This window comes from Oncorhynchus gorbuscha, linkage group LG12 (assembly GCF_021184085.1).
Source record: "Oncorhynchus gorbuscha isolate QuinsamMale2020 ecotype Even-year linkage group LG12, OgorEven_v1.0, whole genome shotgun sequence".
Lineage (NCBI taxonomy): Eukaryota > Metazoa > Chordata > Actinopteri > Salmoniformes > Salmonidae > Oncorhynchus > Oncorhynchus gorbuscha.
In genome coordinates, this window is record NC_060184.1 from 38,995,553 (window position 1) to 39,283,910 (window position 288,358).

Consider the following 288,358-nt stretch of genomic DNA (forward strand, 5'->3'; position numbering starts at 1 on the left):
TTCACCCTCATCCAGCTCCCTAAACCTGGAGGTACTGGTGATTCTCCCTGGCAACCCAAACTAATGAGAACCACAGCCGTGGGTGAAGTGGTAGCAGCCAGAACTTTGCAGCAAGAAGGGCCTCATCTGGAGACCAAATCTTCCTCTGGACCTGCAGGTGGAAAGGCCCAGAAGAACCAGAAAGGAACCTCTTCTCCCTCACCTCTAGCCTTGATAGAAATTAAAACAGAGACTGTGCAATCTGAAAAGCTCTCCTACACTCCAGAGTTAAATACCAATACACCAGACTCCAGATTAGCGCTAGCCCAGAAGAGACAGTCTGACTCAGTCAAAGGGCCTTAAATCTGACCTTAGATCAGCCAAAGTAAACTACTCTTGTCCCACAGAGCCCAATGAACTAACCTGTGAGGTGTAGGGAGAGGGGTGATGTGGGGGAGGGGGAGCGACCACGGAGCCCAGAATCAGGTCAGAAAGACACAAAGTTAAGTCAGTTTACGACTCTGAGAATGCATGAGAATGGACATCCTGATTTTAATGTTGAGGACTCGGATCCGGGCGACTCGTCGGATGACTCTGATTCCGACAGTGATGAATATGCCGAGGTAAGAGAGCCTCATTTTTTTATGGTTTGATTGAAGTCATTTTTTTATTCTATTGTTTATTTTGAAAACTTGTTTGCTGCAGTTGCACTTGAATGAGTTCTGGTGTAGTGTTTTGTAAAGCCAGGGTGTGTTGTGTTCTCCCTCACCCCAGGAAGAAGCGGTTGACATTGAGACGGCAGAGGAGAGGAGACAGGGCATCACCATAACTCAGATGAGGGCCACTGTCAAACACACACACACAGTAAGACTAGAGTGTGTTTGTATAGGTGCGTGTGTGTTTGGCTATTTACATTTAGCAGTATGATTTGCGTGAGAATGTCTCCACAGACAAAACAGTCAGGATGGTGAAACGGCACCAAAGGAAACGGTAAGGCTTCTCCCAGCCGTTCATTATAACCGCAGAGCCATCTTGTTTTGTAGATTCATAGCTGTCATGAATGGCAAAAATAAAATGCTTTAGAGGTCTCGGAATACCCAATAGAATGCTCAATGGCGCTTAACCTTTGGCCCCTGTGCCATGCAGCGTCAGAGGGAAAAGAGCGAGAGGGAGGGGGGTCTGGCGAGGGAAGGGCTCGTAAGAACCGTACCCTGGCGAAGAGGTTGCGTCGCGGCGAGCACCAGAAACTCTTCACCAGACTCAAACAGGTGCTGTTTATGGAAGAACTGGACCCCAACGTCAAGGTCGCCAAGATTCACCTCCTTTCACAAGTAAGGGACAGTCTGTTATGTGGCTGTGTAACTGGTCATTTGTTTTGGTTCATTTTATCCTATCCTGTACTGTGGTAGACACATACTTTTGTCTTGGTTGAATTGTGACCTCTGATTTTCTAATTGGTTTGCAGGCTTGATAATTATCGCATACAAAAGATATTCTGTCTCTGTCTTTCCATCAGGCTCTGAAGGAGATTCGTACCCAGTCAGTGGACTCTGAGTCTCTGGAGGAGAAGAAAAAAGGATGCTGACTGAGATCTAGTCTGTCTATGTCAAGGAGATTACATTACATTTCTGGTATGTCTGACTGAAATGACTCACTCACTCGCTCACGTGATCTACTTGAATATTATGTTGTTTCGGACTCCTTATTTTCAAAGGTGGTTTTTAAAGCAAAAACACACACCAAAAACAGTGGTGTTTGTGAGAACTCGCAATGGTTAAGAAAAGCCCGAAAACAGAACTAAGACACTAGCGGCATTCCATCCTAAGAACCAAGAAATGTTGTTATAAACCCAGATCTCCTTCCATCGCAGGGAAGCCAAAGGAGCTGATCAAGGCCAAGCTGAAGGAGATCTGGGAGAAGAAGAGAGCTCTGGCTGCCCAGAGCAGAGCAAATGTGCCCTCTACCTCTATCCATATCTCCTCCACCTGCCAGCTCTCATCCACCGCCTTCACCCCTAGTCCCAACACCCTGACAGGTTATAACAACCTGTTTCCTATATGTCTGACAACAGCAGGAAGGGCATCCCTGAGCCAGAGCCGGAGATGCAAGTCGACGTGACTCGCTTTCTGACTGGAGTGGTGCCAGCAGGCAGACTGAGAGCCAGGAAGAAACAACCAGCCAGGTGGGCTTATTATGTTCACTTTACATTGATTTTAGTCTTGTAGCTAGACATAAAAAAACAACAATAATAATGACCTAGCATAAAGAGTAGTTTGCAGTGGTTTTATTGTCATGGCGCTTGTAACGCCAGGGTAGTGGGTTCGATTCCCGGGACCACCCATACGTAGAATGTATGCACACATGACTGTAAGTCGCTTTGGATAAAAGCGTCTGCTAAATGGCATATTATTATTATTATTATTACTAATCCAGTGATTGTCATGCGTTTTGGGTCTCCAGAATGTATGTATGTTTGTTTGTTTAATAGAGATGAATCTTCCTGCATCTTAATGTGCACTAATGTCATAGGCTAATTTATTTGAGTGGAAATCTCAAAACACATGAGCTAAATGGCTATCTCTTAATATAATACCCACTGCTGGTAGCTGTGTACTCATCTAACAGAAAGGTTGCAGTTCTAGCCTACCGCCCAGTTTTACATTTATATTTGAGTCATCTAGCAGACGCTCTTATCCAGAGCGACCTTAGTTAGTGGCTGCATACAGTTTCCATGAAGCCTATGCAATCCCAGTGGTCAATGCACATTTAACATGCTCCGTATCGCAAATCCATATCAGATATCTCGGTTACAAAAATAATTGCTGTTGAGCTGAAAATAATTGAGAGCTGAGAAATACGAATCATATCTACAGAAAGCTTATAACCTTCAGTCTTCAACTGTGATAACAGGAAAAGCTGTGTTTTACCCGTAATATGATTTTAAAATGTTATACCATCAAACACTTTATTGACCAAATACTTATTTTCCACCATAATTTGAAAATAAATTCATAACTCCTACAATGTGATTTTCTGGATTTTTTGTCTCTCATTTTGTCTGTCATAGTTGAAGTGTACCTATGATGAAAATTACAGGCCTCTCATATTTTTAAGTGGGAGAACTTGCACAATTGGTGGCTGACTAAAATATTCATTCATGTGTTTCTCTCTGTGTGTGTCCCAGTTGTCTCAGGCTAGCTCTCTGGGTCAGGCAGGGGCAGCTAGGGGCTCTGTGAAACCAGTGGCTGCTGTTCTACGCACCGAAAGCGGCAAGATCATACTACCTGCTTCCACACCAGGTGAGCGCATACAGGAACAGGATACCCACATTTGGTCTCTCACTCTTGTCTAGAAGGTTATGTAAGTTCTATATCTAAAAAATGAAGTACAAACCACACTGAATTGGAAGAGCGTGATAACTGTGTTTTTAAAGTCCATTGGCAGACTATATGGGTAAAACTCTGATTAGAATAGGTTGTTGTAAGTCTGTCATTCTAACTGTGGTGTATTTCCTTTATCCACAGCAGGCAGAGCGGTCTGCACAGTGACGGTTACGAAGAGACCATCAACAGCCACCTCCCTCTCCAACACCACCTCAGCAGCCAAGGAGGCTGTGGAGAAGGAGAGCGCTGAGGAAAAGGAGTGTACACACTGGATTATCCGCCCCTCTCGCTGACCCCTAGCCCACAATGCTCTGCGTCTGCCACTGACCCTGAGAAGAAGGACCAGGGTAGAGTGTCTGGGGAGGCTGAACAGTCCTCAGACAGCCCAGCAGAGAGGCCAGAGATAGGTAAGGAGAAACCACAGGCCACTGTCTGTAATGGATCCATGGGAGAAGAGACTTCCACAGAGAAGGACGACATATCAACTCCTACAGAGAAGTCCCTTATCAATAAAAACTTGATCAATAGGCTTTCTGCTATGAAGTATCCCCTTGTGGACAGCGCCTCCCTAAACTGCCATCTGGAGGCCATTGGAGAAACCGCTGGCGGTGGGTGAGCGTGATCCAGGAGGCTGGGGCCTGTCTGACCAAGGGAGAGGCAGCCGTACTGGTGAAGGCTCTCTCTGAACACGAGGGCATAGTAGTGGGTCGGAAGGGAAAGGATGGTAATGGTCACACCAAAGCGCAAGGATAACCTGGTCCAACACAATGGAAAGAAGAGCTCTGTGACACTGAAGGACAAGGGTAGCTGTCACACAGAAAAAAAGTGTAGCACAACGTCTCAGAAAGAAACTAACAACTTGGTCCCACAAAAAGAGGATAGCTCGGGCCCACCAAAGGAAAATGATTGCTTGATCACTCAAAGCAAAAGACGGCTTGGTGACATCAATGGAAAATGACTGCTTGGTGACAAAGGAAAATGATAGCTTGATCACTCAAAGCAAAAGACTGCTTGGTGACATCAAAGGAAAATGATAGCTTGATCACTCAAAGCAAAAGACTGCTTGGTTACATCAAAGGAAAATGATAGCTTGATCACTCAAAGCAAAAGACTGCTTGGTGACATCAAAGGAAAATGATAGCTTGATCACTCAAAGCAAAAGACTGCTTAGTGACATCAAAGGAAAATGATAGCTTGATCACTCAAAGCAAAAGACTGCTTGGTGACATCAAAGGAAAATGATAGCTTGATCACATATTTACATTTACATTACATTTAAGTCATTTAGCAGACGCTCTTATCCAGAGCGACTTACAAATTGGTGCATTCACCTTATGACATCCAGTGGGACAGTCACTTAACAATAGTGCATCTAAAACTTAGGGGGGGTGGGGTGAGAGGGATTACATATCCTATCCTAGGTATTCCTTAAAGAGGTGGGGTTTCAGGTGTCTCCGGAAGGTGGTGATTGACTCCGCTGTCCTGGCGTCGTGAGGGAGTTTGTTCCACCATTGGGGGGCCAGGGCAGCGAACAGTTTTGATTGGGCTGAGCGGGAGCTGTACTTCCTCAGTGGTAGGGAGGCGAGCAGGCCAGAGGTGGATGAACGCAGTGCCCTTGTTTGGGTGTAGGGCCTGATCAGAGCCTGGAGGTACTGAGGTGCCGTTCCCCTCACAGCTCCGTAGGCAAGCACCATGGTCTTGTAGCGGATGCGAGCTTCAACTGGAAGCCAGTGGAGAGAGCGGAGGAGCGGGGTGACGTGAGAGAACTTGGGAAGGTTGAACACCAGACGGGCTGCGGCGTTCTGGATGAGTTGAAGGGGTTTAATGGCACAGGCAGGGAGCCCAGCCAACAGCGAGTTGCAGTAATCCAGACGGGAGATGACAAGTGCCTGGATGAGGACCTGCGCCGCTTCCTGTGTGAGGCAGGGTCGTACTCTGCGGATGTTGTAGAGCATGAACCTACAGGAACGGGCCACCGCCTTGATGTTGGTTGAGAGAACGACAGGGTGTTGTCCAGGATCACGCCAAGGTTCTTGGCGCTCTGGGAGGAGGACACAATGGAGTTGTCAACCGTGATGGCGAGATCATGGAACGGGCAGTCCTTCCCGGGAGGAAGAGCAGCTCCGTCTTGCCGAGGTTCAGCTTGAGGTGGTGATCCGTCATCCACACTGATATGTCTGCCAGACATGCAGAGATGCGATTCGCCACCTGGTCATCAGAAGGGGGAAAGGAGAAGATTAATTGTGTGTCGTCTGCATAGCAATGATAAGAGAGACCATGTGAGGTTATGACAGAGCCAAGTGACTTGGTGTATAGCGAGAATAGGAGAGGGCCAAGAACAGAGCCCTGGGGGACACCAGTGGTGAGAGCGCGTGGTGAGGAGACAGATTCTCGCCACGCCACCTGGTAGGAGCGACCTGTCAGGTAGGACGCAATCCAAGCGTGGGCCGCGCCGGAGATGCCCAACTCGGAGAGGGTGGAGAGGAGGATCTGATGGTTCACAGTATCGAAGGCAGCCGATAGATCTAGAAGGATGAGAGCAGAGGAGAGAGAGTTAGCTTTAGCAGTGCGGAGCGCCTCCGTGATACAGAGGAGAGCAGTCTCAGTTGAATGACTAGTCTTGAAACCTGACTGATTTGGATCAAGAAGGTCATTCAGAGAGAGATAGCGGGAGAGCTGGCCAAGGACGGCACGTTCAAGAGTTTTGGAGAGAAAAGAAAGAAGGGATACTGGTCTGTAATTGTTGACATCGGAGGGATCGAGTGTAGGTTTTTTCAGAAGGGGTGCAACTCTCGCTCTCTTGAAGACGGAAGGGACGTAGCCAGCGGTCAGGGATGAGTTGATGAGCGAGGTGAGGTAAGGGAGAAGGTCTCCGGAAATGGTCTGGAGAAGAGAGGAGGGGATAGGGTCAAACGGGCAGGTTGTTGGGCGGCCGGCCGTCACAAGACGCGAGATTTCATCTGGAGAGAGAGGGGAGAAAGAGGTCAGAGCACAGGGTAGGGCAGTGTGAGCAGAACCAGCGGTGTCGTTTGACTTAGCAAACGAGGATCGGATGTCGTCGACCTTCTTTTCAAAATGGTTGACGAAGTCATCTGCAGAGAGGGAGGAGGGGGAGGGGGCGGAGGATTCAGGAGGGAGGAGATGGTGGCAAAGAGCTTCCTAGGGTTAGAGGCAGATGCTTGGAATTTAGCGTGGTAGAAAGTGGCTTTAGCAGCAGAGACAGAGGAGGAAAATGTAGAGAGGAGGGAGTGAAAGGATGCCAGGTCCGCAGGGAGGCGAGTTTTCCTCCATTTCCGCTCGGCTGCCCGGAGCCCTGTTCTGTGAGCTCGCAATGAGTCATCGAGCCACGGAGCGGGAGGGGAGGACCGAGCCGGCCTGGAGGATAGGGGACATAGAGAGTCAAGGGATGCAGAGAGGGAGGAGAGGAGGGTTGAGGAGGCAGAATCAGGAGATAGGTGGGAGAAGGTTTGAGCGGAGGGAAGAGATGATAGGATGGAAGAGGAGAGAGTAGCGGGGGAGAGAGAGCGAAGGTTGGGACGGCGCGATACCATCCGAGTAGGGGCAGTGTGGGAGGTGTTGGATGAGAGCGAGAGGGAAAAGGATACAAGGCAGTGGTCGGAGACTTGGAGGGGAGTTGCAATGAGGTTAGTGGAAGAACAGCATCTAGTAAAGATGAGGTCGAGCGTATTGCCTGCCTTGTGAGTAGGGGGAAGGTGAGAGGGTGAGGTCAAAGAGGAGAGGAGTGGAAAGAAGGAGGTAGAGAGGAAAGAGTCAAAGGTAGACGTGGGGAGGTTAAAGTCGCCCAGAACTGTGAGAGGTGAGCCGTCCTCAGGAAAGGAGCTTATCAAGGCATCAAGCTCATTGATGAACTCTCCGAGGGAACCTGGAGGGCGATAAATGATAAGGATGTTAAGCTTGAAAGGGCTGGTAACTGTGACAGCATGGAATTCAAAGGAGGCGATAGACAGATGGGTAAGGGGAGAAAGAGAGAATGACCACTTGGGAGAGATGAGGATCCCGGTGCCACCACCCCGCTGACCAGACGCTCTCGGGGTGTGCGAGAACACGTGGGCGGACGAAGAGAGAGCAGTAGGAGTAGCAGTGTTGTCTGTGGTGATCCATGTTTCCGTCAGTGCCAAGAAGTCGAGGGACTGGAGGGAGGCATAGGCTGAGATGAACTCTGCCTTGTTGACCGCAGATTGGCAGTTCCAGAGGCTACCGGAGACCTGGAACTCCACGTGGGTCGTGCGCGCTGGGACCACCAGGGTAGGATGGCCGCGGCCACGCGGTGAGGAGCGTTTGTATGGTCTGTGCAGAGAGGAGAGAACAGGGATAAACAGACACATAGTTGACAGGCTACAGAAGAGGCTACGCTAATGCAAAGGAGATTGGAATGACAAGTGGACTACACGTCTCGAATGTTCAGAAGGTTAAGCTACGTAGCAAGAATCATATTGACTAAAATGATTAAAATGATACAGTACTGCTGAAGTAGGCCAGCTGGCAGTGGGTGCGTTGTTGACACTACACTAATCAAGTCGTTCCGTTGAGTGTAATAGTTTCTGCAGTGTTGCTATTCGGGGGCTAGCAGGCTAGCTAGCAGTGTTGTTTACGTTACGTTGCGTTAAAAGAACGACAATAGATCACTCAAAGCAAAAGACTGCTTGGTGACATCAAAGGAAAATGATAGCTTGATCACTCAAAGCAAAAGACGGCTTGGTGACATCAATGGAAAATGACTGCTTGGTGACAAAGGAAAATGATAGCTTGATCACTCAAAGCAAAAGACGGCTTGGTGACATCAATGGAAAATGACTGCTTGGTGACAAAGGAAAATGATAGCTTGATCACTCAAAGCAAAAGACGGCTTGGTGACATCAATGGAAAATGACTGCTTGGTGACAAAGGAAAATGATAGCTTGATCACTCAAAGCAAAAGACTGCTTGGTGACATCAAAGGAAAATGATAGCTTGATCACTCAAAGCAAAAGACGGCTTGGTGACATCAATGGAAAATGACTGCTTGGTGACAAAGGAAAATGATAGCTTGATCACTCAAAGCAAAAGACGGCTTGGTGACATCAATGGAAAATGACTGCTTGGTGACAAAGGAAAATGATAGCTTGATCACTCAAAGCAAAAGACTGCTTGGTGACATCAAAGGAAAATGATAGCTTGATCACTCAAAGCAAAAGACTGCTTGGTGACATCAAAGGAAAATGATAGCTTGATCACTCAAAGCAAAAGACTGCTTGGTGACATCAAAGGAAAATGATAGCTTGATCACTCAAAGCAAAAGACTGCTTGGTGACATCAAAGGAAAATGATAGCTTGATCACTCAAAGCAAAAGACGGCTTGGTGACATCAAAGGAAAATGATTGCTTGCTGACACAGAAGGGAGGGGGGGGCTTGGCAGATGGCTTGGAGGCTCCAACTGTGAAGAGAACACGACGACTGCCACGCTTGGACATTTCATCCCCACCAACTGAACATATCACTACTACCCCTGTGGCAACGACTGGGGGGTAGCTGGCCAACGTTACACAAGCCACGGGTAGTACCCGTACCCCAGTGTCTTGACCTGGGGGTATTCTTGTGACTAACACTGGGGATGGTGGCCCTGCCACTTGGGGTAGTCCTCCTAAAGTACCGAAACCTGGAGATAGCCCTACCTGGCCCCTGGAACTCGGGCTGGGTTAAGCCCTGCGGTGAAGACTGATGGCAGCGCAGCCAAAACACCACGAGTAGATAGCCCGGCCAGGACAACCCAAGCTGGGGTTAATAGCTCTGCAGCAATGACTAAAGGAAGCCCGGGTAAAACACCACAGGCTATGGGTCGGCCTGGAACACAGCCTGTGACCCGCTCTGTCGGTGGGAAGAGAACAATGAGGTCTGACAAGGCCTAGTGGAGCTGAGACTAAGGCTGCATTTCCACACTGCCTCCATTGGTGCATCTCGATACATTGTGGCTCAGTTGGTAGAGCATGGCGCTTGCAACGCCACGGTTGTGGGTTAGATTCCCGCGGGGGACCAGTATGAAAATGTATGCGCTCACTATTGTAAATCGCTCTGGATAAAAGTGTCTGCTAAATGACTGAAATGTAAAAATGTACAGTAGTTGTCTACCTCGTTTCCTCTCCCTTTATTCCAATGATGATGTATTTCAGCCCAGTTCCAACCAGAGGAACAAGGGAATCATACTCAACAAGTAACGTCAACAGATGTGTCATTAACTGTCATTAATGGCAGCACTCCGGTCCAGAAATCCCATTGAGACCGCCACATGTGCCTGTTCACAAATACAAAGGACCCCGGACAGTTGTTTGTGTGAGTTAACCCTGTCTCAGCTTTAGTACTCATTTGCCTGCCTGCCTGCCTGCGAATAGACAACAAAGCAGACAATAATTTACACTTACAGGACAGTCAGTTTTCAGAACATCTCTAGTCATTGAGCGAAATGTTAAATGAATTAACTGCATGCATGTATTGAAGGTTTGGCTGCTGTTTGAGTAGTTGTACATGGGACATTAGCCCCATGTTGGGGTGAATGTGGGATGTCCTACTTTTTTGGTGAAGTCAATATTGTTATTAGTCAAATGTATTTATATAGCCCTTCGTACATCAGCTGATATATCAAAGTGCTGTACAGAAACCCAGCCTAAAACCCCAAAACAGCAAGAAATGCAGGTGTAGAAGCACGGTGGCTAGGAAAAAGTCCCTAGAAAGGCCAAAGCCTAGGAAGAAACCTAGAGAGGAACCAGGCTATGTGGGGTGGCCAGTCCTCTTATGGCTGTGCCGGGTTGAGATTATAACAGAACATGGCCAAGATGTTCAAATGTTCATAAGTGACCAGCATGGTCCAATAATAAGGCAGGACAGTTGAAACTGGAGCAGCAGCACGGCCAGGTGGACTGGGGACAGCAAGGAGTCATCATGTCAGGTAGTCCTGAGGCATGGTCCTAGGGCTCAGGTCCTCCGAGAGAGAGAGGGAGAGAAAGAGCGAATTAGAGAGAGCAGACTTAAATTCACACAGGACACCGAATAGGGCAGGAGAAGTACTCCAGATATAACAAACTGACCCTAGCCCCCGACACATAAACTACTGCAGCATAAATACTGGAGGCTGAGACAGGAGGGGTCAGGAGACACTGTAGCCCCATCTGAGGACACCCCCGGACAGGGCCAAACAGGAAGGATATAACCCCACCCACTTTGCCAAAGCACAGCCCCCACGCCACTAGAGGGATATCTTCAACCACCAACTTACCATCCTGAGACAAGGCTGAGTATAACCCACAAAGATCTCCGCCACGGCACAACCCAAGGGGGGGCGCCAACTCAGACAGGAAGATCACATCAGTGACTCAACCCACTCAAGTGACGCACCCCTCCTAGGGACGGTATGAAAGAGCCCCAGTAAGCCAGTGACTCAGCCCCTGTAATAGGGTTAGAGGCAGAGAATCCCAGTGGAAAGAGGGGAACCGACCAGGCAGAGACAGCAAGGGCGGTTCGTTGCCCCAGAGCCTTTCCGTTCACCGTTCTTTCCGTTCACCTTAGTGTTGTAGAAAGTTGATTACTTGTGTTATTTAATAATCAAACCCCTGTCATTTTTGAAGATAAGTTCTAGGTAAGGTCTGTACAAATATAATGGACATGCATGACCACAAAACAGGTCAATTACTTTTGTGACGACCCTCCCACTCTGTCTGCCGTATTCTGTCTTTGTTCTTGTTTCCTTATTAGGATGCCGGTGGGCGGAGTTGAGAGGGTCGTCAGCTACATGGGAAACACCTGGGCCAGGTGTCTCCCAGGATAAATAGACCTCTTCCACATTCATGGAAGAGACTCTCTCCATGCAGACACCTTTTGTAGATTGTGTTGTGGTTCTTGGTGGCCTTTTGTTTGTTTGCTTTGGCACCTTTCATCACCCTGCATTATCACATTCATGCATGCAAAACACTCACTTACACTACTGATTACTGATTACACACACCATTGGATATTTTCCTTAGTTGCTTTAGTTAATAAATATATATTTTGCTACTCCTTATCTCCACGTTGTCTCCCTTTGTTACGGGCTTTGAGCCGGTTCGTGACAAGTGGGTGCTCGTCCGGGATCTTTGAACTATTGGTTTGGGAGACCGTGGAGGTACGTGTTTGGTTTGAATATGGTGTTTGAGTGTGATCGGCCCAGTATTGGTTGCCTTTGTTGTTTGGTTTGTGTGCTATGTTGGAGAGAGTATAATGGTTAGTTTCCAGGCCCTGCCTAGCCTGAACTCTTGTTCTACTTTCTGTTGGGACGTCAGTCTGAAGTGAGTGATCTGCTGTGTACCTCGGTGGGAGATTTGTGTAGGGTAGTGGAACTTGCTACCCAGAGCTATAGCCTTTTTCCCCTGATAGGCTTAGCGACGTGTTTCAATTTTGGACATGTTGGGCATGGTTAAATGTTTGTTATTTTTGTGTGGTGTCTGTGGACTGAGCAGTTGCCTCGGGGGCATGTCCGTGGCTTGGTGGAATTTGCCAGCATGCTGGGGAGTTCTATTTCCTTGCCAGCGGGCTACAGTGCGTAAATACCCACCGCAAATCTGCACGAAGACTAGGGTTGAGTTATTGTAGGTTTTGGGGAAGCTCCGTATCTCATCTCTCTTCTGTGGTGCTCAGGGTGATTGTCATTTCTCTGGTTGTGGTCTGATGTGCTCAGCAGAGGGGTTGAGCAAGATTATTTACTTATGACTATGGTGTCTCATGTATACAAGTTCATTCGCTTTCCATCAGAGGACCTGTTAGAATTATGTACTTAAGAACAGCTGTTGAAGATCGCTGAACACTACAAGCTTAAATGATTGAAATTAGTGAAATTCTGTTTCGTTGGAAGTGACTATGAATCGTTGGAAGTGACTATGAATCGTTGGAAGTGACTATGAATCGTTGGAAGTGACTATGAATCGTTGGAAGTGACTATGAATCGTTGGGAGTTGTAAAAATTAAGAAGGACCCTGATGTTCTTTTCGTTGGAGTTTGTAGCTGTTGGTCTTTTGTGCCATGTTCCTGAATGTTTACGTGACTGACCATTGTTTCGGGTTGTCATGTTCTATCTTTCCTGTCTGTTCCCTCCTGGTCTTGTGTTCTTCTTTCCTCTTAAATATTGCTTCCTATGCGCAAAGGTTGCTGAGGTCTGGGGAGGAGGAGGTTGGATGGGGCAGGTGGAGGTGTGAACACATAACCCCTCACCAATTTGGGACGCAGAGGCCTGTGTCAATTTGGGACGCAGAGGCCTGTGTCAATTTGGGACGCAGGGGGCCTGTGTCAATTTGGGACGCGGGAGGCCTGTGTCAATTTGGGACGCGGGAGGCCTGTGTCAATTTGGGACGCGGGAGGCCTGTGTCAATTTGGGACGCGGGAGGCCTGTGTCAATTTGGGACGCGGGAGGCCTGTGTCAATTTGGGACGCGGGAGGCCTGTGTCAATTTGGAACGCGGGAGGCCTGTGTCAATTTGGGACGCGGGAGGCCTGTGTCAATTTGCGATGCGGGAGGCCTGTGTCAATTTGGGACGCGGGAGGCCTGTGTCAATTTGGGACGCGGGAGGCTGGTATGTTGTTCCGGGGTCCTTGTTGGTCCCCGGTTTTATGGGGGGGAATGTGACGACTCTCCCACTCTGTCTGCCGTATTCTGTCTTTGTTCTTGTTTCCTTATTAGGATGCCGGTGGGCGGAGTTGAGAGGGTCGTCAGCTACATGGGAAACACCTGGGCCAGGTGTCTCCCAGGATAAATAGACCTCTTCCACATTCATGGAAGAGACTCTCTCCATGCAGACACCTTTTGTAGATTGTGTTGTGGTTCTTGGTGGCCTTTTGTTTGTTTGCTTTGGCACCTTTCATCACCCTGCATTATCACATTCATGCATGCAAAACACTCACTTACACTACTGATTACTGATTACACACACCATTGGATATTTTCCTTAGTTGCTTTAGTTAATAAATATATATTTTGCTACTCCTTATCTCCACGTTGTCTCCCTTTGTTACGGGCTTTGAGCCGGTTCGTGACACTTTCTGGTCCATTTTGAAGTTACCAATAGGCCCTAATCTTTGCAGCTGAAAATCATTGATTTCAGATAAAACAATGTGTTTGTTCATGTCAAAAACACTGTAAATGTTATTTCTATGTGACTGTAAAGACTATGCATTATAGCTGTGATTTGTGTCCATTCCTTTTAAATACACTCTTAATTTCATTACCAGGCTTTTTGGAGTTCCCATAAAAGTACTAATTAAGTCTTCAGCAAATAGAATTTCTACTGTGCTTTGGCAAAGTGGGTGGGGTTATAATATCCTTCCTGTTTGGCCCTATCCGGGGGTATCATCGGATGGGGCCACAGTGTCTCCTGACCTAGCCTCCAGTATTTATGCTGCAGTAGTTTGTCAGGGGGGATAGGGTCAGTTTGTTATATCTGGAGTACTTCTCCTGTCTTATCCGGTGTCCTGTGTGAATTTAAGTATGCTCTCTCTAATTCTCTCTTTCTCTCTCTCAGAGGACCTGAGCCCTAGGACCATGCCTCAGGACTACCTGGCATGAGGACTCCTTGCTGTCCCCAGTCCACCTGGCCATGCTGCTGCTCCAGTTTCAACTGTTCTGCCTGCGGCTATGGAATCCTGACCTGTTCACCGGACGTGCTACCTGTCCCAGACATGCTGTTTTCAACTCTCTAGAGACAGCATGAGTGGTAGAGATACTCTTAATGATTGGCTATGACAACTTCAGCTACCTTTTCTGACAGTTGATGCTGCTGCTGAGAACGCATTCCTTTACCTCTCCTTGGAATTCACAGATTTGCGGTGCACCATCCTTAGTAGGCCAGAAGGCTATGCCGGAAAACCTAAACGCTATCAAAATAACAAAACGGCGGCGTTGCAAATGTTCTTCTGTGCAAGGGTGTTTATTTACAAAGTGATTCCAGAAGAAAAACAACAGTACTGCCATCAAACATATACCTTATGGGACAACTAAAAACAATGCTGTCCCATTCACAGCTCAATCCAAAATGGCCTCCCCATGAACTGAAAGGGAGGCTCCTTTTTGTAGGGCTAGCCCCTCCCCTCAGAACAATTAACACTAATCAATTATGCAATTACCTATACAAACCTTAATTTTCCATTAACTTAACATACTAAAGGATATACAGTTCAACATGTTTATGAAACAATATCACAACATAACATTTACCAAATGACATCACTACTGACAGTGTCTTTCAATATGCACACTTACATTAATGAGCCATTTGGGACAGGCACTACAAAGTCAGCCCATTCCCTTAGCTCGGGTCCTTATCCAGCATACCCGGAAGCTACAGAGATAGAGGAACAGAACAAACAAACAAACAAACAAACAAACAAACAAAGCGTTCATCCATAACATAGATACGTATAATACATATTGCTTATATTAACTATGAACATTGACATAAGTGTGAAATGTATGTACTAAGACAGAGAAGTTAACTTGTGTGTCGACCCACATTGTTACCTTATATGATAATGGAGGGAGGAGTGATGAACGTGTGCGTGCGTTAAAGAAACAAATGCTGCCCGCGGCCAGTGACGGACTTCTACTTTACAAAAGCCAACTGACATTTACTCCTGAGGTGCCGACTTGCTGCACCCTCGACAACTACTGTGAATATATATTATTATTTGACCATGCTGGTCATTTATGAACATTTGAACATCTTGGCCATGTTCTGTTAGAATCTACACCCGGCACAGCCAGAAGAGGACTGGCCACCCCACATAGCCTGGTTTCTCTCTAGGTTTCTTCCTAGGGTTTGGCCTTTCTAGGGAGATTTTCCTAGCCACTGTGCTTCTACACCTGCATTGCTTGCTGTTTGGGGTTTTAGGCAGGGTTTCTGTACAGCACTTTGCAATATCAGCTGATGTATGTAGGGCTATATAAATCAATTTGATTCGATACTATTTATTTTATTATTTCTACAGTCACAACCATGTTAAATATTTTAATTTGCTTTATGAATTGCTTCCCTGTCTGTTTTACAATGGTAGTCCTCGTTCAATGATTCTCATGTCTGATTTTTGAGGAACTTATGCATAACATGTCAACATTTTTGTTATCTAACTTGTAGTCAAAAGACATTTGTTTCAATCTTGTGTGTCAAAAACAATCACTATTAAAGCCCTGTGTGTGTGTGTGTGTGTGTGTGTGTGTGTGTGTGTGTGTGTGTGTGTGTGTGTGTGTGTGTGTGTGTGTGTGTGTGTGTGTGTGTGTGTGTGTGTGTGTGTGTGTGTGTGTGTGTGTGTGTGTGTGTGTGTATACAAATACTCTTTGTAAATGTTTGTCTGACTTGAGGGTTGAATAATGCTTCTCAATGCATTTTTGTTTTGTAAAGAAAAGACTGCTAAGTCGGTCACTGGGATGTGCTGGCAAGATACTGTGGCCTTAAATGAATTAAACCGTATACATTTGTTGTATACATTGCAGTTGTTGTAAAATGCCGAAACGCGACGAGGTGGTGGAATAATATTGAATGTGGAATAATAAAATTGAACACAAGAAATAAACCATTTCTAAATATCATTTGACATTGATTATTGCAGCGTTCTAATGGTCTACTTATGACACAGCTTGAATGTATGTTTTATCTGGGTTTTACACACGTCTCTATTACATTGGCGGATATGGGGTAATGATTGCATTTATAGGGCTAGTAGAGCGCAGATGTAGGCTAACTATCTGAGCTACTAATATCATGTATTAGATAAACATGAAAAAAAAACATTGTGTCTGTGCTAATTTAACGAAGGAACGTGCCATGAGAAGTAGGGATGAATGACTGACACACAGAGACTGATCTAGGATCTACATATTCTGCTGCCATACCCACAGCCCATCGGTAGGCGGGGGAATAAAACTGACCATAGATCTACATCTACATGGATCTCATACTGCACTAGAGCAGGGGTTTGCTTTAGGCACAAGCACTGTTTTATCACTCTGGGGCCCCCAGGGTGAATGCTTTGAGCACAAGCACTGTTGCTTTGGGCACAAGCCCCAATACTTTAGGCACAAGCACTGTTCATGACGCAAACTGTTCACACCCCTCTTGTTGGTGTAGAGAATTTTGCAGGTTTAAGGCTTATTTCCTGCAACTCTACACAGTCATGGGTTGCCAAGAACATTTTGCAGTTTTAAAGCTAATTTTCTAATGTGTATTCATGCAATATGTGAGTGACCAAAAAATGACTATGTGCTAAAAAAAACGAAATAAAGAAACTAACCGTTATGGGCTAGTTGATCTGGACATTTCTGACAAGTTATAAATAGCTCTATGGAATTAATACCAGGACAAGAGGAACTGATGTTATACTAACCAATTTCGAAATTGAACATTGTGCATTCTACTATTACAACTTTCAAGAGTAAGATTAAAGCCAGACTGAGTTCCTTAAAAAATGTCAATCAAAACGTTTTTTCGCTGACCCCTTGCGCCCTAGGGTTCGCGCCCCACAGCTTGTGAACCAATGCACTAGAGAAGATAACTAGTTTAGTCGCTAAACATGAGCTAAGCCGACTACAGTACACCCGTCACCGGAGTTTAACGCTACTCTAACCTACTCAAGAGATTAAAGTTTACACAAGCCTGTGCCCCTAAAGTTTACGCGGCTGCAAAACAATATTAGTTGGGGATGCAAGCGCGTTTGTATCCTAAAGAAGGATTTCACGGTTCGAATATCGCATAACTTTTAACATAATACATTTATCGGGATATTTTAGCATCAATATGGCAGTAGACGGGAAGGGGTCAACAATAAAAAGTCGGATAAAGAACATGCTGCGGAAGAATCGGAAGGAAAACCTTGCCGACAAGGTGAGTGACTGCCGTTTTGCTTTTCATAGATTTATGCCCGACTGATAGGTTAACGAGAGCAATTTATAGTGTTATTGCGTGCAAATTATATTTCTATTTGTGTCGTTTAAGGAAAATAAAACATGTTGCTTTGTGGGTATATCACTCTCAAGAAATGCCTTAGATTAAAATGTAAAACTTCATATTCAAATAAAATAGTCATAGGTCTGTAAACACCTGAGAACCCGGTGAAAATAAAATAAAGATACTTTTCAAATGCATGAGGTTGAGTCAGTGGATCCATCTAATCGGGTTATTGTTGAGAAAATCAAGTACAGAACAGCGTGCAAACGAATCAATCAGCTTCCTCACGTTGTATTGATGATAGACACAATTCAGTGTCAGAAAATACCAGGGAGGTATTGAAGTGTTTGTTTAGCCCTCTGTCCAGACCAACAGTTCAGCTTCTTTCAGTTTGAGGTCGATATTACCCAACTAGCACATTTGGTTCCTTGGAAGTTGTGGGAACATTGACATTGCTTGTGGAAACGAAGCCACACAGTTCCAAACACTTCAATGCCCCCCTGGCATTTTCTGACACGGAAGTGAACATTTCGCCTTTTCTGAAAACATTTTTAGTTTGCAGGGAGGTTCTGAACGTTTTCCTCTGGTTCCTTGATGGTTTACCTGGAAGGTTGTACAACTGATTGTTTCAAATAAGACTTCAATAACACTGCTAGCTTATTTAAAAAAAATACTCCAAGCACAGATAGACATTTATTTCCTTAGGCATCTATCATGCAAGCATTTTTTTATTTTTTGTGACTAGCATCAATGAGATTTGAAGCTATAATTTGATGTTCTCTGTCCATGGAATTAGTCCACTGCGCCACCAAGATGGAGCTAGCATGCCATGTTTTAAAAAAACTCAAACAAAGCTGTTTATCTATTAAAACAGACCACAGCGCTCATTAAGATCAGGTCTGGCCAATTAGTGGGTGTGACCAACACTGGAACACACTTAACAAGCTACAGGATGTACATAGTAATGGAACACTGGTCACTTTAAATAATGTTTACGTACTGTTTTACTCATTTCATACATTATGTATATACTGTATTATAGGCAAGGCCAAACCTATTTAACTACATATACTATTATTTAGATATACTACACTGAACAAAAATATAAACGCAACATGTAAAGTCAAGAAACCGATTTAAACAGGAGGATCATTACACAGGTGCACCTTGTGCTGGGGACAATAAAAGGCCACTCTAAAATGTGCAGTTTTGTCAACCAATGCAATGCCACAGATGTCTCATATTTTGAGGGGGCGTGTAATTGGCATGCTGACTGCTGGAATGTCCACCAGAGCTGTTGCCAGAGAATTTCATGTTTATTTCTCTACCAATGTTGTTTTTAAATCATTTTTCAGTATGGCCAATAGGCCTCACAACCGCAGACCAGGTGTATGGTGTCGTGTGGACGAGTGGTTTGCTGCTGGTAACGTTGTGAACAGAGTGCCCCATGGTGGGGTTATGGTATGGGCAGGCATAAGCTACGGAAAAGGAACATAATTGCCTTTTATCAATGGCAATTTGAATGCACAGAGATGCCGTGATGAGATCCTGTACACAATTCCTGGAAGTTGAAAATGTCCCAGTTCTTCCATGGCCTGCATACTCACTAGACATGTCAAACATTGAGCATGTTTGTGATGCTCTGGATCAACGTGCACGACAGCGTGTTCCAGTTCTCTACAATATCCAGCAACTTCGCACAGCCATTGTAGAGGAGTGGGACAACATTGCACAGGCCACAATCAACAGCCTGATCAACTCTATGCGAAGGAGATGTGTCGCGCTGCATGAGGCAAGTGGTGGTCACACCAGATACGGACTGGTTTTCTGATCCACGCCCCTACCAACAGATGTGTATCTGTGAAATCCATAGATTAGGGCCTAATTAATTCATTTCAATTGACTGATTTCCTTATATGAACTTTAATTCAGTAAAATCTTTAAAATTGTCATGTTGCGTTTTATATTTTTGTTCAGTATATTCCATATTCTATCCATATACTGCCCATATTGCCTATACATCCCATCACATTAACCCTATATATACAAAGATATGTGGACACACCTTGAAAATAGTGGATTCAGCTATTTCAGCCACTCCCCTTGCTGACAGGTGTATAAAATCGAGCACACAGCCAGCCATGCTAACTCCATAGATGAACATTGGCAGTAGAATGACCTTACTGAAGAGCTCAGTGACTTTCAACAGGGCACCATCATAGAATGCCACCTTTGCAACAAGTCAGTTTGTAAAATTTCTGCTCTGCTAGAGCTGACCTGGTCAACTGTAAGTGCTGTTATTGTGAAGTGGAAATGTCTAGGAACAACAATGGCTCAGCTGCAAAGTGGTAGGCCACACAAACTCACAGAACGGGACCACTGAGTGCTGAATTTTAAAAAATGTATCCTTGGTTGCAAAACTCACTATCGAGTTCCAAACTGCCTCTGGAAGCAACGTCAGCACCAGAACTGTTCGGGGGGAGATTCATGAAATGGGTTTCCATAGTAGAGCAGCCACACACAGGTCTAAGATCACCTTGCACAATCCCGACCGTCAGCTGGAGTGGTGTAAAGCTCGCCGATATTGGACTCTGGAGCAGTGAATAAGCGTTCTCTGGAGTGACGAATCACACTTCTGGGTTCTGTGAATGCCAGGAGAACGCTACCTGCACCAATGCATAGTGCCAACTGTAAAGTTTGGTGGGAGAGGAATAATGGTCTGGTACTGTTTTTCATGGTTCGGGCTAGGCCCCTTTGTTCTATTGAGGGGAAATCTTAACGCTACAGCATACAATGACATTTTGAATGATTCTATGATTCCACATTTGTGGCAACAGTTTGGGAACTGCCCTTTCCTGTTTTTCGGGGGGACAATGCCCCTATGCGCAAAGCCGTCGCTTTCCATACAGAAATGGTTTGTCGATATCGGTGTGAAAGAACGTGACTGGCCTGCAGAAAGCCCGGACCTCAACCCCATCGAAAACCTTTGGGAGGAATTGGAACACCAACTGCAAGCCAGGCCTAATCACCTATCATCAGTGCCCGACCTCACTCATGCTCTTGTGACTGAGTGGAAGCAAGTCCCCGCAAGTCCAACTCCATATTACTGCCCATGGTACTGGGATGTTTGACGAGAAGGTGTCCACATACTCTTGGTCATGTAGTGTGTGTGTATATCAGTACCAGTCAAAAGTTTGGACACACCTACTCATTCAAGTTTTTTAAATGTATTTTTTACTATTTTCTACATTGTAGAATAATAGTGAACACGTCAAAACCATGAAATAACACATGGAATCTTGTAGTAACCAAAAAAGTGTTAAACAAATCAAAATATATTTTAGATTCTTCAAAGTAGCCACCCTTTGACTTGAGTACAGCTTTGCACACTCTTGGCATTCTCTCAACCAGCTCCATTAGGTAGTCACCTGAAATACATTTAAATTAACAGGTGTGCCTTGTGATAAGTTAATTTGTGGAATTTCTTTCCTTAATGCGTTTGAGCCAATCATTTGTGTTGTGACAAGTTAAGGGTGGTATACAGAAGATAGCCCTATTTGATAATTGACCAAGTCCATATTATTGCAAGAACAGCTCAAATAAGCAAAGAGAAATGACAGTCCATCATTACTTTAAGACAAGACGGTCAGTCAATCCCGACAATTTCATGAACTTTGAAAGTTTCAAGTGCATTTGCAATAACCATCAAGGGCTATGATGAAACTGGCTCTCATGAGGACCGCCACAGGAAAGAAAGACCCAGAGTTACCTCTGCTGCAGAGGATAAGTTTATTAGTTACCAGCCTCAGAAATTGCAGCCCAAATAAATGCTTCACAGAGTTCAAGTAACAGACACATCTCAACATCAACTGTTCAGAGGAAACTGTGTAACTCAGGCGTTCATGGTCAAATTGCTGCAAAGAAACCACTATTAAAGGGACACCAATAAGAAGATAATTCCTTGGACCAAGAAACACGAGCAATGGACATTAGACCGGTGGAATTCTGTGCTTTGGTCTGATGAGTCCAAATTTGAGATTTTTGCTTTCAACCACCTTGTCTTTTAGAGACGCAGAGATGGTGAACGGATGATCTCCGCATGTGTGGTTCCCACCAAGAAGCATGGAGGAGGAGGTGTGATGGTGTAGTGGTGCTTTGCTGGTGACACTGTCAGTGTTTTATTTAGAATTCAAGGCACACTTAACCAGCATGGCTACCACAGCATTATGCAGCGATACGCCATCCAACTTGGTTTGTGCTTAGTCCAACTATCATTTGTTTTTCAACTGGACAATGACCCAACACACCTCCAGGCTGTGTAAGGGCTATTTGACCAATAAGGAGTGATGGAGTGCTGCATCATATGACCTGGCCTCCAGTCACCCGACCTCCAGTCACCCGACCTCAACCCAATTGAGATGGTTTGGGATGAGTTGAGTTGGACCAGCCAACTTGCTCAGCATATATGGGAACTCCTTCAAGACTGTTTGAAAAGTATTCCAGGTGAAGCTGGTTGAGAGAATGCCAAGAGTGTACAAAGCTGTCATCATGGCAAAGGGTGGCTACTTTGAAGAATCTAAAATATATTTTGATTTTGTTTAACACTTTTTTGGTAACTTCATGATTCCATATGTGTTATTTCATAGTTTTGTTGTCCTCACTATTTTTCTGCAATGTAGAAAATAGTAAAAATCAAGAAAAAACCCTTGCATGAGTACATGTGTTCAAACTGTTGACTTATTCTATATATACAGTGTGCGTTCGGTGTTTTTGGTATGACGCTACAAGCTTGGCACACCTGTATTTGGGTGATTTCCACCCCCCCATTCTTCTCTGCAGATCTTCTCACGCTCTGTCAGGTTGGATGGGGAGCGTCGCTGTACAGCTATTTTCAGGTCTCTCCAGAAATGTTAGATCGGGTTCAAGTCCAGGCTCTGGCTGGGCCACTCAAGAACATTCAGAGACTTGTCCCGAAACCACTTCTGCATTGTCTTGGCTGTGTGCTTAGGGTCATTGTCTTGTTGGAAGGTGAAACTTTGCCCCAGTCTGAGGTCCTGAGCATTCTGGAGAGGGTTTTCATCAGGTATCTCTCTGTACTTTACTCTGTTCATCTTTCCCTCGATCCTGACTAGTCACCCAGTCCCTGCCACTGACAAATATCCCCACAGCATGATGCTGCCACCACTATCCCGATTGCACAGTTTGGCCTGGAGGCCAGCTCTAGGAAGAGTCTTGGTGGTTCTAAACTTCCTCCATTAAGGAATGAGGGAGGCCACTGTGTTCTTGGAGACTTTCAATGCTACATGTTTTGGTACCCTTCCCCAGATCTTTGCCTCGACACAATCCTGTCTCGGAGGTCTACGAACAATTCCTTCGACCTCATGGCTTAGTTTTTGCTCTGACATCTGAAAGTCTGAATACTTACATAAATACGGTATTTCTGTTTTTAATTTTGAATAAATTAGCAAAAAAAATCTATAACCTGTTTTCGCTTTGTCATTATGGGGTTTTGTGTGTAGATTGATGAGGAAACGAATGTAATGTAGAAGAGAACCAGGGGGAGACTTGTCGAGTACTGGTGACAGATGTAGCCAAATCAAATGTTATTGGTCACATACACATGGTTAGCAGATGTTATTGGTCACATACACATGGTTAGCAGATGTTATTGCGAGTGTAGTGAAATGCTTGTGCTTCTATTGCCGACAGTGCATCAATATCAACAAGTAATCTAATGTCGTGACGTTGACTATTCATTAATGTGAAGACTGTTATATTATCAAATCAATTATCTTTGTAATTATTCCATGATTTCAACTAATCTCGGAATAGTAATTTTTCAGATATTTTCAAATCTTATCGATTAGTCACTTATTATTACCTCACCAGTCATACTCTGGATGTCGCAAACCCTTGGATATCTGCACGAACCCTAGCATAAATGATGAATCAGTGATATACAAATTGGCTTAATTATTTATTTACTAACTCACTAAACAATCACACAGAATTACATAAACACACACAGGATAGGTAACACATTGGTTACTCACATGATACACTGAAAAGTCCCTAGTGGGGGAAACCAATAGGACTGCTTGGTAGACAAAGGAAAGGGGTGGAGACAGATAAGAAAGAGCGGAAGAACAGAATGGACCCTCTACACTACATACATACAGTTGTATTCGTTCATCGTAAATATGGATATTTAGCACCCTAACAACCGCTCATTTGGATTTTAGAAATGCAATGTGCATATTTAAGCTTGTATGTCATTGCTGTCTCTCCATTGAAAACCGTTGATCAGTCAGAGTCTCTGGTTGTTTAAGTCTGGTCGCCATGTCCCTTGTAGCTCTGTTGTAATGGATACGTCAGGCGTACTAATGGTCGTTGCATTGGGAAGTGTTCTTGAGATGGAGCTTTCAGAGTACCATTGTTCTTAGAGTTGATCTGTTAGAATAGATGCGTCTGCTGTTGTCGGTATCCTCGTCCTAGACTTACACACATTTCCAGCTGCAGACTGGTACAGTGGCGTCTAGGATTTGCTGCTTCTGTAGCAATCTATTGGTCTCGATTGTTGATTATTCGGGTCACAGCTAGAACCACTTCACAACCCGGCATGTTTTGGTCTAAATATACAGTGGGGGGAAAAAAGTATTTAGTCAGCCACCAATTGTGCATGTTCTCCCACTTAAAAAGATGAGAGAGGCCTCTAATTTTCATCATAGGTACACTTCAACTATGATAGACAAAATGAGAAAAAAAATCAGGAAAATCACATTGTATGATTTTTAATGAATTTATTTGCAAATTATGGTGGAAAATAAGTATTTGGGTCAACAACAAACAAGCAAGATTTCTGGCTCTCACAGACCTGTAACTTCTTCTTTAAGAGGCTCCTCTGTCCTCCACTCGTTACCTGTATTAATGGCACCTGTTTGAACTTGTTATCAGTATTAAAGACACCTGTCCACAACCTCAAACAGTCAAACTCCAAACTCCACTATGGCCATGACCAAAGAGCTGTCAAAGGACACCAGAAACAAAATTGTAGACCTGCACCAGGCTGGGAAGACTGAATCTGCAATAGGTAAGCAGCTTGGTTTGAAGAAATCAACTGTGGGAGCAATTATTAGGAAATGGAAGACATACAAGACCACTGATAATCTCCGTCGATCTGGGGCTCCATGCAAGATCTCACCCCGTGGGGTCAAAATGATCACAAGAACGGTGAGCAAAAATCCCAGAACCACACGGGGGGACCTAGTGAATGACCTGCAGAGAGCTGGGACCAAAGTAACAAAGCCTACCATCAGTAACACACTACGCTGCCAGGGACTCAAATCCTGGACTGCCAGACGTGTCCCCTTGCTTAAGCCAGTACATGTTCAGGCCCGTCTGAAGTTTTCTAGAGAGCATTTGGATGATCCAGATGAAGATTGGGAGAATGTCAGATGAAACCAATATATAACGTTTTGGTAAAAACTCAACTCGTCCTGTTTGGAGGACAAAGAATGCTGAGTTGCATCCAAAGAACACCATACCCACTGTGAAGCATGGGGGTGAAAACATAATGGTTTGGGGCTGTTTTTCTGTAAAGGGACCAGGATGACTGATCCGTGTAAAGGAAAGAATGAATGGGGCCATGTATCGTGAGATTTTGAGTGAAAACCTCCTTCCATCAGCAAGGGCATTGAAGATGAAACGTGGCTGGGTCTTTCAGCATGACAATGATCCCAAACACACCACCCGGGCAATGAAGGAGTGGCTTCGTAAGAAGCATTTCAAGGTCCTGGAGTGGCCTAGCCAGTCTCCAGATCTCAACCCCATAGAAAAGCTTTGGAGGGAGTTGAAAGTCCATGTTGCCCAGCAACAGCCCCAAAACATCACTGCTCTAGAGGAGATCTGCATGGAGGAATGGGCAAAAATACCAGAAACAGTGTGTGAAAACCTTGTGAAGACTTACAGAAAACGTTTGACCTCTCTGTCATTGAGAAACTTTTGTTATTGACCAAATACTTATTTTCCACCATAATTTGCAAATAAATTCATTAAAAATCCTACAATGTGATTTTCTGGATTTTGTTCTCTCATTTTGTCTGTCATAGGTGAAGTGTACATACGATGAAAATTACAGGCCTCTCTCATATTTTTAAGTGGGAGAACTTGCACAATTGGTGGCTGACTAAATACTTTTTTGCCCCATTGTAAATTTCATCAGAAGTTTGCTTTATACTGGAGTAGAGAAGGGGCGTTTCACTGACTGATCATAAGTTACTATGAAAAGCTATTCTCATTTACAAGGACTAAAATCACGTTGTTGTCTTTCCAAAAGTATTCTTATAATAATAATAAATAATAATAATAATATTTGATTTGATTTGAAAAGTATTCTTATACTTAACCATTTATTTTTATACAACAGTCGGATGCAAACCCCATAATTGAGAAGTGTTTACAAACAAATATACAATAATGTGGATCTCCTGTCTCTCATGAGGTCACCAAATGACACACATTCGACATGGTCATTCCTTGATTTCCCACCGACCATTCGAACTGTCTGGATTTACAGAGATACTGTTTCATTATTCAACCTTTTGATGTTAAAGTTTGGCCAAGTGTCTCTCTCTCTCTCTGTGTCCCAAAGGCACACATTCCAATCCCAATACTACAGACCCAGAAGCAGAGTATTTATGACCGTCATAAAACTGTGGATAGAGAGAGAGGGGCATGTCATGACATTAACAATTCCACAACTACCTAATACACACAAATCTAAGTAAAGGGATGGAATAAGAATATGTACATATAAATATATGGATGAGGAATGACAGAGCGGCATAGGCAAGATACAATAGATGGTCCGATGAAACAAAAATAGAACTGTTTGGCCATAATGACTATCGTTATGTTTGGAGGAAAATGGGGGATGCTTGCAAGCCGAAGAACACCATCCCAACCGTGAAGCACGGGGTGGCAGAATCATGTTGTGGGGGTGCTTTGCTGCAGGAGGGACTGGTGCACTTCACAAAATAGATGGCATCATGAGGAGGAACATTATGTGGACATATTGAAGCAACATCTCAAGGCATCAGTTAGGAAGTTGAAGTCGCAAATAGGTCTTCCAAATGGACAATGACCCCAAGCATACTTCCAAAGTTGTGGAAAAATGGTTTAAGGACAACAAAGTCAAGGTATTGGATTGGCCATCACAAAGCCCTGACCTAAATGCCATGGAAAATTTGTGGGCAGAACTGAAAAAGTGTGTGCAAGCAAGGAGGCCTACAAACCTGACTCCGTTACACCAGCTCTGTCAGGAGGAATGGGCCAAAATTCACCCAACTTATTGTGGGAAGCTTGTGGAAGGCTACCCGAAACGTTTGACCCAAGTTAACTGTAGAACAAGATGGAAGCCTGTAGGAAACATTATGTTGAAGTACTGAAATTCCCACAGAAGAACATAGTTTAGAAAACATTAAGAAACAATTTCAGAACATCCCCAATGTCAAACCAAGTTGGTGAACGTTTCTAGAACATTACCAAAATTGAAATTAAATATAAACATTTTTGAAGTTTGAACTTCTATGAAATGTTAAAGTAATGGAATAACAATATTTTTTTTTTGCCAAGAACCTTAAATATGCTGAGAATCTTCCAAAGCCAAGAAACTATACTGCACCATTCCCAGAAAATTGTTTGAAGGTTGTATGCAACATAACCATAGGATAACCAACCACGCTCTAAGAAACTTATGGTTCTCAGAACGTTATTTGCTAGCTGGGTGGTCCATCAGGGCTTATCTTCCAGGGTTCATAAACATACATGCAATACATAAGGGACCATCAACGAGGGGCTATGCGTGAACAACGTTGCATTATTTTCCAGAGAACGCATAGAGCCCAGAGTTGATTATCCCTTTTTTTAATCCTCTCAGATCTCCACTAATGCATAATGATTGCGGGCTAGGGAATATGGCTGGATTTTGGGATTGGCTTGTTAAAACTCTAGAATTGTCTGTCTCCCTCTGTAGGTGACTTTGGAGAGGGTCCTGGGAATCACAGCCTCTGGCAACAGTGGTCTGGCCTGTAACCCCCACTCTGGTCTTGTGGCCTATCCTGCTGGGTGAGTCTAGGGGGAGAGAAAGAGAGAGAGAGAGAGGTGTGAGTGCGTGCATGCAATACCTGGGTTCAAATACTATTTCAAATGTCTCAATTACTTTCGCGTGCATTCAGATGTATTGTATTTGAAAAGATGAGTAGTCATGCTTTTGAAAATACTCAAATACACTCCCATTAATTTAACTCAGGTATTTTTACTGAACAAAAATATAAATGCAACATGTAAAGTTTTGGTCCCATGTTTCATAAGCTGAAATAAAAGATCCCAAAAATGTTCCATATGCACAAAAAGCTTATTTATCTCAAATTCTGTGCACAAATTTGTTTACATCTCTGTTAGTGAGCATTTCTCCTTTGCCAAGATAATCCATCCATCTGACAGATGTAGCATATCAAGAAACTGATTAAACAGCATGATCATTACACAGGTGCACCTTGTGCTGGGGACAATGAAAGGACACTTTGAAATGTGCAGTTTTGTTACACAACACAATGCCACAGATCTCTCGAGTTTTGAGGAGGCATGTAATTGGCATGCCGACTGCAGGACTGTTCACCAGAGCTGTTGCCAGAGAATTTCATGTTCATTTCTCTACCATAAACCAAATCCAATGTAGTTTTCGAGAATTTGGCAGTACGTCCAACTGGCTATACAATGCAGACCACGTGAAACCACGCCAGCCCAGGACTGCCACATCTGGCTTCTTCACGTGCGGGATCATCTGAGACCAGACACCCAGACAGCTGATGAGCATGTGGAGTATTTCTGTCTGTCATAAATCCCTTTTGTGGGGAAAAACAAATTCTGACTGGATGGGCCTGGCTCCCCAGTGGGTGGGTCTATGCCCTCCCAGGCCCATCCATGGCTGCGCCCCTGCCCATTCATGTGAAATCCATAGATTAGGGCCTCATTTATTTATTTTGATTGACTGATTTCCTTATATGAATTGTAACTCAGTGAAATTATTGCATGTTGCGTTTTCTATTTTAGTTCAGTATAGTATTTAAAATAAGTATTTACATTTAAAAGTACAATTTGGTAGACTATTCCTCTTTTTTTCTATTTTTTAAAAGTATTTACTCAAAAACTCATACATTTGAGCCCAGGTCTGGTGCATGCGTGCGTGACTACATGTGAATAAAAGAGATTCGGAGAGAGATTGTCACACTACAATGAAACCTGAAAGCTTATTAAGCACTGTTTGTGGTATCCGTGTGTTTTTTTTCTTCTCTGATCTGACTGCACTCATCAAATAATGTTAAAGCCCCCATGCAGTTTTAAAAAATCATCAATGTATGTCTTAAATCATTGTGTGTGTGTTTTATTTCATGAAAATAACTCCAAATATGTATTTTTATCATTTATTTCCCTGGGCCTCCTTTTGCCATTGAAATGCTCAGTCTGATTGTGTGGGCGTGTCAATACAAATGTAAATATATTTACACACACAACCCTGATTGGAGGATATGATCATCTAGACTCTGTGCAAATAAAAGATGATTGGTCAGAATAATCAGATCAGATTGTGATGTCATGCTGTGGGCTAAAAACAGTCTGAAATTCCAGTAAAAAAAAAAAAGCTCTTGCACCTAAAGGGCATTATCATAATTTTCACAACTTCAGAGTGTTATTTCAACCTTTTTATAGTGTCAAAATATAATTACAAAATAATTCAAATCACTTTTTGGACTACACTGCCCCTTTTAAAGCTCATCAAGATTGCTCTGTAATACTCTACTCTCATCCCGGAACTCGTTCCCTACGTGGTGCTTTAACTTCACTAGGGTTTGGGGCACTATTTTCACTTCTGGATGAAAAGCGTGCCCAAAGTAAACTGCCTACTACTCAGGCCCAGAAGCTAGGATATGCATAAGCTAGGATATGCATATAATTGGTAGATTTGAATAGAAAACACTCTAAAGGTTCCACAACTGTTAAAGTAATGTATTTGAGTATAACAGAACTGAAAAAATCCACCCAGGAAGTGGGATTTCTTAAATGTTTGTAGTTTTCTATTGAATTCCATTACAGTATCCATTGACTTATGACTCAAATTGCACTTCCTATTACTTCCACTAGTTGTCAACAGTCTTTAGAAATTGTTTCAGGCTTGTATTGTGAAAAATGAGGGAGTAAGCACTCTGAATGAGTGGACACTGCAGTGTCTCAGAGCTCTTTCATGCGCGTGACCGAGAGTGCGCCTTTCTTGTTTACCTTTTTATATTGACGACGTTAATATTGGTTGAAATATTATTGATTATTTAGGCTAAAAACAACATCGTTTTAAATATTTCTATGAACTTTACGGACACTATTTGGATTTTTCATCTGCCTGTTGTGACTGCATTTGAGCCTGTGGATTATTGAACAAAACGTGCGAACAAAACAAACATTTATTGAGTAAATGGGAGTCTTGTGAGTGCAACCATTTGAAGATCATCAAAGGTAAGTGATTAATTTTATCTCTATTTCGGACTTGTGTAACTCATCTACTTGGCTGGTTACTGTTTGTAATGATTTGTCTGCTGGGCGCTGTTCTCAGATAATCACATGGTATGCTTTCACCGTAAAGTCTTTTTGAAATCTGGCAATCTGAGTTAATCTATAAACCGATGTATAACACTTTCTGTTTTTGAATTTGGCGCTCTGCAATTTCACTGGATGTTGGCCAGGTGGGACGCTAGCATCCCACGTACTCTAGTGAGGTTAACTGTGCTGTTGCTGTTCCATCTTGCAGACTATGTAAGGTCCTTGTTCAACATTAGCAGTGCTGAATACGTCCAAGCTAAGATGGGTTAGAGAACGAATGGCGTATTTAGTGGACGATCAGCATTTCTCAGAGTTGCTGCGGACTCTGTCTGCCTGTAAGCAGAAACCGTAAACGGAAGCACAAATGCAGTAAGTAGGCCATGCTTCCTAAAAGCCTCTGTCATAACCTTATTATTCAGGCCAATGTCTGGAACAACAAGAGAATTAGGTCCTTGGACTAACTCTGTGCCAAGGACTGTGTGTGTGTGCCATTGTTCATACCTTTGCCAATCCTCCTCAGCTCCTCTATTTTAAACTCCTGGCACACTTAATAGGCCAGGGACGTGGTTCACACATCGCTGTTTCACATAGCTGCCAGCGTGTCCTGTCTTAATTAGCGGCCAGTGTATCCTGTCATAATTTACACCCCCACATTCTCTGTGACCAGGAAGTGATGATAGCAGGAAGTGATAGGCACACATTATGACAGGGACTCAGGTATCTGATTTGAATGGCAGTCAGGTAGAAGCTCATAGAGGTTCACACGATTTATCAGGCAGGCTTAGAGATTCTGTTTAGGATCAGTGGAAGCTTTACAGTAGTAACACTGCTTTACATATTATATATTCAGGATTAAGGGAAGCGCTGTTGCAGAATACAGAACAAACAGCCCTTCAAAAGCCTGTTGGGTAACTAACACCCCTGTTGGGTTGCTACTGTTACATACAGTGCCTTCAGAAAGTGTTCATACCCCTTGACTTATTCCACATGTTGTTGTGTTTTTACGGCCTGAATTCAAAATGTATGAAATAGATGTGGGGGGAAAAAATCTATCTTCTCACAATACCCCATAATGGCAACGTGAAAACGTGTTTTTAGAAATGGTTGCAAATTTCTTGGAAAATTAAATGCAGAAATATGTTATTTACATAAGTATCCACAGTGAATGCCATATTCCTCACTGCCTTTTTAGAAATGCAAATTGCCCTTATGTCATGTAAATATTACTCTGCAGCCACATGTTACTCAGCTGCCGATAAAGTGCATAAAACGATGGTTAAAATTAAATGGGAGGATGTATTTCTCCTGCTCTGTAGCTGTGTGGTGGTTCTGCTGAACCCCAAGAAGAACAGACAGCACCACATCCTGAATACATCCAGGTGAGAAATGACTCACTCACACCACCAACCCCTAATCACCATCCTGCTCATTACCTAATCATCCTCTACCCATCCCTGAAACACGCACTGATACATGTATGACTGTTACCACACTCTTCTCTCCTTTTAACAGGAAAACTATCACAGCTCTGTCCTTCTCTTCAGATGGCAAATACTTGGTCACAGGAGAGGTGAGTTGTCTGTCTCTGTCTCTGTGTCGGTCTGTCATCATCAAAAGCTGGTTAGAGGGTTTGATAGAATATCTCCCTGTGTTGTAGTGCGGTTGTACCGTAGTTATGGTAATGTTCTCGATCCAGATTAGCTCATGTGGCTCTACGCTGCCGTGTTGATGTGATGCCTAATCCCAGCTAGCCAATCCGAGCCGAAGTAAATCCCTCTCTGTAAATAGGTGATCACTTCAGTTGCCATAGCAGCAGGGGTCAAAGTTCCAAGTACCATGCTCATAGGACTGCTGTTGGTTACACACACACACACACACACACACACACACACACACACACACACACACACACACACACACACACACACACACACACACACACACACACACACACACACACACACACACACACACACACACACACACACACACCTCTGGGTAGAAGTAACCCTTAGGTACAGAGCTAGGATCAGTTTTCCCTTCCCAATGCTAACCTTAACATATTCCCCCACCCTAATGGTTATCATTGGTTATTGAGGAAGGTATCTCAATGGAATCCTTCCTACATTTCCTTTTCTTTTGGGTCATGGTTAAAGACTGGAATATCACTGATAGACTTGATCATTTTATTGATTTGAGTCCCTTACTTTGGAAGCAATGATTCATCTGTTACAGAAGCAGAACAATCAGTAGGATAAAAACTAGGGGTAAAAATGTGGATATCTCTGAGAGGACGATCTGATCACATACACACGCACACTGTTTTTCATAGAGACTCTGTATCCTCAGTCATCCATGTCCTGAACTCTGACCTGGGCACAGTCACATTCACGTAACAACCTTTTTGACCTTTTTTGATAGTGTGTGTGAAATGGTTCAGACTGTGTGGATTGTGGCTGACACGGCATGTGTAATCTCGCAGTGACTTTATCTCTCTCTCCCCTTCTCTCGTTCTCGCACTCCCTCCCCCTCCCAGTCGGGTCACCTGCCTGCGGTGCGTGTGTGGGAGGTGTGTGAGTTTCGGCAGGTGGCGGAGCTGCAGGAACATAAGTATGGCGTATCCTGTGTGGCCTTCTCTCCCAACAGTAAATACATTGTCAGCGTGGGTTACCAGCACGACATGATGGTCCACGTCTGGGCATGGAAGGTACGCCAGCAGCCTCTGGCAATTAGGTATCCTACTTAAGTTGCCCAATGTCACCTTTTCTGTCAACAAATGCCCTGTGTGACCTTTCTATGAGCCAATATTGTCTGCCCTTCTGCTATAGCCACTGCCCCAGAGACAGCAACATCCATATTATCTACCCTTCTGCTATAGCCACTGCCCCAGAGACAGCAACATCCATATTATCTACCCTTCTGCTATAGCCATGGCCCCAGAGACAGCAACATCCATATTATCTACCCTTCTGCTATAGCCACTGCCCCAGAGACAGCAACATCCATATTATCTACCCTTCTGCTATAGCCACTGCCCCAGAGACAGCAACATCCATATTATCTACCCTTCTGCTATAGCCATGGCCCCAGAGACAGCAACATCCATATTATCTACCTTTCTGCTATAGCCACTGCCCCAGAGACGGCAACATCCATATTATCTACCCTTCTGCTATAGCCACTGCCCCAGAGACAGCAACATCCATATTATCTACCTTTCTGCTATAGCCATGGCCCCAGAGACAGCAACATCCATATTATCTACCCTTCTGCTATAGCCACTGCCCCAGAGACAGCAACATCCATATTATCTACCCTTCTGCTATAGCCATGGCCCCAGAGACAGCAACATCCATATTATCTACCCTTCTGCTATAGCCATGGCCCCAGAGACAGCAACATCCATATTATCTACCCTTCTGCTATAGCCACTGCCCCAGAGACAGCAACATCCATATTATCTACCCTTCTGCTATAGCCATGGCCCCAGAGACAGCAACATCCATATTATCTACCCTTCTGCTATAGCCATGGCCCCAGAGACAGCAACATCCATATTATCTACCCTTCTGCTATAGCCATGGCCCCAGAGACAGCAACATCCATATTATCTACCCTTCTGCTATAGCCATGGCCCCAGAGACAGCAACATCCATATTATCTACCCTTCTGCTATAGCCACTGCCCCAGAGACAGCAACATCCATATTATCTACCCTTCTGCTATAGCCACTGCCCCAGAGACGGCAACATCCATATTATCTACCCTTCTGCTATAGCCATGGCCCCAGAGACGGCAACATCCATATTATCTACCCTTCTGCTATAGCCACTGCCCCAGAGACAGCAACATCCATATTATCTACCCTTCTGCTATAGCCACTGCCCCAGAGACAGCAACATCCATATTATCTACCCTTCTGCTATAGCCACTGCCCCAGAGACGGCAACATCCATATTATCTCCTCTTCTGCTTGTGTAACTGCCCCAGGGGCTATACTTCTGTAGTTACTGCCCTCATACATTTTGTGTTTTTGTTGTGGTTGCAGAAGAACACAATAATTGCTGCTAACAAGGTGTCCAGTAAGGTGACAGCAGTGTCCTTCTCTGAGGATAGCTCCTACTTTGTGACAGCAGGGAACAGACACGTCAAGTTCTGGTACCTGGACCACTCCAAATCTATCGAGGTACTTTCATCTCTGTTCCTTGGGTTTCTGTGCAGGCTAATGCTACTGATTGTGAGCAGAATAACAGAATGGCTAACTCTTGTTACTCATTGCATTTCACACTACTAACTAACTGCATTTCTCTCTCTCATTTCTCTCCAGTCCCACTGCTGGGGCACTCTGGGCTCCTGATGCTAAGTCTCATACTAATAACACTAGTGTTTCTATTGTCTGTGCAGGCCAGTGCTCCAGTCCCTCTGCTGGGGCGCTCTGGGCTCCTGGGGGAGCTGAGGAACAACTTTTTTTGCGACGTGGCATGTGGGCGGGGCTCTAAGGCCGAAAGCACCTTCTGTATCACCACCTCCGGCCTGCTCTGTGAGTTCAACCCCAAAAGGATGCTGGACAAGTGGGTGGACTTACGGGTGAGTCACTGACAGATGGACTGGCCTATGGGTGAGTTACTGACAAATGGGTGGGCCTATGGGTTGATTGATCTCTTCCTGTCCCCGTAGACCAGTGTGGCCAGGGCTCTGTGTGTGTCAGAGGAGCTGATCTTCTGTGGCTGTGCTGATGGGATGGTGCGAGCCTTCAGCCCTGCTGACCTGGGGTTCATCTGTACCCTGCCAAGACCACACCACCTTGGCACTGACGTGTCCAGCATCACACAGGCCAGGTGTGACACACACACACACCTCTGGGTAGAAGTTACCCTTAGGTATAGATCTAGGATCAGCTTACCCGTCCCAATGCTAACCTTAACATTTAAGGTGGGGGAATACGAAACTAACCTTAGGTCAGTTTCGAGAGGCATCTTCACAAGCCTGTTTTGCAACCAATATTAGGAGCTGAAGCAGGTTTCTCCTGGTACACCATGCATTAACATAAGTCACACATTACTTTTTTCTCCCATCAGCCACCTGTTCTCCAACAAGATGTCTGTCCGCTACCCTGACTCTGTGGCGGTGACCTATGACCCGGTCAGTCATTGGTTGAGCTGTGTGTATAACGACCACAGCCTGTATGTGTGGGATGTCAGGGACCTCCACAGGGTAGGCAAGGTGCATTCTGCCCTCTACCATGCCGCCTGTGTCTGGGACCTACAGGTAAAACGTCAAGATATCAGAGTACTATTTGAGGGCTGTAGAGATGATTAAGTATCTCATTAGTTGAGGCTTTATGGAAGTACTTCAGTACGATGCAGAGTGAGTGTTCTTTTACAATACCATCGCGTCCTTCTCCATGTGTTCTTCCTCCCCTCTCTCTTCTCCAGATGGTCCCGGAGGTCCCAGAGTCTGGCCGGTCTTCGGGGGAGTTCCTCAGCTGTTCAGCAGACAACACTGTCCGACTGTGGAGTACAGAGAGGCAGGGACACACACATCCGCAGAATGTTCTCAGTAAGGTATGTGTCCAATACTTAACAGTGTACTCTAGTAGACACCGACCCACCTCTGCATGTAAAAAGCTGTGTTGTGTCGAGATAAACTGTTAACCCTCTTGCTGTATTGGCTCCTGGGAGTCATCTTTCTCCCTCACCCCCGCTGGTCTCCAGCCATCCTTCTCTGGCCATTCTTCCTTCTTTCATCCACCTCTCTTACCCCTCAGGACTTGTTGAAGGTGATCTATATGGATGAAAACACCGCCGCCCTGGTGGAAACGGAGGGAAGTGTGTCTGTTAGCACAGAGAAGACTGACGGACAGACGGCAGAGACCAGGACAGGCATTAGGACCATCTGTGTCAGCCCCGATGGGAAACACCTGGCGTCTGGAGACCGCAACGGGATGCTGAGGTACGGAACGGGAAGAGAATGGAATGGAGGCTGGTTATGTCTGTGCAGGCTGTGTGTTTGATGTGTGTGTGTTCTGCAGGGTTCATGACCTCAGCAGTATGACAGAGATTCAGAAGGTGGAGGCCCATGACTCAGAGATCCTGTGTCTGGAATACTCTAAACCAGAGACTGGTCTGAAGCTGTTAGCCACCGCTAGCCGCGACCGTCTGATCCACGTCCTGGATGCTGAGAGAGACTACGGCCTAGTCCAGACCCTGGACGAACACTCTTCATCCATCACCGCTGTCCGATTCGCTGGTGAGTGACCTGTAACCTCCCGGCATCAGAGAGAAAGACGTTACCATGACGTCGACATATGTAGAACAGAAACGGTCTATGTGGTAACGTTTGACAGTAGCAGATGCTGTATGTAAGATCTTTGTCATGGTCAAAGCTCTGGGGTTGTTCTCATGGCTAGGGTTACTTTGCCTCTCCCCCCTCAGCCAATGACAACAAGGTGAGGATGATCAGCTGTGGAGCAGACAAGAGCATCTACTTCCGTACGGCTCACAGGGTAAGGAACACGTTAGGGTATCAAGTTGCAATTACGGTCCAACATTTGCGTTGTTGTAAATGCAACGTTTTGTAACAAACTGGGTTTTCAGTATCTCAACATTTGCAAAAGAGACAGCAGTCATCATCATCCACTCTTAATCCTTCCCTTTTCAAATCTCCCTATTAGCATAATGGATAGGGGAATGGGACTACTGTTATGTTCTGGAACATTAGTCCATCGCAGGGACAGGGTTCCACTTCCAGACCCAAAAATGTCTTGTTAACTTCCTGCTAGCATCTTTCCCAGTGTAAATAGACATTATTTGAGTGGCAGTTTAGGAAACAAACACTGACATGCATCTCTCGCTCTCAATCTGATCTTCTCTGGCAGTGCTCTCTGTTCCATCTATTATCATGCTCTTTGTTTTTACCAAGTGGCTGCCTGTCGGTATTTAATTCAGAGAAATTGCACACGGCCCCCATCTTGTTTTTCAGAGTTTTAAAAACATCCGTTACCGTCTGTAAGTGAATGTAGCTCTGCTTGTACATGAACTGCAGACACTGAGCATAGAGAGTAGAATACCTTAAGATGATAGCATTATTGTTCAAGAGAAAGCTAAATAACGCCGACAGAGGTTGTTGTTGTTCTCTCCCCCCTCAGACAGACGGAGGTACAGAGGTTGTTGTTGTTGTTCTCTCCCCCCTCAGACAGACGGAGGTACAGAGGTTGTTGTTGTTGTTCTCTCCCCCCTCAGACAGACGGAGGTACAGAGGTTGTTGTTGTTGTTCTCTCCCCCCTCAGACAGACTGAGGTACAGAGGTTGTTGTTGTTGTTCTCTCCCCCCTCAGACAGACGGAGGTACAGAGGTTGTTGTTGTTGTTCTCTCCCCCCTCAGACAGACGGAGGTACAGAGGTTGTTGTTGTTCTCTCCCCCCTCAGACAGACGGAGGTACAGAGGTTGTTGTTCTCTCCTCTCCCTCAGACAGACGGAGGTACAGAGGTTGTTGTTCTCTCCTCTCCCTCAGACAGACGGAGGTACAGAGGTTGTTGTTCTCTCCTCTCCCTCAGACAGACGGAGGTACAGAGGTTGTTGTTCTCTCCTCTCCCTCAGACAGACGGAGGTACAGAGGTTGTTGTTCTCTCCTCTCCCTCAGACAGACGGAGGTACAGAGGTTGTTCTCTCCTCTCCCTCAGACAGACGGAGGTACAGAGGTTGTTGTTCTCTCCTCTCCCTCAGACAGACGGAGGTACAGAGGTTGTTGTTCTCTCCTCTCCCTCAGACAGACGGAGGTACAGAGGTTGTTGTTCTCTCCTCTCCCTCAGACAGACGGAGGTACAGAGGTTGTTGTTGTTGTTCTCTCCTCTCCCTCAGACAGACGGAGGTACAGAGGTTGTTGTTCTCTCCTCTCCCTCAGACAGACGGAGGTACAGAGGTTGTTGTTCTCTCCTCTCCCTCAGACAGACTGAGGTACAGAGGTTGTTGTTCTCTCCTCTCCCTCAGACAGACTGAGGTACAGAGGTTGTTGTTCTCTCCCCTCCCTCAGACAGACGGAGGTACAGAGGTTGTTGTTCTCCCCCCCCCCCCCAGACAGACGGAGGTACAGAGGTTGTTGTTCTCTCCTCTCCCTCAGACAGACGGAGGTACAGAGGTTGTTGTTCTCTCCTCTCCCTCAGACAGACGGAGGTACAGAGGTTGTTGTTCTCTCCCCCCTCAGACAGACGGAGGTACAGAGGTTGTTGTTCTCTCCTCTCCCTCAGACAGACTGAGGTACAGAGGTTGTTGTTCTCTCCCTCCCTCAGACAGACGGAGGTACAGAGGTTGTTGTTCTCCCCCCCAGACAGACGGAGGTACAGAGGTCGTTGTTCTCCCCACCCCCAGACAGACGGAGGTACAGAGGTTGTTGTTCTCTCCCCCCTCAGACAGACGGAGGTACAGAGGTTGTTGTTGTTCTCTCCCCCCATCAGACAGACTGAGGTACAGAGGTTGTTGTTGTTCTCTCCCCCCTCAGACAGACGGAGGTACAGAGTTCAGGCGCTCTCACCACGTGGTGAGAAAGACCACTCTGTATGACATGGATGTAGAGCCCAGCTGTAAGTACGCTGCCGTGGGCTGCCAGGACCGATGCATCAGGATCTTCAATATCAGCAATGGGAAGCAGAAGACATTCTACAAGGGTTCACAGACTGAGGATGGCAGCCTGCTTAAGGTTTAGTATCATTCAACTCTTAAACTCTTGTCAAAAACAGAGAAAATGTCAACTCTCTGTTGCTGCTCCTCAAAGAAGGTCTTGATGAAGCTTGTGATTAGTTACAGCGTTTCGACTGGAGATGTGCACTGATATGGCGTCAAATCTGTATCCATGTCATTTTGGTTTGACTAAATAGCATTGCAACTGTGTGGACTTCACTTAATAACACTGATTTGTGACATTCAGACAACGTGCTTGCCCATTGGGCCAGGTCACAGGTGTGAATGTTCTGGGGGCTAAACCTACCCACCCAGTTTTGGGGTACAATGGGAAGTCTGTGGATGGCCCATCAGCAGGCAGTTAACTATGCTAAATTGAGAGCCGGTGAGATGATTTTGTGCCTGCGGGAACAGTCCCGTATGCTCTTTTACATAGTAATTTACAGCAAGGATAAACCGATATCAAGATATGCCTGGCTCCGATTGATATCAAACGATATTGATATCATTTGAATTGTCGATATTGGTGCCATCACTAGTTTCACCCTTTTTGTTCTGTTATGTCCCATGCAGGTGCAGACTGATCCGTCTGGTCAGTACGTTGCCACCAGCTGCTCTGATAAGAACATCAGCATCTTTGACTTCCGCTCTGGAGTGTGTGTGGCCACCATGTTTGGACACTCTGGTAACATACCATGATATACTGTACACACACAAACACACACACAGAGTATCAAATCAACCTACCACCCAGCTGATTCATTCTTTTCCTGCTCTCAGAGATAGTGACTGGGATGAAGTTCACCAATGACTGTAAACATCTGATCTCTGTGTCTGGGGACAGGTATGACCTCTGCCCTGGTGTGTGTGAGTCTGCCTGTCTGCCTGTCTGCCTGCCTGCCTGCCTGATGGCCTGTCTGTCTGATGGCCTGTCTGCCTGTCTGCCTGTCTGTCTGATGGCATGTCTGCCTGTCTGTCTGATGGCATGTCTGCCTGTCTGTCTGATGGCCTGTCTGTCTGTCTGTCTGTCTGATGGCCTGCCTGTTTGTCTGCCTGTCTGCCTGTTTGTCTGATGGTCTGTCTGTCTGTCTGTCTGTCTGTCTGTCTGTCTGTCTGTCTGTCTGTCTGTCTGTCTGTCTGTCTGTCTGTCTGTCTGTCTGTCTGTCTGTCTGTCTGTCTGTCTGTCTGTCTGTCTGTCTGTCTGTCTGTCTGTCTGTCTGTCTGTCTGTCTGTCTGTCTGTCTGTCTGTCTGTCTGTCTGTCTGTCTGTCTGTCTGTCTGTCTGTCTGTCTGTCTGTCTGTCTGTCTGTCTGTCTGTCTGTCTGTCTGTCTGTCTGTCTGTCTGTCTGTCTGTCTGTCTGTCTGTCTGTCTGTCTGTCTGTCTGTCTGTCTGTCTGTCTGTCTGTCTGTCTGTCTGTCTGTCTGTCTGTCTGTCTGTCTGTCTGTCTGTCTGTCTGTCTGTCTGTCTGTCTGTCTGTCTGTCTGTCTGTCTGTCTGTCTGTCTGTCTGTCTGTCTGTCTGTCTGTCTGTCTGTCTGTCTGTCTGTCTGTCTGTCTGTCTGTCTGTCTGTCTGTCTGTCTGTCTGTCTGTCTGTCTGTCTGTCTGTCTGTCTGTCTGTCTGTCTGTCTGTCTGTCTGTCTGTCTGTCTGTCTGTCTGTCTGTCTGTCTGTCTGTCTGTCTGTCTGTCTGTCTGATGGCCTGTCTGTCTGTCTGATGGCCTGTCTGTCTGTCTGATGGCCTGTCTGTCTGTCTGATGGCCTGTCTGATGGCCTGCCTGTCTGTCTGATGGCCTGTCTGATGGCCTGCCTGTCTGTCTGATGGCCTGTCTGATGGCCTGCCTGTCTGTCTGATGGCCTGTCTGATGGCCTGCCTGTCTGTCTGATGGCCTGTCTGATGGCCTGCCTGTCTGTCTGATGGCCTGTCTGATGGCCTGCCTGTCTGTCTGTCTGATGGCCTGTCTGATGGCCTGTCTGTCTGTCTGTCTGATGGCCTGTCTGATGGCCTGTCTGTCTGTCTGATGGCCTGTCTGATGGCCTGTCTGTCTGTCTGATGGCCTGTCTGATGGCCTGTCTGTCTGTCTGTCTGTCTGTCTGTCTGTCTGTCTGTCTGTCTGTCTGTCTGTCTGTCTGTCTGTCTGTCTGTCTGTCTGTCTGTCTGTCTGTCTGATGGCCTGTCTGTCTGTCTGTCTGTCTGATGGCCTGTCTGTCTGTCTGTCTGTCTGATTGTCTGTCTGATGGCCTGTCTGTCTGTCTGTCTGTCTGATGGCCTGTCTGTCTGTCTGTCTGATGGCCTGTCTGATGGCCTGTCTGATGGCCTGTCTGTCTGTCTGATGGCCTGTCTGTCTGTCTGTCTGTCTGTCTGTCTGTCTGTCTGTCTGTCTGTCTGTCTGATGGCCTGTCTGTCTGATGGCCTGTCTGTCTGATGGCCTGTCTGTCTGTCTGTCTGTCTGATGGCCTGTCTCTGTCCGTCTATCTGTCTGTCTGATGGCCTGCCTGTCTGATGGCCTGTCTGCCTGCCTGCCTGATGGCCTGTCTGTCTGTCTGTCTGATGGCCTGTCTGTCTGTCTGTCTGATGTCCTGTCTCTGATTGCCTGCCTGTCTGATTGCCTGTCTGCCCGTCTGTCTGATTGCCTGTCTGATGGCCTGTCTGCCTGTCTGATGGTCTGCCTGTTTGTCTGTCTGATGGCCTGTCTGTCTGATGGCCTGTCTCTGATTGCCTGCCTGTCTGATGGCCTGTGTCTGATTGCCTGTCTGATGGCCTGTCTGTCTGATGGCCTGTCTGTCTGATGGCCTGTCTGTCTGATGGCCTGTCTGTCTGATGGCCTGTCTGTCTGTCTGTCTGATGGCCTGTCTGTCTGTCTGTCTGATGGCCTGTCTGTCTGTCTGATGGCCTGTCTGTCTGTCTGTCTGATGGCCTGTCTGTCTGTCTGATGGCCTGTCTGTCTGTCTGTCTGTCTGATGGCCTGTCTGTCTGTCTGTCTGTCTGTCTGATGGCCTGTCTGTCTGCCTGTCTGTCTGATGGCCTGTCTGTCTGCCTGTCTGTCTGATGGCCTGTCTGTCTGATGGCCTGTCTGTCTGATGGCCTGTCTGTCTGATGGCCTGTCTCTGTCTGATGGCCTGTCTGTCTGATGGCCTGTCTCTGTCTGTCTGTCTGTCTGATGGCCTGTCTGTCTGTCTGTCTGATGGCCTGTCTGTCTGTCTGATGGCCTGTCTGTCTGTCTGTCTGATGGCCTGTCTGTCTGATGGCCTGTCTGTCTGTCTGTCTGATGGCCTGTCTGTCTGATGGCCTGCCTGTCTGTCTGTCTGTCTGTCTGTCTGTCTGTCTGTCTGTCTGTCTGTCTGTCTGTCTGTCTGTCTGTCTGTCTGTCTGTCTGTCTGTCTGTCTGTCTGTCTGTCTGCCTGATGGCCTGTCTGCCTGATGGCCTGTCTGTCTGCATGCCTGATGGCCTGTCTGTCTGTCTGATGGCCTGTCTGTCTGTCTGTCTGTCTGATGGCCTGTCTGTCTGTCTGTCTGATGGCCTGTCTCTGATTGCCTGCCTGTCTGATTGCCTGCCTGCCCGTCTGTCTGATTGCCTGTCTGATGGCCTGTCTGCCTGTCTGATGGTCTGCCTGTTTGTCTGTCTGATGGCCTGTCTGTCTGATGGCCTGTCTGTCTGATGGCCTGTCTCTGATTGCCTGCCTGTCTGATTGCCTGTGTCTGATTGCCTGTCTGATGGCCTGTCTGTCTGATGGCCTGTCTGTCTGTCTGTCTGATGGCCTGTCTGTCTGTCTATCTGATGGCCTGTCTATCTGATGGCCTGTCTGTCTGATGGCCTGTCTGTCTGTCTGATGGCCTGTCTGTCTATTCCAGCTGTATCTTCGTGTGGCGTCTGGCTCCAGAGCTCACCATGAGTATGAGAGAACGCCTTTCCCAACTAAGACGAACCTCCCTCACACCCCCCTGCAACACATCCACACTCAGGTAAAGGATTGGATGGGTGTAAACAGTAGGGTAACAGTTTCCACAAGAAACCAAGGAGTATGTCCAGTCCTCTAGCACAGACATTTCAAAGTCTCCTAGGGATGGGTGGTATACCATATCTGACTATATACCGGTATTGATGCACGGACCGGTTTGGGTTTTACCTTCTAAGACGGTATTTCAATGTTTGGTTTGTTAAATGTGATACGCTACCACGCTACGTGTAGCGTCCGTTTTTATAGTTTAGTCCGCTACTTGAGTCGTCTCTCTCCCTCTCTTCATTCCGATTTCCTCACAGACTAAGCCCCGCTCCCTGTCACTCAAGGAGCCACCGCAGGTAATTAATCTCCACTCTCCTCTCGCCATGTTACATTTGTTTTTGTACTTGGCGCCACTCTTCCTCACCACACTGCTTCCCTCTACACTCAGCTCCTTTCCTTCTCCCTCGCTGTCCATTTCCACATCTCCACGCTCTTTCCGCTTCTTTAGCCGGTGTAGTAGCAAACTGTTCAAATTGTATCTTGAATTTGACGCCATGTCACCTCCGCAAGAATATGTCAGCTACGTGAAACTGCTAAGAGAAAACATGTAATGTTGCGCTGAGAGTCGGGAAGCAAGTACAGGGAGTGAGTGTTATGAGGTGCTGGTGCGGTTGACGATGGTGACAGGTGTGCGGGATAATCAGCAGCCAGATGACCTAGAGGCCGGAGAGGGACTATAAGTGATGGTACCCCCCCTCCCCGACACGTGGCTCCAGCTACAGGACGCCGACAAAGGGGACGGACCCGGGGATCAGGAGCAGACCGGTCACCCCTGCTGAGGAGCAGGAACCTGACAGACCGGCTGAGGCATGAGAGCCTGACGAACACGTGGAAGCAGGGGAGCCTGGCGATCTGGCTGAGGCAGGGGAGCCTGGCGATCTGGCTGAGGCAGGGGAGCCTGGCGATGTGGCTGAGGCAGGGGAGCCTGGCGATGTGGCTGAGGCAGGGGAGCCTGGCGATCCGGCTGAGGCAGGGGAGCCTGGCGATCCGGCTGAGGCAGGGGAGCCTGGCGATCCGGCTGAGGCAGGGGAGCCTGGCGATCCGGCTGAGGCAGGGGAGCCTGGCGATCCGGCTGAGGCAGGGGAGCCTGGCGATCCGGCTGAGGCAGGGGAGCCTGGCGATCCGGCTGAGGCAGGGGAGCCTGGCGATCCGGCTGAGGCAGGGGAGCCTGGCGATCCGGCTGAGGCAGGGGAGCCTGGCGATCCGGCTGAGGCAGGGGAGCCTGGCCTGTAGCGGCTCCCGGACCCGACGTCATTTACACTGGCACAAAAAAAATAAACCCTGATACTTCCCTTAGGTGAGGTGTTATTCTCTAATGACAGTGCCGGGAAGCAAGTACAGGGAGTGAGCGTTATGAGGTGCTGGTGCGCTTGACGATGGTGACAGGTGTGCAGGATAATCGGCAGCCTGATGACTTAGAGGCCGGAGAGGAAGTATACGTGACAGTTGTGAAAGATTAGAAAACACTGACCAACACTTTGGTTCCTATCCTGTCACAATAACTCCGCCCTGGCTTTTTTATTTGTTTTTTTATTTGTCATGTCAAATTAAACTGTACTCAAAGTGCCCACTATTATATTCTATCTATAGAATTAGAATAGTCATTCTATTCCCATGATTCCAACTGTACACCCAAGTGTTTTGATCTAAATCACAAGTCAAATCGTAATTGCAATATTTGGTCAAAAATAAGGCCTATATATTTTTTTCCATATCATGCAGCCATATGTGGAAATTATCTCAAATGAGTGCAAGAAATGCACAAATTGATGAAAATGCTAAAACAATTTTGGGGATAAAGTTTGACTGTTCGGTAATAAAACAATCAGAATGGAGAATGCACCATATACATTTCTTGAAATATCTTAGAACGTATGTGTTGCCACACTAGGGTCACGCACTACTCATGAAGCACATTTTTTTATTTTGTTATTCAAAAACATCAAATACCATCCCAAAATATCATGATATTATATTTTCGCCATATCGCCCAGTCCTACTGTCTTGTTGTTGTATGTGGTATAGGCGTGAGGTGTACAGTGCACCGGCTCTTGGTCTGATGTCATCAGAGAGTGACCGTGAGGTGGATGATCCAGAGGAGAGGGACGATCCCTTTGACCTGGAACAGATCACAGTAAACAGTAACACTTCCTCAGGGAGTAGCCATGATGACGACGCAGGTACAGAACAGAGTTGTCATATCTGGATGTAACATTTGGGAAACTTCTACCTATAGTGTCTCTACATGAAATACTGCATTCTTGTCTATTATAGGTGCCTCGGATGAAGGACAGGACTGGGAATCGAAGAAGGTTTGTTGAACTGTTGTAGTTACACACACTCACACACACGGCGGTTGCTCCATTCTGCCCTCTGCTGGTCATGCTACTCCCTTTCTTACACTCCCCTACATATTTATTTGGACAGTGACACTAATTTCCTTATTTTGGCTCTATACTCCAGCATTTGAGATTCATATTATGAGGCAACTGTACAGAATGTCATATTTTGTTTGAGCACACTTTCATACATATCTGTTTTATAGTTTAGAAATAAAAACACTATGTACCTACCCAGCTAGCACACAACGTTCTGAGAACCATATGTTTCTTAGAGCTTGGTGAGCGCGTGGTTGTGCTATGGTTATTTTTCATACAAACTTCCCACAACTTTCTGGGAATTGTGCAGGATAGTTGCTTAGCTTTGGAACATTCCCAGCACATTTAAGGAACTTGACAAAAAACTTAATTTTCTTGGTATGTCATTACTTTAACAGACTGTTTCCTAAACATTCAAACATAGTTGCATTTAATTTCAGTTTTAGTAATGGTCTAGGAACGTTCTCCAACTGGTTTGCTGAAGGTTTCCTCATGGTTTTATTTAACTTAATTGGGATAGGGGGCAATATTTTCACCTCCGGATGAAAAGCGTGCCCAAAGTAAACTGCCTGTTTCTTATACTCTGTGAGTATAATAGAACTGATATGGCAGGCGAAACCCCCCCCCAAAATTTCAGGTTACCACTGTTTTCAATGGCTAGTACTATAATTATAAGCCAAGTCCTCCCAAATTGCAGTTCCTAGGGCTTCCACTAGATGTCAGTCTTTAGAGTTTCAGACTGGTTTTTGGAATAATGACCCAGAAATTGTAGTTCTTCTAGGTGGCTCCCATTTTGGCTGTAGTGTTTCCAAGCGCGTGGAGGAAAGTGCGTTCTTTGTTATTTATCTCCGGTAATGAACATACTATTCTCCGTCTTAAATGTTATCATTTATTTGCGTATTAGGATACCTAAGGTTTGATTATAAATGTTGTTTGACTTGTTTGGAAAAGTTTTAGTAACGTTTGGGATTCATTTTGATGGAGGGAAACTGAGTGGATTATTGACAAGCGCATCAGCTAAACTGAGTTTTTATGGATATAAAGAAGGACATTATCGAACAAAGGGACCGTTTGTGATGTAACTGGGACCTTTTGGAGTGCCAACAGAAGAAGATCATCAAAGGTAAGGCATTTTTTATATCGCGATATCTGATTTTCGTGTCGCACCTGCCTGGTTGAAATATGTTTTCCATGTGTTGGTATGCGGGGCGTTGTCCTCAGATAATCGCATGGTTTGCTTTTGCCACAAAGCCTTTTTGAAATCTGACACGGCGGCTGGATTAACAACAAGTTAAGCTTTATTTTGATGTATTACATTTGTGATTTTATGAAAGTTAAATATTTATAGTAATTTAATTTGAATTTGGTGCTCTGCAATATCCCTGGATGTTGTCGAGTTGTCCCGCTAGCGGCACGCCTATCCCAATGAGGTTGAAGTAATGTTCTCAAATTGTTCCAGGAACATTAAGAAAACTTTCCATGAAAACCACAAGAAAACATTAACTTTTGGAGAACGTTCTAACAATGTTATTTAATTAATTGATAATGGCCGAGAAGCAAACCGTGACGATTTATCCTCAACCCACCTGCTTTGAGGGCATTATCACTTTTATACAACGGGTTACCAACATATTCAAGTAGTGATTGACGTTTGAATTAATAACGTTATTTTTATTAATATATTCATACCATTTCATCCTTCCACAAGATATAGCCAAGACACAAGTCTAGGGTTGCTACCAAAGCTGACTGGTTGTTCGTTCTATTGGTTTGTTGGCCAGAGATGCGACCAAGTTGTTCAGTCTTTCTGTTCTGGATCTATGGACGCGGCTCAGTCGTTCGTTCCATTGCTAGCTTGCCAACTACGGCTAATTTACAAAATCGCCAAACAGTGCAGATAGAATAACAACAGTAGTTTTATTTGCATTTGTTTATGCTGTTTTCTAGTGACAGTTATTTGGATACATCCATAACAATGAGCTAATGAGGCGCGATGTCGCCTGGCATAGAAAATGTGCTCACTCGTCAGGACATTGGTTCAGAGGAGCTAGCTAAGAACACAGCTAACACAATCACTTCAAACTGAATGTGGAAAGACTGCAAAGTACAGTAGCTGCACTTCGTTTAGTTTGACCTTTTTTACATATATATCCGTAAAAATTATGCAAGTTGATTCATGAGTTCGACTGGCTGAGAAACGCTGCCTGTCTCTCGTCCCGACTCGTTCGTTACTATGGGACAGCTCGAGATCGAATTTGAATATTGAAACAATGTTGCAAATGTTGGAGAGACGGACAGCAAGGTTTATACAAATCTCCGCTGTTGAAAACTAAATGTTGGTCGAGAAGAAATGTGCGATGGTGTCTAGATGCTTTTTATGCTGGAAATCAAGTTGATAACATGCCTGGCTGGGCTGATGAGACAGTGGATTGCGCAGTCAGATGGAACAGAGTAAATAGGCATTTTAATGTCCTAGATTTAGCCGGTGGTAACTTGTGGAATAGACACCGACTGGAATGTGGTTTTAACCAGCATTCAGGATTAGACCCACCCGTTGTGTAAAAACATATACATTCCTTTCTAATTCCGTTCTAATTGATCACATCTGATCTTAACGAGGGCTTGTTTCCTTTTAAATAGGGTCTGCTTGAATAGATAATCAGCTTTGTATGAGTTTAAAAAAAACATGGCATGCTAGCTCTATCCTGGTGGTGCTGTGGACTAATTCTATGGATAGAGAACAGAAGATTATAGGTTTGAATCTGACTGATGCCGTGTCACAACATTTTGTATGCATGAGTAAGGAATTTCCATGTGTTTCGAGTTTAATTTTTTTTTAAACCCAAAACAAGGTAGCAATGTTATTAAAATACTTATTGAAACATTCAGTGGAAGTTTTTAGGAAGTTATTCATAAACCTGCAAATAACCTATCATTTCTGTTCTCAGAGCTTTAATAAAACCTCCCAAACTTCTAAGGAACCATAGTAAAAACCATTTTTTTTAAATCACTTCTGACTCAATGTTTAAAAAAATGTTCAGTTTCACCGATCAGGAAACTGAATTCCCAGAACTAATGGAAAACCAAAAATGTACGTTCACACAAATTCCAAGGAACCAAATGTGTTAGCTGGGTAGTCCCCCCATTTGAAGATGTCATGAGTATTTGGAAAAAAATCACTTGTAGTGTATTACATTTAGTCAAAATTTTGAGTATTTGGTCCCATATTCCTAGCACACAATGACTACATCAAGCTTGTGACTGTACAAACTTGTTGGATGCATTTTCAGTTTGTTTTGGTTGTGTTTTGATTATGTTGTGCCCAGTAGAAATGAATGGTAAATAATGTATTGTGCCATTTTGGAGTTACTTATAAATAAGAAATACAAACTTCTACATTAATGTGAATGCTTCCATGGTTACGGATAATCCTCTAAGAATTGTGAATAATGATGAGTGAGAAAGTTGGAGATATATAAATATCATACACCCCCCCCCCAAAAAAAAAAATTGCTAACCTCGACCGTTATTGGTAATGGTGAGAGGTTAGCATGTTTTGGTGGCATGATTTTTGTGCATCTGTAATCTTTCTCAATCATCATTATTCACGATTCATTCATGATTATTTGTAATTATGTTCGCATCCACATGAATGTTGAAGTGTTCAATTCTTATTTACAATAGAAGTTATTTCAAAATGACAATACATTATTTACCATTCACTTTGGTTGGGGACAACATAATCAAAACACAACCAAAACAAACTGCAAATGCATCCGACAAGTTTGTAGAGTCACAAGCTTGAGTATGTGTGTAGATATGTGTGCTTGGATTATTGGATCAAATACTAAACTTTTGACTAAATACATTTTTTTTGTTCAAATACTTATGACAACTGCAAATGGTGGGGCAAGATACATAAAGTAAACGGTAAAACAGATATGTATGAAAATACCCTCAAAGAAATCTGACCTCGAATCCAAAATGCTGCAGTACTGAGCCAAATTCAACATTTTAGCTTCACTGACCAAATAAATATGTAGGGGAGTGTTCTGTCTTTCTTTCACCTCCCTCCACTCTCCTCTCCAGGCCCTAGACAGCCCTCTGGCCCCGGAGCCCTCCAGTCGGCCCCGGCGTCGCTGGTCCTGTCGTATGGGTTCTCTGGAACTCATGGTCAAGTCTATGCTGGACCTGAGACAGCTAGAGGCCTTCTCCATCACCGGCTCCTCTCACAAGAAAGGCCCGGCCTCCCGGCTCAAAGCGAGCGACGCAGGGAGCACCTCCAGCCTGCAAGGGGCCTCGGTAAGTAGAGAGGGAGGAGGGAGAGCTTTGGCGTCTATAGCAGGGATGGGCAACTGGCGGGCCGCAACTGGCGGGCCGCAACTGGCGGGTCCTCTGATGGACCCAGTCGGGGGTATAAGCGAGTTAGAATAATAGAATAAACAGGGTGCAATTCTGAAGTTTTTGTTTTTGCATCAGCAGTTTCTCAGTTGTTATGTTAGTCACTGATAGTCAGTCAATTAGCCCATGTCAGGAGAAGTTAGTTTCATGGCCAGCTATTTCTTATCATGGTCCGAGTTTGTTAGGCAGTCTCGCTCAGATTGTCATTTTACGTAGTTTAGCAGACGCTCTTATCCAGAGCATGGAAAGTACATTTTTCTTTGATAACGTAGCTATCAGTACGTTATCAGTAGAGTCAGAGCTAGAAGGAGGTGGGTTTGGGTGTGGTGGAGGATGGGGGGGGGGGGGGTCAAGTGCAAGTGCTGGTAAATGTTTATTTTTGTTTGAGGGGGGGCTGTTTGAAGAAGTAGGGTTTCAGATGTTTTTGGAAGATGGGCAGGGATTCTGCTGTCCTAGCTTCATTGGTAAGCTGGTTCCACCATTGGGGTGCTAGGATAGAGAAGAGTTTGGAGGTGGCCAAGAGTGGGAGGGCCAAGAGACCCAAGGTGGCAGAATGAGTGGGAGGGTTGGAGTGTAGGGTTTGAGCATAGCCAACAGCAAGTTGCAGTAGTCCAAACGGGAGAGGACAAGCGCCTGGATTTGGACCTGCGCCGCTTCCTGTGTGAGGTAGGGTCTTACTCTACTGATGTTATAGAGCATGAACCTGCAGGAGCGGGTCACTGCTTTGACGTTTGCAGAGAATGACAGGGTGTTGTCCAGGGTCACGCCAGGGCTCTTTGCACTCTGGGAGGGTAACACTGTGGAGTTGTCAACCATGATGGAGAGGTCTTTGAGCGGGCAGGCCTCCGCCAGGTGGAAGAGCAGTTCCGTCTTGTTGAGGTGGCGGGTCGCCATCCAAGTCGAGATATCTGCGAGGCATGCAGAGATGCTTGTCGCCACCTGGGTGTCATAAGGGGGAAGGAGAAAAGTAATTGAGTGTCATCCGCATAGCGATGATAGGAGAGACCATGTGAGGATATGACTTGGTGAATCGAGACAAGAGGAGATTGCCTAGAACCGTTCCCTGGGGGACACCAGTAGTGAGAGTACCTGGTGCAGACACAGATCCTCTCCACATCCACATGAGGAGTGGGAGAAGGTCTCCAGAGATGGTCTGGAGGAGGAGATGAGTTTGAGCCTGCAGGTTGTTGGACAGCCAGACCTCACTAGTCGACTGGATTGAGAGGGGAGAAAGAGGTCCAACCGTAGGGTAGTTCTGTGTGAGTGAGACCAGAGGACTCAATAAGCTGAGTCTTCCACAGAGAGGGAGGGGGAGGAGGGGGGGGTGGAATATTAAGGAGAGAGGAGAAGGTGGAAAAGAGTTTCCTAGGGTTAGAAGCAGACGCTTGACATTTAAAGTGGTAGAAAGTGGCTTTAGCAGCAGATCCAGAGGAAGAGAAGGTCGAGTGGAGGGAGTAAAAGCATGAGGGGTCCTCTGGAAGTTTAGTTTTCCTCCATTTTTGCTCAGATATTATATTAAAAACTGCAAACATTTCTCTCCACCCTATGTTAAAATGTGTAAAATTGCAGGAACTTAGCTGTAAAACAGCTCGTTTTCCTCTCCACCCCATGGCAAAATGAGTAGAATTTCAGGAAATTAGTTATAACATTTTAAAATCTTCTCTCCGGCCCATGACAATGTGTAGAATTGCTGACAAGAGTGGGGCCACAAAATGTTAGCAATGTGGGGGTTGGGGGGGTATGGACGTGGGTAGGCAGGCAGATATTTGGTGGCCCCCACCCCCATCAAAGTTGGCCATCCCTGACTGATGGCTAATAGATTCGTGAAAGATTATAGATAGGTACGTAGATGGACTTGAATTTGTTTTTCTTCAACCCTAATGCTCCTCTGTTCTGTGGTATAAGCAGGACTTGGAGGAGCGGGTTAAGAGACGTCACTATGCTGCCTGGCTGACCCCCAACTCTGATTCTGACCTGGGCGCCCAGGGGTCTGATGGACGTGTGCTGTACCCCGAGGGTAGCGATTACCCTGCCAGAAGACGGGGCAGGTACACTATGTTTAGACACACACACACACACACACACACACACACACACACACACACACACACACACACACACACACACACACACACACACACACACACACACACACACACACACACACACACACACACACACACACACCACTTCGACCTTCAATTTTTCCTTTCATGTTTCTCTTTATCTATCAATTTACTGTCTCTGTCTCTCTTTTAACTATCTCTTCTTTTTGTCTTCTCACTGTTCATTCCTTCTTTCTCCCCTATCCCCTATCCTCTTCCCTCTCAGTGATTACCTGGTGAAGGAGTCTCCCCGCAGCCTGAGTAGGGGGAACCGTGGGCCGGAGAGCCAGGACAGCCAGAGCCCAGACAGTGCCTGTTCTGTGGGCTATGGGAGTAGAGAGCTTACTCCTGACCCGGATCATGGAGGTAAGAACACGCATACATACATACATACACACACACACACACACACACACACACACACACACACACACACACACACACACACACACACACACACACACACACACACACACACACACACACACACACACACACACACACACACACACATCTTTTGACTTTTGAACTTTGACCTCTCCTCCCAGACTCTGAGGGCACAGCAGAGCCTCTAAGCTCAGACGAGGACAGTTCTGACCTGGAGGATGAGGATGAGGAGGAGGAAGAGGATGATGAGGAGGAGAGGAAGATGGAAGTGTCTAGTATGGATGAGGCGATGAGGAAAGTCTCTGACCCTCTAGAAGACGGTCACCATCAGGCCTTCCTCAGACACCACTTTGAAACACTGGCTGAGCCCAGCAATATGGGTAAGAGAGGACACATTCCAACTTTGCACATGGAGGTGACATTCTACCCATAAACTGTTGTACAGGTACACATTACAATTATTTGACTGTAATTATCCACCTCCACAGAAGAGCGCAGCACAGCTCCCAGCGTCAGTATGTCAGCGCGATTCCTGGCCAGAGGCTCCTACAACAGGTAATAGAGCTCGCTAGCTTGTAGTCATAAAAAACCTAAATGAGCTAGCATTTTCTACCTCTGGTTCGTTGGCCCTTCCTATGGGGTAAATGAATAGGGTTTTGGGATAAAAGGCGAAAATGAGATCTGCGGAGATGTTATGCGGTAATATCAGTCTGTCAACATGACCTTCATGAATTATGAAACCTTTGTGCTTGTTTTGATTCCATAAATGCTTCAAAATACTCAAAAAGGGATATTAACTGATTTAGATCATAGAACTAAACGTGTAAGATCTACGTCTGTGACCCTAAAGACTTTTACACACATACATATGGAAGCCCATTTACTTTCACATGTACGCAACACCAACAAAGCTTTTTTTTAATTGTCTAGTGTTGCTTTCACACTGTCTAGTACAGGACTGTACACTGTAACCAGGTAATGTCCTCTCTACAGGAGAACCCCTCTGTTTTCCAAGGCCCATGAGAGGGAGCAGGGGCCCTTGGTGTCCAAGGTGAGACCACTGATGGAGGGGGGCCAGGGGAAGGGCCACGAAGACAGGGAGAGGCCCATGACCCCTGCGAGAGGGCAGGAGGGGACAAAGTGAGTAGCTTTAGAGAGGGGGCGGGGGGACTAAGTCACTTGTGAGAAATATTTGCAAGTAAAAATATTATTTTATCATATATTTGTGGCAAATATGATTTGATTGATTGATGAAGCTTCCCTCCCTGTGTCAGACTGGAGGTATGTGCTCCAGAAAGGAGCACTGTGCTGCGTTCCCACCCCCAGAAGAAGAGGCCTCTTGGGGCTCATCTGTGGAGGATGTCAAGCCCCCTGGCCAGAGCTCCAGCCCTGCTGGACAGAGTAGCTGGACTACAGAAGACCCAGTCTGTACAGAACCTGGCCACAGAGGGTGAGTTGCTCAGTGTCACTGATGTTCAGTACATTATGATACTGTACATATTAATAATCTAACCTCCGAGGGGGGAGTACAGCACATACATTATAATACTGTACATATGAATAATCTAACCTCAGAGGGGGGAGTACAGCACATACATTATAATACTGTACATATTAATAATCTAACCTCAGGGGGGGAGTACAGCACATACATTATAATACTGTACATATTAATAATCTAACATCAGGGGGAGTACAGCACATACATTATAATACTGTACATATTAATAATCTAACATCAGGGGGAGTACAGCACATACATTATAATACTGTACATATTAATAATCTAACATCAGGGGGAGTACAGCACATACATTATAATACTGTACATATTAATAATCTAACATCAGGGGGAGTACAGCACATACATTATAATACTGTACATATTAATAATCTAACATCAGGGGGAGTACAGCACATACATTATAATACTGTACATATTAATAATCTAACATCAGGGGGAGTACAGCACATACATTATAATACTGTACATATTAATAATCTAACATCAGGGGGAGTACAGCACATACATTATAATACTGTACATATTAATAATCTAACATCAGGGGGAGTACAGCACATACATTATAATACTGTACATATTAATAATCTAACATCAGGGGGGAGTACAGCACATACATTATAATACTGTACATATTAATAATCTAACCTCAGGGGGGAGTACAGCACATACATTATAATACTGTACATATTAATAATCTAACCTCAGGGGGGGAGTACAGCACATACATTATAATACTGTACATATTAATAATCTAACCTCAGAGGGGGAGTACAGCACATACATTATAATACTGTACATATTAATAATCTAACCTCAGAGGGGGGAGTACAGCACATACATTATAATACTGTACATATTAATAATCTAACCTCCGAGGGGGGAGTACAGCACATACATTATAATACTGTACATATTAATAATCTAACCTCCGAGGGGGGAGTACAGCACATACATTATAATACTGTACATATTAATAATCTAACCTCAGAGGGGGGAGTACAGCACATACATTATAATACTGTACATATTAATAATCTAACCTCAGAGGGGGGAGTACAGCACATACATTATAATACTGTACATATTAATAATCTAACCTCCGAGGGGGGAGTACAGCACATACATTATAATACTGTACATATGAATAATCTAACATCAGGGGGGGAGTACAGCACATGCATTATAATACTGTACATATTAATAATCTAACATCAGGGGGGGGAGTACAGCACATACATTATAATACTGTACATATTAATAGTCTAACCTCAGGGGGGGAGTACAGTACAAGCCACATGATCTCAACACAAGAATGATGGCTTATCAGTAAACACCTGTCTAAGTATATACATGTGACATTTAAAAAATAGTTTACATTACATTGGTTGTCTAATTGACAATAAGCAGCATTCTGTTTTTCTTCTATCCTCTCTACTTTCTCATGATCCTGGACCTGCCCCCCCCCATAGTCCCCCGCTCCCTAAACCCCTCCAGTGGTAGAGGAGAGATGTGCCCTCGCCCCCAGCACCTCCCCCTCAATATACACCCTTCCAAAGCCCACTCCTGCCTCCCTTCTCCCTCCTCTACCTCCCCTCCCCCCTCTCTTGTCTCCTACCTGCCCTCAGAAATCCCCAAGCTCAGATCCCCCTGCGACTACATGAGTCCCACCACCAGCTCCATGGCCAAGACCAGCCACTCTGCATCCCTGGCAGAGGGCTTCCATCTGGGCTTACTGTCCTGCCATGCTTCCCTAACAACACAATGCCTGGAGGATGGTAGTGGAGGGAGTAGAAACACACCTTACAGCCCCAAGAACAGGAAGCCTTTTTGTGGGCTACTGGAGGCTGAACCACCCCGCCTCACTTCCTCCTCTCCTGGTTTCCCCTCTTCCCACTCTCTCTGTTCCCGCTCCTCTTCTCTCTCTTCCCCTTCTCCCTGTCCTCTCCCTGGCCCCTCCCTTTCTCCTCCATGTGCAACAGTCTCGCCCAATCCCAGCTTGTCCCTGAGCATCCAGCCCTCCCGCATTCCCCTGCCCAGCAAACAGCCACTCAGCCCTCGGTGCAGCCTCTGCCCGGAGACCAAACCGCAACCTGATTGGACTGTTTCCCCGACGAGAGACCTTGCCCTCGGGAAACAACACCAAAGTATGCCAGAATTGTTTTTTGTGAAGTTTTAAGGTTATTAGAGGACATCATCACAAAGCAAGTATGAAATTAGATTTTTTTTTTTTACATGTTGTATTGAGGATGTTATAGATACTGAAAAGTGTTGATTAAAGGAATGTTTAGTGAACTTAAAGGCATTGATACTAATCAACCTGGGGCTGTCTGTCCCTGCAGCCTTTGGTAAACGCCTCTCCCTGACTACGGCCCAGATGCAAGGGCTTCGGGGTAACGTCCAGCTGGTGTCCGTCTCACCTATCTCACTTCCTATAAAGCACTCGGAGAGGTAAACTGTAGTCTATCTACTTAGGATACACTCAAATAGCACCCTTATAAATTATTCATAGTGCAGTATGTTTGGCTAGAAAACAAAGTATTCAAACATTTGGTGACTATAAGGTGTCGTTTGAGGGCGGAGCCCCCTAAATACAACGACACATTCCAAACTCTCAGAGTTTCCCCGTGAAACCTTTCCTTTCCCTTCTCAGTGCTCCAGATTTGGAGGAGGCGGTGTGTAGAGCGCCCCTTCTAGTGTCGGTCCAGGCCAACACCTTGACTTTCGACCCCCAGCCAGGTCTGAATCGACGCAGACGCTCCTCTATCATCCTCACCGCCACTCTTCCTCTCCGTCACTCCATCTCTCTACCTCCGCTTCACCCTTCTCTTCATCATAAGTGTCTGTGTGCTTTCTGTCCTGTTTGTCCATCTGTTACTGTCCCTTCCTACTGTCAACACTGCTGCATGAACGGTGAGTCAGCTTAATGCCTTCAGCGTTCAGACCTTCCCTTTGCCTATTTGTATGTGCTGTTTGTCGCGAATTGACTAACTCACACCAATGCATCCATAACGTGTGTGTGTGTGTGTGTGTGTGTGTGTGTGTGTGTGTGTGTGTGTGTGTGTGTGTGTGTGTGTGTGTGTGTGTGTGTGTGTGTGTGTGTGTGTGTGTGTGTGTGTGTGTGTGTGTGTGTGTGTGTGTGTGTGTTACACTGTAGCATGTTTGTGTTTTCTACTCTCAGCTCCTCAATGATTATGAGACACCAGAATGTATGTTTTCTACCACAGATCCCCCTGTCACTGTGGAAATGTGTAGACGGGCTGTAGCAGAGCTGCACAACAGTGTGAGGAGAGCCACCCAGCTCTATACTACGGTCAGTCTGGTGTGAGTGTTTGGTTTTACTGTCCTTGTGGGGACCCGGAGTCCTCACAAGGAACATTCAAAAAGTGAATAGGAATCAATTGATTGGTCCCCACAAGGATAGTAAAATAAAGTGTGTGTGTGTGTGTGTGTGTGTGTGTGTGTGTGTGTGTGTGTGTGTGTGTGTGTGTGTGTGTGTGTGTGTGTGTGTGTGTGTGTGTGTGTGTGTGTGTGTGTGTGTGTGTGTGTGTGTGTGTGTGTGTGTGTGTGTGTGTGTGTGTGTGTGTGTCTGGATTCATGTCCTGGAAGAATGGTGCCGGAGGAGATGGCTGCCGTTTTACAGGCTCCTAACCAACTGTGCTGTTTTGCGTTTTTTTTTTTTTTTGTATCTTATTTTGTACAGAATGTTTCTGCCACCATTTTTTATGATTGAAAAGAGCTTCTTTATATCAGAACAGCGATAACTTAACTCGAACTGGACGAAGATGTTTTCATTAACGAGTTGGACGCGAAGGATTTACTCCGGATACCCGACCGGGCCAAAATCCCCGTCATTCACAGGAAGAGAAGAGAAGGGACGCAGGTCCAGGTGCCTTGTGAGAATCTGTCGGCGAGTGGGTTACCCACCTCTACCATCTGTCCTATTTGCCAATGTGCAACCATTGGATAATAAGTGGATGAGATCCGATCAGGACTATCCTGTAATATCTGTAATATCTTACATTTCACTGAGTCGTGGCTGAACGACAACATGGATAATATACAAGTGGCTGGGTTTTCCGTGCATTGGCAAGATCAGCTGCCTCCGGTGAGACAAGGGGTGGTGGTCTGTGTCTATTTGTAAATAACAGCTGGTGCGCACAATCAAATATTAAGGGTAGTCTCAAGGTTTTGCTCGCCTGAGGTAGAGTATCTCATGATAAGCTGTAAACTTAATTATTTTTTAGGCGTAAGTTCAATAAAATGTAATATGAATGTCAGAATTAATTAACAATAATAATTAACATACTGAACAATAACTAATTTGCCTGTTTGTTTGTTTATTTATTGTGTGTGTGTGTGTGTGTGTGTGTGTGTGTGTGTGTGTGTGTGTGTGTGTGTGTGTGTGTGTGTGTGTGTGTGTGTGTGTGTGTGTGTGTGTGTGTGTGTGTGTGTGTGTGTGTGTGTGTGTGTGTGTGGCTTATCAGTGGGAAAACTGGGGGTGTTTCTTCAGTTTGATACGTTTATTGAAGTCTGGGGTTATGGTTGACAGGGCAACTTGGAGGTCATGCTGGCTGTCCCGTTTTTTTCTGCTTTTAGTTTTCAGCACGGCCATAGCAGAGAAGCCACTTTCACACCGATAGGTAGTGCTGAACGGTAGCATGATTCTGATTGCATGACACTCTCCCATTACGCTGCACCCAAACTTTGGCAGTGTCATTTCCGGGAAGCACACGCTCAGTCTGTTTATAAAATGACAGCTCCACCATCTGATCATCTTTGTTGCTTGACAACGTGACGCTTCCCATCTCCGCTCGAAAGGGGTCCGGTACCCATTCGTTTTGTCTTCTGTTCTCCTCTGGGAACTAGTCGCAAAACTTTCCCTGCAGCTTATCAAGATGCTGTTTAACGGGTTTTTTCAGTGTGTGGCCGTGAGCTTTGTTGATCAGATTCTGAATCTCAGAATCAGCATTGGGGAAACATGTCAATCCTCCCTTTTTAGAAACATGATTTGCCCAAAAGGCACCCACTTTGTCCCTCTGTTCAAATCGATTGTGCCCCCGTCCCTTTCTTTGACACATTGTGCGAATTCAGATGATCAAACATATCTGTCAGGTAGGCAGCGGACCTCTGCACGATTAAGCACCTGCTCGTGCTCGCTCCCCATATCCCTGCAGAAGGCCTGGGAACGCCTGCTTTTCCTGAAGCTCTTTTTGATATAGTTGACACTCTTGATTGACATCCTGGAGAGTGGCGTGGTGCTCAGGCACCATGTCTTTCGCTGCCAATGCCTCCTGTGTGGGAAGCAGTGGTTCCACGTCTCACTCGGTGCTCTCTCCAGGATCGTTTTTACTACTACTTCCCTTCATGGTAGCTGCCCCATCAGTGGTCACACCGACGCACCCATCCCAGGCCAGTCCCACGAAAGCCCAGGTACATATCCATTGTGTTAAAGACAGACTCTACAGTGGTGGTAGAAGGCAAATCAGCACTAAAAATGAACTGCTCCTTGAAGTTATTATCCCAAACATGTCTGACAAAGACCATTAGGATTGTATGGTTAGCCACCACACCTGTGGATTCATAAAGCTGCAGTGTGTAATGGCCATTTGCACTGATGTGCTCTGATGTCTGGCGTTATGGCCTCAGACATGTCCTGGATTCTGCTCCTCGTGGTGTCATTGCACAGGGGTCTGGTTTTAAGTTTGTTGGCGGCTGTCTCTCCCAAGATTTAAGTGCACGTATCATTCCCAGCAGTGAGTATGAGATCCTCTGTGCTGGTGTGGGCTTTTGTTGCACTTAGCAATGCGCTGGGCCACAAGGTATGATGCGCAAAGTACCTTTTATTGTACCTTGCATACGATCTTCAATGAATCTTGTGAGGCCTCCATATATTGACTTTAAAAAAAAAGTTCGCTGTCTTATCTTTGTGCCTTGGATGCTTGGTGTCCAGATGCCTTTTCATTTTGGAGGGTTTCATGATCTCATTAGCGAACAGCTCGTTGCATAGGACGCACAGTGGTCTACACTCACCCTGCCTGCCTTCTATTTCTTATATAAAACCACATTTGAAGTCCGGGGCAGTATTTCCTCTTCTTGATAGGGACTGGGTTGTCTGCCTAGTTGTTGTCATCTACTGCAGCTTCCATTGTCGAGGGAGCTGCATGTTTAAAAAAAAAACGGCATGTTTTCATCACTGAGGACGTGCTGCACGTGTAAAGTCAGCAACAATAACCCATGCAGTGCACGTACGCCTGTGTGTAGCGCTAACGTTGTGTAAAGTCAATCACTGCTCTAGACAACCTTTACTCCACACACAGAGAGGCATACAAAGCGCTCACTCTCCCTCCATTCACCAAATCTGAACATAATTCTATGGCCTGATTCCTGCTTGTAGACTAAAACAGGAAGTGCCAGTGACTCGCTCAATACAAAAGGGGTCAGATGATGCAAATGCTAAGCTACAGGACTGTTTTGCCAGCACAGACTGGAAAATGTTCTGGGACTCACCGGCTTCATCAATAAGTGCATCGATGACGTTGTCCCCACAGTTGACCGTACGTACATTCCCCAACCAGAAGCCATGGATTACAGGCAACATCTGCACTGAGCTAAAGGGTAGAGCTGCCGCTTTCAAGGAGCGGACTCTAACCTGGACAAGAATATGAAATCCCGCTATGCCCTCAGAGGAACCATGAAACAGGCAAAGCATAAATACAGGACTAAGATCGAATCGTACTACACCGGCTCCAGTGCTCGTTGGATGTGGCAGGGCTTGTAAACTATAACAGACTACAAAGGGAAGCCCAGCCGCGAGCTGCGGAATGACACAAGCCTACCAGACAAGCTAAATTAATTATATGCATGCTTCGAGGCAAGTAACACTGAAGCATGCATGAGAGCACCAGCTGTTCCGGAGGACTGTGTGATCATGCTCGCCATAGCAGATGTAAGACCTTTAAACAGGTCAACATTCACAAGGCCACAGGGCCAGACGGATTACCAGCACGCGTACTCCGAGCATTCGCTGACCATCTGGCAAGTGTCTTCACTGACATTTTCAACCTGTCCCTGGCCGAGTCTGTAATACCTACATGTTTCAAGCAGACCACCATAGTCCCTGTGACCAAGAACACCAAGGTAACCTGCCTAAAAGACTACCGACCTTCACTTCTGTAGCCTAAAGTGCTTTGAAAGGCTGGTCATGGCTCACATCATCCCAGAAACCCTAGACCCACTCCAATTTTCATACCGCCCCAACAAATCCACACACGACGCCATCTCTATTGCACTGAACACTGCCCTTTCCCAACTGGACAAAAGGAACACATACATCAGAATGCTGTTCATTGATTACAGCTCAGCATTCAACACCATATGCCCTCAAAGCTCATCACTAAGCTAAGGACTCTGGCACTGAACACTGCCCTTTCCCAACTGGACAAAAGGAACACATACATCAGAATGCTGTTCATTGATTACAGCTCAGCATTCAACACCATATGCCCTCAAAGCTCATCACTAAGCTAAGGACTCTGGGACTAAACACATCCCTCTGCAACTGGATCCTGGACTTCCTGACGGGCCGCCCCCAGGTGGTAAGGTTAGGGAACAAGACATCTGCCATGCTGATCCTCAAAGCTGGGGCCCCTCAGGGGTGCGTGCTTAGTCCCCTCCTGTACTCCCTGTTCACCCATGACTGCGTGGCCACGCAGGATTCCAACACCCTCACTAAGTTTGCCATCAACACAACGGTGGTAGGCCTGATCATCAACAACGGTGAGAGCCTATATGGAGGAGGTCAATGACCTGGAAGTGTGGTGCCAGGACAACAACCTTTCCCTCAACATGATCAGAACAAAAGAGATGATTGTAGACAACAAGAAAAGGGGGACAGAGCATGCCCCCATTCTCCAAATCACCAATAAACTATCATGGTAATAAACGCACCAAGACAGTCATGAAGAGGGCACGACAAAGCCTATTTACCTATTTTCTCAGGAGACTGAAAAGATTTGGCATGGGTCCTCAGATCCTCAAAGTTCTACAGCTGTACCATCGAGAGCACCACTGCCTGGTATGGCAACTGCTCGGCCTCCGACCGCAAGGCGCTATAGAGGGTAGTGCGTACGGTCCAGTACATCACTGGGGCCAAGCTTTCTGCCATCCAGGACCTCTATACCAGGCGGTGTCAGAGGAAGGCCCTAAAAATTGCCAAAGATGCCAGTCACCCTAGTCATAGACTGTTCTCTCTGCTACCGCACGGCAAGCGGTACCGGAGCGCCAAGTCTAGGTTCAAAAGGCTTCTTAATAGCTTCTACCCCCAAGCAATAAGACTCCCGAACAGCTAATCAAATGGCTACCCAGACTTTTTGCATTGTCCCCACCCCCTCTTTGACACTGCTGCTTCTCTCTGTTTATTATCTATGCATAGTCACTTTACCTCTACCTACATGTACATATTACCTCGACTAACCTGTACCCACGCACATTGACTCGGTACCGGTGCCCCCTGCACATTGACTCGGTACCGGTGCCCCCTGCACATTGACTCGGTTGCCCCCTGCACATTGACTCGGTACCGGTGCCCCCTGCACATTGACTCGGTACCGGTGCCCCCTGCACATTGACTCGGTACCGGTGCCCCCTGCACATTGACTCGGTACCGGTGCCCCCTGCACATTGACTCGGTTGCCCCCTGCACATTGACTCGGTACCGGTGCCCCCTGCACATTGACTCGGTACCGGTGCCCCCTGCACATTGACTCGGTACCGGTGCCCCCTGCACATTTGACTCGGTACCGGTGCCCCCTGCACATTTGACTCGGTACCGGTGCCCCCTGCACATTTGACTCGGTACCGGTGCCCCCTGCACATTTGACTCGGTACCGGTGCCCCCTGCACATTTGACTCGGTACCGGTGCCCCCTGCACATTTGACTCGGTACCGGTGCCCCCTGCACATTTGACTCGGTACCGGTGCCCCCTGCACATTTGACTCGGTACCGGTGCCCCCTGCACATTTGACTCGGTACCGGTGCCCCCTGCACATTGACTCGGTACCGGTGCCCCCTGCACATTTGACTCGGTACCGGTGCCCCCTGCACATTTGACTCGGTACCGGTGCCCCCTGCACATTTGATCGGTACCGGTGCCCCCTGCACATTTGACTCGGTACCGGTGCCCCCTGCACATTTGACTCGGTACCGGTGCCCCCTGCACATTTGACTCGGTACCGGTGCCCCCTGCACATTTGACTCGGTACCGGTGCCCCCTGCACATTGACTCGGTACCGGTGCCCCCTGCACATTTGACTCGGTACCGGTGCCCCCTGCACATTTGACTCGGTACCGGTGCTCCCTGCCTCCACATTGTTGTTTTTTAAATTTTTTTTTACTTTTATTTAGTAAATATTTTTCTTAAAACTGCATTGGTTAAGGGCTTGTAAATCAGCATTTCACTGTAAAGTCTACACCTGTTGTATTCGGCGTGTGGGTGTGCGTCTGTGTGTGTTTATACCTTGTGTGTTTACAATAAAGTATGTCATGTTTCTCTCCAGGTGCTGAGCAGTGGGTTAGAGGTCAATGCAGAGCAGCAGGAGATGGAGACGGTTCTGGCTGAGGCTCTGGGAACAGTGAAGACTCAACTAGACTCCCTACCTCACCTTGTACATAGAAGTAAAGGGCTCAGGGGGGAGGTAGCAATGAGAGGGGAGGTAGGGGTCAAAGGTGAGGGGGACAGGACATTGGCTCTCCTGCAGCAGTATTCTGAGCTCTTACTAAAGTCAGTGGAGAAGAGACTGGACAACAAGATCTAAAAATGATACATACACAGCAGATGCAGACATGCATATGAATTAAATGCGTATTACACATATGAAAATACACACAGACAGGAATCGCTCGGTAATCAACAAATCATAAGAACAATGAGAACCTGACACTTCCTCATAGAGAAGTTAAGGACAAATGAGTTAAGAATGAATTACATTTAAGATTCTCATGTGTACTTTAAAAATGTCTTGTGTGTATTTCTTTTATATGACTCAGTACTACTGCAACGTTGAGGACGAACTTGTAAGCAATCATTTCACTGTACGTTTTACACCTGCACATAACAAATAAACTGTGATTGGATTTGTATTTGATTTTGAATGGCTGTAGGGATTAATGAAGGAAGGAAAAATGTATTTATTCTGGGACTGCACTGTGGGCAAATGTGATGTCCTGTCCACTGTAGAGGGGAGAAAATGACATGGGTTTTCCCAAAGAAAATGACATGGGTTTTCCCTAAGAAAATGGCATGGGGTTTCCCCTAAGAAAATGGCATGGGGTTTCCCCTAAGAAAATGGCATGGGTTTCCCCTAAGAAAATGGCATGGGTTTTCCCTAAGAAAATGGCATGGGTTTTCCCTAAGAAAATGGCATGGGTTTTCCCTAAGAAAATGGAGTGGCCATAAATCCTTTATGGCGGTTTTATCCTTTTAACTGTGAATTCCTATTTTATTTCTAGCTTGCACGGCAAGGGTAGACATGTTTACATTCACTGTATCTGTGCAATGCCACCGAATTCTCTCAATGATCATACTGTTTTGTCTTACTCCACATGTTTTTGAATCTATGCTTCATGTCTATTTCCCCTGGTTTTATCGTGAGTGTTGTGTGAATGTGATTTGTTTGTGTGCATCGAGTTGACTGTCAAACCTGTCTTGATATTGCAGTTGTATGAGAGGTCTGATACAATAAAAAATATTTTAAAGAACTTCATTCAATTGAATGGTTTTATTTCATACAATTTTACATTGACATTTTAGTCATTTAGCAGGCGCTCTTATCCAGAGCGACTTCTGGTAGTGCGTGCATACATTTTCATACTTTTTTACCATACTGTTCCCCCATGGGTATCGAACCCTCAACCCTGGCGTTGCAGGCGCCATACTCTACCAACTGATTTACAGTGGCAAAAGTTAACCCAGCTGGTTAGATTCTAAAAACGACCCCTGAAGGACGCTGAATCTTCTCATATAGAGATGTTCTGTAACTACTGAGATCTTTAGTCAGTTCAAAGTCATAAAATATGTATATTTATATAGACATTCAACAGAAAATAGTTATATGAAATATAAGAATTACAATGAAATGGCAGTGTTGAATTCTTAGGCCTTTAACATTACACACGTTTGCAGATGGAGTGTTTGTTAGTGGGAATTAATGTGGTTTTAAGTGTACAGCTCATTATCATCATAAAACGGGTGCAAAGACAAATGCAGATTGATGCCATGTTATGCATGTAGCCTATGCTGGGTGCTATATACTGTATATGGATGTCGTGGGTGTGGGTGTCATGGCATTGTGTCTACGTTGATGGAGGTGAGGATGACATCATAGAGGATGTTGACGCGATCGATCTGGCTGAGTTCTCTGACACGGTGTTTGAACTCAAACCGCTGAGCTCTGTTCACAGCCACCTTGAACTCCCCAGATGTAACCAGAATCTTCATCTGAAAGGAAAGGAAAGACTAACACTCTTAAAGACGCACTATGCAGAAATCACTCCGTCATTTCCTGGTTGCTAAAAATTTGAATAGTTTGCCTAATTTCAGTTTACGACAAAACAAGCAAGTATAGTGAAGAGAATCATTGTACCATCTGAACACAGGAGGCTGCTGAGAGGAGCACAGCTCATTATAATGGCTGTAATGGAACTGCTGCAATGGAATCAAACACGAGTTTGATGTGTTCAATACCATTCCATTCACTCTGTTCCATTCATTCCTATGAGCCGTTCTCCCCAATTAAGGTGCCACTGACCACCTCTGCATCTAAACCACTTTGAAATATCTTTTCAAAAAAGCAAAAGTATTGTTTTTTTCCCAGCTGTTTGAAGCTACTATACAGAACTAAAAGCATAGAAATAGTGCATAGATCTACCGCTTCTGAGACTTGCTTTCAATGAGAATGACAGATCTATAACACATTTGTATGTGAATTTGGTCGGGTTGCCCCAAAAGTGACGTTGCAGCTTTAAGCCAGATTGGCTTTGCAAAATAGCCTGGTTCGATAAAGATCCCTGAAAGGTACATCTTTCCGGACACTCAACAACACATAGACTGACAGACAATGCTTCAGAGGGAGGATATCCCACAGTGCTGATCTATAACCTACTTTAGTTAAAGTACTTTATCCCTGTACTAACCTTAACTAGTAGAGATCAATAAAAACAACTAACCATCGTTCTATGCTAATTAATGATAGCAAACACACATTTCTATGTTCCATTTATTAGTTAGAACAGTAGGGGCTGCAATTGCACTGCTGTAAAGAATATTCCCACTGACCTCGAAGGACTGTCCTGCCATGAAGGGGAAGCCTCCCTGTGTGTGCCTCTCCTCCTTCCCCCAGCGCTCTCCCACCTTGGTGTTCCTCACCACTGCCTGCTTGCCCCCCTCACTGAACCGAGAGTTGAGGTGGAAGGCGATGTCTTTACCTCGCAGGAAGTTGACTGTGAACCTGGAGGGGGATACGACCGAAAAAAAGAACGAATCAAAAAAGGATGTTTAATTGATCAGATTGATAATAGATAAGGCCAAGACATTAGACAGTGAAATCAAGCCACTGTCATCCGACGAAGGCAGCTGACATGTTCAGAACAATCAACTTTACAAAATGACACGTATGTTAACGTCCAATGCTTTCACTGGGTCTCTCCGGGATCTTAATACTCCTAGTAAACAACAAAGACCATAGTAGACTATGGTAGTTGATGAACTCACTGCTTAGCATTTGGTTTGACCCGGCCCATGATGGTGATCATCATCTTGTCGTAGATGCCTCTTTGTAGGTTCAGGTTGTAGGGCACGCTCTACAACACCAACACAACACACTGACATTTAGGATATGGCTCTGTCTTCACACCAACACAATTTATTGCAAATGTCCTCCTTCCATCCACATCCACTGTTGTGAAATTGTTAGATGACTTGTTAGATATTACTGCATGGTCAGAACTAGAAGCACAAGCTTTTCACTACACTCACATTAACATCTGCTAACCCTGTGTATGTGATCAATAACATTTGATTTGATATAGAAAATCCTTCCCTCCCCCCTTGTCTCTCACCAGTCCAGCTGGTGTCGGATTCCACTGTGGAGCAGGTGTGAAGCCATCTGTGTCCTGAACAGGGCCTAATGGCCATCCAGACCCTGGGTTAACGCTTGGGCTAAGGCCTGGGACTGGCCACCCTGGGACACTAGGCTGACTGGGGCCCTGGGCCTGGGCTTGAATCAGAGCTGGGCCTTGAGGTTGAAAATGCTGGGGTGTAGGCTGAGGCTGGAATTGGGGAGGCTGGGGATGGGGTCCAGGCCAGCATGGCTGGCAGGGATGGGCTGGGGATGGTTGTGGTTGGGGACCAGGCCAGTTTAGAGATGGAGCTGGGGATGGTTGGGATGGTTGCGGACCAGGCCAGTTCCAGTTTTGGGTTGGATCTGGGGCTGGTTGGGATGGCTGTTGCCCAGGCCAGCAGGGGGTGTTGGGCTGCCCAGGAAAACAGGGCATTGGCTGAGGTTGAGCCGGAGTTGGGGCTGGTTGGGATGGCTGTGGACCAGGCCAGCAGGGGGTGCTGGGCTGTCCAGGAAAGCAGGGCATGGCCTGGGGTTGGATGGGCTGTTGGCCAAGCTGTGTCGACCAGACAAGACCCCCTGGTTGCTTCTGACTGGGCCAGATACCGTTGCTTCCCTGGGGGGTATAACCAGAGGACGGACAGCCACACAGAGCATCAGAGAGCTGGGGGGTCAAGATTAATACACACACACACACCGATACACACATGCACACTGGCACCAACACTCATGCACACACTCCTATACATACAGACACAGACAGACTATTTCCACACAATATTTCAAGAATACTGAGACAGTTCCTTTCAGGGATAGTTCTCAGTCGTTAGTTGTCAGTGTAGAGGTTGGAGGAGGTGAGGTACTTACTTCCATAGTATCTGTAAGTAAAGAGAGAACAGCATCACTACAATTTTTTATCTTCATCAGAAACGGAAGCAGTGTTGTAGCCATGGTCCCCTAACAGCAGAAAAAAATCCCTCTAGCAAATCACCACGGTCAGATCATCAGGGCATTCAGTTCAAGTTCATCGTTTCCCCCAGTTTCATCCCTGATTATACCGGCTTATCCTAAGGGACATTAGAGAGGGACAGTCATGTCCACCTCTCCTTTAAAGTACCAACTGACAGCTCAGACAAAATAAGCAGGAGTCTGGAAACAGTCCTTGGTGAATTCAAATTGGCTTACAACATCTCTGTATTATTGTAGACCAAGACCCTACTCATAGACAGAGTATGAAGGTCGAAGGTCACCATAAAGACCATTGTAATACTTGGAGGAAATTGACACAATATGCCATCTATTGCATAATAAAGCCCTTTGTGAGGAATGTGTATGGAACTGTGAATCTGTTGTCTGTAATCATTCTGCCACAGTCACACAAGTGACTGTCCTCTCCTCCTGGCACAGCAGATTCCACAGATAGCTACTCACCAATTACATCATAACCTGATTACCTGCCCTCAGACTAGTCTTGCATTTGCTGTGCATTGTCTTTGTCTTATAGACTATAACATGACCGCAATTATGATATGGATGCGTAGTATAAGATCGGCTCCCATCCCAAAATAGGCCTCCAAACCGTAACTGCAGTCCTGCCCAAATAAGTTGATTACCTTTTCTCAGCAGCTACGTTAAGAAGCAACAATTCAGTCTAACATATTTGCTTTGTATATTTCTTTGTCATTCAGAACGGGACATTCAAGCCGTAACGTCTTAGAGTTCTTAGTTATATATATATATATTATTTTTCTACTTTTGAACATTCCATAGATCAGTACAAATATTTCTTTACAATAATTCAAACATGTTTTCAAACAGCTTGCTGAACATGTCTAATCTCTCTCATAGAAAATAATTGCCAAAATTGAGGTTTGTTTCACTCTATAATGCCAGGACCTTTCACACTGCAGAAGGTTGGTTGGCCAAAGGAGAACTTTTGGACTGCAGCATAGCACACTCTAAAGTCGGATAACATCAACCTTTAGCCCAGAACTAAATTGGCTCGGCCGCAGAGCAGAGCAAGCACCAACTTTTGGGGAGGGCTAACCAATATCAGAGATCAGCCAAAACTTAATTGGACTATTCCCTCACTAGCCTAGCGGTTAAGCACAATGGCCAGTAACTGAAAGGTTGCTGGTTCGAATCTCTGAGCCGTCAAGGTGGAAAAATCTACCGTTCTGCCCTTGAGCAATGCAGTTAACCCCCAACATTAACTGCTCCCTGGGCGCTGATGACATGGACGTTGATTAAGGCAGCCCCCCGCACCTCTCTGATTCAGAGGGGTTGGGTTAAATGCGGAAGACGCATTATGGTTGAATGCTTTCAGTTGTGCAACTGACTAGGCATCCCTTTCCCCCTTCTATGTATCATGAAATATGATTCTGCACAGCTGGAGCTAAGCTTGATTTCAAGTGAATTTAAAATTGCAACACAGTGTACAGTAAAACAATAAAAATACAATAAGTGCTCTAAACCAATGGGACTACACAATCTCAAACTCAGTCTCAAGACATAAATGAATACAACGTTACCTGTTATTCACTGCGCTTCTCAGATGTAACACTGTAGAACCAGGTTGTTGCTTGGTTGTTGAAGTGACAGCTAGACAGCTCTAGCAGGAATCCACACACACATATTTATGATCTCCTTTATACCTTCCCTTTTTCATTAGGCCACTCCCAACTCTTCTGGAAGAACCGCGCCCAGGGGAAAAGATTCCCTGTCACAACATCTCCCTTATCAAAGTATGTTCTTCAATCTTACTAAAAGCAGATAACTACACTCAGAAAAAAAAGAAATGTCCCTTTTTCAGGACCTTGTCTTTCAAAGATAATTTTGTAAAGGGTTTAAACACTGTTTCCCATGTTTGTTCAATGAACCATAAACAACTAATGAACCTACACCAGTGGAACGGTCGTTAAGACTCTAACAGCTTACAGACGGTAGGCAATTAAGGTCACAGTTATGAAAACTTAGGACACTAAAGAGGCCTTTCTACTGACTCTGAAAAACACCAAAAGAAAGATGCCATGGCTCCCTGCTCATCTGCGTGAACGTGCCTTAGGCATGCTGCAAGGAGGTATGAGGACTGCAGATGTAGCCAGGGCAATAAATTGCAATGTCCGTACTGTGAGACGCCTAAGATAGCACTACAGGGAGACAGGTCGGACAGGATAGGTACATCCGAACATCACACCTGCGGGACAGGTACAGGATGGCAACAACAACTGCCCGAGTTAAACGCACAATCCCTGGACTGAGGGCTTGTAGACCTGTTGTAAGGCAGGTCCTCACCAGACATCACCGGCAACAACATCGCCTATGGGCACAAACCCACTATCGCTGGACCAGACAGGACTGGCAAAAAGTGCTCTTCGCTGACGAGTCGCAGTTTTGTCTCACATGGGGTGATGGTCAGATTTGCGTTTATTGATGAAGGAATGAGCGTTACACCGGGGCCTGTACTCTGGAGCGGGATCGATTTGGAGGTGGAGGGTCCGTCATGGTCTGGGGCGGTGTGTCACAGCATCATCGGACTGAGCTTGTTGTCATTACAGGCAATCTCAACGCTGTGCGTTACAGGGAAGACATCCTCCTCCCTCATGTGGTACCCTTACCTCCAGCATGACCATGCCACCAGCCATACTGCTCATTCTGTGCGTGATTTCCTGCAAGACAGGAATGTCAGTGTTCTGCCATGGCCAGCAAAGAGCCCAGGTCTCAAAATGGGTAAAAATGGGTAAAAATATAAAAATCAGACGTTGAACATCCTTTTTTTTAAAACTAGGCAATTCAATTAAGAACAAATTTACAATGATGGCCTACACCAGCCAAGCCCTTCCCTAACCCGGACGACACTGGGCCAATTGTGCGTCGCCCTATGGGACTCCCGGTCACAACCTGTAGTGATACAGCCTGGGATCAAACCATGGTCTAATAGTCATGGCTCTAGCACTGACATGCAGTGCCTTCGACCGCTGCTCCACCCTTTGAGCACGGTGAAGTTGTGAATTACACTTTGGATGGTGTATCAATACACCCAGTCACTTCAAAAATACAGGCATCCTTAACTCAGTTGCCGGAGAGGAAGGAAACTGCTCAGTGATTTCACCTTTGAGGCCAATGGTGACTTTAAAACAGTTAGAAAGTTTAATGGCTGTGATAGGAGAAAACGGAGGATGGATCACCAACATTGTAGTTACTCCACAATACTAACCTAGGAAGCCTGTACAGAATAAAAATATTCCAAAACATGCATCCTGTTTGCAAAAAGGCACAAAAGTAAAACTGCAAAAAATGTTTGTCCTGAATACAAATAGTTTGGGACAAATCCATCATGACACATCACTGAGTAGCACTATTCATATTTTCAAGCATGGTGGTGTCTGCATCATGTTATGTCTATGCTTATCTTCGGCATGGACTTGAATGTTTTTACTATAAAAAGAAATGAGAAATCCTAAAGGAAAACCCAGTTCTGCTTTCCAACAGACCCTGGGAGACAAATTCACCTTTGGGCCAAATATACACTGGAGTTGCTTACCAAGATGACATTGGATGTTGCTGAGTGGCCTAGTAACAGCTTTGACTTAAATCGTCTTGAAAATATTTGGCAAGACTTGAAAATGGCTTTCTAGGAATGATCAACAACCAACTTGACAGAGCTTGAAGAATTTTTAAAAAGATGAATGTGCAAATATTGTATAATCCAGGTGTGCAACGCCTGGGTATTTTGTGTAGATCGTTGACAAAAGAAAAGACAAATACATCTATTTCATTCATACCACTTTGTAACTCAACAATATGTGGGAAAAGTCACGTGTGAATACTTTCTGACAGCACTGTATATATACACTCAATAACTGGCAGCCCCCCACCAATGAAAACAATATTCAGAAAGCTATAAAAATGCATTTATTAATGTCTACATACAAATAATACAACAATTATATGTAAACGTTTTCCTCAAAGTATACTTTAAAAAAAAGTTCTAATGTAACTGTCCACACTACAACAACAAAATAGGTTATATAATTATGCTCCTAAATTGTCATGGGTGTGGCTGGAATGCAGCAACCCTTTTTAGAGAGAGAGAGAGAGAGAGAGAGAGAGAGAGAGAGAGAGAGAGAGAGAGAGAGAGAGAGAGAGAGAGAGAGAGAGAGAGAGAGAGAGAGAGAGAGAGAGAGAGAGAGAGAGAGAGAGAGAGAGAGAGAGAGAGAGAGAGAGAGAGAGAGAGAGAGAGAGAACAACAACACTGATACAATATTGAAATGTTGCCATAGAAACCAGGTAATTTTGTCAGTAATGGCATTACAACAGACAGACACCTCCACTGTGTCAGAGCTGGGCTTGGTTCCCTATGCAGATAGGGTGAAAAGTCTGTGTCATTGCATTGAGTCTGTAACGCATCATAAGAGGGCCCAGTCTAACAACCTGAGAAGGGCTCAACGCAGCACTCCGGGACAAGGGAACAACGCAGCACTCCGGGACAAGGGAACAACGCAGCACTCCGGGACAAGGGCACAACGCAGCACTCCGGGACAAGGGCTCAACTTAGCACTCCGGGACAAGGGCACAACGCAGCACTCAGGGAGAAGGGCTCAACGCAGCACTCAGGGACAAGGGTTCAACGCAGCACTCTGGGACAAGGGCACAATGCAGCACTCAGGGAGAAGGGCTAAACGCAGCACTCAGGGAGAAGGGCTCAACGCAGCACTCAGGGAGAAGAGCACAACGCAGCACTCCGGGACAAGGGAACAACGCAGCACTCCGGGACAAGGGAACAACGCAGCACTCCGGGACAAGGGCACAACGCAGCACTCCGGGACAAGGGCTCAACTTAGCACTCCGGGACAAGGGCACAACGCAGCACTCAGGGAGAAGGGCTCAACGCAGCACTCAGGGACAAGGGTTCAACGCAGCACTCTGGGACAAGGGCACAATGCAGCACTCAGGGAGAAGGGCTAAACGCAGCACTCAGGGAGAAGGGCTCAACGCAGCACTCAGGGAGAAGAGCACAACGCAGCACTCAGGGAGAAGGGCTCAACGCAGCACTCAGGGAGAAGGGCTAAACGCAGCACTCAGGGAGAAGGGCACAATGCAGCACTCAGGGAGAAGAGCACAACGCAGCACTCAGGGAGAAGGGCTCAACGCAGCACTCAGGGAGAAGGGCTCAACGCAGCACTCAGGGAGAAGGGCACAACACAGCACTCAGGGAGAAGGGCACAACGCAGCACTCAGGGAGAAGGGCTCAACGCAGCACTCAGGGAGAAGGGCTCAACGCAGCACTCAGGGAGAAGAGCACAACGCAGCACTCAGGGAGAAGGGCTCAACGCAGCACTCAGGGAGAAGGGCTCAACGCAGCACTCAGGGAGAAGGGCACAATGCAGCACTCAGGGAGAAGAGCACAACGCAGCACTCAGGGAGAAGGGCTCAACGCAGCACTCAGGGAGAAGGGCTCAACGCAGCACTCAGGGAGAAGGGCTCAACGCAGCACTCAGGGAGAAGGGCACAACGCAGCACTCAGGGAGAAGGGCTCAATGCAGCACTCAGGGAGAAGAGCACAACGCAGCACTCAGGGAGAAGGGCTCAACGCAGCACTCAGGGAGAAGGGCTCAATGCAGCACTCAGGGAGAAGGGCTCAACGCAGCACTCAGGGAGAAGGGCTCAACGCAGCACTCAGGGAGAAGGGCTCAACGCAGCACTCAGGGAGAAGGGCTCAACGCAGCACTCAGGGAGAAGGGCTCAACGCAGCACTCCGGGACAAGGGCACAACGGCCACTGGCAGCAAAAGGCATGGATTCTTTTACGGTGAAATTCGAGGCATTATCAAGTGCTTGTCAAATTGTGAATGAGAGACTAATGAAGTGTGTTCAGCCTGCACAAAAAAAACTAAGCAGAGCTCATGCCTTTTAGGCGACTATTTTCAAATCGTCATTAGAGTCTCATCATGCAGCCTTACAATGTATTAAACATCAAAACATAGCACAACGTTTGTAGAACAACTAAAGTTACATTAATAACTCTAAATTAAGCATACAGGACCACCTATTTCATTCTTAACCGCTTTATCACAGAATAGAATGTGCGCATTCCCTCAAATTGTTTGGAGAAAATATTTATATTTTATTCAGCTTTGTTCAGTTGTATTCTTCATTCTATGAAATAATTTAAAATAATGCCACAGAATTCGACCCAAATATTTAGTGCCCGCCACAGCCCTACTCTGTAACGCTAATATTTCTTTATCTAATCCAGTCTTCTCCCTAATTCCTGTAGATCATTATGGTGGAGAGAGGAGATTCATGGTCAAACTAACTCACAGCTAAATTAACGGTGTCCGCGGTAACAACAGCAAAACAACAAATCCCTACTTCTGTTCGCTATCTGGGATGTATCCTTGATGGAAGCTGCTTGGGAGGTGTGAGCATGGCCAATAAGGTGCTAGGGAAGGTTAATGCCAGGACTAAGTTATTGGCTAGAAAGTCCAAGCTGCTTGATAAGGACTCCATGAAAGTGCTAGCTTACTGCCCTCATTCAATGCCATTTTGACTACGCTAGTACTTCCTGGTTTGGGGGTTTATCTAAGTTTATGAAAGGGATGCTCCAGATAGCCCAGAATAAGCTGATCATGGTAGTATTGAAGGTGAGTCCATGTACTCACATAGGCAGGAGCTTGTTTCAGGAACTAAACTGCCTGCCTGTTGAGGCTAGGGTGTCCCAGGTTAGACAGGTTTGGTTTACAGGAGTGTTTATGGTCCTGCCTGTTGAGGCTAGGGTGTCCCAGATTAGACTAGGTTTGGTTTACAGGAGTGTTTATGGTCCTGCCTGTTGAGGCTAGGGTGTCCCAGATTAGACTAGGTTTGGTTTACAGGAGTGTTTATGGTTCTGCCTGTTGAGGCTAGGGTGTCCCAGATTAGACTAGGTTTGGTTTACAGGAGTGTTTATGGTTCTGCCTGTTGAGGCTAGGGTGTCCCAGATTAGACTAGGTTTGGTTTACAGGAGTGTTTATGGTCCTGCACCCAGATATCTAACTGATTACTTTCCCCATGTTAGGGATGCACACAATCACAGCACAAGATCAGGTGTTGCTGATGTGTGCTTATACATGTTCAGGAGTAATGCTGGGATAGGTACTTTCTAGTATACTGGAAAACTCAGATTGGAATGAGTATGCCCAGAATGAGTCTGCCCATAAAAACGACTTCCTCTCTGGGCAGCTTTAAAAACCAAGTTAAAATATGTTTGATGTCTTCTGTGCCCATATGAAGAACCCCTATGATGTAACTGCAATGATGAGATAGGTGTTCCTCTTCTTTGTTTTTAAGTTTTATTATCAAGTGCCCAACCCCAACCCTAACTGGAAGTGCCAGTGTCGCACTTCCGCATCTACGGTGAAAGGTGGCGGCGCAAGAGCGATGTTTGTCAGACCATGAGACATCCCGAAAATAGATATTCTCATGAAAACGTCCGTAGCATCCAAACATGACCACTCTATGGAAAGGGGAGACACCCACGAACACAATGGTGGTCTCTATGACCCCCATAAGTGTCAGGAGACTTGTTTGAAGTCAGTTCCGTCAATGTGCCAACCTCTGTTTGATAGCGTCCGAGCCGTTTGGGCTACAAACTAATGGAACCCCAATGTGGAAAGGGGATATTCTCACGAACACGATGTTTTCTGTTTTGCTCTACATCCCCCACAAGTTTCACGGGACTCGTCTGAAGGTAACTGGTACTGTTTTTTTTAAACGAATGGAAGTACGAAGGTAGTTTTGCACTTACCCAAAAAAGGGGTTAAATATGTGTAAAAAAATATATACATATACATATATATTTCCATAGTTTAAAAAAAATATCTCCTAGATTTAGGAAAGACACTTCAAACCTTGTTTCTTATGATACATTTTTTGACGTGTATGAATATGTACCATTGGCCATATACCGTGTACCTTCAGGCCTTATTTCTTAAGTTTTTCTATGGAAAATAGTAAATGGTATGAGATGGTAATTATACATTTTATAGGATCAAATGCTAAAGCAGGAAGGTGTGAAAAATGGCATTTGATAGTGTTTGGAATTGCTAACATGCTCCATGCTGTACATTGTATTGCTGATTTAAAGTGTTTATAATACAGCATTAATTCAATCAAATCAAGTCCATCAAAGTACTCTGAACCAAGCAGGTAGTTATGGTATTATAATCCAAGCATAGATAGTAAGGCCTATTGTATACTGTCTGCAATACTATGCTTGGCTGACAAGCCCTCCTAAAGTATGATCGGGCCTCTCTGCAAAAGCAACATCCAGTAATATTGAAAATTATTTCAAATATGAAACAGAGAAGAGATGTGCAAAGTGAATGTCACTGAAGTACCGTACAGTATACAAAATAAGTGTCCTTTTTTTATGTATGGCCATATATTTAAAAAAAAATTGACAACATTGTTCCAGAAATTGAGAAAAACTATATATTGCCAGCTGTATTTTATCTGGAAAATATTCAGTGTACACAAGTCTCAGAACTCTGTGGCCTTTTTCAAAACAGTAAATGCATTTTGAAAATGTAGTTGCCTTCTCAAAACATCAAATAAATCAAAAGAACATAACTGCCTGCATAAAGAGTAATAAAAACTATACATGCATATCTCTAGAGTCAAGCTGACGAGAGGTATGCCTTGAAAAATATCCCACTTAATCCTTTCATTAACGTCTTTGCGGTCACTAAACAATCAAAATTGGAAATTAAACTATCAAAAGGTTTACAAATTATGGTAAATTACTCATATGTCACCAATCATTTTCATACACATCGAATCATATACTTGTTCACGATCAGAAATTAAATGCAGAATATGCACGTTGTGCAGGATTCTTCCCATGTATTCAATACGTAGGTCGGTCTGCTTTTACACGGTAGGTTTGTAGACTTTGCATTGGCAAGCAGAAAAAGAATCCCCAACAGACATCAGGGAGAGGGAATTCAGAAGAACACAACTGTTGTGAATGGACAGGCCTCAAACTACACCAAAGCAAAGCTCTGTAATGGATACTCACAATGTTGGAGATGATGAGTTTAAAAAAGCATTTTAAAATAGACGGTCCCCGTTGCTTAGCTCTTTCCTTATATTATGCATGATTTGGAACGGATAGAGCCGCTAACAATTTTGTGCGCTTATATTTGCTGATTGCTGGAAACAGTTTACTTTTCTCTTGATGAAAGCAACGTGTCGCAGTAAAGAACATTGCAGAAGTTTTTTGTTGTTGTCCTAAGATCACGTATATTTGCACATGGACAGAGTTAGTGGGCATTAACGCAGTACTGTGTGTGCACCACAGAATGAACACAGCTCATTATCATCATCATCATCATCATCATCATGATGAAACAGGTGCAAATAATTAATTGTATGTATTTAGCACATGCTGGGTGTTATATGCTGTATAGTGATGTCATGGGTGTGGATGTCATGGTATTGTGTCTATGTTGACGTAGGTGAGGATGACATCATGGAGGATGTTGATGCGATCGATCTGGTTGAGTTCTCTGACGCGGTGTTTGAACTCAAACAGCTGAGCTCCGTTCACAGCCACCTTGAACTCCTCAAACGTAACCAGAATCTTCATCTGAAACACAGGTGGAGAAAGGGAGCGGAGGAGTTAAATAAAGTGCAATTTAGCCGCAGACGTTATCGAAAGTGGAACTCAGTTGATTTGTTAGTCAGGAGAGTACAGACGACAGGAGCACTGCCTCAGTGGAAGTTCGCACTGACCTCAAAGGACTGTCCAGCCATGAAGGGGAAGCCTCCCTGTGTGTGCCTCTCCTCCTTCCCCCAGCTCTCTCCCACCATGGTGTTCCTCACCACTGCCTGCTTGCCCCCATCGTTGAACCGAGGGTTGAGGTGGAAGGCAATGTCATTACCTCGCACAAAGTTCACTGTGAACCTGGGGGGGGATACGATCAATTTAAACAGTTTTATTCATCAGACTGATAAAAGTATGGGCCAATACATTAGTGAGTGAAAACAAGCCACAGTCACCAGGTTGATAGGCCCACTCTTCCAGGACAGTCAACAGTACAGATTGACTTATTTCATCAGTTGTGTTCAAATAACGTACTGGTAATGTGTACATCTAAGGGACAATTCAGGGATCTTATTCATCCTAGTAAACAACAAAGACCATAGTAGACTATGGTAGTTGATGAACTCACTGCTTAGCATTTGGTTTGACCCGGCCCATGATGGTGATCATCATCTTGTCGTAGATGCCCCTTTGTAGGTTCAGGTTGTAGGGCACGCTCTACACACCAACACAACACACTGACATTTAGGATATGGCTCTGTCTTCACACCAACACAATGGCTTTGCCAATTCCCTCCCTCCCTCCATCCCTCTCTCTCTCCTTCCCTCCACTAAAGCTACACTACAGCTTCTCTAGATCCTATTTCTTGTCTCTCACCAGATGTCCAGCTGGCGTTGGAGTCCACTGTGGAGCAGGTGTAAAGCCACCTGGATTCTGACCAGGCCAACCAGACTGACCAGGGCTGAAAGGCCATCCAGACCCTGGGTTAACACCTGGGATAAGGCCTTGGGTAACCGGCCACCTTGAGGCACTAGGCTGGCTGGGGACTTGGGAAGAAGCCGGGGCTGAAGCTGTAGGTTGAAAAGGCTGGGGTGCAGGCTGAGGTTGGGGCTGCGGCTGGGGTTGGGGAGGCTGGGGCTGGAATTGGGGAGGCTGGGGTCCAGGCCAGCATGGCTGGCAGGGATGGGATGGGGCTGGTTGGGGCGGTTGTGGTTGGGGACCAGGCCAGTTTTGGGCTGAAGCTGGGGCTGGTTGGGATGGTTGTGGCCCAGGCCAGCAGGGGGTGTTGGGTTGCCCAGGCCAGCAAGATGGGGGCTGGGTGGGCTGTGCCGGCCAGGCAGGACCCCCTGTTTGGTTCTGGCTGGGCCAGATGCTGTTGCTTCCCTGGGGGGTAGAACCAGAGGACGAACAGCCACACAGAGCATCAGAGAGCTGGTGGGACAAGAAGGGTACACGGATACACAGTCAGAGACACACACACATGCAGACATGCAGACATGCACACATGCACACTAAAACCCTCATGCATGCACACACAGATAGAGAGGCCTATTCAGACATGACATTCAAGAATTCAAGAAATATCTCAGAATGCTTGAATAACAACCGTTAAATACTTCAAGAACACTGAGACAGTGAGAGCTGTGTTCTCAGTCGTTAGTTGTCAGTGTAGAGGTTGGAGGAGGTGAGGTACCTACTTCCATAGTATCTGTAAGTAAAGAGAGAACAGCGTCACTACCATTTTTCCTCGCCATCACAAACGGAAGCATCATTCAAATCAAATCAAAGTTTATTTGTCACTGCGCCGAATACAACAGGTGTAGACCATAACAGTGAAATGCTCTAACCAACAGTGCAAAAAAGGTATTAGGTGAACAATGGGTAAGTAAAGAAATAAAAACAACAGTAAAAAGACAGTGTAAAATAACAGTAGCGAGGCTTTATACAGGCACCGGTTAGTTGGGCTGATTGAGGTAGTATGTAGGTAAGGCTATAATTGAACATAATCACTAGGAACTCACCACTGTCGGATAACCAGTCATTAAGTTCCAATAAAGTATTGATATGACAAAACTCCCACTTGAGATCTGACACATTTCCCACATTTTCCATCCTGATCAATAATTGATATTAAATAGAGGGACAGCTCTTCTATATATATATATATATATATATATATATATATATATATATATATATATATATATATATATATATATATATATATATATATATATATATATGACCACTAGATGGCCCCAGTTACCAGTCCCTGAAGTACCAACTGACAACAAAAATGTGCAGGCGTTTTGGAAACACTCCTTAGTAAACTCAAATAGGCTTATAACCTTATTGCCTCCAGTACATTGAAGACCAAGTCCCTCACTACTCATACACTGAGTATGAAGTCAATTGTAACACTTGGAGCAAATCCTCATTTGGCACATGATGCACCATAAAGTCCTCAGTGACGAATGTATATGAAACAGTGGAAATGTTGTCTGTCATTTTCAATTGAATTATTTTTTATTTCACCTTTATTTCACCAGGTAAGTCAGTGAAGAACAAATTCTTATTTACAATGACGGCCTACCCCGGCCACACCTGGACGACGCTGGGCCAATTGTGCGCCGCCCTATGGGACTCCCAATCACGGCCAGATGTGATGCAGCCTGGATTCGAACCAGGCACTGCAGTGACGCCTCTTGTACTGAGATGCAGTGTCTTAGACTGTAATCATTCTGCACCAGTCTCACAAGCCTGCTGTTAGCCTACCCTCTTAGCACAGCAGATTCCACAGATAGCTACTCACCAATTACATCATAACCTGATTACCTGCCCTCAGACTAGTCTTGTATTTGCTGTGCGTTGTCTTTGTCTTATAGACTATAACATGACCGCAATTATGATACGGATGCGTAGTATAAGATAGGCCCCCATCCCATAATAGGCCTCCAAACCATAACTGCAGTCCTGCCCAAATAAATTGGTGACCTTTTTCTCAGCAGCTACGTTAAGACGCAACCATTCAGTCTTTGGCTCTGTATGTTTCTTCGACAAGTTTAAACACCAACTTCTTGGAGGGACAAGCCCATCCACAGAGGTCAGCCGTCACTTCTACTGTATGTCTCGTCAAATAGGATTTCACACAGCTTGAGCTTGAATGAGTCAATCAAATGGAATAAACGATCATTTCAAATTGCATCACACTTGATGCTAAATCAAATGAAATAAGGTGAGAGCTCCCTGGTCAGATGTCACCAATGGGACAATACAGATTTTCTGGATCTCAGCCTCAAAGGGACTAAAACCTGGGTAAATAAAATGTTTAAAAAAACAGGTCAAATCTTAGTTTACCTGTTATTCACTGGTCTCCTCAGATGTAACACTGTAGAACCAGGTTGTTGCTGTGTTGTTGAGGTGACAGCTAGACAGCTCGAGCAGGAATCCACACCCACATATTTATGATCTCCTTTATACCTTCCCTTTTTCATTTAGGCCACTCCTTCATTCCCAACTCTTCTTGGAGAAACACGCCCAGGGGGGGAAAGATTCCCGGTCACAACTTTCACCTTGTCAAAACACGGTGCACAAATATCAAGAGTAGATGTATGCATCTCTTTATTATGAAGTAGGCCGTCTTAACCCTGTGAAACCCCCAGGTTGTAAAAATGCAACAGGTCCTAAACTCATGTCCGACACCACACAGTACATTTCCATAGACTAAGATGTATCTCTTAGTAGCATTTGTTGTGTGTCCTGTCTTCTCTAAGATGTGGTGATTTATGTGTACAGTTGTCTCTTGACAAACAAACATTCCAGAGCAAGAAGCACTTTTGTAAGTGCTGCAAAAAAACAGATTAGCAAATATGCTTGACGTCTCATGAAAATTCATCAAGCGGAGGTAGGATACAAATCAAATCAAATGTATTTATAGAGCCCTTCGTACAGCAGCTGATATCTCAAAGTGCTGTACAGAAACCCAGCCTAAAACCCCAAACAGCAAGCGATGCAGGTGTAGAAGCAGCTATAAGACTGGTGACTAGTTTTGGAAATGTGCTAAATAAAGTGGTAGTGCAGTGGACTGATGCACTTTTGTCGAGCTCTCGGTTGATTAATACATTGAAGTGGACATAATTTAACTAATGATGGGGTGGCTGGAATGAAACAATCAACAGAGACACCAGAACACATTTAGAGAGAGAGAGGGGGCGAGTGCAAACAACACATGACACAAGGTTTTTTGGAATTTCCTCTTACATGAGTTTGAGCCAATCAGTTGTGTTGTGAAAAGGTGGCAGTATACAGAAGATGGCCTTATTTGGTAAAAGACCAAGTCCATATTATGGCAAGAACGGCTCAAATAAGCAAAGAGAAACGACAGTCCATCATTACTTTAAGACATGAAGGTCAGTCATGTCTCTTCAAGTGCAGTCGCAAAAACCATCAAGCGCTATGAATAAAGTGGCTCTCATGAGGACCGCCACAGGAAAGGAATCTCACAAACACACTGATGGGCTCTGACTCTGCTCTGGGTAACATGGCTGACTTCATTGCTCAGCAGCCAGTCATGAGACTATGTCTCACAGACACTAACCAACTCCCTGACATGGTCTCTGTGCCAGGGACAGTAATGGCATTACAACAGACAGATACCTCCACTGTGTTGCAAAACTGAGAGGAGCTTTAGAGTGAAGGCAGGCCTCTGGTTGGTTCCCTGTGCTGGTGGAAAGTATGTCTCACTGGGTTGAGTCTGTGGCTGCATCCAAATTCCCTTCATAGGGCACGACTTTTGAGCCATAGGGAATAGGGTGCCATTTGGGACAGTCCCTGTATCTCAACAGGAGAGGGGACAGTCTAACAGCTGGTAACGGTGGTGAACATAATCAACTCTGTTGATGTATCTCTCAAAGGAAAAGTGATGTCGTCCTTATGACAGTGTTACGAAGCCCGTATGACATATTGTTAGAGTAAAGTGTAGCCTAACCCTCCCAGAGAGCAGTAAAGCTGGAGGAAATTGATAACTGAAGCATAAACAATGTCAAAGGAATTTTATAATCTCCCAGATTAATATTCGGCCCTGTTGTCAACCCTAATCCCTCTCTCCATCCATGATCAGATTATGATCCCTGTAATCGGTCTGTAGGTATGTAAAAAAAATCAGCCAGTCAAAATAAACTGGTCGTGCTGTCTTGCCACTCGTATGTAGTCACACACAACAATGACCATAGGCCTTGTCAAGACATCACAAACAGATCTGGAATCAGGCTAATGGAAATCCCCTGAACCTAACCTCTGGCAACTAAAATGTGTTTTTCTAATTACATTCCTAATTCCTGTAGATAGTATGGTGACGAGGTGGAGAGTCATGGTCAAACAAACTCTGTGATAAACAGATCAACGGTATCCACGGTAACAACAGAACAAAACAAACATTCCCAACATGGCACACTCACTGTGTCAGTTCTCTTTGATTCGACTAGCTGTAATTTGAGTTGAGAAATGTAGGACATTTAAATGGGGTGTGAGTAGACAGACTGGGAATTGGACGAGCCATGGACTTGTGTCACGGTTTTCATATGGTGAAGGAGAGTCGGACCAAACTGCAGCGTGTATATTGCGATCCATGTTTAATCAAACAACGTAAACACGAATAAACACAAACACTACAAAACAATAAACGAAACGAAAACAGCCTATACTTGTGTCAACTAACACAGCACAAGGACATCAAGACACTCAGGACAATCACCCACAATACAACCAAAGAATATGGCTGCCTAAATATGGTTCCCAATCAGAGACAACGATAAACACCTGCCTCTGATTGAGAACCACTTCAGACAGCCATAGACTCTCCTAGAACACCCCACTAAGCTACAATCCCACTAAGCTACACACCACATACAAAAACCCATGTCACACCCTGGCCTGACCAAATACATGAAGAAAAACACAAAATACTTCGACCAGAGCGTGACAACTTGGTCTATCTCGCTGCATTGTTTTTATTTCTCTGGATACCTCAACTCCGATCTATGCTGTTTTACCTGTGCTTTGACCAGCAAACAGAAGTCATTCTGTTATAGCCACTCTATTGACACGGTTCTGCTAGCCACTGGAATCCTGACTGACTGCACAGTGAGCCTGTGGCAAACTGGGTCAATACATTCCAGCATGGAATGGATAACTCTCATCCGCTTTGGCGATCTTCATGAACTAAGCAATAGCAACGATTCTGCGTGGGAAAGAGCTTGTAGTACATCCACTGAACCACTTGATGACACTGGCACATTCGCAGCATATACTGCAGTTGCATTTTGGGTTTAAGTTGCCCTTAGGCACAGATCTAGGATCAGCTTACCCAGCTCACTCCTTGGTGTTACATTGCCCAGATTACTGTCTATTTCCATGTACATTGGACTGGTACGACTCACGACTCAGAGTCAGGATATCATTGGAACGCGTGGACAACCATTACACAGCTTGCCTTTCAATGATTGGATAATACAGTAGAACAAAGTTGAATACACTTCATGTCAACCTGCGTCTGGCAGGCTATGTTCCATCCTCTCAAGTGTAATCATCGGCCGTCAATGCTCACAATGATAACATATAGACACACACATCCAGCATGGCTGCGTGAACGCGAGAGAACACCCCGCAGGAGGACCTCAACTCGCCAGCTGTGACCCACCATGCCGTGCATTGGGTGGCTGAGGGTTGCAGGGCATTTGAGGGCCACAGGCATTGTGTGTATGTGTGTGTGCGTATGTATGTATGTGTGTGTTAAGTGGAGCATCTGATGATGCCATGATGACTCACTTTCCCATGAGCCCCTGGACTGGGACTCAAACTGTGAGCAGTGAAACTTGAAGAAAGACTTTGTACAAAATAGAACCATCTGGTTCCTCATAGTTACATTCTGGAGTCAGAGAAAGCTTCTGAGGCCATAAACAGAAGGGTTGTGATGTCATAATGAGAAGGGATATGATGTCATGATATCATAATGAGAAGGGATGTGATGTTATGATGAGAAGGGTTGCGATATCATAACGAGAAGAGTTGTGATGTCACGATGAGAAGGGTTACAGTGCATTCAAAAACTATTCAGACCCCTTCCCTTTTTAAACATTTTGATATGATACGGCCTTGTTCTAAAATGGTGTCACGTGTGCTCCCTCTCCGGGCTCTAGGTCACCAGGCTGCTTGATAGGGCACACACCTGTCAGCAGCGTTAGGTGCATAATGACATTCACCTGGACTCCATCACCTCCTTGTTGATGCCCTATATATGTCGCTCCCTTTGGTTCATCGTTACAAATGGATGAATTAAAATCATTTCTGGGCCTCCCGGGTGGCGCAGGTCTAAGCCTGGGTTCGATCCCTGGCTCTGCCGCAGCCGGCCGCGACCGGGAGGTCCATGTGGTGACGCACAATTGGCCTAGCGTCGTCCGGGTTAAGGAGGGTTTGGCCGGTAGGGATATCCTTGTCTCATCGCGCACTAGCAACTCCTTTGGCATGCCGGGTGCAGTGCACGTTGACCAGGTCAGGTCGCTAGGTGTACGGTGTTTCGTGCGGCTGGCTTCCGGGTTGGATGCGTGCTGTGTTAAGAAGCAGTGCGGCTTGGTTGGGTTGTGTTTCGGGAAGACTCATGGCTCTCGACCTTCATCTCTCCCGAGCCCGTATGGGAGTTGTAGCTATGAGACAAGACAGTAACTACTAATAATTTGATACCACAAAATTGGGGAGAAAAAGGGTGTATAATAATAATTTCTTCATTAATCTTCACAAAATACCACATAATGACAAGGGTATTTAGAAATGTTTGCTAATGTATTGAAAACAGAAAACATTTTTGCAGCGTTGAAGGTCCCCAAGAACACAGTGGCCTCCATCATTTTTAAATTGAAGAAGTTTGGAACCATCAACGCATCCTGGAGCTGGCCTCCAGGCCAAACTGTCACGTTGTTCGTAATAATGAATGTCGGACCAAGGCGCAGCGTACGTTGAGTTCCACATAATTTATTAAAGAAGTGAAACTTTAACAAAGACAAAACAATAAACAATAAACTAACAACGAACTGTGACTACAACACTAACTCAAAACATAAACAATATGGGTTGGGGGGGGCGGCTCTGGTGCGTGAGGAAGAACCCGCTCAGCTCTCGGATCCACCATCTTTGGTGGTGGCTCTGGTGTGGGACGAAGAATCTGCTCATCCCGTAGATCCAGCCATGGACCCAGGCTGAACATTGTGCCTGGACTGGATCTAGATGCCGAGGAAGGCTCCTGCCTTGGAGTGGGACTGGACGCCGTGTTTGGACTGGACATCGGCACAGGGGAAAGCTCCCTCCATGGAGCTGGACTGGACGCTGTGCCTGGACTGGACACCAACGCAGAAGAAGACTCTGGACTTGGAGCTAAACTGGACACCATGCTCAGACTGGGGATCGGCGCAGGGGAAGGCTCCGGCCATGGAACTGGAGGTTCCGGACCATTGACCGTCGCAGAAGGTTCCGGATCGTTGAACGTCTCAGGAGGTTCCGGACCGTTGACCGTCTCAGGAGGTTCCGGACCGTGGACCGTCTCAGGAGGTTCCGGACTCTGGACCGTCTCAGGAGGTTCCGGACTGTGAAACGTCGCCGGAAGCTCTGGACTGGGAACTGTCGCCGGAAGCTCTGGACTGGGAACTGTTGCCGGAAGCTCTGGACAGGCAACTGTCGCCAGAAGCTCTGGACTGGGGATCGTAACAGGAAGCCTGGTGCATGGGGACGGCACTGGAGGTACCGGGCTGGTGACAGGCACCTCAGGGCGAGAGCAGGCACAGGATGTACTGGACTGGGGAGGCGCACTGGAAGCCTGATGCGTGTGGTCGGTACAGGTGGAACCGGACTGATGGCACGCACTTCAGGGCAAGTGCGGTGAGAAGGAACAGGACATACTGGACTGGGGACACGCACTTCAGGGAAAGTGCTAGGAGCAGGCACAGGACGTACCTGACTGGGAACAAGCACTTCAAGGAGAGTGCGAGGAGCAGGCACAGGATGTACCAGACTGGGGACACGCACATGAGGGAGAGTGCGAGGAACAGGCACAGGACGTACCGGGCTGTGGAGACGTACTGGAGACCTGGTGCGTATAGCCGGCATCAATGGTACCTGAACTTTAACACACTTCGCACAGCAAGTGTGAGGAGCTGGCACAGGACGTACTGGGCTGTGAAGGTCCACTGGAGACCTGGTGCATATAGCCGGCATCAATTGTTGCGGAACTTTAACACACTTCTCAAGACGAGTACGGGGAGCTGACTCAGGTGGCACCAAACTGACAACACGTTCCTTAGGGCAATATCCGTGCATCCTCCACCAACTCAACAAGTCTCCCATTTCTCTCTCCTCCAAATTCTCCCTCTTCTCCCAGACTGGCTCTGGTTCACTCCTCGGCTCCACCGACTGCTCCATGAGACCCCACACTTTTTTCTTGGGGTTTCTGTGGCCTTCCTCCCCGACTTTGTCGCTGTCCCTCCTTCGTCGCTGTCCCTCCTTCGTCGCTGTCCCTCCTTCGTCGCTCTCCCAACTTCGTCGCTGTATCTCCTTCGTCGCTGTCCCTCCTTCACCGCTGTCCCTCCTTCGTCGCTGTCCCTCCTTCGTCGCTGTCTCTCATTCACTGTTTCCGCCTGCTTCCATGACAGGCTCTTGTCTCCTGCCATTATTTTGTCCCAAGTCCAGGTTGTTCTCTCCTTTGATCTCCCCCAAAGACCATCTCCTCCCGAGCACGCTGCTTGGTCCTTTGTTGATGGGATATTCTGTCACGTTGTTCGTAATAATGAATGTCGGACCAAGGCGCATATTAAAGAATTGAAACTTTAACAAAGACAAAACAATAAACAATAAACTAACAAACACTGAACCGTGACTACAACACTAACTCAAAACATAAACAATGTCCCATAACCCACAGGTGGAAAAAATGCTACTTAAGTATGATCCCCAATTAGAGACAACGATAACCAGCTGCCTCTAATTGGGAATCTTACAAATCACCAACATACAAAATAAACCTAGAACCCCACATAGAATATATAAACTAGAACAACCCCTCAGTCACGCCCTGACCTACTCTACCATAGAAAATAAAAGCTTTCTATGGTCAGGACGTGACACAAACTGAGAAATTGGTCGGGGAGAACCTTTTTCAGGGAGGTGACCAAGAAGCCGATGGCCACTCTGACAGAGCTCCAGAGTTCTTCTGTGGAGATGGCAGAACCTTCCAGAAAGACAACTATCTCTGCAGCATTCCACCAACCAGGCCTTTATGGTAGAGTGGCCAGACGGTAGCCACTCCTCAGTAAAAGGCAACTAAAGAATTCTCTGACCATGAGAAACAAGATTCTCTTGTCTGATGAAACCAATATTGAAATATTTGGCCTGAATGCCAAGTGTCACATCTGGAGGAAACCTGGCATCATCCCGTATGTGAAGCATGGTGGTCACAGCTACATGCTGTGGGGATGTTTTTCAGCGGCATGGATTGGGAGACTTGTCAGGATCAAGGGAAAAATGAACGGAACAAAGTACAGAGAGATCCTTGATGAAAACCTGCTTCAGAGAGCTCAGGACCTCAGACTGGGGCGAAGGTTTACCTTCCAACGACCCTAAGCACACAGCCAAGACAACACAGGAGTGGCTTTGGGACAAGTCTCTGAGTGGCCCAGCCAGAGACCAGACTTGAACCGGATCGAACATCTCTGGAGAGACCTGAAAATAGCTGTGCAGCGGACGCTCCCCATCCAACCTGACAGAGCTTGAGAGGATCTACAGAGGAAAATAGGAGAAACTCCCCAAATAAACAGGTGTGCCAAGCTTGTAGCGTCATACCCAAGAAGACTCGAGGCTGTATTCGCTGTCAAAGGTGCTTTGACTTACCAAAGCACAGATTGAATGGTAAGCTTCCTGCTTTTACTCCCTGCTTGTACTTCCTAGGGGTACACTCAAAATGACTGCCAGTCTATCCATTATGCCGTCATTGACATGAATTGGGAGGCCCGTTCCATAGTCTCAGTTGGTATTAGATAGAACGTCGCCGCCCCGTCCACCTGTGGGGAAAACAATCTGTGGTTACCTAGTTTATCCCTTTGGCTCACAGGAAAAACACAATATTTTTCAAACACAACATTCTTGTTGTCTGCTTGTTTTAATTCATTACTAAACTACATTTAAGAAAAAGACAACATGTATAAAGATTTACATTTCAACATTGCCTGCTAGCTAGCGTTCTCACTACTTAGAAAAATGTAATATTGTAGGTGTAACGGCGTTCTTCGTTTATCGAAAGAGAGTCAGACCAAAATGCAGCGTGGTAGTTACTCATGACTTTATTTGGAAAAAGCAACACATGAAATAACTATTACAAAATACAAAACAACAAACGGAACGTGAAACCTATTACAGCCTATCTGGTGAAACTACACAGAGACAGGAACAATCACCCACGAAATACACAGCGAAACTCAGGCTACCTAAATACGGTTCCCAATCAGAGACAACGAGAATCACCTGACTCTGATTGAGAACCGCCTCAGGCAGCCAAGCCTATACAACACCCTTAATCAGCCGCGATCCCAAATACTACAAACCCCAATACGAAAATACAATAACATAAACCCATGTCACACCCTGGCCTGACCAAATATATAACGAAAACACAAAATACAATGACCAAGGCGTGACAGAACCCCCCCCCCCTAAGGTGTGGACTCCCGGACGCACCTCAAAACAATAGGGAGGAATCGGGTGGGCGTCTGTCCATGGTGGCGGTTCCGGCTCGGGACGTGGACCCCACTCCATTAAAGTCATAGTTCCTCCCCTTCGCGTCCTGGGACAATCCACCCTCGCCGCCGACCATGGCCTAATAGTCCTCACCCAGAACCCCACTGAACTGAGGAGCAGCTCGTGACTGAGGGGCAGCTCGGGACTGAGGGACAGCTCGGGACTGAGGGGCAGCTCGGGACTGAGGGACAGCTCGGGACTGAGGGACAGCTCGGAACTGAGGGAAGCTCGGAACTGAGGCAGCTCGGGACTGAGGGGAAGCTCGGGACTGAGGGGCAGCTCAGGACTGAGGGGCAGCTCGGGACTGAGGGGCAGCTCGGGACTGAGGGGCAGCCCGGAACTGAGGGGCAGCTCGGGACTGAGGGGCAGCCCAGTACTGAGAGGAAGCCCAGTACTGAGAGGAAGCCCAGTACTGAGATGAAGCTCAGGTAGGTAGTAGGCTCCGGTAGATCCTGGCTGGCTGGCGGATCTGGAAGATTCAGGTTGCCTAGCAGATCTGGAAGATTCTGGTTGACTGGCAGATCTGGTAGAATCTGGTTGACTGGCAGATCTAGAAGATCATGGCTGACTGGCAGACCTAGCTGCTCTATGCAGACTGGCAGATCTGGAAGAGACTGGTTGACTGGCAGATCTGGAAGAATCTGGTTGACTGGCAGATCTAGAAGATCATGGCTGACTGGCGGATCTAGAAGATCATGGCTGACTGGTGGATCTAGCTGCTCTATGCAGGCTGACAGATCCTTGCAGACTGACAGCTCTTTGCAGACTGGCAGCTCTGGCTGCTTTATGCAGACTGACAGCTCTGGCTGCTTCATGCAGACTGACAGCTCTGACTGCTCTATGCAGGCTGACAGCACCCTGCAGACTGACAGCTCCTTGCAGACTGACAGCTCCTTGCAGACTGACAGCTCCTTGCAGACTGACAGCTCTGGCTGCTTCATGCAGACTGACAGCTCTGACTGCTCCATGCAGGCTGACAGCACCCTGCAGACTGGCAGCTCCTTGCAGACTGACAGCTCCTTGCAGACTGGCAGCTCCTTGCAGACTGACAGCTCTTTGCAGACTGACAGCTCTGGCTGCTTCATGCAGACTGACAGCTCTGACCGCTCTATGCAGGCTGACAGCACCCTGCAGACTGGCAGCTCCTTGCAGACTGACAGCTCCTTGCAGACTGGCAGCTTCATGCAGACTGACAGCTCCCTGCAGACTGGCAGCTCAGGCTGCTCCGAACAGGCAGGAGGCTCCGGCAGCGCTGTAGAGGAGGAAGGCTCTGATAGCGCTGAACAGGCGGGAGACTCCGACAGTGCAGGAGGGAAGGAAGGCTCTGATAGCGCTGAACAGACAGGAGACTCCAGTAGCGCAGGAGGGAAGGAAGGCTCTGGCTGTGCTGAACAGGTGAGAGACTCCGAAAGCGCAGGAGGGAAGGAAGGCTCTGGCTGTGCTGAACAGGCGAGGCGCACAGAAGGCCTGGTGCGTGGTGCTGGAACTGGTGCTACAGGATTGAGGACACGCACAGGAAGCCTGGTGCGGGGAGCTGCTACCAGAGGACTGGTGTGTGAAGGTGGCACAGGATGGACTGGACCGTGAAGGTGTACTGGAGAGCCTGAGAGCAGGACTGGCACAGGACGTGCAAGGCTAGGTAGGTACACAGGAGGCCTAATACGTGAGGCTGGCACATTTTTCACCAGCCGACTAACACACACCTCAGGACGAGTATGGAGCGCTGACCCAGGTGCCATCAAATCCCTGACACGCTCCGTCGGACGAATCTTGTACCTAAAGCACCAAGCTAGCAACTCCCTCATTACTCTCGACTCCACCTTCCCCATTAACTCCTTCACAGTCTCTGCTTCGCTCACCTCTAACACCGGCTCTGGTTCAGGTCTCCTCCTTGGCTCCTCACGATAAACAAGGAGAGTTGGCTCTGGATAGACCATACCGCGCAGGCGCACTGGAGCTCTTGAGCACCGAGCCTGCCCAACCTTACCTGGCTCGATGCCCACTCTAGCCCGGCCAATTCGAAGGGCTGGTATGTGCCGCACCGGGCTATGCACCCGCACTGGAAACACCGTGCCCTCCATAGCATAACACGGTGCCTGCCCGGTCTCTCTAGCCCCCCGGTAAGCACAGGGAGTTTGTGCAGGTCTCCTACCTGGCATAGCCATACTCTCTTTAAGCCCCCCCCAATAATTTTTTGGGGCTGCTTTTCGGGCTTCCTTGCCAACCGTGTTCCCTCGTATCGTCGGCTCCTATCTCCGGCTGCCTCTGCTCTCCTTAGTGCCTCCACCTGTTCCCATGGGAGGCGATCTCTTCCGGCCAGTATCTCCTCCCAAGTGTAACAACCTTTACCATCCAACACGTCTTCCCATGTCCATTCTCCGAATAATTCATCCTCCTTTTGCTGCTCCAGCTGTCGCTGCCTGTTTCCACGCCACTCGGTCCGTGTGTGGTGGGTGATTCTGTAACGGCGTTCTTAGTTTGTCGAAAGAGAGTCGGACCGAAATGCAGCGTGGTAGTTACTCATGACTTTATTTGGATAAAGCGACACATGAAATAACTATTACAAAATACAAAACAACAAACGGAACGTGAAACCTATTACAGCCTATCTTGTGAAACTACACAGAGACAGGAACAATCACCCACGAAATACACAGCGAAACTCAGGCTACCTAAATACGGTTCCCAATCAGAGACAACAAGAATCACCTGACTCTGATTGAGAACCGCCTCAGGCAGCCAAGCCTATACAACACCCCTAATCAGCCGCGATCCCAAATACTACAAACCCCAATACGAAAATACAATAACATAAACCCATGTCACACCCTGGCCTGACCAAATATATAATGAAAACACAAAATACAATGACCAAGGCATGACAGTAGGGCTTCCCTCATGACCTTTTTCATGACGGTGCTAGTAACCACGTGAGTGAGTGCTAGTTAGCTACCAACCAGAACATGAAGCTAGCCAAGACCAAAAACAAACAAACGGACTACACAGCAACAACTAGTTACAAACTGACTATACTAAGCAAGTTAAATGTCTTGCCTGTGATTAAATAATTCTCACACACCTGTAGCAAGACAGTACCAATAGACTTGGTCACCCTCTTCATGGTTCCTAAGCAACTTTGATGTTTACTCACCAGCATTTAGACCAGAAATACCACTTTCCTGAATGACTTGGACATCGGGTCCCCACATTTCCCAATCTCCCATGGCGAATAGCCTAAAGCCACAGGGCTCTTCTTGCAGACTCTATTTCCCTACTTGGGAGCATTGCGAACTTTAGGTTGGGATTTTTGACCTGGGTGCATACAGTATACATTAATTGAACAGCAAAGCAGCTTTTCACCGTATTTAGTTATTTCTTCAAATCAACGACAGAGTTGGCCCTGTGGGGGTCAATGGGAAAGAATGTTTGCTCTCCCCAATTTTTGGGCGTGGTCGGGGGGAATTCTTTCTTGTGACATGAATATGGACTCGGAGTATGCATTCTATTACTATCTTCTGATAACAAAATGAAAAGGTTTCTGATGTCACAATGATACGGTTTCTGATGTCATAATGAGAAGGGTCCTTATGTCATAATGATAATGGATCTCATGTCAATGAGAATAGTGTCATTATCAGAACAGTTCTGATGTCACAATGAGGATGATGACACAAAGCCAGGCATGATGGCCCATAGATGGTTGTAAGCTGTGACTGAGTGATATTGAGCTCAGGCAGCTGAAAGAGGAGAGGCTCTATTCCTGTCCTTCTCTGCCTCAGCACACATCACCAACCTCATCAGCCCTAACCCCTCAAAGCCTCTCAAGCCACCATCGCTCCCTATCTCACCCTCTATTTCCCCCCGGCTCTCTATCCTTCTCACCCTCCTCAAGCCCCTGGCCACCCTGCTGGGTGTACCTGGAGGTAAGATGACACAACAAGATCTCACGGTTTCACTTCAGTATTCAACGTTTGTCCAGGGTAGGGTAAACGTCTATGGATGACGTGAAAGTACACTGTAACAGAAAACTCATTTATATGGTAATTTTGGGTATTGTCAACAGTAAAATACTGTGAAACATGTTACTGCAGCATACTGTAACTATAATTCCACCCCACAGAATACAGTATCCGTACTGTATTTGTGGAGTACCAAAAACCTTTTGACCACTAGAGGGTGGATGGTATTTTTGGTAGAGGCTCATTAACATATTTTGAGGCATGCCTTGTAAGAGGCTATATTTGTTGCACCCGTGAGTGAGAATGCGGTACCTATTTATCTCCTATGTAGCAGTAGTGCTCCATCAATTTAACATATATAGGGGATAGATTTGAGTTGCAGCAAGTCTTGAACCTTAAATGGCTAGTTTGGAAGCCTTTGTAAGGCCTCTAGAAGTGCAAGTGATTTAAAATGCCAAATATTTATTGATATGCTGTAATGTGTAAACACATGACCTAACAGCCAACCTGCTTGCACCAATCCCTTGTAAATACTGTAAAACACAAACCTCACCCCTCAATGATTTTGATTCTTCCATCCATTCATTCATTCATTTATTCATCACGATTATGGTAGCATTAACTTTTTACAGTATAATACAATCAATTTTACGGTATTGTGCTGTGCTTCATTACACAGTACTTTGCTTTGATGCTGTATTTGTATTGCAGTAGTTGTACTACTATATGATATAGAGAAATGTACTTGCCATGAACTGCATATAAGCTAATGTCAAATTCACATCAACTCCTTGACAGTGTAGGCAAGGGTTAAGACTGGTAAAACAGAACAGACTTGACGGTTAAGTTTAGGCATTAATTATAACTTGTTAAGGTAGGGGTAAAGGTTTGGGATAAGGAGAAAAAGTCAACACGTGCCTAGCACTGGGTTCAAACCTGCAATCCTTGGATCTGAAGCACATGGTTTAAGCACTTTGCCTATCCCCATCCACAATGTCCTAGCAAGCATTGAGCCTAATTGAGCGTAATGTGTGCTCACATTGCCCCTTGTGGACGGTATTGAAGGTGTCTGATGCTCTATCTTATCATATCCCAATCCTATTCTTTCCTATCCTATCCCATAGTGTGGGGGTTGCATGTATGTGGTGTAGAAACGTTGTTGTGTTGCGTTCTCGATAGTGGTGACCCTGTTATGGCCAGCCAGAGGATGGAGAGCCACAGACCTACGTGATCATGGGATAGTGTTTAGCAGGGCAGAATAAAACAGCCTGCCCAAATATCAAGGCTCAGAACAGTGTCCTTGGTCCATCTTGCCACTGTATGGTGTGTGTGTGTGTGTGTGTGTGTGTGTGTGTGTGTGTGTGTGTGTGTGTGTGTGTGTGTGTGTGTGTGTGTGTGTGTGTGCATGCGTGCGTGCGTGTGAGTGTGTGTGTGTGTCTGCAAGTGTTTAGTGTACCTAAATGGCCATTAAAGAGGGATCCTGTGACCTGTGATGTCACTTGTGTAAAATCTCTGTTCCCTGTTCTCAGCCCATGACAGGGCTTTTAAAAAAAAGTAGCGTGGGGCTGTTACGCAGAAGAGAGCATCCGGGGTCTGCCAGCTCCAAAGGGTTGTATGTTTGTGTATGTGTGTGTCTATACTGTGTGTGTCAACTCCAAAGGGTTGTATGTTTGTGTATGTGTGTGTCTATACTGTGTGTGTCAGCTCCAAAGGGTTGTATGTTTGTGTATGTGTGTGTCTATACTGTGTGTGTCAACTCCAAAGGCTTGTATGTTTGTGTATGTGTGTGTCTATACTGTGTGTGTCAACTCCAAAGGGTTGTATGTTTGTGTATGTGTGTGTCTATACTGTGTGTGTCTATACTGTGTGTGTCAACTCCAAAGGGTTGTATGTTTGTGTATGTGTGTGTCTATACTGTGTGTGTCAACTCCAAAGGCTTGTATGTTTGTGTATGTGTGTGTCTATACTGTGTGTGTCAACTCCAAAGGGTTGTATGTTTGTGTATGTGTGTGTCTATACTGTGTGTGTCTATACTGTGTGTGTCAACTCCAAAGGCTTGTATGTTTGTGTATGTGTGTGTCTATACTGTGTGTGTCTATACTGTGTGTGTCTATACTGTGTGTGTCTATACTGTGTGTGTCAACTCCAAAGGCTTGTATGTTTGTGTATGTGTGTGTCTATACTGTGTGTGTCTATACTGTGTGTGTCTATACTGTGTGTGTCAACTCCAAAGGCTTGTATGTTTGTGTATGTGTGTGTCTATACTGTGTGTGTCAACTCCAAAGGGTTGTATGTTTGTGTATGTGTGTGTCTATACTGTGTGTGTCAACTCCAAAGGGTTGTATGTTTGTGTATGTGTGTGTCTATACTGTGTGTGTCAACTCCAAAGGGTTGTATGTTTGTGTATGTGTGTGTCTATACTGTGTGTGTCAACTCCAAAGCGGCTGCGGCGGCATTACGCCCCGATAAACCCTGGGCCTTGTTCTAATACTCTTAAACTGCATACGCCCTCCTCAATTTCATCCTGCCTTCATCCTTCCTAGACGTAATCCCTCGACCCTCGTCAGACATGACTAGATTAGTGGAAGAAAATCATTGCAGTGAAAGCTAATCTGAAAACCTAAATCAATCAGTCAATCAATAAATCATTCAAATTGTAGCTGCATATACTGTTACTGCCATGAATGTGGGTCAGTTTTGCTTTTATACTCCTAATGATTAGGGTTAGGATTTTAGGGGTGGGTAAACTGATCCTAAATCTGTGCCTACAACCCAGGCAGCTTCTGCCCAGAGCTCTCCCAGAGAGAGGTGGTTTAACTTGGAGAGAGAGGGGATAGAAGGACTGTCTGTTGTTGCCATAGGGACAGGAAGCAAGCCAGGCACACTGACCTGGGGATTTTAAGACCCATTTGATGGACTCTGTTTCTTTCACTGACATGGAAAGAGTTATTTGAAGCATGCTTGAAATGTTTATGTTGGATTTAGTTGATGTGCATTAGCCTCTGATCCACTTACTGACTCATAATTCATCATTTACATGGAAATGATCAAGAGCTCAATCAGAGGATTTGATGACATTTCTAATCTTTTTTCCCGACAAAGCCTACTTTTTCACGCATATAGAGATGTTAAATGAGACTGTATATAATTCCACGCTTTTTGCCAATTCATGACTAAATGAAATATATGAATCCAAACTTTATTACAAGAAGTAACGTTGGATTCACCTGTCCAGTTTAGATATGTAGTCTGTATTTCATATGTGCGGCTGGCCCCCTGGTGGCCAGGGACAACGAAACATGTGGTTTATTCAAAACCAAGCTCACAGATAAAGAAAATACACAAAATCATACATAGTGTTATATCATTTCTCAAAAAAAACATATTGACCTATATAATACTCTATTCGCTACCATTGAAATGTAATGTTCTTTCTCTCTTAAGCCTCTTTATTTACTTATATCCCTTTGAATGAAAGGACAACTACCAGGGATATAGTATATATCACACCTACACATTCATGAGTTTTTCTTTATTTTTACTAACCAACAAGTGCTCAGCATATGTGGGAACTCCTTCAAGACTGGGTGGCTACTTGGAAGAATCTCAAATATAAAATACTCTTTGTTGGTTACTACATGATTCCATATGTGTTATTTTATAGTTTTGATGTCTTCATTATTATTCTACAATGTAGAAAATAGTAAAAATAAAGAAAAACCCATGAATGTGTAGGTGTGTCCAAACCTTTGACTGGTACTATATATACTATATCCCTGGAAGGGCAATACAGGTTATTTCAACAGTAGAAGTTAGTTTCAAAGTTGTCCTTTCATTCAAAGGGACATAAGTAAATAAAGAGGCTTAAGAGAGAAATAACATTACATTTCAATGGTAGCTAATACAGCATAATGGCCTCAGGCATGTTGCAATCACAATCTGACACAGTTGATATAGTCAGTCACCTGTGCATTCTTACGTGTTCAACCTGAATGTCAACAGCCACCAGTCATGTGGTATGGGCCTCAGTGATTCCTGGTAGAAGTTACTGAAAGGCTCAGATCTTGGCATTACTTAATAAGATTGAAAAGAGGGTTCTTTGCAGTTCGCACACCATATGAAGTCCCAGGTGCATGGTGGGACAACCCCTCAATATTAAAAAAATAATCTCCAGCACACTGGTAAGCCTATACTGTATGCTATACAGTGTAGGCTTCGTGGGCCTGTCTAACGTGTTTGTTTCTTTGCTCAAAATGATATTTATCTGGCTAATAATGGGGGCCTTGAAATGGTCCAGGTTGACCGAAATGCCAGAGATGATTTCTGGTCCCAGTCCTCCCCTGCCAGTGTATTTGAGGTTATTTTACTAGCACTGTTTTACTTGCCATGTCCTCTGTTGTGGGGATTCCCTCTCCTCTCCCAGCCAATAGACATGGTTCCCTTTGCAGCCATTTGAGGGTGATGCTGAAGAGCCATACCAAGTGTGCTAGCCACTGCCGGACATAGGCCTGAGCTAGATACAGGAAGGATGACGTGGTTGAGTGGTGGACACTGTACGCGGACAGGGGCTCACATTCCCTGAGAGAGAGCTGTGGAGAGGATGGGGAGGGGTGGGGAGGAGAAGAGCGGAAGGAGGGAGAGTAGGAAAGGGAGGAAAGTGGGAGGATGATGCTGTATGGATGATGCCCCCCCCCCCACCCCCCACCCCCAGTCAAAGGCCTGAGGTGCCTCCAAAGTGGGTGGCCTGCACTTGTCTCCTCAGACACTGGGACAGCCCCTAACTGCATGCCAACACAGGCTGAGATCAATGTGGGGCCTGACACTGTCAACTAGCAGGGATGTCACACTTTACAGTAGCAGAGGTCTTGTTCAGTTTACTGAGTCCCACAGTTAGAATATGATCAATATATATTATATATAGCCCAATTATCAGTCCGGTTAAGCACTGCCTATCTGGACTACTAATCAATCCACCTCACTGATAGTATGATAACAAGTCGAGTTGTAAACAGACTATAATGTGTCCACTGTTGACGACATTCAAAGTCCCTGACGTCATACTATCTGGACATAAGAAGTATTTAATCCAGTCCTGATATTAAACCGGGGTTTATATCAGATCAATGTGCTGCATTGTTTTGTGCTCATCCTCAGATGTATAACAACTCGATGTAAAGCCAACTCCGTGAACATCACTGCCGTTGCCCCAGTGATGCGCGAGCGTGCACGTTGAGAGCGGCGCCACATCACAGCAAAACGCCATTAGTGTCGTCACTGTTCACACTCAAGCCTGTATACGTCATTGATGGTCATTTTATTTTCCGTGATGTTGCACATTTGGATTATTCCTCTCACTGGCTGTCGCTTATTCCCATTTTAGCATATTTCTCATAGACGTCTTTTGGAACTGCACGTGAATGCCATGAACAGCTGCAACGTGGCATAGTCATGTTACCGATTATAGCTCTCAATAAATAAACATACAAACACGTCGGCTTCATTAGCCCATAGGCCTATAATAATATGTGTCACTGTTGCTGCACGTTTCACCTACTTCACTGTCATTCAATCATCTCAGATGTTAAAGAGGGTGTTGCGTTGACTATACTGCGACCACGTCTTACTGTTACACTGAAAACGAAATAATAACCCAGGCTACATTATTTATTTTAAATTGAATTTGTACTACCCTCCCTAATATTTCCCGGCCGAATCCTCTTCCAACGTCCGACCGCGGGCCACTCTCGAAATACAGGTGCTCTAATTTCTGACGATCGCTCCAAGCCCCACTCCTCTCCACAACACCCCGGATGTAAGCCTGCACACAGCGGTTGCTCCATACCGTATCGTACGGCGCAGCTCAGTAGCACCACCGAGAGACATTAACATGGCGCTGACAGCCACATAACGGTACCCACCACAATAATCCTAATAACTAGACCAAATACAGCGGCGGGACATGTGAGCGGGTCAACCTCAAGACAGCAGGTAGGTGCAGTTCTAGTATTCGAGAAGCGCTCTGCGATGTGCCATTTTGTGAAATATGTCATGCAGAAAACCGCTCTCTTTATTAATAGCGAAATAAGGGTTAGCTCCGTCCCTCCCAGTTAGTAACCTAGGCTGATAGTTCTACAGTTAAACACCACGGGCACTGATAGCCGTTTGTTCATCTCTACAAGCCAGTCGGGAATAGTCTACATATGTCGTTGGGAACGAGCGTATGTTACTGTATCATGGCTACAGTCTGTGGGGTTGAATACGTGCTACAACCGCTGTCCTTGGTGTTGAAACGGGGTGCGCACCTCGCTGCGAAATGCTGTCCTCATTGTGTAGCCTAAATAGACGATGGTCAGTGGCTGCATTTGTGGTGAAGCATTCAATCAATGGAGTCTTAAAGAACGCGGATGTGTGTTTGTTGCCAGGGGGTCATATTCACAAGCAGTGTTTGACATGATCCTTTGTGCCATTAAGGATGTCATTTCACCCGACGGACGGTGTAGGCTATGTATGATGATTGTGGTGACGGAGATGAGAGTACAGCAGGCTACAGTAGGCGGTTTGGTTGAACAGATGGTGAGTTCAATGTTTCTCCAGGATTAGAAGGTGATTGGAGGGAGAATTAAAAGTGGTATGCTGCTGGGGTCTAGCTCTTAGCCTAATCCTGCTATAAAGAACTGGATAGAAGGCTAATTTACATAGGACCCGAATGTAGCCTATTCCTCTTGAGTGTCATTGGCACATAGTAATGTTGCAAATCAATGACAGGTAGGCCTAAATAATAATAATAATAATAATAATAATAATAATAATAATAATAATAATAATAATAATGTAATTACATTGTAATAGTCCTTTTTATATATTTGACCAGTTTTAGTGTGTAGATATGTATGTGTACATACAGCTATTTTGGTGTGACTGTTTTAAACTGATGTCATGTGCCTCATCTTCAGGAGAAGGCCTTGATTCAATAACACTACTACTACAGTGGCACCATTCTCTCTCTCTGTACCCATCCCTGTCCCTGTCCAATTGTCCTCAACACTCAGACAAGGATCCCTATGGCAACCCGGGGCAGAGGCATCTGAGCTCCTTGAGTGTGCGGCTCTCCTTTATTTTTCAAGTGTTCTACTCCGCTAGCCAGCACCTCGCCTGAACAGGTGTTCTACTCTGCTAGCCAGCACCTCGCCTAAACAGGTGTTCTACTCCGCTAGCCAGAACCTCGCCTAAACAGGTGTTCTACTCTGCTAGCCAGCACCTCGCCTAAACAGGTGTTCTACTCTGCTAGCCAGCACCTCGCCTGAACAGGTGTTCTACTCTGCTAGCCAGCACCTCGCCTAAACAGGTGTTCTACTCTGCTAGCCAGCACCTCGCCTGAACAGGTGTTCTACTCCGCTAGCCAGCACCTCTCCTAAACAGGTGTTCTACTCCGCTAGCCAGCACCTCTCCTAAACAGGTGTTCTACTCCGCTAGCCAGCACCCTGCCTAAACAGGTGTTCTACTCCGCTAGGCAGCACCTCGCCTAAACAGGTGTTCTACTCCGCTAGCCAGCACCTCGCCTAAACAGGTGTTCTACTCCGCTAGCCAGCACCTTGCCTAAACAGGTGTTCTACTCCGCTAGCCAGCACCTCGCCTAAACAGGTGTTCTACTCTGCTAGCCAGCACCTCGCCTAAACAGGTGTTCTACTCTGCTAGCCAGCACCTCGCCTGAACAGGTGTTCTACTCTGCTAGCCAGCACCTCGCCTAAACAGGTGTTCTACTCTGCTAGCCAGCACCTCGCCTGAACAGGTGTTCTACTCCGCTAGCCAGCACCTCGCCTGAACAGGTGTTCTACTCCGCTAGCCAGCACCTCGCCTGAACAGGTGTTCTACTCCGCTAGCCAGCACCTCGCCTGAACAGGTGTTCTACTCCGCTAGCCAGCACCTCGCCTGAACAGGTGTTCTACTCCGCTAGCCAGCACCTCGCCTGAACAGGTGTTCTACTCCGCTAGCCAGCACCTCGCCTGAACAGGTGTTCTACTCCGCTAGCCAGCACCTCGCCTGAACAGGTGTTCTACTCCGCTAGCCAGCACTTCGCCTGAACAGGTGTTCTACTCCGCTAGCCAGCACCTCGCCTGAACAGGTGTTCTACTCCGCTAGCCAGCACCTCGCCTGAACAGGTGTTCTACTCCGCTAGCCAGCACCTCGCCTGAACAGGTGTTCTACTCCCCTAGCCAGCACCTCGCCTGAACAGGTGTTCTACTCCGCTAGCCAGCACCTCGCCTGAACAGGTGTTCTACTCCGCTAGCCAGCACCTCGCCTGAACAGGTGTTCTACTCCGCTAGCCAGCACTTCGCCTGAACAGGTGTTCTACTCCGCTAGCCAGCACCTCGCCTGAACAGGTGTTCTACTCCGTTAGCCAGCACCTCGCCTGAACAGGTGTTCTACTCCGCTAGCCAGCACCTCGCCTGAACAGGTGTTCTACTCCGCTAGCCAGCACCTCGCCTGAACAGGTGTTCTACTCCGCTAGCCAGCACCTCTCCTAAACAGGTGTTCTACTCCGCTAGCCAGCACCTCTCCTGAACAGGTGTTCTACTCCACTAGTCAGCACCTCGCCTGAACAGGTGTGCGTTTCTTTCGCCTCCAGATTATCTGGAGCAGAGACCCCCAGGCTAGGCCACTCGCGCTATATATACAAAAATATGTTGACAACCCTTCAAGTTAGTGGTTTCGGCTATTTCTGCCACACCTATTGCTTACAGGTGTGTAAAATCGAGCACACAGCCATGCAATCCCCATAGACAAACATTGGCAGTAGAATGGCCTTACTGAGGGCCTCCCGAGTGGTGCAGCGGTCTAAAGCATTGCATCGCTACAGACCTGGGTTCGATTCCAGGCTGTCACAACCGGCTGTGACGGGGAGTTCCATAAGAAGGCGCAAAGTTGGCCCCGCGGCGTCCGGGTTAGGGAAGGGGAGGGGAGGGCGCTGAAGCGACTCTTTATGGTGGGCCGGGTGCCTGCAGGCTGACTTCGGTCATCAGTAGAACGGTGTTTCCTACGACATATTGGTGCAGCTGGCTTACAGGTTAAGCAGGCGGGTGTTAAGAAGCACGGTTTGGTGGGTCATGTTTCGGAGAAAGCATGACTCGACCTTCACCTCTCCCGAGCCCGTTGGGGAGCTGCAGCGATGAGACAAGAGGGAGTAAAACACAAAAATAAATAAAATAATTGCCTTACTGAAGCGCTCAGTGACTTTCAACGTGCCACTATCATAGGAGGCCACCTTTACAACAAGTCAGTTCATCACATTTCTGCCCTGCTAGAGCTGCTCGGTCAACAGTAAGCGCTGTTATTGTGAAGTGGAAATGTCTAGGAGCAACAACGGCTCAGCCGTGAAGTGGTAGGCCACATAAGCTCACAGAACAGAATTGTCGACTGCTGAAGCGCATAACGCGCAAAAATGGTCCTTCTTTGGTTGCAACTCTCACTACCGAGTTCCAAAGGGCCTCTGGAAGCAACGTCGGTACAAGAACTGTTCATTGGGAGCTTCATGAAACGGGTTTCCATGGCTGAGCAGCCGCTCACAAGCCTAAGATCACCATGCGCAATGCCAAGCGTCGGCTGGAGTGTCATTGGACTCTGGAGTAGTGGTAACATGTTCTCTGGAGTGATGAATCCCACTTCACCTTCTTGCAGTCCGTTGAACAAATCTTGGTTTGTTGGATTCCAGGAGAGCTAGGCCCCTTAGTTCCAGTAAAGGGAAATCTTAACGCTACAGCATACAATGATATTCTAGACGATTCTGTGCTTCCAACTTTGTGGCAACAGTTTGGGGAAGGCCCTTTCCTGTTTCAGCATGACAAAGCCCGCGTGCACAAAGCGAGGGCAGAAATGGTTTGTCGAGATCGGTGTGGAAGAACTTGACTGGACTGCACAGAGCCCTGACTTCAACCCCATCGAACACTTTTGGGATGAATTGCAACGCTGCGAGCCAGGCATAATTGTCCAACATCAGAGCCCACAGCAATGTTCCAATATCTAGTGGAAAGCCTTCCCAGAAGAGCAGAGGCTGTTATAGCAGCAATTCCATATTAATGCCCATGATTTTGAAATGGGATGTTCAATAACCACTTTTGGCCTGTAGTGTAAAATAACGTACACAAACACACGCACAGTCGCTGGTTATCCGGTCGCTAATGTATTCAGCAGCGAGCACAACAGCTTTGCATAATGATCAAAGCTAGAGGGTGCTCTGCATGCAGTAGCCCTAATAATAACCTTTGAAGTTATCAGAACACTCATTCCACTAATATTAGACTCTAATACTACAGTAGAGTAGGCATAGGCCGATAGTATAGACCTGTTTATGTGTGTCTTGCAGTGGTAGTATAGGGGCTTGGAAAATGAATACACATGAATTGCTACATTTGCCCTGTGGCTATACTAGGCTATCATGGTGTATGCATGCCTTAAGGATGTGTCTCTGAAATATTCATGGGCTTCACGTTGCTTCTTTCACAATGACTTTGTATGTCTGCAGCATCTTTATCACTGTTGATACAGTAGGAGGGGGGATTACAGTGTTGTTTCATATGTAGTAATCGTGGGAATATTTTTTTAATGGTTCATTTTGTGTGTGTATGTGTATGTGTATGTGTATGTGTGTGTGTGTGTGTGTGTGTGTGTGTGTGTGTGTGTGTGTGTGTGTGTGTGTGTGTGTGTGTGTGTGTGTGTGTGTGTGTGTGTGTGTGTGTGTGTGTGTGTGTGTGTGTGTGTGCGTGTGTGTGTGTGTGTGTACGCCTCTGTAAGACTGGAAGTTTGAACCCAGTGTGTCTGGGAGACAGAGATCGATTCTGATGATGGAGGGAAAGATTGGAGGTGCATGTAAATGAACTAGACCCAGATAGAGGGGAGGAGGCAGAAAGGAGAGGGAGAGAGAGGAAGAAGAGCGGAGACAAGGGTAACACCGAGGAGTAGAGAGGAGGAGGACAGAAGGATGAGAAGATGAGCAGAGAGGCCTGTCTGGTGAGAGAGGACAGAGTGAGTGCGACAGACATGTCTTCATAGGTCACAGATTTGCATATCTGTGTTTCACTGTGCTTGTGCTTTTTCAGCATGGCCCTCTGTGTGTGTGTGTATGTGTGTATGTGTGTATGTGTGTGTGTGTGTGTGTGTGTGTGTGTGTGTGTGTGTGTGTGTGTGTGTGTGTGTGTGTGTGTGTGTGTGTGTGTGTGTGTGTGTGTGTGTGTGTGTGTGTGTGTGTGTGTGTGTGTGTGTGTGTGTGTGTGTGTGTGTGCGTGCGTGTGTGTGTGTGTGCGTGTGTCATGACTCGGTGTGTGGGTGTGGGTGCATGGCATGATTCGGTGTGTGGGTGTGTAGCATGACGCGGTGTGTGTGCCATGACTCGGTGTGTGTGTGTGTTCTGCATGACTCAGGGGGCTGTAGCAATGCAAATGTCACGTGGGGTTGGACCATGTCTGTCCCTCTACCCAGCCAGCCAGCCAGCCGGAGGAGAGCTCCACTCAACAGTAACCTAGTTATTCCCTCTCCCTCTAGACATCAATTTACCCCCCCCGGGTATGATTATAATTGGGAGAGGGTAAACTGATCCTGTATCTGTGCAATCTACTTTGATTCAACACTACTGTATTTGAGGCAGAGACGACTACTGTCTTTGTAGCTCCAATGATTCAGTCGGTGGGGGTTGTATTGGGATCAGAGTGCACTGATGAGGGGAAGTGTGTGTGTTTATGTCTTTGAAAGTAAGATAAAAGCTGGAGAGAAAAAGAGCAAGTGTGTGTGTGTGTGTGTGTGTGTGTGTGTGTGTGTGTGTGTGTGTGTGTGTGTGTGTGTGTGTGTGTGTGTGTGTGTGTGTGTGTGTGTGTGTGTGTGTGTGTGTGTGTGTGTGTGCCAGTGGGCTGGGCGTTGGGGGCTTAGCATCAGAGGGCAGTGATGAGAGGGCTATTGGAGCCTGAATACCAAGGGAGGCCCTCAGGCTATGCTGCTGCCCTGAACTGGCATTACTGCTCTGCCACTCACTCCCTGTCCTAGGGAATTACTGTTTCAGAGTGTGTGTGTGTGTGTGTGTGTGTGTGTGTGTGTGTGTGTGTGTGTGTGTGTGTGTGTGTGTGTGTGTGTGTGTGTGTGTGTGTGTGTGTGTGTGTGTGTGTGTGTGTGTGTGTGTGTGTGTGTGTGTGTGTGTGTGTGTGTGTGTGTGCGTGCGTGCTTGTGAGAGAGAGAGAGAGAGAGAGAGAGAGAGAGAGAGAGAGAGAGAGAGAGAGAGAGAGAGAGAGAGAGAGAGAGAGAGAGAGAGAGAGAGAGAGAGAGAGAGAGAGAGAGAGAGAGAGAGAGAGAGAGTGTTTGTGTGTACATGTGTTTGTATGTGTGGTGTAGGCCTCACTCAAGTCTACTCAATCACTAAACCGTCTGGTAACGTGCGAGTGAGTAAGTGTGAGCGTAATTCCAGTGTAATCGCTATTAAAGTGATAGCCGTTTAGAACGGTCAGGTTTAAAAAGACAATTGGTCTGGATGTTGTGTCTGGCCTCTGCAGTACTCCATAGCAGTTACATAGGAAATCCAATGAAGCACAAAACTGATCGCTGCCTCGTGTTTTCATCAATCAAAACACCTTTTAAATCTAGAGTAAGAACACCTGTTGGGAAAGCCATTCAGGGTTTAAAAAACACCCAGGCCAGTATTCACAAAGCATAGGACTAGGGGTGCTGATCTAGGATCAGTTTAGCCTTTTAAATCATAATGAAAAAGAGGGGAGCTGAACCTAGATCAGCACTCAATACTTTGTAAATATGGGTCTTGGTCTGTGTTCCATTAGTCTGAATGGGGCTCTAAAGTTTAGGCCCAAATCTAAAGGTAAAACAGAGATGAAACTGAAATGATTATCTTTTTCCGGGAAACAGTAATGGTGTGTAATGCAGGTTGTTTTACTATGCAACATTCAAGACCATGTTAACCTATTATCTCGGGGAGCTAACACAAGTCTCAGGCAAGGTTACTTATCACACAAGCCAGCAGGCCTTTTGGGGGCCCTATGTGAGATTTGGTTGGGGGGCCCCCCATCTCATGGAAAAACATTATTGAAAGTGGAGAGAAAATGTTTAGTTGTAAAGTTAATTTCCTGTAAGTCTGCAAATCTTGCCCTGGGACATTTTGCAGTTTTAAGGGCCCAGTGCAGTCAAAAACGTGATTTTATTGTGTTTTATATATATTTCCATACTATGACTTTGGAAAAATACTATGAAATTGTGAACATTATGATAATGTCATTTTAGTGTAATAGCTGTTTGAAAAGGTCGCCTGAAATTTCAGCCTGTTTTGGTGGGCTGGCGTTTTGGCCTTCCATTGTGACATCACCATGCGGTAAATTTGTTAATAGACAAAGAGAGTTCCAAACCTCTCTGCCAATAACAGCCCATTATCAGTAGTCCCCTCTCCATTCAGACCACTCCCAGACAGTCCTAACAAAATTATTGCTTAAGAATTTCCTCTTTGCTAAGAATCTATTTTTGTTTATTTTTGACCATATTAATTGAAAAAAAATCACAGTACATTTTGCGATGGTGCGGAGAGAAAATGCTGCAATTTTACAAAACATTTCATGCAATTCTACTCTTTTTGCCATGGGGCAGAGAGAACATTTTTTTCTGTTTTAAAGCTAATTTCCTACAATTCTACACATTTTGTAATGACTTATGACATCTAAAAATAGTTAGCTGATAGGGCTAATTGAGTGACTATCAGTGACTGACATAAGAAGAAAGAACTGCTGATACACTAACAAACGTCGAAATTGCACCCAGTGTATTCTACCATTCTAACTCTCAATAGTAAGTTGAGGCCCCGACTGAGTCCCTCCCCCCCCCCCAAAAAAATAGGTAACACTTTACTTGACACCCAGAGTCTTAAACATGTCATAACCTGTCATGATCGGTCATAATATGGTCATAACACATATATTTACACCCGTTATGACATAAGAGTGTCAAAACCCACAAAACCTACCACACAAGGCAAAACATTCCATTATTACACCATAGCCTACTTGTCCACAGTATGTTTATGTTATATAGCATTTTCAGAAATTGACCATATTCAATTGTCATTGTAATTGCACACAAATTGATGTTAGACATGCACCTACCCCAGTGCTCTGTTGCTGATGACTGGGATGAATGCAGGAGCAGATTTCAGGAGCAGAACAAGACACCCTTTGTTGACTGATGACTGACATGTAGATGATAGGAAGCACATGGGTCATGACATGATTATGACCATATTATTCCAGGTTATTCCAGGTTATGACAATTTATGCCAGCTGTTATGACATGGACATATACACCAAACATCGGGACCCCCCCCCCCCCCCCCCCCCATTCGAACACCGGATGCGAGCCAGGCCTAATCACCTAACATCAGTACCCAACCTCATTGATGCTCTTGTGGCTGAATGGAAGCAAGTCCCGGCATCAATATTCCAACATTTAGTGGAAAGCTTTCCCAGAAGAGTGGAGCCTGTTATAGCAGCAAAGGGGGGACCGACTCCATATTAATGCCCATGATTTTGAGTTGAGATGTTTGATGAGCAGGTGTCCACATACTTTTGGTCATGTCGTGTGTGTATATATGTATAAACAGTACCAGTTAAACATTTAGACACACATACTCATTCAAGGTTTTTTCTTTATTTTTACTATTTAATACATTGTAGAATAATAGTGAAGACATCAAAACTATGAAATAACACATATGGAATCATGTAGTAACCAAAAAGATGTTAAACAAATCAAAATATATTTCAGATTTTAGATTCTTCAAAGTAGCCACCCTTTGCCTTGATGACAGCTTTGCACACTCTTGACATTCTCTCAACCAGCTTCATGAGGTAGTCACTTGGAATGCATTTCAATTAACAGGTGTGCCTTGTTAAAAGTCCATTTGTGGAATTCATTTCCTTCTTAATGCGTTTGAGCCAATCAGTTGTGTTGTGACAAGGTAGGGGTGGGATACAGAAGGTAGCCCTATTTGGTAAAAGGCCAAGTCCATGTTAAAGCAAGAACAGCTCAAATAAGCTAATAGAAACAGCAGTCCATCATTACTTTAAGACATGAAGGTCAGTCAATCCGGAACATTTCAAGAACTTTTAAAGTTTCTTCAAGTGTAGTCGCAAAACCCATCAAGCGCTATGATGAAACTGGCTCTAATGAGGACCGCCACAGGAAAGGAATACCCAGAGTTACATCTGCTGCAGAGGATAAGTTCATTAGAGTTTACCAGCCTCAGAAATCAGCCCATTAACTGCACCTCAGATTGCAGCCCAAATAAATATTTCACAGAGTTCAAGCAACAGACACATCTCAACATCAACTGTTCAGAGGGGGCAGCATGAATCAGCCCTTCGTGGTCTAATTGCTGCAAGGAAACCATTACTACGGACACCAATAATAAGAAGAGACTTGCTTGGGCCAAGAAACACGAGCAATAGGCAGTAGACCAGTGGAAATCTGTCCTTTGGTCTGATGAGTCCAAATTTGTGATTTTTGGTTCCAACCGCCGTGTCTTTGTGAGATGCAGAGTAGGTGAATGGATGATCTCTGCATGTGTGGTTCCCACTGTGAATCATGGAGGAGGAAGTGTGATGGGGTGGGTGTGTTTTGCTGGTGACATTGTCTGTGATTTATTTAGAATTCAAGGCACACCCAGTATGGCTACCACAGCTTTCTGTAGCGATACGGCATCCCATCAAGTTTGCGCTTAGTGGGACTATCATTTGTTTTTCAACAGGACAATGACCCAAAACAGACCTCCAGGCTGTGTATGGGCTGTCTGACCAAGAAGGAGAGTGATGGAGTGCTGCATCAGATGACCTGGCCTCCACTATCACCCAACCTCAACCCAATTGAGATGGTTTGGGATGAGTTGGACCGCAGAGAGAAAAAAAGCAGCCAACAAATGTGGGAACTCCTTCACGACTGTTGGAGAAGCATTCCAGGTGACTACCTCATGAAGCTGGTTGAGAGAATACCAAGAGTGTGTAAAGCTGTCATCAAGGCAAAGAATGGCTACTTTCAAGAATCTAAAATATATTTGGATTTGTTTAACACTTTTTTGGTTACTACATGATTCCATATGTGTTATTTCATATTATTGATGTCTTCACTATTATTCTACAATGTAGAAAATAGTAAAAATTTAAGATAAACCCTTGAATGAATAGATGTGTCGAAACTTTTAACTGGTACTGTATATACAGTATAATATGTATTTATATATAATACTTTTTGTCGGGAGCCCCCGAGTGTCCGGGTGCCCTAAGCGACCGATTGTGTCACTTATGCCTGGAACCACAAGCGTACAATAGATCCCTGAACCAACTTCGCTACACAGTCAAGGCACATCTTGACTACACTCTGGTCATAAAGGCCTTATTATACATATTATACATATCCCATTTAAGTCTGTACTTTAAATTAACTTCAAGCGTACTCCTCGCGTAGCAGTAGATTAGGGATCCTATAGGATCGTAGGCCGAGCCTTATGCACATCTAAATGCCAGGAGGTCTGCACAAGGCTATTGTAAGATATGCCTGGGCATTCTTACAGCGTAATTAGAGGTTTCTATTGTTCACCTCTGGGAGACTTCTCTACCTTTCCTCTCCATACCTAATCTACCCCAGGCAAGCAGATGGTACCATAGACGTCTTGACATGCTATATCTGCTGCCGCTAAACACCATCCTGGGTGAATAGCTGTGATATTTAGCGTTCCATGATGGCGACATTGCTTTGCCACACACAGAACACGTCTCTCTTATTCTCTCTCATTCTTTCTCTCGCTCTGCAACTCTCTCTCTCTTTCGCTCTCTCTCTCTCTTTCTCCATTGATTCTTAATGAATACATTAACACTGAGTGAATTATCACCTAGTCTAGTTTAATACAGTGCGATGTTGTTGTTTGATATGCACTGTGTTGTAGGCCCTACTTGCGGAATAGAAGTTCCTGATAAGGTTTTACAAGATGCACCAAGGTCGTGCATAACAAATGCAGGTTGTTGCGATGCACAGTACCGTTTTGCACCCTGTTTCCTGTCTAGGCCTACCTGTTTCACACATGGTATCCTGTCTGAACATAGCATAGTAAGCTCTAAAGACAAACAGGTGTTTTATATCATATTGCCTGTAACATCAGAACAATTCCAGTTCAAGTGTTATGACCCCCACATCGCTGTCTGTACAAGCTGAACCCCATGAGCATTTACAACAGCATAAAACAAAAATGTCCTGCGATCTTGGAGATTTAAAGTGACTCGTCAATTAGAGAACAGAAGTATGGCATGGGTGACCTCTTGTATGGCATCATTGAGTCAGCTTAACTCAAAGCTAATACATTTGAACAATCATTTTGTATTCCATTTCACATTGTACTAGTTCCAAGAAATATCCCCAAATAATGGTGTATATTGAAGAAATGGAATAAATAGCCCAATCGGCCAATTAAGTAGGGGAAATGAGTTGGACTGAAAAGCAGCATGCAATTCTCTGGAGAGATGGAGGTTGACATCAGTGCCCTAGAACATTCAGTCATCCCCTTCTCTTCTTCTTCCTCCTCCTCCTCTCCTCCTCCTCCTCCTCCTCCTCCATCCTCCTCCATCCTCCCCTCCTCTCTCCATACCATGACAGAGAACATTGTAGGAAAAGAAGTCTAAAACTCTCCGCTCAGTGTATAACGCAGCATGCACATCGTTGGCTTGTCTGGTCAATCAAGTCTTGCGTTGTATTTTACACTGATCTGAGATCCAATTTGAGGCCAGCGAAATTAAATATTTGTTGTGTCCTTACAGCTCAGTTGTGTTTCTCTCTCCCTGTTCTTGACATGAAGAGATACTTGAAGAGACTGAAGATCTTTACAACATGGTCCAAATGAGGATGCGGGCTTTGCAACAAACCTACTACGCACTACTAAGCAGTGGGCACAGTCGTTAATTCAACATCTATTCCACGTTGGCTCAACATCGTTTCATTGAAATGACGTGGAAACAATGTTGATTCAACCAGCATGTGCCCAGTGGTTACTGACCTTACATGACCCAGGCTGTGACAGTAGTATTCAAAGCCAACCATATCCCTTACCCTGACCTCACTGACAACCCCACAGCCCCTGTCACACTGCACTCATCCTCTTAGGAAACATCTGGTTGGTGCTAACGTTACAGAAACAGTAGGCTTCATGAAAAGCCACACATTTGTTCAAAATAGCATCCCAAACATTGGCAGCATCTCATAACTATAGGCGTACATGTCAGCGTCCCAAACATTGGCAGCATCTCAAAATGACAGGCTGGTTGGCTACGTGTCGGCCGACATATGCAAGAGTCTAGAATTCCACTTATAAATGAGTTAAAAATCGATCTGGTCAGCGTGACACAAAACAGATAGCCTTCAGTATGCTAAGCTAATTATACTGAATGGAATGGATGGCTTTCTGGTTTGATATAGTTAGTTATACAATGATACATACATTGATGCATGCATGCTACGATTAACATGTTTTTTTTTGTTATTTTCAACAGGGTCTTAATTCCGAGTCTGAATAGAATAGATAGTACTCTCTTCTGTAATCATTATGCAATCACCAGCAAAACAGGGATGCTGTTCAAATGTCAGCTGACGTGCGATTGTAAACAAAGACTGTTAACAAAGACCAGCACACAGAGATTAGAGAGGCTTTAGCAGACAGACCCTGATATCAGGAGACAGCATGACAATCCTAGAGATCCTTCCCACGTCAACCTTGACAAGCGTTTGCTGAGGATTTAGCAACTCGCATGCCCCGTCCACCTGAGGATCTGCCTTATTGAGACATTTATTTCCCGGGTTTGAAGGGTTCAAAATCAACTTTGAAACTTACATCTTGCTGAATCGATTGCTTTCATTTGACTCCAGCAACAAGTTCATACTTGTAACGCCGTTCGTCTGTTGAAAGAAGAGAGTCGGACCGAAATGCAGCGTGTTGGTTACTCATGACTTTAATGAAAGAATCACGGTACATGAAAATAACTGAAAGACGAAAACAACAAACGGAACGTGAAACTAATTACAGCCTATCTGGTGAATACTACACAAAGACAGGAACAATCACCCACGAAATACAAAGCGAAACTAAGGCTGCCTAAATACGGTTCCCAATCCAAGACAACGAGAATCACCTGACTGATTAGGAATCGCCTCAGGCAGCCAAACCTATACCACACCCCTAATCAGCCGCGATCCCAAATAATACAAACCCCAATACGAAAACAACATATAAACCCATGTCACACCCTGGCCTACCCAAACATATAACAAAAACACAAAATACAATGACCAAGGCGTGACAATACTCTTGCTTGGGCCTGACGTTTTTCCCCGGAACTGATTGAAATGACCTGTCAAACACTCCTCGGTAATAGATGAAATGGGCTCAATGGAATACAAGCTAGCTAGTAGCTTTGTCTGGGATTTAAACGCATCATCTCAACCCTTACAGTACCAGGAAAAAGTATGGACACACCTACTCATTACAGGTGTTTTCTTTATTTAGCTTGCCCCGGTCTACAAACTGCTAGCTGCCGGCTCCGGCCTGCTAACTGCTAGCTTACCTGCTACATTACTGTCCTGGTTAGTGATTGCTGTCTTATTTCACTGTAGAGCCTCTAGCCCTGCTCAATATGCCTTAACCAACCATGTTGTTCCACCTCCTACACATGCGATGACATCACCTGGTCACATCTCCAGAGACTATATCTCTCTCTTCATTACTCAATGCCTAGGTTTACCTCCAATGTACTCACATCCTACCTTACCGTTGTCTGTACACTATGCCTTGAATCTATGCTATCGTGCCCAGAAACCTGCTCCTTTTACTCTCTGTTCTGAACGTGCTAGACGGCCAGTTCGTATAGCATTTAGCCGTACCCTTATCCTACTTCTCCTCTGTTCCTCTGGTGATGTGGAGGTTAATCCAGGTCCTGCAGTGGCTAGCTCCACTCCCACTCCCCATGTGCTCTCATTTGTTGACTTCTGTAACCGTAAAAGCCTTGGTTTCATGCATGTTAACATTAGAAGCCTACTCCCTAAGTTTGTTTTGCTCACGGCTTTAGCACACTCTGCCAACCCAGATGTCTTAGCCGTGTCTGAATCCTGGCTTAGGAAAACCACCAAAAACCCTGAAATCTCCATTGCTAACTATAATGTTTTCAGCCAAGATAGAATGCCAATGGGGGCGGTGTTGCAATCTACTGCAAAGATAGCCTGCAGAGTTCTGTCCTACTATCCAGGTCTGTACCCAAACAATTTGAGCTTCTACTTCTAAAAATTCACCTTTCCAGAAACAAGTCTCTCACTGTTGCCGCTTACCAAAGACCTCCCTCTGCCTCCGGCTGTGCCCTCGATGCCATATGTGAATTGATTGCCCCCCATCTATCTTCTGAGCTCGTGCTACTAGGTGACCTAAACTGGGTCATGTTTAACACCCCGGCCATCCTACAAACTAAGCTTGATGCCCTCAATCTCACACAAATGATCAATGAACCTACCAGGTACAACCCCAAATCAGTAAACATGGGCACCCTCATAGATGTCATCCTAACTAATTCGCCCTCCAAATACCTCTCTGCTGTTTTCAATCAAGATCTCGGCGATCACTGCCTCATTGCCTGCATCCGTAATGGGTCTGCGACCAAACGACCACCCCTCATCACTGTCAAACGCTCCCTGAAACACTTCTGCGAGCAGGCCTTTCTAATCGACCTGGCCGGGGTATCCTGGAATGGCATTGACCTCATCCCGTCAGTAGGTGATGCCTGGCTATTCTTTAAAAGTGCCTTCCTCACCATCTTAAATAAGCATGCCCCTCTCAAAAAATGTAGAACTAGGAATAGATATAGTCCTTGGTTCACTCCAGACCTGTCTGCCCTTGACCAGCACAAAAACATCCTGTGGCGTTCTGCATTAGCATCGAATAGCCCCCGTGACATGCAACTTTTCAGGGAAGTTAGGAACAAATATACACAGGCAGTTAGAAAAGCTAAGGCAAGCTTTTTCAAACAGAAATTTGCATCCTGTAGTACTAACTCAAAAAAAGTTCTGGGACACTGTAAAGTCCATGGAGAATAAGAGCACCTCCTCCCAGCTTCCCACTGCTCTGAGGCTAGGAAACACTGTCACCACCGATAAATCCACTGTAATTGAGAATTTCAATAAGCATTTCTCTACGGCTGGCCATGCTTACCACATGGCTATCCCTACCCCGGTCAACTGCCCGGCACCCTCCATAGCAACCCGCCAAAGCCCCCACCAGTTCTCCTTTACCCAAATCCAGTTAGCTGATGTTCTGAAAGAGCTGCAAAATCTGGACCCCTACACATCAGCCAGGCTAGACAATCTGGACCCTCTCTTTCTAAAATTATCTGCCAAAATTGTTGCAACCCCTATTACTAGCCTGTTCAACCTCTCTTTCGTATCGTCTGAGATTCCCAAAGATTGGAAAGCTTCCGCGGTCATCCCCCTCTTCAAAGGGGGTGACCCTCTAGACCCAAACTGCTACAGACCTATATCTATCCTACCCTGTCTTTGTAAGGTCTTCGAAAACCAAGTTAACAAACAGATTACTGACCACTTTGAATCCCACCATACCTTCTCCGCTATGCAATCTGGTTTCAGAGCTGGTCATGGGTGCACCTCAGCCACGCTCAAGATTCTAAACGACATCATAACCGCCATCGATAAGAGACATTACTGTGCAGCCGTATTCATCGACCTGGCCAAGGCTTTCAACCCTGTCAACCCTGTCAATCACAACATTCTTATTGGCAGACTCGACAGTCTTGGTTTCTCAAATGATTGCCTCGCCTGGTTTACCAACTACTTCTCTGATAGAGTTCAGTGTGTCAAATCGGAGGGCCTGTTGTCCGGACCTCTGACAGTCTATATGGGTGTGCCAAAGGGTTCAATTCTCGGGCCAACTCTATTTTCTGTATACATCAATGATGTTGCTATTGCTGCTGGTGATTCTCTGATCCACCTCTACGCAGACGACCCCATTCATACTTCTGGCCCCTCCTTGGACACTGTGTTAACTAACCTGCAGACGAGCTTCAATGCCATACAACTCTCCTTCCATGGCCTCCAACTGCTCTTAAACGCAAGTAAAACTAAGAGCATGCTATTCAATCGATGACTGCCCGAACCTGCTCGCCCGTCCAGCATCACTACTCTGGAAGGCTCTGAATTAGAGTACGTGGACAACTACAAATACCTGGGTGTCTGGTTAGACTGTAAACTCTCCTTCCAGACTCACATTAAGCATCTCCAATCCAAAACTAAATCTAGAATCGGCTTCCTATATCGCAACAAAGCATCCTTCACTCATGCTGCCAAACATACCCTCATAAAACTGACCGTCCTACCGATCCTCGACTTTGGTGATGTCATCTATAAAATAGCCTCCAACACTCTACTCAACAAACTGGATGCAGTCTACCACAGTGCCATCCATTTTGTCACCAAAGCCCCATACACTACCCACTATTGTGACCTGTACGCTCTCGTTGGTTGGCCCTCGCTTCATACTCGTCGCCAAACCCACTGGCTACAAGTCTCTGCTAGGTAAAGCCCCGCCTTATCTCAGCTCACTGATCACCATAGCAGCACCCACTCGTAGCACGCGCTCCAGCAGGTATATCTCACTGGTCACCCCCAAAGCCAATTCCTTTCCTTCCAGTTCTCTGCTGCCCATGACTGGAACGAATTGCAAAAATCTCTGAAGCTGGAGACCCACATCTCCCTCACTAGCTTTAAGCACCAGCTGTCAGAGCAGTTTACAGATCACTGCACCTGTACATAGCCCATCTGTAAACAGCCCATCTATCTACCTACCTCATCCCCATACTGGTATCTATTTATTTATTTATTTTGCTCCTTTGCATCCCAGTATCTCTACCTGCACATTAATCTTCTGCCGATCTTCCATTCCAGTGTTTAATTGCTATATTGTAATTACTGTTTTGTGTATTCCATGTGTAACTCTGTGCTGTTGTGTGTCGAATTACTACGCTTTATCTTGGCCAGGTCGCAGTTGCAAATGAGATCTTGTCCTCAACTAGCCTACCTGGTTAAATAAAGGTTAAATAAATAAATAAATAAATACATGTAAAAGTTACACATTGTAGAATAAAAGTGAACACATCGAAATTATTAAATAAAACAAATCAAAATATATTTTATATTTGAGAGTAGCCACCCTTTGCCTTGACGACAGCTTTGCACACTCTTGGAATTCTCTCAACCAGCTTCATGAGGTCGTCACCTAGAATGAATTTCAATTAACAGGTGTGCCTTGTTAAAATTTCATTTGTGGAATTTCTGTCACGCCTTGGTCATTGTATTGTATCTTGTGTTTTTGTTATATGTTTGGGTAGGCCAGGGTGTGACATGGGTTTATATGTTGTATTTCGTATTGGGGTTTGTATTAATTGGGAGTGTGTATTAGTAGGGGTGTGTCTAGTTAGGCTTGGCTGCCTGAGGCGATTCCTAATTGGAGTCAGCTGATTCTCGTTGTCTCGGATTGGGAACCGTATTTAGGCAGCCTGAGTGCGCGTTGTATTTCGTGGGTGATTGTACCTGTCTCTGGGTTAGTCACCAGATAGGCTGTAATTAGTTTCACTCGTTTGTTGTTTTTGTATTTTCAGTTATTTCATGTACAGCATTTTCTTCATTAAAAGTCATGAGTAACTTACACGCTGCATTTCGGTCTGACTCTCTTCAAACAGCAGACGAACAACATTACAATTTCTTTCCTTCTTAATGCGTTTGAGCCAATCAGTTGTGTTGGGACAAGGTAGATAGTCCTATTAAGAGCGTCTGCTAAATGACTTAAATGTAAATGTAAATGTAAATAGTAAATGACCAAGTCCATATTATGGCAATAACAACTCAAATAAGCAGAGAAACAATCATTACTTTAAGCCATGTAGGTCAGGCAATCCTGGAAAATGTCAAGAACTTTCAAAGTTTCTTCAAATGCAGTCCCAATAACCATCAAGCGCTATGACGAAACTGGCTCTCATGAGGACTGACAGGAAAGGAAGACCCAGAGTTACCTCTGCTGCAGATCATGAGTCAATTTGAGCTAGATTGCAGCCCAAATAAATGCTTCACATAGTTCAAGTAACAGACACATCTCAACATCAACTGTTCAGAGGAGACTGCATGAATCAGGCCTTCATGGTCGAATTGCTGCAAAGAAACCACTACTAAAGGACACCAATAAGAATAAGAGAATTGCTTGGGCCAAGAAACATGAGCAATGGATATTAGACCGGTGGAAATCTGTCCTTTGGTCTGATGAGTTCAAATTTGAGATTTATGTTCCAACCGCCGTGTCTCTGTGAGACGCAGAGTTGGCGAACGGATGATCTCTGTATGTGTGGTTCCCACCGTGAAGCATGGAGGATGAGGTGTGATGGTTTGGGGGTGCGTTGCTGGTGACACTGTCAGTGATTTATTTAGAATTCCAGGCAGACTTAACCAGCATGGCTACCACAGCATGTCTATGTGAGACGCAGAGTAGGTGAATGGATGATCTCCGCATGTGTGGTTCCTGCCGTGAAGCATGGAGGAGGATTCTGCAGCGATACGCCATCCCATCTGTTTTGCGCTTAGTTGGACTATCATTGATTTTTCAACAGGACAATGACGTAACACACCTCCAGGATGTGTATCGGCTATTTGACCAAGAGGGAGAGTGATGGAGTGCTGCATCAGATGACCTGGCCTCCATAATCACCCGACCTGAACCCAATTGAGATGGTTTGGGATGAGTTGGACCACAGAGTGAAGGAAAAGCAGCCAACAAGTGCTCAGCATATGTGAGAACTCCTTCAAGACTGTTGGAAAAGCATTCCAGGTGAAACTGGTTGAGAGAATGCCAAAAATGTGCAAATCTGTCATCAATGCAAAGGGTAGCTACTTTGAAGAATCTAATATCTAAAATATTTGTTTAACCCTTTTTTGTTTAATACATAATTCCATATATGTTATTGCATAGTTGTGATGTCTTCACTTTTATTCTACAATGTGGAAAATAGTCCAAATAAAGAAAAACCCTTGAATGAGTTGGTGTGTCCAAACTTTTAATTGGTACTGTACATTACAAGAAAAAAAAGAAAGCACATTTTTTGGGGATGGGTGTTACATTTTTTTTGTGGACAAAATTAATATTTTAATACAGTTGAAATGTTTACTAATTAGATTAGCTGAAATGAAAGCAACTTCTGAAAATGGTTCTAGGTTTGAGGTCTGGTTTTGACTGATGTTGGGATCTCTTGGTTCTAGGTATGAGGTCTGGTGTTGGTGGTGTTGGGATCTCTTGGTTCTAGGTATGAGGTCTGGTGTTGGTGGTGTTGGGATCTCTTGGTTCTAGGTATGAGGTCTGGTGTTGGTGGTGTTGGGATCTCTTGGTTCTAGGTATGAGGTCTGGTGTTGGTGGTGTTGGGATCTCTTGGTTCTAGGTATGAGGTCTGGTGTTGGTGGTGTTGGGATCTCTTGGTTCTAGGTTTGGGGTTGTTGTTGGCTGGTGTTGGGATCCAAAGACAGCTCTATGGAGTGTCAGAGACGGCTCTATGGGGCATGGACCCCCCAGATATAATTTGTGCCCCCCCAGCTTAGTTTCCCCATAATAAATGGTATATGAATTACAATGCCCGGTTTTGCCAATGTAGCGTTGTCTGGCCTGCCAGTGGCGCAGACTGGGACAGAGGCTATGCCAGGTGTGCACTCTGAGGAGGGGGAGGGATGGGGAGATGTAATAATGTAATATTTAGTAGTTACAATCCTAAAATGCATTCTGATTTGGCACCTAGCCATGCAGTGTCATAAGGTTCTGCCTTCATTACCTTGGTTAGAAAAGCTCATAGGATCCCACCCAGGGCGGGGTCAAATTGACCTTTTTTCTTCTCACAGAGAGGGAAAAAAGTGATTCACTTTTCCAGACAGCTAGAGCTAATTATGAGCTAGCTAGTAGCTACTAACATCGTTAAATGTTGATAGCGGCGAGCAGAATAATTATAGCTGGCTAATCAGCATGGATATCCGAAAATGGCTGGGCACTGCCAAAAGCAAAAAAACGTCAGACCACCATGTTCGGTGCGATGCCGGGCTCACCGAGTAGCCTGCTGTCTCGACCACCAAGGTTGAGGAGCCTAGCACCAAATGTAATACCCACCCATCCCCATACTGCCTGCTGATCAACAAGATTGAGAAGCACAAGGGCAATTTTACAACAAGCACCTGCACCTTCGTTACCCCAGTAACTAGCACCTGACGACCTGTTGGATCTAACCAAAACTGAACCAGTGGAAGCAGAGTTTATTCGATTCTTGCTAAATTAAATTGCAACCACAGCCAGCAACAAAAAATGGACTCCACTCAGTGGTCTTCAAAGATATCAGCAATGCCAACTGTGCTGTTGGCACTGAAAAATGGATTTGGATGAACATTTGGGACATCTACAGCAATGAGCGAAAATTCCTTCTCCACGTATTCGGGGGAACACAGACGCAGCATGTTACATCAACAAAAGGCCCAGCTGGTCCAGCTGGCATTTGAGAGGGCCCTGACAAGTACATTTAGCCAGGAAGGAGAATGGAAAAATAAACTTCACATGAGTTTCAACACAGCAGGGAGGAGGCTGCAACTCGTCTAAATGGTAAGCTACAACCTTTATGGACCTGGCCGCTGTGTCAAAATGTTTCATTCATTGGTTTTCCTTCATGTAAGCCTACTGGTTCTTTGGCCGATTTCTTTATGTAATTGGCTGGTGTTGGGATCTCTTTGTTCTAGGTTTGGTGTCTGGTGTGGGATCTCTTTGTTCTAGGTTTGGTGGCTGGTGTTGGGGTCTCTTTGTTCTAGGTTTGGTGTCTGGTGTTGGGATCTCTTTGTTCTAGGTTTGGTGTCTGGTGTTGGGATCTCTTTGTTCTAGGTTTGGTGTCTGGTGTTGCGATCTCTTTGTTCTAGGTTTGGTGTCTGGTGTTGGGATCTCCTGGTTATGAGAAAGGTTTGTATCTCTCTCTATCTGGTCTCTCTGGTCTCAGATCATTGGCTACTTTTCTTGTGGGTCTCCTGATATATATCCTAACATTTGTAGACCGCTGGTTTATAGGGTCCTATTTAGGCTTAGTCGCTGCTGATGTTTGGGGACATCAGTGTTTAGTGCTAGCTGTGTCATCATAGCATTAGGTTAGCTGAAGGTTATCACTTCAAGTGTGTCGCTGCTAGTGTCAGTGGACTCAATGCATAAAGATAGGATGACTTGCATTTGTTAGCATACCAATGACACTGTCTCTCATAACACTTAATTGAGACCAAGGAATTCTTCCCCTATAAACACTCCCTGCTCTCTCTTTCCTCTTTCTCCTCCCGCTGCTCGCTCTCTGCCCTCTTTCCTTTGGTCTCTCCTCTTCCCGTGCCCTCTCTCGCTGTCACTCACTCTCCCTCTCTCTCCCCTCCCTCTCTGTGCTCTGAGGGTGTGAGAGATGCTGCATCCTCTGCTTCAGCTACAGCATCCCTTACATGGAGCTCTAGCTAGTCTAAATGTAGGGTGTTTTGTCCTCCTAACCATCACATACATGACCTTCTGTGTTTGTATGTGTGTGTGTGTGGGGGGGGGGGTTCTTTAGGCGGACAGGAGAGGAGAGGGTTAGTTAGTTAATGATGGACATTTAAAATGCAGTCAATAGCTACTGAAGACACATGGGGAGGGAGCTGTACTGTAGCTAACATATTTATTTGTCTAGCACACACACAGATACATCCACCCTGGTACTCTAGAGATGCATGTACAAGCATAAAAGTCGATTTTGCAAAACAAGCACCACTACTGTGCATGCGTGCCAGTAAGTCAGTTTATTCTGAGCAGCTCAGAAACACACACGCACGCACGCACGCACTCACACACACACACACACACACACACACACACACACACACACACACACACACACACACACACACACACACACACACACACACACACACACACACACACACACACACACACACACACACACACACACACACACACACACACACACACACACACACAGGCAGGCCTCTAATGACGTGGTGTATGGCTGAGAGTACAGATGCACTGACTGAATAGATTAAAGACTTCATCCAATGACACAGCTGTGCTCTCTTTGAAGCAAAGGCATGAAACTGCATGAAATTACTACAAGAGGGAAGCTGAGTCTTTAGAGTGTGTGTGTGTGTGTGTGTGTGTGTGTGTGTGTGTGTGTGTGTGTGTGTGTGTGTGTGTGTGTGTGTGTGTGTGTGTGTGTGTGTGTGTGTGTGTGTGTGTGTGTGTGTGTGTGTGTGTGTGTGTGTGTGTGTGTGTGTGTGTGTGTGTGTGTGTGTAACTTTATCCCACTTTTGCTTACAATGCGACTGCTGTGCAGAAGACTTGGACGTACCGATGCATGTGTAAAGCAAGGCATGAACCCACAGCCACAGAGCAGTGTGTTCAAATTGACTTCGCAGCTATTTGCCAAAGGCCAAAGCAATTGGTTATTAGAGCAGTGCTGTAAATGCAGCACTTTTATTGCCATGGCTGTCTGGTGTGAAGGGATGGATGGGGATGAGACGGCCATGCCACAAATCATGTCAGGTTCCCTGTTGCTCCAGACCTCCAGACCAGAGTACACTGTAATCTGCCTTGTTACTGTAGATCGATGCTGTAATTCAGACCTAATGTCCCTAGTTGATGATGCCACTATTTCAGGGGAAGTTGCCACTAGATGCTAATCCTCCCCTTCTCCCTACCATAATGTATTGTGCTCTATAACGTGTTTATAAACTAATGTTATAAGTTTCTCCGTCTCCACGTCACTGTGCAACCTAGGAATCTCGGCTGCTCTATAGACTTAACTCTTAGCCGCGCTAAATGTTTTGCATATAGATTGCCTTGCTGTATGTATACCACTGGTGTAGTGATGTAGGGTTAGGGTCTTTTTGGAGGGGCTCCAAACCTCCAGCCTCTCTCTCCCTCTCTCTCTGGCTGTCTCCCTCAGCTATATGCAGTAGCAGAATCCACAGGACTGAGAGTATCCAGCTCCACAGTCCTAATTAAAGCTAATTTCACCTGTATGTGTGTGAGTGTGCGCCTGTGTGTGTGCGCGCACTTCTCTCCTTGTGTGTGTGTGTGTGTGTGTGTGTGTGTGTGTGTGTGTGTGTGTGTGTGTGTGTGTGTGTGTGTGTGTGTGTGTGTGTGTGTGTGTGTGTGTGTGTGTGTGTGTGTGTGTGTGTGTGTGTGTGTGTGTGTGTGTGTGTGTGTGTGTGTGTGGGATTAAAGGCAACATCCTACAGTGCTATGGAAAACAGGAGGATGCTAAAATATGGATGTGCATTGTGAATGCTCCCTTTGTTGTGAAGGCAATGACAAATGGCAAAACAAAATGGTGGATTTTTATGTACAGAAACATTATGTGGCATAAAATTGTAATCCTTTTGATAATGGCAGTAATCTTTTGGGCTTGTTATACACAGTAAGCTCTATTGTTTTAAGAAACAAAATACATAATCGCTTTATTCGTTTTCCTGCAGGATCAGGAAGCATATTTCTGGTGCATTATTTTTCTCAGCCTGGTCACTAGAAATAGCTGTCGATTACGGATGTTTGAATAGACAGTACCAATAAAAGGTTTGGACACACCAACTCATTCAAGGGTTTTCTTTCTTTTTTACTATTTTCTACATTGTAGAATAATAGTGAAGACATCGAAACTATGAAATAACACATATGGAATCATGTAGTAACCAAAAAAGTGTAAATCAAATAAAAATACATTTATATTTTAGATTCTTCAATGTTTGCCTTGGTGATAGCTTTGCACACTCTTTGCATTCTCTCAACCTGCTTCACCTGGAATGCTTTTCTAACAGTCTTGAAGGAGTTCCCACATATGCTGAGCACTTGTTGGCTGCTTTTCCTTCACTCTGCGGTCCAACTCATCCCAAACCATCTAATTTCGGTTGAGGTCGGGTGATTGTGGAGGCCAGGTCATCTGATGCAGCACTCCATCACTCTCCCTCTTGGTCAAATAGCCCTTACACAGCCTGGAGGTGTGTTGGGTCATTGTCCTATTGAAAAACAAATGATAGTCCCACTAAGCTTAAACCAGATGGGATGGTGTATCGCTGCAGAATCCTCCTCCATGCTTCACTGCGGGAACCCACACATGCGGAGATCATCCATTCACCTACTCTGCGTCTCACATAGACACGGCGGTTGGAACATAAATCTCAAATTTGAACTCATCAGACTAAAGGACATATTTCCACCGGTTTAATGTCCATTGCTCGTGTTTCTTGGCTCAAGCAAGTGTCTAATTCTTATTGGTGTCCTTTAGTGGTGGTTTCTTTGCAGAAATTAGACCATGAAGGCCTGATTCACAAAGTCTCCCGTGAACAGTTGATGTTGAGATGTGTCTGTTACTTGAACTCTGTCAAGCGCTTATTTGAGCTGAACTCTGTGGTGTAGTTAACTCTAACGATCTTATCCTCTGCAGCAGAGGTAACTCTGGGTCTTCCTTTCCTGTGGCAGTCCTCATAAGAGCCAGTTTGATAATAGCGCTTGATGGTTTTTGTGACTGCACTTGAAGAAACTTTGAAAGTTCTTGAAATGTTCCAGATTGACTGACCTTCATGTCTTAAAGTAATGATAGACTGTCATTTCTCTTTGTTATTTGCTTATTTGAGCTGTTCTTGCCATAATATGGAAGGAAAGAATCTCCACAAATGAACTTTTAACAAGGCACACCTGTTAATTGAAATGCATTCCAGGTGACTAACTCATGAAGCTGGTTGAGAGAATTCCAAGAGTGTGCAAAGCTGTCATCAAGGCAAAGGGTGGCTACTTTGAAGTATCTAAACTATAAAATATATTTGGATTAGTTTAACACTTGTTTGGTTACTACATGATTCCACATGTGTCATAGTTTTGATGTCTTCACTATTATTCCACAATGTAGCAAATAGTCAAAATCAAGAAAATCACTTGAATGAATAGGTGTGTCCAAACATTTGACTGGTACTATATGCCTTCCTTGGCGCATCCCATGTTCTACCCTCTTCAAGAGGCCTTTAAGATTGTACAACCCAACATATCGAGAGGTAGGAAATGTTGTCTACCAAAACTCTACTGTTCTACAAACGTTAGGACCGGCAAATGAGTCCAACACAGTGGTGTAGTCATGTCAACAAAAACCATGACTGGTAAGAAGAGTGAATTCGATCTGCACTCCCAATAGTCATATCTATTGCCATGGATAACCCCAAATATAACTCTGATGCTGAGGAACACTTCCATTCCTGTTTGAAATCCCCCAATAACCTATTTGAAACTCCAAAGCATTACATGATCTGGGTTCAAATACTATTTGAAATCATTTCATACACTTTAGCTGGGCTTGATTGAGCTTGCCAGGCGCAGTGGAACCAATAGAACAGTTGCAAAGATGCAAAACCCACCCGTCTGGCACTTCAGTCTGACTGAACCAAACACCAAAAGAATGGAAAGATTTCAAATAGAATTTGAACCCAGGTCTGCAGTTCATTATGAATAAGGCATTCTGTGTGTGTGTGTTGTAATATGCGGTGTTATGAATGATTCCACTGTGGATAGGCGAGGCCTACTTCTCTGTTCTCCTATTATCCCTGCGAGCCACCTCATTTCCCCTTTCCTGATATATGTGTCACCACGTACTGCTTTGTAATTTACCATCTGCATAAGTGGACCGACCGCATTGGTGTGAGTGTGTGTGTCTGTTTGTGTGTGTGTGTGTCTGTGCGTGCGTACGTGTGCGTGTCTGTTTTGTAAATAGGTAATGGTTCCTAGAAGTAATGATTACTGTGGCTGTTAACAACCAAGCAAGGTTGTTATGGGTGCTAGTGCTCTTGTCTCGTCAGTCTCCAATGTGTGTGTGTGTGTATTTATGTGGGTAAGCGATGTAGGCCAAGCGCTGTGAGCAGAATGCGAGTTGACGAGCGTCTCCTCAGGCGACCTAGCCAAGCAGATGGGGAAGGCTATACAGTATGTCATTAAGTTACGGTGTAGATAGCAGGATGCACTGGGTAACAAACAGAAAGATGGAGAGATGGAGAAGGTGGAGGAGAGGATAGAAGAAGGGAAATAGAAAGTGAGTGGGAGAGGGCAAGCAGGAGAGAACAGAAGCCTGGCGTTGCTAATTCGCCCAAAGTGAGACTGTGTAGCCTGTCTGGACACACACACACACACACACACACACACACACACACACACACACACACACACACACACACACACACACACACACACACACACACACACACACACACACACACACACACACACACACACACACACACACACACACACACACACACACACACACACACACCTCTAATCCTGCTCCGCTTCCTTATCACAGCCATCAGTGGGTGAAGTCATGTGTACCGGTATGAGTCTGTACGAGGCTTTTTTCAGCCAGATCAGATCTGCTGATGAGCGCTTCTCTACTGGACATCCAGGATGAACTCACTCTCTATCAGCCCATGGCCACACACCCACTGATCACCTATTGAATATCAGACATTGATGTTTAAAAAAACGATGGGTATTTCTTTTGTATGCCCTTTCAGATTTCTGTATGGTATTCCTGATGCATGTTTGAAATAACTCTTATTACTAGTGCTCTACCAACGACCCCCTGCGAGCCCCTGTGAGCCATGATGGGAAAACTCTGTGAAAACAGGCCGGCAGATGTACAGCTACATATACTATAGCTGATGCCTGAATACTGGTCAAGTGGAAATAGAGGCAGAGAGAGGATGGACACCACTAGGGAGGGATGAGGAGATGGAATAGGGAGAGATGGAGGGAGAGACTGATAAATGTTTCATAAGTATGGCTACTGTAGTTGTATATATCATCTCTGGTGTGGGTTATTGTGCAATGACTCACATTGTACTACTGTGTCATTGGATAACGTGTGTGTGTGTGTGTGTGTGTGTGTGTGTGTGTGTGTGTGTGTGTGTGTGTGTGTGTGTGTGTGTGTGTGTGTGTGTGTGTGTGTGTGTGTGTGTGTGTGTGTGTGTGTGTGTGTGTGTGTGTGCGTGCGTGCGTGCGTGCGTGCGTGCGTGCGTGCGTGTGTGTGCGTGTGCACATGTATAGGTTAAACACAAAAGTAACCCTTTAGGAAACAACTTTAGGGAACAACCGTTATTCAAGGGACCATTTAACATGGTGACCTTTTGGTCAGTTGGCTAAGGTCATTACCTACCACCTCTGGGTGGTAACCTGTGAGTGTGTGTTAAGGATTTATACCCAGATAAGACCAAACCGAATACCTACATCCCAGCCCACCGCGCAGAAATAGCACTCTGTCATCAGTCACAACGACGTTGTGGTCAGGGACCTTGGTGAGAAGTAACGGATGCCCTGTCAAGACCATGCCAGCCGTGTCATAAATATCTGCTAGCGACTGCCAATTGCTGTGTCACTGTTAGGCCTTCAGTATGGCCCAGCCCAGGAGTTTATTTTTTATTTTTTACCTCAGCTCCGTTATGAAGAGGTTCTCCTTTCCTGTCTTTCATTGGTTACTCTGATCCATGTCTGAAGCTGTCTGTCTTTCTCTATCCATCTCTATCCTTCTCTCTCTCAGTGTAGGCAGATAACCAAGTAAAATGCTGCTTTAAGTTATGCAATGCCTCAGGGGCTTAAAACCATAAAAACACAAACACACGCGCTCACACACACACACACCCACGGTCATTATTAATGCCCATTAAACACACCTTTCCCCAGCCGTTTTCAGCTGAAGAACAATTGGGCACACAACACAACCTATTAGAAGTCTGACAGGCAGTGGCTACACAACGTATAGAAAGCCAAAGGGATCATAACATTGATACGTAGCTACATACAACTATTTGCTGTACAAGTAAATATTTTTGTTCATACTTTACATCTCACTATTGAGATGTAGATACACAAAACCCTATGAATACATTTTATGTTTCAGTCCCTGTATCCAACCAAACAAGGCAGGGGTGGATCCAGTGATCAATTATGTATGTTTGGGGTTGATGTGGGAGCCTGAAGGACTTCAAAGGCCCAATGCAGCCATTTTTATGTCAATATCAAATCATTTCTGGGTAATAATTAAGTACCTTATTGTAATATATGTCCATTAAAATGGGAAAAAATATACATTTTTATCCAGAATTTTGCTGTGGGGAGGGGAAAACTGAAAACTAAGCTGTGTTCGAATACCCATACTAACATACTGTATATGACATACTTAATGAGTATACACGACATACTATATAATATTAGTATACTGTAAACAAAAGGTGTCCTTTCAGTTGAGCCTAGCTAGACATTTTACAACTTCGGGTGTCCGTTTGTACATTGAGCGTTTCACTTCAGGAGCGTTCAGAGCGCACACGGGACCCTCTGGTGGAGGTGTAGGATTGATCCGAACATTCGGACCTCACCACAGCAGTCAAGCACCCGAGCTAACTGTCGAGCTACTTCCAGACACCTAATGAGAGAACACCTCAATCTGACCATTTTACTCGCCCTAGCAGAGCTGGTTAGGCTGTTTTCATGTTATCCAGAGTATTGGTGACTGTAACTGTGCTGCTGCCAACAATTTAATTATGCTTTTTTACAGACGTTTACTGACACCGGCCATATTCAACGGGTGTTGAGCGTTCGTAAATTCATTAGTTATTCTGCGCAACTGGTACACAGATATGAGCTCTGAAATCGGAGAAGATAGCCAGAGCGAATTTACGAAAGTACCCGAATGTCCATTGAGAACTCACAACAACTATACCACTTAGCTAAGAATGACAGGAATAATCATGTCAATAAACGTTTGGTAGTTAGTTAGATGGCATATAGTTAATATACTGGCAAGTTTGATGTATTAGTGGCCAACTAACGTTAGGTAGCTAGCTAACATATCGGTACATACCAGCCAACATAGCGTGCAAGGTAACTTATTTTAAAATCATTACTTTATTACGTTGCTTAAAGTTTTCTTAACATTTGCCATAATTAGTTATGATTAGCAATGAATTTATATCCGCTCTCGTTGGACTTTGGCTGCACATTATTGACTTTAAATCTGAAAACAATGTGAAGCCACGCCCATTTCCTGAAGAATTGCATTATGGGAGTATATTCGAACACAGCTTAGCTGTTATTCATGGTTGCACCTCCGTCACTTGGTTGCGTCGTTGCTATTGTTATCAACGTTCCACAGGCGTCGCAGCCATATTGATGCTCAAAAGTAGAACGGGGGCTAATTGTCATGTTTGTCATTTATTATCATGTCTTGTCCCTGTGCTCCCCATTCTATTCGTTTCCCTCTGCTGGTCTTATTAGGTTCTTTCCCTCTTTCTATCCCTCTCTCTCCCCCTCCCTCTCTCACTCTCTCGCTCTCTCTTCTCTCTATCGTTCCGTTCCTGCTCCCAGCTGTTCCTATTCCCCTAATCATCATTTAGTCTTCCCACACCTGTTCCCGATCCTTTCCCCTGATTGGAGTCCCTATTTATTCCTTTGTGTTCCGTTCCTGTCCTGTCGGTTCCTTGTTTAGAATTCACCGTGCTGTGATTGTGTATCGCCCTGTCCTGTCGTGTTTTTGCTGTGATTGTGTATCGCCCTGTCCTGTCGTGTTTTTTTGCCTTCATCAGATGCTGCGTGTGAGCAGGTGTCTCTGTCAACTACGGCCTGCGCCTACCCGAAGCGACCTGCAGTCTGTGGCCGCTTCTCCTGTTATTCCCCTCTACAGACTAGAGGATTTCTGTTATTCCCTGTTTGGACTTGAATAAACTCTGTTTCTGTTAAGTCGCTTTTGGGTCCTCTTTCACCTGCATGACAGAAGGAACCGACCAAGGAATGGACCCAGCGACTTCAGACGCTCGTTACACTGCCGTCGAGATCCAAGGAGCCATGCTCGGCAGACACGAGCAGGAATTGTCTGCTGCTCGCCATGCCGTGGAGAACCTGGCCGCTCAGGTTTCCGACCTCTCTGGACAGTTCCAGAGTCTACGTCTCGTGCCACCTGTTACTTCCTGGCCTGCCGAGCCTCCAGAACCTAGGGTTAATAACCCACCTTGCTACTCCGGGCAGCCCACTGAGTGCCGCTCCTTTCTCACGCAGTGTGAGATTGTGTTCTCTCTCCAACCCAACACATACTCTAGAGAGAGCTCGGGTTGCTTACGTCATTTCACTCCTTACTGGCCGGGCTCGAGAATGGGGCACAGCTATCTGGGAGGCAAGGGCTGATTGCTCTAACAAGTTCCAGAACTTTAAAGAGGAGATGATTCGGGTTTTTGACCGTTCAGTTTTTGGTGGGGAGGCTTCTAGGGCCCTGGCTTCCTTATGCCAAGGTGAACGGTCCATAACGGATTATTCTATTGAGTTTCGCACTCTTGCTGCCTCTAGTGAGTGGAACGAGCCGGCGCTGCTCGCTCGTTTTCTGGAGGGACTCCACGCAGTGGTTAAGGATGAGATTCTCTCCCGGGAGGTTCCTTCAGATGTGGACTCTTTGATTGCTCTCGCCATCCGCATAGAACGACGGGTAGATCTTCGTCACCGGGCTCGTGGAAGAGAGCTCGCATCAACGGTGTTTCCCTGCTCCGCATCGCAACCATCTCCCTCCTCTGGCTTTGAGACTGAGCCCATGCAGCTGGGAGGGATTCGCATCTCGACTAAGGAGAGGGAACGGAGGATCACCAACCGCCTGTGCCTCTATTGCGGAGTTGCTGGACATTTTGTTAATTCATGTCCAGTAAGAGGCCAGAGCCCATCAGTAAGCGGAGGGCTACTGGTGAGCGCTACTACTCAGGTCTCTTCATCTGGATCTTGTACTACTATGTCGGTCCATCTACGCTGGACCGGTTCGGGTGCTACATGCAGTGCCTTGATTGACTCTGGGGCTGAGGGTTGTTTCATGGACGAAGCATGGGTTCGGAAACATAACATTCCTTTCAGACCGTTAGACAAGCCTACGCCCATGTTTGCCTTAGATGGTAGTCATCTTCCCAGTATCAAATTTGAGACACTACCTTTAACTCTCACAGTATCTGGTAACCACAGTGAGACTATTTCTTTTTTGATTTTTCGTTCACCGTTTACACCTGTTGTTTTGGGTCATCCCTGGCTAGTATGTCATAATCCTTCTATTAATTGGTCTAGTAATTCTATCCTATCCTGGAACGTTTCTTGTCATGTGAAGTGTTTAATGTCTGCCATCCCTCCCGTTTCTTCTGTCCCTACTTCTCAGGAGGAACCTGGCGATTTGACAGGAGTGCCGGAGGAATATCATGATCTGCGCACGGTCTTCAGTCGGTCCCGAGCCAACTTCCTTCCTCCTCACCGGTCGTATGATTGTAGTATTGATCTCCTTCCGGGGACCACTCCTCCTCGAGGTAGACTATACTCTCTGTCGGCTCCCGAACGTAAGGCTCTCGAGGATTATTTGTCTGTGTCTCTTGACGCCGGTACCATAGTGCCTTCTTCCTCTCCGGCCGGGGCGGGGTTCTTTTTGTTAAGAAGAAGGACGGTACTCTGCGCCCTGCGTGGATTATCGAGGGCTGAATGACATAACGGTTAAGAATCGTTATCCGCTTCCCCTTATGTCATCAGCCTTCGAGATTCTGCAGGGAGCCAGGTGCTTTACTAAGTTGGACCTTCGTAACGCTTACCATCTCGTGCGCATCAGAGAGGGGGACGAGTGGAAAACGGCGTTTAACACTCCGTTAGGGCATTTTGAGTACCGGGTTCTGCCGTTCGGTCTCGCCAATGCGCCAGCTGTTTTTCAGGCATTAGTTAATGATGTTCTGAGAGACATGCTGAACATCTTTGTTTTTGTCTATCTTGACGATATCCTGATTTTTTCTCCGTCACTCGAGATTCATGTTCAGCACGTTCGACGTGTTCTACAGCGCCTTTTAGAGAATTGTCTCTACGTAAAGGCTGAGAAGTGCTCTTTTCATGTCTCCTCCGTTACTTTTCTCGATTCCGTTATTTCCGCTGAAGGCATTCAGATGGATTCCGCTAAGGTCCAAGCTGTCAGTGATTGGCCCGTTCCAAGGTCACGTGTCGAGTTGCAGCGCTTTTAGGTTTCGCTAATTTCTATCGGCGTTTCATTCGTAATTTCGGTCAAGTTGCTGCCCCTCTCACAGCTCTTACTTCTGTCAAGACGTGTTTTAAGTGGTCCGGTTCCGCCCAGGGAGCTTTTGATCTTCTAAAAGAACGTTTTACGTCCGCTCCTATCCTCGTTACTCCTGACGTCACTAGACAATTCATTGTCGAGGTTGACGCTTCAGAGGTAGGCGTGGGAGCCATTCTATCCCAGCGCTTCCAGTCTGACGATAAGGTTCATCCTTGCGCTTATTTTTCTCATCGCCTGTCGCCATCTGAGCGCAACTATGATGTGGGTAACCGTGAACTGCTCGCCATCCGCTTAGCCCTAGGCGAATGGCGACAGTGGTTGGAGGGGGCGACCGTTCCTTTTGTCGTTTGGACAGACCATAAGAACCTTGAGTACATCCGTTCTGCCAAACGACTTAATGCCCGTCAAGCTCGTTGGGCGTTGTTTTTCGCTCGTTTCGAGTTTGTGATTTCTTACCGTCCGGGTAGCAAGAACACCAAGCCTGATGCCTTATCCCGTCTGTTTAGTTCTTCTGTGGCTTCTACTGATCCCGAGGGGATTCTTCCTTATGGGCGTGTTGTCGGGTTAACAGTCTGGGGAATTGAAAGACAGGTTAAGCAAGCACTCACGCACACTGCGTCGCCGCGCGCTTGTCCTAGTAACCTCCTTTTCGTTCCTGTTTCCACTCGTCTGGCTGTTCTTCAGTGGGCTCACTCTGCCAAGTTAGCTGGTCATCCCGGTGTTCGAGGCACTCTTGCGTCTATTCGCCAGCGCTTTTGGTGGCCGACTCAGGAGCGTGACACGCGCCGTTTCGTGGCTGCTTGTTCGGACTGCGCGCAGACTAAGTCGGGTAACTCTCCTCCTGCCGGTCGTCTCAGACCGCTCCCCATTCCTTCTCGACCATGGTCTCACATCGCCCTAGACTTCATTACCGGTCTGCCTTTGTCTGCGGGGAAGACTGTGATTCTTACGGTTGTCGATAGGTTCTCTAAGGCGGCACATTTCATTCCCCTCGCTAAACTTCCTTCCGCTAAGGAGACGGCACAAATCATTATCGAGAATGTATTCAGAATTCATGGCCTCCCGTTAGACGCCGTTTCAGACAGAGGCCCGCAATTCACGTCACAGTTTTGGAGGGAGTTCTGTCGTTTGATTGGTGCGTCCGTCAGTCTCTCTTCCGGGTTTCATCCCCAGTCTAACGGTCAAGCAGAGAGGGCCAATCAGACGATTGGTCGCATACTACGCAGCCTTTCTTTCAGAAACCCTGCGTCTTGGGCAGAACAGCTCCCCTGGGCAGAATACGCTCACAATTCGCTTCCTTCGTCTGCTACCGGGTTATCTCCGTTTCAGAGTAGTCTGGGTTACCAGCCTCCTCTGTTCTCATCCCAGCTTGCCGAGTCCAGCGTTCCCTCCGCTCAAGCGTTTGTCCAACGTTGTGAGCGCACCTGGAGGAGGGTGAGGTCTGCACTTTGCCGTTACAGGGCACAGACGGTGAGAGCCGCCAATAAACGCAGGATTAAGAGTCCAAGGTATTGTTGCGGCCAGAGAGTGTGGCTTTCCACTCGCAACCTTCCTCTTACGACAGCTTCTCGTAAGTTGACTCCGCGGTTCATTGGTCCGTTCCGTGTCTCCCAGGTCGTCAATCCTGTCGCTGTGCGACTGCTTCTTCCGCGACATCTTCGTCGCGTCCATCCTGTCTTCCATGTCTCCTGTGTTAAGCCCTTTCTTCGCACCCCCGTTCGTCTTCCCTCCCCCCTCCCGTCCTTGTCGAGAGCGCACCTATTTACAAGGTACATAAGATCATGGACATGCGTTCTCGGGGACGGGGTCACCAATACTTAGTGGATTGGGAGGGTTACGGTCCTGAGGAGAGGAGTTGGGTTCCGTCTCGGGACGTGCTGGACCGTTCACTCATCGATGATTTCCTCCGTTGCCGCCAGGATTCCTCCTCGAGTGCGCCAGGAGGCGCTCGGTGAGTGGGGGGTACTGTCATGTTTGTCATTTATTATCATGTCTTGTCCCTGTGCTCCCCATTCTATTCGTTTCCCTCTGCTGGTCTTATTAGGTTCTTTCCCTCTTTCTATCCCTCTCTCTCCCCCTCCCTCTCTCACTCTCTCGCTCTCTCTTCTCTCTATCGTTCCGTTCCTGCTCCCAGCTGTTCCTATTCCCCTAATCATCATTTAGTCTTCCCACACCTGTTCCCGATCCTTTCCCCTGATTGGAGTCCCTATTTATTCCTTTGTGTTCCGTTCCTGTCCTGTCGGTTCCTTGTTTAGAATTCACCGTGCTGTGATTGTGTATCGCCCTGTCCTGTCGTGTTTTTGCTGTGATTGTGTATCGCCCTGTCCTGTCGTGTTTTTTTGCCTTCATCAGATGCTGCGTGTGAGCAGGTGTCTCTGTCAACTACGGCCTGCGCCTACCCGAAGCGACCTGCAGTCTGTGGCCGCTTCTCCTGTTATTCCCCTCTACAGACTAGAGGATTTCTGTTATTCCCTGTTTGGACTTGAATAAACTCTGTTTCTGTTAAGTCGCTTTTGGGTCCTCTTTCACCTGCATGACACTAATGACTTTGAACCGGGGCTAATGACTGTGTCTTCTAAATTACACTATAGGGGCTTGGGAATACTATGCCATTGATACAGTAGGTCATATTTATTAGGAAACAACTTTGCAACAACATGTTGTCAAATTTACTTTAGCAAAGTTAGTCAAAAATAGCTAGCAATGCAAATGTTAGCTAGCTAAAATCTTGGGCTCTTCCCCCCAATCTTAGCTAGTTAACATTATACTGCAGCCACAGTAATGCACTTTTTAGATCAACCCTTCATCAGCTTTCAATGAGGATGCATTGAGTAGAATGCTCAGTTGGGCATCAGTCCTAAAACAAACATTCAAAAAAAATATTGTGCGACCCATGAATTGGCAGAGAGGTTTGCAACATTCGTTCTTATTGGTATATTAACCACTTTGCAGCATGGTGATGTCACCATGGAAAGCTGAAACCATGCAAACCTGCTGATTAGAAGGTCCTGTGTAAATTGTATTTTTAAACATGCAACTATCAGGAAATAATACTGATCAAATGTTTTCACGCTTTTAAGGTGTTAAGTTTCATCAGCTGTTGTACATTGTGCTTTTAACATGTTCCTCTCATCTAGATAATGGGGGAGAAAGCCTGTCATAGGACATATGAGGAACCAGGTTGCTTCTGGCCCACTGTAAAAAAATAAATATGTATTTTTAATGATAACTTACTGGATGCCAGTTAACTGTAAGTTATTGTAAAAAAGGTACAGTATGTTACCGTAAATATAGTAACAGTAAGTTACTATAAAGGACAGACAGACAGGCTCATCTGTTTGTTTGAGTGTGTGCATGCGTGGGTGCGCACACGTTTTTGTGTGTGCATGTGTGTGTAAATGCTTTTAAGCAGAGCCTCATCTACAGCAGGGAGAAGTGGTGGAGCATAACAGAGAGAAATACATTTACAGCCTCTCTGTGCTACATGTGGAATTGGGCTCTGTGATTAGTGGTTTGTTAGTGATGCTGCAAGTGGCTGTTAAATGGTTAATGCGCCAAGCTAATGGAGCAGGAGAGTGAGTTTGATCAACGTTCAAGGAACATTACAAAGATACAGTATTCAAGTATTCAACTTATATTGTCAATATAACTGTGTTTATACTGCCGTGTGTGTGTGTGTGTGTGTGTGTGTGTGTGTGTGTGTGTGTGTGTGTGTGTGTGTGTGTGTGTGTGTGTGTGTGTGTGTGTGTGTGTGTGTGTGTGTGTGTGTGTGTGTGTGTGTGTGTGTGTGTGTGTGTGTGTGTGTGTGTGTGTGTGTGTGTGTGTGTGTGTGTGTGTGTGTGTGTGTGAGGGAAAGTGTGCCTGCACTCGTGTGAGTGTGTGTGATGTGAGCCTGCGTGTGTGCATTTCTATGTGTTGTCTGTGTACAGATGTTAGCCTTGAGGCGATGTAAAAAAAATACCATATGGGTAGGTCTTCTTAAAGGAGTCTTGGTTTGAGATGAAATGAGATGAAATGAGTGAAGCGTGATGATGATATCTCCATACTTAGAAAATCACTGGCACTGAATGGATCTGGATACAGTCACCTCATATATCCTCAACACATGAGAAAGGCTTGGAGAGTGTCATGAATACACTGAACTGGATGGAGCATGCAGCTATACCGCATGTGGATCATATATCCAAATATATGACATTCATATAATATATAACTTACAGCCAGTATTAGACATCTATTCACCTCACCTACAGTTGAAGTCGTAAGTTTACATACACTTAGGTTGGAGTCATTAAAACTTGTTTTTCAACCACTCTACAAATTTGTTGTTGATAAACTATAGTTTTGGCAAGTCGGTTAGGACATTTATTTTGTGCATGACACAAGTCATTTTTCCAACAATTGTTTACAGACAGATTATTTCAATTATAATTCACTGTATCACAATTCCAGTGGGTCAGAAGTTTACATACACTAGGTTGACTGCGCCTTTAAACAGCTTGGAAAATTCCAGAAAATTATGACATGGCTTTAGAAGCTTCTGATAGGCTAATTGACATAATTTGACCTGTACCTGTGGATGTATTTCAAGGCCTACCTTCAAACTCAGTGCCTCTTTGCTTGACATCATGGGAAAATCAAAAGAAATCAACCAAGACCTCAGAAAAAAATGGTAGAACTCTACAAGTCTGGTTCATCCCTGGGAGCAATTTCCAAATGCCTGAAGGTACCACGTTCATCTGTACAAACAATAGTACGCAAGTATAAACACCAGGGACCATGCAGCCGTCATACCGCTCAGGAAGGAGACACATTCTGTCTCCTAGAGATGAATGTAATTTGCATGTGAAAAGTGCAAATCAATCCCAGAACAACAGCAAAGGACCTTGTGAAGATGCTGGAGAAAACAGGTACAAAAGTATCTATATCCACAGTAAAACGAGTCCTATATCGACATAATCTGAAAGGCCGCTCAGCAAAATGAAGCCACTGCTCCAAAATTGCCATAAAAAAGCCAGACTACAGTTTGCAACTGAACATGGGGACACAGATCATACTTTTTGGAGAAATTTCTTCTGGTCTGATGAAACAAAAATAAAACTGTTTGGCCATAATGACCATCATTATGTTTGGAGAAAAAAGGGGGAGGCTTGCAAACCGAAGAACACCATCCCAACCGTGGAGCACGAGGGTGGCAGCATCATGTTGTGGGCTGCTTTGCTGCAGGAGGGACTGGTGCACTTCACAAAATAGATGGCATCATGTGGATGGAAAATTACGTGGATATATAGAAGCAACATCTCAAGACATCAGTCAGGAAGTTGAAGCTTGGGCGCAAATGGGTTTTCCAAATGGACAATAACCCCAAGCATACTTCCAAAGTTGTGGGAAAATGGCTTCAGGACAACAAAGTCAAGGTATTGGAGTGGCCATCACAAAGCCCTGACCTCAATCCTATAGAAAATGTGTGGGCAGACCTGAAAAAGCATGAGCGAGCAAGGTGGCCTACAAAGCTGAGTCAGTTCCACCAACTATGTCAGGAGGAATGGGCCAAAATTCACCCAATTTATTGCGGGAAGCTTGTGGAAGGCTACCCAAAATGTTTGACCCAAGTTAAACAATTTAAAGGCAAGGCTACCAAATAGTAATTGAGTGTATGTAAACTTCTAACCCACTGGGAATGTGATGAAAGAAATAAAAGCTGAAATAAATAATTCGCTCTACTATTATTCTGACATTTCACATTCTTAAAATAAAGTGGTGATCCTAACTGACCTAAGACAGGACATTTTTACTAGGATTATGTCAGCCATTGTGAAAAATCGAGTGTAAATGTATTTGGCTAAGGTGTATGTAAATTTACGACTTCAACTGTAGGTACACATAATCTGTGTGTCTTGTGAGATCAGAATAATCTCTGTTTGTGTTTCTTATTAATTCTAACCAAAACTATTACTGTATGCTTCATGGCGTCAGATAGTCCGTTAGGTAGTTCATACGGTGAGCAGCCTGTTCTGAAGGACCATTCTGTCTCTCCTCCTCTCCTTCCAATCCCAAGTAAAAGGAATAGTCAAGCATATGATACATGTTATGTATATATAGTACAGCCCACGGCAGCAGCAGCTGAAGTGTTTTTTTTTTTCTCAGTTTGTAAGTGATGCAATATTGCACCTACACACCAGGGTTTCAGGTAGAGAAGCACAGTACTGTACAGTATGTATGTAATATGACAACCATGGTGAGATATTACTGTCGAGACAAAATGTGTAATGTGCAAGTGAATCACATTTTTAACCCCTTACTATACCTCTACAACGAGCAAGCTCAGAATTGTGAAGGTTCTGAGTGAGGATTTCACCATACTTTGAAAGCAGGCAGAATTCTCAGGAATGAGCTCGGTAAATAATGGGTTAATCCATGGATAAATGGCGTTGCATAAAAGCTTTGAATGAAACCATTACAATCTAAAACATTTAAAAAATGCTGACCCAGTTTGGGTCATTTCTAAAAACTGGGTTATTTTGACCCAGCGCTGTTAGGTTACGTGAATGAGATACTTGATTTACCCAGAAAGGTGGTTATTTTGTCCCAGCAGTGAGTTGCTTTTTACTCTTTTGCTGGGTTATTGTTCTTAATGTATTTTTCACCAATCTGTGGGTTATCTGACTTTATTGCTGGGTAACCGTCATTTCCATATTTATTGCTCGTCTCTACTATAGAATCTGCTGTTTTTATAGGCGTACAAATACCTCTAACGACAACAATCAATGTTATAATGTTACTACAGTATGACATTTTTGACATATGGCCAATTATGACGAATTGTAAATATATGTGTATTTTTTTTATTCAGCTATTAATTTCAGCTACGAAGTGAAATCATACCAAAGAGGAACACAGAAATAAACAAACGCTATAAGCACAATCCATCATTTTGAATCACCGCAGCCCTAATAAAGCTGTGGAAGGGGGCTGAAGAAAAGTGACCACTTTACCCCCCCCAAACCCCTACCAGGTACACATTTCTAATATGACTAGATGTAAACAACAGGACACAATGTCTTCTGATCCAGAACCTGCCCAGTCATGATGGTGAATGCCAGGGAGTAGAGGCGATTGTCCCCTGGTAACGAAAGAAGGTGTTGTCACTGAAGAGGTCTTTCGATCTCAAGGAGTAACGGTAGGCTCCTTAAGAGTATATCTGCAAAACAACCCAGCATTTTTTAAAGAGTGTATGGTCATGTGACCTAAACACACACACGCGCCTATGTACACACACGCACTCAAACACGTACACACATGCGCGCATACACACAGACACACACATTTCTACGCTGTCCTGAGGGTTGTACAGATCTCATTAAGATAACCCTGCTGATCTCTACGTAGCTGACAGATTCCCCTCTGAGTTGGTCTATCGATGGTGGGATATGGATAGTACCAGAACAGATACAGAGATTATTTCACTTTCATTATTTCTGATCTGATAATGTAGGAAGGTTCTTTCTGTCTTGATCATGTAGGAAGGTTCTTTCTGTCCTGATCATGTATGAAGGTTCTTTCTGTCCTGATCATGTATGAAGGTTCTTTCTGTCCTGATCATGTATGAAGGTTCTTTCTGTCCTGATCATGTATGAAGGTTCTTTCTGTCTTGATCATGTAGGAAGGTTCTTTCTGTCCTGATCATGTAGGAAGGTTCTTTCTGTCCTGATCATGTATGAAGGTTCTTTCTGTCCTGATCATGTATGAAGGTTCTTTCTGTCCTGATCATGTATGAAGGTTCTTTCTGTCTTGATCATGTATGAAGGTTCTTTCTGTCCTGATCATGTATGAAGGTTCTTTCTGTCCTGATCATGTATGAAGGTTCTTTCTGTCTTGATCATGTATGAAGGTTCTTTCTGTCCTGATCATGTAGGAAGGTTCTTTCTGTCCTGATCATGTATGAAGGTTCTTTCTGTCTTGATCATGTATGAAGGTTCTTTCTGTCCTGATCATGTAGGAAGGTTCTTTCTGTCCTGATCATGTATGAAGGTTCTTTCTGTCTTGATCATGTAGGAAGGTTCTTTCTGTCCTGATCATGTAGGAAGGTTCTTTCTGTCTTGATCATGTATGAAGGTTCTTTCTGTCTTGATCATGTAGGAAGGTTCTTTCTGTCCTGATCATGTATGAAGGTTCTTTCTGTCTTGATCATGTATGAAGGTTCTTTCTGTCCTGATCATGTAGGAAGGTTCTTTCTGTCCTGATCATGTATGAAGGTTCTTTCTGTCTTGATCATGTATGAAGGTTCTTTCTGTCTTGATCATGTAGGTGTCATGTTTTGTCATTGATTATCATGTCTTGTCCCTGTGCTTCCCCTTCTATTCGTTTCCCTCTGCTGGTCTTATTAGGTTCTTTCCCTCTTTCTATCCCTCTCTCTCCCCCTCCCTCTCTCACTCTCTCGCTCTCTCTTCTCTCTATCGTTCCGTTCCTGCTCCCAGCTGTTCCTATTCCCCTAATCAATCATTTAGTCTTCCCACACCTGTTCCCGATCCTTTTCCCTGATTAGAGTCCCTATTTCTCTCCTTGTTTTCCGTTCCTGCCCTGTCGGATCCTTGTCTATATTCACCATGCTGTGTCTATGTATTGCCCTGTCGTGTCGTGTTTCCCTCAGATGCTGCGTGGTGAGCAGGTGTCTGAGTCTGCTAGGTTCAAGTGCCTTCCCGAGGCAACCTGCAGTTCTTGATCAAGTCTCCAGTCTGTTCTCGTCTTTACGAATAGTATTATGCTTTTTGTTTTGTAAAGTATCTTTACTGGATTAAAAACTCTGTTTTCGCCAAGTCGCTTTTGGGTCCTCATTCACCTGCATAACAGAAGGATCCGACCAAGGAATGGACCCAGCGACTACAGATGCTCGTAACACTGCCGTCGAGATCCAAGGAGCCATGCTCGGCAGACACGAGCAGGAATTGTCTGCTGCTCGCCATGCCGTGGAGAACCTGGCCGCTCAGGTTTCCGACCTCTCTGGACAGTTCCAGAGTCTTCGTCTCGTGCCACCTGTTACTTCCTGGCCTGCCGAGCCTCCGGAACCTAGGGTTAATAACCCACCTTGCTACTCCGGGCAGCCCACGGAGTGCCGCTCCTTTCTCACCCAGTGTGATATTGTGTTCTCTCTCCAACCCAACACATACTCTAGCGAGAGAGCTCGGGTTGCTTACGTCATTTCACTCCTTACTGGCCGGGCTCGAGAGTGGGGCACAGCTATCTGGGAGGCAAGGGCTGATTGTTCTAACAATTACCAGAACTTTAAAGAGGAGATGATTCGGGTTTTTGACCGTTCAGTTTTTGGTAGGGAGGCTTCTAGGGCCCTGGCTTCCCTATGCCAAGGTGATCGATCCATAACGGATTACTCTATAGAGTTTCGCACTCTTGCTGCCTCTAGTGACTGGAACGAGCCGGCGCTGCTCGCTCGTTTTCTGGAGGGACTCCACGCAGTGGTCAAAGATGAGATTCTCTCTCGGGAGGTTCCTTCCAGTGTGGACTCTTTGATTGCTCTCGCCATCCGCATAGAACGACGGGTAGATCTTCGTCACCAAGCTCGTGGAAGAGAGCTCGCGTCAACGGTGTTTCCCTGCTCCGCATCGCAACCATCTCCCTCCTCTGGCTCAGAGACTGAGCCCATGCAGCTGGGAGGTATTCGCATCTTGACCAAGGAGAGGGAACGAAGGATCACCAACCGTCTGTGCCTCTATTGCGGATTTGATGGACATTTTGTCAATTCATGTCCAGTAAAAGGCCAGAGCTCATCAGTAAGCGGAGGGCTACTGGTGAGCGCTACTACTCAGGTCTCTTCATCTAGATCATGTACTACTATGTCGGTCCATCTACGCTGGACCGGTTCGGGTGCTACATGCAGTGCCTTGATTGACTCTGGGGCTGAGGGTTGTTTCATGGACGAAGCATGGGCTCGGAAACATGACATTCCTTTCAGACAGTTAGACAAGCCTACGCCCATGTTTGCCTTAGATGGTAGTCATCTTCCCAGTATCAGATTTGAGACACTACCTTTAACTCTCACAGTATCTGGTAACCACAGTGAGACTATTTCTTTTTTTATTTTTCGTTCACCTTTTACACCTGTTGTTTTGGGTCATCCCTGGCTAGTATGTCATAATCCTTCTATTAATTGGTCTAGTAATTCTATCCTATCCTGGAACGTTTCTTGTCATGTGAAGTGTTTAATGTCTGCCATCCCTCCCATTTCTTCTGTCCCCACTTCTCAGGAGGAACCTGGCGATTTGACAGGAGTGCCGGAGGAATATCATGATCTGCGCACGGTCTTCAGTCGGTCCCGAGCCAACTCCCTTCCTCCTCACCGGTCGTATGATTGTAGTATTGATCTCCTTCCGGGGACCACTCCTCCTCGGGGTAGACTATACTCTCTGTCGGCTCCCGAACGTAAGGCTCTCGAGGATTATTTATCTGTGTCTCTTGACGCCGGTACCATAGTGCCTTCTTCCTCTCCGGCCGGGGCGGGGTTCTTTTTGTTAAGAAGAAGGACGGTACTCTGCGCCCCTGCGTGGATTATCGAGGGCTGAATGACATGACGGTTAAGAATCGTTATCCGCTTCCCCTTATGTCATCAGCCTTCGAGATTCTGCAGGGAGCCAGGTGCTTTACTAAGTTGGACCTTCGTAACGCTTACCATCTCGTGCGCATCAGAGAGGGGGACGAGTGGAAAACGGCGTTTAACACTCCGTTAGGGCATTTTGAGTACCGGGTTCTGCCGTTTGGTCTCGCCAATGCGCCAGCTGTTTTTCAGGCATTAGTTAATGATGTTCTGAGAGACATGCTGAACATCTTTGTTTTTGTCTATCTTGACGATATCCTGATTTTTTCACCGTCACTCGAGATTCATGTTCAGCACGTTCGACGTGTTCTACAGCGCCTTTTAGAGAATTGTCTCTACGTAAAGGCTGAGAAGTGCTCTTTTCATGTCTCCTCCGTTACTTTTCTCGGTTCCGTTATTTCCGCTGAAGGCATTCAGATGGATTCCGCTAAGGTCCAAGCTGTCAGTGATTGGCCCGTTCCAAGGTCACGTGTCGAGTTGCAGCGCTTTTTAGGTTTCGCTAATTTCTATCGGCGTTTCATTCGTTATTTCGGTCAAGTTGCTGCCCCTCTCACAGCTCTTACTTCTGTCAAGACGTGTTTTAAGTGGTCCGGTTCCGCCCAGGGAGCTTTTGATCTTCTAAAAGAACGTTTTACGTCCGCTCCTATCCTCGTTACTCCTGACGTCACTAGACAATTCATTGTCGAGGTTGACGCTTCAGAGGTAGGCGTGGGAGCCATTCTATCCCAGCGCTTCCAGTCTGACGATAAGGTTCATCCTTGCGCTTATTTTTCTCATCGCCTGTCGCCATCTGAGCGCAACTATGATGTGGGTAACCGTGAACTGCTCGCCATCCGCTTAGCCCTAGGCGAATGGCGACAGTGGTTGGAGGGGGCGACCGTTCCTTTTGTCGTTTGGACAGACCATAAGAACCTTGAGTACATCCGTTCTGCCAAACGACTTAATGCCCGTCAAGCTCGTTGGGCGTTGTTTTTCGCTCGTTTCGAGTTTGTGATTTCTTACCGTCCGGGTAGCAAAAACACCAAGCCTGATGCCTTATCCCGTCTGTTTAGTTCTTCTGTGGCTTCTACTGATCCCGAGGGGATTCTTCCTTATGGGCGTGTTGTCGGGTTGACAGTCTGGGGAATTGAAAGACAGGTTAAGCAAGCACTCACGCACACTGCGTCGCCGCGCGCTTGTCCTAGTAACCTCCTTTTCGTTCCTGTTTCCATTCGTCTGGCTGTTCTTCAGTGGGCTCACTCTGCCAAGTTAGCTGGTCATCCCGGTGTTCGAGGCACTCTTGCGTCTATTCGCCAGCGCTTTTGGTGGCCGACTCAGGAGCGTGACACGCGCCGTTTCGTGGCTGCTTGTTCGGACTGCGCGCAGACTAAGTCGGGTAACTCTCCTCCTGCCGGTCGTCTCAGACCGCTCCCCATTCCTTCTCGACCATGGTCTCACATCGCCCTAGACTTCATTACCGGTCTGCCTTTGTCTGCGGGGAAGACTGTGATTCTTACGGTTGTCGATAGGTTCTCTAAGGCGGCACATTTCATTCCCTCGCTAAACTTCCTTCCGCTAAGGAGACGGCACAAATCATTATCGAGAATGTGTTCAGAATTCATGGCCTCCCGTTAGACGCCGTTTCAGACAGAGGCCCGCAATTCACGTCACAGTTTTGGAGGGAGTTCTGTCGTTTGATTGGTGCGTCCGTCAGTCTCTCTTCCGGGTTTCATCCCCAGTCTAACGGTCAAGCAGAGAGGGCCAATCAGACGATTGGTCGCATACTACGCAGCCTTTCTTTCAGAAACCCTGCGTCTTGGGCAGAACAGCTCCCCTGGGCAGAATACGCTCACAACTCGCTTCCTTCGTCTGCTACCGGGTTATCTCCGTTTCAGAGTAGTCTGGGTTACCAGCCTCCTCTGTTCTCATCCCAGCTTGCCGAGTCCAGCGTTCCCTCCGCTCAAGCGTTTGTCCAACGTTGTGAGCGCACCTGGAGGAGGGTGAGGTCTGCACTTTGCCGTTACAGGGCACAGACTGTGAGAGCCGCCAATAAACGCAGGATTAAGAGTCCAAGGTATTGTTGCGGCCAGAGAGTGTGGCTTTCCACTCGCAACCTTCCTCTTACGACAGCTTCTCGTAAATTGACTCCGCGGTTCATTGGTCCGTTCCGTGTCTCCCAGGTCGTCAATCCTGTCGCTGTGCGACTGCTTCTTCCGCGACATCTTCGTCGCGTCCATCCTGTCTTCCATGTCTCCTGTGTCAAGCCCTTTCTTCGCACCCCCGTTCGTCTTCCCTCCCCCTCCCGTCCTTGTCGAGAGCGCACCTATTTACAAGGTACGTAAGATCATGGACATGCGTTCTCGGGGACGGGGTCACCAATACTTAGTGGATTGGGAGGGTTACGGTCCTGAGGAGAGGAGTTGGGTTCCGTCTCGGGACGTGCTGGACCGTTCGCTTATTGATGATTTCCTCCGTTGCCGCCAGGGTTCCTCCTCGAGTGCGCCAGGAGGCGCTCGGTGAGTGGGGGGTACTGTCATGTTTTGTCATTGATTATCATGTCTTGTCCCTGTGCTTCCCCTTCTATTCGTTTCCCTCTGCTGGTCTTATTAGGTTCTTTCCCTCTTTCTATCCCTCTCTCTCCCCCTCCTCTCTCACTCTCTCGCTCTCTCTTCTCTCTATCGTTCCGTTCCTGCTCCCAGCTGTTCCTATTCCCCTAATCAATCATTTAGTCTTCCCACACCTGTTCCCGATCCTTTTCCCTGATTAGAGTCCCTATTTCTCTCCTTGTTTTCCGTTCCTGCCCTGTCGGATCCTTGTCTATATTCACCGTGCTGTGTCTATGTATTGCCCTGTCGTGTCGTGTTTCCCTCAGATGCTGCGTGGTGAGCAGGTGTCTGAGTCTGCTAGGTTCAAGTGCCTTCCCGAGGCAACCTGCAGTTCTTGATCAAGTCTCCAGTCTGTTCTCGTCTTTACGAATAGTATTATGCTTTTTGTTTTGTAAAGTATCTTTACTGGATTAAAAACTCTGTTTTCGCCAAGTCGCTTTTGGGTCCTCATTCACCTGCATAACAGTAGGAAGGTTCTTTCTGTCCTGATCATGTATGAAGGTTCTTTCTGTCTTGATCATGTAGGAAGGTTCTTTCTGTCCTGATCATGTATGAAGGTTCTTTCTGTCTTGATCATGTAGGAAGGTTCTTTCTGTCTTGATCATGTAGGAAGGTTCTTTCTGTCCTGATCATGTAGGAAGGTTCTTTCTGTCCTGATCATGTAGGAAGGTTCTTTCTGTCCTGATCATGTAGGAAGGTTCTTTCTGTCTTGATCATGTAGGAAGGTTCTTTCTGTCCTGATCATGTTGGAAGGTTCTTTCTGTCTTGATCATGTAGGAAGGTTCTTTCTGTCTTGATCATGTAGGAAGGTTCTTTCTGTCCTGATCATGTAGGAAGGTTCTTTCTGTCTTGATCATGTATGAAGGTTCTTTCTGTCCTGATCATGTAGGAAGGTTCTTTCTGTCCTGATCATGTTGGAAGGTTCTTTCTGTCTTGATCATGTAGGAAGGTTCTTTCTGTCTTGATCATGTAGGAAGGTTCTTTCTGTCCTGATCATGTAGGAAGGTTCTTTCTGTCCTGATCATGTAGAAAGGTTCTTTCTGTCTTGATCATGTATGAAGGTTCTTTCTGTCTTGATCATGTAGGAAGGTTCTTTCTGTCCTGATCATGTTGGAAGATTTCTCTGTCTTGATCATGTAGGAAGATTTCTCTGTCCTGGTCATGTAGGAAGATTTCTCTGTCCTGGTCATGTAGGAAGATTTCTCTGTCCTGGTCATGTAGGAAGATTTCTCTGTCTTGATCATGTAGGAAGGTTTCTCTGTCCTGGTCATGTAGGAAGGTTTCTCTGTCCTGGTCATGTTGGAAGATTTCTCTGTCTTGATCATGTAGGAAGATTTCTCTGTCTTGATCATGTAGGAAGGTTTCTCTGTCCTGGTCATGTTGGAAGATTTCTCTGTCTTGATCATGTAGGAAGATTTCTCTGTCTTGATCATGTAGGAAGGTTTCTCTGTCCTGGTCATGTAGGAAGATTTCTCTGTCCTGGTCATGTAGGAAGATTTCTCTGTCCTGGTCATGTAGGAAGATTTCTCTGTCCTGGTCATGTAGGAAGGTTTCTCTGTCCTGGTCATGTAGGAAGATTTCTCTGTCCTGGTCATGTAGGAAGATTTCTCTGTCCTGGTCATGTAGGAAGATTTCTCTGTCCTGGTCATGTAGGAAGATTTCTCTGTCCTGGTCATGTAGGAAGATTTCTCTGTCCTGGTCATGTAGGAAGGTTTCTCTGTCCTGGTCATGTAGGAAGATTTCTCTGTCCTGGTCATGTAGGAAGATTTCTCTGTCCTGGTCATGTAGGAAGATTTCTCTGTCCTGGTCATGTAGGAAGGTTTCTCTGTCCTGGTCATGTAGGAAGATTTCTCTGTCCTGATCATGTAGGAAGGTTTCTCTGTCCTGATCATGTAGGAAGATTTCTCTGTCCTGGTCATGTAGGAAGGTTTCTCTGCCTTGATAATGTAGGCATGTTTCTCTGTCCTTGTAATGGCTTTCTTCTATCTCCTCCTCTGACGAAGAGGTGTAGCAAGGATCGGACCAAAATGCAGCGTGGTGGATACTCATGTTCTTTAATAAAAAAAATGAACGATACATGAAATAACTAAATCTACAAAACAACAAACGGAACGTGAAAACCTATACAGCCTATCTTGTGACAACAAACACAGAGACAGGAACAATCACCCACAAAACACTCAAAGAATATGGACTGCCTAAATATGCTTTCCAATCAGAGACAACGATACACACCTGCCTCTGATTGAGAACCACTCCAGACAGCCATAGACTTTGCTAGATAACCCCACTAAGCCACACACCCAACACCCCACAAAACCCCTAGACAAAACACACCACAATAAACCCATGTCACACCCTGGCCTAACCAAATAAATGAAGACAAACACAATATATTACGACCAGGGCGTGACAGTCCTGATAATGTAGGAAGGTTTCTCTGTCCTGATAATTTCAAGATTTCTCAGTCCTGATAATTTAGGCATGTTTCTCTGTCCTGATAATGCAGGAAGGTTTCCCTGTCCTGATAGTGTAGGAATGTTTCTTGAAGTCTTTCTTAGTCTGGCTATTTGTCCTCAGAGATCATGTTGAATGCCTGTGGTATGGAATATTATGGAGAACATTTTAGGGTAGAGATAACATCAATACCACAAACACATAGTAAGTTACATTTATGGGAAAATTCCCAGTGCCACTATTGCTACAGTATAATTTTCCACATGTAATATAATGTATCTAAGGATGCTTAATATACAGTTCATAGTTCATGGAATAGTTATCATACCCAGCACACCCCTAACTACAGTAACTACAGTGTGTTCCCTCTATTTTAGGACCCAGTTGTCGCCTCAGCCTTTGCGCAGACATGCAGTGTGTGTGGGTGTGTGTGTGTGACAGTCCCCTCCCACAGTGGCATGTGTATTATTAGCCCAGGGGACTGGGAACGGGTGTGGCTGCCATAAGAGCCACACTGGTTCCTGTTCTCCCTCCCTCCCCCCCCGAATGGTGGGGTAGAAGATGAGATCTCATGTTGAATGTGAGGCCGGACGTTGTGCGTGTGTGTCTGTGCACGGCACACACTCTGATCCGGTCAGGGAGAGGACACAAGACACAGGAGACACACACACACACACTGACACTGACACTCAGCAGCAGCGATGGCACCAGAAGATCTAAAGGATGATGTAGAGCAGAAAGCCTGAAGGGAGGATGGATGTGAAGATTGTGAGTGTTTGGTTAGGACCGTCAGGGTGAATATCATAGGGAAAGGAAAAAGGACGTGTCCTGGCTTAGGCTGTCTGGCTGTGCCCTGCCCTGGGCTTTTCTGGGGCTGCTGGCATCGGCAGTTTTCCAGTATGTCCTGTCGATATCTATAGTATCGTCTCTGACTGGGACTGAGCTGGGACAAACACACACTACAGGACAGGACAGGACAGGACAGGACAGGACAGGACAGGACAGGACAGGACAGAACAGGGTAGCTCGCTAGCTGGATAACACCTAGTACTTCAACTGCAAATCGTCCTGAATACCCAATGCCATCCATCACTCTGGATTATGTTTTATCTTCCTAAATATCTTTATTAGGTTTAAAGAAGAATACATTTGGTAATCATACGTCCGGCAGTATGTGTACAGTAGAATATGAATAATACTGGAGAATAAACAGGACACAGACAGACACATTGACTGCAGTTGGAGTGTACTGGTCTGGATGACTTTGGTTGATGAATACTTGGACTGTACAGGTTCTCATGATGTAGAACTATTACCGCCTTGTGGAATTCAAGCATTTCTATTGGTCGAGAGGAACTGTGACTGGGTTACCAGGTAAGATCTGTTACCAGGATAAGTTTCTCTCTAACTGTCAGACCTTTCTTTACAACTATGACACATGAAACGTGAAGCACAAGATAAATGTGATATTCATGAGTTTTAAAACTTGGACATACTGATCCTGGATCAGAACGTGGCTGTTTGGGATCACGTTCCTGGAAGAATACACCTCTAGCTTAACATGAATTTTGGACCAAATGAAAAGATCTTGAAGGAATCCAATCCTGATAGAACAAAGCAAACACAACAATTTCACAACAGAGAGAACGTAAGACCAACTGAAGAACAAGAGCATAAAAACAGTACTCGTTGGGTTGGTACAGTCAGTAAAAAATGTCAAGCTGGCCAACCATGTGGTGTAGTAGCAGCAGACTACCTTAACAGGTCAGCCCACAGATCGGATGCCTTGACGGCTCTGTAGATTTGTACATTGTCTTAGCAACATCCTAGTTGTGGGTTTAGTTTAGGATCTCTTTTAGGGCAATCGCTCAGTGTAGATTGTGGGCCACATTTGAACTCACTGGCCTTTATAAGAAATACTGCTTGTAATGGAGCATAATATTTTGGTGTTTAAGAAATGCCTTTTGGATTGTAATGAAAATGCCTGGGGTGGAGGGAGAAAGGGGGAAAATGTCTACATTTGTAACCTCGTTCCCGGGCTCCAATTGCTGGCACGTAAGAGCATGGTAACACTGTGGCTCAAAGTTCGACTTGAAACTGGTGTGGTTAAAATCTAGGCAAGAGAGGAAGCAAGCCTGCTATACAGCTGTATTAGATGAAAAATTGCGATAATTGGCAATTAATATATATGTTCTATCACAGGGATCATATTGTTTTGGAGAGCCCGGTTGATTTGGAATTCAGGCATATAAAGTTTATACGTGAAAACTGTTTGTTAGATGCATACTTTCCAATTTCCCCAAAACACTTCCTTGTTAAGCCCATTACGCTGAACGTTGAAATCCACAAAGAGGGGGAGGTGCTAGACAGCGATGGACTGAGAGATCAGCCAACTAAAAACCCTGGCTGTTTGCGCCTGTCATGGACTGCAATTCAAGTAACTCAGTCAAATCAATGAAATTGTTGCACGTTGCATTTATATTTTGGTTCAGTATACATTTATAAAGCCTTTGTTGTGCCTAAATAGGGACTGTGGCTCTTAATCACACAAACACATGTGCATATTTAATATATGCCATTTAGCAGATGCTTTTATCCAAAGCGACTTACAGTCATGTGTGCATACATTCTACGTATGGGTGGTCCCGGGGATCGAACCCACTACCCTGGCGTTACAAGCGCCATGCTCTACCAACTGAGCTACACAGGACCACATATTTGGGCTCAGAAAGTATTCAGACACCTTTAAATGGATTCAATTGTTTTTTCCCTCATCAATCGACACATAATACGCCATAATGAGAGAAAAAAATGCTTTTTGGAAAGATAATAAAAAACCATTTACATATGTATTCAGACCCTTTACTCAGTACTTTGTTGAAGCGCCTTTGGCAGCGATTACAGCATTGAGTCTTCTTGGGTATGACGTTAAAATCTTGGCACACTTGTATTTGGGGAGTTTCTCCCATTTTTCTCTGCAGATCCTCTCAAGCTCTGTCAGGTTGGATGGGGAGCGTTGCTGCACAGCTATTTTCAGGTCTCTCCAGAGATGTTCGATCGGGTTCAAGTCTGGGCTCTGGCTGGTCCACCCAAGGACATTCAGGGACTTGTCCCGAATTCACTCCTGGGTTGTCTTGGCTGTGTGGTTAGGGTCGTTGTCCTGTTGGAAGGTGATCCTTTGCCCCAGTCTGAGGTCCTGAGTGCTCTGGAGCAGGTTTTCATATACTTTGCTCTGTTCATCAATCCCTCGATCCTGACTAGTCTCCCAGTCTCTGCCTTTGAAAAACATCCCCACAGCATGATGCTGCCACTACCAAGCTTCATTGTAGGGATGGTGCCAGATTTCCTCCAGACGTGACGGTTGGCATTCAGGCCAAAGAGTTCATTTTTGTTTTCTTCAAACCAGAGAATCATGGTCTGAGGGTCTTTTAGGTGCCTTTTGGCAAACTCCAAGCGGGTTGTAATGTGCCTTTTACTGAGGAGTGGCTTCCGTCTCGCCACTGTACCATAAAGGCTTGATTGTTGGAGTGCTGCAGGGATGGTTGTGCTTTGGGAAGGTTCTCATATGTCCACAGAGGAACTCTGGAGCTCTATCAGAGCGACCATCGGGTTGTTGGTCACCTCCCTGTCCAAGGCCCTTCTCTTCCGATTGATCAGTTGGCTGGGCGACCAGCTCTAGGAAGAGTCTTGGTGGTTCCAAACTTCTTCCATTTAAGAATGATGAAGGCCACTGTAATTCTTGGGGACCTTCAATGCTGCAGAAATGTCTTGGTACCCTTTCCCAGATCTGTGCCTAGACACAATCCTGTCTCGGAGTTCTACAGAGAATTCCTTCAACCTCATGGCTTGCTCTGACATGCACTGTCAATTTTGGGACGTTATATAGACAGGTGAGTGGCGTTCCAAATCGTGTCCAATCAATGGATTTACCACAGGTGGACTCCAATCAAGTTGTAGAAACATCTCAAGGATGATCAATGGAAACAGGATGCACCTGAGCTCAATTTCGAGTCTCATAGCAAAGGGTATTTTTGTAATTTATTTTTAATACATTTGCACACACAAAAAAAAATTCACTTTGGCAGTATGGGGTATTTTGGGTAGATTGATAAGGAATCTTTTTCAATCTAACAATTTTCGAATAAGGCTGTAACGTAACAAAAGGTGGAAAAAGTCAAGGGGTCTGAATACTTTCCCAATGCACTGTATATGTATAAAAATATATTCCGTGTTTAACAAAATCTGTACAAGCATAAAATAACTGTACAAGCATAAAATATCTGTACAAGCGTAAAATAACTGTACAAGCGTAAAATAACTGTACAAGCATAAAATATCTGTACAAGCGTAAAATAACTGTACAAGCATAAAATAAAATAAAAAATTTTTTTGCATACAATATACGTAGCTCAGCATTGGTATTATTTCTTTTTGACAGTCTTTTCTGCTCATCTTTATCGAGGGATCCAATAATTCCAGAACCCACTGTACATGCTTTCTCACACACACACACACACACACACACACACACACACACACACACACACACACACACACACACACACACACACACACACACACACACACACGTGCAAAAGTGTGTGTGTCGTGGCTGGGTTTTGGGTGCAGGGAAACGCCTGCCATGGCTCAGATGGCGACAGATGGCTTGAGACAAATCAGCCTGGGAGTCAAGAACCCTGCTCCTCTTAGTCTGTGTGGAGGGCTATCTGCCATGCTGGGGAATGTGTGTGTGTGCGTGTGTGTTTGTGTGTGAGTGTATGTGTGGGTGTAACGTTGTTGTATATGTTTGTGTAGGTTGGCACTTAAGTTGAACTGGGTTATGCAAGGCACTCATAACTCCTTTTTTACCAGTTCTAGTGAGAAACATGGCTAAGATACGACCACGATTTATCTGTGGCGCAGAGCTCACTTTTACAGCTATGAAGGTGAGCACACACATGCGCACTTGTGTTTGCAATAGCAACCCATGCATTGTTTAGGAACAATCACATGTACTCCGTCTGACACTTTTACCCTGATAACATGTCATCGTCTTGGCATTAACCAGGCTACTGTTTCTCATCCAGAGACATTGTTCAGGAACAATCACATGTACTCTGTCTGACACTTTTACCCTGATAACATTTCATCGTCTTGGCATTAACCCGGCTACTGTTTCTCATCCAGAGACATTGTTCAGGAACAATCACATGTACTCTGTCTGACACTTTTACCCTGATAACATTTCATCGTCTTGGCATTAACCAGGCTACTGTTTCTCATCCAGTGACATTGTACCTCTTTGCTGAAATAACCTTATTCTCCATGAAGTGCTTTATAATCTGCTCATAAATTATAGCTCGGTGGTTGCTGGTCTGGCTGCCAAGACAATCCGTGCATTACGTAGTCCCGTAAGGTTTTCCCATACAGGGAAATTCTCAGAGGTCTCCTCGCTTAAATACTGTTCACTCGAAACGATGCAACTGCACTTCTACTTCATCTACTGTTAGTACTCAAGGCAGCCATGCACGGTGAATGCCATTCCCCTTTTAAAAGCCTGCCCGAAATGAGTGAGCATGTGTGTGAGCGTGCGTGTGTGTGTGTGTGTGGCCTAGACGAGCAGTCCAGCAGTCTGTGCCAGTATTCCTCTTTCTCTTACAATCAGGCCTTAAACCCTGCTAACCTCCATAATCCCATTCCCAAATCTCACACACACACTGCTCCTTGCCTCGCATCTCTCTGCCTGCTCCTAATCCCGATGCAATCCCCCTAAATGTGCTGCTGGGGTTGAGGTTCTCTGTCTGTGTATAGCATCAGTCTTCTCCAGCCCTGGTCCTGAATGGAAACAAAGAGTGTGCAGGCTTTTTGTTCCAGTCTGGCACTAACACATCGGATTCAACTAATACTCAAACCCCTTGATTAGTTAAATAAGGTGTGTCAGTGCTGGGCTGGAGCCAAAATCCTGCACACCCTTCTGGGCCCACTCCCCCAGGTCTAGTTAAGCTAGCCAGTGTTTGTCCCTGATATCCAGAGATAGTGTTTTAGTTTTCTGCTCGTTGACGTAATTCACTCAGCTCTATTTTTAGTACGGATGTAATAGATGTAGAGTGGATGAATGCTGCCGTTTCACTTTCCAAAGGACACACTGGTGGTTAGGGATAAGAATAGTAAAATGTCAGACGGCTTCGGCCAATCAGTAGAGGTGGTACTGGCACTCAGCCAATGAGGAAAAGCCTTGTTGACAGGTCTGCAGTGCGTAAGGAGGTGATTGGTAGGTCAAATATGGATACGGAGCAGAGGGAGATGGAGTCAGAGAATGCAGGAATGTGCGTGTTAGCTGGTTATTCTGGGGAAGACGTGAAAGGCATGCTAGTTATGCGTGTGTGTCCCTGCCACTCCATCTCCCTCCCTCCCTCTGGTGTTGGTGAAGCTACTCTGAAAATGTGGTTTACCAAGCTACCAATGACTTCACACTGGAAGAAGTTAAGCTACTGTAACAACTCCGCGGAGGAGTGTGTCACATGTGTGGTAACGCAAAACCAAGAGTCAGACAAGGCAATGAAGTTCTCAAACAGGGATTTAGTTAACACAACATGTTTGACAGGTAGGGGAATCTTCAGATACCCAAATGAGTGTTCACTCAAATGTAAAACCTTAAAAATCAAGTACTGGCCCTTTCACAGCGATAACTAAACTTAAATAGCTGGGGAAGATCATATTTAACCCCAAGACAGAGAGAACTTCTAACCTTAGGCATATTAGGGTGCTGGCTGGTCCAGCGGGTCCTCCTCCCAGCTCTTTCTCCCTCTTCTTTGGTACTCTGGCCGTCCCCATACAAGAGAGGTGCCTGCCGACACCTACTGTATTGGCTTTGCATCAACCTACTGTTCTGTAGTATGAATTCATTACAATTTGAAATCAATTATAATAATTGCCCTACCAACTAACCCTGCACCCATTACAACCTCAACACTATTCCACTACTTTGGCCCTATCAGATACTACTCCAGACCAGTAGCCTGGGAGGACGGGACACTATCGTTCAAAACATCTTGCAACTATTCTGCTGTAATATTCCGTACACCCAAGTACAGCATGTACAGAAATATGTGGACACCCCTTCAAATGAGTGAATTCAGCTATTTCAGTCACACCAGTTGCTGACAGGTGTATAAAAATCGAGCACACAGCCATGCAATCTCCATAGACAAACACTGGCAGTACAATGTCCTTACTGAAGAGCTCAGTGACTTTCAACGTGGCACCGCCATAGGATGCCACCTTTTCAACAAGTCAGTTCGTCAAATGTCTGTCCTGCTAGAGCTGCCCCTAACAACTGTAATTGCGGTTATTGTGAAGTGGAAACGTCTTGTAGCAACAGTTCAGCTGCGAAGGTTTGTGGCCTAAATGCTCAAAAGCGCGTAAAAATCATCTTTCCTCAATTACAACACTCACTACCAAGTTCCAAACTGCCTCTGGAAGCAATGTCAGCACAAGAACTGATAGACAGGAGTTTTGTGAAATGGGTTTCCGTAGCCGAGCAGCCGCACACAAGCCTCAGATCACCATGCACAATGCCAAGCGTCGGCTGGAGTGGTGTAAAGCTCTCCGCCATTGGACTCAGGAGCAGTGGAAACACGTTCTCTGGAGTGATGAATCACGCTTCACCTTCTGGTAGGCCGACAGACAAATCTGGGTTTGGCGGATGCAAGGAGAACGCTCCCTGCCCCAATGCATAGTAGCAACTGCAAAGTTTGGTAGAACTCGGTGTGAAAGAATGTGACTGGCCTGCACAGAGCCCTGACCTCAACTGCATTGAACACCTTCGGGATGAATTGGAACGCCGACTGCGAGCCAGGCCCAGTCGCCCAACATCAGTGCCCGACCTCACTAATGCTCTTGTGGCTTAATGGAAGCAAGTCCCCGCAGCAATGTTGCAACATCTAGTGGAAAGCCTTCCCAGAAGAGCGGAGGCTGTTTATAGCAGCAAAGGGGGGGGGGACAAACTCCATATTAATACCCATGGTGTTTGGAATGAGATGTTAGACAAGCAGGTGTCCACATACTTTTGGTCAGGTAGTGTACATCTCTGCAGCTGCCGCCATAACATCTATCCTTATCCTCTGTGATTTAGATTCCATTCCTGCGATACAAATTGACAACCATGGCCATGAACGCCCCCCCCCCAAAAAATAACTTGCTGAAGGACATGTTATTACTATCACTCTATTGGCCTCGGTTTACTCACCGATGCTACACATTCCTATGTCTCACTATCTAGGATTCTCACTCTGACACACTGCTGCCATATGACCATAAGCTTGACACCTAAAACACTGTACTGGAGTCGGGTCTAAGGTTCTCAGAGGACAACAGACATATCCTAACTCGACTTTATCTGGTAAAGACTCTGCGTCACCGGGTCTGAGTCGCACCAAACGGCAGGCTTCACAGACAACTGGAATCTTCAGCTTCAGTTGATCCTGCTCAACGCCACTCGAGTTACCACTATTTTCGATGGCTCCCTACTCCGGAGAGGAAAGTCACAGTTCTTGTCCCCAGTCGTGTGGTGCGAAGTGCCTGTTCCCTCTGGACGGGCAGAAACGACACGAGTCACTTTCACCGACCCAACCTCTTCTCCAACCAACTTGACACCACATATTGATCAGCCTGAAGGATCCATTCTCTCTCCTCTTCAGCCAGTATCATCATGTTCATCATCAAGACGAGGTTCAAACTGCTTCACCACACACCTGCCACCGCAGTTAATTCATCCTCATCCTCACTCTCATCACTTTCAGTTTCCTTCTGTAGCTCTTCTGAAAGTTGTGTGTGATCCACCACTCCGTATTCACTCAAAACATGTTCCACTTTTCTCATTTTTTTCCTGCCATCTTCTCCTTTATGAGATCTTCCAGAATATTTGTACATTCCCCCATTCCATATTTACTTACAATATGCTCCACTTGTTTTCCTGTCCTCCTTCTTACCCCCACCTCAAGGCCACCCACTATCGGCCACCCACTATCGGCCACCCACTATCGGCCACCCACTATCGGCCACCCACTATCGGCCACCCACTATCGGCCACCCACTATCGGCCACCCACAGGCCTCATTGACCTCTCTCCCTCTTGTGCATGCCACTGCATGGTATATATACTGCTGCTGCAGCCCTAATTGCAGCCAGGTGTCTAAGGTGTAGCTGCAGTCAATTAAGTCTCTGTGAATATTTGCCACACCTTGTACTGAGTCATTTAGCCACCGGTTGGGGCCAAAAGCGGGTCTTATCCAGCCCTACTTAGTAAAAAATGTGCATATGTATATCTGAATTGTCATGGACAACAAATTGGAAGAACAGATCACGTTGGCATCATATGGATAACAGAATGTGTAATTTAGCCTATTCTCATGATTGCAAACTTCACCCATATTTTAGTTTAGCAAAAAAAAGGTTGTGTGTAGTTTCACTACACGGCAAAAAAAGAAATTAACTGAAAACACTGAATTTAGTTCAACGACAACCAAGCCACTGACAATGTAGTTAAATAAATAGTTGAACTACAGTATATGTAGTACACTACTCCCCAACACTGCCCTCCTCTCATCATTCCATCTCTTTCACCTCCTGACCACACCACTCTCCTCCCTTTGTTCTCATATCCTCTCTCCTTTCCTTTCTTCTTTCCTCCCTCCCTCCCTAAATCAGCCTGAGGGAGTGTAAGCAGATTGAATGAGAAAGACTCCATTAATCATTCTATCAGCTCTAGTTTGGGAACCTGTTAGCGCTACTTGTTGGGGTCCTCACTTTTTCTTTTATAAGGCACTGTCACTGGCCAGAGCTACTTTATTGGGGTATTTGCATGGGCTCATGGGGCTGCTCCTCAGGTGCTCAGAGTCAGATAGATCTTCATATTTACTTAGACAGGGCTTCTTTGAAGGCACAAACACAAATTCACTAGCCTACCCCTCTCCTTAGCTTGTCTCTCTAACCATCTGTTCTGTCCCTCTGTCCACTCACCGTGGCTACTGCAGCTGGCCTGTATGTGTTGCTGGATCTGGCTGGCACGGCGGAGGTCCGGACCGCTGATACGGACAGACAGAGAAAACATTTGTTTCCACTAGAAGACAATGTTCCTACAGGGGAGAGAGACAGGAAGACAGGGATACAATAAGCTCCTTTCAGACCAAACCAACAGAGTGATGACAACACGGTGGATGACGACATGGTGAATCTATCTATCTGTGCATGTATGTGTGTGCGTGCGTGTGTACGTATGTGCATGGAGAACTATCCTCCTCCACAAACTGTTACCAAAGATGTCGTGGATTTGGAGAAATAAGTGATTGCCCATCAAAGTGCCAGTGAATCACAAGTAGTGTTAACCGGTTAGTCTCTTGCTCCATTTCCGCTCAAACCACGAAGCCCATCAACATTAATAGTATTATGAAACAAGCTTTGGGAAAGCAAATCTTCATCTCGCAGCTGAATCAAGTTGACAAGTCTTCAACACCATAGTAGTTTGAATAAACAGCAGACCATCAACAAATGACATGCCAACTAATCTTCTCTTTAATTGGTATGTGAAGTGTGTGTGTGCTTGTGTGCCCTCATACAGTGTGTGCGTGTGTGCTCTCATACTGTGTGTGTGTGTGTGTGTGTGTGTGTGTGTGTGTGTGTGTGTGTGTGTGTGTGTGTGTGTGTGTGTGTGTGTGTGTGTGTGTGTGTGTGTGTGTGTGTGTGTGTGTGTGTGTGTGTGTGTGTGTGTGTGGGCGCGCCCACATACAGTGTGGGTGTGGATAATGGAGGGCATTTTATTGTACTGCATAAACTAGGCTATAACATTGATTCTCTCCCGCACATGCACTTAACCTGCTTCTCCAGCTAGTTACCCTACTGCATAATGCATAAAGAACATAAAGTACAGGTCAAGTGTTGAAGTGGGAGATATCTCGACTAGCCTGTGTCCTAATAACTGTGTGTGTGCGTGTGTGTGTGTGTGTGTGTGTGTGTGTGTGTGTGTGTGTGTGTGTGTGTGTGTGTGTGTGTGTGTGTGTGTGTGTGTGTGTGTGTGTGTGTGTGTGTGTGTGTGTGTGTGTGTGTGTGTGTGTGTGTGTGTGTGTGTTAATCACAATCAACCAAATTTTGGAATTTCTCATGGAGGAATGCTGTTGAATCAAGACACTTGTAGAATCTATGCCAAGGCGTATTGAAGCTGTTCTGGTGGCGCATGGTGGCAAAACGCCCTATTAAGAAACTTTACTGTATGCTGGTGTTTCCTTTACTTTGGCAGTTACCTGTATATTGACTTCATAATGTATGTATTAGTGGGTTTGGGCCGCTATGTCTGTTTATTGGGATTCCCAAGATTTTTCTAAAATATCTTGCTGTTTTTTCCAGGTTTGTCCGGGTTTTCCAGCATGTTTGGGAAAAAGAAGAAGAGGCTAGAGATTTCGGCTCCGTCTAACTTCGAGCACCGGGTCCACACTGGTTTCGACGAGCGGGAGCAGAAGTTCACAGGTCTGCCCCAGCAATGGCAGAGTCTCCTGGCAGACACAGCCAACAGACCCAAGCCCATGGTGGACCCCTCCTATATCACACCCATACAGCTGGCTCCTATGAAGGTAGAGTACCGGTGGACAAATGTGTTACTCTGTCTGTCTGTATTCACAGATCCCTTTCTTTCTGTCTTTCTTTGTTCTTTCTCTGGGATTCTCTCTCTACCTCTCTGTTGTCTGTCTGTCTGTCTGTCTGTCTGTCTGTCTGTCTGTCTGTCTGTCTGTCTGTCTGTCTGTCTGTCTGTCTGTCTGTCTGTCTGTCTGTCTGTCTGTCTGTCTGTCTGTCTGTCTGTCTGTCTGTCTGTCTGTCTGTCTGTCTGTCTGTCTGTCTGTCTGTCTGTCTGTCTGTCTGTCTGTCTGTCTGTCTGTCTGTCTGTCTGTCTGTCTGTCTGTCTGTCTGTCTGTCTGTCTGTCTGTCTGTGTCTCTCTCTAAAGTACATATCTATACACCCAGTGTCTTTGAGCACCAGTCTGGCTCCTTTCACCTCTTATGAGCTGTTATGTTGTCTTTATATGGAGGGAATATGGGCAATTCTTCAACGACATGAGTACACACTTCCTCAAGACTCTAAGAAGCCATAGACCTTGTAAGAAGAGATAGAACGTCTGGTAGTACCTGAGCTATCCAGGAATACTAATCTATTAACGGATTGACTGCTACATCCTTCGTCTTTCCATTATTGATCCTGGGAGTGTCTATTACTTCCAGTCACTTACATACACTTACAACACTTAAGGTGATGATTCGATGGTCCTGAAAGACAAAGTTATCTTTGGCCAAGATTGTTGCCAAACGTGAAGATATCAAAAGAGCTGCCATCCCAGCTAACAACAAACGTTCCCACAACTTTAGAGAACTTTAGGTCTCATTAGGTCATTAACTCATTAACTAACTTTTGCATAGGAATGTTCCCGTGCTGTGCAAGGGATGTTTGCAAGAGACCATTCCCTTTATGTGAAATCAAATGTACCCAGAACGTGGTTATTATGTTCTAGACACGTTTAACGAGAACGTTGCAAGAATATTTGTGTCCAGTTTTCTGTGGGTTAGGAGAATATTCCATCAACATCCCACCAAACATACACAGAACATGGTTGCCATGTTCTCAGAATGTAAGCTATTCATGTTCTAGACATGCAAAAGTTAAACATTTACATATCCAGCGGATTAGGAGAATATTCCATCAATGTCCCACCAAACACAGTTGCCATGTTCCCAGAATATATATTATTAGGAGAATATTTCATAAATTGAGCATATCTTGTTACTGAGCCAATCAAGGACCTGAGTTATCCATTCATAGCACTTTGTCTCTCAAAGATACTCACACACAGTGCCTTGAACATACAGTACATGTTCATTTATACAGTCATTATTGTTCAACATGTCCTCACCTGGGATTTGAACTCACATCCTCTTGGTCCACAGTACTCCAATCTTCCTGCTATGCCACCATGGCTGTGTCATGTATCAGTTAATCTGACTATTCTCACTTATTGAAGGGCTTTCTGTCTAGTTGACTAATGTTGGAGGGACATATTCACCAGCTTTAATGATACCCCTGAATCACTATGATCAATACAATCTTTGATTGAGTGTACTTTTAACAGAGTTGAGATTCTCTTCAAAGTGCATTCACTCTATTGCTTACGCCTATCAAGTTGTGTAAGATCTTCACAAATGCCCATGGAGGAGGGGTTAGGGTTTAATCTTGACAGGGCCTAACTGTACTTGCCCAATAATGACACGGTGCAGTGATATTCCTTATAGGGACAGTGGTTAGGGCATTTCTCATTGGTGGACTGTGTTCGAGACCCTTTACCGGAGTCCCCCTACTCTCACGTTCTTAGCAAAACACGTTAATGTCATTATTGCCCTTTTGAAATGCATTTATCAACCATTCCAATCGTTTCTATGGATATTTCATTAGAGCACTTGGAAATGTCGTTTTTGCATCTTTCTTTATTATCATAATGGTTTATAGATGTCTCCTCATTCACGCATCTCTGGAACTGGCTACCGGCTTTGTGCCTTTGTGCACGACCTCCAGATGCTTCTGCAGGCTTCGATGTGGTGTTTCTGGACAAAGAGATCGATGCTGCCTTTGCAGAGTTTTCATTTGACTAAAATGTTGTTCTCTTTCTCCGCGAACAACTCCAAAATCATGGGAGCGTTTCCACGAGGAACAGAATAAGCTGGTTGACAACCCGAGGACAAGGCTTTTTAGCTCGAGGACAAGGCTTTAAGAAATACATGTAACATGCCGGTAAATATATCCTTCTGAAAGTAATATACAGGTTACTTGGAAAAGTAACTAATAATATTACAATATTTGAAGACAGTTAGTTGTTATATTACTGTGTTACTCATAAAAGTAACTGTAAGTAATTATTACCCCAACACTGGTCTGAAGTGATCCTTTTGGAATTTGTTTTTCCACATTAAAACTTGGAGATGTCTATGTTGTGTACTGTTTTGGTATTACTGGCGTCATCATTGCTTAAATGGCAAACGTGAGAATGTACATGAGAACGTACAGACACGCTACTGCAAATATACACATTCTGAGAATATGGCAACCATGTTCTGGGTACACAGTATGTTTCTATCAGAAGCAACACTACCACCTGGGACCATGTATCGGCAGCAAGTCAGGACTGTTCCAGAGAGAAAGGCAATGACGAGAGCTGATGTGATCCCTTATCAGGGACACATTGTTCTACATGGTATACGTGGTGTGGATTTGAAGAAGACACAGAGCATTCTCTTTGAGATGCTTAGCTTTCAATGCAAAAACAATTAGATCAGATCGGTGTGTTGTAACTGTTGCCAAATAATGACATTAACATACTGTATGTTGCCAAGGAAATGAGAGTGGGGTGAATCCCCTAAGCGGGTCTCAAACCCAGGCCACCAGGACCAATGACAAACACACTAACCACTCTCCCAATTAGGTATACAGTATCTTTAGGGCATGTGCTTATTGGACCAGTATAGTTAGGCCCTGTCCAGATGAACTCTTAATGTAGATCTGAAACAACTTGATAGGTGTAAGCAATAGGGTGAGTGCACTTTGCAGTGGACCTCAGCTCTGTTAAAAGTACACAAGACACTTTTATTGATCATAGTGGTTCGGGAGCATCCTTAAAAACAGGTTAACATGCCCCACCAAACACTAGACAACTACACGGAAAGTCCTTTGATTGTGGAAATAAGCGCATCAGATCAACGATGACAGAATAGTCAAATAAAGTGAGAACTGATAGAGACATGACGGTGTGTCTGAATGCTGGACTATGGAATATCTGAATGCTGGACTATGGAATATCTGAATGCTGGACTATGGAATATCTGAATGCTGGACTATGGAATATCTGAATGCTGGACTATGGAATATCTGAATGCTGGGAACCAAGAGGTTGCGAGAACATGGCAACCATGTTCTGTGGATGTTTGATGTGACGTTGTTGGAACATTCTCCAAAACCTCAGAAAGCTGGACACGGGGATGTTCTTGCAACGTCCCATGAAAAGTGTCTTTGAGCGTTAAATGTCGTATATTCCGAGAACATTGTAACTACGTTCTAGACCAGTTCGACTTGACATTAAGGGGAATATTCTCCTAACTTTAACACTAAACATGCTGAAAAGGCTCTCAGAAGGTTATTGCTAACATGGCTAGAATGTTCCCCTAACTAATGGAAAACTGTAAACAAACATTAGGGGAACATTGCGGGTAACAAAAACGTTCTCTCTCCCTAGGATTGTTAGCTGGGGGTAACTAGTAATGGTTCAGTGAAAATGCAATATCCTATCATTCTGCTTGGCAAAACAATACAATCTCTTTGCAGATGACACTGCGAGATGAATTGCCCGTGTTTCCTCCACCTCTGTGACTGTGTTCCTCCTTGTCCCTGCCTCTTCTGAGTGTCTCCCAAATGCTGTGTTGTTGTTCAATGATTATTTATAATGTCGCCCCCCCGATAGGGGCAGATACAAGTAATAACACAGACGCATTGAATCTCCAACAGTCAGATGCATTCCACCACCGTGCTACAGCCTATGCGTGTTTATGTACAAGCAGTCCTTGAAGTTGTAGTGCTTGTTTAAAATACTCTACTCCTTTAGGATGCACCAGAGTGGCTTCTGAAGGGATTCTATCCATTATGCCCAGGCTGTTAGCTGTTGTTGTACCTAGGGGTTCCCAGCCAGTGGTAGTGTCAGTCCTACTCCCTGTCTGTGGTGTCCCCTTTCATACTGCATGTGTGGCTCTCGGCCCTCGGCCCTCAGCCCTCACACCCTGTGTCCTATGTGTCACTACACCTGCTTTCATTTACTGTTATTAAACCCACGACACGGACATACACGTTATCGCTTCGGCAACTGTTTTGATATTTTAACAGTCGAACTGAATAGCTGCCACTGCTCAAATGAAAAAACAAATGAATCGTTCTTGATGGTCAACAACAGTGCAAATAATCCTTAAAGAGAAGCACTTAGTTAGATGTCACATCAGACTTACAGTAATGGTGAGCTGGCACATCACAAACCGAGACATTCAAGGACGTTTCATCTAAATGTTCTTATAGCAGTAGACCATCATCTTAGATAAAGAAATAAGCAGCAACTTGCTTAGTTAGCTGTACTAGTACTCAATTGACCAGTATTGAAATGCTCCCTATTTAACAGTGGTCTACTGCGCAACGCTAGCTAAATTTGTAGCGGTAGCTTGTTTAAAGCAATGGGACATAGGTTATTATCTTCAGCATTAGCTGCTAAGCTAGGCTAGGTTATGAGGAGCCACGGGCATTCGGGGGAATAGGAACAAGAGGACATGACATCACAGGATATGACATCCGATATATAGTTAAGTACTTCCTGTCTAACCTCTAACCCCAATTTACTTTCTGCCACTAGCTTAATAAAGGTTTTAGACAGCGGCAGCAAGTAGACAAAAACGTTTCTGGTGAAACTTGATCTTTCTAGAACAGCACTGTTGCCATTGGAGATATCTCTGAAGAGGGGAAAACAAGACTTTAATTATCTTACTCTCTTCACAGATATCTCCCAAGAAAATCCGGTCGGCCGAAACACCCTTGCGAAAAGTATGACTTCTACTACCCTTCAATTCCCTTTTCTGTTCTTCTCTTTTCACTTCCTTTTTCGGTCACACACAATCACATCCACAAACCTCTGTTTCCTTTTACTGCATCTTTCCGGCACTACCTGGCCACATGCATTCAGTCGGAGGTAGTGTGTTAAGGTCGTGGTAGGGGAGGGGCATAGTACATATGACATATTTTTGCTAGTTCTTATTTTCAATCATACGCATGACCCCGAAAAGTCACTATTCTGTAACCATAGCAGAATGTTGTTTAATTTGTATATGTATATAGTATTTATTTCCGAGTGCTCGCATTGATGTGCTGATATGGATGTGAAGTGTGTCCTCCCATGGCCTGCTATACAGAGCTGACATGGGTTCAAATACCATTTGAAATAGTTGTTTTATACTGCAACGGCGCTTGATTGAGCTTGACTGTTGCCATGAAACCAATAGAAAAGCCTAGAAAGTGTAAACCCCACCCATCTGGCCTTCCAAGCAGGCGAAAGCAAGTGGTCAAAGTATTTGAAAGATTTCAAATAGTACTTGAACCCAGGTTCGATACAGAGCCAGAAGGGAAACCGGTCGTAAGGGTTTTGCATGTTTTTCAGAACCCTCTCTGCCGTTCCCCAGAACCTTCCCTGCTCAGCCAACAACTAACTAACCGACTGGCCTGAGCCAGTCCCATTACTCAGCTCCAGCTCGCATACACACAAACCCGCACACACGCACTGCAGCTCCTCTCATCTGGTAACTCATCAATGTTTCTCTCCACATAAATGAATGACATATGATGTGCAGTCTCTGGGTCGTGAAGCCACGATACGGAATAATTATATTTTCCTATTTGAAGATGAACAGTAGGTTCTCTTAATGTTTTATAAATGGCTTATAAATAGTTCATAAGTGGTATATAAATGATTGATTCTGTGATTTGAATCTTGTTTCTCTGCTTTTGAGAGCAAAGGCGAAGGTATCAGCGATTGTAGCGAACCAAACAACCATATTGTTGCTTTCCCTTCCTCTTTCCTCCTCCCTCTTTCTCATCTCTCCTGTCTTTGTTGGTCTCATTAGAGGCATGTGCATCCATATGTGTGTGTGTGTGTGTGCGTGTGCGTGTGCGTGTGCGCGCGTGTGTGTGTGTGTGTGTGTGTGTGTGTGCGCGCGAGTGTTTGTATGGCTGAGTCACAGGGTGGGTTGTGCTATATTTATCTCGCTGTGTTGGTCTGATGTCCCTCTCTCTTTGTTGTAATGACACATGAGTGATGCCACTCTACCTCTGGCTGGCAGGCCCCCCCAGCACTGTGTCGCGATGTGTGTGTGCATGTGTGTGTGTGTGTATGTGTGTGTATCTACGTGTGTGTTCCTTTGCCTGGCAGTCTCCTAGCATTCTCATTGGTACTGTAAAGGGGACAGAGGAAAAGGTCAGTGTGACGTGTGTGTGTTTTGGTAGGGTTAGGAAGGTTGGTGCGGTCATTGTTGCTCAAATAACTCCCAACATCGCCCTCTGGCTGGCACTCATAGTTTATTCATTTTCTCCCCTTCAATCTCCTCCTTCACTTGTTTCCCTTCATGCTCCCCTCTCCTTTCTACCCTACTTCCCTTCTTCTCATCTGTTCTACCCTACCCCCTCCACTCTCCTCTCCTCCGCTCCGCTCCACCCCCCCCCCCCCCCCTACTTTCTCTCCTTTAGAAGGTTTGGGTCGGTATGCACTCTCTCCTCTCTCCCAGATGGAAGTGCTCCATATCACTACCTTTATTCTTTATTCTTCCCCGTCTTCTCATCCAAGCCCCTTCCCCCAGAAGTAGGCTAACGCAAAGCGCTAACAGCATTTCCATGTCTAAAACATCTCTGTGGCCCTGAGGGAGAGAGTGAGCTACAGTAGCGGGCTTTGCGTTCGAGAGATAGAGTTATGTTCTTGAGCCCACCACCAACCACCTTCTTCCGAGGAACACTTTATTACCATGCGTCGTAATATTAAGCTCAGTAGTTTTTTTTTGTAATAGAAATATGGTTGGATATGTTATTTTCCCTCCTTTCAAAAAGCCGTCCAATGTTTGCCTATCGTCAATTCCTCCCATTTGATAACATTGTATACTCTGGCAGTGAGGGGATTAATATCGGTGTGAGGATCATGCAGCACATTAGCTTGACACCCTCATGGTGCCAGATCCTGTGAAGTACTGGGGATAATTGACCCTGAAGGGTAGTAACACAGGGACAGTGGCATGTGTGTGTGTTTGTGGAGATGGGTGTGTGTGTGTGTGTGTGGGGGGGGGGGGGGGGGGTTCTATATCCTCAGCTGTGTCCCTGGTTTACAGTAAGGCAGTAAGCTGTAAATGGTACTGGGGGAGATAGACTGGGACAGGACAAGGGTCAGTGTGACTATACACTGGCTGATGGTAGCCTTCTGAGATTTACAACTACAGACTTCAAGTAGATCAGTCACAGGGACTATGCTATAGACTTAGCAAGAGTGGAGCAGCGTGTGTGTATTTGTGTGTGTGAGAGACTGGTACACTGAAAACAATATGTCCAGCCCACTGAGAAGTGTGTGTACAGTAATACTACTGTGAGAGATTGTGGTGTGTGTGTGTTTGGTTGGCTACTGGAAATGTCAGTGGCTCAGTGACAGAGTCATTGACAACAGGACGTCATTGCACCGTGCCAATCCCCCCGGCATGTGACGGGGGAAAACAGATCTGGATAGGGGCGGTGTGTGTGTGTGCGTGCGGGTGTGTGCGTATGTGCATGCTGGCATGTGAGAGTGTACGGCGTGCTAGGTTCCAGGAGTTGCAGCTGGGCAGAGTGAGTTATGGTGGGGGTAGATGGGGGTGGGTATAAGGAGGGCCTAGAGGCCCACACCACAGATGAGAGGGGAAAGCGTTGGCTGGCCCAGAGGAGAAGACAGGAAGAGAGACAGGGACTACCAGTGTCAATGTGTGAGAGAGAGAGAGCTACAACACTGGAGTCCCGCAGAGAAACGATTCATACACGCTCACAGGTGGAGTATTATGGCTGTTCAAGTTGCGTCAACAGCCGTTGACACGCTGGTAGAGGTTTCATCTGTAGTTTATTTTATGGGGGAGTTTCTCTATCAGCAAACTGAAATGTTGGGTGCATGTTGTTATGTTAAGTCGGAGTTTAGGGTCTTCAAACGTGTTGTTTCTTTTGCTGTGAGTTGTGTGGGTCACACTATGCAGTGTGTCGATGTGTTCTCTACTGCGGTCAGCTATTTGGAGGGTGAAGGATTTATGTTCATCCGCTGTGTTTTCATGGGCTTATATAGTGGTTAACTGTCACCTTACAGTGTCTGACTGAAATCACTGAATTAGAAGTGCTGTTTAGGAGAAGTGTGACGTTTGGTGCAAGTATGACAGAGTTATTTTGGTTCAGGAGCAGCGTCCAGGTTCCATGATTTCTGCCCTTAAACCGGATGGGCCCGGGAGGGAGGGAGAGGGAGAGGGAGAGGGAGAGGGAGAGTGTCAGGTGCCGAAACGACTATTTGAACAGCGAAGTGTAGGGTTAAAGAGTTCACACGTTACACAGTGTTAGTGGCACTGGGTTCTCTCCAAATCAACTTCCTCCGCTGAGAATGGATAGTACTCAGAGTGTTCAGTTGAAAGTACCCCAGACATCCTATGATCTGTCTGTCAATGAACTGCATGACTGTATTACTTTGCTTCAATAATGAATGACGAATGAATAATAGTTTGCCCAGTGTTGGTTGTTGAAAGGCCACTTCTTTTATTATATCCTTTTCCGGTGTCTATTATCTGCATGTCAATTTGATTGTACTCCAAATTCGGTTGATCTATTTTCACGCACGCACGCACACACACACACACACACACACACACACACACACACACACACACACACACACACACACACACACACACACACACACACACACACACACACACACACACACACACACACACACACACACACACACACACACGCACACACAAACTCCTAGACAGAGCAGAGAGCGCATCTGTATTTCTTGGCAGTCATAGAGGCTGAAGTGGATGGCATTGATTTAAACCTCTTTTTAAAAATCTTTCTTTACCTCCATCCTCTCGCTCTGTGTTCATCTCTCATTCCTGTCATTCACAGACACAGTCTCTAAGTCTCAGAGCCTTCGGAGTCACGGTCAGAGAGAGATTTGACACACTCACACACACACTCTCTGTGTCTACATCGGAGGTGGATCATTGTGGATCATTCGGGTCTCTCATTGTGACTGTGCACTCAGTTGACCTAATCAGCGGTGGGGGGGGGATTCATTGCATGGGTCTACTGCACCCCCTGGTGGTTAGTTTTAGCCTGTCCCTGTGACTCCCCTGTTACACCGTAGAAATACATTGAGGACCCACTGTATCTACCTGTATACTCACTAGCCCTAGTTAGGAGGACACCATGTGGCACAACAAGCTATTGTGAAAGTCAAAGTGATATGGTATCCATGGCTTTCTACTGTCAGTAGCCTGAACACCAATAAGACAAGGAGAGGAAGATAGGCAAATTTTATTTTATTTATCTGTTATTTTACCGGGTATGTTGACTGGGAACACGTTCTCATTTGCATCAATGACCTGGGGAATAGTTACAGGGGAGAGGAGGGGGATGAATGAGCCAATTGTAAACTGGGGATTATTAGGTGGCCGTGATGGTTTGAGGGACAGATTGGGAATTTAGCCAGGATACTCTTACGATAAGTGCCATGGGATCTTTAATGACCTCAGAGAGTCAGGACACCCGTTTAACGTCTCCCTACACAGGGCAGTGTCCCCAATCATTGCCCTGGGGCATTGGGATATACTGGCCCTCCAACACCACTTCCAGCAGCATCTGGTCTCCCATCCAGGAACTGACCAGGACCAACCCTGCTTAGCTTCAGAAGCAAGCCAGCCGTGGTATGCAGGGTGGTATGCTGCAAAGGAAATTCAAATATCACAAATTGACTATGTGGGTCTATTGCACTGTACTGTACTCACCTTCCATTCCTCCCTTCCATAACTTATCTTGACATATAGACATATAGATTTCAATATGCAGCCATGTATATTCAACTAAACTCTACTCAGGTATAACACGTCTGGTTCAATTGGTTTTGATATATTCTCCTATATCGCCTACAGTGACTGACCTTGGGAGACATGAAGGTGTGTGTGTGTGTGTGTGTGTGTGTGTGTGTGTGTGTGTGTGTGTGTGTGTGTGTGTGTGTGTGTGTGTGTGTGTGTGTGTGTGTGTGTGTGTGTGTGTGTGTGTGTGTGTGTGTGTGTGTGTGTGTGTGTGTGTGTGTGTGTGTGTGAAAGACAGAGAGAGAGAGTTAAAGGAAGAATAAGTGAAGTTAACTTTCTGACAGGACTTGGACTTAGATTAATGACTGTCCGTGTGCAATTAAGGCATGGTGATTGGCTGTCTATCTGGCTGTGTCAGTGTGCACACGGGCTTGCATGTGTGCGTTTGTTCGTCCGTGCGTGCGTGTGTTTGTGTGAAATGAAACCAGAGTGAGCTCCTGTCTCTCTCAAAGCAGTGGGAAGAAGATAACACTGGGATGCTCCTACTAGAGAGCCCTTAATTGATCTCCTCGTCTCTGTGTGGAGGCCAGTGGATCAGGAAGTTTCAGTGACAGTGATTAACTCATTGGAGAACCTCCGAGAGAGAGAGAGAGAGAGAGAGAGAGAGAGAGAGAGAGAGAGAGAGAGAGAGAGAGAGAGAGAGAGAGAGAGAGAGAGAGAGAGAGAGAGAGAGAGAGAGAGAGAGAGAGAGAGAGAGAGAGAGAGAGAGAGAGAGAGAGAGAGAGAGAGAGAGAGATTTGGGATTTTATTTACGACATCACTATTTATTTATTGTGGGGGTCTCTTCCATTCACGGCTGTTCATAGCCAAACATCAGTGTTTGCCAGCAAACAATTCTTGGTTTGTATTTATTTTTTATTTCACCTTTATTTAACCAGGTAGGCTAGTTGAGAACAAAGTCTGCATTATGCACTTAAGGGATACAGCCATATGCTTGTCTTTGATGTGATCTGTAACACCCACTAGCCTCTATGTGGTGAGTATCTAATGTAGGCCTAGCATGATTCATGGGTCCTGGGGCTGGTAGTAGAGCATTTCCCCAGAGAGGTCAGGGGGAACGGGTCAGAGCGGTTTCAGCTGTGGCCTGGATCACATCACATCAGAGGAACACGGTAAACACACACACAGCACCGCTAGGCCTGGGGGTCTTTTCTGGGCTGCCCTAGTCTCCCGGGGGGAGATGACACATCCTACATCTAACAAACAGAAATACAATTCTAAAAAGGCAGCCATTTTGAAAAAGAGAAATGGCATGTGTTTGTCTGTTGTCATGTCATTACAATAGTCACAAGAGTTGGCTAAAGCACAGATGAGCCCAGGCGAATATCTCTGCTCTAGTGCCAGGGGCCTCATTTATAACCGTTGCGTAAATTTCACACTAAATATCTGCGCGCGCCATTTCTGAAAAGAATAAGTAAGTAGAAAAATATGATGATTTATAAACTTGGTGTTTCTAGCAACGTGTCCTGCCCACCTGAGATGTGTTTCTTTTCCTGGCTTCTATTTCCTGTTTGAGCTGCGCAAAATACAGTTGTCACTTACGTCTCGCTGTGTTGATTGCTTTCATTTGACTTCTGCGACTCTTTCACACGCTTGTGCCTGATTGTCCCCCCCCCCCCTTTAACGCTACTACTGCGGAAGTGTCTGTAATGACCTGTCAAGTACACCCTGGTAATGGCTGAAATGTGCTCAATGGAATACATTGTCCTTCCGTTGAATCTATAACAACGCCAAAGCTTCGTCAGGGATTTAACGTTACATTACAAGAACGAGAAGAAAGTTTTATTTTGATGGGTGTTCATTTTTAGTGCATTTAAAAAAAAGTGGGTATGTGTGTGTAGAGTCATTATACATGTATGTGCATATTGTGTGTGTGTGTGAGTGTGAGCAAATGATAGCGTGAGTATTTGTGTGTGTGTGTGTGTTAGAGTGTCAGTGTGTGGGAGTGTGTAGGACCTTGTGAGTGTGAGTATTTGTGTGTGTGTGTTAGAGTGTCAGTGTGTGGGAGTGTGTAGGACCTTGTGAGTGTGAGTATTTGTGTGTGTGTGTGAGTATTTGTGTGTGTGTGTGTGTGTGTGTGTGTGTGTGTGTGTGTGTGTGTGTGTGTGTGTGTGTGTGTGTGTGTGTGTGTGTGTGTGTGTGTGTGTGTGTGTGTGTGTGTGTGTGTGTGTGTGTGTGTGTGTGTGTGTGTGTGTTAGAGTGTCAGTGTGTGGGATTGTGTGTGTGTGTCAAATCAAATCAAATTTTATTTGTCACATACACATGGTTAGCAGATGTTAATGCGAGTGTAGCGAAATGCTTGTGCTTCCCTTTCCGACAATGCAGTAATAACCAACAAGTAATCTAATCTAACAATTCCACAACTACTACCTTATAGACACAAGTGTAAGGGGATAAAGAATATGTACATAAAGATATATGAATGAGTGATGGTACAGAGCAGCATAGGCAAGATACAGTAGATGGTATTGAGTGCAGTATATACATATGAGATGAGTATGTAAACAAAGTGGCATAGTTAAAGTGGCTAGTGATACATGTATTACATAAGGATGCAGTAGATGATATAGAGTACAGTATATACGTATGCATATGAGATGAATAATGTAGGGTATGTAAACATTATATTAGGTAGCATTGTTTAAAGTGGCTAGTGATATATTTTACATCATTTCCCATTAATTCCCATTATTAAAGTGGCTGGAGTTGAGTCAGTGTGTTGGCAGTAGCCACTCAATGTTAGTGGTGGCTGTTTAACAGTCTGATGGCCTTGAGATAGAAGCTGTTTTTCAGTCTCTCGGTCCCAGCTTTGATGCACCTGTACTGACCTCGCCTTCTGGATGATAGCGGGGTGAACAGGCAGTGGCTCAGGTAGTTGTTGTCCTTGATGATCTTTATGGCCCTCCTGTGACATCGGGTGGTGTAGGTGTCCTGGAGGGCAGGTAGTTTGCCCCCGGTGATGCATTGTGCAGACCTCACTACCCTCTGGAGAGCCTTACGGTTGTGGGCGGAGCAGTTGCCGTACCAGGCGGTGAAACAAGCCCTACAGGATGTTCTCGATTGTGCATCTGTAGAAGTTTGTGAGTGCTTTTGGTGACAAGCCAAATTTCTTCAGCCTCCTGAGGTTGAAGAGGCGCTGCTGCGCCTTCTTCACGATGCTGTCTGTGTGAGTGGACCAATTCAGTTTGTCTGTGATGTGTACGCCGAGGAACTTAAAACTTACTACCCTCTCCACTACTGTTCCATCGATGTGGATAGGGGGGTGTTCCCTCTGCTGTTTCCTGAAGTCCACAATCATCACCTTAGTTTTGTTGACGTTGAGTGTGAGGTTATTTTCCTGACACCACACTCCGAGGGCTCTCACCTCCTCCCTGTAGGCCGTCTCGTCATTGTTGGTAATCAAGCCTACCACCGTTGTGTCGTCCGCAAACTTGATGATTGAGTAAGTTGGAGGCGTGCGTGGCCACGCAGTTGTGGGTGAACAGGGAGTACAGGAGAGGGCTCAGAACGCACCCTTGTGGGGCCCCAGTGTTGAGGATCAGCGGGGTGGAGATGTTGTTGCCTACCCTCACCACCTGGGGGAGGCCCGTCAGGAAGTCCAGTACCCAGTTGCACAGGGCGGGGTCGAGACCCAGCTTTCTTGGGAACAGGAACAATGGTGGCGCTCTTGAAGCATGTGGGAACAACAGACTGGGATAGGGATTGATTGAATATGTCCGTAAACACACCAGCCAGCTGGTCTGCGCATGCTCTGAGGGCGCGGCTGGGGATGCCTTATATGCGTCGCGGAAGTTGGAATATGATGATCCAAGGTTTTTCCAGCCCTGGTTGCGCAATCAATATGCTGATCAAATTTAGGGAGTCTTGTTTTCAGATTAGCCTTGTTAAAATCCCCAGCTACAATGAATGCAGCCTCCGGATATATGGATTTCAGTTTGCAAAGAGTCAAATCAAGTTAGTTCAGAGCCATCGATGTGTCTGCTTGGGGGGGAATATATACGGCTGTGATTGTAATCGAAGAGAATTCCCTTGGTAGATAATGCGGTCGACATTTGATTGTGAGGAATTCTAAATCAGGTGAACAGAAGGACTTGAGTTCCTGTATGTTGTTGTGGCCACATCACGTCACGTTAACCATAAAGCATACGCCCCCGCCCCTCTTCTTACCAGAAAGATGTTTGTTTCTGTCCGCGCGATGCGTGGAGAAACCAGCTGGCTGCACCGACTCCGATAGTGTCTCTCCAGTGAGCCATGTTTCCGTGAAGCAAAGAACGTTACAGTCTCTGATGTCCCTCTGGAATGCTGCCCTTGCTCGGATTTCATCAACCTTGTTGTCAAGAGACTGGACATTGGCGAGGAGAATGCTAGGGAGTGGTGCACGATGTGCCCGTCTCCGGAGTCTGACCAGAAGACCGCTTCGTTTTCCCCTTTTACAAAGTCGTTTTTTGGGGTCGCCGGCTGGGATCCATTCCGTTGTCCTGGGTGAAAGGCAGAACACAGGATCCGCTTCGCGAAAGTCATATTCTTGGTCGTACTGATAGTGAGTTGACGCTGCTCTTATGTTCAGTCAGTGTGTGTGTGTGTGTGTGTGTGTGTGTGTGTGTGTGTGTGTGTGTGTGTGTGTGTGTGTGTGTGTGTGTGTGTGTGTGTGTGTGTGTGTGTGTGTGTGTGTGTGTGTGTGTGTGTGTGTGTGTGTGTGTGAGTGTGTGTGTGTGTGTGTGTGTGTCCTAGATGGTCCTAAAACAGAACCTTGAGGAACACTGAAACTTACCATTGATTTGTCAGAGGACAAACCATCCACAGAGACAAACATATCTTTCCGACAGATAAGATCTAAACCAGGCAAGAACTTGTCCATGTAGACCAATTAGGGTTTCTAATCTCTCTAAAAGAATGTGGTGATCGATGGTGTCAAAAGCGGCACTAAGTTCTAGGAGCACGAGGACAGACGTAGAGCCTTGGTCTGATGCCATTAAATAGTCATTTACCACCTTCACGAATGTGGTCTCAGTACTATGATGGGGTCAAAAACTAGACTGGAGCGTTTCGTTTGCATTATTTGTCTTCGGGAAGGCAGTGAGACAAAATTCACAAATTCTACAGCACGATGGCAGAGTCATGCTTAAGTGTAAAACTAACAATGACTCAATAATTCATACTTTCTGGGAATGCTATAAAGTCCAAAAGTTATGGGCAGAGCTAGAAAGTTGACTGTCAGAAGTATTACAATGTAAACTTACTTTTAATCTGTCTGCCTGCTTATTCCAAGACATGGCATTTGGGGGTGTAATCTTGAAAGTATACATTTATACTAAAACTTGGAAATATATCAATCCACTATCATTAAGATTTTGAGAAGAATGGGGAATTCAATATAGGCCGATTCGCTTTTTTATTTTCCGGGTCAATGTTTTGTTTTTCAGGAGAGGCTTTATTAATGACGTCTTTAGTGACTTTGGTACATGTCCAGAGGATAGGGAGAAATGTATTATGTTCAACAGAGGAGGGTCAAGCACAGGAAGTAGCTCTTTCAGTAGTTTAGTTGGAATAGGGCCCAGTAGACCGCTGGAAGGTTTAGAGGCCATGACTATTTGAATTAATATGTTGAGAGATACAGGATTAAAGAACTTCAGTGTCTCAATTAATCCGAGGTCCTGGCTGTTCTGTAAATACTCAGGACAATAGATTTTTGAAGGAATATGCAGATTCAAAGAGGAGTCCAAAATTTGTTTTATAATGATTATGATATTTTTGTCAAAGAAGTTCATGAATTCATCACTGCTCAAATGAAGGCCATTCTCACTTAGCTTTGTAACAGTATCAAAACTAAGTTTTGGGTTGTTTTTACTCTCCTCACCCAGGTTGGAAAAGTAGGCTGATTGAGCAGCAGTGAGAGCTTTTCGATATTGCACGGTACTGTCTTTCCAAGCTAGTCGGAACTCCGTTTCAATTTTCTGGAAGCTTGCTTCGGGACTCTTTTTAAAATGTTGTTTTTAGCTGTGCGACTGCATCTAGGGTATTACGCAAGGTTAAGTTTAGATCCTCGGTTAGGTATTTAACTGATTTTTGTACTCCAATGTCCTTGGCTAGGTGGAGGGAGTCTGGGAGGGCATCTAGGAATCTTTGGGTTGTCCATGATTTTATAGTGCGGCTTTTGATAATCCTAGGTTGGGGTCTAAGCAAATTATTTGTTGCGATTGCAATTGTAATAAGATGGTCCAATAGTCCAGGATTATGAGAAAAAAGATTTAGATCCACAATATTCCACTGGACAAAACTAGATCCAGGGTATGATTGTGGCAATGTGTAGGTCCTGAGACATGTTGGACAAAACCCACTGAGTCAGTAATGGCTCCAAAAGCCTTTTGAAGTGGGTCTGTGGTCTTCTCCATGTGTATATTGAAGTCACCAAAAATTCTAATATTACATGCCACGAGGTCCGATAGGAATTCAGGGAACTCAGTGAGGAACACAGTATACGGCCCAGGATGCCTGTAACATAAACTTGTTTTAAAAAGCGATTGAGTAGATTTCATGACTAGAACCTCAAAATGAAAACAGGTTCATTTGTTTTCAGAAATGGACATTTGCGGTCATAAATGTTTTAACAACACCTCCACCTTTATGGGATGCGTGGGGGGAAATGGTCACTAGGGTAAACAGAAGGAGTTGCCTCATTTAACGCAGGAAATTCATCAGTCAGGCCAATCACATCGAGTTTGTGATCAGTGATTAGTTTCTCTGTATATGACTGCCTGAGAAGTGATGAGGGATCTAACATTAAGTCATCATATTTTGAGATGTAAGGTATTATCACAATCTCCTTCAAAAATGGCGTATGGGGGAGGTTTTTATTCCAGTGAGATTGCTAAGGCGAACAACACTGTGTTTGGTTTGGCCTGACCTAGATCGAGGGACAGACATGGTCTTGATGGGGAAAACAGAGCTGACTACACTGACTGTGCTAGGGGCAGACTCCACTAAGCTGGCTAACAGCCTGCTGCCTGGCCTGCACCCTATCTCATTGGGGAACGAGAAGAGTTAGAGCCCTGTCTATTTGAGAGATAAAATCAGAGCACCCCTCCAGCTAGGATGGAGTCCATCACTCCTCAGGAGGCCAGGCTTGGTCCTGTTTGTGGGTGAGTCCCAGAAAGAGGGCCAATTATCTACAAATTCTCTTTTGGGAGGGGCAGCAAACAGTCTACAACCAGCGATTGAGTTGTGAGTCTGCTGTATAGCTCATCACTCCCCCCTTACTGGGAGGGGGCCAGAGTCTCTGCTGTAGAGCTCATCACCCCCCCCCCCCCCCCCGTAACTGGGGGTGGGCCAGAGACAATTACTTGATGTCGACACATGTTTCTGGCTAAGTTACGCGCTGAAGCTATGTTGCGCTTGGTGACCTCTGACTGTTTCATCCCAACGTTGTTGGTGCTGACATGGATAACAGTATTCCTACTCTACACTTGCCAGTTTTAGCTTCAAAAAGCACCATCTTCAGGTTTACCCTTTACGTCATTAGCGATGCCCCCCTGGTAAACATTGATGATCACTGGATGATTCTTTTTAAGTCTAATATTGCAGGTAATGGAGTCACCAATGACTAGGGATATCAATTTGTCAGAGCTAAAGGTGGCAGTCTGACGGCTCAGACCCCATAACGGGTGGAGGAGAGACCAGAGAATGCTCGGCTGAATGAGCGACACCGGTTGAGCATGCAAGACAGCATTTCTCTCCACACTCTAAAAGTAAAAAGTTCCTGGAGTATCCTTGAGGGGTTCTTCAAATTTAATCTGTGGAGGAACCCCTTTAAGTTCTTAAAAAAACTACTTTTAATGGATCCTCGAAGAACCTTTTGGGGTTAACTTACCCCCCCTCCCCTGTTATTATGTTTCATTATTATTATTAATCATATTAATAATACACATAATAACAGTAACACAATATTTGACTTCAGTGTTTATTATGATTTTAGTGGAAAAGCAGAATAAAACATGTCTAAATATGAGGTAAACTCCCAGCAGAGCCCCAAGTCCAATGGGTTTATCTTCTGGCGTGTTGATGTGAATGTGTTGATGTTCTCCGTATCCATAGGCAGAATGATTTTGCAGTGCATGGTGATCAAACAGATTTCCTGTTATATTTACCAGAGGTTTAGGGAGGGTGAAGTCTTTGCATCCAAAACATAGTAATTATACAGATGATTAATAAAATATGCACACAACAGTATTCATACCTTGGTTGTGGTGAATGTGAATGAAAAAAAAAAGTTTTGATAATGGGTTTCATACACATACCTCGTCCATAATGTAGAGGCCTATGGGATATTCATTGACGAGGAAAGGAAGGATGGTAAGTATGATATGCATACATACCAATACCAATTGACATACCTTCGTATGCCTCCTTGTCTGTATACCTGCAGACAGTCACAAAAGAGAGTAGTTCAGTCATCTGCACCTGTAACGTAGAGGCGGACCAAAACGCAGCGTGGTGGTTATTCATGTTCTTTAATAAATACACAAGACATGAATAAACTAACAAAAACAATAAACGTGGAAAACCAAAAACCGCCCTATCTGGTGCAAAACACAGAGACAGGAACAATCACCCACCAACACACAGTGAACCCCAGGCTACCTAAATATGGTTCCCAATCAGAGACAATGACTAACACCTGCCTCTGATTGAGAACCATATCAGGCCAGACATAGAAATAGACAAACAAGACATCCAACATAGAATGCCCACTCAGATCACACCCTGACCAACCAAAACATAGAAACATACAAAGCAAACTATGGTCAGGGTGTGACAGCACCCATTACAGCTAGCCTTCAGCATATTCTTATAGGCTGCATATTCTCATATTCTTCCTCATTCAAGGGTTTTTCTTTATTTTTACTGTTTTCTACATTGTAGAATAATAGTGAAGACATCAAAATGATGATATAGCACATATGGAATAATCAAGAAAGTGTTAAACAAATCAGGATATATTTAATATTTCAAATTCTTTAAAGTAACCCAATTTGTTGATTACTACATGATCCCATATGTGTTATTTTATAGTGTTGAAGTCTTCACTATTATTCTACAATGTAGAAAATAGAGAAAAACCCTTGAATGATTAAGTGTCCAAACTTTTGACTGGTACTGTACATTTGAGATAAGTAAAGCAGTATGTGAACATTATTAAAGTGACTAGCATTCCATTATTAAAGTGGACAGTAATTCCATGTCTATATATATAGGGCGGCAGCCTCTAAGGTGCAGGGTTGAGTAGCCGGGTGGCTATTTAACCTTGTGCCTTGAGATAGAAGCTGTACTGATGCACCTGTACTGACCTCGCCTGTCACGTTCGTCGTAAGAATGAGTGGACCAAGGCACAACGTGAGTAGAGTTCCACATATTTATTATAGTGAAACCTCAAAACAACAACAGCTGCCTCCAATTGGGAACCATATTCACACCAACATAGAAATTAAAGACCAGAACAACCGAGGGCTCTCTATGGTCAGGGCATGACATCGCCTTCTGTATGATACTGGGATGAACAGGCCATGGCTCAGGTGGCCATGGCTCATGGCTCTTTTTGCCTTCCTGTGACATCGGTGCTATAGGTGTCCTGGAGGGCAGTCAGTATGCCCTCAGTGATGCGTTGGGCCACCCTCTGGAGATCCCTGCGGTTGCAGGTGGTGCTGTTGCCGTACCAGGCAGGGATGCAGCCCAACAGGATGTTCTCAATTGTGCATCTGTAAAAGTTTCTGAGGGTCTTAGGGGCAAAAAAATGATAGTCCCACATGCGCAAACCAGATGGGATGGCATATCGCTGCAGAATTCTATGGTAGCCATGCTGGTTAAGTGTGCCTTGAATTCTAAATAAATCACTGGCAGTGTCACCAGCAATGCACCCCCACACCATCCCACCTCGTCCTCCATTCTTCACAGTGGGAACCACACATGCGGAGATCATCCATTCACCAACTCTTCGTCTCAAAAAGACACGGCGGTTGGACTTATCAGACCAAAGGACATATATCCACTGGTCTAATGTCCATTGCTTATGTTTCTTGGCCTAAGCAAGTCTCTTCTTATTATTGGTGTCCTTTAGTAGTTGTTTCTTTGCAGCAATTCGACAATGAAGCCCTGATTCACACAGTCTCCACTCAACAGTTGATGTTGAGTGATGTCTGTTACTTGAACTCTGTGAAGCATTTATTTGAGCTGCAATCTGAGGTGCAGTTAACTCTAATGAACTCATCCTCTGCAGCAGAGGTAACTCTGGGTCTTCCTTTCCTGTGGCGGTCCTCATGAGAGCCAGTTTCATCATAGCGCTTGATGGTTTTTGCGACTGCATTTGAAGAAACTTTCAAAGTTCTTGAAATATTCTGGATTGACTGACCTTCGTGTCTTAAAGTAATGATAGACTGCTGTTTGTCTTTGCTTATTTGAGCTGTTCTTGCCATAATATGGACTTGGTCTTTTACCAAATAGGCCTATCTTCTGTATACAATCCCTACCTTGTCACCACACAACTGATTGGCTGTCACGACTTCCGCCGAATTCGGTCCCTCTCCTTGTTCGGGCGGCGTTCGGCAGGCGACGTCACCGGCCATCTAGCCATCACCGATCCACATTTTCCATTTGTTTTGTCTTTGTCTTCCCCCCCTGGTTTCAATTCCCCAATTACTTGTTCATTATTTAACCCTCTGTTCCCCCATGTTTGTTTATGAGTAATTAATTATTGTATTGCGGTCCGTATTTGTGGCCTTGTATTTATACGACTTCTATTGTTATATTATTGAGTAAAATGGATTTCATTACTCATATCTGCTGTCCTGCGCCTGACTCATCTCACCAGCATTACATTGGCTCAAACCCATTAAAAATGAAAGAAATTCAACAAATTAACTTTTAACAAGGCACACCTGTTATTAAAATCCCCATGTACAGTAAATGCAGCCGCAGGACATGTGGTTTCCAGTTTGCATAATGTCCCGTGTAGATCCTTGAGGGCATTCGTGGTATCAACTTGAGGGTGAATATACACAGATGTGACAAAACCGAAGATAATTACCTTGGGAGGTAATATGGTTGGCATTTGATAGTGAGGTATTCAAGGTTGTGTGAACAAAATGACTTGAGTATCTGTATGTTATCACAATCACACCATTAGTAGTTAATCATGAAATATACACCCCCTTTCTTCCCAGAGACTTTATTCCTTTATTCCTGTCTGTGCGATGAACTGAGAACCCAGCTGGCTGTATGGACAGGGACAGTATATCCAGAGAGAGCCATGATTCCGTGAAACAGAGTATGTTACAGTCCCTGATGTCTTTCTGGAAGTAGATCCTCACCCTGAGCTCGTCTAGTTTATTGTCCAGAGACTGAAGTAATATACTTGGAAGCGATGGATGGTGTGCACGCCTCCTGAGTCGAACTACAAGTCCCCTCCAAATACTTATTCTCCACCGGCGGCATCTTGGAGCAGCCTCTGGGATACAGTTGAAGTCGGAAGTTTACATAAACTTAGGTTGGAGTTATTAAAACTTGTTTATCAACCACTCCACAAATTAATTTCTTGTTAATTAACAAACTATAGTTTTAACAAGTCCGTTAGGACATCTACTTTGTGCATGACACAAGTCATTTTTCCAACAATTGTTTACAGACAGATTATTTCACTTATAATTCACTGTATCACAATTCCAGCGGGTCAGATGTTTACTGTGGATGTATTACCTTCAAACTTGGTGCCTCTTTCCTTGACATCATGGGAAAATCAAAAGAAATCAGCCAAGACCTCAGAAAAATAATTGTAGATCTCCACAAGACTGGTTCATCCTTGGGAGCAATTTCCAAATGCCTGAAGGTACCCTGATCAAACAGTAGTACGCAAGTATAAACACCATGGGACCACGCAGCCGTCATACCGTCAGCCGTCATACCGATCATGTAAGAGACACGTTCTGTCTCCTAGAAATGAACATACTTTGGTGCAAAAAGTGCAAATCAATCCCAGAACAACAGCAAAGGACCTTGTGAAGAGGTACAAAAGTATCTATATCCACGATAAAACGAGTCCTATGTCAACATAACCTGAAAGGCCGCTCAGCAAGGAAGTAGCCACTGCTCCAAAACCGCCATAAAAAAGCCAGACTACAGTTTGCAACTGCACATGGGGACAAAGGTTGTACTTTTTGGGGAAATGTCCTCTGGTCTGATGAAACAAAAATAGAACTGTTTGGCCATAATGACCATCATTATGTTTGGAGGAAAAAGGGGAGGCTTGCAAGCCGAAGAACACCATCCCAACCGTGAAGCATGGGGGTGGCAGCATCATGTTGTGGGTGTGTTTTTCTGCAGGAAGGACTGGTGCACTTCACAAAATAGATGGCATCATGGGGGTGGGAAATGTGGATATATTGTGGATATATTGAAGCAACATCAGTCAGGAAGTTAAAGCTTGGTCACAAATGGGTCTTCCAAATGGACAATGACCCCAAGCATACTTCCAAAGTTGTCACAAAATGGCTTAAGGACAACAAAGTCAAGGTTTTGGAGTGGCCATCACAAAGCCCTGACCTCAATCCTATAGAACATTTGTGGGCAGAACTGAAAAAGCGTATACGAGCAAGGTGTTCTACAAACCTGACTCAGTTACACCAGCTCTGTCAGGAGGTGGGCCAAAATTCACCGAACTTATTGTGGAAAGCTTGTGGAAGGTTACCCTAAACGTTTGACCCAAGTTAAACAATTTAAAGGCAATGCTACCAAATACTAATTGAGTGTATGTAAACTTCTGACCCACCGGGAATGTGATGAAAGAAATAAAAGCTGAAATAAATAATTCTCTTTACTATTATTCTGACATGACATATTCTTAAAATAAAGTGGTGATCCTAACTGAGCTTTGACAGGGAATTAAGTGACAGGAATTGTGAAAAGTGTATGTAAACTTCCGAATTCCGACTGTAACTTCAATTGCCCTGGGGGTTCCGAACAAAGGATTGAAGTCGGGAAAGTCATATTCCTGGTCGAAATGCTGGTGAGTTGCCGCCGATCTGATATCCAAAAGTTATTTCTGACTGTATGTAATAACACAAAAAAACTTTCTCGGCTAATAACGTGCAAAAAAACTGTTTTGTTGCCTAGGAGCTAGAAGCAGAGGTGCCATGTCTGTCGCGCAATCTTACAGGTTTAGAAAAATTTGCACAAATATAACAATATCAATTTTGATCACAAAGGGACAAACCTTACCTTAAATTGAGGAGATCTTTACATTTTTCAGTTGAGTGCCTGCACCTGCTGTCCTTTTTTATTTTTAAAATATTTTTTAAATTGAATATCTGAAACATACAATATACCTGCAGTGAAGCCGCTCAACAACTACACCATACCTGTTATCCAACAGACTCTCATTCAGAGCGACACACAGAAGCATCCAGGGTCAATGCCCGTGCTCAAGGGCACGTTGACAGATCTCCCAACAGGCCAAAAAACGTGAACCGGAACCCTCCAAGATCCCAACACAGTTCCCCAATAGCTGGCCCTCAACCATCTACTAGACACGTCACGACAGATGTCTTGCGACTTTCCAATCCCTCTCTAAGATCTCCTACATCTTTTCCTTGCAACATAAACTCAGTCCTCTCACTGTCAACTGCCTTTATTTTCAGCAAACTTAACATGTGTAAATATTTGTATGAACAAAAGACTCAACAACTGAGACATAAACTGAACAAGTTCCACGGACATGTGACTAACAGAAATTGAATATTGTGTCCCTCAAAATCAAAAGTAACATTCAGTACCTGTTGTGGCCACCAGCTGCATTAAGTACTGCAGTGCGTCTCCTTCCTTATGGACCATATTTGCCCGTTCTTGCTGGGAGATGTTACCCCACTCTTCCACCAAGGCACCTGCAAGTTCCCGGACATTTCTGGGGGGAATGGCCCTACCCCTCACCCTCCGATCCAACAGGTCCCAAACATGCTCAATGGGATTGAGATCCGGGCTCTTCGCTGGCCATGGCAGAACACTGACATTCCTGTCTTGCAGGACATCACGCACAGAACAAGCAGTATGGCTGGTGGTATTGTCATGCTGGAGGGTCATGTCAGGATGAGCCTGCAGGAAGGGTACCACATGAGGGAGGAGGATGTCTTCCCTGTAACGCACAGCATTGAGATTTCCTGCAATGCCAACAAGCTCAGTCCGATGATGCTGTGGCACACCGCCCCAGACCATGACGGACCCTCCACCTCCAAATCCATCCCGCTCCAGAGTACAGGCGGTGTAACGTTCATTCCTTTAACGATAAATGCAAATCCGACCATCACCCCTGTCAGTGAAGAGCACTTTTTGCCAGTCCTGCCTGGTCCAGCGACGGTGGGTTTGTGCCCATAGGCAACGTTGTTGGAGGTGATGTCTGGTGAGGACCTGCCTTGCAACAGGTTTACAATCCCTTAGTCCAGCCTCTCTCAGCCTATTGCGGACAATCTGAGCACTGATGGAGGGATTGTGCGTTCCTGGTGTAACTCTGGCAGTTTTTGTCCCACAGGTGTGATGTTCGGATGTACCGATCCTGTGCAGGTGTTACACGTGGTCTGCCATTGCAAGGACGATCTGCTGCCCATCCTGTCTCCATGTAGTGCTGTCTTAGGCATCTCACAGTGTGGACATGGCAATTTATTGCCCTGGCCACATCTGCAGTTCTCATGCCTCCTTTCAGCATGCCTAAGGCACGTTCACGCAGATGAGCAGGGACCCTGGGCATCTTTCTTTTGGTGTTTTTCAGAGTCAGTAGAAAGGCCTCTTTTGTGTCCTAAGCTTTCATTACTGTGACCTTAATTGCCTACTGTCTCTAAGCTGTTAGAGTCTTAACAACTGTTCCACAGGAATGTCGTGTCTTTGGCTATGCCGGATTAAGTGATATGACATGCGATTCTATAAAATAATGTCTCTGTAAATAATATTACCTGATTGAGCTAATCATGTAAATGTAATTAACTAGAGAGTCGGGGCACCACAAAATAATATTTATAGAGCTGTTATCTTCCGAATAAACTCTTAAAGACCTAGTAATATTTTACATCAATAACAGTCAATATTAATCGTCACCTTAAATTCAGTCTCATCTGAATGTTGTAAATTCTTGGTTATCTTCACGAACTCTGGCTGACAAGTTTTATCAACAATACAAAATTGGGATTCATTATTTATTTACTAAATACCTAACTAATCACACAGAATTACACATACACATATAAATAATCATAACTTGATTACAAATTACGTCATAAAGGAAAATTTCCCTAATGTCCCGGGCAGAACAGATATGACAGCTTGTTACAAAAAAGAAAAGGGGCTGGGTTTGAGTGAAAGAGTGGGAAGATTGAGGAACAAAGGGTGAAGCTGTGCTATTGTAAATACTGTATTTTATGCATTCTAAATTACCGCCCATTTGGAAAAGGAAAATGCAATAAATATTTACCGTGAGCTGCGCTTCGGTAGGTTGGTGGTAGATGGAAGGCTGTGTTGCCCAACCGAGTACTTTGTCCTTTGAAGAATGTCTCTGCTGGTAAATTGGATACGTTGTAGTAACGTTGTTGTGTGGTAGATGGGATACTCTGTCTGTTCCTTCCTAACCTGCGTTTGCAGCTGCTGTTGCCAACTCAACTGCTAGGAGGTATCACTTCTGTAGTGTATAAGAGTTCAAAGTTCATACCATTCGCAACCAAAGCTCACGCTGAGGTTGGCTTCGTTCTGTAATTATTATCTGAACCATTCTGACATCGGACCGTCGTCCTCGCATCCTCGGAACATGAGGTTCATTTGTCATCAAGGCTTTATATAGGAAGGGAGAAAAGAGGTGTGTTTCATAGTTTAAAACCTATGTCTCTTCATGTGAGTCGGGCCTAATTCACTCATGAAAACCCAAATCTCACATTTTAGAAGCTAAAATCACATTTCATCCCATCGCAAATCATTTCATATTCAAACATTTAAATTGAACAACAATTCCATGTGGATCTGATAACTCTGATGTGTAGACTTTCCACTGTAGAGTTTATGTCATATTATCATTGATGAGAATGTCTCAGATGACAACCGAACTGACATCATATTCATTAAGTACCACCGCATATGTTCAATTGGTCGGATTACCAGAATATAGTTAATTTCCCCCCACTATCTGATGTTCCCAGAATCTCTATATTAACCAAGGTGTTTGCAAATGTAACATCAATAGGGTAGAGAGAGGAAAAAAGGGGGAAGAGGTATTTATGACTGTCATAAACCTACCCTCTACGGTTCATTGGACAAGCAAGGGAAACAGTGTTTTAACCCTTTACGATGAAGATCTGTGAAGTTATTTGGATTTGGATTAATTATCTTTGAAAGATAAGGTCCTTTTTGCTGAGTTTATATATTTAAATTATGCTGTGATGTTTAACATACAATTTCAATATATCTAATCGAATAGAATCCACAGATTGCGAGTTGAAGATAAATACTTTTACTAAGAGTATTAGTATATTAGTAATTGACTGACCCGGTCTCTCCAGATCTCCTAATAGTACTATTTCTAGGGTCAATTTTAGATCAATCCTTTGCATTTTCACCTCTTCCTGAACCTGAGACCAGAAACAGGCTACCTGTGGGCAATACCAAAACAAATGGTCTATTGATTCTGTATCCTCACAACAAAACCTGCAGAGCTTCGATGATTTTATGCCCCAAATATTTAACATTTTGTTGGTGGCAAGAATTCTATATAATAATTTTAGCTGAAAAGCACGGAGTCTTGAATCTTGTGTTGTTTTATATATTTACATTTACATTACATTTAAGTCATTTAGCAGACGCTCTTATCCAGAGCGACTTACAAATTGGTGCATTCACCTTATGACATCCAGTGGAACAACCACTTTACAATAGTGCATCTAAATATTTTAGGGGGGTGAGAAGGATTACTTTATCCTATCCTAGGTATTCCTTAAAGAGGTGGGGTTTCAGGTGTCTCCGGAAGGTGGTGATTGACTCCGCTGTCCTGGCGTCGTGAGGGAGTTTGTTCCACCATTGGGGAGCCAGAGCAGCGAACAGTTTTGACTGGGCTGAGCGGGAACTGTACTTCCTCAGTGGTAGGGAGGCGAGCAGGCCAGAGGTGGATGAACGCAGTGCGCTTATTTGGGTGTAGGGCCTGATCAGAGCCTGGAGGTACTGAGGTGCCGTTCCCCTCACAGCTCCGTAGGCAAGCACCATGGTCTTGTAGCGGATGCGAGCTTCAACTGGAAGCCAGTGGAGAGAGCGGAGGAGCGGGGTGACGTGAGAGAACTTGGGAAGGTTGAACACTAGACGGGCTGCGGCGTTCTGGATGAGTTGTAGGGGTTTAATGGCACAGGCAGGGAGCCCAGCCAACAGCGAGTCGCAGTAATCCAGACGGGAGATGACAAGTGCCTGGATTAGGACCTGCGCCGCTTCCTGTGTGAGGCAGGGTCGTACTCTGCGGATGTTGTAGAGCATGAACCTACAGGAACGGGCCACCGCCTTGATGTTAGTTGAGAACGACAGGGTGTTGTCCAGGATCACGCCAAGGTTCTTAGCGCTCTGGGAGGAGGACACAATGGAGTTGTCAACCGTGATGGCGAGATCATGGAACGGGCAGTCCTTCCCCGGGAGGAAGAGCAGCTCCGTCTTGCCGAGGTTCAGCTTGAGGTGGTGATCCGTCATCCACACTGATATGTCTGCCAGACATGCAGAGATGCGATTCGCCACCTGGTCATCAGAAGGGGGAAAGGAGAAGATTAATTGTGTGTCGTCTGCATAGCAATGATAAGAGAGACCATGTGAGGTTATGACAGAGCCAAGTGACTTGGTGTATAGCGAGAATAGGAGAGGGCCTAGAACAGAGCCCTGGGGGACACCAGTGGTGAGAGCGCGTGGTGAGGAGACAGATTCTCGCCACGCCACCTGGTAGGAGCGACCTGTCAGGTAGGACGCAATCCAAGCATGGGCCGCGCCGGAGATGCCGAACTCGGAGAGGGTGGAGAGGAGGATCTGATGGTTCACAGTATCAAAGGCAGCCGATAGGTCTAGAAGGATGAGAGCAGAGGAGAGAGAGTTAGCTTTAGCGGTGCGGAGCGCCTCCGTGATACAGAGAAGAGCAGTCTCAGTTGAATGACTAGTCTTGAAACCTGACTGATTTCGATCAAGAAGATCAAGATATATCAACTCATACACCCTGTACCATGGAATCGGTACATCAACAATCTCTTCCCAACTATTTTGTCATCTGTATGGTACAGTTGTCAACATCCTGGTCCTCAAATGAAACTGGTATACTTTCCTATTTATGCTATTTTTATTCCTCCGGCAATTTTGATTCTTTACATTGGGCAGACAGACCAGTTCCCTACCTCCTCCCGCTGCCACCTGCCTCCTCCATTTTTGGGGTAATGCTGTAATCAATTGGTTGTACTCTTGGATTGAGCAGACCTTCCCGTACAACTCCATGAAGGGCATAACTCTACCATTCCAATTTACAATATAGTTTTAGAACAAAATACAATTTTCAAACATTTTTCCCATAAATAGGGGTATTTTATCAACCAGCACATTTGAGTTTGGCCATAATATTTGTTGTAATATTTGTTCTATCTTTTCAGGGGGATGAATTTGAAATAGTAGCCAGCTCTGCAATGCTTGTTTGAAAAAGAGAGATACTTTGAAAAAAGTATAATTTTCAATTAATCGAAAATTAGACATTTTTAAACAATGGATGAGCTTTTCTTAGTAATCTACTTGAGAACCATTTAGGGTTCAAGTAAAACTTTTGAATAAGGGAAGCTTTCAGAGAGAGGTTTAGTGCTTTTATATTTAATCATCTCAAACCACCCAATTCATATTCATTATATAGATAGGCACGATTTATTTTGTCTGGTTTAGCGTCCCAAATTAAGCTAAATATTTTTTGCTCATATGATTTGAAAAACAAATCAGTTTAGGCAGCGCCGTAAGTGAGTAAACTGAGATATGACTACGGAGTTAATCAGGGCAAATTTTCCATAAATAGACAGGTATTTAACTCTCCATTGTTGCAGGATCTTGTCTTTTTTAGTTTTCTATCGAAATTAATTGTGGAGAGCTTATATATTTTGTGATATGAATACCAAGTATGTCTACTTCACCATCAGCCCATTTTATAGGTAATCTGCAGGGTAATGTAAAAGTTGTATTTTTGAATGATCCAATGCGTAATATTGTACACTTATCATAATTAGGTTTTAGTCCAGAGAGTACAGAAAAGTTATCTAGATCTTTAATGTGACATTGCAGGGATCTAGCTTGCGGACTTAACATAAGACTTGAGTCATCGGCATACACGGACACCTTTGTTTTTAAGCCTTGGATTTCTAATCCTCTAATGTTGTTATTGGATCTGATTTTAATAGCTAGCTTTTCGATGGCCATAACGAATAGATATGTTGACAGCGGACACCCTTGCTTATACCTCTTGACAATTCAAAACTCTCTGAGAAGTATCCGTTATTTATTATTTTACACCTGGGGTTGCTATACATTATTTTTTCCCATTTTATAAGAGAATCACCAAAATTGAAAAAAATCGAGGTTTTTATAAATTAAATCCAGTCTTATTTTATCAAATTATTTTTTTAAATACGCTATAAATACCAGGCCTGGCTTCTTAGATGTTTCATGATGTTCTATTATTTCTAGTAGTTGTCGTATATTTTCTCCAATGTATCGTCCATGTAAAAAACCTGTCTGATCAGGATGAACAATACCTGGTTAAACCCTTTTAACAGTATGCATTTCGCTAGTATTTTGCATCACAATATTGAAGTGTAAGAGGCCTCCAGTTTTTTAGATAGACTGGGTCTTTATATTTGCCCTCTGGGTCTTGTTTTAATAATAGAGAAATCAGACCTTCCTGCTGAGTAGCTGACAGACTACAATTTCTATAGGAGTAGTTAGAACAATCTAACAATGGAGCTTTTAGTATATCAAAAAAAGGCTTGATATACCTCTCCCAATATGCCATCAAGCCCTGGGGTTTTTCCAGACTGAAAGGATTTCACACTGATCTTTCTGAACATTTGTTAATTTTGCATTTTTAATATTATTTGGAATGAATTCCTTACCATAATCTTTATTCATTGGGAGAGGATGAGACGGAAAAGAGAACATCTGCCTAAAATAATTAGCTTCCTCCTTTAAAATATAATTTGGAGAATCATAGATGACTCGATTTTCCGTAACGAGTTTCTGTAAATTATTTTTGTTAGCCTTCCTGCATTGGAGATCCAGGAATAATTTTTTGCATTTTTCTCTATATTCCATCCAGTTTGCTGTATTTCTGTAATATATTACATTAGATCGTTTTTGATTAAGTTCCTCAATTTCTTTTTGTTTTTCCTCTAACTTATTTTGTATCTCTAGTATCGTTTTTATTGCCATCTACCTGTACTATTAGTTCATGGATATCCCTTGTTAGTCTTATCTCTTTAGCCAGAAACAGCTTTTTTGTTATTGATGAATTTTGAATTGAATGACCACTGAAGGTACATTTAAAGGTATCCCAAACAATAAGGGGATTTGCTGAACCTACATTGTAAAAATTATAGTTACACATTTTTTTGTCTTAGATAAAAAAAATGCTGTCCTCCAGTAAACTATGATAACATTTCCAATATCCCCGTCCAGGTGGGATGGTGATGATAGTTTGTAGAGTGATTACCTTTACGGTCCATTGATTTACTTAACACTTTGTTATAATCTCCTACCATAATGGTATGATCATTTGTTGCCTGTAAATTCAATAAATTGGTATAAATGTTTTTGAAGAAGTATGGATCATCCTGATTTGGACCATATAGATTAATGAGCCAAATGTATTTGTTGTCCACTTTCATATTCAAAAAGATTTACCTTCCTTGCAAATCATTCCTGACTATTTGCACATTCAGATCCAAATTTTTGTTAATTAATATCATCACATCTGTTGAGTTCCTTTGTCCATGACAGAAAATTATTTCACCATCCCATTCCCTTTTCCACGCAACTTCATCAAGGATGTAGAGTGAGTTTCCTGTAAACAGTATATGTTATATTCCTTTTCTTTTAGCCATGTAAAGACAATTATAACTGGCTATACTTATTTCACCCCTTACCATAACTAGATACTATTCTCAGTCTAAATGGACCATACTTAGTGCTTGTAAAGTTACTGCCATCAGAGGTATTATGATGGTCAAAATTAGAGCTTTGAAATTTTATTTTTATGCATTTATTCATGTTGGAGTCATAGATTTTTACCTTAGCTGTGAGTGTCTTGTTTTCTGCTTGGAGCGTAAGAATATCACTCTGGCTGAACTCTAAACTCCCCCTCAGCCCTGCTACCTCCGCACACAACTTTTCCAGTGTTGCACGGATATGTAGAATCCAAGAAATAGGTTCTAGCAATATTTGTTTTATTCTTGCCCATTTGCCTGTAAGCCAATGCCACAGATGTTAGAAAATTGAAACAAGATATTATGTGTGTAGTAAATCTGAGTAGGTTGATGTGTATGATAATTGATCATTGTAATCCATATCGTATCACCATCATGGTTGCATCATAATTACCTTTAACATCATTGAAAAACACATCCCAGCCTTTCCATAGCAATTGACGTTTCACATGATCATGAAAGAGACCTTGCTTTACTCTAGAGACGTCTTCACTACAGTACAAATGTATTCCGTACAATATGTTATTATTCCCCAGTGTCCCTATTCTGATATCTTCCCCTTGCTTGTTGTAAACATTTATTAACTTGTAGACAAATAAAAAGACAAATAATAAGGTGTGTGTGTATGTATAAATCCGTATGTGTAAGCGAGCATGTAATTGAGTATGTGTGTGTTCATATCCACTTGAATAGCTGTCCATCTATAAAGAGTTTGTCCACAATGAGAAAGGCACGCTTACCCCTCTCCCTTTGTTGCTTTTGCACCAGGTACTGTCTCTTACGTTGTTCGTTTATCTCCCTTGGAAATTTGGTCCCTTTAAGCTCCCTTCCCGGCTTTTGATCAGATCCTTTTGTTGGTAATATTCAAATTTTGCGATGATCGGTCGGGGACCCTTGGTCTTGTCGCTCCGAGCTCCAAGTCTGTGTACCCCCGTGGAAAGCCACCTTGTTTAAAGTCGCTATAGGAAGTTTCAAGACGGATTGCATGAATTCTCTGATTGCGCCCTCTGGATTATTGGATGCGTCCCCAGGAATCCCAGATTTTTTTAAAATTTTCATGCATGCTACGACTTTGTATGTCCAGTAGCGTCTCCTTCATCACCCTGTTTTCCCTGAGTAGACAATTCATGTTGGAGTCATAGATTTTTACCTTAGCTGTGAGTGTCTTGTTTTCTGCTTGGAGCGTAAGAATTTCACTCAAGCTGAACTCCAAACTCCCCCTCAGCCCTGCTTCCTCTGCACACAACTTTTCCAGTGTTGCATGGATTCCAGCTAGAGCACTAGCCTCTACTTCAACGGTAAGTCAATTGTCCGTGTTTGTAGCTAAATCTGTTTTTCTTTTTTTTGTCGGGTTAAAGTTATTTTGTGAGGTGGTCGGATCTTTCCATGACGGAGTATGTTGTTCCTCCATAGCGTAAAGCTGTTGGTACACAAAAAGATAGCAATGAGTCTTTCCCATGATGATGAAAGGTGTCTGTAGTACAGCCAGCTAGCAGCCAGCTAGCAGAATCCATGCAAAAAATGGAACACAAACTTGCAGTCCCAGCGGCGTGGAATCCTTTGCAACAAAACTTTAGTTCTGAATAAAATCGATTTCATGACAAATGTATTTAATATAAACAACAAACCAAGTGTAGATAGTACAATGTTCTGTTGCGCGCTCTGATGATGTATGTTTCATGATGACGTGATGCGTAATGACCTGCTGCACGTTAGGTAATTCTGCACTGTTGGAGCTAGGAACACAAGCATTTCACTACACCCGCAATAACATCTGCTAAATATGTGTATGTGACTAACACAATTTGGTTTGATTTGTGTGTGCGCACGGCCACGTGTCAGCCAGCCTGTCTGTCTGTCTGTCTGTCTATAGATAGAGATTATCACCTTGTATGTTGGCAAAGATCTCAGCCTCCCACTTGTCAAGTAGTTCCTCTTTGTTGTAAAGCTCCTCGTGGGTCTTTGTAGAAAACTAGAAGTTGAGAGAGAGTCAAGCACTGACACCAAACCTGGTTTTAGGCTCATTTAGTGAGGAAACCGTGACACTTTTTACGCTCTAGCGTAGAGGCATTTTGACTCTTCTATCGCAATGCCAGATAATGCTTGTAGGCGATGTCATGGCGACGTTGGTTATCTAAGTTCCTGCTGTCCTTTCAAATTCAAATCCAAGTGTTTCAGTTGGGCAGTTGGGTTCCTGCAAGAACTCCCACCAACTAAGGAGGTTCCTCAATGAACCCGTTCTTGGAAGAACCTTTTGGGGGCCATTTTCAGTGCCAAGAACTGTAAGGTTCTTCGTAGAACTTTGAGGATCTTAGAAGAACCCTTGTTGACCCCCAATTTTTTTTTTTGTACAGAAGCCATGAGAAAATTGTTTAGGGGGATTACCACTACTATCTGTACTTACCGGTGGTACAGACGCTGTTTCATCCTGTCCTACACTTAAATTGCCCTTGCCTAACGGTTGCGTCTGAAGCCGGGCTTGCAACTCGATTATCCTCACCAGTAAGGAGATAGTTCTCCTGCATATTATGAGCAACTGCAATTAGAAAGCCGCATGTTGCGTAGCTTTATTTGGCTGGTGGAGGTCCTGTAGATCCATGTCCAGATCAAGTGTCCAGGGAGAGAAAGGTCAGTGAGGACCAAACCAAGACATTTGGTAAATGTGTTAAATACAGTTTGATTCAACGGTTCTTAAAAGTAAAAAGCGCAACGTAGTCATTGAACACGGATCACTTTAATAATGTTTACATATTGTTTTACCCACTTTATATTTAAGCCTATATACTGTATTCTAGTCATGGCTCATCCTATATAACTACTGCCATACATGTCATGCAGGTGAAAGAGGACCCAAAAGCGACTTGGCGAAAACAGAGTCTTTAATCCAGTAAAGTAAATACAAACAAAAAACACAACTTTCACTCGAAATGACGAGGACAAACTGGAGACTCGATCTTGAACAGCAGGTGAACAGCAGGTTGCCTCGGGAAGGCACTTGAACCAGACAGACTCAGACACCTGCTCACCACGCAGCATCTGAGGAAAACACGACACGACAGGGCGATACACAAACACAGCACGGTGAATTCTAGACAAGGAACCGACAGGACAGGAACGGAACACAAAGGAAGAAATAGGGACTCTAATCAGGGGAAAGGATCGGGAACAGGTGTGGGAAGACTAAATGATTGATTAGGGGAATAGGAACAGCTGGGAGCAGGAACGGAACGATAGAGAGAAGAGAGAGCGAGAGAGTGAGAGAGGGAGGGGGAGAGAGAGGGATAGAAAGAGGGAAAGAACCTAATAAGACCAGCAGAGGGAAACGAATAGAATGGGAAGCACAGGGACAAGACAAGATAATAAATGACAAAACATGACAGTACCCCCCACTCACCGAGCGCCTCCTGGCGCACTCGAGAGGAATCCTGGCGGCAACGGAGGAAATCATCAATGAGTGAACGGTCCAGCACGTCCCGAGACGGAACCCAACTCCTCTCCTCAGGACCGTAACCCTCCCAATCCACTAAGTATTGGTGACCCCGTCCCCGAGAACGCATGTCCATGATCTTATGTACCTTGTAAATAGGTGCGCTCTCGACAAGGACGGGAGGGGGGAGGGAAGACGAACGGGGTGCGAAGAAAGGGCTTGACACAGGAGACATGGAAGACAGGATGGACGCGACGAAGATGTCGCGGAAGAAGCAGTCGCACAGCGACAGGATTGACGACCTGGGAGACACGGAACGGACCAATGAACCGCGGAGTCAACTTACGAGAAGCTGTCGTAAGAGGAAGGTTGCGAGTGGAAAGCCACACTCTCTGGCCGCAACAATACCTTGGACTCTTAATCCTGCGTTTATTGGCGGCTCTCACAGTCTGTGCCCTGTAACGGCAAAGTGCAGACCTCACCCTCCTCCAGGTGCGCTCACAACGTTGGACAAACGCTTGAGCGGAGGGAACGCTGGACTCGGCAAGCTGGGATGAGAACAGAGGAGGCTGGTAACCCAGACTACTCTGAAACGGAGATAACCCGGTAGCAGACGAAGGAAGCGAATTGTGAGCGTATTCTGCCCAGGGGAGCTGTTCTGCCCAAGACGCAGGGTTTCTGAAAGAAAGGCTGCGTAGTATGCGACCAATCGTCTGATTGGCCCTCTCTGCTTGACCGTTAGACTGGGGATGAAACCCGGAAGAGAGACTGACGGACGCACCAATCAAACGACAGAACTCCCTCCAAAACTGTGACGTGAATTGCGGGCCTCTGTCTGAAACGGCGTCTAACGGGAGGCCATGAATTCTGAATACATTCTCGATAATGATTTGTGCCGTCTCCTTAGCGGAAGGAAGTTTAGCGAGGGGAATGAAATGTGCCGCCTTAGAGAACCTATCGACAACCGTAAGAATCACAGTCTTCCCCGCAGACAAAGGCAGACCGGTAATGAAGTCTAGGGCGATGTGAGACCATGGTCGAGAAGGAATGGGGAGCGGTCTGAGACGACCGGCAGGAGGAGAGTTACCCGACTTAGTCTGCGCGCAGTCCGAACAAGCAGCCACGAACGGCGCGTGTCACGCTCCTGAGTCGGCCACCAAAAGCGCTGGCGAATAGACGCAAGAGTGCCTCGAACACCGGGATGACCAGCTAACTTGGCAGAGTGAGCCCACTGAAGAACAGCCAGACGAGTGGAAACAGGAACGAAAAGGAGGTTACTAGGACAAGCGCGGCGACGCAGTGTGCGTGAGTGCTTGCTTAACCTGTCTTTCAATTCCCCAGACTGTTAACCCGACAACACGCCCATAAGGAAGAATCCCCTCGGGATCAGTAGAAGCCACAGAAGAACTAAACAGACGGGATAAGGCATCAGGCTTGGTGTTCTTGCTACCCGGACGGTAAGAAATCACAAACTCGAAACGAGCGAAAAACAACGCCCAACGAGCTTGACGGGCATTAAGTCGTTTGGCAGAACGGATGTACACTCAAGGTTCTTATGGTCTGTCCAAACGACAAAAGGAACGGTCGCCCCCTCCAACCACTGTCGCCATTCGCCTAGGGCTAAGCGGATGGCGAGCAGTTCACGGTTACCCACATCATAGTTGCGCTCAGATGGCGACAGGCGATGAGAAAAATAAGCGCAAGGATGAACCTTATCGTCAGACTGGAAGCGCTGGGATAGAATGGCTCCCACGCCTACCTCTGAAGCGTCAACCTCGACAATGAATTGTCTAGTGACGTCAGGAGTAACGAGGATAGGAGCGGACGTAAAACGTTCTTTTAGAAGATCAAAAGCTCCCTGGGCGGAACCGGACCACTTAAAACACGTCTTGACAGAAGTAAGAGCTGTGAGAGGGGCAGCAACTTGACCGAAATTACGAATGAAACGCCGATAGAAATTAGCGAAACCTAAAAAGCGCTGCAACTCGACACGTGACCTTGGAACGGGCCAATCACTGACAGCTTGGACCTTAGCGGAATCCATCTGAATGCCTTCAGCGGAAATAACGGAACCGAGAAAAGTAACGGAGGAGACATGAAAAGAGCACTTCTCAGATTTTACGTAGAGACAATTCTCTAAAAGGCGCTGTAGAACACGTCGAACGTGCTGAACATGAATCTCGAGTGACGGAGAAAAAATCAGGATATCGTCAAGATAGACAAAAACAAAGATGTTCAGCATGTCTCTCAGAACATCATTAACTAATGCCTGAAAAACAGCTGGCGCATTGGCGAGACCAAACGGCAGAACCCGGTACTCAAAATGCCCTAACGGAGTGTTAAACGCCGTTTTCCACTCGTCCCCCTCTCTGATGCGCACGAGATGGTAAGCGTTACGAAGGTCCAACTTAGTAAAGCACCTGGCTCCCTGCAGAATCTCGAAGGCTGATGACATAAGGGGAAGCGGATAACGATTCTTAACCGTTATGTCATTCAGCCCTCGATAATCCACGCAGGGCGCAGAGTACCGTCCTTCTTAACAAAAAGAACCCCGCCCCGGCCGGAGAGGAAGAAGGCACTATGGTACCGGCGTCAAGAGACACAGACAAATAATCCTCGAGAGCCTTACGTTCGGGAGCCGACAGAGAGTATAGTCTACCCCGAGGAGGAGTGGTCCCCGGAAGGAGATCAATACTACAATCATACGACCGGTGAGGAGGAAGGGAGTTGGCTCGGGACCGACTGAAGACCGTGCGCAGATCATGATATTCCTCCGGCACTCCTGTCAAATCGCCAGGTTCCTCCTGAGAAGTAGGGACAGAAGAAACGGGAGGGATGGCAGACATTAAACACTTCACATGACAAGAAACGTTCCAGGATAGGATAGAATTACTAGACCAATTAATAGAAGGATTATGACATACTAGCCAGGGATGACCCAAAACAACAGGTGTAAACGGTGAACGAAAAATCAAAAAAGAAATAGTCTCACTGTGGTTACCAGATACTGTGAGGGTTAAAGGTAGTGTCTCAAATCTGATACTGGGAAGATGACTACCATCTAAGGCGAACATGGGCGTAGGCTTCTCTAACTCTCTGAAAGGAATGTCATGTTTCCGAACCCATGCTTCGTCCATGAAACAACCCTCAGCCCCAGAGTCTATCAAGGCACTACATGTAGCACCCGAACCGGTCCAGCGTAGATGGACCGACAAAGTAGTACAGGATTTTGATGGAGAGACTTGAGTAGTTGCGCTCACCTGTAGCCCTCCGCTTACAGATGAGCTCTGGCTTTACTGGACATGAATTAACAAAATGTCCAGCAACTCCGCAATAGAGGCACAGGCGGTTGGTGATCCTCCGTTCCCTCTCCTTAGTCGAGATGCGAATCCCTCCCAGCTGCATGGGCTCAGACTCTGAGCCAGAGGAGGGAGATGGTTGCGATGCGGAGCAGGGAAACACCGTTGATGCGAGCTCTCTTCCACGAGCCCGGTGACGAAGATCTACCCGTCGTTCTATGCGGATGGCGAGAGCAATCAAAGAGTCCACATCTGAAGGAACCTCCCGGGAGAGAATCTCATCCTTAACCACTGCGTGGAGTCCCTCCAGAAAACGAGCGAGCAGCGCCGGCTCGTTCCACTCACTAGAGGCAGCAAGAGTGCGAAACTCAATAGAATAATCCGTTATGGACCGTTCACCTTGGCATAAGGAAGCCAGGGCCCTAGAAGCCTCCCTACCAAAAACTGAACGGTCAAAAACCCGAATCATCTCCTCTTTAAAGTTCTGGAACTTGTTAGAGCAATCAGCCCTTGCCTCCCAGATAGCTGTGCCCCATTCTCGAGCCCGGCCAGTAAGGAGTGAAATGACGTAAGCAACCCGAGCTCTCTCTCTAGAGTATGTGTTGGGTTGGAGAGAGAACACAATCTCACACTGCGTGAGAAAGGAGAGGCACTCAGTGGGCTGCCCGGAGTAGCAAGGTGGGTTATTAACCCTAGGTTCTGGAGGCTCGGCAGGCCAGGAAGTAACAGGTGGCACGAGACGTAGACTCTGGAACTGTCCAGAGAGGTCGGAAACCTGAGCGGCCAGGTTCTCCACGGCATGGCGAGCAGCAGACAATTCCTGCTCGTGTCTGCCGAGCATGGCTCCTTTGATCTCGACGGCAGTGTAACGAGCGTCTGAAGTCGCTGGGTCCATTCCTTGGTCGGTTCCTTCTGTCATGCAGGTGAAAGAGGACCCAAAAGCGACTTGGCGAAAACAGAGTCTTTAATCCAGTAAAGTAAATACAAACAAAAAACACAACTTTCACTCGAAATGACGAGGACAAACTGGAGACTCGATCTTGAACAGCAGGTGAACAGCAGGTTGCCTCGGGAAGGCACTTGAACCAGACAGACTCAGACACCTGCTCACCACGCAGCATCTGAGGAAAACACGACACGACAGGGCGATACACAAACACAGCACGGTGAATTCTAGACAAGGAACCGACAGGACAGGAACGGAACACAAAGGAAGAAATAGGGACTCTAATCAGGGGAAAGGATCGGGAACAGGTGTGGGAAGACTAAATGATTGATTAGGGGAATAGGAACAGCTGGGAGCAGGAACGGAACGATAGAGAGAAGAGAGAGCGAGAGAGTGAGAGAGGGAGGGGGAGAGAGAGGGATAGAAAGAGGGAAAGAACCTAATAAGACCAGCAGAGGGAAACGAATAGAATGGGAAGCACAGGGACAAGACAAGATAATAAATGACAAAACATGACAGTACACACCTTTTCTATTATATACTGTCAATACACACAATTCATATACATATATATTCATATTCCAGACTGATATTAGTCGTCCTGATAATTTCTTGTTATTTTTTAAAACTTTTTGGATTATGTGTGTATTGTCAATGTGTTGTTAGATATTGCTGCTCTGTTGGAACTAGAAACATAAGCGTTTCGCTGCACCTGTGACAACATCTGCAAAACTGTGTAAGCGATTAATAAACATGGATTTGATTTTGATTTGAACATCACCTCACACCTCTCTTATTCTCTCTCTCACACACACACACACACCTCCCCCCTCCCCCTCTCTCTCTCTCTCTCTCTCTCTCTCTCTCTCTCTCTCTCTCTCTCTCTCTCTCTCTCTCTCTCTCTCTCTCTCTCTCTCTCTCTCTCTCTCTCTCTCTCTCTCTCTCTCTCTCTCTCTCTCTCTCTCTCTCTCTCTCTCTCTCTCTCTCTCCCATTACTCTATAATTACTCTATAATTTCAGTTCATGAGCTTCTCACCGGGGACATGACAGGTTTATCAGTTTTACCACACGTTCTACTTTCAACGCGTGTTCCTATAATAGGTTATTCCTATAATAGTAGTATTCTGAGAAGAGTACTCGACATGGTGATGATGGTGGTGATATTGGTTGCTTTAACCAAAAGCTCTTTTAACGAGGGGATTGGTGAATGTAAGATGAAGGTTATTAACTAACAGGCAGCACGCCCTGAGGAAAGAGGTCAGCCTCAGCGTTTCTGTCCCTAATAAAACACACATCATGTTCTCAGAAACTCAATCTCATGTTCTCAAACTCAAACCACAATTTAATACTGTTTCAAGAGCTGCACAATGTGCTTGCTGTGTCATTTTGTGAAAACGGAGTTGGATCATGTCGACCCAAAACACCGATCTAAGGTCAGATTGGATGAGGTTAGGATTTAGGGAGAGTTAGCTGATCCTAGATCTGTGCCTACCTGGAGTGTTTTTGTGTCCCTTTTCATTCATGCAACGATTAAATGTGACAGTGGCTCTTCCCATTCCGTTGGATGGTGTATACCATGTATATTCCACACAGTACGACCAAAAAAAACATACAACTTGAACATGAGCTACATTACTGTTACAAACCTGCAGGGGGCAGAATAACCTAGGCTATGATCAGGGGAATACCTAGTCAGTTGTACAACTGAATGCCTTCAACTGAAATGTGCCTTCCACATTTAACCCAACCAGCAAGGTGCAGCAGGCTGCCGTAATCGACATCCACGTCTTCGGCGCCCGGGGAACAGGGGCAGAATGATCAACTGCCTTGATCAGGGGCAGAATGACACATTTTTACCTCGTCAACTCTGAGACTCGATACAGCACCTTTTCGGGTCATGTACTGTATGCTACAGCAACACTTGAACGCTGCGGCTGAGCAGGGTTTGAATTCTATAGGGCTCTGGTCAAAAGAAGTACACTATATAGGGAACATGGTGCCATTTGGGATGCATCCTTAGTCTTACTGTGTTATGTGGCCCCTAGAGTTAATCTTCCCCTTACGCGTGTCCCCTGGTTTGATCTTGATGGACGAGTGGCTCCAGATCTCCTTCTCCACCTGAGACATCCTCTCCCGGGTCGTCTGTTAGGACTTATCCGTAGCACCCACCGTGATCTTGTCCTGGCCCTGCACCCTGTTCTGGACAGTCAAGTCAGTCAAGACAATTATTGTTACCAACAATGACCAGTAGAGGGAGCTAGAGGAGTAAACATCCTCAGGCTACTGAACAGAACAGTAGAGGGAGATGTTGAGCGTACAGAATGGTGTGACATACAGGGGTTGAATTGCACTGCTTAATAACACATCATTACAAGAACACAAAGGCCTGAAGCACCATTACGTATGCTTTATTATGTTGCGAGAATGGTTTGTCAAACCTTATAAGCAAATGAAAGGAAATGTATACATAATGTGATCATAATATGTCCTGCTCCTATCAGTACTCTTTTTGTATCAACATCCTTGATCTCTAGTTATGCAAAAGGCTCCTGTAAAGCATCATTTGCAGCCTAATATGTCCCTCGTTAGATATGATATACAATGATACAGTAGGGAGCCATGAAGGAGAGTTGTAAAAAGGGTTATTTGTCCCGGGTCTCAAGGGCCTTTTGACATTGTCTCACAAAAAAAATGGAAGGAACACACTACAGTCCAGAGATTGTTTACTGTTTACTACTACACTCCAGTATCACAGTGTGTGTGTGTGTGTGTGTGTGTGTGTGTGTGTGTGTGTGTGTGTGTGTGTGTGTGTGTGTGTGTGTGTGTGTGTGTGTGTGTGTGTGTGTGTGTGTGTGTGTGTGTGTGTGTGTGTGTGTGTGTGTGTGTGTGTGTGTGTTCTCTGCTGTGTAAGTCGTGACAGAAAACAAGCCCTCGGTGAGAAAGAGAGAAAGACAAAGATGAGCATAGAGAGTGGGTGGGAGATATTGGATGAGAGTCTTATGTGAGTAATTTGCACCGTCATCATTTGGATGAAACCAACAAAACATTTCCAAATTGTGTTTTAGTCTCGATTTCCAGTGGCCCCTGAGGTACGGTGTGTTGAGGGTGTGTGAGACGGTTGTGGAGGAGCTGTTGGGGAGAGTGTGTTAAGGTGTGTTTACTGTAGGTGCAATATGCATCAGTGTGTGAAAATGGAGATGAGGGGGGCGGAGGAGGAGACACACCTGTGTCAGTATGTACCCACTAGGAACATACAGTGTGACAAGAATCCAATATATGACAAGAATTGCATGACCCCAATTTGTATCCAACCAGGATCTCCCACTGAGATGAAGAATTAAATAAATAATAGCTGAGAGGAATGGCTTGGAGAGGAGGGTGGTGTGTGTGTGTGTGAGTGTGTGTGTGTGTGTGTGTGTGTGTGTGTGTGTGTGTGTGTGTGTGTGTGTGTGTGTGTGTGTGTGTGTGTGTGTGTGTGTGTGTGTGTGTGTGTGTGTGTGTGTGTGTGTGTGTGTGTGTGTGTGTGTGCGTGCTTGTCTATGTGAGTGTGTGATGGTCCCAGGGCTGTGGCCAGTGAACCGTAGGCTCTAAAACTGGGCTATAGGCAAGAGTTACCCAGAGGGCAACCTCATTAATTCCCCCCCCCCCCCTCCATTTCTCCCTCCTTCGCTTCTCTTCCCTCTCTCCCCTCCTTCATTACCTCCAAGGTTAATCGTCCTTATCTCCCAATGAGCCTAATTTTTCATCCCCCCCATCCCCTGTCCTCCCCTCACCACCACACCACTCTTGGGCTCCCCTGTCTCCCTGTCCTGCCTGCTCCTCTCCCCTCATTGTCTTGCCTCTACTTCTTTCCTCCCTTTTCCTCTTCCTCCTTCCCCATGCTTTCCCTCCTTCTCACTCCTCTCTCCCAGGGCGTAGATTGAACAGACAGACATACACTGAGTGTGAAAAACATTTCCAATGCTCTTTCCATGACACAGACTGACCAGGTGAATCCAAGTGAAAGCCATGATCCCTTATTGATGTCACTTGTTAAATCAAATCAAATCAAATTGTATTTGTCACTTGCTCCGACGACAACAGGTGAAATGCTTACTTTACACGCCCTTAGCCAACAGTACTTAAAACATCTATAAAGAAGTGTTAAGTTAAACATAGATGAGTAGAAAATAGGACATAAAAGTAACAAGTAATTAAACAACAGCAGTAAAATAACAAGCCCTTTGGACCTCAACTTGGCTGGCGCTCCGGTACCGCTTGCTGGGTGGTAGCAGAGAGAACAGTCTTTGACAATTTTTAGGTCCTTTTTCTGACACCGACTGGTATAGAGTTTCTGGATGGCAGGAAGCTTGGCCCCAGTGATGTACTGGGCCGTCCACACTACCCTCTGTAGTGCATTGGAGGTCGGAGGCTGAGCAGTTGCCATACCAGGCAGTGATGCAACCATGCTCTCGATGCTGCAGCTATAGAACCTTTTGAGGATCTGAGGACCCATGCCTAATCTTTTCAGTCTCCTGAGGGGGAATAGGCTTTGTCGTGACCTCTTCACAACTGTCTCAGTGTGTTTGGACCATGAGAGTTTGTTGGTGATGTGGACACCAAGGAACTTGCAACTCTCAAACTGTTCCACTACAGCCCCGTCGAAGAGAATGGGGACGTGCCCGGTCCTCCTTTTCCTGTAGTCCACAATCATCTTCTTTGTCTCGATCACGTTGTGGGAGAGGTTGTTGTCCCTGCACCACACGGCCAGGTCTCTGACCTCCTCCCTATAGGCTGTCTCATCGTTGTCGGTGATCAGTCAGGCCTACCACTGTTGTGTCATCGGCAAACTTGATGATGGTGTTGGAGTTGTGCTTGGCCATGCAGTCATGAGCGAACAGGGAGTACAGGAGGGGACTGAGCAAGCACCCCTGAGGGGCCCCAGTGTTGAGGATCACAGTGGCGGATGTGTTGTTCCCTATCCTTACCACCTGGGGGTGGCACATAAGGAAGTCCAGGATCCAGTTGCAGATGGAGGTGTTTTGTCCCAAGCTCCTTAGCTTAGTGATGAGCTTTGAGGGCACTATGGTGTTGAATGCTGAGCTGTCGTCAATTAATAACATTCTCACATAGGTGTTCCTTTTGTCCAGGTGGGAAAGGACAATGTTGAGTGCAAAAGAGATTGTATAATCTGTGGATCTGTTAGGGCGGTATGCAATTTGGAGTGGGTCTAGGGCTTCTGGGATAATGGTGTTGATGAGAGCTTTGACCAGCCTTTCAAAGCACTTCATGGCAACAGATGTGAGTGCTACGGGTCGATAGTCATTTAGGCAGGTTACCTTAGTGTTCTTGGGCACAGAGACTATGGTGGTCTGCTTGAAACATGTTGGTATTACAGACACAGTCAGGGGCAGGTTGAAAATGTCAGTGATGGCACTTGCCAGTTGGTCAGTGAATGCTCGATGTACACGTCCTGGTAATCCGTCTGGCCCTGCGGCCTTGTGAATGTTGACCTGTTTAAAGGTCTTACTCGCATCGGCTACAGAGAGCGTGATCACACAGTTGTCCGGCACAGCTGGTGTTCTCATGCATGTTTCAGTGTTACTTGCCTCGAAGCGAGCATAGAAGTAATTTAGCTTGTCTGGTAAGTTCGTGTCACTGGGGAGCTCGTGGGTGTGCTACCCTTTGTTGTCTGTAATAGTTTGCAAGCCCTGCTACATCCGACAAGCATCGGAGCCGGTGTAGTACGATTCAATCTTAGTCCTGTATTGACGCTTTGCCTGTTTGATGGTTCGTCGGAGGGCATAGAGGGATGTCTTATCAGCTTCCGGCTTAGAGTTCTGCTCCCTGAAAGCGGCAGCCCTACCCTTTCGCTCAGTGCGGATGTTGCCTGTAATCCACTGCTTCTGGTTGGGGTATGTACGTACGATCACTGTGGAGATGATGTCATCGATGCACTTATTGACGAAGCCAGTGACTGATGTGGTGTACTCCTCAATGCAATCGGAAGAATGCCAGAACACATTCCAGTCTGTGCTAGCAAAACAGTCCTGTAGCTTACCATCTGCTTCATCTGACCACTTTCTTATTGACAGAGTCACTGGCGCTTACCGCTTGTAAGCAGGAATCAGGAGGATAGAATTATGGTCAGATTTGCCAAATGGAGGGCGAGAGAGAGCTTTGTACGCATCTCTGTGTTTTGGAGTAAAGGTGGTCTAGAGCTTTTTTCCCTCTGGTTGCACATTTAACATGCTGATAGAAATGAGGTAAAACTGATTTGAGTGTCCCTGCGTTAAAGTCCCCGGGCCACTAGGAACGTCGCCTCTGGATGAGTATTTTTCTGTTTGCTTATGTCCGTATACAGCTCATTGAGTGCGGTCTTTGTGCCAGCATCGGTCTGTGGTGGTATATAGACAGCTGCGGAAAATATAGATGTAAACTCTCTTGGTAAATAGTGTGGTCTACAGCTTATCATGAGATACTCTACCTCAGGCAAGCAAATCCTCAAGACTTCCTTAGATATCGTGCACCAGCAGTTGCCTACATATTACATTACATTTAAGTCATTTATACATAGGCCTCCGCCCCTTGTCTTTACCAGAGGTCGCTGATCTATCCTGTCGAAAAAGCTTAAAACCCGCCAGCTGTATGTTAATCATGTTGTCGTTCAGCCACGACTCGGTGAAACATAAGATATTACAGTTTTTTTAATGTCCCGTTGGCAGGATATATGTGCTCGTAGGTTGTCTACTTTATTATCGATTGATTGTACATTGGATAATAGGACCGATGGTAAAGGTAGATTACCTTACAAGGCACCTGTACCGTTGTCCACGATATCTCCGTCTTTTCCTCCTGCAAATGATGGGGATGAGGGCCTTGTCAGGTGTCTGGAGTAAATCCTTCCCATCCAACGCATCGAAGAAGAAGAATTCTTCCAGTACGGGGTGAGTAATCGCTGCCCTGATATCAAGAATCTCTTTTCGGTCATAAGACACGGTGGCAGAAACATTATGTACAAAATAAGTTACAAATAACGCAAAAAACATACACAATAGCACAATTTGTGACGGGATCGTAAAACGGTGGCCATCTCCTCCGTTGCCATTCCACTCAAATATCCACTTCAACCAGTCTAGATGAAGTGGAGGAGACAGGTTAAAGAGGCAATTGAGGCAATTGAGACATGGATTGTGTATTTGTGCCATCTAGAGAGTGAATGGGAAAGACAAAAGATTTAAGTGCCTTTGAACAGGGTATAGTAGTAGGTGCCAGGCACACCAGTTTGAGTGTGTCAAGAACTGCAACGCTGCTGGGTTTTAATGCTCAACAGCTTCCCATGTGTATCAAGAATGGTCCTCCGCCCAAAGGACACCCAGACAACTTGACACAACTGTGGGAAGCATTGGAGTCAACATGGGCCAGCATCCGTGTGGAACGCTTTCGACGCCTTGTAGAGTTTGAGGCTGTTCTGAGGGCAAACGGGAGCACAGCATAAAGTACACAGCAAAAAGACTAGATCTCCTCTCCTCCTTCTGCCTTTCCCTCTCCCCTCTGCCCTTCTTCTCTACCAGTGCTTTCCTTGAGCAGACAGATGGACAGACAGACACAGAGAGACAGACATATATACAGACAGTGGGATAGAGACTAGATCTATTACAACTTCTCAGCGGCGGATGGGCCAGAGTCTCGGCGCTCTGAAATATGGCTGCTGTCACCACCGAGACACTGTGAATAACCAAGAAGGGAGAGAGAGAGAGATAGCTTGGTACTCCAAACTATCAGCCCTTAATTCAAAATAATGGGAAGATATCCAGCATCGACTTTACGTGATGTCGGGACGCTTGACAGTGATCTGACACACAATTAACCTTGCGTGTGTCTCTCTCTTGCTTTCTCTCTCTCACTCTCTCTCGCCCTCTCTTTTTCCTCTCTCTCTCTCTCTCTCTCTCTCTCTCTCTCTCTCTCTCTCTCTCTCTCTCTCTCTCTGTCTCCTATACAGAGGTTATGGATTTTCAACCAAACAAGGTTAATGTTTTATTAAATAATTGACACTCTCCAGTGCTCCCTGCCAATTGAATTAGTGAGTGTTCATGATTTAAATTCAGCCTTCCAAATTACACATTGAACTCCTGAATTTGAATATCAATGAATCTCTTGAATTGAAAATAAATTGATTCTTAAGGTTCTGTACCAAACTTGATATATTTCTAACAGATTTCAGACACAACCCCTACAGTCTGGGACGTACAGATTCTAAAGGTTCTGTACTAAACGTTATATATTTCTAACAGATTTCAGACACAACCCCTACAGTCTGGGACGTACAGATTCTAAAGGTTCTGTACCAAACTTGATATATTTCTAACAGATTTCAGACACAACCCTACAGTCTGGGATGTACAGATTCTAAAGGTTCTGTACTAAACGCTATATATTTCTAACAGATTTCAGACACAACCCTACAGTCTGGGACGTACAGATTCTAAAGGTTCTGTACTAAACGTTATATATTTCTAACAGATTTCAGACACAACCCTACAGTCTGGGACGTACAGATTCTAAAGGTTCTGTACCAAACTTGATATATTTCTAACAGATTTCAGACACAACCCTACAGTCTGGGACGTACAGATTCTAAAGGTTCTGTACTAAACGTTATATATTTCTAACAGATTTCAGACACAACCCTACAGTCTGGGACGTACAGATTCTAAAGGTTCTGTACTAAACGTTATATATTTCTAACAGATTTCAGACACAACCCTACAGTCTGGGACGTACAGATTCTAAAGGTTCTGTACTAAACGTTATATATTTCTAACAGATTTCAGACACAACCCCTACAGTCTGGGACGTACAGATTCTAAAGGTTCTGTACTAAACGTTATATATTTCTAACAGATTTCAGACACAACCCTACAGTCTGGGACGTACAGATTCTAAAGGTTCTGTACTAAACGTTATATATTTCTAACAGATTTCAGACACAACCCTACAGTCTGGGACGTACAGATTCTAAAGGTTCTGTACTAAACGTTATATATTTCTAACAGATTTCAGACACAACCCTACAGTCTGGGACGTACAGATTCTAAAGGTTCTGTACTAAACGTTATATATTTCTAACAGATTTCAGACACAACCCTACAGTCTGGGACGTACAGATTCTAAAGGTTCTGTACTAAACGTTATATATTTCTAACAGATTTCAGACACAACCCTACAGTCTGGGACGTACAGATTCTAAAGGTTCTGTACTAAACGTTATATATTTCTAACAGATTTCAGACACAACCCTACAGTCTGGGACGTACAGATTCTAAAGGTTCTGTACTAAACGTTATATATTTCTAACAGATTTCAGACACAACCCTACAGTCTGGGACGTACAGATTCTAAAGGTTCTGTACTAAACGTTATATATTTCTAACAGATTTCAGACACAACCCTACAGTCTGGGACGTACAGATTCTAAAGGTTCTGTACTAAACGTTATATATTTCTAACAGATTTCAGACACAACCCTACAGTCTGGGACGTACAGATTCTAAAGGTTCTGTACTAAACGTTATATATTTCTAACAGATTTCAGACACAACCCTACAGTCTGGGACGTACAGATTCTAAAGGTTCTGTACTAAACGTTATATATTTCTAACAGATTTCAGACACAACCCTACAGTCTGGGACGTACAGATTCTAAAGGTTCTGTACTAAACGTTATATATTTCTAACAGATTTCAGACACAACCCTACAGTCTGGGACGTACAGATTCTAAAGGTTCTGTACTAAACGTTATATATTTCTAACAGATTTCAGACACAACCCTACAGTCTGGGACGTACAGATTCTAAAGGTTCTGTACTAAACGTTATATATTTCTAACAGATTTCAGACACAACCCTACAGTCTGGGACGTACAGATTCTAAAGGTTCTGTACTAAACGTTATATATTTCTAACAGATTTCAGACACAACCCTACAGTCTGGGACGTACAGATTCTAAAGGTTCTGTACTAAACGTTATATATTTCTAACAGATTTCAGACACAACCCTACAGTCTGGGACGTACAGATTCTAAAGGTTCTGTACTAAACGTTATATATTTCTAACAGATTTCAGACACAACCCTACAGTCTGGGACGTACAGATTCTAAAGGTTCTGTACTAAACGTTATATATTTCTAACAGATTTCAGACACAACCCTACAGTCTGGGACGTACAGATTCTAAAGGTTCTGTACTAAACGTTATATATTTCTAACAGATTTCAGACACAACCCTACAGTCTGGGACGTACAGATTCTAAAGGTTCTGTACTAAACGTTATATATTTCTAACAGATTTCAGACACAACCCTACAGTCTGGGACGTACAGATTCTAAAGGTTCTGTACTAAACGTTATATATTTCTAACAGATTTCAGACACAACCCTACAGTCTGGGACGTACAGATTCTAAAGGTTCTGTACTAAACGTTATATATTTCTAACAGATTTCAGACACAACCCTACAGTCTGGGACGTACAGATTCTAAAGGTTCTGTACTAAACGTTATATATTTCTAACAGATTTCAGACACAACCCTACAGTCTGGGACGTACAGAGCAATAAAAAGTATTTACCCCCTTTCTAATTTTCTTTATTTTTGCATATTTTTGATACTGAATGTTGTCAGATCCGCAACCAAAACCGAATATTAGATAAAGGGATCCTGAGTGAACAAATAACACAACAATGACATACTTATTTCATTTCTTTCATAAACAAAGTTATGCAACACTCAATTCCCCTTTGTGAAAAGGTAATTGCCCCCTTACACTCAATAACTGGTTGTGCCACCTTTAGCTGCAATCACGCCAAACAATCACTTCCTGTAGTTGTTGATCAGTCACCAGTAATCAGTCGCTGTGGAGGAATTTTGGCCCACTCTTCCGTTTCAAGTCCTGCTACAACATCTCAATTGGGAATAGGTCTGGACTTTGACTATACTTTCTAGCCACTTTCATGTAGACTTGATTGTGTGTTTTGGATCATTGTCTTGCTGCATGACCCGGCTGCGCTTCAGCTTCAGCTCACAGATGGATGGTCTGACATTCTCCTGTAGTATTCTCTGATACAGAGCAGAATCCATGGTTGAGAGAGAGAGAGAGAGAGAGAGAGAGAGAGAGAGAGAGAGAGAGAGAGAGAGAGAGAGAGAGAGAGAGAGAGAGAGAGAGAGAGAGAGAGCGAAAAAAGCTGTGCCATCCTCTGTTGCCCTAACCCTCATGTTAATCTCACATTGTTTTGATCCTCTGGAGGCAGAGACACACAGGGCTTTGATTCCCCTCACAGAGATCTGCACACACCGCGACCGTACCAACGCCACACACACACACGCAGCCCTCTCTGCCGTGTAAAGAGCTTACCGTGGGTAGGAGAGGATGAGCAATGCTGCTGTTGTTTCAGCTGTATTAGGGGTTTGAAGCAGCAGTGTGTGGTGTGTGTGTGGTGTGGGTGCGTGTGTGTGTGTGTGTGTGTGTGTGTGTGTGTGTGTGTGTGTGTGTGTGTGTGTGTGTGTGTGTGTGTGTGTGTGTGTGTGTGTGTGTGTGTGTGTGTGTGTGTGTGTGTGTGTGTGTGTGTGTGTGTGTGTGTGTGTGTGTGTGTGTGTGTGTGCGCGTGCGTGCGTGTGTGCGTGTGTGTGTGTGTGTGTGTGTAAGCGGGGTGTAAATGCAGTGCACCAAATGTCACAATTATTAATGTGAAAAAGAAAAGGAGAGCTGCACACTCTAGGAGCTCAGAAGCAGTAATTGGGTAATCTAATAACTAACATTTTGACAGACAAGCTGTCTTCATCAGGCTTACAAGACAGCTTGTCTGTCAAAATGTTTGTCATGATGTTATTCAATTATTGCTTCTGAGCTCCTAGAGTGTGCAGCTCTCCTTTTCTTTTTCAAGTGTTCTACTCCGCTAGCCAGCACCTCGCCTTAACAGGTGTTCTACTCCGCTAGCCAGCACCTCGCCTGAACAGGTGTTCTACTCCGCTAGCCAGCACCTCGCCTGAACAGGTGTTCTACTCCGCTAGCCAGCACCTCGCCTGAACAGGTGTTCTACTCCGCTAGCCAGCACCTCGCCTGAACAGGTGTTCTACTCTGCTAGCCAGCACCTCGCCTGAACAGGTGTTCTACTCCGCTAGCCAGCACCTCGTCTAAACAGGTGTTCTACTCCACTAGCCAGCACCTCGTCTAAACAGGTGTTCTACTCTGCTAGCCAGCACCTCGTCTAAACAGGTGTTCTACTCTGCTAGCCAGCACCTCGTCTAAACAGGTGTTCTACTCCGCTAGCCAGCACCTCGTCTGAACAGGTGTTCTATTCCGCTAGCCAGCACCTCGCCTGAACAGGTGTTCTACTCCGCTAGCCAGCACCTCGCCTGAACAAGTGTTCTACTCTGCTAGCCAGCACCTCGTCTAAACAGGTGTTCTACTCTGCTAGCCAGCACCTCGTCTAAACAGGTGTTCTACTCCGCTAGCCAGCACCTCGTCTGAACAGGTGTTCTACTCCGCTAGCCAGCACCTCGCCTGAACAGATGTTCTACTCCGCTAGCCAGCACCTCGCCTGAACAAGTGTTCTACTCTGCTAGCCAGCACCTCGTCTAAACAGGTGTTCTACTCCGCGAGCCAGCACCTCTCCTAAACAGGTGTTCTACTCTGCTAGCCAGCACCTCGCCTCAACAGGTGTTCTACTCTGCTAGCCAGCACCTCTCCTAAACAGGTGTTCTACTCTGCTAGCCAGCACCTCTCCTAAACAGGTGTTCTACTCCTCTAGCCAGCACCTCACCTAAACAGGTGTTCTACTCTGCTAGCCAGCACCTCGCCTTAACAGGTGTTCTACTCCGCTAGCCAGCACCTCTCCTAACCAGGTGTTCTACTCCACTAGCCGGAATCTCTCCCAAACAGGTGTTCTACTCTGCTAGCCAGCACCTCTCCTAAACAGGTGTTCTACTCTGCTAGCCAGCACCTCGCCTAAACAGATGTGCGTTTCTTTCGCCTTACAATTATTAATGTGCCCTGATCAGTTCCTCCCACTGAAATTGAAGCTTATCCTTTGGGAAAGAAATGGGATAGAACATAATCTTTCCCAATATACGTTTTGCTTTCTCCTCTTCTCACATTTCAGGGTAGCTATTTTAGTCCTTTCTCCAACTCACACTGACAGTGGTTGTGGAGCGACGTAACATAGTAAAAGTCAATCTGGGACACTCCAATTAGTACAATATCTTACTCATTGCAATTTGTACAATATGTTACGAATTTGCAAAAAGTATGAAATGTTACGAATTCCAATTTGTTGTGGTAAACATTAGCTAGGTGGCTAACGCTATCGTTAGCTAGGTGGCTAACGTTAGGTGGGCTAGGGATTAGGGTTAGGGATTAAGGTTAGGGTTAGGGGAAGGGTTAGATAACATGCTAAGTAGTTGCAAAGTAGCTAAAAAGTTGTAAAGTTGTAAAGTTGCTAATTAGCTCAAACTCTAAAGTTGTTTGCGACGCGATTTGAGCACGCAACCTTTGAATTCATAAACGTTTGTGTTGTATGCATACCCATCCACCCCGACTAACCAGCCTAATTTAATTTTTGCCTTAAGTAATATTCTGTCTTAAGTAACCATGCTAAATGTAACATATCGTACTCATTTGAGTATCCTGGATGTATGTTTACTATGTTACGTCTAGTCTATAAGACCAGGCTGTGTGGAGATGCCTATTGTTGCTATAAGAGAACTAGGCATTCGGTTCTCTCTCATTTTCATTTTCTCACAAAAAACATAATACACATCACCTCAGAGGAATGTTACTCAATGGAACAATTTCTATTAATATTTCCATTGATAGTATAGATATTTCCTTTGTATCATCATGGCTACTTATTATCCATCTACTGTGCATGGGCAGGTAGTTCTCTTCATAGAAATATAATTACTAGAATGGACGTTCCCATTCCATTCTATTTCTATGGTTCCCTCACTGCGATGCTTAGCTACAGCACGTTAACTGTGTCCATCTACTGTTCATGGGCAGGTAGTTACTTTCATAGAAATATAATTACTAGAATGGATCTTCCTATTCCATTCTATTTCTATGGTTCCCTCACTGCGATGCGTAGCTACAGTACGTTAACTGTGTGTTTACTGTCTGTTCCCCAGACCATCGTTCGAGGGAACCGGCCCCCGAAGGACACGTCCATCAATGGTCTCCTGGAGGAGTTCGACAGCATCTCTGTGACACGTTCCAACTCCCTGCGTAAAGAGAGCCCTACGGGCCCCCACCAGGCCGGGTCTGGGGCCCCCAAACCCCCCTCCCACCACCCTCCACACCCCCACCCCAACGCCCCTGAGGAGAACGGCTTCAGCCACTACTACTCCCGCTACTCCTGTGATCTGGACACCTCCAGTAGGGACTTCTCTCTGGAGCCCTACAGGAAGGACAGTAAAGGCTTCGCTCTAGATGGGGACTGGGCCGTGGGGAGACACTACCGCTTCCCCAAACAGAATGGCCACCTCACCCACGCCACCCGCGTTCCCTTCTACCCCGACGCCATGCCTCAGAAGACCGATTACGCCAAGCTGCCTCCGGACTACCACACGTACTTGGAGAGCAAGGTGGCGGGGGCGCGCTTGGCTGACGAGGTGGGATCTGGGTCCGGGGTTGGAAGCGCAGGGGGGTCTGCCGGGTCCACGACAGGGGGGTACTACCGGGCATCCGTAGGCGGTTCGTCCAGCCAGGACTACCGGGATGCGTCGATGGTGGGGACACCGTCGCGAGCCTCACTGCACAGCGAGCAAATCAACTACCCAGATAGCGAGTGGAGCTACAGCGGCATGTCCAGAGACGAGTACGAGAAGAGGCCTAAGTCGTCGTACGTGATGCAGACCAGCCCCACGCCGGCCATCCGACAGCGCTCCAGGTCGGGGTCCGGCCTCCAGGAGCCCAACGTGCCCTATGGGGCCAGCGGGGCTTTTAAGAGTCCCCCTCAGACACACCCCTACAGCTCCTACACCTACCCACGCCTCTCAGAGACTCTCACCAACTCACAGGCCATGGCCAAGGTACGTCTGGGCTGGTGTGTTTATTTACTCTGTAATCTGAGTCGGGAAATGTTATTGCCAAGGAAATAATGATTTGAATCAGGTGATACTTCGTAAAGTTTTCAGATCCGTTGACTTTATGCCCATTTTGTTAGGTTACAACCTTATTCTAAAAGGGATTACATTTGTTTTTTCCCCTCATCAATCTCTACACACAAAACCCGATAGTGACAAAGCAAAACAGGTTTTTATGATTTTGTATTAATTTATTAAAAAACAGATATATCACATTTACATAAGTTACATACACCTTTGGCAGCTTCAAGGAAGAGTCTTGGTGGTTCCAAACATCTTCTGTGTTCTTGGGGACCTTCAAAGCTGCAGAAATCTTTTGGTACTCCAATACCTTGACTTTGTTGTCCTTAAGCCATTTTGACACAACTTTGGAAGCATGCTTGGGGTCATTGTCCATTTGGAAGACACATTTGCAACCAAGCTTTAACTTCCTGACTGACGTCTTGAGATGTTGCTTCAATATATCCATATAATTTTCCTCCCTCGTGATGCCATCTATTTTGTGAAGTGCACCAGTCCCTCCTTCAGCAAAGCACCCCCACAACATGATGCTGCCACCCCCATGCTTCACGGTTGGGATGGTGTTCTTGCAAGTCTCCCTGTTTTTCCTCAAAATATAACAATGGTCATTATGGCAAAACAGTTCTATTTTTGTTTCATCAGACCAGAGGACATTTCTCCCAAAAGTACGATTTTTGTCCCCAAACCGTAGTCTGGCTTTTTTTATGGCGGTTTTGGAGCAGTGGCTTCTTCTGTGCTGAGTGGCCTTTCAAGTTATGTCGATATAGGACTCGTTTCACTGTGGATAAAGATACTTTTGTACCTGTTTCCTCCAGCATCTTCACAAGGTCCTTTGCTGTTGTTCTGGGATTGATTTGCACATTTCGCACAAATGGTGTTTATAGTTGCGTACTATTGTTTGTACAGATGAACGTGGTACCTTCAGGCATTTGGAAATTGGTCCCAAGGATGAACCAAACTTGTGGAGGTCTACAATTTTTTTCTGATGTCTTGGCTGATTTCGTTTGATTTTCCCATGATGTCAAGCAAAGAGGCACTGAATTTGAAGGTAGGACTCAAATTATGTCAATTAGCCTATCAGAAGCATCTAAAGCCATGACACCATTTTCTGGAATTTTCTAAGCTGTTTAAAGGCAGTCATCTTAGTGTATGTAAACGTCTGACCCACTGGAATTGTGATACAGTGAATTATAAGTGAAATAATCTGTCTGTAAAAAATTGTTGGAAAAATTACTTGTGTCATGCACAATATAGATGTCGTAATCGACTTGCCAAAACTATAGTTTGTTAACAAGAAGTTTTTAAGTTTAATACATTTGCAAACATTTCTAAAAACCTGTTTTCAATTTATGGTATTGTGTGTAGATTGCTGAGGGTTGTTTTTTATTCAATCCATTTTAAAATAAGGTTCCAGCGTAACAAAATGTGTAAAAAGTCAAGGGGTCTGAATACTTTCCGAAGGCACTGTAAGAGCTCTCTGAACTTCTCTCTCTGAAGTACCTAATAAACTGGAAGGTGCAAATGTTGAATGTGCATACGCTGAGCTATAGTAGCCTTTTTCCACAACACTGGAATGACAGCCCTTTCTGACAAACCCATTGAAACCACTGCAGAGAACATTACACAGATGCATTAGTCTCCCATGTATCCACCCCTTCCCGGTTTAAAGAGATGATGCAGTGTTATCTCCCCAGTTGCATCTCTCCTTTCTCCTCGTCCCTCTCTTCAACCCAATCTACTTTCCTCTCCTCCCCTCCCCTCCTCTCCCCCTCTTTATTTCTCCCTTCCCTTCCCTCTTCTCATCTACCCCTATCCTCTCCTTTCCTTCCTCCCCATTGCTCCTCCCTCTCTCCTCTCCTCTCCTCCTCACCTCTGTGTGATGGATCTAGTGTCAGTAGTTAATCTACTGTTCCCCAGCGGAGGAAGGCTCTGCCACAGACACAGAATTGCCTTTACAGAAGCCGCGCTAAAATCAATGAACGCCACAACACTGGGCCGTCGTCAAGCCGATAACACAGTCCAAACGGGGGTGGGAGAGGGGGAGGGAAGGGGAGACATTTGGACGATAGGAGGAAGACGAGATAAACTGGCATCAGTCCAGTACCACGGTTCATCTGAGAGAGAGGGATGGGGGGAGGGGGGACTGAGTAGAGAAGGACATGAAGGAGAGAGGGGCTGGGGGAGAGGGGCGAGAGAGAAGTCTTCTATTTGAGCGTTAAGACTATCTTGTGCCATCCATCACTCCTTACTCTTTGACCTGCAACTGCAGATATACTGCGGACAGACACATTCCTATAGATTCGGGAAGAGCTGCGTGGAGTGGAAATATAATCGGGAGCGTAGTCTCTTTCAAAGTAACTGGGAAAACGGAAGGTTTCACTGATTGCTTTTGTTTTCTAGAGGAGAAGACACACTTCTGAGAACATCTAGAGATCATTTTTTATTTATATTTTATTATACCTTTATTTAACTAAGGCAAGTCAGTTAAGAAGAAATTCATATTTTCAACGACGGCCAAGGATCACTGGGTTAACTGCCATGTTCAGGGGCAGAATGACAGTTAGTGTGTGTGAAGTGTACGAGGCCCAAGCAAATAAATACCACTCTGCAATTGCAGTCCCCTATATCAGCTTCAGTTAGGCGCCTGTGGAGCGGCACACAGAGAGCTGGAAAGGTGACTTGCAGGCCTCATGGAGATGCCATAATAATCAACCATCTACTGCAGTGTTCTTCCCCCCTGCTAGTCCTGGTCCTGTAGAGCTGCAGTAGCATGTGTAGGCAGGGGTTTCTGATCAAACCAGGACTAACACCCCTCTTTTAGCGACAACAACAACAACAAAATGGCTTGATGATTCGTTAATAAACCAGGTGTGTTAGTGCTGGGCTAAAACAAAAGTGTGCACACCATCTCTCTCCGGGTGCAGGGTTGAAGAACATCACGGGTTTGGGAAGTTGTGCATGTGCAGATCGTGCATCATTTGTTGCCTCTGCCCGGACAAACGCCTGTGTGATATTCGGAAGGTGAATAAGCAAGCTTTCATCCCCATGCTGAAACAGTGACTTTTCATTGAACTGTGCAGAGGAATGAGCCGTGGAACGTCCCGTCCCCATCTCCCTCAGTCACCGACTCTCTGTCTGATCGTTACGTGTAGCTATTATACACCAACACGTCAACTCTTTATCCATCTGTTTTCTTTGTCGAACCATGTACGATATTCAGAACACAAACAAACAGAGGGCAAGAACAAAATGTGTTACCTTCCTATTGAGTTGTATCCCCGTTTGCCCTCAGAACCGCCTCAAACTCTACAAGGTGTCGAAAGCGTTCCACAGGGATGCTGGCCCATGTTGACTCCAATGCTTCCCACAGTTGTGTCAAGTTGACTGGGTGTCCTTTGGGTGGTGGACCATACTTAATACACACGGGAAGCTGTCGAGCGGGAAAAACCCAGCAGCGTTGCAGTTCTTGGCATAAACCAGTGCGCCTGGCACCTACAACCATACCCCGTTCAAAGACACTTACATATTTTTGTCTTGCCCACTCACTCTCTGAATGGCACCCATGCTGTACGAACATGTGTGCTCCGTATGAGCTGAGGAGAGGAGGCTGTCCGCTGTAGTACTGTACTTGGACATCTGGTGTTACAGTAGTAATGCATCTGCTGATATTAACCCTAGGGTGCCCTGATGAAAGCCACTTCACCTCCAATGCCTTAGCAAACATCCACAATACACACAGAGGTAGAAACAGAAATAGTGTTCTTGTGGTGAGAGTTGTGATTGGAGCAAAAGACAGGAATCTACTGCAGCTGACTATACTTTATACACCTTAAGAAAGGCCTATGAGGTCAATCGTTGAAAGCAAATTCACTACGTGACACGCTATTGAGTTCCATCTGAAAAAGCTGTAGGAGATCATATAGAAGTATTGGGAGAGAAAAAACAGTCGCAAGATATGTGTCGGGACGCGTGTAGGAGATTCCTAACATCGGTAGAAAAAAAACTAAAGTGTGTTGTAAGTGATCTGGCAGCTTAAGAAGCACCATTCTCCCTGCCTCATGGACCTTGTAATGAACCCACTTCTCCTCTCTCTCCCTCTCCTCTCTCTCCCTCTCCTCTCTCTCTCTCTCTCTCTCTCTCTCTCTCTCTCTCTCTCTCTCTCTCTCTCTCTCTCTCTCTCTCTCTCTCTCTCTCTCTCTCTCTCTCTCTCTCTCTCTCTCTCTTTCTCTTTCAATTCAGTCATTGAACAAAATCCCCCTTTTTGTTGTGAGCCAGTGGGGTTATAACAGTAGACAGCACGGGCTCACAACACACAGACACACAGACACACAGACACACAGACACACACACACACACACACACACACACACACACACACACACACACACACACACACACACACACACACACACACACACACACACACACACACACACACACACACACACACACACACACACACACACACACACACACACACACACACACACACACACAGCTACTCCTCCACTGCCTCGGCAGCAGCTCTCGTGACAAATTGATGTTGCGGCACTTTCTCCTTTCTGCAGCCTTCGCATAAAAACGGCCCAACGATGTTCCAGCGCGGAATTCAATTTCACAGTTCAGTTGGGTTGTTGATTACCCTGCCAAATTCAGATTGATGCGCGTTTAACCAACATGGATCAGGAGACCCTTGGCTGACAGCCAGCCGCCGGGGCCCGCCAACGATAGGGGGTCTGGAGAGTAGCCCCGTCCCTCCTGCGGGCCGCGAGGAGCACCGCCGCTTCACAGTGATTGATTAAACAAGTCCACGCCACGTAATTATACCACTATCCCCACACATCAACCCAACCCTCCTCTTACTCTCTGTGTGTGTGTAGGTGGAGGGGTGTGTGTGTTTGTGTGTGTGTGTGAGAGAGACAGAGCGAGAGAGAGAGAGGGAGAGGGAGAGGGAGAGAGAGAGAGAGAGAGAGAGAGAGAGAGAGAGAGAGAGAGAGAGAGAGAGAGAGAGAGAGAGAGAGAGAGAGAGAGAGAGAGAGAGAGAGAGAGAGAGAGAGAGAGAGAGAGAGAGGGAGAGAGAGAGGGAGAGAGAGAGGGAGAGGGAGAGGGAGAGGGAGAGGGAGAGGGAGAGGGAGAGGGAGAGGGAGAGGGAGAGGGAGAGAGAGATTTCCTCCTCCTGCCCTGCCTCTTTCTTGTCATCGGGTTTTTATTAGAGTGTGTGTTTAGGGGAGTGTGTGTTCGAGGGGTGTGTGTGTCCTTTCAGAGTGTATGTTTGGGGGGAGTGTGTGTTCTGGGAGGTAATGTCATTAACTCCGGAAGTCAGAGCATCATCTCCTCAGTACTGGAGGCAGCTAGTCTTCACCAGATGGATTATTAGCCTAGATATTATACATCTCAGCCCTGTACTATCCTGTATGACCAGGTGCAGTTCACAGCTATAATTTAGTGTACTTTTAAAAATCAATTTAGGCAAACACAGTATTTGGAGTTATTCTCTGATAATGTACCTAATAACGAAAATAACGAAATTAGGATTAAATAAGGCTTCAAAATAAGTCTAAATATTAATATATATTTTTTTTTTAAATAAAGGTATTTGTGCAACATAATATTAAGAGTGAACCTATATTATAATCAGAATCATACAATGTTACCTTTTGAATCGTTTTTTAAATTCAAGTCATACATGTTTGGCTCTGCTGTATTCTTAGGTAATAACACTGTAAATACCTTGTATAACCAGTTCACGGTACCTCACATTTATTCAGAGTTACTGGTGAGTCGTGATGCCATAAAACACCTCTAGATGTACTACCTGGTAGAGTAAAACTGAAGGGCAGGAACAAGGAGAAGGGAGGGGGACTCAGTGACTGACTCACAAACACACACGCCATACTCCTGCTTTCTGTTTGTGATTCCTCTCATGCAGAAGGCAGAATGCAAGGTCCCACTCACAATGCATAATGTTTAGTGTCAGGGAGAGAAGTGTCCCTTTGTCACCTCTCTCCAAGCTAGATTTATGACTCATCACCACCCACCTAGGACATGGAGAAACAGCTTTAAGCCACCCCAGCACACACACACAGAGAGAGAGAGAGAGAGAGAGAGAGAGACAGAGAGAGAGAGAGAGAGAGAGAGAGAGAGAGAGAGAGAGAGAGAGAGAGAGAGAGAGAGAGAGAGAGAGAGAGAGAGAGAGAGAGAGAGAGGGATGCAGTTTTTCCTCTACTGTGAGAAATACTCCCAAATAAGAGAATATATGTTCAAGAAAATATCTAAATCAATTGCCAACTTCTGTGCATTTACTAATGACATAAAGCTGGGGATTATTCTGGGCGAGGGAGAAACCACTAATATTACTGCCAGATATGTATATGATTGCCATAGCCTGAGTAACATCCCATGACCATTAATTCCCTGAAGTACAGTATTTACATTGTATATAACTTACAAGTAAAACATAGTGTAGCCATCATCCGTGTACATTTTGTTATTTATTTATGAACCTTTCTTTCATTTTCTTTTTATCTTCTTTTTACTTAATTAAATGTATTCGACCGAAGATCACACAGAAGAACCGCAGTAGTGTACACATTATTATTACTGAAATGTCCATATCCTCATTGCATTGTACTTCATTTACTGAAATGCTGTACCACTATACTGCTTTGGCAATATCTACAAATTGTATTTTCATGCCAATAAATCGATCTGAATTTGAATTTGAGAGAGAGAGAGGGAAAGAGAGGGAATGAGCGAGAGAGAGAGGGAAAGAGAGGGAATGAGCGAGAGAGAGAGAGGGAAAGAGAGGGAATGAGCGAGAGAGAGAGAGGGGAAGAGAGGGAATGAGCGAGAGAGAGCGAGAGGGAAAGAGAGGGAATGAGCGAGAGAGAGAGGGAAAGAGAGGGAATGAGCGAGAGAGAGAGAGGGGAAGAGAGGGAATGAGCGAGAGAGAGCGAGCGGGAAAGAGAGGGAATGAGCGAGAGAGAGAGGGAAAGAGAGGGAATGAGCGAGAGAGAGCGAGAGGGAAAGAGAGGGAATGAGCGAGAGAGAGCGAGAGGGAAAGAGGGAATGAGCGAGAGAGAGAGGGAAAGAGAGGGAATGAGCGAGAGAGAGCGAGAGGGAAAGAGGGAATGAGCGAGAGAGAGAGAGAGGGAAAGAGGGAATGAGCGAGAGAGAGCGAGAGGGAAAGAGAGGGAATGAGCGAGAGAGAGAGAGGGAAAGAGAGGGAATGAGCGAGAGAGAGCGAGAGGGAAAGAGGGAATGAGCGAGAGAGAGAGAGGGAAAGAGGGAATGAGCGAGAGAGAGAGAGGGAAAGAGAGGGAATGAGCGAGAGAGAGAGAGGGAAAGAGAGGGAATGAGCGAGAGAGAGCGAGAGGGAAAGAGGGAATGAGCGAGAGAGAGCGAGAGGGAAAGAGAGGGAATGAGCGAGAGAGAGAGAGGGAAAGAGAGGGAATGAGCGAGAGAGAGCGAGAGGGAAAGAGGGAATGAGCGAGAGAGAGAGAGGGAAAGAGGAAATGAGCGAGAGAGAGAGAGGGAAAGAGGGAATGAGCGAGAGAGAGCGAGAGGGAAAGAGGGAATGAGCGAGAGAGAGAGAGGGAAAGAGGGAATGAGCGAGAGAGAGAGAGAGGGAAAGAGGGAATGAGCGAGAGAGAGAGAGAGGGAAAGAGGGAATGAGCGAGAGAGAGAGAGAGGGAAAGAGGGAATGAGCGAGAGAGAGAGAGGGAAAGAGGGAATGAGCGAGAGAGAGAGAGAGGGAAAGAGGGAATGAGCGAGAGAGAGAGAGAGAGGGAAAGAGGGAATGAGCGAGAGAGAGCGAGAGGGAAAGAGAGGGAATGAGCGAGAGAGAGAGAGGGAAAGAGAGGGAATGAGCGAGAGAGAGCGAGAGGGAATGAGCGAGAGAGAGCGAGAGAGGCAGAATAGAGTGAAGATGGACCATCAGGTTTTGCTCGAACTGAGCAGCTTCAAACGTGAGTCTTCTACTCAAAGTCTTGATTGTTACCGTGTGGCTGGAGCAAAACCCTGCAACCACGCTGGGTAACATAGTCCACCCCCCCCCCAATACTGTCTACTGTAGGAATATAATCTAACAGGTACTGTAAACGAGACTAAAGAGGGAAACGATGTGGAGCGTTGCCCCAGATCTGGGGGTTCCCTGGCCTAAAAGCATCTGTATGATGGATGGGGTAATGGAGGAACATTGTTTGGGTCTGTGTGGGGTATTAATGATAAAGTATAGCCCCTGTCCCTTCGACTAAACGCCCTCCGTTACACCTGTCCAGGGGTAATGTACCTACTCAGGTCACATGGACAGCAGCTGGTATTTCAAAATGAACAGAAACTGAGGAGGGAGAGAAATATCTCTGACAGTTTTATATTCAGAATGCAAGTAAGCAGAGTCTCTGTTGTTTGGTGAGGTTGTCTTTCCTATGTGTTGCCTTACCTATGTGTTGTCTTACCTATGTGTTGTCTTTCCTAGGTGTTGTCTTTCCTATGTGTTGTCTTTCCTATGTGTTGTCTTTCCTATGTGTTGTCTTACCTATGTGTTGTCTTTCCTAGGTGTTGTCTTTCCTATGTGTTGTCTTTCCTATGTGTTGTCTTTCCTAGGTGTTGTCTTTCCTATGTGTTGTCTTTCCTAGGTGTTGTCTTTCCTATGTGTTGTCTTTCCTATGTGTTATCTTTCCTATGTGTTGTCTTTCCTAGGTGTTGTCTTTCCTATGTGTTGTCTTTCCTATGTGTTGTCTTTCCTATGTGTTGTCTTTCCTACGTGTTGTCTTTCCTACGTGTTGTCTTTCCTATGTGTTGTCTTTCCTATGTGTTGTCTTTCCTATGTGTTCTCTTTCCTATGTGTTCTCTTTCCTAGGTGTTCTCTTTCCTATGTGTTCTCTTTCCTAGGTGTTGTCTTTCCTAGGTGTTCTCTTTCCTATGTGTTCTCTTTCCTAGGTGTTGTCTTTCCTAGGTGTTGTCTTTCCTATGTGTTGTCTTTCCTATGTGTTGTCTTTCCTATGTGTTGTCTTTCCTACGTGTTGTCTTTCCTATGTGTTGTCTTTCCTATGTGTTGTCTTTCCTATGTGTTGTCTTTCCTAGGTGTTGTCTTACCTATGTGTTGTCTTTCCTATGTGTTGTCTTTCCTATGTGTTGTCTTTCCTATGTGTTGTCTTTCCTATGTGTTGTCTTTCCTATGTGTTGTCTTACCTATGTGTTGTCTTTCCTAGGTGTTGTCTTTCCTATGTGTTCTCTTTCCTAGGTGTTGTCTTTCCTAGGTGTTGTCTTTCCTATGTGTTGTCTTTCCTATGTGTTGTCTTTCCTAGGTGTTGTCTTTCCTATGTGTTGTCTTTCCTAGGTGTTGTCTTTCCTATGTGTTCTCTTTCCTATGTGTTCTCTTTCCTAGGTGTTGTCTTTCCTATGTGTTGTCTTTCCTATGTGTTGTCTTTCCTATGTGTTGTCTTTCCTATGTGTTGTCTTTCCTAAGTGTTGTCTTTCCTATGTGTTGTCTTTCATATGTGTTGTCTTTCCTATGTGTTGTCTTTCCTATGTGTTGTCTTTCCTATGTGTTGTCTTTCCTATGTGTTGTCTTTCCTATGTGTTGTCTTACCTATGTGTTCTCTTTCCTAGGTGTTGTCTTTCCTATGTGTTGTCTTTCCTATGTGTTGTCTTTCCTAGGTGTTGTCTTTCCTATGTGTTGTCTTTCCTATGCGTTGTCTTTCCTATGTGTTGTCTTTCCTGTTTTGTCTTTCCTAGGTGTTGTCTTTCCTATGTGTTGTCTTACCTATGTGTTGTCTTTCCTATGTGTTGTCTTTCCTAGGTGTTGTCTTTCCTATGTGTTGTCTTTCCTATGTGTTGTCTTTCCTATGCGGCCCAGCGTAAACAGGGTTTGCACTTATATAAGATCACACTTTTGAGTCGGCTATCGTTCTATTAGCTTGTTATTTTAATATGAGTTCATCTAGCTTAAATGGCTTAGGTTTTCAGGGTATTAGCTGTGTTTTTAACACGGTCTCTGTCTGTCTTCCGTCTCTCACAGGGTGATTACGACCAGTCGTCTTGGGACGGGAGTCCCCAGGTCCCAGGGTCTGACACATACCCGCGCGGGCCCCTCAAACTACCTCAAAGCCACAGCAAGCCCTCTGGCTACCCCCCCGGAATGCAGTACCCCCCTGTGTTCCACCACTACAAACCCTCCCCCTACCACCACCCACCCTCACAGCCCAGCCCGCCATACACTCCACAGGTGGGTCTACTGTGATGCAAGCGTGCGTGCGTGTTTGCATGACTGCATGCGTATCTCTTTGAGCGATCTAAAACGATTTTGACCTACAATTACGTATGACTCTCAGAGAAGCAGGTGTGTCACTGCAAAGATCACCACCGACAATGCAGTGGAGGTATTAACCGGTTCTCTCCTCCAGGGGGCATACTCCCAGCCATCGTCCCCTTACATCCCCCCGGGGGCCTACCCCCCTCCCTCCTGGGGCTCTAGTTCAGATGCCCAGCCCTCCAGGGTCTCCCACGAACAGTTCAGGGCTGCCTTGCAGCTCGTCGTCAACCCAGGTAAACAGAGAGGAGCCGATGAAAGAAGCACAAATACATCGCACATCACAGGAGTTGAAATATACCGTTTCTAGGCAGAGAAGTTATTTTTCTAGTTTGTCGATAATGTGCAGACGCTTCGTAGATAAAGTATCTTGCTGTGAGTAGCAGACATTGAAGATCTGTCTGTCTCTGACCCCAGGTGACCCCAGGGAGTACCTGGAGAGTTTCATAAAGATTGGCGAGGGCTCGACGGGCATCGTGTGCATCGCCAGCGAGAAGCATAGTGGCAAACAGGTGGCCGTCAAAAAGATGGACTTGAGGAAACAGCAGAGGAGAGAACTGCTCTTCAATGAGGTGAGGGGTTAGGGGTCAGGGGTTATTTGTCCCAGTAGATACCAAGCGATTTTGGTACTGTGTTATTTTTCTTTTAATAGACTCAAAGTTTTAGGTAAGAAAGCGCAGGCCTCTAATTCCAACAGTAAAAAATTGTGAAATTATTATTATTATTTAGTCTCTCAGATTAGGCTTCCTCACGTACGAGTATTTTCTGTCCCTCAGATGTTTTGATCAGAGCATTATGTTAGTGAACCTGATTTAGATGTTGCCAAGGCAACAAGCTAACATTATTTTGGATCTGGAACGAGGTGAGCCAAGCCTTTTATCTCTACCCTACTGTATCATTCCTGCCTGCTATGTAGCAAGACAGTTACTGTTACTCAGTAGTCAGCCACAGTATTTATGTCATGAAGGGATTTCTGTTTGGATTAAGTGGGTGGCATGACTTACAGTATGTTAACAAGAGACATCAAGTATCTTGTCCTTGCATATCTTCGCACCCACATCAATGATTAATATTAATACGTGTGTGTGTGTGTGTGGGTGGGTGTGTGCGTGCGTGTGTGCGTGTGTGCGTGGGCATGCTATATTGAAGCTTAATGTTATCCTATTAACACCCCAATCTAATCCCTTTTCATTAAGCTTCCATAGCAACAACCAAATTAACAAAAAAAAGATTGCAAATACATTCATTTCATTTGTGATACAGAGGATTATTGATAGCTGCTATTCTTATCTTTTAATGAATTCCAGCATGTAATTTAGCCATTGACATTTTAGATTCAACCTAAATCTGGATAGGACTAGAATGTAGAAAAATATGCTTACAAGTACCCCAAAATAACAAGGTATTATGTACTAACCTCATTCATTCAAATGTAATCTCAAGTCCACGTTTTTGGAAGAGCCTACTGCAAATAGAACAACTGATCTGTGTTCAATACTTGAAGAGCACTGTAGCCTACATCATTGCTATTCAAGCTTCATAATTAGCCAGTTACCAATTCATCAATATCTAGGTAAAGCTGAAGTTGAAGCAGGCAACGTGTGGTTGAGTTAGCTAGCTAGTTTAGCAGCGTTAGTTTATTTCTAGGACATTAAGGCAGGCAATCGACACCATTGTGAAACTAAAAGCTTATCAGAGCTGGTCCGAGGTCAAATGGTGGACCATTTGCAATGCGATTCAAACTAGAATTCCTGTCTACTTGAGGATCTTCACTGGACACTTATAATCCTTCAAACTGTTTTAGTATTTCATTGTTGTATGTTTCCCTGTTCTATCCGGGCCCAGTTTCATTGTTGTATGTTTCCCTGTTCTATCCGGGCCCAGTTTCATTGTTGTATGTTTCCCTGTTCTATCCGGGCCCAGTTTCATTGTTGTATGTTTCCCTGTTCTATCCGGGCCCAGTTTCATTGTTGTATGTTTCCCTGTTCTATCCGGGCCCAGTTTCATTGTTGTATGTTTCCCTGTTCTATCCGGGCCCAGTTTCATTGTTGTATGTTTCCCTGTTCTATCCGGGCCCAGTTTCATTGCACGATTCATATCTACACAGTAAAGACATCTGCCAATCACACCCTATTCTGTAGGGTTGGTGGCGGACATTTTGAATTGTTTGTCCACACTTGTTCTTGATTGTTTGGGATTCAGGTAGGTACTATATAGGCTGTGTAGAGAACACTGGTGTGTGGGAATGCTACAAGTAAGGAAGCCATGCTGTCTGTTTCATAGATTTTGGATTTCTTTCTACTTTTAGCATCCACGTTTTACCTGTGTTCTTAAATACATATCAGACATTTTTGGAAAGAACCCGTCCTTCTGATTTTAAACCTCTGGTGCACAGCAAGGACAACTTTGTCACACTGCTGATACAGTTGAAGTCAGCAGTTTACATACACTTAGGTTGGAGTCATTAAAACTCGTTTTTTCAACCACTCCACAAACTTCTTGTTAACACTATAGTTCTAGCAAGTCGGTTAGGACATCTACTTTGTGCATGACGCAAGTCATTTTTCCAACAATTGTTTACAGACAGATTATTTCACTTATAATTTACTGTATCACAATTCCAGTGGGTCAGATGTTTTACATACACTAAGATGACTGTGCCTTTAAACAGCTTGGAAAATTCCAAAAAATGCTGTCATGGCTTTAGAAGCCTCTGATAGGCTAGTTGACATCATTTGAGTCAATTGGAGGTGTATCTGTGGATGTATTTCAAGGCCTACCTTCAAACTCAGTGCCTCTTTGCTTGACATTATAGAAAAATTCAAATAAATCAGCCAAGACCTCAGAAAAAAAATTGTAGACCTCCACAAGTCTGGTTCATCCTTGGGAGCAATTTCCAAATGTCTGAAGGTATCATCTGTACAAACAATGGTATGCAAGTATAAACACCATGGGACCATACAGCCGTCATACCGCTCAGGAAGGAGAGGCGTTCCGTCTCCTAGAGATGAACCTACTTTGGTGCAAAAAGTGCAAATCAATCCCAGAACAACAGCATAATCTGAAAGGCCGCTCAGCAAGGAAGAAGCCACTGCTCCAAAACCGACATAAAAAAAATCCAGACTACGGTTTGCAACTGCACATGGGAGGAAGATTGTACCTTTTGGAGAAATGTCCTCTGGTCTGATGAAACAAAAATAGAACTGTTTGGCCATAATGACCATCTTTATGTTTGGAGGAAAAACAGGGAGATGCTTGCAAGCCGAAGAACACCATCCCAACCGTGAAGCAAGGGAGTGGTAGCATCATGTTGTGGGGGTGCTTTGCTGCAGGAGGGACTGGTGCACTTCACAAAATAGATGACATCATGAGGAAGAAACATTATGTGAATATATTGAAGCAACATCTCAAGACATCAGTCAGGAAGTTAAAGATTGGTCGCAAATGGGTCTTCCAAATGACCCCAAGCATACTTCCAAAGTTGTGTCAAAATGGCTTAAGGACAACAAAGTCAAGGTACTGTAGTGGCCATCACAAAGCCCTGACCTCAATCCTATAGCAAACTTGTGGGCAGAACTGAAAAGGCGTGTGCGGGCAAGGAGGCCTTACAAACCTGACTCAGTTACACCTACTCTGTCAGGAGGAATGGGCCAAAATTCACCCAACTTATTGTGGGAAGCTCATGGAAAGCTACCCGACATGTTTGACCCAAGTTAAACAATTGAAAGGCAATGCTAACAAATACTAATTGAGTGTATGTAAACGCCTGACCCACAGGAAATGTGATGAATGAAATAAAAGCTGAAATAAATAATTCTCTCTACAACTATTCTGACATTTCACATTCTTCAAATAGTTTGGTGATCCTACCTGAACCAAGACAGGACATTTGTACTTGGATTAAATGTCAGGAATTGTGAAAAACTGAGTTCAAATGTATTTGGCTAAGGTGTACGTAAACTTCCGACTTAAGGTTTAAGTAAGGTGTACGTAAACTGTCTATCTGTCATGTAACCTGTGTTTGTTGATTTGTTTGTTTCTAGGTGGTGATCATGAGGGACTATCACCATGAGAACGTGGTTGACATGTACAACAGCTACCTGGTTGGAGACGAGCTCTGGGTCGTTATGGAGTTCCTGGAGGGCGGGGCCCTGACGGACATTGTCACTCACACGAGGTAACCAATCATCTGCCACGAGTCCATTCACCTCTCTCCTAATGGCTACCTAAGCATTAGCTTGTGGCGCTAACATGACACTTCAATTCCCTGAGTCTGAACAAAGAGGATTTGGATTGTTGTCCTGCCCTCTGGAACTCAAACAGCAAAGCAGAATTCCTCAATAACCCCAAATGGACCTGGTTCCAGGAGTTTTAGTTGTTATACTCAAACTTCTAGATCTTTCTTCCCTCTGTTGTTTCAGTGTCTTCTCCTAAACCTCTCAACGCCTCGTCGTTCAGATTAACACCCATTGTGTCCTCGGTCTTTTAATTACAGTCATTTGCCTGGCGTGTGTCAGTGTGCGTGTCGGTGTTGTGTGCCGCCGTGTCGGGCGCTATAATAACACGGTTGCGTGAGGACGCAGTGGCGTTCCCTGTCAGCGTGAAGTCGTGAGATGGAGAGAAGAGTCTTCATTAGTTGTGTGAGGAGATGTGAATCCCTCGTTCACCTCCCTGTCTCGTCCCTTTCTCCGACACAGCTGTTTGGATAATCACAGCTGTAGGAATTGTGTTGATAATAAGAAGATATTCAGTATACTTGTACCTACTAACACAAACAAATCCTGATAGATTTTTTACCCAGAGGGGGATTAGCAGTTAGACATTATAGTTAATGTGTAATAACAACCATATGCCTTACAGTTTAGTGCACTTAGTTCAAGGATGCACATGTATTTGTGTCATTTACACTGTTAATAGCCGTCAAATGACTGTCAGCAACACGTTTCAGTCATAGAATTCACATCTGTTAGGCCAGGTGAATTATACAAATCTATTTCAGTCGACTCTTTTGTTGCGTAAAATGACTGCTCACTGTGTAGAGCTGAATAGGAGAACACGCACACAAACAGTTCTACTGCAGGTGAGTACTCCCCTCCCCCCAATTCTCTCTCTCTCCATCATTATCTCTCTATTTCTCTTATTCTATATCTATTCTCTGTCTCTACCATTCTCTCTCTTGCTTGCTCACTCACTCTCACGTTCTCTTTCCATCTCTCTCTCTCTCTCTCTCCCTCTCTCCCTCTCTCCCTCTCCCTCTCCCTCTCCCTCTCCCTCTCCCTCTCCCTCTCCCTCTCCCTCTCCCTCTCCCACTCCTTCTCCCTCTCCCTCTCCCTCTCCCTCTCTCTCTCTCTCTCTCTCTCTCTCTCTCTCTCTCTCTCTCTCTCTCTCTCTCTCTCTCTCTCTCTCTCTCTCTCTCTCTCTCTCTCTCTCTCTCTTCCCCCCCCACTTCTCTCCCTGGGTATCTGCCAACACACACACAATGTACCAATGCCAGAATAGCCTATATCTGTGTCGTGTTCCTGTTCCTCAGCCATTTCAATTAGCAACAAAGTTAAATTATTCTCACTAGTATGTGTCGTGGCTGTACTGTACTGTACTTTACATATAATCAGCTAATGGAGCTACTGTGTGGAGTGTGTGGTGTGTGTGCGCGCATCTGCATGTGATGCCCTTGGCAACTTTGACAGCCTCATTAAACAATACACTTTCTTTTTCATTCTCTGTTTGAAATAATGTACTATCTCGGCAATGATTTGTTTTGTGCGGGCGTCTGTGTTTGTGGACGCTTTTTTGTGTAAGTATGTGTGTGGGTGTATGTGTGTGAAGCATTGAATCTCCTTTGTCTACACATCAACCTCCCATTTGCTAGATTGTTTTGCAATTCTTAATGCATACATCTGTGACAACAAAACCTGGCACAATCTACGGTGGGAGGCAAGTCTAGAGTATGTGTGTGTGTGCGCGCGCGTGTGTGTGTTGCGAGTTGTTCCTTGCTAAGACAATGGATTCCTGTGGAGTGAGACGGTACAGGGAGGAGAGTGCTGGAGGGGCTGCAGATGAGAGCTGTGTTTGTGTGTGTGTGTAAAAAACAGTATATATATATATATTTGTCACGTGCTGAATACAACGGGTGTAGACTTTACCGTGACTTATTAGCCCTTCCCAACAATACAGAGTTCATAAAAAATATTCTAATACAAATAGTAACACAAGAGAAATAAAATACACAAGAATGGAGTACCAGATCTGTGTGTGTGTGTGTGTGTGTGTGTGTGTGTGTGTGTGTGTGTGTGTGTGTGTGTGTGTGTGTGTGTGTGTGTGTGTGTGTGTGTGTGTGTGTGTGTGTGTGTGTGTGTGTGTGTGTGTGTGTGTGTGTGTGTGTGTGTGTGTGTGTGTGTGCGATGATGGGGGAGGTTCTCGCCAGCTGGGGCTTCATGTTAATGTTCTGTGGAGTTCTGTGGAATCAGCCAGACGTACTGTTTACCCCAAGCCCATATGGGACCACACACACGACTGTTAAGCTTAGTGCACATTACATGGTTATCGCCACGAATTCCATGTTCCTACGATGTTCTCATCCTCCTGGTAAATATATATTTTTTACATTCACTTGGTCCTTGTGAAAGAACGCATATGCTATAGGGTATGTGTTTGGCAGTGTCCTAACCTCCATCTTGACCCACGTGTGTGTGTGTGTGTGTGTGTGTGTGTGTGTGTGTGTGTGTGTGTGTGTGTGTGTGTGTGTGTGTGTGTGTGTGTGTGTGTGTGTGTGTGTGTGTGTGTGTGTGTGTGTGTGTGTGTGTGTGTGTGTGTGTGTGTGTGTGTGTGTGCGTGTGTGCGTGTGTGCGTGTGTGCGTGTGTGTGTGTGTTTCAGGATGAACGAGGAGCAGATAGCCACAGTGTGTGTGTCGGTGTTGAGGGCTCTGTCGTACCTCCACACGCAGGGAGTCATCCACAGAGACATCAAGAGTGATTCTATCCTCCTCACCAGCGATGGACGGGTAAGACAACGTGGATTCTGGACAAAACTAACTTCTAACACTGTGGGACTCTACAGTGTTTTACAGATGTTGGCTTGACTGGTGGGTTGTGCCCAGTACCTGTTGGGTCACAGCTAAAACCTGTATTGTGGTTAGAAACATGGGTTTCTCATAGTAACCTTGACCAGTCGCGGTGCGTGGGTAAAATCACTGGGGAAGCCAAGAGCATTGTGATAATTGAGCTGTTTGCTCTATAACATGTTAGTTCATATGCCTTGCGACCGTGATATGTATATAGGGCTTAAAGGCCGAGACAATAAGAAGACACAGTGACAGAATATATTCTTCCACACCTGTTGTTTCTTCACAAAACCGGAGAGCTGCCTCTGTCCGGTGAAGTCCACAAAGCACATTGCGTGTAACAAACAGTTACATGACCTACAGCGTGGTCAAGCAAGTTAATGCATCCGACATTTTCGTACTACTAAACAACTATTGATTTAGAACCACAGGGAGCAAAGAAAACAGGAGCTGCCTCCACTATTCCAGCACCATTTCCAACTACAACATTTCAACATCATCTAATCACCTATGTTTAGCCTAATACAGAGACAACATTCAGCCTCTTGCGAATTGAAGGAAAATTATGAAACACAGAAAGACGAAAGAGGTTGTTTTATTTTTATATATATATATTTTTTTTTTGGGGGGGGGGGTCTGTCTTCTCTTGGCATCCATGAATACACACCACTGACCCTTATACCCAGTTTCTCACAAGACGCCAAATGATACAATGTTAGTTAGAATGTAATGTTGCTAAACTCTGCCCTACACACACAATAACCTGCCTCTGTGCTGTTGCCAGTGATGCAGTACGGACTCCTCAAGTGCCTCTGACTGCAGGACTTGAGAGAGAGGAGAGGAGATCATAATCAATTAGCAATTATTAATGAAAGCCTGCCTAATGCCTCTTAACGAGCTGCTGGAATGTGATGGATGGCTAATTAAGGAATAATAGAAGCAGGATTAGAGTGGCTTATATGAAAACCTCTTCATCCCAAGAGGTCAATGTTCCATTTAATGGTAAAAACACAGAGGGTTTCAATTGGAAGAAAATAGTGAAATATTCTGTCCTTAAATATATTTTCAGAAAAAGGCAACACACATCCATAATGTATAAAAAAATTGAATTTTATATGGGATTTTTGTTTCCCCTTGTACGAAAGTGCTCTGAAAATTCCCATCGACAACACATTGAGATGTGTAACCAAATGTTTTGTTCCCACAGATCAAGCTGTCAGACTTTGGCTTCTGCGCCCAAGTGTCCAAAGAGGTGCCCAAGAGGAAGTCTCTGGTGGGCACGCCCTACTGGATGGCACCGGAAGTCATCTCACGGTTACCCTACGGCACAGAGGTAAGAACAAATGTCTGAATAAGTGAGTGAAGCCGGTGTTTGGAGGAAGTATTGGCACGGGTGTTGTCAGGCCTGAGACTAAAAGTATTCAGACCCCTTGACTTTTTCCACATGTTGTTACGTTATAGCCTTATTCTAAAATGGATTAAATCGTTTTTTTGTCCTCATCAGTCTACACACAATACCCCATAATGACAAAGCAAAAATGGGTTTATAGAAATGTTTGCAAATGTATAAAAGATTTTTAAAAACTGAAATATTACATTTAAAATCAAATCTATCAAATCAAATTTGATTGGTCACATGGTTAGAAGATGTTATTGCGCGTGTAGCGAAATGCTTGTGCTTCTAGTTCTGACAGTTCAGTAATATCTAACAAGTAATCTAACAATTCCACAAGAACTATGTAATACACACAAATCTAAGTAAAGGGATGGAATAAGAATATGTACATATAAATATATGGATGAGTGATGACCAAGCGGCATAGGCAAGATGCAATAGATGGTATAAAACACAGTATATACCTATGAGATGAGTAATGCAAGATATGTAAACATTATTAAAGTGACATTATTAAAGTTACTCGTGATCCATTTATTAAAGTGGCCAATGATTTCAAGTCTGGATGTAAGCAGCAGCCTCTCCGTGTCAGTGATGGCTGTTTAACAGTCTGATGGCCTTGAGATAGAAGCTGTTTTTCAGCCTCTCGGACCCAGCTTTGATGCACCGGTACTGACCTCACCTTCTGGGTGGTAACCTGATTAACAGGCAGTGGCTCGGGTGGTTGTTGTCCTTGATCTTTCTGGCCTTCCTGTGACATTGGGTGCTGTAGGTGTCCTGGAGGGCAGGTAGACCGCACCACCCTCTGGAAAGCCTTGCTGTTTTGGGCGAAGCAGTTTCCATTTACATAAGTATTCAGACCATTTAATCAGTACTTTGTTGAAGCACCTTTGGTAGCAATTACAGTCTTGAGTCTTCTTAGGTATGACGCTACAAGCTTGGCACACTTGTATATGAGGAGTTTCTCCCATTCTTCTCTGCAGATCCTCTCAAGCTCAGGTCTCTCCACCAGAGATGTTCCATCGGGTTTCAATCTAGGCTCTGGCTGGGCCACTCAAAGGACGAGAGGCGGCAGGGTAGCCTAGTGGTTAGAGCGTTGGGCTAGTAACCGGAAGGTTGCAAGTTCAAATCCCCGAGCTGACAAGGTCTGTCGTTCTGCCCCTGAACAGGCAGTTAACCCACTGTTCCTAGGCCGTCATTGAAAATAAGAATTTGTTCTTATCTGACTTGCTGTCGTTCTGCCCCTGAACAGGCAGTTAACCCACTGTTCCTAGGCCGTCATTGAAAATAAGAATTTGTGCTTATCTGACTTGCCTAGTTAAATAAAGGTAAAATTTCAAAACCAAAATAAAACATTCAGAGACTTGTCCAGAAGCCACTTCTGTGTTGTCTTGGATGTGTGCTTAGGGTCGTTGTCCTGTTTGAACATGAACCTTTGCCCCAGTCTGAGGTCCTGAGTAGTCTCCCAGTCCCTGCCGCTGAAAAACACACCCACAGCATGATACTTCCTCCGCCATACTTTCCTCCAGACGTGACGCTTGGCATTCAAGCCAAAGAGTCCGGTCTTGGTTTCATCAGACCAGAGAATCTTGTTTCTCATGGTCGGAGAGTCCTTTAGGTGCCTTTTGGCAAACTCTAAGCGGGCTGTCATGTGAATTTTACTGAGGAGTGGCTTCCATCTGGCCACTCTACAGTAAAGGCCTGATTGGTGGAATGCTGCAGAGATGGTTGTCCTTCTGGAAGGTTCTCCCATCTCAATAGAGGAACTCTAGAGCTCTGTCAGAGTGACCATCGGGTTCTTGGACACCTTTGTCACTTTGGGTTTTTGGCCAGGACAATTCCTTCAACCTCATGGCTTGGTTTTTGCTCTGTCAACTGTGGGACATTAATTATATAGACAGGTGTGTGCCTTTCCAAATCGTGTCCAATCAATGGATTTACTACAGGTGGACTCCAATCAAGTTGCAGAAAGGATGATCAATGGAAGCAGGATGTACCTGAGCTCAATTTCGAGTCTCATAGCAGAGGGTCATTTACTTATGTAAATGTGATATTTTTTATATTTTTTTTTAATGTATAAAAAACTGTTTTTTGCTTTGACATTGGAGTATTTATTGTGTGTCGATCGATGAGGGAAAATGTGTATTTAATACATTTTAGAATAAGGCTTTAATGTAAAAAATGAATACTTTCCTAATGCACTGTATCCTCTAAACGCCGGCTTCGAGGGCATTATCAATTTTATGCAAAGGGTTACCAACATATTCAAATAATGATTGACATATTTTCATTTTAAAAAATTATTTTGCTGAATTTATTCATACTATTTCATCCTTCCGCAAGATATTGTCCCGACACAAATCTGGGGTTCCTACCCAAGCCGGCTGGTCATTTGTTCTATGGGTTCGGTTGCTTAAAGCGCGACCCAGTCGTTCAGTCTTTTTGTTCTGTACCCAGTTGTTCATTCTAAATGTTCCATTGCCATACTGGCTGGGAACGTTCTTATCCCTTGCTTGCTAGCTAGCCAACTATATGGCTTACTTACAGTCACAGCAAAGGTCAAAAAGAATATCAACAGTCGCATTCACAGTAGCTGTTTTCCAAATGACATTTATTTGCATACAGCCTGGCATAGAAACTGTGCTCTCTCGTCAGGGTGATGTTGTTCAGAGGAGCTAGCCAACAGCACAGCCTAGACAATCACTTCCAACTGAAGATGTAAAGACTGCAAACTAGCTGCACTTCGTTTCATTTGATATTTTATTCAATTGACATTTCTTTGAAAATATCCATAAAAATGATGCCAGCTGATTCATTATTTCGACTGGCTGTGAAATGTTGCCTGCCTGTCTGCCTCGTCCCAACCCCGACACGTTCCTTACTATGGGACAGCTGGAGAACTCATTTTTAATATCGAAACAATGTTGCAAATGTCGGAGAGCGAGACAGCAAGATTTATACAAATCTCCTCTGTTGAAAACAACATGTTCGTCTAAAGGAAATGTAAGATAATGTCTAGATGCTGTTTATAGTGGAGATCATGTTTAAAACGGGCCTTGCTTGGCTGATGAGACAGTGGATTGCGCAGACATATGGCATAGAGTAAATGGGCATTTTAACGTCATAGTATATTGTGGAATAGACCAATCACCATTCAGGACCCACCCGTTGCAAAATGTTATAGAACGTGAGCTGTGAATAAAGACAATAACACCGTTCACACTGCCTGCTAGGTGGATATCTGGTCGTTGGGCATCATGGTGATAGAGATGATCGATGGGGAACCCCCGTACTTTAACGAACCCCCTCTACAGGCCATGAGGAGGATACGAGACAACCTGCCCCCACGGCTAAAGGAGTCACACAAGGTCAGCAGGGTTCATTTTTTTATTATAATTTTAATTGGCACATTTACAGACATTTTATTTGATGTCAGTTATTTCCCCAAATCAAATAAATAGTAATGTGTTCTTTTTCTCTCCTTCAGGTATCATCGGTTATGAGGGCCTTCCTCGACCTGATGTTAGTTAGAGAGCCGTCTCAGCGAGCCACAGCCCAGGAGCTGCTCCAGCACCCCTTCCTCAAGCTCTCGGGCCCCCCATCTTGCATCGTCCCCCTAATGAGGCACTACCGCCACCGCTGACCTGACCTCCCGCCACCAGGGCGGCGCCACACACCCTGCCAAACAAACACCCACATGACCTGAGAGACTACGCCACTAAAACAAACACTCACACCTGTAACCGAGCAGTAGTTTAGCTAGAGGAATTATTTACAAAGAAAAGATTAAAGAGAAACATGATATCTTCTATTTTGAAAAATACTATATAAAGTTCAACACTGGAGCATAGGGGACTGTACTGTAGGAGTCTCTTCTTCAGTCTTCTGTGGCAGGCTTATTGCTTATACGGGCGCCAAATGCTAACAAATGTGAGCCTCTTGGTTCGTACTCTTTGGCTTCACTAGGCTGCTAGACCAGTAGGGTGGGTCGTCCCAGTGCAGTTTCCTCTCTTACTAGGCTGTCTGTGAGTCCTGTAGAGTTGTACTGTAGTAGCCATCGACTAGAGCGTAGACGGTGTGCAGTGATCAGCTGACACTGCCTGGGTGGCAGCCGTGTTGAGGTACCTATGAGACACGCCCACCGCCCCCAGACATGAGCATTAGATCTCAGAGCAATCAGGAAGCAGCATTTGGTGTTGACGAGTATTTGGTGATGTCTGAGTGGGGGCGGTGTGGGTGTGTCTTAGTCTGGCTAGAAGACAGGCTGTTCGCCTATTGGTGGAATAAAAACATCGCTCTCTTCATTTCTCTTTTCTCACACTAACAGTGAAAATGTATTTTAGAGAAATATGTAAGTTTTTCTGTACAGTTTTGATAATTTGCAGTATTTTATTGTGTCGTGACCATTGTGATATGGGCAGTAAATTACATAGAAATCAGAGTTTCTGCGAAGATCTTTCCTACTGTTTATAATAATAATCCATTTTTTCATTAAGAATTTAACCCCTAACTGTTACAAAAATGAATATGAATATATTTATTATCCCACATTTGTGGACAGAACCTCCATTGAGTGTGGAAAAAGGGTAAGGCCAGAATTTTGTATGCAGTTTTAAAGTATTTCTTTATTTTTTTGAATTGAAAGGTTTATTTTTTGGTAGTGTGGCCTTTCTTTTTGTTTTACGTTTATAAATATCAACAGCCAGACAAACAGTGATGCTGGTTATATCATACAAGCAATACCCCAAGCATATCCATCATCACCATCATTTATTCATCTTTATAAAAAATGACATTTTTTACAAATCCCATGTAGCACTGTTTGAGTGGAAAGATAAGAGAAGATATCAGTTTATTTGTAAAAGAGACATTTATTCTTTACCCATCATGACACTCCTATAAATTCAATGGACACTCATCCAAGACTCCTATAGCAATATCTGAGCTTCTCAGTTTGATACACACAGTGGTAAAAGGTCTGTTTTTCTACTCTCACACATCCTGGCTGCCATCTGTTCCTTATCTCTCTCTCTCTCTCTCTCTCTCTCTCTCTCTCTCTCTCTCTCTCTCTCTCTCTCTCTCTCTCTCTCTCTCTCTCTCTCTCTCTCTCTCTCTCTCTCTCTCTCTCTCTCTCTCTCTCTCTCTCTCTCTCTCTCTCTCTCTCTCTCTCTCTCTCCCTCTCTCTCGCACACACACACACACAAACAACTGTGCCGCGATCTGATTCTCAGTTCTAATTGGAAAGTGTAACCCCATTTTGTTTTTAACACATCATTCACTGTGAGATGTAAATATGAACGTGTGTGTGCGTGCGTGTGCGCGTGTGTGTGAGAGCTGGTTTCGGGACTTGAATGAGTACTACTATCCGTGGTGTTGCTTGTACAGTGATATTGCATGTTTGTTATCAGTGAAGCTGGTTTCAATTAAAAAAGCCCATTAAAACATTGACAAGTGTAGCATGTGTTTTTCCACAATCTCATCTGTACAAACCCAGGGTCAATCCGAGGGCCTTTAAACCCACCATCAGATATTTACAGAGAAAATGAATACAAAATACACATTCTTGCATGTTGATGTATAGGTCAAAGAATCAAGAATAGTTCAATTAATTTCAAATAAGTGCACATTTAATCCCGATAATTCACAATTCTAAAAGTATGTTTGAACTGAAATATTGATGTTGGTGTAGGAGTCTGACTGCAGGCTTATTGCTTCCTGTTTAGGTCTTATCCAATAAATGGGATTTTTCCAGTGGCCAGTGGCGTTGCAGCTGCACTTGAGACCACCGCTGACCACTGTCCTGTGGTTCTGAACGTCAGATCGCGAGGTTCCCAGTTCACTGCTGTCCATGGTGCTGATATCTCCCATTGCCACTAGTTGCTTGTTGTTTAAGCTATATCCCACCTTGTCCACATAACACTACAGACTACCAATAATGATGTTTTTGCCCATCCCTGATACCAAATAACAAACCATGGGTTTGAATTGAATATGCCGCTAAACATACGTAATAATGTTTAGCGGGGCACTTCAGTGGACACTGGTGTGTCTCCAAAATAGCCTTGCCTCTTTAGCTGAAACGACTAGAGGACTAATAGATAGATACGCATCACATGACTAGAAAATATAGGAGGCCATTGTTTTCTCCCCTCTTCTTGTGTGGAAGGAACTATAATAGGATATTGATTTGGTTTGACCCATACAGATAGATAGAGGACTCATCTTTATGTCTGTGTCATTATATCATCTGTGACAGCATTGGCAGCGCCATTGAGGCTACAACTCATAGGAATCACCACCCAGTTGACTACTTTGACTACTTTAAAATGGCGGAAGCATGGTGGAAGCACTCAATGGTGCTGCCCATGCTAAAACAGCCTTTTGGCCACCAAAGGCCTCTATCATGCTCTATGGTTTGACCCAGGAGAATAAAAATCCTCTTTCACAAGAAGAAACCTTAACAGGAAGACAGGCAATGCAATTTATGGAAGACGGGTAATGACATTTTTGGATTACCCAAACTCTGTGAAGTAATTTGATTACATTCAGCTACTTTTTGGATTTCTTTCACCTTAGGAGGCATTAGAAGAAGACAAAAAAAAAAACATGTTAAAGGCGATATGATTAATGATGTCTTTGGTGTTCAAACAAAGAGTTGTGGATGTCACGCATGCTCCATTTATTTTCAATTGGGGCTTGCTCATATCGCGTTTCCACTGACGGCCCAGTGTCAAACGGCGAGATCAATACTCCATCTCCGCCTCGACGCCTTGGCCATGCCATGCCGGACAGGAGCATCGATCACCCAGGTTCAGACGCAGCTCTCAGCCACTCCCATGGAGGACTCCTGGTTAAGACGTTGATGAGCGTGATGAATGTTTTACCCCTCGCCCATCTATTTCAGTGTTTAAGTCCATTCAGTGCGACAATGTTTTATGTTAAGTTCTCATGTTCGGAAATATTTGGCAACTGTAGTATATGAAAAACCGGCTACTGAAATGTATTTTACGATGCCTATCCAACAATCTGAGCGAATGAAAGCTGTCTTAATGTGGTAGACAAGTTTGATAGTGAGCAAACACAAAGAAAGCATGAAAAACAGGCTTACACCGGCTTAGGATATCTCCTGTAAAATTTATTTCAGTGAACATTAAAGTAGCATCAGCATAGTTTTCTATGCATAGTCTTTCTGAAAATAGTGTACATTTATTATTTTTAAATCTTAAATATCTTTGCACATTTCTTTCACAATGATAAACACAATGATAAACTTATTCTGACATTCTGATATGAGATAAATGTATTAATTATTATTATTATTTTGGGGGGGCACGTTTTTACAGACCATGTTGTCCTTCTTTTTTAAATTTACGTTTCATATTTTTTTTGACATAATTCCATCGAGTCAGATCTGGAAAATGATCCGTCATTACCAAAGTAAAGCATTTACTGCAATGATTTATTTTTCATGATTTCTGAAATTCATTGAAACACCTGCACAGTGTACATACACACCACAACACCGTCCACTTTCACCACTATGGTTGCATTCTAAAACAAAAAGTTAAAACTGGATTCCGGAAAGTAAAATCTTCAGCTGAACATCAACTCTGGACCTGCTAACCTGCAAGGTTTCTTTTGTAGCTCGTTGACAGAAAATACAGAGACACGTGATGGGGGGGGGGGGTGATGACAAAAGCGCAGGCCTCTCGACAAAAAAAACGGCGATTTCTGGACAGCAGAACACACAGGGGTGGAACGCTAACTGAAGGAAAAAACACGCGTGCGTAAATCGAATGTTGCGCAAGTCTCCAAAGGACTTCAATGCAGGATTTTACGAGAACGCTCCAAATTACGCACACGTATCTCAAGTTAGCCATATCGCAAGTTAGGCCTCCATAAAGTTATGGCCTACTCTCCAATATATGGGAGTTCAGAGCAAGGGAAGTCACATTGGTTTGACTTTGGAGAGGCAGGAGCGTTGTGGTTATAATTGTAGTCTAGTACCATTTTTTTATATCCTTGAATGGAGAGTAGTCATGTCGTCTTGTTTTTAATGTCCTATATCCTTGAACATGGAGAGTCGTAGTGATTTGTAGTGTCTGATTCCTTACATGTCTTGGACATCATGTTGTGCTTGTTTCAATGTCCTATTAAATTGTACATGGAGAGTCATTGTGTTGATGATGATGTAATGTTTGATTCCTTAGATGCTCTTGAACATGGGGAGTCTTGGAATGTTGTTCTACTGTACTATCCTTGACCATGGAGAGTTGTCATATAGTGTTTGTTTCAATGTCCAGTTCCTTACATGTTCTTGTACATGGACCGGTCGCGGGGCAGCTGTGGCTGGGTGACAGCGGTCAGTTTGAGGTGGAAGTGGTAGACGGACAGCGTGATGACGATGATGAGGCCCAGGATGAAACCCAGGATCAGAGGAAGAGTCTCCTCCAGCTGTTCCCGCTGGTCCGTGATGCACTTATAGGCTGCAGGGTGAAACACACACACAGAACACATTAGTGTGTGTGTGTGTGTGTGTGTGTGTGTGTGTGTGTGCGTGCGTGCGTGCGTGCGTGCGTGCGTGCGTGCGTGCGTGCGTGCGTGCGTCTGTCTGTCTATCTGTCCATATGTGTGCATGTGTGAGTGTGTTACCCACACACATACATACACACACACACACAGTTCTATCTACACATGGGTTTGCGGCTGAAGCTACATGATTGGCCTGCAAACCTAATCCTAACCTAAACCCTAACTGTACCATTAACCTAACTATAAATTCAAAATGAGTTCACTGGTCAGTCAGGTCCCTTTAGTTTTTCCCATGCCCACGGTGAGAAGATTCTCCTCTATGTGAGAGAGACTTCACATGACCTCGCTGATTAATATTAGATCAAAGGTCAACACATAATAATATGAGGTCAACATGTCCCAGAAACAGTCTCACTGGTCTCTAAACTCACTGGTCTCTAAATTAGAAAGTGTCATATTTATGGGCAACAGTCAGGCAGGGCCTTAAACTTATTTAGCTCATATAAGGTAAGCGATATGTCGTACTGTTTACATATACTATAGCCTTCTGATGTCCTGGATCATGGGATGGATTTTATGTTTATGTTTTCAATGGTGGCCTTCTCTGGTGGTTTGCAGATTTTCGAGAATGTAGGTTTAAAAGTGAATATAGTATGTACCAGATGAAAGGCCACTGTACACCAAGGGTTAATAAACAATATAGTTGAAGGGCACCGTAGCAAAACGCAGTCTAGTTTACTGCAGTCCAGAGAGAGAAGAGTGATAGCCTTTAGAGGACACAGTGACTGACATTATATATCTAACTACAGTCGTGAAGTCTGCATTGAGGACAGGGCTATAACTACAGCCATAAAGTCCTAATGACCTCACTCACGTTCCCCTCTATCTATCTCTCTCTTCTCTCTTTTCCTCCCTCCCTCCCTCCCACCCTCCCTGCCTGCCTCCCTCCCTCCCTCCCTCCCTCCCTCCCTCCATCCCTGCCTGCCTCCCTCCCTCCCTGCCTGCCTCCCTCCCTCCATCCCTGCCTGCCTGCCTGCCTGCCTGCCTGCCTGCCTGCCTCCCTCCCTCCCTCCCTCCCTCCCTCCCTCCCTCCCTCCCTCCCTCCCTCCCTCCCTCCCTCCCTCCCTGCCTGCCTGCCTCCCTCCATCCCTGCCTGCTTCCCTCCCTCCCTCCCTCCCTGCCTCCCTCCCTCCCTCTGCAGCCATGCTCTTCAAACTGCAGCAACCAGCCCCCACAGAGAGAGAGAGAGAGAAGGACGGTGAGGGAGAGGGCGAGGAAGGGTGGGGGGGGGGCGCAGTTTGTAGGGGTTGTGAGATAAGTTCTCCAATACTACTGCATGGTAACCTCTCATTATCATCATCATCATCCTCACTAGTGTCATATCTCTCCTCCAGGTGACAACCTTTATTATACGGGGCTGTACATTTGACATGGGTGGGACATTTGCTGATTTTGCAACATTTGCCATGAGAGGAGTACCACCGGAGGTTGTTGTGCTATACCTTCACTGAACATGGGCGGTATGATGTCATGGCTAGATCATGTACCTTCACTGAACATGGCTGGTAATGATGTCATGGCTAGATCATGTACCTTCACTGAACATGGCTGGTAATGATGTCATGGCTAGATCATGTACCTTCACTAAACATGAAGTCTGAGTTGATGTCGAAGGGCTGGATCTGAATGTCACTCATGGCGACAGTCACTCCCTTTTGGTGGTCACTGGAGATGAGGGTGAGTGTCTGCTTAGCCTCGCAGACATAAGAGTGGCCAGCAGGGGTCACTAGCGCTGACAGACCGTGGGAGCTGGCTGTGTGCTTCCCAGCTAGATGGAGAGATGGGATAGGAGGATGCAGTACGTGAGGAAACATACTAGATGGGTAGGTTGGTCTCAAAGAAGAGCACAGGAATTCCCACAAGACTGACAAAGTGAGACACACAGCTAGCCAGACAGACAGACGTGCGGACACAAACAGGCAATCCTGAACGCACACACACACGCACATCTACACATGCACACACAAGCATGCATGCATTTCATACAGAGAAACACAAAAACGCAACATATATAGAAATAAGTCAAATAAAGGCTACAAAATATTGAAATAAATTTGGAATAATAGAGTATTCATATTAATATTTATGAAATCATTTGGAACAAATATCGAAATTTAACAACGTTTAAGTATAAAACGTATTAGGGCTATAGGAATCACATTGTTTCTACACGCAGGTAAAACGGCCACTGCGGCAGATGCACACCAATAGCGTGTCCAGAATAGACGGGCTTTTTATCCAGCAAAAAAGTCACCGTTTTTCTTTCAATAATTCCGTGTTCAACTTCTGCCTGTCCCGTCATGAGTTTTAAAATGTGAATTAATACTGAATCCAAAAACTGTGCTGTTGGGGTAGGTTACGGGAATTTCAACATTAGCTCATCAGATGTCTAATCGAAATGACTGGAATTCATCAAAAGTGACGGAAAAAAAACTATAAAACAGGAACATCATAATAATAATTATAAGAAGAAGAAGGTTTTGTAGAGGAAAAATATATTTTAAAAACTCCGAAATAAGGCCTAAGTATGTTAATTGCCTTTCTTTATTGCACACGTTTAGTGCAAATATAAAATTATTATTAAACGAAACCATTTTGCAAAACATACACAGAAAATGCTGAGTGGGATATAAATGCTATACTCACGGTTGTATGGGTTGATGAAATGCGTTTTCTCCGAGGTGTCATAAACAAACTGCAATTTGCTAATCTTCCACACCTCATCTCCCTTGTCACGGGTTTCCTGTCACACACACACGCGCGCGCACACACACACAGTCATCACCAGCAGAAGAAGAACATTACGGATGTTATGTGTAGGCGTTGTTATCTAAACATATTTTTACAAGAATCCCACGCGGGATAAACGCTTTTAATGATTTTGGGTAATTGTAATCAGACGCGGTTGCCTACTGACTGTTTCACAGTAGGGGACAAACCTTGACGAAGTTGATGCGGAGTGTGTAGGCCTTATCCTTCCACGAGATGTGTATATCGGCGTCCTGGCTCCCGCATTTCCCTTCAATGTCTGCACCGCGAGGCAGCGCCAGATACGCATTCTCCGTGATGAGCTGCAGAGAACAGAAGGGCAACAAACACCAATGTGTGATTGATTGTGATTGGTCACATGCGTTTCTCAATAGACTAATCTTCTTTGATGATAATATGGACTTGTTTCACACTGGCGCGAAGTTGCTACAGTCGACCAATGCGGGTTTCCAAAATATCAGCACATCATTTTACGCACAGCCCACCGCGCGCAATACCGTGGCATGAGTGCCCCATGTGTGTCTAAATGAGAGTAAATTCTCATATACAGAAATGTGTCAGTGTCAGTCTAAATTGACAACCCAAGTCTGACGGGCTGTGTCCACCCACACATTCCCAGCGGTATACTAGGCTATTATAGAGAGGATACGGTCCAAAAGGTAAGTGCCATGAAAAGTAGTGTTAAACTAACTGTATTATCTACGCAGTTGTATATGAAATCTTGACTTGGACACCTCACATGCGAAGTTTAAAAAAAGAACACAGAGCCATGAAATATCGGAGTTGTTTACTTACGTCTATCCCGTTGATCGCGAGGACGTCGAAGGGGACCGTGAAGCGGACAGCGAACTCGACCATGAGGCAGGTGGTCCCGTTCTCCCGGACCACGAAGATGTCTTTGTCTGGGTTGGTGGACAGGCCGGAGAGATTCTCTCCCTCTTGCTCAGCCGTCACGGTCAACCGGGCCAGGATCCCTGAAAACGGGGTGGTACTGTGTAAGGGTCACGTCAGCAGTTCAGGGGTTAGTAGAGTGGCAAATACATGACCGCTTATATGTTGTTGTTTTGCGTCATCGATATTGCAATGAATATCCCCAAACATGTGAGGTCTGCAGAAGGAATAGAATCACATAGAATATGTAGGCAATAGTATAATGAAAGATGGTTCACGGGAATCTGTTTTACTGTCAATGCTCTTACAGACTGGAGTGCATGCCATGCAACATGCATGATCAGCAAAACCAGGCAGCCCGAAGACTCACAGATTAGACTCTAAAGGGCTTCTTGTCTCCCCAGAAGAAAACTGTTGGGAGCCATGAATGAGGACCTATAGCTTCACTTGAGTACATTTGCCCACTTAGATGGAACAACACCCAGCTACATGACACGGATGTAGTATACATTTTAAATCTCACCGCATGTCTATGCTAGCAAAATGGGCAGGACATAGAGATGTCCATACCGGTGGGTCTAATACATGTTATAATAGTGACTTGCATTTGAGTATTCTTCTCACAATGAGCTTTTCACTGCACTGACGTTGAATACAGGTAGGGGATGTGCTACTACGCACACACTGAACAGGAATGCCCCCCCCCCCCCCCCACACACACACACACACGCACACAAACACACACATGCGCACACACACAAAGACAGCCAGACACGCAGGCTGCTTTGTGCAGTCACGACCGAAATATCGTATGCAACACACGCGCGCGCGCACACACATGCACTCACACACGCACGCTCGCTCGATCACACACACACACACACACACACACACACACACACACACACACACACACACACACACACACACACACACACACACACACACACACACACACAGTCGTCGCTTACCGAACAAACGTAGCAGAAGTCCTGCGCTATCCAAGGTGCTGAATCTGAGCCGCTCCATTGTACTGGATCCAGGCACTGAAACGGCTAACTGGCGGGGTAGCCTGTGTAGTGAACCCTCAAAGAAAGAGAGAGGGAGAGATTGAAAGAAAAGAGAGAGAGAGCGAGAGAGAGAAATAAAGAAAGCAATGAGAGATCCCGCTGCTCAGCGTCAGGTAGTCACGCTCATATCATCGCGAATGCAGCAAATCTCCAGGTGGACGTGAGAGAGATAGCATCCGGTTTGCTGCGCATTAAAATGCCACAGTTGTTCAGTTGCCGCTTTCTGAACACCTTGTACTGCTCTAGACTCTCTCCGCGCTCTGAATTCAGTCGACGAGAGAGCTTTAGGGGAGCGTCGCCTGCGGCAATGCAGAGTTTCCCCTGTACATACCAACAGATAGACAGTGAGCCGGTAACAACGCTCTGGGTGACTCACGTGATTCACCGGGGGAAGAAGTTCAGTTTCTCTCCCGAAGTTTGTTTCTTCCAAAGAGCTTCGCTGCAGCAACCGCAGCTAGTCCCGCAATGCTTCTGTTTCCATCACTGTGATTGCAGCTGAGGCGTGTGTGTGTGTGTGTGCGTGTGTTAGGGGGACCGTTGCTACCCCCTCCTCTCTGCTTCTGAGCAAGATTGCAGCTGCTGTGGTGTATGTGCGTGCGTGGATTGCAGTCTGGCAACGCGCTCTCTCTCACACACAGCTTAGTGTGTGTGAACTCAGGCTCGAGGACACCCGCGCAGTGTCCTCCTCTCAAACCTTTGCCAAAGACATTGTTCATAATATACAGCGTACATACATACATACCCTTGACTACCGTGTGTGTATGATTAAAACAATTCTAAACGTCACTAAACATATGAGTCGAAAATAATGAGTATGTGTGTGATGTGTCAGATGATGTTAGACTTTATCGCTTGTAATCCGGCAATAGTGGACATTGTCCGTAAATGCTACTGACTCAGAAAAGAATAGCTGACAGAGTCAAAACTCTGTCAACCGTTCAGCTGTGACAGTTGACACTCCTATGCTCAAGTCAACTCCACCCCCCCCCCCTTTTCCACTTCACAAACACAGGCAACAATAAAATCTGCATCATACAGTGAAAACAATATTCCTATAACGCCCTGTAAATGTGATAGCATTCTCAGTATACTTGACCCAGTACTCAGAATGACCCAGTTTTCTAAAGTCAAGGTTTTGTGAGGGTTTTATAACTTACCAAGGAGCTTGACGTTGAGGAAACACACACACATTCTCTCTCCTCCAGAGAAAACAAACCCTTGCCATTTCTAAATACAAACGAATATTTATTTATTCATTCATCTTAATATTTCACAATTTAAGAATATAATAATTATAATATAATTAGAAACGCAGTCCCATGAAAACGATTTAAAGAAATGTCATATCTATTGATATTTCACAACCGTTATGAATAGCTATGCAGGTGATGGCGTTTGCTATTCATAGTACATGTACATCCTCTTTATGGTAGCACAGGAATCCTCTTTGTGCTTGAGGCTTCTCCGTGGATATGCCTTACGTTTGTCCCACCCCCTTCCCAACACTATACAAGGGGGCAGTGTGTGTAGCTTTTTGTTCCAGTCCAAAACAGTACTAACACACCTGATTCAACTAATCTCACGAGTAGGTTAGTTTAATCCAGTGTTTTAGTAGGCCTAGTTCTGGAATAAAAGCAGTGGGAATAAAAGCTTGCAAATACTTCGGCTCTCCAATGGGACACTGGGCTATTACGCATGGCGCACAAGACATACGATTTAATAAGAATGGGCCGTTTTAAAATTGAAGTCAAGCTCACACTTCACGGCGCTTATGCTCCCCACCTGAGTTTGTTTTGTACTCAGCGGAAACGTCTCTGAACGCGGAATTCCTCGCGGTGAACCTGAGGCGGGATCTCCTCCACACGCGACCTCCTGCGCCTCCTTCCCGCTCTGTTTAAACGCGGGGAAAGTAAATCTCCGTAACAGGTTGTTGCCCAATACTGTTAAAGTCGTTGAGGAGCTGGAAATAGGCAGTGTAACATCTGCAATGTTGGTGTTGGCAGTTGGTGGAACGTTTCTCCACATAGTTTTGAACGGTCAGGTAGCACAGGACTGATACTTGTAGGCAAACTGCACATTTTCTGTAATAGCTATCTTCAAATCGACTCATATTAAAGTCAGGCGCTGTTTTCAGTTTGTCCTTATCCGATTCTTCTTTTCCTTTGTTACCTGTGAGGGCAGTTAGTAGGATACCAAGACGAGAGGCAGTTGGCGCAGCTAGTGACGCACAGCTTTTGGTGGTATTCAGGGTGTTGTCAGAGCTGGTGAACTTGCCCCCAGGTTTGGTGACCTTACAGACGTTTTTCGGGCAGGTCAGGTTGTTAGATCGAGGAGGGGGGGTTGAGGGTGAGGACAACCGAGAACAAACATACCCTGTGGGTATGCTGTCAGTCTCTCTCAAACTCCTCAATGGAATCCATTGACAGTAATTGACTCTTTAAGAACAGATCATTTACCCTGTGACCCGAAGCCCTCGGGAGCCATGTGATGTCCCGTACACGCTTTGGAGACACGCCTGAAGAACGTCTGGTATCTTAAATGGGATCCAATAACTTTCTCACCAACTTCTCCTCGTTTACGTTACACTCCGAGCTGACATGGGAAGGACCATCTTTCTGACCCCCCAACGTCGTTCTCATTCGTTTTTTTTTTGTTTGTTTGTTACTTGTGAGCGCATAAAAACAGTCTGTGTGGCCGAGAAACTTTGCCACCTCCATCGCCGAGTTACCGACTTTATTCTGTCGGAAGCCCCAGTCTCTTGAAGGCTCTCACCAAAAACGTTGAGTGACCTGTCACCGCCGCGCAAATCAGCGCAGTTCCCCCACGCGTCAACCATCTCTGGATCTGCATTGTTACTCACAAAAATCTTCACTGCCTCCACAGGCAACCTTTTTCACATTAAGTAACTGAGCTCAGTGCAGCCACTCTCGTCTTGACAATTGACACTGGCGCCCCCATGGAGAACCATTTCTATAAAAGTGGACCTGGTCTGACAGTAGGGGAGCAGAACAGAGGAGATGAGGGGGATCTGCCCCCCCCCCCCCAGTTTTGGAGTCGGTAATTCTCCTATCCAGCGCGTCAAGAGAGCCCTCGCCAAATGGACCTTATCCTTCAACATGGACTTGAGGGCGATTCTGGTGCTTGTTTGTCCGTTGGACTACTCCGGAAGTTTCAACATGATGACTAAACCGATAGAATAACGTTGTAATGTAGGGATATGTTGGAGAAAAGGCCTTCCCTGTCAGGAAGAGCAGGTTTGGTGTAACCTCTCTCTCCCAACCTGATGCGCACCACTAAAACATACCGCCCCTCAAAGCGGTGTTATAGCGAAGAAAAGCCATGGAGTTGCCAGGACAATGCTAACATCATTACCATACTTTTTCACGTTTTCGAATGGTAACACTAATAGTTTAATTATGAATAAAGCGCTTCAGATGCTGCACCGCCTGTTTGTATGTAGTGGTCTGGACGGCTGTAAATGAATTTATCGCTTGTTGAATCTGATTATTGAATGTGGAACGCGAACAGTTTCCACCGCTAGCTCCTGCCAGGGTTCATTGTTAAGGGAGAGACGTGTGGGGCGTGTCTCCCCCCCCCCCGTCCCGCCCCTCTCAGCCTTCAATGACACATACATCTTCAGTTGTCATCCTTTCACAAGGCAAGAACCAATATATGTTTGTTTTTTTACAATTACATAACATTTACATTCACAGGGATATTCTTGGGAGAGTTTCACACTGTTGAAATGGAACAGGTCGTACACTTTTGAACACTCCACAGCCACCGGTTGACTGAAATGTACATCATTAAGGAATTGAGTGACCTGTGCCAAACACAGTAAGTCAGTCTGAATTCAAGGCTTGTACAGAGTTTGGTGGCGAAAAGGTGCAACTAAGTAAGTTCTCTGTCACTTGTGGCAGCCAGAGGAACAACAAACACAATTAACTCAAATCACACAAAAATAAGGAAAACATTTGATCAATTGTACCCATTTTGGACATTTGAAAAGGTCCTGAGAATCATTTAAAAATATATATTTCCCAGCACTAGGAGCTAACTGATGATGCTCATAGGCAAAGAAACCTAAACTTAAACCCTTTTGAGTTGTTTCTGTTTTAACCCTGTAACCAAGAGGAATTAACCCTGTAACCATGTGGAATTAACCCTGTAACCATGTGGAATTAACCCTGTAACCATGTGGAATTAACCCTGTAACCATGTGGAATTAACCCTGTAACCATGTGGAATTAACCCTGTAACCATGTGGAATTAACCCTGTAACCATGTGGAATTAACAAATCCAAAAATAGAAGTTAATTACATAATACATTGAAATTGAGCAAAAGACCATTCCTCCAGCTCCTGTAGGTATCCCTACAGGCCAATAAACAAAGAGCCAAGACGACAGGTTTTATTTTACACCTGGATAGTTTAATGGTACACATACTATAAAACAGTATTAAAGGAACAGGGTAACAACAGTATTTTCATTGCTATAAGTTCGACAGTAGGCCTACGATATAAATACAAAAACAGTCACAGGATGGTCTGTATGTCGACAAAGCTACAGTCAAAATAGAAAAAAAGAGGATATACAAATCGTAAAGGAAATCAAAAGGCGACATTGTTCAGCGAAAATAATCTGCTTTCTCAACAAACTAGAGAGCAAAAGTTTACATGTAGTTACAGGTCACACATAACAGAAACATTCAACTAGTGCAAAAAACATATTGTCTTAAACTACACACTATATTTAATATATAATATATATATATTTATATACCTTTATATAAATAACCCCTTATTTTGGCATTTATCATCCGTAAAATAATTTAAACGTCCTAGCAGACATTGAGTGGCACATATGAAAGCAATGGAATAAAATGTAAAAGCACTTTTTAATTTTTTTAAACTCGTAATTCTGCACTAGATATGTGGCGAAAGGGTTCGTTCCATGTAGTGTGAGGTGCTAGAGAGAAAGAGAGAGAGAAAGAGAGAGAGAGAAGGGAGAGAGAAAGAGAGAGAGAGAGAAAGAGAGAGAGAGAAAGAGAGAGAGAAAGAGAGAGAGAAAGAGAGAGAAAGAGAGAGAAAGAGAGAGAGAGAGAAAGAGAGAGAAAGAGAGAGATAATGAAATGGACTGAAACAGAAAAGACGAGAGGAAAAGAAAGAGGACAAGGGGTTGATAATTGTCTTTCCCAGAAACCAACAGAAGTGCACTATTCCCCAGCCCTTGATTGACAGGGTCACCGGTGAACACCTTTTTGGTCAAAAGTAATTAACTACATACATTCCCATATATACAATACTCTCTCTACACCAGTTGAGTAAAACTACAGAATAATTATACAGCAGAATGTTTAAAAGTACAACAATCTGTAGGGGTTGTTGTCACTTATTGTGTATTTTGTGTAATCTGTTTTGGTCAATCTTTGTGAGCGTAATGCCATGCAGTATGAACGCCTGGCCACACATTTGTCTGCCTGTGTACACAGTATATGCACACAAACTACAGTACCCATGATTACTTCATAACAACACTCCCACAATGCATCTCTCACTAAAACGGCCGCCTGTCCAATACGGTCACTGCTAGAGGTTAGGCTACCCTTTTTCCCAAATCTAACGTTCACCATAAGTGGGATGAAACTACATCTGACCCTAGATCAGATGTTAGGCGCAACTTCATCCAACTCCATTGTGACATCATGGCTGAGACACAGCGACCTATGAACCTCTGTTAAGTCCACCCTTACGGTCTCTACAAAACCAGAAACAACAACAAACTGGTGCTTCTTGTCCTGACATGGTCTGTTTTGATATTCACTCCGATATCCAGTGAAGAGATTTTCTACACAGCTTGGCTTCACCACCGGTAACACGGCACAGGAATATCTGGTAAGGAATGAAATCAACTAGAAACGCCCGCACAACATACTGTTCTGAGCTGCTACGGGATGTGTTTCGCCAGCTAGCTCAGAGGCCAGTAAAGGGAATTAATAAGCATGTAAAAGCCATGTAATAAGCCTGTAATAAGCCTGTTATTACCATACCTAATCCCCTTGGCTATGGCACAGGCCAGAACAGTACAGAGGGATTATCTTGCAGCTGAGGTACAGTCAGAAGTGCATCTCAGAGCGCACACCATTTTAAACAATGTTTTCATTACTCAGGAATAAGCAGAGCTAGATGGGTGTTTCACTTACATTAGGCTGCTGTACTTATCGGGAGTCAAAGGGTCTATGAAAACACATTGTAGTGTATAGATTGTTGAAAATGGGTCCACGTTGGGAGTTTATGAAGACTTATTACGTTTGCCATTGGCGAGTACAATACATTAACTGGTTATTTCTGAAGTGGCTAGAGAGGCCAGTGAAGGAACACTGGTCGATACAGTCATACCCCTTGCATGCACTTCTGGCGGTGTGAAAGAATCAAAGAATCTCAGGTGTAGGCTTTAGGTTTCTTGGGGTGAGGGGTGGGAATCGTATAATACACATTCTGATGAAATCAAAAAGTGTGAAGGATAACCTGACGTTGGGTTTGGGTTTTTCCCTCCGAACACCGTTCATCCAACGTTTGTCTTCATCTTTTTTTAAAACATTTTTTACATTCTTATCAAAACACAGAGAAACCTAGTGCACTGCTACATTTTCCAATTCAGTTATGATGGCCTACCACATGTAAAGTGCTCAGGACATTACTTCAACTCTTGTGTAGCATACAGTATAATTCACATATTTTGTGCTGACATAAAATTCATAACTAATATATATGTATTTTCCCCGTCCTGTATTCTGGTGCTGTTATTGATACCCGGTACCATTAAAAATACAAAATAAAAGTCTTAAAAGAGTTTGAACAGAAAACATGATCTGTTAACTTCGGTTTGAGCCGTCATGACAACAAAAAGAGCAGACGTGATAGTACGTGTGTGTAAGTGTGTTGTCTGTATCGTTATGTATGTGTACAGTGACTATTGATAATATCTGCAAACATTGCTTCCATTAAAAACATGGATGGATGGAGGTGTATAAAAAGCAGATCCGGGAATGGTAGAGTGGTGGGAAAATGGAAAGGTGAAGGTTGGTTGTGTCTCTCAATGTTTCGGATGTCCCGTCCACCTTCAAACAGCAGTCGCTCGTCTTACTGTCAATCACTGGTCTGCACCAATTGGCTCCGCAGCACAGGGGAGCTGGGGATGTCTCAGAGTGGGGTTTTCAGTGGAGGAGTGAAGGAGGGCAAGTTTTGGGAATAGCACGTGGGATAACTCTGTAACTGAGAGGGTGGTCAGAGATGGGAGGACAGACCCTGTGTGGGAGTGGTTCATTGCAGAGGGAGATATACAGGGATAGAGAATTATGAACTATGACAATATTGCAGGTTGAGGATGAAAGTCGGAATCTAGGGTGTGTGTGTAGTGGGGTGTGTGAGTGTGTCTGGGTCTCTGTGTCAGTTGTTTTAGAGGGCAGTGTCTGTGTGTGTGTCTCAGGTGCTAGTGGGGGTGTTCAGACCACTGTGGCTGGTCTGGGCAGTGTGTGTGTGTGTGTGTTTCTGTGTGTGTCTCAGGTGGTGGGAGTGGTTAAACCACTGTGGCTGGTCTGCGGTCCATCTCCTCCTCCAGCTTCACCATCTGCTGGATGTCCTTGGCCTAGAGGGAACCAACACACACACACACACTGTTACACACACAAACTGTTACACACACACCTCCCAATGCAAGAATCCACACACAGACTCCTACCAAAGGCAGGTACAGGATTTGACAGTGTACTACAGCAGTACAGTCATTTCTTGATGGAGACGACACTAACAGTACAACTACATAAACTAGGCCCGGTCCCAAATGAACCCTTCCTGTCCTGTCCTAGTGTTGCAGCATAATGTGACATGATATCCAGGTGTCAGGGAGACTCGCAGTGATTAGCCGCAATGGAACGTCTCCTGGGTCGTTGTGCTTTTTAATGCTCTTATGACTCATCATAGTGATCAATGACTCATGTAGACAGTACTGACTGCTGACACCCTGAGTGCTGCATGTTAAGACAAAGACAAGCTCTCTCTCGCTCTCTTTCTCCCCCCTCTCTCTCTTTTTCTCCCTCTCTCTCTCATAGAATAACATATCATCTGTAGGTAGAAAGGACCTGCAGTGAATCCACTTGAACTAAACAGAGCAGATACCATCAGATTCAACAGAAATAGGGAAACTGGAGTTGAAAACGTTGACCAATCAAAGCAAAGTGGGGGAGGGGACAGGGAGGGACTGGGAATATCCAATGACACACACAGGTAGACCTGTGGTCACTTCAAGAAAGGTCGAAAGGAAGGAAGCATCATTAGTATTGGAGCAGGGTGTTACGGTGGTTGCTCAAATAAAAGTTTTTCTGCGGGACTTAGAGGTAATCTGTGGTTTAGTACAGTACCCTGGGTCACTGCTTCATTGCTCCAGACCAGCGCAAGGGGGAGTTAGAGGACTGATTATGCTTTTGGGTCCCAAGGCGCAACTGTGTCGCTAAAAATACACTTGTTGTTTTGTTACTACTCGTCAGTATTACCTACTAAAACGTTTGTTACACTAAGGTTTTTATTCAGAGAGAAACTTAGACTACAATCAGGGTGTAGAAATGTTAGGATTATTTTGTTCTTACTGTAGTACTGCAGACCTACTACTAAGCTATTATTATGAATTAATTTAGAATTATATAAGAGCCCCTTAGATATTCTCAAAGATTTATTATGAACCCTGTTTTTCACAAGCGTAGCAGGCTGTAAATTCTGCAAACAACATTTCTAGTAGGACAATATATATTGGTCATGGCTCCCGAGTGGTGCACAATGGGATTGCCTTGCAGTTCTCCAGCTGTATCCACTGACTAGGGAAACGCTGACTAGGGAAACGTTCAAACTAATACAATATAACTATTAATTGTCAGACTGCAGAGATGCCTAATAAACAAATGCAGGTGGCTTCTATCTTCAAAATGCTTTAAATGCTTTATTATCCAAATGTTTATAATGCGTGTGGGCGACCTCATGCAACTGCAAAATGTCAGGTGAAGCATATACTGCATGTACTGTAGTGTTTCTTCATCAGCATCTTTATGCTTTCGTTAATAAAATAATGATTGAAATACTCTTTCAAAATGCAGATGTTTATTTCCTTACGGATCCATAGCGAATTATTGTGGGAATAAATATCACTGAATGACAGAAATATTGGAACAAAGTAGGCTAATGAAGGTAAACAAATGGTTGCTTACTGGAAAATACCAAATACACACGGTCACGTTGTACAGCGCCATTATGGCTATTAGCAGGGCTATTCGAAGGTCAATAGACTTGCCTAGAAGGAGGGTAGGGGGAGAATTCTAATTTCAAATGCATTTCTTAGTTAGGTTGGCTGCATCACAACCGGCTGTGATTGGTTGCAATTTCAGTTTAATCCACGAGGTAACAAATAATGCAACAAATATGGTCTCCACCGGGAGACCCACGAGGCGGCTTTAATTTAGAATCCTCCAATCCTCTCAATGTAATTATTGGCGGAGAGTCACGTCATTGAAAAAAATATTTTTAGATATACTGTAGGCCTACCGTAGGCGAAGTTAGTCTCACTAGTGTTGAGTAATGTGCTGCTAAAAGTGGTGTGGGTCTTATTGATTAAAAAAAACATATTGAAGTTAGAAGCAACAGGATTTGAAGCAATAAGTATTTCAGCATTGTTTCGCGCTGCTCTGAAACAAGCATGGGAACTGGTCTTGATAAATCAATGAGATTTTGATTTTCACTGACTCTCCGTTTGGGTATTCGTTACACTACAATTAGGGTGTGGAAATGTTATGCTCTTAGAACTATAGCCTACTCCCGACGTCACGTTGTAAAACGCCATATTTTCCTAACGGAGTGGTGCAGCGGTCTAAGACACGGTCTAAGAGACACAAACTGCGTTGCAAACTGGCTTTATACACAAATTAGTGAGAATGTCTCATCCCATGTTCAAGAATGGCCTTTTTCCTCGCCCACTCTAGGTTAAATGAAAACCAAATAATCTCGAAAATATATATATATATTTTTTTTACCAAAGCGATTATTATGACTATTAATTCATTTACAATTATATTAAAGCCCATTAGATATTCTCACAGACCACATTTGCTACAACAAAAAATACCCCTTAGATATTAACTTCTTGGTGACAGGAGGGCAGTATTGAGTAGCTTGGATGAATAAGGTGCCCAGAGTAAACTGCCTGCTACTCTGTTCCAGATGCTAATATATGCATATTAGTAGTAGTATTGGATAGAAAACACTCTGAAGTTTCTAAAACGGTTTGAATGATGTCTGAGTATAACAGAACTCATATGGCAGGCGAAAACCTAAGACAAATACAACCAGGAAGTAGGAAATCTGAGGTTTGTAGTTTCATTTAAGTGATTGCCTATCCAATATGCTGTGTCTATGGGGCCAGATTGCACTTCCCAAGGCTTAGAATAGATGTCAACAGTCTTTAGAAAGTTGTTTGAGGCTTCCATTGTGGAAGGGTGTCGAATAAGAGCTGTTTCAACAAGTGGACTAGGCTGAGGCCAATCAGTTGTTTACTGCGCGGTCACGCGGGCGTGCCGTGCCTTCTTTTTCCTCTGTAATGAATACGCTATTGTTGGAATATTATTGAAGATTTATTATAAAAAGACCCTAAGGGTTGATTGTAAACATCGTTTGACATGTTTCTACAAACTGTAATGGAACTCTTGACTTTTCGTCTGGATTTTGCGCTCGCGCATTGTGCCTTTGGAAAAGTGAACTAAACGTGCAAACAAAATGGATGTATTTTGACATAAATATGGACGTAATCGAACAAAACAAACATTTCTTGTGGAAGTGGGAGTCCTGGGAGTGCATTCCGACGAAGATCAGCAAAGGTCAACTTTTGTTGACTCCACAACTTGGCGGGTAACTGTATGGCTTGCTTATGTGGCTGAACCAGTTCTCAGATGACTGAATATTGTGCTTTTGCCGTAAAGCACTTTTGAAATCTGATATAGCGGTTGCATTAAGAACAAGTTTATCTTCAATTCTATGTAAAACATGTATCTTTCATCAAAGTTTATGATGAGTATTTCTGTTATGATGTGGCTCTCTACAATTTCTCCGGATGTTTTGGAGGCATTTCTGAACATGGCGCCAATGTAAACTGAGATTTTTGGATAGAAATATGAACTTGATCGAACAAAACATTCATGTATTGTGTAACATTGAGTCTTGGGAGTGTCATCAGATGAAGATCGTCAAAGGTTAGTGAATAATTTGATCTATATTTCTGCTTTTTGTGAAAATGGCTGAATGCTTTCTGTGACTAGTTGCTGACCTAACATAATGGGATGTTCTGCTTTCGCCGAAAAGTTGGATTAATGAGAAATGTTTCTTTAAAATGGTGTAAAATACTTGTATAGTTGAGGAATTGTAATTGTTTTGAATTTGGCGCCCTGCAATTTCACTGGCTGTTGGCGAGGTGGGATGCTAGCATCCCGAACAATCCCAGAGAGGTTAATTTAGAATCCTCCAATCCTCTTATGCTCTTAGTACTGTAGCCTCCTCCCGACCGTCACGTTGTACTGCGCCATATTTTCCATTTCATCCTAACGGAAACCCTGATGGTTTAGTTTTTCCTGAAATAGAAACGCCTTAATATTAATCAAATTAATTCAGCTAAAGTTCTTAAAATTAATCCCATATACTTTGTTCTTGCAAAAAAGGTTTTACATTCTATAGTAATGCCAATATTTAAGACTTTCAAATGCTTCTCAAAGATGCCCTCTTGTGGTCAAACTAGCACTAACTAGCATTAATGGTAAAAATGGCTGACAATTAAATAGCGTGCCATAGAATTCTGCAGCAGCCCGCAAGGTGTGCTGCAGTATGACGCAACTTTTAGAGGAGGAACCACTGTATTTCTTGATTGGAGAAGGGTACATTGAGAGAGGGATGGTGTATGAAAAGAGGGAAGGAGAAGATGAGAAAGAGGGGTCAGAGGTTAGGAAGATGGGACGGATGGAAGCGCCTACCTTGACACTGTTTATTGGCATGATGTGATTTCAAAAGCTGTGCAAAAAAAAGCAAATCATATTATAAAAAGGATGAGAGAGAGAACATACATGTAACATACATGTACAGGCCATGACGAAATGATGACAAACAATGCAACTATGATTTATTTGTGTGCTAATCTGATCCTAAATCAGCGGTGAGTTACCTGCTCATTGAACTTGTCCAGTTCCTCTAGCTGTTCTTTCTGAGACTTCTCCAGTGTCTCCATCTCCTTCTGATGCTTCATAGCCAACTGGAGATGGAGGGAGGCAGGGAGGACAAATATGGAAGGAGGAGAAAGACAGAGGGAGGAGAAAGATTTGATTTATTATTTTACTCACTTTTATTTATTCAGGGGAACTGAATTGAGACCAGTGTCTCATTTACAACGGTGCCCCGAGGACACAAATTACATCGAAACAGCAACAGCAGAAATATACAAAACTACAAGACAGCTATAAATACATTACATCAGGTTATTACAAGTAATAATAGTCAATTGAAACAATAACACACTTCAGTGAACTCATTTAACAATAGTGTTCTAAACTGCCAGGGAATCCAGGTGTAATTTGTTTTGTAAGGTGTTCCACAACCGTGGTGCATTAAAACTAAAGGCCTTGATCAGGAGTCCCATAGGGCGGCGCACAATTGGCCCAGCATCATCATGATTAGGGGGGGGCTTTACTTGGCTCATTGCGCTCTAGCGACTCCTTGTGGCGGGCCGGACGCCTACAGGCTGACAGCGGTCATCAGTTGAACGGTGTTTCCTCCGCCACTTTGGTGCGGCTGGCTTCCGGGTTAAGCAGGCGGGTGTTAAGTTGCGCGGTTTGGCGGGTCATGTTTCGGGGGACGCTTGGCTCGACCTTCGCCTCCCGAGCCCGTTGGGGAGTTGCAGCGATGAGATAAGATCGAAATTGAGGAGAAAAAGGGGGAAAAATCCCCTAAAATAAAAAATAAAAAAATAAAACTAAAGGCAGATTTACCAAACTTTGTGGAGACAAGAGTTAACCAACCCTGCAAACGGTTTTGGTATCTCATTTTGTTTTTCAAGAGGGAACTTAGGTATGTTGGAAGCTTGTGGAGCAAGAGATGGAGAGAGGACTAAGAGAAATTTACATCAACATGCATCGGCTACGCAAACAATTACAAGGCTAAGGCCTTAGTTGATTCACCACGACAGTGTCACAGCATTAGAATTAGTAGAAGATAGAACACCAACCCTTTTCCTCTCCTCAAGGAACTTTTTGGTGTTGCTGCTGTTCAACTCTCTAACTCTCCTGTGAAGAGAACGAGAGTGAGATTATAAGATTATAATAATTCATCAAGAAGTACAGAGACAGTGTAGGCCCTTTCCTGCAGTCAAATGACCACATCGCCCCCTAGTGGCCTCTTGGGTGGAATATCATTAACACATTTTATAATTTCATAATTAATAAACATATACCTTTTTTTAAACGCAGAAATTATATCTCAGTCTTCTGTGATGTATATAAAGTGTAACATTGGGATGCAAACGCATAATTGAATACATTTCAACTCTATATCTGACCTGGTACATGTGTCTTCTTTCTTTAAGCCCGTAACCATGTGTGTGATGTCTATACTTTGTTTTCAAATTAGATGTGTTTAAGACTACCAAGAAACACTTTGTGTGACCCTGATTTAGCCTCACTGCCGTAAAGGGATATTAAAGATGGAACCCACAGTAGAGGGAAACATCGCCACTGTCCGCCCCACGGCAGTTGTTATTGTTTTGTTGACAAAGCAGAGGTGGGGAGCACTGGAGGAGCGTTGGGCAACAAAAAAAGAAGACGATTGCAGTACATATGCTACTGTTTTACCGCGTGTGCAATGACGTCCGAGGGAGAAGAAGAAAACTGTGTTGGTTGTTTGCAGTAACTTCTTTGTTGTTATAATATCACAACAGGACGTGGCGTTTTCACCGTTAAGGACTCCATCTTTAAGGGGTGTTCATGGGGGATGCGTAAGACCTACATAGTATATATTCATCCTGACATAACCTACAGGTATTTGCCCAAAATAATGGAAACGCTTGAGTAAACGAGGGATACAAAGTACACTGCACAAAAATATAAACGCAACATACAACAATGTCAACAATTTTTCCTGAGTTACAGTTCATATAAGGAAATAAGTCCGTTGAAATAACCCCCCCCCCCCCCACACACACACACACACAGACGCCTCGCAAGTCCTCAACTGGCAGCTTCATTAAATAGTACCCGCAAAACACCAGTCTCAACGTCAACAGTGAAGAGGCGACTCCGCGATGCTGGCCTTCTATGCAGAGTTGCAAAGAAAAAGCCATATCTCAGAATGGCCAATAAAAAGACCCACTGGACATAAAAAGACACTGGACAGATGAACTCTGCCTAGAAGGCCAGCATCCCGGAGCCGCCTCTTCACTGTTGTCGCTGAGACTGGTGTTTGCGCAAACAGTGTGGCTAGCTCAAACGCTGACTGTTGCGTTAATCGAAACTGGACCTTCTAAATAAGCGTTCTAATCCGACGCGCCAGGGACCACTGTCGAATGATCACCCCCGTTTGTTGGAACGCGTGAAAAGGTTCAGACACTTTATGTCGGCGTTTCCTTTATTTTGGCAGTTCCCTGTATATTCTCCATGCAGTATAAGTCAGTGAGTGATTAGTTGACGCGGCAGCGTGACCCACCTCTCCCTCTCGGCCTTGTTCTTGATGGTCTTGTCCTGGCTGATGGCCTTGCTGTTCTCCATGGACGTCTTGGCCTGGTTGGCCCGCATCTCCTTGCTCTGCCTGAGAGGGAATGAGACAACAAACAAGGCCTGGTAAGGACCCTGATCAAGTACACCTGACAGGGAAAACTCACAGCTCACAGTGCCCAAGATGGGTTCACATGTCAGATAATTAAGACACTCAAGGACATTCAGGGACACCATGCCTATAAAATAATGCATGCGTGGTGTCCCAAGCAAAATCTCAGAATTTCCCGGTTTGAGCAGTAGGGTCAGTTGTTCTGGCTGCGACAGCTCGTGGACCAGTTTGAGATTCAGTGTTTACTTTGTGCGCCTTGCACATGCGTGTGCGCGTCTCTCTCTCTCTCTCTCTCTCACCTTTCGTGGATCAGTTTGAGCGAGAGAGTCTGTTGTTCCTGGACTCCACTCAGTAGTTTCTTGAGGTTTTCACACTGCTGGACCACGTGGATGTCCTTCATATCCTGCTCAACACTGCTGTGGGAGTTGATCATCTCTGACCACTCCTTAGTGTGTTGGGCTGTGATGTCCTTCACCTGTAGGCAACAGGATGCACACTTACACCCTAAACACGTATACATTATATCATCTCTGACCGCTCCTTAGTGTGCTAGGCTGTAATGTCCTTCTCCTGTAATAAACACGTTACTTAAACACTACACACTAAACACTCCTTAGTGCGCTACACTGTGATGTCCAACACCATAAACCCAGCAGTACAATCATATACATTCCAATGAGGGAGAACTAGAGTGAAACTGAATCCCTTTCTTCCACTGCTCTCCGAGATGTTTGTACGACAGACACTGCAAGGTTACCTTGGCCTTGTGGTCTGTGGTCAGGTTCTCCACTTTACTCTCAGTCTCCTTCTTCAACTCCAGACAGTTGTTTTCTCTGTAGGGACGACAGAAAGATACTTGTTAGCGAGGTGAGACATGGTAGAACACATGGTAGGTGAGACATGGTAGAACACATGGTAGGTGAGACATGGTAGAACACATGGTAGGTGAGACATGGTAGAACACATGGTAGGTGAGACACGGTAGAACACATGGTAGGTGAGACATGGTAGAACACATGGTAGGTGAGACATGGTAGAACACATGGTAGGTGAGACACGGTAGAACACATGGTAGGTGAGACATGGTAGAACACATGGTAGGTGAGACATGGTAGAACATATCCACAACTGATCTCGGTTGAACCCAGAACAAAAAAAACTCACAAGATTTGGTCCGATACTCAATTTACATAGTCTGTCCACGAGAGAATAATTCACGCCTAATGGCTTTGTACTGGTGCTAGATATCCCAGAACTAATGTTTAACTGCAATTTACATAGTCTGTCCACGAGAGAATAATTCACACCTAATGGCTTTGTACTGGTGCTAGATATCCCAGAACTAATGTTTAACTGCAATTTACATAGTCTGTCCACGAGAGAATAATTCACGCCTAATGGCTTTGTACTGGTGCTAGATATCCCAGAACTAATGTTTAACTGCAATTTACATAGTCTGTCCACGAGAGAATAATTCACGCCTAATGGCGTTGTACTGGTGCTAGATATCCCAGAACTAATGTTTAAGTTCAATGTCTCTTTCAGCCTTTCATTATCATTGATTGGTTGACTGACTGGTCTTTCAGGTCCTGATATTTACCCTCGTTTCTTGATGGCCTTCTCCAGCAGCTTCTCCTGTGTCTGCTTCTCCTTGTCGTGCAGAGCGATCATCTTGTCCACCTGGGTGCAGTGGGACTTCTGCATGATGGTGCAGTCCTGAAACGAAACACACCACATATTAATGACGATATCAGAACTGAGATAGCTTGGCCCAACCCTTCTTAATCAAGTCATTTAGCATCGCAGTCAGCCAGACCACATAGCTGAGGACTAACACAACATCAGTAGAGCATATGAAACGACTGGGTACATGTGTTGTAAAACATCAGTAGAGCATATGAAACGACTGGGTACATGTGTTGTAAAACATCAGTACAGCATATTAAACTACTGGGTACATGTGTTGTAAAACATCAGTAGAACATATGAAACGACTGGGTACATGTGTTGTAAAACATCAGTAGAACATATGAAACGACTGGGTACATGTGTTGTAAAACATCAGTAGAGCATATTAAACTACTGGGTACATGTGTTGTAAAACATCAGTAGAGCATATTAAACTACTGGGTACATGTGTTGTAAAACATCAGTAGAACATATGAAACGACTGGGTACATGTGTTGTAAAACATCAGTACAGCATATTAAACTACTGGGTACATGTGTTGTAAAACATCAGTACAGCATATTAAACTACTGGGTACATGTGTTGTAAAACATCAGTAGAACATATGAAACGACTGGGTACATGTGTTGTAAAACATCAGTAGAACATATGAAACGACTGGGTACATGTGTTGTAAAACATCAGTAGAGCATATTAAACTACTGGGTACATGTGTTGTAAAACATCAGTAGAACATATGAAACGACTGGGTACATGTGTTGTAAAACATCAGTAGAGCATATTAAACTACTGGGTACATGTGTTGTAAAACATCAGTAGAACATATGAAACGACTGGGTACATGTGTTGTAAAACATCAGTAGAGCATATTAAACTACTGGGTACATGTGTTGTAAAACATCAGTAGAGCATATTAAACTACTGGGTACATGTGTTGTAAAACATCAGTAGAACATATGAAACGACTGGGTACATGTGTTGTAAAACATCAGTACAGCATATTAAACGACTGGGTACATGTGTTGTAAAACACCAGTAGAACATATGAAACGACTGGGTACATGTGTTGTAAAACATCAGTAGAGCATATGAAACGACTGGGTACATGTGTTGTAAAACATCAGTAGAACATATTAAACTACTGGGTACATGTGTTGTAAAACATCAGTACAGCATATTAAACTACTGGGTACATGTGTTGTAAAACATCAGTAGAACATATGAAACGACTGGGTACATGTGTTGTAAAACATCAGTAGAACATATTAAACTACTGGGTACATGTGTTGTAAAACATCAGTAGAACATATTAAACTACTGGGTACATGTGTTGTAAAACATCAGTAGAGCATATGAAACGACTGGGTACATGTGTTGTAAAACATCAGTAGAACATATTAAACGACTGGGTACATGTGTTGTAAAACATCAGTAGAGCATATGAAACTACTGGGTACATGTGTTGTAAAACATCAGTAGAGCATATGAAACGACTGGGTACATGTGTTGTAAAACATCAGTAGAACATATGAAACGACTGGGTACATGTGTTGTAAAACATCAGTACAGCATATTAAACTACTGGGTACATGTGTTGTAAAACATCAGTAGAACATATGAAACGACTGGGTACATGTGTTGTAAAACACCAGTAGAACATATGAAACGACTGGGTACATGTGTTGTAAAACATCAGTAGAACATATGAAACGACTGGGTACATGTGTTGTAAAACATCAGTAGAACATATGAAACGACTGGGTACATGTGTTGTAAAACATCAGTAGAACATATGAAACGACTGGGTACATGTGTTGTAAAACATCAGTAGAACATATGAAACGACTGGGTACATGTGTTGTAAAACATCAGTAGAACATATGAAACGACTGGGTACATGTGTTGTAAAACATCAGTACAGCATATTAAACTACTGGGTACATGTGTTGTAAAACATCAGTACAGCATATTAAACTACTGGGTACATGTGTTGTAAAACACCAGTCAGTATCATAACTGTTATGCAACAGAACAGGCAAAGACGGCAGACTGGTTGCTATGGTAAACCCTAAATGGTAAATATGGTAAATCTCTTTTGTGTACGAACCAAAATGTATATCTTTTTAAACACACAGGCTGTTGCATGAGACGGGATTTCATAAGGACAGAGATATTAGTGATTGAAGTCCAGCTAGTGTGTGTGTGTGTGTGTGTGTGGGGGGGTCATCTTAGCAAGTCTCTGGTGAGATCGAAGAGAAACACTGTCCATCTTAGGCTACATGATACTGTGTGTGTGCGTGTGTACGTGTATGAATGTGTGTGTGTTTGTGGGGGCAGGGGTCAGGCAACAGTGGATGATGAAAAGAAAGGACCTCTCTCTCTCCATCAATGTGTGGACCTCAGAATGAATGATGTGTCCTGGTCATCGCTCCGGGATCGGTCAACAGAAGAGCTTCCTAAAACATCAACCCACCTTGGCGTGCTTCTTCTTTAAAGAGCTCAGATCTTTCTGCTGCTTCTTAGTCAGTTTAAGGTACGTCTGAAGAGAGGAAAAACGGATTATTGGAGCCAGACTGGACTGGCTAAATCAAAAGGACAGCAAGCTAAAAGACACGGATCCACAGACTGTGTGAGGAATGACAGTGCCCCCCCCCCCGTTTCTCCTGCAGGACCACGAGCTGATGAGAAACTAACAAACCGCAGAACCACTGGGAAAGGTGCTGTGGAAACCACAGGAACTGTGACGGTTATGATTGGAGGTGAGCTGGTTTTACCTTCATCTGTTTCAAGTCATCAATGTTCACATGCGGCACGAGGGTGTTTGTATCTACAAAAGAGAGAAATGGAAAACGTCTCAATTGTACCAATGCTAGGTCTCAGATTGTGTGTGTGCATGTGTGTGTATGTATGTGTGTATCTGTGTGTGTGTGTCGTACCCTTCTTGGTCTCCGTGGTGTTGTTCTGGGCAGACTTCGAGGACTGAGCCGGGTCCGAGCTGGTCTGTGGCGTGACGTTGGTCTTCACGTTGGCGTTCACCTTCCCTTTCTTGTCGTTCTTCGAACTCTCGTTTGGCACGTCCGCTATGTCACTCTGGAGAGCGGGAGGGGGAGGAGGAGGAGAGAGGGGGAGGAGGAGAGAGAGGGAGGGAGGGAGAGGAGGAGGAGAGAGAGGGAGGGGGAGGAGGAGAGAGGGAGAGGAGGAGAGAGAGGGAGGGGGAGAGAGGGAGAGGGAGGAGGAGGAGAGAGAGGGAGGGGGAGAGAGGGAGGGTAGGAGGAGAGAGGGAGAGGGAGGAGGAGGAGAGAGGGAGGGGAGGAGGAGAGAGGGAGAGGGAGGAGGAGAGAGGGAGGGGGAGGAGAGAGGGAGAGGGAGGAGGAGGAGGAGAGAGGGAGAGGGGAGGAGGAGGAGAGAGGGAGGGGGAGGAGGAGAGAGGGAGAGGGAGGAGAGAGAGGGAGGGGGAGGAGGAGAGAGGGAGAGGGAGGAGGAGGAGAGAGAGGGAGGGGGAGGAGGAGAGAGGGAGGGGGAGGAGGAGAGAGAGGGAGGGGGAGGAGGAGAGAGGGAGAGGGAGGAGGAGGAGAGAGAGGGAGGGAGGGGGAGATAGCGAGGCAGAGAGAGCGGTTAGGACCATCGATGGAAATCTTTCTCACGCACTTTGCAAAAAAGTCAGTATTGCATTTCCATATAGATGTCGAGATTGAGTGATATTTGACCTTTTCACCTAACTCACCCCTAAGAACATTTTCTTATCCAGGGACCTTACAAGTGACAGAACTCGGTAGCTACTAAACCAGTAGCCAAAGCAATTCAACATACGCCAACATAAGACATATCCCACACAGTGACGATGTACTGTGTGCGCTGTAGCCAAGAATGGAACAGCTGGCTACAGTGGGTATACAGTACGAGGCTAACAGAATCAATAGTGATTGATCAAACAGGTGTCGGTACCGTTTCAATCCCCAGAGCTCTCATCTGGTCCGCTCTCTTCTCTGCTATGGACAGGAACTTCTTTGGGTCCGACAGGGCGTCCACGATGGCTAGGGAGAAGAAAGGAGATTCATCAATAAGCTGGACTATACTAGGGCCGGGACGATACCGGGCATCGCGATACTCGTCGGTATCGTGGCGAGGAAACAAAACACAAAGGGGATTTAACCTCTTTATGTTGTTCTCCAGAGTCACGTGTATTTATTTCCCAAGCTATAGCACGCAATATTTGACAGGCAGCAGGTTTTTTAAAAGGACAAAAGAGTTCGGTTTACTTCGCGTTTTCAGTTTTGCCATTTGAGAAAATATCGCGATAGCTGGTATCGTCACGGACCGAGACCACACAGGAAAAGACTGTAACGTGCTGTCCATGTTCAAGTTGATGTACTTGGAGAAGTCTGATAACTCCAATGGGCTTCTGTGGTCGTTCAAAAGGCTAAACACGGTCGATACCCAGAAAGACACGCAAAAGAAGAGAACATTCTAGCGTATACCTGGGCAGGTATACGTTTGAGGAGATATTATGGAAGCCTACTGCAAAAGACGGAAAATGACGCCGGCTCAATTTGGATACAGAACATTCAGGCATCCTTTCAACACGGCCCTGGGTTGTCGTCATAACGACTGCCCGGACCATGCCCCTGGGATTGGCTTAACGACTAGTCAATCTTGTGTATCTCCATGCCGGCGTCTGTCTAGAAGTGGCTATTACACTAGCTCTGCTACCATCATCATTTGCTCTGTGTCATTACTTCTGATGTAGAATACACTGTAGGGCAGGGCACCCTGAGGAAAGGAAGGAAGGAGGGAAGGAAGGAAGGGAGGGAGGGAAAAAGGGAAACCCAGTTTGTGCCCTTCCCTCAGTCTCTCCTCCTCTTCTTCTCCCTCTTCCTCACTTTTCTATTTCTCCTCTGTTCACCTCCCTCTCGCCTTCCCTGTTCTCCCACTCTCCTCCCTCTCCTCTCCCGTCTCCCCTCTCTCATCTCCTTCCCTGTTCTCCCACTCTCCTCCCTCTCCTCTCCCGTCTCCCCTCTCTCATCTCCTTCCCTGTTCTCCCACTCTCCTCCCTCTCCTCTCCCGTCTCCCCTCTCTCATCTCCTTCCCTGTTCTCCCACTCTCCTCCCTCTCCTCTCCCGTCTCCCCTCTCTCATCTCCTTCCCTCTCCCCAGATCCTTCTGCATCCACTTCAGTATACGATGAATACATTGAATGCAGATATAAATTGGACCTTGTGTGTGTGGTATGAAAGAGATAGACAAAGGACCAGCTGAGGAAGGGACAATGGAAGCTCATATTCCCAGCACATGCACACGCACACGCATGGACACACACGGAGGTCCATTCAGTATGGGCTAATACGGTCTCCATAAAGTGTTAATAACTGAATAATATAGATGTCAATAAAGTTCAGTAGCACACATCTGTATTGTATTTAGGCCAATAGGGGTTCACTCACACGCGCGCACACACACACACACACACACACACACACACACACACACACACACACACACACACACACACACACACACACACACACACACACACACACACACACACACACACACACACACACACACACACACACACACACACACACACACACGTTATGTTCTTCTATCCTTGTGGGGACCTACAATTAATTTACATTCAAAATCCTATTTTCCATAACCCCTAAACCTAAACCTAACCCTTACCATAACCCTAACCCTAGCCCTTACCATAACCCTTACCATAACCCTAACCCTAGCCCTTACCATAACCCTTACCATAACCATAACCCTTACCATAACCCTAACCCTTACCATAACCCTAACCCTTACCATAACCCTAACCCTAACCCCTAAGCTTAAAATAGCTTTTGTCCTAATGGGGATGTGGGATAAGTCCCCACGAGGGAGAATTTTCCTTATTTTACTATCCTTGTGTGGGCATTTGAGGATTTTAGGTCCCCAGAAAGATAGAACACACACACACACAGCGTCTTCTGCCCCTAACCTACGTCTGTGTATTAGCAAGGGAGTGTGTGTCAGTGTGTGTCTCCTCACCTCCGAAGCCTTCGGGTACGTAGGTCTTGAGTACTATGTTACAGAAGACGGTGGGTAAAGACAGAGGCTTGTTCCCTTCGTTGCGTAGAGAGATGTGTCTGTATCCTGCCTGTAGACCCTCCAACGGCAGAATCCTCTGACCTATCAGCTTATTATTGTCATCATACACAGCTATGCGCAGCACAGCCAGGTCTGGTAAAATCACCTGGGTGAGAGAGAGGAGGGGAGAGAGAGGTAAAGGGGAGAGAAGGGGAGGGGAGGGGAGAGAGAGGGAGAGGGGAGAGAGGGGGAGAGGGGAGAGAGGGGAGGGGAGAGAGAGGGAGAGGGAGAGAGAGAGAGAGAGGGAGAGGGAGAGAGAGGAGGGGAGAGAGAGGGAGAGGGGAGAGAGGGGGAGAGGGGAGAGAGAGAGAGGGAAGAGAGAGGGAGAGGGGAGAGAGGGGAGAGAGAGAGAGAGAGAGAGAGAGAGAGAGAGGGGGAGAGAGAGAGAGAGAGAGAGAGAGAGAAGGGAGAGAGAGAGATGGAGGGAGAGGAGAGAGATAGGAGGGGAGAGAGAGGGAGAGGGGAGAGAGGGGGAGAGGGAGAGAGCGAAGAGAGAGAGCGGAGGGGAGAGAGAGGAGAGAGGGGAGAGAGAGGAGAGAGAGGAGAGGAAGGGAGGGAGTTCAGATGAATTCCACTAGAATGAGTGAAAGTATATACAGTAGAAACATATTATGAGGACTGGATTTTCATTCAGCACTTTATATAAGAGGAATGCACGCACGCACACACGTGAATGAACACACAGTGTGAGAGAAATTCGCAGACGGATACAGAACAGAGATGATAATAGTATATACCCAGCAGTGATGATAACATACTGTAGCTAGGCTTTATACTGTATATGTTTAGAACAATAGCCCATTGACAAGGACATTACAGAACCATCAACTCATCAGGAAGCAGGGAATGGGTGTGTGTGTGTGTGTGCTCGTAGAATGGCCTTGCATTTGGAGATAAGAGAAGAGCGAGGGGAAGAGAGGGATGAATAATAATGGAAGGAGGAGAGGAGGTGAGAGATAAAGGAGAAGAACAGTCGGGAAATGGATATAACCTGTGTGTGTGTGTCTGTCTATGTGTGTGTGCATGTCTAAACATGTGTAATTGTCTGTGTATAAGTGCGTGCAACTCTGAATGTATTTTTCCAGCACCGTGTGAGATGGCCCTCCTGATGACAGTGTGTGTGTGTGTGTGTGTGTGTGTGTGTGTGTGTACATCTCCCGAAGCACTGCGGCAGCAGGCTGTGATTGATGGTGTGTGTTGGAGCTGGAGTCACAGTCATGGCTGAGAGACTTCTTATTCTGCTGAGAGCAGCACTATCACACACACGCCCGCGCACGACCAACCAGTCTCCCCCCCTCACATTCGTATCCCCCCCCCCCGTTCTATTGTTCTCCACGTCCTTCTCGCTCTCCTTTTCCTCCATCTCTCCTTTATTCTTTCTTTTTCCTTCTCTCCCTTGTTCACTCCTTTACCCTCCTACTCTTTCCTTCTCTCTCTCTCTCTCTTATCCCCATTCTGTCGCTCAGTGCACTGTATATCTGTACCCTTCTCTTCCTCTATTTGCTCTCTTCTCTCTTTGTTCTGCCTTCTCTCTCTCATGGTATGCATCTGTTCCCCCTTCTCCCCCCCTCGTTCTCTGCAGTAAAGACACACTGACTAGTTCTGAGTACCACAGGGCCATCAGCTCCACCCCAATCAACCCCAACTCTCCCTCCCTCCCTGCCTCTCTCCCTCCCTGCCTCTCTCCCTCCCTCTGGTGTTCAGCTCCAAGACAGTACCTACCAGTAAACCGCCATGCACCTCTGAACTATTAGTTGTCTCTTACATCCTATTCCAACTCATGTTTTCTGTTCCCTCTTTCCTGTACCTTTCTAAATACGCGCTTTCCTCTTCTCTCCTTTCTTCTTCTCTATTGTCAGGCATTTCTTCAGTCTCTCTAATCCCTTTGTCCTCCTCTTCCACGCTTCGCTCCGCTCCTCCTCTCTTCCACCCCTCTGTCCTCTCCCATCCCCCTCTCCTCCCCCCTCCTATCGGTCCCTCTATCGTCTTCCCTCCCTCTCTTTTCCTCTCCCGTCCCTCCGTACCTTCCGGAAGACGAAAGGCTCTTCGTTGTAGGCGGGGTTCAGGCCGTTGTTCATCACCATGCGCGTGCGGAACTCTTTGCGGATGGTGTCCGTGGGCAGCCCGTACATGTCCACCTCCACGTAGGTCCCAATCTTCTTATCAGACAGGAACTGACCAGAGAACACCTGGTAGCAAACAACAATACAATAGAATACATCTTCAAAAAATGTCTTTCACTTTTTTGGCCATGACTTTTTCCCCCCCACAAGCGAGATTCAGGTTTCTCTAATCTTCGCAGCACATCTATTTCCTCTCTTGGATTCGCCTTTATATAGTGATTATGTGCAGATAGACTACAACAAAACGCCAACTACCTCCATCTCCCTCTCTGTCCTGTGAACTCTGAACCCCTGACCTCATACCTGTACACTGCAGGTAGCAGCAATGACCCCGTCCACAGGTGTCTCTGAGAAGGGGTCGAACATCCTGTCTGAGCGACGCATGAAGTCTGGCTTCAACAGATACCTGGTGGAAGAGAGCGGCGGGACGGTGGCCAAGCAGGGTCAAAAACACAAACTCTTGACTATGTTTAAACACTTTCTGTAAACGCGCTAGTATAAGAGTTTACAAATGTGTGGCACAAGAGCCACATCTAAATTGTGTTGCAGAGATAGCTAGATGCATAACTAGATGAAAGGATTGGTGGTTGTACCAATGAGTACAAAAGTGATCATTAGTGCGATATCACTTGCATTAGTGCTCACACGGTTACAGTGAGTCAGCCTGAATCCTGACGACGTGATCCTAGCCTGCGTGTTCGGGAGTTGGGTTAGGACGGGAGACGCATTAGGAGAGACTGTGAGTGTGTGTGCTTGAGAGAGAGAGAGAGAGAGAGAGAGAGAGAGAGAGAGAGAGAGACAGAGACAGAGACAGAGACAGAGACAGAGACAGAGACAGAGAGAGAGACAGAGACAGAGAGAGAGACAGAGACAGAGACAGAGACAGAGACAGAGACAGAGAGAGAGACAGAGACAGAGACAGAGACAGAGACAGAGAGAGCGAGAAAGATCAATATTACATGTATAGTGTTAGGTATGAATCTGACAATCGTTAAGGGGGAGAGTCGCATTTGAAGAAGCATTAAGAGATAGGGGTGTGTGAGTGTGTGTGAGTGACATTAGTTAAGGGTGAGAGTGGAATTAAAAGCGCATTAAGAGATAGGGGTGTGTGAGTGTGTGTGAGTGACATTAGTTAAGGGTGAGAGTGGAATTAAAAGCGCATTAAGAGATAGGGGTGTTTCTGTCGTTACTGATCTCCTCCCATATGAAATATCTGACATGAGGGGTGAAAGCCTAGCCCCAGGACAGAGGCAGAGAGAGAGGAGAGAAAGACGGAGAGAACGGAGAGAGAGACAGAAAGGATAAGAGGAGGAAAGCGGGGAGCCCCATCAGTGAGATAGTGGCAGAGCGAGAGGAGCGCCGGCTCCTGCCATCTGATTGGCTCTGAGGAGGACGGTGGCTACGATCGCTGCCGGCGGCCACTAATGAGATGCGACACGCTTTAATTGATGAGCTTTCAGAGAGGAGAGAAAGGGACGGACGAGGAGGGATGGAGAGGGGAGAAAGAGAAAGGAGGGAGGGAGGGAAGGAGCGAGGAATGGCAGTAACACCTACCCACAGGATCCATTGTACTCGTACTTTCCCTGGTTCAACTGCATGGCCAAATCTAAGACAGGAGAGAGAGAGAGAGGGTCTGTTTAGGTGCTATTAAGATTGGAAATCACAGACGCACACAGTCATGTGCGGACACACATACTCTTCTTGAAGCAGACACACATTACTGCAACAACAGGCAACATTTTTCAGGTCGATTCAATTCATTTGTGACATGTTGACTTCTTCAACCACTACGTTGCTGTTGAGGGAGAGAGAAGAGAGGAGGGTTTTCCACCTCACTGCCATCTCTTCTCCCTCTGCTGTCTCCCCCCGCTCTCTCTCCCCTCCGGCACTCACCCTCCTCCAGCCCTACACATGCCCACTCACAGGGGGCCATATGTTCCAACCCCATTGCCCTCAGACATGGGGCAGCATCTGCTAACTACAGATGCTTGAATGTGTGTTTGTGTCAGTGAGAGAGGGAGAGAGAGAAAGACTAAGAGAGAGAGAGAGAAAGAGAGAGAGAAAGAGAGAGAGAGAGAGAGAGAGAGAGAGAGAGAGAGAGAGAGAGAGAGAGAGAGAGAGAGAGAGAGAGAGAGAGAGAGAGAGAGAGAGAAAGAAAGAGAGCGGGGGGAGACAGCCGAGGGAGAAGAGATGGCATTGAGGTGGAAAACCCTCCTATCTTCTCTCTCCCTCTGGGATTTTCAACAGAGAGAGAGAGAAAGAGAGACTAAGAGAGAGACAGAAAGAGAGAGAGAAAGAGAGACAGAAAGAGAGAGAGGGAGCGAGAGCGACAGAGAGAGAGGGAGCGAGAGCAACAGAGAGAGAGAGAGAGAGAGAGAGAGAGAGAGAGAGAGAGAGAGAGAGAGAGATGGAGGGAGAGGAGAGAGATAGGAGGGGAGAGAGAGGGAGAGGGGAGAGAGGGGGAGAGGGAGAGAGCGAGGAGAGAGAGCGGAGGGGAGAGAGTCTGTGAGAGCATGTGTGTTGTAGGGGGTAAAATGACTCACCATGAACAGGAAGCAAATACTACCTAGCAAATACTAGGGCTTGTTTTTGTGTGCGTGTGTGTGTGCGCGTGTGTGTGTCTGTTGCATCCCTCAGTGGCATAGGGTTGACAGTGGCATAGGGTTATGTGAGGGGGTGTGTGTCCGTTTTTGTATTTACAGTATGGGCCTGTCTGCGCGGTGGGGTTAACATGCTCCAGTACAGTACCTGGGGTCTGGTAGTTAAGGGAGACCATCTGGCAGCCTGCGTTCCAGAAGATCTGAGGCATGTAATTACTGGAGTCCACCCTGCCTCCTTTAGGGTAGATCCGACTCATCTGACGCTTGTTGTAGCTGGACGCCAATGTTCAGGACTTAACACAGATATGGTGTGAGAGCGCTTGTTCTTGTGTGTGTGAGTGTATGTATGGTGTGTGTTCTGTAGGGTTGCACAGTACATACACCACCTGAGGTCTGGAAGTTGAAACAGTGGTCTGTGTGTGTGTGTGTGTGTGTGTGTGTGTGTGTGTGTGTGTGTGTGTGTGTGTGTGTGTGTGTGTGTGTGTGTGTGTGTGTGTGTGTGTGTGTGTGTGTGTGTGTGTGTGTGTGTGTGTGTGTGTGTGTGGCGAGTCGAACAGACCAAAGGCCTATTTTTAGAAGGTAACAGCTTGGGTCCTGCATTCCCACTGGAATGTGTGTGTGTGTGTGTGCGCGTGCGTGTGTGTGTGTTCCCCATTCCAAAAGGCACATCGTTCTCTCCCAGAGGAACGTGAGCAGTTTTTTTCCACAGATGGAGACTTTAAAACAAACAAGGTATCAGTACAGGACCCTCCCTGTCACTGCTCATATCTGGGTGACCTAAAACTTCTGCGACCTTTCAGATCTGGTCCAGAGGACCCACTATGGGATACTGGTTTGGTTCAGTTGATTTTAATGCAGTCATTCATTAAGATCAATAGTAGCATGACGGACTATGGACGACTACATTTACATTTACATTTAAGTCATTTAGCAGACGCTCTTATCCAGAGCGACTTACTACTTTAAAGGTCAGGAAATATTGGAGAAACGTATTTTTTGGGGTTTGTTTACTTTTGAGATTGTTGATCTTTGATGTTTTAATGTTTCTTCGTTGTGTCTGCGTTGCCTGTGTGTATTCGCATGCTCTGTGAGTGTTGACACCGGACCAAAGGATACTTGACAAACTCGATGGCGTTGGTCTTCAGATAACCCAGACCCACTGACTCATTAAATGATGACATGTTGTGGTGGATGTTCCTCTCTAAAGGGAGAAGAGAAAGTAGTTACAATGAGAGAGAGAGAGAGAGAGAGAGAGAGAGAGAGAGAGAGAGAGAGAGAGAGAGAGAGAGAGAGAGAGAGAGAGAGAGAGAGAGAGAGAGCAGGAGAGAGAGAGAGGAGGGATAGAGCGAGAGGGCAAGAGAGAGAGAGAGAGAAAGAGAGAGAAGAGAAAGAGCGAGAGAGGGCAAGAGAGAGAAAGAGAGAGAGAGAGAAGGGAAAAGAGAGAGAAAGAGCAAGAGAGAGCGAGAGAGAGAGAGAGAGTGAGAGCGAGAGAGGGCAAGAGAGAGAAAGAGAGAGGACAAGAGAGAGTGAGAGAGAGAGAGAAAGGAAAAGAGAGAGAGAGCGAGAGAGGGCAAGAGAGAGAGAAAAAGAGAGAGATATGGGAAGAGAGAAAGAGAGCATCTGAAAAGCGCCATACTCCAACTAACCCGCATAGCTCTGGAAGTTCTACAAAAAGCTTTAAGTTGAACACGGCAAAACACACAAAACCAATTGATTCAGCATAACCGGAATTGGAGACTACCTTCTGCGACGTCGAAGCTCTGGAACTTGACAGGCTGTGCGTAGTTGACCATGGCAGAGAGGTAGGGGTGGATGTTGGTGGTGGCTCCTACGTATGTGTACGAGGCAATCAGAGCCTCCTCGTCATCCGTCGTCTCGCCAGTCTACACAGGAGCAGAAAACACACAGCCGTTTTACACGCTAACACACATCTCTGTTGTCTCCCAGTCCCCACTATGTACACAGGGAAGCCTCGAGTCTGAATATAAAATTAAGTCATTATAAAGCACAACGCCAGTTACACCCTCGTTATCAATACATGCATTCCCTGTCCAGAGAAAGAGCTTTACAAGAGCTACAAGTTAGGGAGAGGTTAGTAAAGAGAGAAGGCGACACGCTCGACAGTAAGGGAGAGGTTAGTAAAGAGAGAAGGCAACACGCTCGACGGTAAGGGAGAGGTTAGTAAAGAGAGAAGGCAACACGCTCGACGGTAAGGGAGAGGTTAGTAAAGAGAGAAGGCAACACGCTCGACGGTAAGGGAGAGGTTAGTAAAGAGAGAAGGCAACACGCTCGACGGTAAGGGAGAGGTTAGTAAAGAGAGAAGGCAACACGCTCGACGGTAAGGGAGAGGTTAGTAAAGAGAGAAGGCAACACGCTCGACGGTAAGGGAGAGGTTAGTAAAGAGAGAAGGCAACACGCTCGACGGTAAGGGAGAGGTTAGTAAAGAGAGAAGGCAACACGCTCGACGGTAAGGGAGAGGTTAGTAAAGAGAGAAGGCAACACGCTCGACGGTAAGGGAGAGGTTAGTAAAGAGAGAAGGCAACACGCTCGACGGTAAGGGAGAGGTTAGTAAAGAGAGAAGGCGACACGCTCGACGGTAAGGGAGAGGTTAGTAAAGAGAGAAGGCAACACGCTCGACGGTAAGGGAGAGGTTAGTAAAGAGAGAAGGCGACACGCTCGACAGTAAGGGAGAGGTTAGTAAAGAGAGAAGGCAACACGCTCGACGGTAAGGGAGAGGTTAGTAAAGAGAGAAGGCAACACGCTCGACGGTAAGGGAGAGGTTAGTAAAGAGAGAAGGCAACACGCTCGACGGTAAGGGAGAGGTTAGTAAAGAGAGAAGGCAACACGCTCGACGGTAAGGGAGAGGTTAGTAAAGAGAGAAGGCAACACGCTCGACGGTAAGGGAGAGGTTAGTAAAGAGAGAAGGCAACACGCTCGACGGTAAGGGAGAGGTTAGTAAAGAGAGAAGGCAACACGCTCGACGGTAAGGGAGAGGTTAGTAAAGAGAGAAGGCTACACGCTCGACGGTAAGGGAGAGGTTAGTAAAGAGAGAAGGCAACACGCTCGACGGTAAGGGAGAGGTTAGTAAAGAGAGAAGGCAACACGCTCGACGGTAAGGGAGAGGTTAGTAAAGAGAGAAGGCAACACGCTCGACGGTAAGGGAGAGGTTAGTAAAGAGAGAAGGCAACACGCTCAACGGTAAGGGAGAGGTTAGTAAAGAGAGAAGGCTACACGCTCGACAGTAAGGGAGAGGTTAGTAAAGAGAGAAGGCAACACGCTCGACGGTAAGGGAGAGGTTAGTAAAGAGAGAAGGCAACACGCTCGACGGTAAGGGAGAGGTTAGTAAAGAGAGAAGGCGACACGCTCGACGGTAAGGGAGAGGTTAGTAAAGAGAGAAGGCAACACGCTCGACGGTAAGGGAGAGGTTAGTAAAGAGAGAAGGCAACACGCTCGACGGTAAGGGAGAGGTTAGTAAAGAGAGAAGGCGACACGCTCGACGGTAAGGGAGAGGTTAGTAAAGAGAGAAGGCGACACGCTCGACGGTAAGGGAGAGGTTAGTAAAGAGAGAAGGCGACACGCTCGACAGTAAGGGAGAGGTTAGTAAAGAGAGAAGGCGACACGCTCGACGGTAAGGGAGAGGTTAGTAAAGAGAGAAGGCGACACGCTCGACGGTAAGGGAGAGGTTAGTAAAGAGAGAAGGCAACACGCTCGACGGTAAGGGAGAGGTTAGTAAAGAGAGAAGGCAACACGCTCGACGGTAAGGGAGAGGTTAGTAAAGAGAGAAGGCAACACGCTCGACGGTAAGGGAGAGGTTAGTAAAGAGAGAAGGCAACACGCTCGACGGTAAGGGAGAGGTTAGTAAAGAGAGAAGGCAACACGCTCGACGGTAAGGGAGAGGTTAGTAAAGAGAGAAGGCAACACGCTCGACGGTAAGGGAGAGGTTAGTAAAGAGAGAAGGCAACACGCTCGACGGTAAGGGAGAGGTTAGTAAAGAGAGAAGGCAACACGCTCGACGGTAAGGGAGAGGTTAGTAAAGAGAGAAGGCAACACGCTCGACGGTAAGGGAGAGGTTAGTAAAGAGAGAAGGCAACACGCTCGACAGTAAGGGAGAGGTTAGTAAAGAGAGAAGGCAACACGCTCGACGGTAAGGGAGAGGTTAGTAAAGAGAGAAGGCAACACGCTCGACGGTAAGGGAGAGGTTAGTAAAGAGAGAAGGCGACACGCTCGACGGTAAGGGAGAGGTTAGTAAAGAGAGAAGGCAACACGCTCGACGGTAAGGGAGAGGTTAGTAAAGAGAGAAGGCAACACGCTCGATGGTAAGGGAGAGGTTAGTAAAGAGAGAAGGCAACACGCTCGACGGTAAGGGAGAGGTTAGTAAAGAGAGAAGGCAACACGCTCGACGGTAAGGGAGAGGTTAGTAAAGAGAGAAGGCAACACGCTCGACGGTAAGGGAGAGGTTAGTAAAGAGAGAAGGCAACACGCTCGACGGTAAGGGAGAGGTTAGTAAAGAGAGAAGGCAACACGCTCGACGGTAAGGGAGAGGTTAGTAAAGAGAGAAGGGGGGCAGCTGAACCGACTCGCACACCTTCTTGTTGTTGTTATCCTCAGACGCCTCGGAGATGTCTGTGGCGTCTGTTGCTTCTGTGGCCTCAGACATCTCTGTTGGATCCTCCTCCACCACCTAAACACACAACAATAGTCAATTATAAACCGTGGTGAAATACGCTGCGCCATGAGTGACACATACATACTCGTTTACTGTTCTATTTATGCTAGTAACCAGTTTATCATAGCAATAAGGCACCTTGGGGTTGGTGGTATATATGGCCAACGTACCACGGTGAAGGGCTGCCACCTTGCGTCGTGCGTAAGAACAGCCGTGGCATATTATCTAATATACCACACCCCTTCGGGCCTTATTGCTTAAAGATAAAGAAAGTATTCACATCCCTTGACTTTTCCAGGTTTTGTTGTGTTAATATAACATTTATTCCATTTAGATTTTGTGTCACCGAACTACAGTTAATACCCCATAACGTCAAAGTGGATACGAAAATATATATACAGTGGGGCAAAAAAGTATTTAGTCAGCCACCAATTGTGCAAGTTCTCCCACTTAAAGATGAGAGAGGCCTGTAATTTTCATCATAGGTACACTTCAACTATGACAGACAAAATGAGAAGAAAAAATTCCAGAAAATCACATTGTAGGATATTTAATGAATTAATTTGCGAATTATGGTGGAAAATAAGTATTTGGTCAATAACAAAAGTTTATCTCAATACTTTGTGATATACCCTTTGTTGGCAATGACAGAGGTCAAACGTTTTCTGTAAGTCTTCACAAGGTTTTCAAACACTGTTGCTGGTATTTTTGGCCCATTCCTCCATGCAGATCTCCTCTAGAGCAGTGATGTTTTGGGGCTGTTGCTGGGCAACACGGACTTTCAACTACCTCCAAAGATTTTCTATGGGGTTTGAGATCTGGAGACTGGCTAGGCATCTCCAGGACCTTGAAATGCTTCTTACGAAGCCACTCCTTCGTTGCCCGGGCGATGTGTTTGGGATCATTGTCATGCTGAAAGACCCAGCCACGTTTCATCTTCAATGCCCTTGCTGATGGAAGGAGGTTTTCACTCAAAATCTCACGATACATGGCCCCATTCATTCTTTCCTTTACACGGATCAGTCGTCCTGGTCCCTTTGCAGAAAAACATCCCCAAAGCATGATGTTTCCACCCCCATGCTTCACAGTAGGTATGGTGTTCTTTGGATGCAACTCTTTGTCCTCCAAACACGACGAGTTGAGTTTTTACCAAAAAGTTATATTTTGGTTTCATTTGACCATATGACATTCTCCCAATCTTCTTCTGGATCATCCAAATGCTCTCTAGTAAACTTCAGACGGGCCTGGACATGTACTGGCTTAAGCAGGGGGACACGTCTGGCACTGCAGGATTTGAGTCCCTGGCGGCGTAGTGTGTTACTGATGGTAGGCTTTGTTACTTTGGTCCCAGCTCTCTGCAGGTCATTCACTAGGTCCCCCCATGTGGTTCTGGGACTTTTGCTCACCGTGATCATTTTGACCCCACGGGGTGAGAGGGAGATTATCAGTGGTCTTGTATGTCTTCCATTTCCTAATATTTGCTCCCACAGTTGATTTCTTCAAACCAAGCTGCTCACCTAATGCAGATTCAGTCTTCCCATCCTGGTGCAGGTCTACAATTTTGTTTCTGGCGTCCTTTGACAGCTCTTTGGTCTTGTCCATCATGGAGTTTGGAGTGTGACTGTTTGACGTTGTGGACAGGTGTCTGTTATACTGTTAACAAGTTAAAACAGGTGCCATTAATACAGTTAACGAGTGGAGGACAGAGGAGCCTCTTAAAGAAGAAGTTACAGGTCTGTGAGAGCCAGAAATCTTGCTTGTTTGTAGGTGACCACATACTTATTTTCCACCATAATTTGCAAATAAATTCATAAAAAAATCCTACAATGTTCTTTTCTCATTTTGTCTGTCATAGTTGAAGTGTACCTATGATGATAATTACAGGCCTCCCTCATATTTTTAAGTGGGGGAACTTGCACAATTGGTGGCTGACTAAATACTTTTTTTGCTCCACTGTATATACAGTACAAATGAGGCTTGAATTCGAAATAAATTGCAGACAGTGTCACCAGCAAAGCACCCACCACACCATCACACCTCCTCTTCCATGCTTCACGGTGGGGCCCACAGATGCAGAGATAATCCGTTTTCCTACTCTGCGCCTCGAACTAAAAATCTCAAAGGACAGATTTCCACTGGTCTAATGTCCATTTCTCATGTTTCTTGGCCCAAGCAAGTGTCTTTTTCTTATTGGTGTCCCTTTAATAGTGGTTTCTTTGCAGCAATTCGACCATGAACGCCTGATTCACACAGTCCCCTCTGAACAGTTGATGTTGATATGTGTCTGTTACTTAGCATTTATTTGGGCTGCAATTTCTGAGGCTGGTAACTCTAATGAACTTATCCTCTGCAGCAGAGGTAACTCTGGGTCTTCCTTTCCTGTGGCGGTCCTCATGAGAGCCAGTTTCATCATAGCGCTTGATGGTTTTTGCGACCGCACTCGATTGACCTACCTTCATGTCTTAAAGTAATGGTGGACTGTCGTTTATCTTTGCTTATTTGAGCTGTTCTTGCCATAATATGGACTTTTTTAAACAAATAGAGCTATCTTCTGTATACCACCCATACCTTGTCACAACACAACTGATTGGCTCAAGCACATTAAGGAAAGAAATTCCACAAATTAACTTTTAGGAAGGGACACCTGTTAATTGAAATGCAATCCAGGTGACTACCTCATGAAGCTGGTTGAGAGAATACCAAGAGTGAGCAAAGCTCAAGGCAATGGGTGGCTACTTTGAAGAATCTCAAATAGAAAATATATTTTTGATTTGTTTTACACTTTTTTGGTTACTACATTATGTGCTATTTCATTCTTCAATGTATAAAATAGTAAAAATAAAGAAAAACCCTTGAATGGGTAGGTGTGTCCAAACTTTTTACTGGTACTGTATATATTTTACAAATAACTGACAGAGTGAAAAGAAGGAAGCCTGTACAGAATAAAAATATTCCAAATCATCCTGTTTGCAACAAGGCACTAAAGTAACACTGCAAAACAATGTGGCAAAGAAATTACATTTATGTCCTGAATACAAAGCATTATGTTTGGGGCAAATCCAACACATCCCTGAGTATCACACTTCATATTTTCAAGCATGGTGGTGGCTGTATCATGCTATGGGTATGCTTGTCATCTGCAAAGACAAGAGAGGTTTAGGATAAAAAGAAACAGAATGGAGATAAGCACAGGAAAAATCCTAGAAGAAAACCTGGTTCAGTCTGCTTTCCACCAGACACTGGGAGACAAATCCACCTTTCAGCAGGACAATAACCTGTAATGCTTGGCCAAATACTGTTCAAAAGTTTGGGTCACTTAGAAATGTCCTTACATGAAATGAGTTGCAAAATGAATAGGAAATATAGTCAAGATGTTGGCAAGGTTATAAATAATGATTTTTAACTGAAATAATAATTGTCCTTCAAACTTTGCGTTCGTCACATAATCCTCCATTTGTAGCAATTACAGCCTTGCAGACCTTTGGCATTCTAGTTGTCGATTTGTTAAGGTCATCTGAAGAGATTTCACCCCCATGCTTCCTGAAGCACCTCCCACAAATTAATTTGGCTTGATGGTCACTTCTTACATACCATACTCCTGCAACAGCTCAATAGGGTTGAGATCCGGTGACTGTGCTGGCCACTCAAATCAAATCAAATTTGATTTGTCACATACACATGTTTAGCAGATGTTAATGCGAGTGTAGCGAAATGCTTGTGCTTCTAGTTCGGACAATGCAGTAATAACCAACAAGTAATCTAACTAACAATTCCAAAACTACTGTCTTATACACACAAGTGTAAGGGGATAAAGAATATGTACATAAAGATATATGAATGAGTGATGGTACAGAGCGGCATAGGCAAGATACAGTAGATGGTATTGAGTGCATTATATACATATGAGATGAGTATGTAAACAAAGTGGCATAGTTAAAGTGGCTAGTGATACATGTATTACATAAAGATGCAGTAGATGATATAGAGTACAGTATATACGTATACATATGAGATGAATAATGTAGGGTATGTAAACATTATATTAGGTAGCTTTGTTTAAAGTGTCTAGTGATATATTTTACATAATTTCCCATCAATTCCCATTATTAAAGTGGCTGGAGTTGAGTCAGTGTGTTGGCAGCAGCCACTCAATGTGAGTGGTGGCTGTTTAACAGTCTGATGGCCTTGAGATAGAAGCTGTTGATCAGTCTCTCGGTCCCAGCTTTGATGCACCTGTACTGACCTCGCCTTCTGGATGATAGCGGGGTGAACAGGCAGTGGCTCGGGTGGTTGTTGTCCTTGATGATCTTTATGGCCTTCCTGTAACATCGGGTGGTGTAGGTGTCCTGGAGGGCAGGTAGTTTGCCCCCGGTGATGCGTTGTGCAGACCTCACTACCCTCTGGAGAGCCTTACGGTTGTGGGCGGAGCAGTTGCCGTACCAGGCGGTGATACAGCCCGCCAGGATGCTCTCGATTGTGCATCTGTAGAAGTTTGTGAGTGCTTTTGGTGACAAGCCGAATTTCTTCAGCCTCCTGAGGTTGAAGAGGCGCTGCTGCGTCTTCTTCACGATGCTGTCTGTGTGGGTGGACCAATTCAGTTTGTCTGTGATGTGTATGTCGAGGAACTTAAAACTTGCTACCCTCTCCACTACTGTTCCATCGATGTGGATAGGGGGATGTTCCCTCTGCTGTTTCCTAAAGTCCACAATCATCTCCTTAGTTTTGTTACTCCATTATAGACAAAATACCAGCTGACTGCTTCTTCCCTAAATAGTTCTTGCATAGTTTGGAGCTGTGCTGTGGATCATTGTCCTGTTGTAGGAGGAAATTGTCTCCAATTAAGTGCCGTCCACAGGGTATGGCATGGCATTGCCAAATTGAGTGATAGCCTTCCTTCTTCAAGATCCATTTTACCCTGTACAAATCTCCCACTTTACCACCACCAAAGCACCCCCAGACCATCACATGACAGATCTTTTCAGCATCTGAAAAGCATCTTTTCATTTTTTATGCATCTCACAAATGTTCCTTTGTACAGTGTCTGTGATCTTTAGCCCATCTTAATTTTTTATTTTTATTAGCCAGTCTGAGATATGGCTTTTTCTTTGCAACTCTGCCTAGAAGGCCAGCATCACGGAGTCGCCTCTTCACTGCTGACGTTGAGACTGGTGTTTTGCGGGTACTATTTAATGAAGCTCCTAGTTGAGGACTTGTGAGGCATCTGTTTCTCAAACTAGACACTCTAATGTACTTGTCCTCTTGCTCAGTTGGGCACCGGCGCCTCCCACTCCTCTTTCTATTCTCGTTAGAGCCAGTTTGCGCTGTTCTGTGAAGGGAGTAGTACACAGTGTTGTATGAGATCTTCAGTTTCTTGGCAATTTCTACCATGGAATAGCCTTCATTTCTCAGAACAAGAATAGACTTGACGAGTTTCAGAAAGAAAGTTTTGTTTCTGGCCATTTTGAGCCTGTAAACGAACCCACAAATGCTGATGCTGCAGATACTCAACTAGTAGAAGGACAGTTTTGTTGCTTCTTTAATCAGAACAACAGTTTTCAGCTGTGCTAACATCATTGCAAAAGGTTTTTCTTATGATCAACTAGCTTTATAAAATGATAAACTTGGATTAGCTAACACAAAGTGCCATTGGAACACAGGAGTGATGGTTGCTGATAATGGGCCTCTGTACGCCTATGTAGATATTCCATAAAAAAATTGTTTCCAGCTACAACAGTCATTTTACAACATTAACAATGTCTACACTGTATTTCTGATCAACTTGATGTTATTTTAATGGACAAAAAAGTTGATTTTCTTTCAAAAACAAGGGCATTTCTAAGTGACCCCAAACTTTTGAACCGCAGCGTATAAACTGGAGTTACTTACCAAGATGACATTGAATGTTCCCGAGTGGCCTGGTTACAGATTTGACTTAAATCTGCTTGATAATCTATAGCAAGACATGAAAATGGCTGTCCAGCAATGATCAACAACCAACTCGACAGAGCTTGAAGAATGTAAAAAAGAATCATGTGTTGTACAACACAGGTTTGCAAGGTTCTTCAGATATTTACCCAGAAAGACTCACAGCTGTAATCACTGCCAAAGGTGATTCTAACATTTATTGACTCAGGGCCTTGAATACTTATCTAATCAATATATTAGTGCTTCATTAGCCATTAATTAAATAAACAATTCTTCCACTTTGACATTACAGAGTATTTTGTGTAGATTGTTGACACTTACAATTAAATCCACTTTGTAACACAACGGATAGTGGAAAAGTCAAGGGCTGTGATTACGTTACGTAGGCACTGTACTACAGACCAGTATATACTCCAGTATATCTACACCACGTGTACATAATGTATCTCAGTCATCACCTGAACACACAACTGAACACAGAGACTCTTTTTTGGGGGGGGTCATAGGTTACAAAGTCTTAGCTAAAAAAAAACACAAATTATTTTCACAAAATGCCTACCTTTTTGATGCTGTTGTCCCTCTCCCTCTCCTCTCCGTCTTTGTTCACACTGTCGCTGACACTGACGCTGGTGCTGAGGCTGTTCTCTTCACTCGGTTCCTCTGATGTACACGTCTTCAAGTCAGGAATCACATCCTTCACGTCACCTAGAGCTACAGATACAGGAACACACTGTTACCCTCCAAACACACGCCGTTCAAAACAGGCCCCCCTGTTTGTGAAGCTTTAAAAGTGAATGTCCTGCAATTCTCCACATTCTGCCACGACTCATGTCACGTTCATATAATATCTGAATGGGGGCACCCTGGAGGTCAGGCCCACTGGGTTCGTGCCTGGTCAGTAATTCAACCATGATTACTAGAAGGTTTAGATAGCTGGCAAGGCTGAAAAAAAATAGCTTACAATCTATAAAACGTTAGCTGACGTGGGCTAATTGAGTGACTGTCAGTGACTGACATAACAAGAGAAATGCTGCTGATGCACTAACACATTTCAAAATTGCACGCTGTGTCTTTCTGCTATCCTAACCAACGGCAAGCTGAGACCCCCGTTGACTTCCTAAGCGGCAGCTTACGTCTACACTCTTAGAAAAGAAGGGTTCCAAAATGGTTCTTCAGCTGTCTCCACAGGAAAAATCCTTTTGGTTCCAGGTAGAACCCCTTTGGGTTCCATGTAAAAAAAAACTCAGTGGAACGGGCTCTACATAGAACCCGAGAGGTTTCTACCTGGAACCAAAAGGATTCTACCTGGAACCAAAAAGGGTTCTTCAAAAGGTTCTCTCCTATGGGGACAGCCGAAGAACCCTTCAGGTTCTAGATAGTACAGGAACAACACAGGTCAAAGAGACACCGACTCATAATTGCCTGAATATCTCAGCATCCAAAGTGACCACACACCAGCACATAAAGGAGAACAGGCATACACACATGTAAATATCTGCACACACACACACACTCACTCACTCACTCACTCACTCACTCACTCACTCACTCACTCACTCACTCACTCACTCACTCACTCACTCACTCACTCACTCACTCACTCACTCACTCACTCACCGTTCTCCACATCTTCCTCTGTCTCTGCTCCTAGTAAGATGGCTGGTGTGTTGGTCTCTCCTGCCTCCATGTGCTTCTTAAAAGACTCTAACTGCTCTGCAGAACACACACACACGCAACAACACAACTCAGCATAGTGTAAGTCAATCCAAAAACAACATGCAGAATGACTCAGTAGTGACATCTGCGTGAAACTAAGGGATACAAAATGAATCTTTGCATGAAGTTAACAGTCATGTGAAAGACGAGACTGTCGCTGTCAACGTACTCTGTTCCACCTCGGGTTTCAAGCGTTTGTTTTTGATGAGGATTTTGCGTTTGAGATCGTTGGGAGAAGGCAAGGGACGACCCGCCTCAACCTGGCAACAACAGCAAACATTACGTTTATTTTGTTGTTGTAAAAAAAAAAAAGACAAGACATTTGCAGTAAATGGTTCATTTTCTGTAGCATGGAAATATGACATCTACATTGTTTACCATGTCCAGTCATCCTCAACTGTCAGACACGGTACAGATACAGATATGGACACTGTAGATAGGAAACAGACAGGTATAGATATATAGTGTGCTAGAAGGTGGACTCACAGGGAATCCCTCAAGGGGATGCCTCAGCAGGTATTCTCCAAAGATCTCCTCACAATAACGAGCCATCTTATACTGCTGGGGTTTACTGAAACACACAGGATTCTGTTGTTGTTGTTGTCGCCATTAAATCAAATGCAATAATAGTTACATGTCATTTCGATCAGATGCACAGGAATGAATGATAACATTGCCATGTGCAAAGTTGTCAAAAAATATTCTGGATCACTACGAAATCCTACCTGCAGTGGTTTTCAAATGACAGGATCACGGGATACTCAGACGTCACAAAGGCAGTTTCCCTGATGGCTGAGATCACATCCTTTATGACGGGAGAAACAACAACATGGGGATTGACGTTGAAAATCGCCCATTGATCCATTACTGATCATTCTCCTTATAAGTCTCTCTGGATGCGAGTGTCTGATCAATAACTACAGTGTAACTTTCGAATGGAGCTGCGATCAGATGCAGTATCAATCTATCAACACAAGAGGGCAGACTTGCCATACGTAATGAACACAACATTCTGACTAACCGTCTCCATTCTTGGAGTGAGTGTGTGTGAATGTGAGTGTGTGCGTGCGTGCATGCATGAGTCTGTGTATGTACCTTGAAGAGGATGTCAGTACACATGGCCTTGCCATGAGTGATGATAGGCTCCTGGTCTTCTCCTTTCCCATCCCAGCAGTCCAGCTCTACACACCTGACACAAATACAAAAACAGTTTACACACACTATATAAAACACACACACACACACACACACACACCCTCTCCACCCCTACCTGCAGCCGGAGAGCAGCACCTGTCTGTACATCTCCACGGAGGACTTCCCTCCGAACTGCCTCCCGTTCAGGTAGGTGTTGTGGGACGAGGCAATGAAGTAGTGGGCCAGCGGCTGTTCCATGTCCTGGTACAGCTCCAGACAGTCCAGGAACACCGGGGCATTCTCATCTGACATCAGGTACCTGCAGAAGCCATCGCTGGACATACGGCCTGGGGGAGAGGAGCAGAGGGGGAGGGGAGATGAGGGGGAGGAGCAGAGGGGAGGGGAGAGGAGGGGGAGGAGCAGAGGGGGAGGGGAGAGGAGAGGAGGGGGAGGAGCAGAGGGGGAGGGGAGAGGAGGGGGAGGAGCAGAGGGGGAGGGGGAGGCGGGAGTAAGCGAGTGTCTAAGAGTGTCTGTTTAACATACACTCTTCAACTTTTTTCCTCAACTCTCACACAACCAACATGTGGGTACATTAGTATGAGGGCGGTGTGCTCTTTTGTTATTCACCAGAAGAGGGCAGCAGTGCTCTTCCCTCTCTCTCTCACTCTCCAGCCATCCCACTCTCTCACCTTTCTTCTTGAGGTCGGGGTCTCTCTCGTACTTCTCGATGATCTGCATGGCTCGTTTTGGGTCGTAGAAGGGGAACAGGATCTCATTGAGCCGCGGGTCGCGCTGGTTCTGGAGAACGCAATGACACAGAATACCGTCTCACTCACAAGCGCACACACACACACGTCACTGCACACTAAGAACATTGTGACCCAGTCCTAACTTGAGAAATGTGCATGGAACTTGAGCTTCTGCGCAGATCTACCCATGAATACTCATGCCTGACTTCGGCAAAACTTCGCAGAAACGCGTTTATGGTTTTAAGCTACTGTCGAGAAACTTGACGTGCACGAGTCATGTGACCAACTGAGTTGAACCCAGGTGTCTTCTGGGTGCCATAAAACTATTTTATCCCGCTGATCTAATTAGCTCGTGAAGCTAACGCCAGTTTTCAGGTCTTACTCAAGGGTTAACTACATATCATGAGCGGGTTGCTTTAACGAACCACCTCTGTTCAATTTCTCAGGTTAGGATCGGGACCATTATGGCAAGAGACAGCAATTAAAACACACACACACACACACACACACACACACACACACACACACACACACACACACACACACACACACACACACACACACACACACACACACACACACACACACACACACACACACACACACACACACACACACACACACACACACACACACACACACACACACACACACAAAATGCGGGTTGACACCTTACACTGACACAGTGACAATGGATATAGTACTATCCGGTACAAACACATCTTTTATTTGTGGGTCTTGACAAGTGACAATGAAAACCAAAAAGCCAGTTACTGGTACAGAGCGACTGCAATGAGGTGGGGAGAAGAGGTGTGTGTGTGTGTGTGTGTGTGTGTGTGTGTGTGTGTGTGTGTGTGTGTGTGTGTGTGTGTGTGTGTGTGTGTGTGTGTGTGTGTGTGTGTGTGTGTGTGTGTTCGTCAGAAGTAGGGAGCTAGCGGGTGTAGTCTTACAAGACGAGACACATGACAACACACACAGAGAAAGAGAAGCAGGCACACGTACAGAAGGTAGAAGTGGAAGCAGGAATGTTTTTCAGCCAAAGCAGAGACAGACAAACAGGCAGCAAGGAACAGGCAAAGATGGCCGAACAGGGAGCCCCTCCCACCCCAGGTCGCCAGGGTTACACAATCAGTCACAAGTATGCGAGGGGGGGGGGCGTGCAGCTTAGAGGGTCAGGATGAAATTGTCCCTAGACAATGATTTAAGGTCAGTCTTGCATTGTTATCCCCCCCAAATGCGAACTGATCCTAGATCTGTGCCTAAGGGCAACTTCTACCCTGTGCCAGGTGAGAGGGGAGGGGGTCAAGCAGTCACACAGTGAAGTTAATGAATGATAAAGAGCTTACTTCATTCAGAAAGCTGACTAACTGGTCTACGTTTAAAAAATCACTTTTGTCCCCATTGCTGCAAAGGAATTCATTAGAAAGAGAAAATGTTAGGATTCTTAAAACCCTCTCAGTCAGTCAGTAACTAGAAAGGGTCAAAATAGAGCACTGTCATGTTACACTTTCATAAGAACATTCTAGAAACATGTTAACATCACCACTGGTCAAACATTTAATAACCGTTGAGTTGATTTAAAAGAAACGTGTTAATGTGTCCCTGATTAAGCAGATTAGGTTGTCCGGGGGTTATTAGTAGAGCAGCTGTAGGCCGTCTAAGAAATTTGATCTCTCAAACAAAGCACCAACAGACATTCAGCATTCAGAGCACTCGACTTTTCCCACATTTTGTTACGTTACAGCCTTGTTCTAAAATGGAGGGGCAAAAAAAGAGAATCCTCATTAATCTACACAAAATACCACATAATGACAAAGCATATAAAACATTTAACATCGTTTGCAAATGTATAAAAAAAAAGTAATATCACATTCAGACCCTTTACTCAGTACTTTGTTGGAGCACTTTTGGCAGCGATTACAGCCTCGAGTCTTCTTGGGTATGAAGCTTGACACACCAGTATTTGGGGACTTTCTCCCATTCTTGTCTGC

General features: G+C 45.1%; 6 protein-coding genes and 1 long non-coding RNA gene across 20 annotated transcripts in view; 3 read left to right on the plus strand and 4 right to left on the minus strand.

The window, feature by feature from the left end:
• The first annotated feature begins 467 nt into the window (after positions 1–467).
• On the plus strand, positions 468–13,932 carry LOC123991691. Of its 2 annotated transcripts, none has more exons than XR_006830838.1 (7): positions 468–602; positions 754–1,310; positions 1,496–1,610; positions 1,850–2,161; positions 3,164–3,278; positions 3,504–3,769; positions 13,898–13,932. It is a non-coding gene; the product is annotated as an uncharacterized LOC123991691 (long non-coding RNA). The 2 variants fall into 2 exon arrangements; XR_006830839.1 differs by having other exon boundaries at positions 2,051–2,161.
• A 2,996-nt stretch (positions 13,933–16,928) lies between these two features.
• Positions 16,929–63,583, plus strand: LOC123990990 (mitogen-activated protein kinase-binding protein 1-like). 2 transcript variants are annotated; one of them, XM_046292070.1, is made up of 32 exons: positions 16,929–17,248; positions 27,345–27,436; positions 31,279–31,341; positions 31,475–31,532; positions 32,499–32,669; positions 34,011–34,148; positions 34,367–34,549; positions 34,640–34,800; positions 35,041–35,230; positions 35,398–35,526; positions 35,730–35,914; positions 35,994–36,211; positions 36,397–36,467; positions 38,459–38,656; positions 39,211–39,322; positions 39,418–39,481; positions 42,486–42,596; positions 42,895–42,933; positions 44,663–44,817; positions 44,912–44,949; positions 49,105–49,317; positions 51,325–51,464; positions 51,748–51,887; positions 52,070–52,288; positions 52,397–52,463; positions 52,902–53,048; positions 53,183–53,358; positions 54,903–55,577; positions 55,773–55,881; positions 56,084–56,343; positions 56,658–56,743; positions 62,989–63,583. In XM_046292070.1, exons 1-32 carry the CDS (start codon positions 17,162–17,164, stop codon positions 63,244–63,246), a joined length of 4,953 nt encoding a protein of 1,650 aa, XP_046148026.1. In that variant the 5' UTR covers positions 16,929–17,161; the 3' UTR covers positions 63,247–63,583. The 2 variants fall into 2 exon arrangements, with proteins under 2 accessions (XP_046148026.1, XP_046148027.1); XM_046292071.1 differs by having other exon boundaries at positions 56,084–56,169.
• A 592-nt stretch (positions 63,584–64,175) lies between these two features.
• LOC123990991 (galectin-3-like) lies at positions 64,176–69,166 on the minus strand. Of its 3 annotated transcripts, none has more exons than XM_046292072.1 (6): positions 69,078–69,163; positions 67,414–67,503; positions 66,548–67,162; positions 66,201–66,289; positions 65,766–65,937; positions 64,176–64,928 (listed from the first exon to the last, which is right to left on the minus strand). In XM_046292072.1, exons 2-6 carry the CDS (start codon positions 67,495–67,497, stop codon positions 64,770–64,772), a joined length of 1,119 nt encoding a protein of 372 aa, XP_046148028.1. In that variant the 5' UTR covers positions 67,498–67,503; positions 69,078–69,163; the 3' UTR covers positions 64,176–64,769. The 3 variants fall into 3 exon arrangements, with proteins under 3 accessions (XP_046148028.1, XP_046148029.1, XP_046148030.1); XM_046292073.1 differs by having other exon boundaries at positions 64,177–64,928; positions 67,414–67,424; positions 69,078–69,166; XM_046292074.1 differs by lacking the exon at positions 67,414–67,503 and having other exon boundaries at positions 64,177–64,928; positions 69,078–69,162.
• Positions 69,167–75,993: 6,827 nt separating this feature from the next.
• LOC123991692 (galectin-3-like) lies at positions 75,994–80,580 on the minus strand. Of its 2 annotated transcripts, none has more exons than XM_046293341.1 (6): positions 80,489–80,580; positions 78,829–78,839; positions 78,008–78,514; positions 77,759–77,847; positions 77,319–77,490; positions 75,994–77,172 (listed from the first exon to the last, which is right to left on the minus strand). In XM_046293341.1, the coding sequence occupies exons 2-6, from the start codon at positions 78,832–78,834 to the stop codon at positions 77,014–77,016; spliced, it is 933 nt and encodes a 310-aa protein (XP_046149297.1). In that variant the 5' UTR covers positions 78,835–78,839; positions 80,489–80,580; the 3' UTR covers positions 75,994–77,013. The 2 variants fall into 2 exon arrangements, with proteins under 2 accessions (XP_046149297.1, XP_046149296.1); XM_046293340.1 differs by having other exon boundaries at positions 78,008–78,562; positions 80,489–80,578.
• Positions 80,581–98,620: 18,040 nt separating this feature from the next.
• On the plus strand, positions 98,621–236,863 carry LOC123990992 (serine/threonine-protein kinase PAK 5-like). Of its 4 annotated transcripts, none has more exons than XM_046292075.1 (12): positions 98,621–98,910; positions 158,223–158,446; positions 163,441–163,485; positions 211,671–212,573; positions 222,670–222,876; positions 223,055–223,196; positions 223,378–223,532; positions 227,004–227,137; positions 229,835–229,961; positions 231,229–231,354; positions 234,651–234,785; positions 234,905–236,863. In XM_046292075.1, exons 2-12 carry the CDS (start codon positions 158,243–158,245, stop codon positions 235,058–235,060), a joined length of 2,334 nt encoding a protein of 777 aa, XP_046148031.1. In that variant the 5' UTR covers positions 98,621–98,910; positions 158,223–158,242; the 3' UTR covers positions 235,061–236,863. The 4 variants fall into 4 exon arrangements, with proteins under 4 accessions (XP_046148031.1, XP_046148034.1, XP_046148033.1 ...); XM_046292077.1 differs by lacking the exon at positions 98,621–98,910 and adding an exon at positions 99,266–99,495; XM_046292076.1 differs by lacking the exon at positions 98,621–98,910 and adding an exon at positions 147,467–148,196.
• A 1,877-nt stretch (positions 236,864–238,740) lies between these two features.
• Positions 238,741–245,326, minus strand: LOC123990994 (lysosome-associated membrane glycoprotein 5-like). The gene is made up of 7 exons (XM_046292079.1): positions 245,116–245,326; positions 244,641–244,741; positions 243,574–243,752; positions 242,949–243,080; positions 242,656–242,752; positions 241,589–241,777; positions 238,741–239,903 (listed from the first exon to the last, which is right to left on the minus strand). Exons 2-7 carry the CDS (start codon positions 244,696–244,698, stop codon positions 239,725–239,727), a joined length of 834 nt encoding a protein of 277 aa, XP_046148035.1. The 5' UTR covers positions 244,699–244,741; positions 245,116–245,326; the 3' UTR covers positions 238,741–239,724.
• A 3,828-nt stretch (positions 245,327–249,154) lies between these two features.
• The window catches only part of LOC123990995 (1-phosphatidylinositol 4,5-bisphosphate phosphodiesterase beta-4-like), a 176,327-nt gene continuing 137,123 nt past the window's right edge, over positions 249,155–288,358 (minus strand). For 5 of the 6 annotated variants that reach the window (XM_046292082.1, XM_046292080.1, XM_046292081.1 and 2 more), the window contains 29 exons: positions 287,714–287,771; positions 286,308–286,416; positions 285,755–285,965; positions 285,580–285,673; positions 285,210–285,289; positions 284,971–285,055; positions 284,654–284,744; positions 284,386–284,481; positions 283,328–283,479; positions 276,763–276,858; positions 273,919–274,060; positions 273,294–273,378; positions 272,326–272,450; positions 271,132–271,183; positions 269,881–269,983; positions 269,479–269,643; positions 267,356–267,560; positions 265,269–265,357; positions 264,260–264,413; positions 264,098–264,150; positions 263,797–263,862; positions 261,235–261,350; positions 260,392–260,467; positions 259,934–260,109; positions 259,515–259,616; positions 258,043–258,100; positions 256,987–257,073; positions 256,799–256,835; positions 249,155–252,387 (listed from right to left, as the gene is read on the minus strand). In XM_046292082.1, coding sequence (XP_046148038.1) covers positions 252,302–252,387; positions 256,799–256,835; positions 256,987–257,073; positions 258,043–258,100; positions 259,515–259,616; positions 259,934–260,109; positions 260,392–260,467; positions 261,235–261,350; positions 263,797–263,862; positions 264,098–264,150; positions 264,260–264,413; positions 265,269–265,357; positions 267,356–267,560; positions 269,479–269,643; positions 269,881–269,983; positions 271,132–271,183; positions 272,326–272,450; positions 273,294–273,378; positions 273,919–274,060; positions 276,763–276,858; positions 283,328–283,479; positions 284,386–284,481; positions 284,654–284,744; positions 284,971–285,055; positions 285,210–285,289; positions 285,580–285,673; positions 285,755–285,965; positions 286,308–286,416; positions 287,714–287,771 — 3,049 coding nt within the window. In that variant the 3' untranslated portion in view covers positions 249,155–252,301. The remainder of the gene's footprint in view (positions 252,388–256,798; positions 256,836–256,986; positions 257,074–258,042; positions 258,101–259,514; positions 259,617–259,933; positions 260,110–260,391; positions 260,468–261,234; positions 261,351–263,796; positions 263,863–264,097; positions 264,151–264,259; positions 264,414–265,268; positions 265,358–267,355; positions 267,561–269,478; positions 269,644–269,880; positions 269,984–271,131; positions 271,184–272,325; positions 272,451–273,293; positions 273,379–273,918; positions 274,061–276,762; positions 276,859–283,327; positions 283,480–284,385; positions 284,482–284,653; positions 284,745–284,970; positions 285,056–285,209; positions 285,290–285,579; positions 285,674–285,754; positions 285,966–286,307; positions 286,417–287,713; positions 287,772–288,358) is intronic. The other variant, XM_046292085.1, reaches the window with a different exon arrangement.

Excerpts from the sequence above, each read along its gene's own strand:
- LOC123990990 (XM_046292070.1), top strand. The coding sequence starts at position 17,162 with ATGGCAGTAGACGGGAAGGGGTCAACAATAAAAAGTCGGATAAAGAAC. Across the intron at positions 32,670-34,010 it reads TCCACGTCTGGGCATGGAAG|AAGAACACAATAATTGCTGC; the intron begins GTACGCCAGCAG and ends TTGTGGTTGCAG. Across the intron at positions 39,323-39,417 it reads CACCATGTTTGGACACTCTG|AGATAGTGACTGGGATGAAG; the intron begins GTAACATACCAT and ends TCCTGCTCTCAG.
- LOC123990991 (XM_046292072.1), bottom strand. The coding sequence starts at position 67,497 with ATGGCTACAACACTGCTTCCGTTTCTGATGAAGATAAAAAATTGTAGT. Across the intron at positions 67,163-67,413 it reads TACTTACAGATACTATGGAA|GGAAGCAACGGTATCTGGCC; the intron begins GTAAGTACCTCA and ends TATACCCCCCAG. Across the intron at positions 66,290-66,547 it reads ATCCGACACCAGCTGGACTG|AGCGTGCCCTACAACCTGAA; the intron begins GTGAGAGACAAG and ends TTGGTGTTGTAG.
- LOC123991692 (XM_046293340.1), bottom strand. Across the intron at positions 77,491-77,758 it reads GTCAAACCAAATGCTAAGCA|GTTCACAGTGAACTTTGTGC; the intron begins GTGAGTTCATCA and ends ATCCCCCCCCAG. Across the intron at positions 77,173-77,318 it reads TGGCTGGACAGTCCTTTGAG|ATGAAGATTCTGGTTACGTT; the intron begins GTCAGTGCGAAC and ends CCTGTGTTTCAG.
- LOC123990992 (XM_046292075.1), top strand. The coding sequence starts at position 158,243 with ATGTTTGGGAAAAAGAAGAAGAGGCTAGAGATTTCGGCTCCGTCTAAC. Across the intron at positions 223,197-223,377 it reads GCAGCTCGTCGTCAACCCAG|GTGACCCCAGGGAGTACCTG; the intron begins GTAAACAGAGAG and ends CTCTGACCCCAG. Across the intron at positions 234,786-234,904 it reads GGCTAAAGGAGTCACACAAG|GTATCATCGGTTATGAGGGC; the intron begins GTCAGCAGGGTT and ends TCTCTCCTTCAG.
- LOC123990994 (XM_046292079.1), bottom strand. The coding sequence starts at position 244,698 with ATGGAGCGGCTCAGATTCAGCACCTTGGATAGCGCAGGACTTCTGCTA. Across the intron at positions 243,081-243,573 it reads TCGCGATCAACGGGATAGAC|CTCATCACGGAGAATGCGTA; the intron begins GTAAGTAAACAA and ends TGTTCTCTGCAG. Across the intron at positions 242,753-242,948 it reads TCCGCATCAACTTCGTCAAG|GAAACCCGTGACAAGGGAGA; the intron begins GTTTGTCCCCTA and ends TGTGTGTGACAG.